This window comes from Pipistrellus hanaki (genome assembly GCF_964339955.1).
Source record: "Pipistrellus hanaki genome assembly, chromosome: 7".
In the NCBI taxonomy this organism is placed as follows: Eukaryota; Metazoa; Chordata; class Mammalia; order Chiroptera; family Vespertilionidae; genus Pipistrellus; species Pipistrellus hanaki.
In genome coordinates this window covers 6387321-6674686 of record NC_140509.1, presented here as the reverse complement: position 1 = coordinate 6674686, position 287366 = coordinate 6387321, and the positions used below count along the sequence as shown (strand labels likewise).

Sequence of the window (287366 nt, the reverse complement as noted above, 5' to 3'; positions counted from 1 at the left end):
CAGAGAGATGCAAATCAAAACAACAATGCGGTACCATCTCACATCTGTCAGAATAGCCAACATCAACAAATCAACAAATGACAAGTGTTGGTGAGGTTGTGGAGAAAAAGGAACCCTTGTGCACTGCTGGTGGGAATGCAGACTGGTGCAACCACTGTGGAGAATAGTATGGAGTTTCCTCAAAAAACTGAAAATGGAACTCCCATTTGACCCAGTAATCCCACTCCTAGGAATATATCCCAAGAAACTAGAAACACCAATCAGAGAGGATATATGCACCCCTATGTTCATAGCAGCACAATCTACAATAGCTAGAATCTGGAAACAGCCTAGGTGCCTGTCAGCAGATGATTGGATCAAAAACTATGGTACATCTGCACAAATGGAATACTATGCTGCCATAAAAAAGAAGGAATTCTCATCATTTGCAGCAACCTGGATAGAATTGGAGAACACCATGCTGAATGAAATAAGCCAATCAATGAAAGAGAAATACCACATGACCTCACTCATTTATGGATAATAAAGAACATTATAAACTGATGAACCAAAAGATAGATATAGAGACAGTAAAGCAACAAGCAGACTGTCAAATTACAGCAGGGAGGGTAGGGAGATCTGGGGGAGATAAGAGATCAACCGAAGGACTTGTATACATGCATATAAGTACAACCAATGGTCACAAAACTCTGGGGAGGGAGGGTATGTATGGGAGTCTGGGGCAATGTTAGAATATGTACACAAATAATAATTTAATAAAAAAATTAAAAATAGAAAACAGGTCTAAGTAAGCAAGTTTCTATCTATATATCTATATATATATAAAGCTCTTGTAGGCGCCAATTGCACACGTGTATTTCAATCTGTCATTGTCAATTGTGAATTTGGTTGACACTTCTATTATAGAGAAAGGGCGAATAGTAATACTAAAATATTTCTTCTGATTTCCTTTCAATGTGCATGAATCCGTGCAGGGCACTAGTGTGAAGAAGAATGGTGAAAGCAAGCAACCCTGCCTTGTTCCTGTTCTTAGGGGAAATGCTTGTAGTTTTTGCCCATTGAGTATGATATTGACCATAGGTTTGTCATATGTGGCCTTTATTGTGTTGGAAGTATGATCCCTCTGTTCCCACTTCGTAGAGAGTTTTTATCAAAAAATGTGTGTTGGGCCAAGCTGGTATGGCTCAGTAGATGAACTTCAAACTATGAAGCAAGAGTTCAGGGCACATGCCCAGATTGCAGGCTCAATTGCAGGCTCAGTGAGCGGCATGCAGGAGGCAGCTGATCAATGATTCTTTCATCATTGATGTGTTGTTTTTTTCTCTCTCCCTTTCCTGTCCTCTCTCTGAAATAAAATTTTTTTAAATTATTTTTTTTAATGTGTGTTTGATTCTGTGGAGTGTTTTTTTCTGTTCTATTGATATGATCATGTGATGTTTGTCTTTCAATTTGCTTATGTGATGCATCACAATTATTCATTTGTGAATATTGTATCAGTCTTGTATCCCTGGAGTAAATCCTACTTGGTCATGGTATATGCTTGTTTTCATATATTGCTGGATCCGATTCGCTAATATTTTGTTGAGGATTTTAGCATCTATGTTTGTTCATCAGGAATATCAGGAATATTGGGCTGTAATTCTCTCTCTTTATAGTGTTTTCTTTATCTGGTTTTGGAATTAGGATAATTCTTGCCTCATAAAAAGATTTAATGTGTTCCTTCCTCTTGGATTTTTTGGAATAGTTTGGTGAGGACAGGTGTTCTTTGAATATTTGGTAGAACTCTTCTATGAAGCCAACTAGGCCTGGACTATTGTTTGGTGGGAGTTTTTGTGGGGGGTTTTAATTATGGAGAGTTTTTTGTGGAGTTTTATTAATTTTTGTTTCTTTTTTATAGAGAGAGGAAAGGAGAAAAAGAGATAGAAACATTGATGGCGTGAGAATTACGGATTGGCTGCCTCCTGCATGCTGCCCACTGGGGACTGAGCCTGCAATGCAGGCACGTGCCCTGACCAGAAATCAAAGTGGCAGTCTCGTAGTGCATGGGCTGAGCCACACTGGATGGGTTGGGAGTTCTTTTTATTAAATTGCTTCAGTGTCATTGGTTGTTACCACCTATTCAGGTTTTCTGATTCTTCCTGACTGAGTTTTAGAAAATCATATTTTTATAAAAATTTGTCCATTTCATCCAGGTTGTCCAGCTTGTTTGCATATAGTTTTTACAGGTTTTTACTTATTTACGAACCTCTGTATTTCTGTTGTTACTTCACCTCTTGCATTTTATTTATTTGGATCCTCTCTCTTTGTTTTTTGATGAGTCTTGCTAAAGGTTCGTTAATCTTGTTTAACTTTTCAAAAAAACAGCTTTTTATAGAGATTCATTGATCTCTATAATTGTTTCTTTAGTCTCTCTGTCATTTATTTCCACTCTGAACTTTATTATTTTCTCCCTTCTACTTACTCTGTGGTTTTCTATTGTTCTTTTTCTAACTCTTTAAGTTGTAAGTTTAAATAGTTTTTTAGAAAATTTTTTTGTTTCTTGAGATAGGCTTCTAACTTCCCTCCCAATACCTCTTTGGTTGTGTCCTATAGACTTCGGGTTGTTTGGTGTTCATTTTCATTTGTTTCCAGGAAGTTTTTTTATTTCTTATTTGATCTCATTGGTAACCCAGTCATTATTTAATAACATGTTTTTTAGCCTCCATGTGTTTGAATGTTTTGGGGTATTTTTATTGTAGTTGATGTTTAGTATCATGCCATTGTGATACAAAAAGATGCTTGATATGATTTCAGTCTTTGTAAACTTTGATAGATTTAGTTTGTGTCCTAACATGTGGTTTATCTTTGAAAATGTCCTTTGTGCTCTTGAGAAGCATGTATATTCTGCAGCTTTATGGTGAAATGTTCAGTAAATGTCAATAAATCCATGTGATCTCCCAACAAACAAAAGCCCAGACCCAGATAGTTTCATAGCAGAGTTTTACCAGAGTTTGTCATTTAGGGCCACTGCTTCCTTGTTGATTTTTTTCTTTTTTGTCTAGAACAATAGTCAGCAAACTTCAGCTCACAAGCCGTGGTTTGCCACTCTGTTGACTAATGAATTTGCCCACCACTGTCATATACTACTCTTTACCTGTTTGCATATAATATGCCACAATTGCCTAATCCTCACAGCTTCCAATTACATGGTAACATTTAATCTAGTCAGTGGTTGGCAAAATCTCTACCTCCTGATAATTTTGTGACCAATATTAGATATATTCTTTCATCCATAATTGTTTTTAGAATATACCGGTATGTCCAAAAGACAAGGACTCTTAAAATACAACTTTAACACAATTATTATACCTAAAAATAATTGGGCATTGACCCATGAACCAGGTCACAGTTTGATTTCCAGTCAGGGCATGTGTATGGATTGTGGGCTCAATCCCCAGTAGAGGGGCATGCAGGAGGCAGCCAATCAATCATTCTCTCTTGATGTTTCTATCTCTCTCTCTCCCTTCATATCTGAAATCAATAAAAAATATTATTTAATAAATTGGGACCAATTTATTTGTAATCCGGTATCAGTGAATGTTTCAGTCTCTCTACATGTCTTATTTTTTCTTTTTCTTATTTGAATCAGAATTCACATAATACCTTGACAGTTTTTTATAATTTGTCACATCAAGATGTTTCAGATTTATTTTGTACATTTCTTGTCCAAATCTGGAACCACCCATTTTTCTAAGCCCAACTCCTTTTATAGTGGGAAATGGCAAATAGAATCTCAGCACTAGGAATGTATTTTGATAGTGGGTTGATCACTGCTGTTATTTTTATAGGTTTGTTTTGTTTTGTTTTGTTTTTTTAATCTGTTGTAAATAGCAAAACCTTCATTTGTTTTCCTTCCCTTTTTTGGGGGAGGGGGGGTGAGGGGGTCACTTCAAGTTACCCCTGCAGCTTACGCTGTGGGTGTTGCTTGGTTTGTATTTTTTTCTGTTTTTCACTTTGCGTAGTAGTTCCTTTTGCTATGCCTTCAAGTTTACTAATCTTATTCGGCAGTGCCTTATCTGCCATTTATTCCATCCAGCATGTTTTCATCTCAAAAGTTCTATTTGGGTCTCCCTTTTATATCTTCTACTAGAGGCCTGGCACATGAAATTCGTGGGGGGGGAGTAGGGGAGTCCCTCAGCCAAGCCTGCACCCTCTCTGATCTGGGACCCCCTCGAGGGATGTCCGACTGCCCTGGCCTAAATGGGCAGTTGACATTCCTCACAATCCAGGACTGCTGGCTCCCAACTGCTCACCTGCCTGCCTTCCTGATTGCACCTAACCACTTCTGCCTGTCAGCCTGATCACCCCCTAACCATTCCCATGCCAGCATGATTGATGTCTAACTGCTCTCCTGCCAGCCTGTTTGCTCCCAACTTTCCTCCTCTGCTGGCCTGGTCACCCGTAACTGTCCTCCCCTGCAGGGTTGATGACCCACAACTGCCCTCCCTTGCAGGCCTGGTCCCTCCCAGTTGCCCTCCCCTGCTGGCCATCTTGTGTCCACATAAGGACAAGATCTTTGACCACATGGGCATAGCCATATTGTGTATTGGAGTGAGGGTCAATCTGCATATTACTCTTATTAGATAGGATAGAGGCCTGGTGGGGGCCAGCTGGTTTGCCCTGAAGGCTGTTTCGGATCAGGGTGGGGTTCCCTTGGGGCGTGGGGTGGCCTGATCCAGGGGCATGTGGTGGTTTGCAGATGAGCCACACCCTTTGGCGACCCAAGCAGAGGCCCTGGTATCTGGAATTTATTTACCTTCTACAGTTGAATCTTTGTAGCCTGGAGTGGAGCCAAACCTCCTGCTTGCTCCCTGGCTGCCGCCATTTCTGTTTGGATTTGTTTACCTAATGTAATTGAAACTTTGTAGCCTTGAGTGGAGGCTGCACTGGCTAGGGCAGGCGGAAAGCTTGGCTTCTTCCATTGCCAGAGAAACCCAAGCCTCCCTCCTGCTCTCTGTGGCCGCAGCCATCATGGTTGATGTTAATTTGCATACTCACTCTAATTGGCTGGTAGGCATGTCTTGTGGGTGTAGTGGAGGTATGGTCAATTTGCATATTGCTCTTATTACATAGGATTTCTGCGCTTTTAAATATATAGAATATAGTTATCATTTTTTTAATGTTCTTGTCTATTAATCCTGATTGCTGTTACAGTTTTGGGTCAGTTTGCTGCCTGGTAATCTTTGAGACATTGTGATTTTTATTTATTTATTTTTTTTTTTACCTGAATTTTTTTTAATATATTTTATTGATTTTTTTTACAGAGAGGAAGGGAGAGGGATAGAGCTAGAAACATCGATCAGCTGCCTCCTGCACACCCCCCACTGGGTATGTGACCGGAGTTGAACCTTGGACCTTTGAATACACAGCCCAACACTCTATCTACTGAGCCAAACCAGTTAGAGTTCTTTATTTTATTTTTTTTTAATGTATTTTTATTTCAGAGAGGAAGGGAGAGGGAGAGATAAAAACATCAATGATGAGAGAGAACCATTGATCAGCTGCCTCCTGTTCACCCCTATTAGGGATTGAGCCCACAACGTGGGCATATTTCCTTGGCTGTAATCGAACCCATGACCCTTCAGTCTGCAAGCTGACACACTATCCATTGAGCCAAACTGGCTGGGTCTGTCAAATACTTTTTATTCCTATAAATCTTGAGCTTTGTTCTGGGAAGCAATTATTTTACTTGGAAATAGTTTGATCTTTTTCAGATTTTACTTTTATGACTTGTTAGATGGATCCAGAGCAGTGTTTAGTCTTGGACTATGATATTTAATACTATATTAGTTTTGGATATACAACATAATGATAATATGCAGAACAGTATCATCTTATAACTAGAAGTTCGTACCTTTTGACCACCTTCACTTATTTCCTCTACCCTCACCTCTGGCAACAATCAATCTGTTCTTCTTATCTATAAATTTGGGGAGTTTTTGTTTTTTAGATTCCACATATGATTGAAATCTAGTATTTGTCTCTCTGCCTGACACTTTCCACTTAGCATATTGCCCTCAAGGCCTGTTCATGTTGTCACAAATGGCAAGATTTCCTTCTTTTTTATGGCTGAATAATATTCCATTGTGTATATGTACCACCTCTTCTTTATCCACTCATCCAGTTCATCCCTCAGTGAACTTTTAGCTTACTGTGTCTTGGCTGTTGTAAATAATGCTGCAATGACATGGGCTTCCAGATACCTCTGGCATGGTGTTTTCCTTTCCTTCAGATAAATATCAGAAATGTAATTTCTACAATAGATCATATGGTAATTCTAGTTTTAATTTTTTGAAGAAATTCCATGTTATTTTCCATAGTGGCTGCATCAACAGTGCACAAGAGTTCTCTTTGCTTCACATGCTCATCAGCATTTATCTCTTTCATAATAACAGTGTGTGGTAATGTCTCATTGTGTTTTGGATTTGCATTTCCCTTATTATTGTACCTGTTGGCCATCATTTTTTCATCTGAAAATTTTTCTGTTCAGACCCTCTGCTCATTTTTTAATTGGATTGGTTTCTTTTCTATTGAGTTATATAAATTTTGTTGAGAGAGAGAGAGAAACATCCATTTGTTTTTCCACTTACTTATATATTCAAATTGGTTGATTCTTGTATGTGCTCTGACAGTGATTGAACCTGCAACCTTGGCATATAGGAACGATGCTTAAAGCAACTGAGCTACCCAGCCAGGACAACTTATATATTTTAGATATTGTCCTCTTAATCTGATACTGGTTTGCAAATATTTTCTCCCCTTCCATTGATCGCTTTTGCATTTAGTTGATGGTTTCCTTTGATGTGCAGATTTTTAGTTAGATATAGTCCCATGTGTTTATTTTTGCTTTTGATGTCAAATCCAAAAAAAATCTTTGCCAAGACCAATGTCAAAGAGGTATCCCCTATATTTTCTTCTAGGAGTTTTATGGTTTTAGGTCTTAAGTAAGGTTTCAATTATTTTAAGTTGATTTTGTGTTCATTGGTCTTTGCATGTGGCTGTCCAGTTTTCCCAACACCATGTATTGAAGAGACTTTCCTTTCTCCATTGTATAATCTTGGCTATTCTGTCATAAATTAATTGGCCACGTATGTGAGGTTTCATTTCTGGCCCAGGAGTATGACTGAATTATGCTAGTCTTTTTAATGAGAGCACACACTGTTGGTGCCCCAGGGAATGCTGGGCACTATTTCCTCTGATCCTTCCAGGTGTTTCCTGTCTGCCTCTAGTAGTTTCCTCATCTATCTATTCTGATTAATGCACTGCTAAATATTTGAGGGGATCCCTCTACAATCTCCAGGCTTCACTTTTTCTGCAACTCTCTCCTCTGGTATCTTGTTCTCTGGACTATAGCTGCCTTAGTCTCTCAAGACTCAGCTCCATATGTTTACCTTAAGGGGTCTTCCTGGAAAAATCTGGAGGCAGTAAGATGGAACAACCGTAGGCTTCAGCTCATTTACTTACCTTCTCTCAGAGATCACCGACTTCATTGCCTGATGTCCACGGTCTGAAAATCTGTTATTTTATGTATTTTGTCTGTTTTTGTGTTGTCATTTCAAGCAAGGGGGTAAATCCAGTTCCTGTTACTCCACCTTGGCTAAAACAGAAGTTTCTAGTTGTACATTTAACTCCAACCAGTTTTCCAAAGTTATAGTACTATTTTGCATTTCTACTAACTTAATATGAGAGTTTTAATTGCTCCATATTTTCACATTTGGTTATGTTAATCTTTTTTTTATAGTCATTCTAGTGAGTTTGAATGGTATCTTATTGCAATTTAGAATACTTCTCACGGCATTAACTTTTTAATTTATTTTTCCAAAGAACCCAGGCCAGTGTTTTGTCCCTTAATTTGAATTTGTCTAATTGTTTCCTCATAGTTAAATTGAGGTTAAATCATTTTTGTCAGGCGTACGAGTGGATGATGTTTTGTTCTTCTCAGAGGACAATGATGGGAACTTGTGCCTCATCATTGACGGTGATAAGTGTGCTCAGTAGGTTATGGCAGTGTTTTCCAGATTTCCCTGATTAAAAGTACCTTTTTCCTTTTATAATTAATAAACAATCTTTAAGGTGATATTGTGTCAGATTTCCCAACAGTTTTTCATTCAGTAATTTTAGTATTCATTCATTCTTACCTGAATCAGTTATTACAGTCATTGTAAAATGGTGGCTTTCTATTTCTGTCATACTTTGTATGTTTATTACTTGACTTTTTCTCTAAAAGAGATATTTCCTGTCTCCCAATATACACTTATTATAATATTCATTTGGACTCATTCTGTTTTTATAAATTAATTCATAACTTCACTCATTAAGATATTCTCAACTTTGGTTAATGATATCTTCTTCAAGCTGATTTGTTTATTCTTTTTTTTTCCAGTTTTTTAAAAATAAATCTTTATTGTTCAGATTATTGCAGTTCCTCTTTTACCCACCATAGCTCCCCTTTACCCGGTTCCCACCCCACCCTCTGCCCTTAAACCATCTTCCCCTCACTGTCCTCATCCATAGGTGTATGATTTTTGTCCAGTCTCTTTCCGCACCCCTACACCCTTCTCCCCCCAAGAATTTTAAGTCCACTCCCTTTCTATGCCTCTGATTCTGTTACATTCACCAGTTTATTCTGTTCATCAGATTTTTTTATTCACTTGATTTTTAGATTCACTAGTTGTAGATATGTATTTGTTGTCACTTTGTTGTTCATAATTTTTATATATACCTTTTTCTTATTCATTGTCTTCTTAAAGAATACCCTTCAGCATTTCATATAATCATGGTTTGGTGATGATGAACTCCTTTAGCTTTTTCTTATCTGTGAAGCTCTTTATCTAACCTTCAATTCTTTTTTTTTTTTTTTTTTAATAGATTTGTATTGATTTTTCACAGAGAGGAAGAGAGAGGAAATAGAGAGTTAGAAACATCAATGAGAGAGAATCATTCATTAGCTGCTGCTTGCACATCCCCTACTGGGGATGTGCCCGCAACCCAGGTATATGTCCTTGACCGGAATCGAACCCAGGAGGACCCTTCAGTCCGCAGGCCAACACTCTATCCACTGAGCCAAACGGTTTTGGCTGACCTTCAATTCTAAATGATAGCTTTGCTCTCATTGATTGTAGGTTCTTGCTGTTCATCACTTTGAATATTTCTTGCCACTCCCTTCTGGCCTATATAGCTTCTATTGAGAAATCAGCCAATAATCGTATGGGTACTCCCTTGTAGGTAACTAACTGTTTTTATCTTGTTGCTTTTAAGATTCTCTATTTTTTGCCCTTGGCATTTTATTTATTTATTTATTTATTTTTTAAATGAATCTTTATTGTTCATATTATTACAAAAGTTCCTCATTTTTTCCCCCCTCCACTAGGTTCCCACTCCACCCTCTGCCCTTTCCCCACCCCCCATTGTCCTCATCCATAGGTATGCCCTTAGCATTTTAATTATGATGTGTCTTGGTGTGGTCCTCTTTGGATTCCTTTTGTTTGGGTTTCTCTGTGCTTCCTGGACTTCTACCATGTTTCCCCGAAAAATAAGACCTAGCGCATGGAAAGATAAAACATCCCTGAAAATAAGACCTACCACAACTTTGGGAGAAAAAATTAATATAAGACACTGTCTTATTTTTGGGAAAACAGGGTATGTCTATTTCTTTCACCAGGTGGGGGAAGTTTTCTGTCATTTTTTCAAATAGGTTTTCAGTATCTTGCTCTCTTCTTCTGGCACCCCCATAATTTGGATATTGATATGCTTGAAGTTGTCCCAGAAGTTCCTTACACTATCTTCATATATTTGAATTCTTCTTGCTTTTTGCTTTTCTGGTTGGGTGTTTTTTGCTTCTTCGTATTTCAAATCTTTGACTTGATTCTTGGGATCCTCTAGTCTGCTATTAGATCTCTGTATATTATTCATTTCAGACATTGTATGCTTAATTTCTAATTAGTCCTTTTTCATAACCTTGAGGGTCTCGCTAAATTTATCAGCATTTCTATAAAATTCTTGAAAAACTTTATAACCTGGGTTTGAACTCTATATCCAATAGTTTGCTTTCCTCCATTTCTGTCATTTGTGACCTGTTTCTTTATTTCTGCATTTTGGCTGCTTCCCTGAGTTGAAAGAGTGGCTTTGTGTGCTAGGTGTCCTATCGGGCCCAGTAGCTCATCCTCCCCAGTTACGTGAGGTGGACTCTATTGGTGCACCCCTTTGTGGGCTGTGTGCACAATCTTGTTGTAGTTAGTCTTTGATTGCTGTTGGTATCATTGGGAGGAATTGACTGACCTCCAGGCCAATTGGCTGTGAGGATCAGTTGTGTTTAAAATGGGAGAACTTCTGTGCTGGAGACACCCTGTTGGGCAAGACTTGCTTCAGTGGGGCTTTGGTGCTCACTGAGTCTGCCCCCTGTGGATCTGAGGAGCTGTAATCTGGATGGTCCCACTCAGACCACTGGGTACACTGGCTCTTGGATTTCTAAGGAGGTGCTAATTTGGCGCCTGCCTTAGGCCACCCAGCAGGATCTATGGAGAGATCTGCAGATTCCTCTCTTTTGTTTGGGAATTGGAGGTGCACAGCTGCTGTGGGGCCTTGGGCCCTGTTTTGGATGTTCTGGGTCTCTCTGACCCAGCTGCAGTATATTAGGTAATTTTAGATTGCAAAGGGCCAGGCCATTCATATGCAAAAGCCTTTGCACACAGCTTGGGTGGGGTGGGGTCTCAGGTAATCCACAGGGCAGAGTAAACAGCATTGGCTGATCCTCAGCCCTGCCCTAAGAAGCCCCCATATCTTAGTGTCCCCCGGTAATTGCTGTAAGCACCTCTGAAAGAAAGCCACCCTCGAGTTCCACCCAATGCAGACAGTCCAGTTTCTCCCCATATGAGTCTGGGTCCCCAGAGTCTCACCTGGAATTGGAGTTCAGAGCAGTCGGGAGCTTGTGTCTTCCTTCCGATTGAGAAAGACAACCATGTCCTCATTTGCTGGCCCTTTCCGCTCTCGTGCCTCCGTACCTCTGCACTTTACTTCCACACCTCCTCTGAGTCTCAGTGTGCTTTTCTCTTTTCTTCTAGTTGTAGAATTTCCACTCAGCCAGCCTTCCTGTGGTTTTGGATGATATCCGCTTTGTCTTTTAATTGTAGTTTTGAAGTGGTCGTGTGAGGCAGCAATTTCAGATATTTATCTATGCCGCCGTCTTGGTTTCTCCTGATTTGTTTATTCTTGACATTTTTCCTGTTCGCATAGCAAGATAGTCCAGGTTCATCCTGGATTTGGCCATTTCTTCAAGGAACCAGTGTTTTCTTTAGTGGAAAATTAAAACAAAGTTTGGGCACTAGGTCATTATTACTTATGTGTGTTTTTGATTTTCCAAATTTTGTAGAAGCTTCTAGAGATAAAAGATAACATCTTGCTACTAAAATCACTGCAGTGCTCTGCATACAACCAGGCTGACAGTATTCCTTCTGTGTGTCAATGATGAGGATGCTCACACACACAGAAAACATGGTGGCACTGGAACTGAGACTAGATTTGTAAACTACAGAGCATAAAGCAAGTCAGTTTCCTATGATATTTAAAATATTGACTTTTGCATTTTAGGGGTTAAGTCTTGGTACTTTATCTTCTAGGTAAAGCAAAAAAAAAAACCAAACATATATATATACACACACACACACACACACACACACACACACACATATATATAGTTGATAAGTGGACCTGGAATTTTCCATTTCTTGGGTGTTTTCAGTAACTAAAGCATTGATTAACCTTTGGAGTTTCAGAATATTGATGGTTTTATATTTATTTATTTTTTGTCGAGCTCTTTTATCTTTTATACTGCAAGAATAATACAGTAACATTTCATTGGCTTGGAATGCATTTTTCCTCCTTAATAAACTTCTAGATATCTGCATGGTGTTTGAAGTTTTGGGGCATCATCTGCTGAAGTGGATCATCAAGTCCAATTATCAAGGGCTTCCACTGCCTTGTGTCAAAAAAATCATTCAGCAAGTATGTATCTTAGTGTTTTCTATGTGGTGATTTTTTTTTTTTTTTAATGTTCTTAAAGTGTCAGGAGTTTCCTATTTCCAATAGAGGTTTTATTTTTAAAAGTAGGCTTTTTAAATTGCTAACATTGTTTTATTCAATCCATAGGGTTCACTATATTTATTCTGTTATTAAACATTTTATCAAAACCATTTCTCCCCAGTTCATTTTCCATAGCCCTGGCCAGTTGGCTCAGTGGATAGAGCGTCAGTCCACAGACTAAAGGGTCCTGGGTTCTAGTCCAGTCAAGGGCATGCACCTTGGTTGCAGGCTCAATCCTCAGTCCTGGTTGGGGTGCCTGCAGGAGACAACCAATCAATGTTTTTCTCTATCTGTCTCTCCCATCCCCTTCCATTCTCTAAAATCAATGGGAAAATATCCTTGGGTGAGGATTAACAACAACAAAAAATTTCTATATTAATTATTAGAGTGGAATCTGTGTGCAGTTCCTGGTTTTTGGAAATTTGGAGCCCTTATTCAGAAATTCTGGTTACAAATACTAATTCTATGGTAATAAAGAATTGCTATGTCGCCCTAGCCAGTTTGGCTCAGTAGACAAAATGTCAGCCCACGGACTGAAGGGTCCCGTGTTTGATTCCATTCAAGGGCACATACCTCAGTTTGATCTCTGGCCCTGGTCTGGACATGTGCAAGAGGCACCTGATCGATGTGTCTCTCCACATTGATGTTACTCTCTCTCTTTCCCTTTCTCTCCCTCCTTCCTTCCCTCCCTCCTTTCCACTCTTTCTGAAAATCAATGGAAAAATATCCTTAGGTGAGTATTAACAAAAAAGGAGTTGCCTGGTCAAATCATTACAATCTCCTTATGTAACATAGTTCGTGGGCACTTTCTTAAATGTTTTTATTGATTTTTTTTGTGGTTTTTCTTAGAGAGAGAGAGAAACATCTACTGAGAAACATGTATCAGCTGCCTCCTGCACGCCCCCTACTGGGAATTGACCTGGCAACCTTGGGCATGTGTTCTGACAGGGAATCAAACTGGCAGCCTTTTGGTGCATGGGATGATGCTCAAGCAACTGAGCCACACTGTCCAGGTCTGTGGGCATCTCCTAGTATTATAAATACCTTTCAGTGTTCAGTAAAGTAGTTTACTGCCAAGAAAGTATTAATCCATCAAAGGGCAAATAATTTTTTACAGCGTGTATTTTGGTGGAAAGAGCTCCACACTGGGCAGCAAAAGTTCTTCATCAACAAGGAATTTGAATTATAAGATACCTAAATCTCTTTCACCACCTACTAGTACATTTCAATATTTAAAGGGCATATGTACTATTTTTTTTCTCAGTTTTTATAATGTACTTAAAAATATCTCCAAGTAGAATTCGCTTTGTAAAACTTGAAAGAACTTTATTATAAATAAGTTAAGCTCTTGCCTTCATTCATAATTCACAGTTAATCTTTGTGCTTTAAAAAAATACCTTATTCTCTGTGGAAAGCTACCACATCATTTTTATTTTTTTTTAAGTTATTATGATTTCTTCCTTCATTTGTTTGCAAGTCTCCTGCTCTGTTCCCACACAGGTGTTACAGGGTCTGGATTATTTACACAGCAAGTGCCGGATCATCCACACTGACATTAAGCCAGAAAACATCTTGTTGTCAGTGAACGAGCAGTACATCCGGAGGCTGGCTGCAGAAGCCACGGAATGGCAGCGGTCCGGAGCTCCTCCACCTTCCGGATCTGCAGGTAGATTTGTTTTGGGGACTTTGCTCTCATTAGCAGTTAATTCAATTTTCTATTTTTATTTTATTATTAGGCAGTTAAGTAAGTCACATTCATCTATAGTAATAAAAGTGTAATATACAAATTGACCTATTGGATAACAGCAGGAGACCATGCTGTGACAGGCACAGGCAAGCCAAGGCGGGTGCAATTATTTGGGGTGGGGGCAAGGGGTGCCATCACCCCACGATTGCCCCGCAAAGGGAGGCCCAGGCTAGCGGGGCAATTCATGGGGGGGCGTGGGAGAGCCCAGGCCACCCTCTGCAGGGCGATGGATTAGGGTAGGGGTGTCGAACTCAATCAGAGAAGGGGCCAAAATCTAAAATCCAGCCTAAATCGCGGGCCGAATGGTTTACTGAACAGTCATAAACTGACAATGTCATAAACTGACAGCGGAGTGCAGTGATGACAGCGCGGTGCGGGCCACATTGCAAGGCCTGGCGGGCTGGATTTGGCCCGCGGGCCTTGTGTTTGACACATGTGGATTAGGGGGCTCCATGATGGATCATTCTGCAGAGGGAGACCCAGGCCACCGGCCGGGGCCTGTGGTGGGTGGGTGGGGCCTCCCTCTGCAGAGCAATCAATTGCGGGGCTCTGGGACTGCAAGAGGGCTCAGGCTGGGCTGGAGGAGAGGGGTGTGTGTGTGTGTGCTCACGTGCGCGCGCGCGCGCACACACACACACACACACACACACACACACTGCGAATTTCATGGACCGGGTCTCTAGTTAACAATAAGGTACAATAAGTGCTTATGTGTACAAAATAGTCCCAGTTTTCCAAAGACTTTTTTCACTCGGTATTACTTATTGGAAAAAGAATACTAGAGTCTGTGTATTTTAAGTATATATATACAATATATATATTGTACAGTTGAGCCTTGAACAACGGGGAGTTAAGCAATGGACCCCCATGCATTAAAAAGTTTGCTTTGTTAAATCATAGCCAAAAGTTTTCCTAAAAGGAAAAGTTTATTGAGCCACATGCTAGCCAGAAATAGGCCTGGGTCCTGGAGCATGGCGAAGACAGCATGTCCACCCTTCTGGGATCAGTGGCTCTTTTAGACAAACAGTTTAGGGGGAAGAAAGATGTAACTTGTTTTGAAAGAATTTAGTTATAGGTAAAGGGCTAGTTCTGGGATAGGTGTCTAGGTACGAAGTAAGAAGTGTTTATTCTTTAAGATTGGTTGTGTGCAACAGTCTGGAAAGATCATGCATTGCATAAGCAGGATGCAGTGGCACTTGGTGGTCAGCTGTGAGGCTGTTTGCTCCGAATGTTAATTGAAAGTTTCAGCATACATTCAGGAATGTTATCAATCTTTGTTGGTTTTGTCCTGCATTCGTTAAAGAGATTAACCTCTCATCTTTTCCTTTCACCCTCCAGCCTGCTATTTAATTTAGGACACCTCAAAAAAAAAATTTCTTGCCCAACTGGTGTGGCTCAGTAGTTGAGCATCAACCTATGAACCAGGAGGTCACTGGTTCGATTCCTGGTCAGGCCTCATGCCCGGGTTGCAGGCTTGATCCCCAGTAGGAGGCATGCAGGAGGCAGCCGATCCATGATTCTCTCTTATCGTGGATGTTTCTACCTCTCTCTCCCTCTCTCTTCCTCTCTGAAATCAATAAAAATATATATATATATTTTAAAAATTTTCTTGACAGCTTACCACTTTTGACTTTCCCAAAACTTAACTACTAATAGTCTACTGTTGACCAGAAGCCTTACCAATAACATACAGTTGATTAACACATATCTTGTATGTTATATTTTATGTACTATATTCTTACAGAAAAGTAAGTTAGAGAAAAGAAAATGTTATTAAAATCATTAGGAAGAGAAAAAAAATCCTCAAGTAAGTGGAACCACACAGTTAAAACCTATGGCAACTGTATATGTAAAAACTTTTTCAGGTAAAATATTTTTTCACGATTTGATGGCTATTTTTGATGTGTTTACCTCTTACCATGCTCATTCATGGGTCAGTGATTTGTGCAGGATTATGATAATACCTATTAAGATTTTGAGTTTAAGCACTGGTGCAAACAGACTTTGAATCCTGGCTTTATCATCAGCTGTGTTACCTTGGGCGAGTCATTTGATTTTGTTATTTTTTCATGCATGAGTTATTGGGATTAAGTGTCATGTTAAAGCTGTTGGCATTATGCTAAATAAATATTGGCTACTGTGATTACAATAATTATTTTCATTTGAGGTTCAGATTTGAATTTTAATAGTTTATATTTTAGGATCTTTTTTAAAAAGATTTTTTTCATTGAGTTTTTAGAGAAGGAAGAAGGGATAGGGAGAGAAACATTAATCAAGAGTGAAACGTTGCCGAAACCGGTTTGGCTCAATGGATAAGAGCATCGGCTTGGGGACTGAAAGGTCCCGGGTTCGATTCCGGTCAAGGGCATGTACCTTGGTTGCGGACATATCCCCAGTAAGGGGTGTGCAAGAGGCAGCTGGTCGATGTTTCTCTCTCATCAACGTTTCTAGCTCTCTATCGCTCTCCCTTTCTCTCTGTTAAAAATCAATAAAATATACCAAAAAATAAATTATTAAAAAAAAAAAAAAAAAAATAAAGAGTGAGACGTTGATCAGCAGTCTTCTGTGCACACCCTACTGTGGATTGAGCCCTCAGCCTGGGGATGTGAACTGAACCAGCAACCTTTCCTTGCACAGGATGATGCCAGCCAACTGAGTTACACTAGCCAGGGTTGAGGAACTTCCTGATCTTCAAATTGAAAGTATCAGTTATTAGGCTTCCTTTGAAAGGAAGTATCATAGGCTTCCTTTAAAAAGGAAAACTCAAGAAGGGGGAAATGGATAGTGTTTGATGAGCATAGCAATTGTTTTGTGTGTGTTTTTCCAAAATGAAAAGGTTATAGAAATTTTACCCAACAATGTGAATACAGTTAATACTCCTGATTAAGAGGGAAATTTTCTGTATGTTTACCACAATTTTTAAAAATTTTAAAGGGAGACTGAAGATTTTTCCCCTCACCTAGGTTAAACTAATATCCACCGTATGCTATGTAGCAAATTAGTATGGCTCTTGATGACACTCTTCATTTAAAACTGACAAGTGTTAGGGGAAGAATTAGATGCCAATCCAGGCTAGGGAAGAAGGGATTGTTTTCTATCATATGGGATTTTAGTACATTAATTGTGGAAATCAGAAATGGGGACTTGGCTCTGCATTTATGCTATCTGAAGAATTTATTTAAACTTATTTTAAGTTAGTCAACTTTTATATGTATAGTTTCTTTAAAAAAGAAAAAAGTTTCTACCAAAGTCGCTTAAGTAATTGTCTCTACAGTACAAACTGTACAAGAGAGATTTTTCATTCTGGTATGGTATCTTATATGAGCATTAGTTTATTTTTGCTGAATGTCAGGATTCTTACTTGGTTTTCTTTTCTTTTCAGTCAGTACTGCGCCCCAGCCTAAACCAGTAAGTATAAGGTGTTTCTATATTCTGATCTATGGGGCAGGGATTCTTCTGTTATGCACAGTGACAGTTTGTTTAGAATTTGAAAAACAAAGGAAGAAATATTCCTGCACTTTTATAATTTTCTCCAGTAAATTCCATGCATCTTTGGCAAGTTGATACTAGTGAGGTATCTATAAATTGGAGTGTGTCTGAAAGTATACCAGCCCCATAGCCTGCTCAGAGGACCAAGATTTGTTGTTAATTTTGTTTTTATTTGATTTGATAAAAGTATATACTTTATTGAAGTTAATGAAAAATGTCAGGGAAAGAGTGACATTTGATTAGGAAGTAATTAAAGTTAACAGTTATCTCCAACTAGAGGTAATGGATTAGCCACCTGAAGGCTTTATCTGTTTGTAATCTCCGCCCAGGCTGACAAAATGTCAAAGAATAAGAAGAAGAAATTGAAGAAGAAGCAGAAGCGCCAGGCAGAATTACTAGAGAAGCGAATGCAGGAAATTGAGGAAATGGAGAAAGAGTCGGGCCCTGGGCAAAAAAGACCAAACAAGCAAGAAGAATCAGAAAGTCCTGTTGAAAGACCCTTGAAAGAGAACCCACCTAATAAAATGACCCAAGAAAAACTTGGTATAAATAGAGCGTCACAAAAATTACTTTATAGCAAAGTTTAACATTATCATTGTTATATGTAATGATTTCATGCATACAGCACATCTTTGGGGGTGTCCTTATACAGTAAGGACAGAATAAGAATACAGAGTTTGTCATAAATGTTAGGCAGGTGATATTCGAATGTAATTTCTAACTTTTCTCAGAAAATGCAACATAGACTTCATTTAGCAGTTGGGTAAGGATTAGAAGATCTTTGTCCTTCTATAAGTAGGTTTTAGTTGTTCGATTGTGTTTTTATGTGTAAATATTTTAATCTCATAGAGAATTTTTTCTGTTCTTTCACTCCTACGCATACATATACATCCTTTTTTGTCTGTTTGTTCCTTAGAAGAGTCAAGTACCGTTGACCAGGATCATACACTTGTGGAACATGGTGTAGAGGGTGGTACAGCAGAAATTAATTGCAATGGAGTAATTGAAATCGTTAATTATACTGAGGACAGTAATAACGAAACACTGAGGCTTAAAAACGACCTACATAACGCTAATGACGCTGATGTTCAAAATTTGAAGCAGGAAACTAGTTTCCTAAGCTCCCAAAATGGAGACAGCAGCACATCTCAAGAAACAGACTCTGGTACACCTGTAACCTCTGAGGTGTCAGATACTGTGTTGTCTCAGTCTTTATCAAATGTAGACCAGTCACTCAGTGAACAGGACATCAGCCAACTTCAAGAAAGTATTCGGGCAGAGATACCTTGTGAAGATGAACAAGACCAAGAACGTAATGGACCACTGGACAGCAAAGGTACCTATGCAGACATGTTTCCCCAACACTTCTTCCCCGCATACGTAGTCATGAATTTCTAAACTAAAACTACCCTGGTTTTTGTTAATGAAGCTTTACAGCAGGTGTCCCAAGTAATCTTAAAGGTGTAAGTGTATAGGTAACTGGATTTTATTGGCTGTGTAATGGCTGCACAGTCAAGAAGGTAAAGGTTTTAAGTCTGGAAACTCAAGGTGTTGCTATCCTCCTTCTGTCTTAGAAAGGTTATTGTAAGTTGCCAATTGGGGGCCTGGGTGTATTACCTCAGAGTTTTACTAACATTGAACAGTCTTATTGATGATGCCTATTGTCTATAGGAAAATCTACTGCTGGGAATTTTCTTGTTAATCCCCTCGAGCCAAAGAATGCAGAGAAGCTCCAAGTGAAGATTGCTGATCTTGGGAATGCCTGTTGGGTGGTAAGTTAAACTAGTCTCAGTGCTTTGTTTTAAAGCATCAAGTAATGAATGAGATTTGAATGTAGTTCTGCTAACAGAAGAAAACATCTTCAATTCTATACCCAGACTGCCAGTTAACATTTTAGTGACTATTTTTTCACTTCTTAATAGGAAAGTTCAAATATATTATTAAAGTAGAGAGAATGATATAATGAAACAATCCTGCCCAGTTAGGCATTTATTAACAGATCACCCTGTGAGGTTATTTTCGGTCACTGGACTTGTCAGATTTAGTATGGAATCCCTTTTTATCCACATTATGGGGTTTTCAAATAGCTTGATTTTTAAGGGAGGAGTCTCTCTACTCCATTTGGCAATTTTTTAATCTCCACACATCAGTACTTACCTTCATGTCACTAATAAGTAACTTGACTATATTGCTCCCAATTCTTTTTTTTTTTTTTTTCAATTCTTCCTCCTGAAAAGCAGGACTAAGTTACCACCACTGCACCCATCCCCAGTCTTCTTAATGTAATATGATTTTTGGCTAGGTATTTATTCTGTGTTTATATTATTAGGACTCTTGAGCTGAACTGAGCATGTACTGTGTTAGGATTCCTTTTCTGCCTAGCACTGTTTCATGCTTAGACGTCTTTGTACACTTACCGCTTAATTCAGCCCCACATTTTCGCCCATAAAAAGATACCTTGGTATTCTTTCACCTTTCCCCCTAAAATCTCTGTCCTGGAACCTGGAGTCTTCTGTCGGTGTTCATCCTTTGGATTGCCCTTTCGGCCTGCTGCATTTCTGCCATTTGGGATCCTTTACTGTCATCTTGGGAATTGTAGTTTACTCTCCCTTTTTCTGTCTCTGGTCTTTCTTGGTTTTGTTCCTGCTTCAGTTTTTTTAGTACATACAACTTCAGTAGCTTCCTAAGAAAGGGTGTGTGAGATTGAGCAGGCAGAGGGGAGCCTTGTGTGTCTGATAATGTTTTTATTCTGCTTTTACAGGCAGTTGGGCATCAAGTTCTAGGTTGAAAGTCATTTTCCCTCAGTGTGCTTATAATTGCTCCATTCTTGTCTTTTGGTTTTCTATCTTGTTGCTGCTAAAGATCAATGCCATTCCGATTCCTGACCCTGTGTATGAAGCCTGCCGCAGGGAAGTCTGTGGGCTGTCACTTCACAGCATGTGCCTCACTGGCTCTGTTTCCATCCATTGTGCTGTGGACTCAAGAGTGAAATTCCAATTCCTTGGTTTTATTTTCTTATTTATTTATTTATTTTTAAATTCTCCTTGGTCTCTGTTCTCTAGCTCTGAGGTTGCATTATTCAAATGTTAGACCTCCTATGCAGGTGCGCTCATTTTGGACATTTCTCTCCTATTTTCTATTGTTTTCTTTTCTGGAAGATTTTTTTTTCCCAGTGGGAGGGGCTAGCAGTTTATTGTCCAACACTCTCAGAGGGAGGGTGGCCAGGGGGCACTCCGTCTACATCTCCTCTCTGCATTTGGTTAAATCAACCACTTCTCTTCCCAAACCCCCAGGCTGTATAAGATAGACAAGCTCCACCCGCTCCCCCACCTCCAGGAGGGGCTCAGGCAGCTGGTGGGCTTGGGGTCAAGTTTAAGCATTCAGTTCTTCCTCCCAGCCTACAGTGTGCCCAGGCCATGGAGCGGATCCAGCCTCGGGGCTTCTCAGAAACCTTAAGGTGAGCCCCTGCCCCTTCCCTGACCATCACAAACCAGTCCTCAACCCTACAGCCTGCGAGGAGGCCTCTGACCCCGGGTATGGAGTGATGGGGCATTTTTCTTATGTACATAAAAACTGGGACATAGGAGAGGCCTGCTAACCCCGTCCCAGGTCCTGGCTGTGGCAGTGGTGGGGAGGAGGGTGGGGGTGTCCTAAGGGCATTATAAAAAGCTAAAACCATTCAAAACTTCTTGGGGAAAAGTGCTCCTAGCTTCTTGCTTCCCCAAGTTATTAACCTCCCCAAAGCCCGGCAGAGAGTTGAGAGTGGGGGTCCATTAGCACCATGCAATGTTGGGGTGCCCCTGCAGCCTGACCGACCCCGGGCAGGGGCCCTTCAAAGCTGGGGTGCCACTTCTAAAGCTTCTTTACCCGTGACGGGGACCCCTGCCGGGCACAGGGGAGGGAAGAAGGCTTGGCCGAAGTCCAGGCGGGGTCTCAGCTGGGACCCCAAAGGACCCTCCCGGGTCATGACTGGAAGAATCTTCGTATCACAAACTGGCCCAACAGAACCAGAGCCAGAACTACCAGCACGTTCTGGATGGGGCTGTCGCCCAGGTCCAGGGCTGCCACCTGCCAGGAGACGGGGTGAGGGAGAGTGGTCAGAGGGGCTGGCTGTGGGTACAGGCACCAGGGACTGGGGGGGGAGGGGTGTCGGGGGCAGCCCAGCAGCTCAGGAGGCTGCCAGCGCTGGGCACTCACCCAGCCGCCCCGCTGCGCGATCCAGCGGGCGATGCAGTGGTGCAGGATGAAGTCGGCCACGGAGCAGGTCACCTGGCCCAGGAGGCCGGTCAGGCCTCGTTGGTAGATGTAGAGGGCCAGGCGGTAGCCGAAGCCCAGGAGAACCATCACCTAGCCCCAGGTGATGCCGCTCTAAATAGGCTGGATGCAGTCTTGGTGTCAGCTGCAGGTGCTGCAACTTGGTGAAACTCCGAGTCGTAGCTCTGGTTGATGGGGTCCCCGATAATGGGGAGCTGCCGACCCACCTGCCCCACGGAGTTGGCAGGCTCTGGGGACAAGCCGCCCCCTCAGCTTCCTGCTCCTGCTGATGGCGGTAAAAAACCTCCTCTGTGTCCCGGCTACCTGCTCCTCCCATGCCTGGGAGGGCTGGGTCCTTGCCAGACGCCATTTTTCAAGTTCCAGGAGAGAGCAGTGTTAGCCCAGACCCCGGCCTAGGCCAGGGATGGCTTGTGGGGCCGAGACTAGAGATCCTGAGGGGCTGCTTCAGGGTTCGCTGCCTGGGCTTGGCCTCCAGGAGTGGCTGTCAGTGAATGCCTAGTGCCCAGGTGCGGTCTCCGGTCCCAGTGCGGCCCTCGGCACCCAAAAGGCTTCGGGGAGCGTGGAGGAGCCGGCAGCTCTTCTGGAAGATTTTTAACTTGTTCTCAAGGAGCCTTATTATCTAAGTTTTTTGGTTCTCTAACTTACAGAGGATATTGATCATTTTCCCAATTTTGACATTTTATTCCTATAAAAAGTTACCTTCTTTCTGTTGTGGACCATATGAATGGAGTAACTAGAAAGCCTTTGGGAGCTCTGCCAGGGTGGATCTTGCTGACTGTTATTCACTGTAGAATGATCTTTCTGGGCTAGTGGTCGGCAAACACATTACTCAGCAGAGCCAAATATCAACAGTACAACGTTTGAAATTTCTTTTGAGAGTCAAATTATTTTAAATTAAACTTCTAATTCCACTTCTTCAAACTAGACTCGCCCAGGCTGTGGTATTTTGTGGAAGAGCCACACTCAAGGGGCCAAAGAGCCACATGTGGCTCGTGAGCTGCAGTTTGCCAACCACTGGTCTGGGCTCTTTCCCCCCCCCCTTCCCTCCCCCAATTACAGTTGGCATACAAGATTATATTAGTTTCAGGTGTACAACAATAGTGATTGGGCATTTATATAACTTACGAAGTGATCACCCTGATAAGTCTAGTACCCACCTGGCACCATACATAGTTATTACAATATTATCGACTGTATTCCCTATGCTGAACTTTACATCCTGTGAGTGTTTTTATAACTGGCAGTTTGTACATTTGTCAGGCCATTTCTTTTCATCCTCAGATGTCAGGATCTCTGGATCTTTCCTCTTTAATTGGTCGTATTTCACTTGGTCTTCCTAAGATCTACCCAGAGAGTAAATGCCTGGCTGCTAGCATTCTAGGAGCTGAGTTAAGCAAACAACGGCCACCATACAATTACAGACATTTGATTTCCCTGCTTGAGAATGGTCCTCTCCCCTCAGCTGTGTGGAGCCTCTCCAAGCCCCTGTTTGCCCATTCCTGAGAAAACCTCCAGGTGGTCTGTGTGCTCTAAGGGCTGTTAGACTTTATCAAGCCCTGTGTTCTGGAGCGCTGTTTCTTTAAAAGGGGTTTTAAAGAAGTATTCTTGTATTGAATCCCATCTTCATCCATACTTCAAAGATCCTCTTAATGTATTATATGCAATTTGCTTGTATTTTGTTGAGGATCTACGTTCAGAGTTATTGGCCTGTAATTTCTTTGTGTTGTCCTGGTCATGTTTTGGTAACAAGGTAATATTGGCCTTGTAACATGAGGTAGGAAGCCTTCTCTCCCCTTCAGTTTTGTGGAAGAGTTTGAGAATGGTAGATATTAAACCTTTGAATGTTGGTGGAATTCACTATATGCCATGTTGTCCTTAATTTTGGGGGGAGATTTTTTTATTGCTGTTTAAATTCCTTATTAGTGGTTGGTCTTTCAGATTTTCTATTCATAATTCAGTCTAGGAAGGTTGTATGATCTAAGAATTTATCCATTTCTTCTAGATTGTTCATTTAGTGGAATATAGTTTTTCATGATCCTTTGTATTACTCTCATATTCATTGTAACGTTTCTTTTATTTTTTTATTTTATTTTTTTGAATATTTTTAATGAGTCTAGCTAAGAGAACCAGCTCTTAATTTCATTTATATTTTCTTTTTCTTTTTAATATATTTTATTGATTTTTTACAGAGAGGAAGAGAGAGGGATAGAGAGCTAGAAACATCGATGAGAGAGAAACATCAACCAGCTGCCTCTTGCACACCCCCTACCAGGGATGTGCCCGCAGCCAATGTACATGCCCTTGACCAGAATCGAACCTGGGACCTTTCAGTTCGCAGACCGACACTCTACCACTGAGCCAAACCAGTTTCGGCTTCATTTATATTTTCTATTGTCTTTTTAATTTCTATTTGATTTATTTCTTCAATAATTTTCATTATTTTCTTCTACTGACTTTATTCCTTTAGATATAAGGTTAGAATATTTATTTGAGATTTTTATTTCTTGAGCTAGACATGTATGTATAGGTATACTTCATTTTATTGAGCTTCACAAATGTTATGTTTTACAAATTGAAGACAAGACATGTCATCTTTAAAAAGGTTACAACTTGCTTTATTGTGGTCTGGAATCAAACCCACACCATATTCACAGTATGCCTGTATTTCTGTAAACTTCCTTTCCATCGCAGCATATTCCATAGATTTTAGTACATCATATTTTCATTTGTCTCCATGTTTTTTTGTGATTTCTCCTTTGATTCTTTTGTTGCCCCAAAGTTGTTGAATAGAATATTGTTTAATCTCCACATATTTGTGATTTTTTTTAGCTTCTTATTAATTTTAGTTTCATACCATTGTATTCAGAAACGATACTTACCGTATTTTTCGGACCATAAGACTCACTTTTTTTCCCCCAGAAGTGGGGGGGGAAAGTCCCTGCATCTTATGGTCCAAATAAAGCCTACACAAATACTTTAAAAAAAAAGTTTTGTTACTTGCCCGGCTCTGTGTGGTCTCTGTGTGCTTGCCCGGCTCTGTGTGCTTGCTGCAGCCACTGTCCATTCCTCCGTGCCCAGAGTGTCTGCCCCGCTCTGTAAACCCCGAGTGGTAGAGGAGTTCCCATGTATGGTAGTCAGCCTCCATGCCCTCGCTGCAGCCATATCTCCATGTCAGCCCAGGTGCGGTGTACGGTAACTGCGTAATCCAAACCGTAATCATCGCCTGTACCCCTTGCTGGCCCGTACTCCGTGCCCGGAAGAATGCCGCGTCTATTCCCCCAATCATTCCTCTCCGCCCTCTGTTGCCGTGCTTGACTACTGGGTAGGCGTACTGTAGATCTCAGCAGAACCTTTACCATAAATCTTCAACTTTATTCTAATTTATTACTGAAGTCTCTCGTTATTGTGTTTTACAGTACATTTTGTCTTTTGCTGACTGTATTTGTTAATAATGGTTCTAAATGGTTCTAAATGCTGCTGTTTACTTTACAGGATTGATTACATGTGTTTATGACTGTGATGTTGGGTTTTAATGCACATAAAATATTTTAGGACACTATTTGTTTCAGAATCTTTTTTTCTTCATTTCCCTTCTCTAAAAACTGGTGCGTCTTACGGTCCGAAAAATACGGTAATAAGATGTCAGTCTTGAATTTATTAAAACTTGTTTATGTTTCTGTTTGGGAATGTTCTGTGTGTGTGTTCTGTCCATTTGATTTGATGTACCATTTGCTAGTAAGGTCAGTGTTTTTCACTGACTTGCTGTCTGATGCTCTGCCATTGGTGGAAGGGGGTGTTGAAGTCTCTACCTCCATTGCAGCGGTCGCCAGCCTTTCGGACCTCACACACCACTGGTTGGCAACCACTGCTCTATTGTGTTTGTCACTTTCCCTTTTTTAGGTCTGTTAATAATTGCTTTATATATTTTAGTGTCCCTGAGTTTGGTGCATATAAGTAAATGTTGTCCTTTTATTGGATTGTCTCCTGTATCATTATGTAATGTGCATTTTTTTTAATCTCATTACTTTTTTGTGGCTTGAAATCTAATTTGATATAATTGTGGCTATACCCGCTTTCTTTTGGATGCCATTTGCTTGGAATGTCACTTTTCACCCCTTTGCTTTGAGCCTTTGTTTATCTTTGGAACTGAGATGAGTCTTCTGAAAAGACAGCCTATAGTTGGGTCTTGATTTTTAATCCATCAAGTTACTGTGTGCCTTTTGAATGGTGAGTTCAGTCTATTTACATTTAAGGTGATTAATGATATTTGAGAACTTACTGATAAATTATTTATTATGCTATGTGTTCATTACCAAATTTAAGTAGCTATTGTTATTTTTAATGCTTTCTTTCCCCTTTAACCTTTATGCTCTAAGTCAGTATTCCCAACGTGGGGCACACAGCGGGGCAATTAGAGGATAAGTTGGTGGTGGTTTTGTTTTTTTTAATATATATTTATTTATTTCAGAGAGGAAGGGAAGGGAGAGAAATAGAAACATCAATCATTGATTGGCTGCCTTCTGCACACCCCAACACCTATTGGGGATTGAGCCCGCAAACCAAGCATGTGTCCTTTACCGGAATCAACTCAGGACCCTTCAAACCAGCAAGGACGAGAATGAGTTATGAACAGTGAATGTTTTGCATTTTTTATGGTTCTGGGGTCCTCAGATACAGTAAATAAATATATATTGTGACATTTATGCATTTCAATTCTCTATTATGTTTTGAAACTTTATTTGCTGTTTTCTCATATCACTTCATGTTATTATTTTTTTGACAATTTCTTAGTGATTTCTTTCTCAGTACTTCACCTGTCCTTTCGTTCTTTTTTTCTCTGTCATGGATGCCATGCTCTTTGGAAGCTTGTTTAGAATGAGTTAATGGCATTTTAGGCTTCCTCCTCGTGAATAGTTCACTTTTTGAATAATAAGAATTCTGTCACAGAGGGGGCATCAGGTTTTAGAGATGCTTAGGAGGGCATGGCCAAAAAAGGGTTGGGAACCACTGCCCTAAGTGCTTTATACTGTATTTTGTAATGGAGTTGCAGTTTTTTTGCTTCTGTCACCTTACTTAATGTTTGTGTGCCTTTGCCATTTTGTTTCCAAAAGGGCTCCTTTCAGCATTTCTTGTCCGACAAGTCTTACGGTGATGAATTCCCTCAGCTTTCGTTTTGTCTTGGAAAGCATTTCTCCTTCATATCTGAAGGATAACTTTACTCCATAAATTATTCCTGCCTGGCAGTTTGTTGTTGTTTTCATCCTCACCATAAAATTTGTTTTGTTTTGTTTTGTTTTTAATTGATTTGAGAGAAAGAGACAGAAACATCACTGTGAGAGAAAAACATCAATCAGTTGTCCCAGGCAGGAATGGAACCTGCAAGCTTTTTGGTGTACTGGGACAGCACTACAATCAATTTGAGCCACCTGGCCAGGGCTTGGCTGACAGTTTTAATCTTTTAGTTTTTTCTACATGTCCTTCCACTCAGCCTGAGGGGTTCCTTGACAGTTTAAGATCATGTGTCTTAGAGAATGTCTCTTTGTATTGAGATAATTAGGTCGTCTTTGACCTTCCTTATGTCCAACTCATCCAGGTTTGGGAACTTCTCATCTATTACTTTAAGTAGGCTCTCTGTCCCCTTCTCCATCACTTCTCCTTTTTGGGATACCCATTATTCTTATGTTGCCCTTTCTGATGGAGTGGGGTAGTTCTCATAGAGTTGCGTGTCTTTTTTAAATCTTAGTTCTCTCTGTTCTTCCCCCTGCATCAAGAGTTTCGAGCGTCGGCCTGCGGACTGAAGGGTTCAATTCCAGTCAGAGGCATGTACCTTAGTTACAGGCACATCCCCAATAGGGGGCATGCAGGAGGCAGGTGATCCATGTTTCTAGCTCTCCATCCCTCTCCCTCTCTGTAAAAAAAAATCAATAAAATACATATTTTTTAAAGAGTTTCAATATCTTTTTACAGCACTCCTTTTGTTCAGTAATTTTATTCTTGAGCTCATTGGACTGCCTTTCTGAGTTTTCTTGTATCTTGTTGAATTTTGTTTTATGACAGCTGTTTTGAATTTTGTGTCATTTAGATTAGTCTTCCATGACTCTTAGTTTGGTTGCTGGGGGGAAAAAAAAAAACATTTTATTTTTGTTTTACTATGTTACTGTGATTATCCATGGTGCTTGATTCCTCTGCTGGCGCATTTGAAGTAGTGAACACTTCCTTGCTTAGGTACAACTTTGTTTAATTTGAACAATTCAACAAGTTGGTAAGAGGCCTCTTGTTTTCCAATAGGTGGCACTATAGCACAAGTTTTTGGTTTCTCTTACTCTGGGCACATTTGACAGCTAGCATTTTCTTTCTTTTTTTTTTTTTATTGTTGAAAGTATTACATATGCCTCCTCCCTACCCCACCCCACCATCGACCCCTTCTAGCCAGCCCAACAGTTAGTATTTCTACCCTCCACAGCTGCTGCCAGAGACTCACAGGTGCTCTCTTTGTAGTGCTTGCGCCTCCGGGGTCACTGGTGCCTTCCAGTGTTGCTGCAGCCCCCGTTTTCGCTGGAGTCACCAGATGATATGTGCCTCACTGTGTCCAGCGTTGTCTGGGTCTCGGATGCCGCCACCATGGCAGGGGAGCCAGGCTCACAGGCACTGCTCTAGCCAGGGGACGGAGCCAGAGTTGCTTGTGCCAGTGTTGCTGCCATTCTTTCTTTCCCCTGCTGGTCCTCCAATTCTACCTTTCCTTGCATTCCAATCCACCTGCCTCAGATTACAGATGTGTGGATCTCTCATACATCCTAGTGTGCTGATCAGCATTCCAGTCATTGTACATTGAAGGGGGAAGACCAGGGGTATGTCTCCCTCTGCCATGATGCTATGTCACTCTCAGGAATTCTTCATAGGTGCTATTTTAAGATTCTTGAAATTTGAAGCTTATATCTTAAAAATAAATTATTTTCTAACCTGTGTATATAAAGTTTAGATTCATATGTTTGCAAAATAATTCAGAGTAGACTGTGAAGCAAAGTGCTCTTTAGAGGTAATAGTGTCAAAATGATATTTAACACATACTAAACATAAAATAAAAACTTTGGTTTAGGAAAAAGTTATACAATTTATTTTAATCTCCTTTATTAAGCAATCATGACTTGTTACTTTTTAGAATAAATGAATTTTAAAATACTCTTTTCTTCTGCATTTTCAGCATAAACATTTCACTGAAGATATTCAAACAAGGCAATATCGTTCCTTGGAAGTTCTGATAGGATCGGGCTATAGCACCCCTGCCGACATTTGGAGCACAGCATGCATGGTAATGTTTTTCTCTGTCCTTCACTTGTTATTGGTAATTACATGCCTTGCCCTGTTTGCTCATTAAATTAAAGTGAAAAGGTATTCTTTTGTGGCTTATCACTATACCCTAAATCCTGTGTCTGGAGAGGTCTGAATTCAAAAGCTGAATGTAAACATCTAGCTTTCCATTTGGTTCCTGCCAAATTCCTGTTAGGTGAGGAACCAAATGTTTCTTACTGAGGTTGGGGTGGGTGCAGGTGGATTGTAAACAACCACTCTGAGGAAGTGTGGCTTTTGTTTAGGCTGTTACAGGTACCCTTCCCCTTTTGACTCTGATCGTATTTTCTGATTAAGGAAACCCCTGGAAACGTTCATTCTGTAAAGTTCGACAGTTACTCTGACATCTTTGCACTTCATAAAATGAAAGCTCAATCATTCATAAGTTACTGCTTTGTCCCAGGCAAGCAACTATTCAAATGGTTAGATTTAATTGCTTCTAAATGATTTCCCACAAGCAGCCTCATGTTGTGGGGCTGCTTGTGGGAAATCATTTAGTAGCAATTAAATTGTGTTCAAATGTGTTATATGCTTCCTGAAATGTAGTATACTCTTTACTTGTAATTGCGTGTTTTATTTGCTTGTTTCTCTTCCACTAGGTTATAAGAGCCATGCTGACAGGAGTCATGTGTGTTATGTATATATAGCAAGTGTCTGGTTAAGGCCCTGGCTCATTTTGAGTGTGTGTTTACAATGCATTTCTGATGCTAAATACCTAGAATTGTCAGAGATTTCACAAGTTAAGGGCATAGTTTCCCTCATGACTGCCTCTGAGGCCCATAAGCTACCTGTACTTTGGGCCAACTGGTTACACATTGGGGGATTCCACTATCATTTCAGATTCGATAGTTCACTGGAATGACTCACAGAACTCAGGCTCATCATGTCACCTCATTTGTATAAATTTAAGTGTGGCCCAGTATTCCATTATGAATAACAAAAACACCCTGATCACTTGGAAATTCCAACAGTTAGAGGCTATCTCTCAGGAAATAGGAAGAAAGACCAAGCAAATTATTTATTATGCAACAGTACTTAATAGATATTTGTGGACTATCAGATGTGTTGAACTAAGCAAGAAATACATTAAACTCGTTTTAATTAACATTTAGTATTCACAGTCAACTCTAGAAAACTTAAAAGAGAAAGTACAGAGCATAAATCTCCACCTGTTTTAGTCGTAGATTTCTTGACACCCACTCCCTGAAAAGCTGTCTTCCAAAGGTAACAGCGTTAAAACCATATTATTAATATGACATGACTTTATAAATAATTTGTTGGAACATATCATTGATTTTTGAAGTGGAGGACTCTGAAATAAAGTAAGGCTTGGTATTTTACACACAAAATCTGACTTCTTTTGCCGTACTTAGAGTAGGGGTGGGGAATGTCCAGCCTGCAGGCTCTAGAAAGCCCGTGGAATCATTTGGTCTGGCCCTGCCCAAGGCATTTGGGGTGAATTAATTAAATGTTTGACCAAGTACAGCAGGCTAACTTTTTTAAAACGTGTATTTATTTTTAGAGAGGAAAGAAAGGAGAAGGATAGAGAGAGGGAAACATCATTGAGCAGCTGCCTCCTGCACGCCTCCCTCTGGGGATCGAGCCCACAACCCATGCATGTGCCCTGACCAGGAATCACACTGGTGACCTCTTGGTTCATGGGTCAAGCTCACCAAGCAGCAGGCTAATTTTTAAGCTGATAATTTTGTATGGCCCACAAATGATGTCATAAATATCCAAATGGCCCTTGGCATAAAAAAGGTTCCCACCTCTGCCTTGAAGCTTTAAATTTATTGTTAGACAAAATAAATGAGCAATATCACCAACTACAAAATATAGCTAGATGGTATCTGTTTATTATGATAATAAATGGTTCTTAGTAGTGGGCTAATTATTTGAGGTCAGTGGATCCTGTTTGCTATGTAACATAGTATTTACTATGTTGGGCTTAAGAAGTGGGTTGGGGGGAGAGGGGAGAAATAAAAGAGGAATTAACCTTTCCTCCTGTTTAGACCAGCTCACATGCAGGAATTTTCTTGATCGGGGAGGGAAGCACTTACTTGACATGAGACAGTATCATGAGAACTTGTACCTCAAGCTTCTCTCATTTCGCTGATAGGTATAGAAATCTTGCCTAAAGTTTGGCCATAATCAGAGAATAATAAATTCTAGATTATCAGAAATTTCTGGAGAGATGGATCTTGTGTCCAGTGTAATTGATAGAAAGGTTGGGGCCCTTTCTGAGAGAGAGAGACAAGTTATGAAATCGCCTATACCATTAGTGATTGAGATGACAAAGTTTAGATGGGCAGTAACATAAATGTCCTATTAATGTTCCATGAAGAACATTAAAAATCAATAAAGAATAGATGTTTTTAATTCTCCAAACAGTCTGTGGATCTTAACAACCTTATAGTAACACCTGTCAATCATTATAGTATCAGAATAGTTTCACTGCCCTAAAAATCCTCTCTGCTCTGCCTGTTCATGCCTTTTCTCCTTCCTCCTTTTCTCCCCTCAACCCCTAGCCACTGATTTTTCTATTGTCTCTATAGTTCTGCCTTTTCCAGAGTGTCAACTTGAAATCCTACAGTACGTAGCCTTTTAGTTGTGTGTGTTTTTGTTTTGTTTTGTTTTTTTCACTTTGTAATATTCATTTTATAACTGATTTTGCCTGTGTCTGTGACTCTGAGTGATGCTGAACTGGCTCCGGTCAGTGTGGGACAGGCATGAGTGAGAATTGGGAGCCCTGGGCTGGGGGATGAGCTTTGGCTTTCTGTTGGGTCACAGTTTTCTCATCTACAAAGGAAATGTGTTCAACTAGATGTTTTATTATCTGGAGCTCCTGCTAGCTTTCAGTTCTGATGTAATCGTTTGGTTAGGTTTTTTGCTGTTTTGTAAAATTATAACTACTAACAACTACCTTATATTTAGAAAATAAAACTCTTAGAGAACTTTAACTAGATGTAAGTATCTAGATTTTTTTAAAAGAATATTTACGTTTTAGAATTTTTTTATATTTTTTTGTGTGAGAATTTTTTAGAATTTTTTTTATATTTTTTTAATTTCAATATCTTTACTGACCTCCCACTATGAGATTTGAAAAATTAAGGTACTGGTTTCAGAAGAGATTAACAAATTTTGGTGAATAAGAATCACAGTTGGTTTCTGTTCTGCTTTGGGACTATAAACCTCAGGGCGATGAGAGGGTAGCACCAGTAGCGGCTCTATCAGTGTTGTTGAGTTTCATAGTGAGCTGCTGGAAGGTAAACAAGCTATCCCTGGCCAGAAGCCACAGCATCCTGACATTTTAGAGGTAATCCTAAACCTTCTGGTTTTGTGGCCTTTCTCTGGGCGGTAGTACAGCCCAAGAATACTGTTTCAAGAAAGTCTGTCTCATCCTGAAACTGCAAAATCTGACACGAGCAAACCACTGAGAACTAAACCTGAGTCTCAACTGAGAATGTGCCCCAACTAAACCCACCCCACAGTCTTTGAGACTGACTGAACTACTTAGTGCCATTGATTCGATCAGAGTTGACCCATGACTAGCACTTAACTTTTTCGTTCACTTTTATTATTTTTAATACACATTTTTATTGATTTCGAGGAAGGGAGAGAGTGATAGAAACATCAGTGATAAGAGAGTATCATTCATTGGCTGCCTCCTGCACACTCCACACTGGGGATCAAGCCCACAACCCGGGAATGTGCCCTGACCAGAATCACATGACCTCCCTGCTTCATAGGTCAATGCTCAGCCACTGAGCCAGGCCAGCTGGGCTGACTTCACTTTTATATCAATAAGGTTCTATTATTTTTTTAATCCATTTTAATCAATGAAAATTTAATATAGCCCCTTACTCAGATGCTGTCTTCATACTGCTTGGCATTTATTCCATAGGAAATCCCTTTCTATCGATACTCTTAAACACCATCTGTAAGAGGTTGTCTTGTAGTAAGAGACTGCCTTTCTTTTCCTCTGGTGACACAGATTATGAGTTGCTCCTGATTCCATTTACACATAATCTTTTTCTGATTTTTTCATGGGACTAAGAATTGGGAACTCTTGTCTGGGATAGGTTAGGGAGTGCTTTCCAAAGCAAAGCTTTAAAATGTACTTTTTGCCAAACACTAAAGAGTCATAGGTAGAAAAATGTCTGAATTTTTTTGTTTCAGTTTTGGATACAGAATCTCAATTTCTAGCCATGTAAAATTATAATGCAAGACTTAACTCTGCTCACGAAAATTTAATAAAAAATCACCTTACTGTCCAGATGTGCTCCCTCTGAGCAAAAAGAGAAACTTGAGAGCTTAATTACTGATTTGGCGGGAGGTGGGTAAGATGTGAAATAATCTACATGTTGATATTAACTGAATTTTCACTATTTTCCTGCTCTATTTTATTAAGATATGGGTGTAGGAGGAAAGCTTTTGAGGAATAATCTCTTAAATGTTTTTTAAATGATTATCTGCAGGTTACTTAATATTGAACCAAATAGCCAAAACCGGTTTGGCTCAGTGGATAGAGCATTGGCCTGTGGACTGAAAGGTCCCGGGTTCGATTCCGGTCAAGGGCACGTACCTTGGTTGCTGGCACATCCCCAGTGGGGGTGTGCAGGAGGCAGCTGGTAGATGTATCTCTCTCATCGACATTTTTAACTCTCTATCCCTCTCAATTCCTCTCTGTGTAAAAATCAATAAAATATATATATTTTTTTAATATTGAGCCAAATAAAAATAAGCTTCCCAAAGGTCTTTTTTTTTTTTTTTTTTTTATCCTTAATGTTTTCATACGCTGTCCATTTTTTTTTTAGGCCTTTGAACTGGCCACTGGTGACTATTTGTTTGAACCTCATTCGGGGGAAGAATACACTCGAGATGAAGGTGAGTCCCGGTGACTGTGTTGTGTGTGTGGTAGTTACTTTCCACGGTGGCTAACATCATTTATTAGTACTGAAGAGCCTTTAGTGTGCTAAGAATATATAAATTTCAGAATATATGAAAATATGTTTTATATTAGGTACTAGAAATACTAGATACTTTATAATAAATATTAAATAACTCAGATGAGGATTAAAGGAGGCCACAATTGGTTAAACTAAAATTTGTGTGCTTCTAAAACATCTAGTTATCTTTCTTTATAAACCAGTGGTTATTTATTCTTTACTGAGTTTGAAGCTACCTGTTGGTCAACTTGTTGCTCAGTTATACCTTCAGCTTTATCTGGAAGTTAATAATTTTAACATATAAATATGCTATGATTGAATGCAGAAAGAAAAGGGAGAGTGAGAAAAAGAGAAACATCTATATGAGAGAGAAACGCTGATCGGTTGCCTCCCATATGCACCGCCCACAACCTAGGTGTGTGTCCCAATCGGGAATTGATCCTGCAACCTTCCGGTGCATGGGACAACATTCCAACCAACTGAGCTTTGAGAGAGCAGTAGCAATATGCCCTCTCAATGTGGAAAATAAGTTCTTTACATTCTATGCTGTCTTTGTGAAGTTGGGTTTCATGCTCTATAGAAACAAGAATGCTCTCTCTTTCTCAAACTGGTTCTCTGGAATATTAATGGGTAATGTTAGTAGGGCTTGCTGATATTCCTAACAAGTACTATTTGGAAAATGTTATAGCCAAATGCTTATATTAGTGGGTACAATTTGGATATGTCTTCTATACATAAGCTCTGTGAGAAAATGCTGTAATCACCACCTTTATATATACTTGATTTTTTCCTGTTCTCTACTTGCTTTTTTTCTGAGCTATACATATAAATCTATGTGCTATAGATTTACATTGTTTTTCAAATGCCCTACTATATCTATTTAGAAGGGAAATAATTTTTTTCTCTTCTGTGGACTCCCTATAAATAGCATGTGGTACAGTGCACATATAGTGGCTAGAATTATATAGTGTAGGACCTTATGCTACCAAACCTGAAAATTGAAATGTATAAGAAAAGTCTCAAGTAAGGGTCCAGGGAGAACAGTCTACCCTAGATAGTTAGATCCTGACTTTCCTTCCTGTACTAGTTAGTCCTAACAGTCCTTAGATGAAAACTCATACTACTACAGTTTGGCCCATAAGAGCAAGAAAAAGCAAACCATTACCCCTGACTATACATGTAATTTGTTACAAGTCACGGTGGGACTGGGGCCTAAGTGGCATGTCCTGTTATTGTTATCGTTCCACAGCCCTGGCTTTTTTTTTTTCTTTTTTTCTTTTTGCCCTGGCTCTTGGAATAATACTTGGTAATCATTTTGCCTACCAAATATATCAATTGAATGATTTGTTGGTAAGCCAATTAACTCAGTTATTAATTGATAGGTTGTTGGAATTAAATGTAAAGTAACTTTGAAAAGAAAAATAATTCCTTGGTATAGAAAAAATAGTAAAAGAACAAATATTTTACTTAGAAGTTTATTATAATAAGATAAACTATATATAATCTCACAAATTAGTCTCACAATTAATTTATAAAGACATTTATTGGCAGGTTCTGCCTAAAATTGGTAGAAATTTCTTGGCAGCCAAATACTTGTTACCAAGCAGTTAAAACTGCTCAAAGGTTAAAGTGAATTAATGAATGTAAAGCCCCTTCAAAAAGGCTCCAGTGAGTCCTTCACAGGTTCCCAGCTATGTGGCTATCTAGCATATTGTTCCCCTAGACCTAGAAGATACATTATTGGAAGTTTTTTTTACATTGATGATTCTGTAACTACAGAATTAAACTCATTTATAAAGCTATTGTGTCCAGAAACCTTCACTTTAAAGCCTCTTCATAGTTTCTGTCCCCTGCCTGTAAGTGTGGATGGGGCTGGTCCCAAGCTCACTTCCTGATGACAGACTGCACACGTCCCTGTCAGTGTCCATAGCCCACATTCATGCTATGACACTCACCGGGCACCAATAACTTGGACATTTGGTGGCCTACAAATAGGTAGCTGTGCTTTAAAATGTTTGTGCTCAGTTTTACTTAACACACACACACACACACACACACACACACACACACCTCTGTACTAGACTAAAATGTGGGTTTTCACTCACATTCTAGCTCTTATTAGCCCTACAGCTCCAAGTAGTCCATATATACTCTGAAGGTTTCATTTCTTGTCTTTAAAATTGTTTGTAAGTCTTTGGCCTGTTGTACAGGGTGATTGTGAAAACTCAAGTAGTCATGTTAGTGCTTTAATCATCACGAATATTCTTATAAATAAAAAACAGTTCTACGATGTCTAAAAGCATATTGGCACATTGCTTTACCTAAAAACCCTATCTGAACTTAAATACATAGACAAAATAGAAATAAAGGTGTAGGTAAACACTAAACTCCTGAAAGGGCATGCCAACTACTATCTAGGTGACCAACCACCTGAAATAATTCTTGGCTTTCCCAGTCTCCTCTTGAGTAGCCTTGGTTTTATTTGTAGTTACTTTTAAACAGCTAGTCCTTGAAAAGCTATTCTTGGAAAAACCTCTTTTACAGCCTGTCCTTGATCCTGTTCTTCTTACCCTTCTGTTTTAGACCACATTGCGCACATTATAGAGCTGATAGGCAGAGTCCCAAGACGCTTTGCCCTCAGTGGGAAATACTCCCAGGACTTCTTCAATCGCAGAGGTAGTATTGTTAACATGAGTTTTCACCGAGGCCCCAGGGAGCACCTTCAGGAAGCAGAGCATTCACACCAAGATTGTTTTAGCTTACCACTCAAGTTCCGCTGGAGTGGGCACCTGATTTTTTATGGTTTTCTGGATCCTCCATTAGATGGACGGAGTCCTCGTCTTCCCATTTAGGACAGAAAGCAAGCCTGAGATGCTTTACAAAGAGGTGTGCATGCTACTCTTTCTGCCAATGTCTAGAATGATATTTGTTACTCCTGTTATGTATGTCTTTTTTTTCCCCTTCTTGAAATGTTTGAAACATACAGATCACATTGCACTGATCATAGAACTTCTGGGGAAGGTGCCTCGCAAGCTCATTGTGGCAGGAAAATATTCCAAGGAATTTTTCACCAAAAAAGGTAAAATAAGTGTGTTTGTTCCCAGACATTCAGGGGGCAAAAGTGCTTTAAAATTAAGAGGTAAGTACAACTGGGTACATGTTCCCAGCACCTAGAGAAGGATGGTCCTACTTTGAATGCAGCTGTTACTTGGCAGAAATGAAATTAGTGCGCTCACGAGCAGAAACTGGAGCCCAGACCATGTGGGTTCAAATCCCAGCTGCTCCGCCAGTTATGTGGCCATTGACACGGCCTCAGTTTTCTGAGCTCTAAGTGTTTGCACTGGTTTAAGTTCGTTACTCTGCACAGGGTTAGTTACTCCTACACAGCACTTCTAGAAATGAGCAGATTTTTGCCAGCCTTTGGCCTGAGAACTGCCTCTACCAAAGGGCGAGCAAGTATTTTAGCTTAAGCCTGAGGGCAGGACTAGATCTCGCCCATATTGTAGCCCTTTGACACCTATCACAGTCACTTCAACACATCGATCATGTGAGTTAACTTTTATACTTAATAGTTTCATAAGTTAGTTATCACTTCCTAGTGAAGGAACAGATAAATATGGATTTCTTCAAAAAATATGGATTTCTTCTGCATTTCAGATAAAGTTTAAAGGCTAAAATGTAAAAATCTGACTTAGAAGGGACTAGAAAACTATCTTGCCTTTTTCTCCCTTTTTGCCATGGTTCCTTTTTCCTCATAACCTCTGCACCAGAGCTGAGGAAAGTCACTTTCCCAGCACGGACAGCAGGCGCACTCAGAAACGCTCCTTAATGTTCCTCTTCCTCCTCGTGTGCAGAGCCCGGTGACACGTGCTCCGCCAGCAAGTGATATCGGGCTCGCTGCCCACAGGAGGGGCTGCAGGGGGGAAAACACGTTAGAGCGGCATTTCCCTCAGCCGCTGGCAAACGGACTTTCCTTAGACTGAGGTTCCAGAACAGGACTGAGGGTGCACAGCGTCTCTGAAAGCAGTTGTGGGGTTCATTCAGCTCCTTATTTTTTGTTTTGTTATTGTTTTATCAACTCCTTATTTTTTAAAGACTGCCCATTTTTTAAGCAACACTGACTAGACTATCAAGCCAAGAAAAGAGAGTACATGCAAAGTGTTTTTGGTGCATAGTTGTAAACTGCCTTTGAACACCATATTGAGTACATCTGGAGTATACAGGCATTTAATCTTCATTTCCTTAAATAAAGATTTGACCAAGGCTAAAATTCTGGAACAGTGAACAAACAAGTTTCTTTACATTTTTAGGCCCTCTTGAAAAAACGGTGATCCTTCTTTCCAGGGACTGAAGTAGAGAAGGGGGTGCTTTGTAGATGGAGAATTAGATCTGGTAGTAAAATCTGATTCTTTGTAGATTACCTGGATTTGCTACTGGGCTTCCGTGATGAAATCTTGTCCTTTGTCAGCGTTGTCAGTTTCTTTGTTCTGCTCTTACCGCAGGTGACCTGAAACACATCACAAAGCTGAAGCCCTGGGGCCTCTTTGAGGTTCTGGTGGAGAAGTATGAGTGGTCTCGGGAAGAGGCAGCTGGCTTCACGGATTTCTTACTGCCCATGTTGGAGCTGATCCCCGAGAAGAGAGCCACTGCCGCTGACTGTCTCCGGCACCCGTGGCTCAGCTCCTAAGCCCAGCAGCCCGCAGCAGAGACCACACGCCGCCCGCCCTCCGCTTCCCTCCAGGCATTCCCTCCTCCCTCTGCAGGGAAGCTCTTCCTTCAAGGGTTTCTAGGCTTTGGGCGGCTTTTTTTTATTCCAACATGTTCGTTTGGGTCTGCTTATTCGACCCCGTGGAGAGATTCCCCCACAGCCATGGGCATCCTAGGCGAATTGGGCCTTGATTGGGATTTGCCAAAGACTAACGGACTAAAATGTGGAACAGCCTCGCCCTGTGCCCTTGTCTTTCCATTCGGACATCCTTTAAATAATAAGCAGCCTTTTTGAAAAGAGCTATGAATATGTAGGAGCTCATCCTTTTATCCACTGACTCTAAGAGTCAAATTTTCTAGAGCATATCCTCTCGCCAGCACAAGGATGAGAAGGGGGAGGGTCACTCTCTGTACGGCAGAGACATTAAACTTGCTGTATCCAGGCTGCACCATCTTCCTGGGTTGTTTCTGTTGTTCTCTATGTTCACATTTTTCCTGCGACTTGACTGTCTTTTTAAATGCGATGTATAAACACCAAATTTGGGTACCATTATATCACTGATCAAAATAATGTCATGTTCTCTTAATAATCCTAAGAGCCTTGCAACTTCGGTCTGATCTTTGATGGAAACAGAAACAGAACCATTGACTGTTATTTCTCCAGAACCACGGGGGTCCTACAAACTGTCCTTTCCTGTGTATCTTCTGTTGTCCTAAAAGCAGTTATTTTGATTGGCTGTTTGAAGAGTCTTGGGGGGTTTTTTAATCCCTGGCTGGCACTTGACTCACTTCCCTTGTATTTCCCCATGGCTAAAGAATTCAGGCTGACGCTAGAAAGAAGACCTGGGCTTCAGAGATTTCTCATCTAAGAAGAAAATGTCCTCGAGTTCTTAATCCTTTTTCAAATGATCCCCAAATGTTATTTACAGCATTTTCTTTATCTTGTCCAAAATTTGGCTTTGGAGCAGTTTCCCTCTGTGGCTTTGCCTTTCTCATTTTCTCAGAGGCTGCAGGTCTTAAATGAAATTCCAGGATAAAAGAACATGGGGGCGGGGGGGCACTTGTTTCATTATTTTGAGGGTTTGGGTCTTTTGTGTGTGAGTGTGTGGTTGGTTTAGGATTAACCATTCTCTGCTGCTATTTCCTTGTATAATGTAAGTTTTTAACTGCAATTTTGAGATGATTGGATGTATTTGAGGTGTTTTCTTTTTCAAATGAGAAAAGGCTTTATGAAGTTTATTTTAGAGTGGGTCTCTTTCAGACTTGCCCTAGACTGCATATTTCTCGGTTCATATTGAAAGCAAAAGGGGCATGATAGAGGCCACAGCCGCTTGTTGACCTGGACCAAGAGGGCCTTGGGACTGCAGCACTCCAGAGGCTACAGGACTGACTCACCCAAGCCCAGGAGGTGCAGCGTGAGGCTCTGCTAGCAAAGCTCCCAAGGAGACTTGGGTAGCCAGCTTTCTGTACGGGAATTGGAATATAGATTCTGTCATTTATTCACCAACAATGGCAAAGGAAAAAGTGGTGCAATTATGCAATCCAATTAACATTACCCTGAATAACTATGGCCAGCCATTCGTCAGATCCCTGATTGGGTAGTCCTGAAATTAGGCATGTTCCTACAGAAAGCATCTTTTTTTAATTTTTTAAAATATATTTTTATTGATTTCAGAGAGGAGGGGGGAGGGAGAGAGAAATATCAATGATAAGAGAGAATCACTATTTGGCCGCCTTTTGCATGCCTCCTACTGGGGACCGAGCCTGCACTCTGGGCATGTGCCCTGGCCAGGAATCACACCTCGATCTCCTAGTTCATAGGTCGACACTCAGCCACTGAGCCACACTGGCCAGGCCCTATAGAAAGAATTTTAAGTGAGGCTGCCTATGCATCTATCAAGAATAAAGAGAATAGATTGTATCAAACAACGGCAGGGAAAATCCTTCAGCAATTCTAATCCACTTTGGGTTTTCAGCAATATATATAAACATCTAAAGCAATAGCAGATTAGAACTGAATTCTACACTGTCGAATCACACCTGTGGGATTACAGGAATTCCGATTATGATATTAAGGTGAAGTAACCAAAACACAAATAGCCCCATTTTAACAGTTGACATGAAAAGAACTTTTAATAGGAGAACCTATAACTTCATTCTGGAACTCTTTCTCGTAAAATAAGGGCTCCCCCATCATTTAAGGAGCCAGATGAATTAGAAGCCGTAGAAAGAGGCAGCTGTAGAATTTGATCTTCCAAGTACCCTGTGTACCTTATTGAATTTGATCATAACACATCAAATTACCACGATCTCACAAAAGGATTTCTATTTGCTGTCAGTTAAATATAAAACCCTGAATCCATTTTTACTCTTTCTACTGGATGCATTCTGTTTTCTTTGTAAATGCAATACAATAAACAGTTTAATAACCCACATGTTTCCAGAAAACGTGTTCGTTTACTGTCCAGGTTGGTCTGACCCACGCTTCAGAGTGGAGGAAGGGATCGGCTGGCTCTGTGCTTTTTGAACTTAAATATACAACGAAGCTACAGCCCGAACACCTGCTGTTCTGTGAGGTTTGTAGCTCTGCTTCTGTCTTCAGTTGGGGTTGGGATGAACTAGCAGTACATTTTGGAAAGTTCTGCAAAAATTGTTAATCCTACATCTATCTGACCGCATTTGTCCCAGAATATCCGTGGTGTGTTTTTCCTCATTGCAAGCACCGTGTGTGTGAAATGCTAAAGATTTGTGGACTCTTAGCTAAAGCACTGGCATGGTGAACTCGTGTACACAAGTTTTGTGTACTTGTCTGATTCATTCCTTATGATAAATTCTTAGAAATGAAACGGCTGGGCCAGAGAGAAAGCACATTTTTAAGGTTTTAATAAATGTCGCCTAACTCTTGGAGAACACAGGCTGTTCTGCTCTGACCAGCTGTATTTGAATGAGCCTGTTATAATCTCATTTTGTTCCTAGTAGCCAATTTCTGAGGTCAGAAACTTCTTGCGCGGATCGCAGTGCCCATTTGTGATTTTAGGTTTTTGCCCATGTTACCCAGCATTCTTTGGGCATGCTTCCTTTCTGGTGACTTGTAAGGGCTTAGAAGTGCATTGTTTTACTTTTTCCATCACATTCTTTTCTAGGTTTAATTGGCTTTTCATTTTTATTGGTGATATTTTTAGTGTTATTCATAGGAAGTACTTTCCAATCCTTGAACTACATAAACTGCTCTAATTAAGTTGTTTTCTGCCATATTTAAGACATACATAGTGTATTCATATTATTATGTTGACCATAATGGAACTTGTTTTAAAAACAACCTAAAATATTAAATCAGGATTCATCAAACCATTATGTTCAGCAGGCCACTCTGGGCATTCCCTCTAGGCCTTGTATTAATAATAGACCTAGAACTCAGGAGTGTGGAAAGCGTTAGCACTGCCCTAGGAGAGCTTACGGCTACTCTCACAGGAGCCAGCTAATGGGTGGAGTACAACCCACTGTAACTTCCCATCGGCCCCGAGTGTCCACAGAGAAGTGGTTTATAGCTATTCCAGGAAGGGCCAGGTTATAAATCGACTTCCTGATTGCCTATTCTTTTATTTTTGAGGCCGGTGGAGTCTTCCAGTTTGACCTTCTAAGGAACGTGATTTGCTCTTAGTCTTCTGTATTACAGAAAATTGTGATTTATTGACAATAGAATCTGAACTTTGCCCCCCAATTTCATGCCAAGGCATTGGTAACAGCTTTCTGTCTTCAAAACTATATGAAGGTAAAAATATAAACTAAATGCTTATTTAAATCATAAAGTTAATATATGGACCTTGAGGAATTTGTGTGTGTTAATCCTCACCTGAGGATATTTTTTCCATTGATTTTGAGAGAAAGTGGAAAGGAAAAAGGTAGGGGGAGAGAGAAACATGGATTGGTTGCCTCCTGCATTGATTCCCGGACTGGAATCAAACTACAGCCCTTTAGTGTGTGGGCTGACACTCTTGACCACTGAGAAAACTGCCCAAGGCAGAATTTGTTTTGTCACTGAAGGCCTGTTTTTAAAAGGGGTTAAAAACTAAGTGTATGGTATGCATTTGTCTTTAAGTCTTTGCACAGATATTAACCTACACCAAGTCCTTGTGAAATCGTGTATCCCAGTTTAAAGGCCAGAAAATTGGAGATCATGTTAAGTTTTAACTAATTAAGCAAGTTTACATTAGCACCTAGTTCTGTTACCACTGCACCATTCCTTATAATGGGGGAAGGGTTTTTAATATGTAGATAATCAATTTGATTTTTCATTCTCCCAAGTTCACTTTTTATCATAATCTCTTTTGTCCTCAATGCAGACCTAGCTTTTGTCCATTTTAACACAATAACACTTCTTGTCTTCCAATTTGCAGAACTGGATTGTATTACAGAAGGTGCGTCAGCTGCCAACAGTTGGAGCTATGTTCTTATAAGTTGTGCCCCTAAAGTACTGCATTGGTAGCTATGGTTTTACCAAATACAGAGGAATGCTGGGGATTAGTGGACCCTATTCTGAGTCCTCTTGAGGTTAGATAACAAAATGGGGAGGGGGGCTCTCAGGATAGGGGCCCTTCTTTCATCTTGAGCAACTTCATTACAAAACAAACATGTATCCGTCAGCAGTGTATTAGGTTACTAGAATCCAATCTTTGTTCCAGTAAAGCATTCTGGTAAACGCCTAACCCAGCAGGAAATTAAAGTACTTAATTATGACACCAAAAAATAAATAGGGTAACAGAACCAATTTTAAAGGATCTCAATGACTCCCCCTTCATGTTATTCACACACATGTAATCCCCTTGCCTTGAATGTGGGTTGGACTTTGTGACCAACATATTAGGGCAAATGTGACAATGTCATTTCTGAGATTGGGTTACAAAAGGGCTGTGACTGATGTCTGCACCTTGCTGGTCTCGGAGCCCTTGCTCCGAGGTGCCGTGTGAGTGCTGCTGTGGAGAGCCCCTCCGTGCACAGCCTCAGGGACAGCCCTGCAGACAGCCGCTGAGCTCGGAATCCTGTCCAACACCCTCGTTACCGCACTGAGAAACCTTGGGCAGGGACACGTGGCTGAGACATGCCGATTCCAGCCCACAGGGACTGAAATGGGTGGGTGGGTGGGTTGGTGGGTTGGTTGGTTGGTTGGTTGGTTGGTTTGGTTTTTTAGAGAAACATCAATCAGCTGCCTCCTGCGCACACACACACCTGGGACCAAGCCTATAACCTGGGCAGGTGCCCTGACCAAGAATCGAACTAGCAACCTTTTGGTGCACAGGACGATACCCAACTAACTGAGCCACACAGCCAGGGTGAAACAAGTTTTAAAGCCACTGAGTTCTGGGTAACTTTTTTATGCAGCCAGAAAATGAAAACCTTTGGGGTATCTTTCCAGTCCACACTCTAGGTATAAATGACCAGTCCTTACTCTCTCGGCCATATCTGTTAGTCGTTGGTGAGGCTTGGGCATCACAACCATCCCTGGCCCCAGCCAAAGACAGGCAAGCCCGGGTGAGGAGCAAGAAATAAGACGGCTTGGTTAGAGGAGCCTTGTTTTGTCGGTTTTCTGTATACTTTCAAAGATGAGATTGGAGGTGCCTTTTAAGAATTTATTAAAATGGTAAAGCCACTTCATTTATTAAAATGGTAAAGCCACTTCAGTGCGGATAAGCAGTATCAACAAAAATTACTAATATTGGGGAGGCTGAATTCTGAGTTTCCCTGAAGATAAAGCTGAAGGGGAATGCAGGGTGGTGACTCGTTTGCAGTCCTTCCCAGCATTGAAGCTTGCTGTGCCCGGCAGTGCGAGGTGCCAGCTGTTGAAGGTGCACCTTAAGCCCCCAGAAGCTCCTGTCAATAACCACAGTTGCCATTTCAGTGGGAGATTTTGAAGGTGGAGAGGCTTCTGAAGGTAGAAATGCTTGTGTTTGCTTTTTGGGTTTGTTATATAAAATAAATGAACAGCCCTGGCCAGTGTGGCTCTGTTGGGACATACCCTGTGCACCCAAGGCCATGGGTTCAATCCCCGGTAGGGGCGCAGGAGGCAGTCAATGGATGTTTCCCTCTCTCTAAAATCAATAAAAATATTAAAACTTTTGAAGAAATACACAAATACAGCTAAAATACTAAGCTACAGAACTTAAGGAAATTCTGTCATTCATCGAGCTTGCATAAAGTAGGTGCCTGGCTCTGAAATAATTTTTTCAGCACAAGAAAATATGAATATGATCTTTCTTAAATCTCATTCTAAAAGTTCCCATCTGCCCAGTCGGCATGGGTCAGTAGTTGAGCGTGGACCTGTGAACAGAAGTCACAGGTTCATTCCCAGTCAGCGCACATGCCCAGGTTGCAGGCTTGATCCCCAGTGTGGGACTTGCAGGAGGTACTGGTCAGTGGTTCTCATCATTGATGTTTCTATCTCTCCCTCTTCCTCAAAAACGAATAAAAATTTTTAATAAAATTTTCCATCAGCAATAGGGATAGTACTGAGAGGCTCTCACCCCTCGCCCATCTGCACTGGAGAGGGTCACTGCGCTGACTGGGCAGGTGGTCAGAATGCATTGGTGCAAATGTCATGTGCTACAGCCTAGGAGAATGTCCTACCTGCTGCTGGACCAGCTGGGACAAGGTCCGCGGCAGCCTGCCCAGCATTTACCTCCCTGTGAGGGAACAGCGCCCAGCAGGGAACACCTCTTCCTTGTTATCACTCGGTGCGGATAATCAACAGGACCTGTTTCTCCACCACCCCGCAGGAGGGAACGGCCTGAAGGCCCTATCGTTGTTGACACTGCTCCAGTGCCCCTCTGGGGCCTGCAAAGTATTCACCATTTAGTGTGCCAAGCCCAACATGTTTTGCAAGATGTACCATTGATGATTATAACAAACTAGAGCCCCAGTGTACAAAATTTGTACACAGGTAGGGTCCCTAGGCCTGGCCACCAATCAGGGCTGATCAGAGTCCCCTGGCTACCAGCTGGTGCCTGCCTTCATTCTGTGAAGTCCCCTGATGATCAGGGCACATCATAGCAAGCAATTGAACTCCCAGTCAAATTCCCATTTGGTGGAGTCCCTCAGTGTAGCCTGCAGGGATCAGGCTGAAATCAGCAGTCCAGTGCTGCCTGCTGCTCCTGCCTGCCTCTTCTCATCCCAGCCTCACTATGCCTGCCGCTGCCACTGCCACCACTCCGCTATGGTCTCCGGGCTGCAATTGCCAGCCTTCAGCCCTGCATCTGGCACCCATTGGTCAACTGAGCGGCACTCCTGCTGTGGAAGTGCACTGACCACCAGGGGCAGCTCCTGTGTTGAGCATCTGCCCCCTGGTGGTCAATAAGTGTCATAGTGACCAGTCAACCGGTTGTTTGGTCAACTGGTCACTTAGGCTTTTATATATATAGATTTATATGGATTACTTGAACACAAGTAGATTAATGAATTGGGGGTCCATTTCTGATTGGGTCTGTGTGGGTTCTGTGAAAAGGTGTGATCTGGAGTTCCAAAGGGGAAAAATCAATTCAGTCTCAACATAGGACTTGGGTCCTATGTTCACCCAGTCTTTATTAGGCTTCCTAATGGACTCGGGTTCCGGAGGCCTCTCTTCCTCACCCACCCCTGAGCATCAGTAGGAGCAAAATGTGAGAAAGATGATGCAAAGGCCCCTCAAAACTTCAACCTGAAGTGATCCAGTTCGCTCAGCCGCCTCCTGTTGAGATGCCCTTGAGAGCCAGGGCAGTGCCCATGTGCCTTCACTGGAGGCACTCAGGTGTGGACTCCTTCGCCTCTCCTGTCACAGAGAGGTCTCCAGCGGGAAAATAATTTGCAGGTCTGAAGGGATCAGAAGAGAACTTGGGGTTCCCATCAGGAGAGAGGGACCGAGTCTGGATATCGTTGGTGTGGTCACTGCAGTTCTGCTTCTCTGGAAAGTTCTGTAGACAGTGGGTGGCCTGTCTCAGGAGCCCGCCAGGTTCTCGGGTTCTAATCCTGCAGCAAAGGGCTTCAGACAGGATGCGGGCAGGAACAAGTTCATCTGAAGAATTCAATTCCCTACGTTTCCAGTGTCATAGAAATAGATGACCTGTGATCTTTAAAACAACAATCATTTGAGATTGTGAAATGTGACGCTTTTAAAGCCAAGAAGAAAAAAAAAAAGGGCTGCTCCATGAATGCTCACATTTTGATTCACTTCTATCTAGGCGTGCATCCTCCCCATTAGTGTATGAGAGTATTCAATGCTCCTCAAAAAAATTCATGTCCGTTAAAATGTAAATAAAAGGGGGAGCAGACAGAGAGAGGCAGCTACCTTTGACTAGTCCCACTCCAGAATCTACCGGAAAGCTATGACAGCAACCCAAAATGCTGATAACCATGGTCCAGTTTAGCAATTGGTGACTTTTAAAGTCTTTAATGAGATAATTTAGAGAAATTATCTCTAAGAAAGTGACCCCAATGCCCACACCCATCACTGGAGAGCTGGTTAGAAGGCAGTGTCCGTTTGCCTGGTCTCCCAGAGTCAGAACTTGCACTTGAACAAGATCCCCGGGTCACTGGGTGCAGATTGAAGTCAGAAACATCTAAGGAGTGCATGGCTGACTTTAAATTATTTGAAAAAGCATATGTACGTGGTCGCAGATTGGAAGGTAATTTGGAAAAATTAATGAAGTTTGAAGGGAGATATTCCTTCCCACCCACACAAAGAGGTAAGGAAGATGACACTGTCCTGGGCTTTTCTTTAGAATGTGTTCCTTGACGTTCTTGCTCAATCACATTTTGGAAACTTAAAGGACAGCAAAGATATTGATATGCCGTGCTTTTTTTCAGGCATACATTAAAATTGTTCACTTGTTCCTTTCTGCCTCAGCTATCAGGGAGCATGGAAGTAAATATAAGATCAGTACAGTAATTCTATTCGCCTAGCTTCCTGGGATATTTGTTTTCCTCATGTTTTCTATTTTATTAGGTTTTCAAGTCTTAAAAAATCACAATTCTTTCTGAAAGACGAGTCCATATTACAGTCATGACTTATGAAAAGGCATTCTTGTCAGCCATGCTCCACAAAAAGATGAATTTATGAAACTGCCTACTTTGAATTATCTGCACTGTTTCCACTTCTCAAGACAAAATCAAAACTAAAAGGTTGCCGTTTACCCCTCAGTGAAGGACTCAGATACCAGCCAAGTCCCCACCTGGGTGGTCCCTAGACCACCTCACAGCCCCCACAGCCCAGGCGCATGAGTCATTCCGGCTGAGGATTCAGTGAGTCAAGCCACAGCCCACCCAAGGCACGCAGACACCTTCCTGTGACATACTCACCGCCTTCAGCTGCTTCAGACTTCCTCTGCAAGGAGAAAGAGAAAACAGTGCTAGCTTACAACCAAGGCTTGTTTGGGGGGTAATTCCCCATCAAATTCCTCATTCATTCTCAAGAAAGCTTGCACTTCTGTTCATAACATCGATCAGCTAGCTGGTCTCCATCATCAGGTCTTAGGTCCAAGTTAGACTTCTTCCCCTCACCACTGCACCAAGGTGTCTGTGCACAGGAGCCCTTACTGGCTGGGCAAATGGGTGATGTGAAATGTGGGGTTACCAGAAAGAAGGGGAGAGAACTAATATTGATTAATCAGCTATAATGTGCAGGCAAGTGTTAGTGTTCTATATGCACTATCTAATCCTCAGCACAATCTTTTAAACATAAATTTTTACTCATTTAAAGTGTACAGCTTGATGGTTTTAAGTATATTCACTAAGTTATGCAACCATCACTGCTATCTAATTCTAGAATGTCCTCATCCAAGAAACTCTGTGCCCATTAACCATTACTCCCAACTTCCCCCTCTTCCTAACCTTAGGCAACTACTAAAATCTACATTTTGTCTCTATGGGTTTGCCTATTCTGAACATTTTTTTATAAATGGGAAGTGAAGACCCTGAGCCAGAGAAGACCGAGCTCGGTGCCCCTCTTTGCTTCCTCCTCTCTGTGCACTTCCTGGAGGCCTTCAGTCCTCCCCTCGGAGGTCTTCCGGCACGGGAAGGGAGTTTGGCTGCGCTTCTGGTTCAGGCCAATGGGTGGCATGAGGATGGCTATGGGGAACGAGGCTAGAGAGGTCTCTGAAGGAGGACAGGCCCCGGACAGTGGCCACCTGCTGGGGGTGGGCGCTTCAGGACTCGCAGGGAGTGAGAGCCTGAGCCCCTCACGACAGAGGAGGGCTGACTGAGCGACGGGAGCGCAGGATGAAGAGGGGCCCCTGGAGGCAGTCCGGAGGCTTCCTGAGGTCCGCCCGGCCTCCAGGGTCACTTCACCTGCTTTCTGTGACTGAGGGGCAGGACGTGGAGGAGAGGAAACAGGACGGGCATATGGGGGACCCCCAGGCTACCTCTGGAGCCCGGGCTCCCCGACCTGCAGTTCAGGGCTGCTTTCTAGAGGAGGCAGGCCTGGCTCCCAACTGGATCAGGACTCCCTGGGAATGCAGGGGGACTCCCTTGTACATCGGACAGCCTCTGCCCCACAGCACTGCCCCGCCCCCCTCCCGCCATGACCTACCGATTGTAACCCTCCGCTAGCCTTTGCCTCTGAGCCCGGGGCTGTGTCCCCAGCTCCTGGGTGGCTGGCCGGGAGGAAGCCCCGCCGCCCTGGGGCGCGCGTTACCTTGTCCGTCGGCCGTGTAGTCGTCCGGGAGCAGCTTGTCCTGCCGGTAGCCCAGCACGAAGGCCAGGAAGGACAGGATGAGGGCGTCTCCGATGCTGAGGATGGCCAGCATGAAGGCCCAGCGTATGGTGCAGTGGCCCAGCGTGTACTTGCCCGTCTGCTCCCCGCACATGCGCCGCACCTCACTGGAGTCCCAGCCGTCCGGGTAGACCAGGCAGCCGATCATCAGGCCTGTGGCTGGAGGGGCGGAGGGCGTGTGTGGGCCGGGCGTGCTGTCCTCCTGCCCCTCCCTTCTGTGCTCACAGCCCTGAGAGGCACGTGGGCAGCTGCTGCCATCCTTGTCGGACACCAGGCTGCTCGCCAGGGAGGGGCAGGGAGAGGCTCCGAGCCCAGGGCAGGTTCTGCTCAGGACAAGGGTGCCAGCAGGCCCGCAGCTGGCTCCCCCAGCCTCAGAGCCCGCCAAATCCGGTCCCGGCGCCGAGAACTCATCACTCCTGAGGTGCACCTTTCTTCACGTTCAGCATCTGAGACACCGGGTGAAAACACTTCACCTATTAGAAGTGTCTTCTTTTTTTTTTTTTTATTCTAGGTTATATATATATTTTTAAATATATTTTATTGATTTTGTACAGAGAGGAAGGGAGAGGGATAGAGAGTTAGAAACATCGATGAGAGAGAGTCATCGATCAGCTGCCTCTTGCACACCCCCTGCTGGGGATATGCCCGCAACCAAGGTACATGCCCTTGACCGGAATCGAACCTGGGACCCTTCAGTCCCCAAGCCGACGCTCTATCCATTGAGCCAAACCGGTCTTGGCAGAAGTGTTTTCGTTTTACAGCCCGAAGGGAGTGGTGCGTCCTTCAGCCCAGGGATCCCGGAGTCACTGAATACGGAAGTCCGGCCCGGCTCTGCCTGCTTCCTTCACGAACCTTCTGTTCGAGCCATCAGACCGCCTCACCCTCCAGGGCAGGCCACCCTCCCTGAGTGTGAGAATCCCCGGAATGTGCGTCTGAGGCGCTGGCTGCAGGGCAGGGCGGCTCGGTCCGCTGCTCTGACAGCGCCCCTCCGGGTGGCGGCTGTCTCAGCAGGAACAGTCACCGCAAGCCCCGCTCCTGGCTAACCAGCTGTGTGACTCCAGCCAGCTGCTTACGCTTTTTTGCCTCAGTTTCCTCATTTGTAAAACTGGGATGATAATGCCCAACTGTTTGGATTGCAGTGCGATTCCAGTGAGGTGGGACTGGACAGGTGCTCAGAACAGGCGGGCACAAACTTGGCATTGAGGGTTTCTACTGTCCCATCTGTGACGTAGTCACAGCCCAAGAGCCCCCTCTCCCACCTGCCCCCACTTCTGCCGTGCCTCCCCGCCCCCGCCCCCCACACACACACACACAGACAGGCGACACAATCCTGGGAGGCGACCCCGGCACCACCGCCGTGCGGGCAGCGGCCCTTTCAGACTGGGGCGCCGCTCCACAGGCCGAGGCTCCCTGGGCTCAAGGCTGAGCCACCCCGGGGCCCTCACAGCTCCCGGCGTCACCTAAGGGGGCTCAGCCAGCTCCGCCAGGAAGCCAGCAGGAGCTCCAAACCAGTGCACAGGAACGGTCCGCCTGCCACCGATCCCTCCCCTTCCTGCGATGGGGGTGTGGGAGGAAGTCCTAGGTGTAGTTCTTTTCAGATCACAAGACACTTCATCTTGCATGTTTCTCTTGACCTGAAAATAGTCTGTGAAGAAGGCCATGTAGTAATGGCCCATTTTTAAGGTTAGAAAACTGAGGTCTCGGAAGCCCCGTGACTTGCCGGGTCATCCAGCTCCGGCAGAGCCAAGACCTGCACTCATGGCTGCTGACTTTCTCCGCTTCAACGTCCCCTTCCTCTGCTCCCGGCTGTGCCATCTCAGGGAGCGGACTGTGTTTGGTGGTGACATTTCAGACTTGGCGACGACCTGAGAAGTGTTTCCGGAAGATATTTAGGGTTGGAGGACCCTCCCGGAGCTCTTTGGTAAAACCTGTGGGCCCCCTGTCAGTGTGAGGTCGGCCTTTGGTGCCTGGTGTGGCTCACGCAGACGCTCACGCGCAGGCGAGTGTGGAAAGGCCCCGCCCTCCTGGGCTTTTCTCCCCATCACTCCTCCCCTTCACAGCATCTCCCGTGGGCTCCGGAAAAGAGCCGGGGCTCTGACTGGAAAGCAGGCTGGTCTTGTGGGCACCACAGCCCTCTGTATGCACCCACCCACCCACCTGGGGTGCCGGGCACTGCGGGGCCGGCCCCATTTGTGGCCAGCGTGGCACAAGGTAGTAGGCAAGCTTAGTTCCCCTTTCCGACTCCCATTCTCTCATCTGTAAAACAGGGATACTGATGCCCGACTCGTAGCAGAGTTTGAGGATTAAGTGTGATACGTGTAGGAACTTCACTGCAGTATCTAGTACATGCTCAGTGGCCAACCAACGTCAGCTGTTGCTCTTCTTATTGGCATTGAAGTCAGACGGACGCACCCTTGATGGATGTGGATGTCCTTAGAGCTGTTCACAAAACTCCAGGTGCTCAGGAGAATCATACACCTTTGACCACCTTCCTCCCCTGAGTAGTTCAGCAAGGCCATCTGATTGCTTTGGCCAATAAAATGAGCGCGTTTCCAGGCGAGAGCATTTAACAGCTCAGGGAGACCTTCCAGAGGCCCCTCTCCTTCTCCAGTGACAGCTGATACTCGATCAGCCTGAATTCCAGAGAGAACAGCGAGGGCATATCCATGTTTGCATGTATTAATTACATCATCCTACCTTGCAGGAGCCATGCTAGCGGGTACGGTAACCACATTGTACAGATGAGGTTACCGAGATTCAGAGAGACAAGCAGCCTTCCTTGCTAGGAGCTGATCACACAGCCCACGCCTGGCATCCAGAGCTCCATTCACCTTGTTAAGGTTTCCCTTCTGCTCCCTTTCTTGGTCCCAGGCTTCTTGGCAAGGTCAGGCTAACCAGCTAAGGCCTCGTCAAATAGATGCACCTCCCAGCTGCTGGCTGTGGGACACCCTCCACACACACACACATACACACTCACACACACACATACACTCACACACACACACACATACACTCACACACACACATACGCTCACACACTCACACACATACACACTCACACACACTCACACACACACTCACACACACACACACATACACTCACACACACACATACACTCACACACTCACACACATACACACTCACACACACACGTACACTCACACACACACACACACTCACACACACTCTCACACACACACTCACACACATACACTCACACACACACTCACACACACTCACACACACACATACAGTCACACACACATACACACACATACACTCACACACACACTCACACACACTCACACACACACATACAGTCACACACACATACACACACTCACACACACACACACATACACACACTCACACACACATACACACACATACACTCACACACACACTCACACACACTCACACACACACATACAGTCACACACACATACACACACTCACACACACACACACACATACACCCACACACACACATACACACACATACACTCACACACACACTCACACACACTCACACACACATATACAGTCACACACACATACACACACTCACACACACTCACATACACACACTCACACACACATACACACACATACACTCACACACACACTCACACACTCACACACACACATACAGTCACACACACATACACACACTCTCACACACACACTCACACACATACACTCACACACACATACACACACTCACACACACATACACACACTCACACACACATACACACACATACACTCACACACACACTCACACACACACACACATACAGTCACACACACATACACACACTCACACACACACACACACATACACCCACACACACACACAGTCACACACACACTCTCACACACACACGTACACTCACACACACACTCACACACACACACACGCACCGCCTCCTTCCCTTGGCTCCCCTCCCCCCCAGCATGAGGCCGGGAACGTGGCCCGCCTTTGCTCTCCAGCATAAATGTTTCATGGGCGGCACAAGCACTCTGCCAGCAGTGTCTCCAGTTCCTGCCCGCCGGCTCAGATGGCCGGATGGCCCCTCCCGCCCCCAGGCCCGCCCAGCACAGCCTTTCAGCAAGTGACACCTGTTGTAGAGGCTGGGGGAGGGGTGCTTCCAGCATCCCATAGCTCTGACGTGCAAGGCCAGTTGGCAAGCATGTCCAGGTCCATTCTGCTCCGCTTTGTCACAAAACTGCTAAGCCTTCCCTCTCCCTTCTCCCTCCCCACTGCCCACCGAGGCTTGTTCACGGCTGCCCCAGCCTTCACAGGGAGAGCACAGAGGAAAGGGAGACGGTGGGGGGGGGGGGGAGCGGAGATGGCTCTGAAGCCTGGTGGAAGGCCGAGGTACAAGACCTGAACCAAAGGCTCTGTCCCTCACCACTGTGTGCGCAGACAGGTCACCCGCAGGGGCCTTGCCTGCAAAATGGAAGGAACACCCTCCCCACTGCGTCGCAATGAGGGTCCCCCATGGGACACACGAGAGGGCACTCTGCATGCCATCGCGCTGCGGAAATGGGCAGCTCTGCCTTCGTTCTCCTAAGCGCTTGGCTGCCAGCTGGCCTGCTGCAGTTTGGCCAACTCTTATCATCTCAGCCCCAACTTCTCGTCTATTATTGAGGGCAGAGGGCTGCAGCTCTCTGGGGTCCGCTCCAACCCTGACAGACTTGAGTCTGTGTGTTTGGTTGTCTGGGATTCTGACCCCGGTTTCATTCCCTCTGCTAAGGATAACCCTGCTTCTCATTCTAGCCAACCATGTCAAAGCCATTTCATTCCTGTCTACAGTCCCCAGCTGACCGGGACATCTCCCCAGTACGGACAGGCTGAGTGAAGTCCTTGGGGTGGGGAGGGACCAAGGGCTGCGGACAATGTGTTAGGCCCGTGGTCGGCAAACTGCAGCTCACAAGCCACATGTGGCTCTTTGGCCCCTTGAGTGTGGCTCTTCCACAAAATGCCACAGCCTGGGCATTTTGATCATTGTACTGTTGATATTTGGCTCTGTTGACTACTGAGTTTGCCAACCACTGTCTTACGCCATCTTTTCTTGAGCTCTGGATGGGAGTAGGGCCAGCTGGCCCTCTGAGTCCTGCCAGAGCTAGGAGCAGGGGAACGGGGCTTGGAAGTCTTGCCTCTGAGCACCAGCAGTAACCACCTGCCCTGCATCGTCTTAGAGACTCTGGACAGCACCCCGCCACGTCACACAGCGTCACTCCACTGACCTCCTCAAGCACGGAACCCTGTGTTAGGGAACAGAGACTCCCAGTCCACAACGAGAGAGAAGTTAAATGCGAGCTTCTATGGGAAGGGCCACGTGCACATAACCTTTTAGATCCAGGGCTGGCCGGAGAGTCTCCCTGAGAGCAGTCTGGGCGGGAGGGAAGGCGGGAGGGCAGGGATCTGGGGATCCTCGGAGAAGGAACAAGTGCACAGAAGTGGGTGACGTGGGTGTTTAGAACGGGCCTGGCTGCCATCGCTACTCTGCCTCGCAGCTGGGCTGCATTGCCACACAGCTGACAGCGGAAGCGTTCTTTGTCCCTCCCTCCCAGAGCAGTGTCTGGGGTAATGGCCTGGGAGTCAGGACACCGGACTTCTTCTACCCACTAGCCCTGTGCTCCTGGGCGAGGCACTCGCCTTCCCTGGCCTCAGTTCCTCATCTCTAAGAGAAGGCCATTGAACCGTTTGGTCTCCAGGTCCTTTCCATTTCAGCCAAGCCTCTACTCTCAGAAGCTTCTACAGAGCTGCGAGCAGGGAGGGGTGGAGGAGGCTAGCGGAGTGGGGGCCTCCGGAAGAGGGGACGGTGCAGCTGCACCTGTGGCCTGGGGTGGGCCCCGCCCGCCCGCCCTCCCGGAGCCCGTCACCCACCAGCAGCCAGCTGCATCCACGCGCAGATCTTGTAGACGGTGGCCGTGTTGCAGACGAAGAACAGGCTGAAGCAGATGATGGAGCCGATGATGAGGAACATGGCCAGGGCCACGAAGAACATGGCGGTCTTGAAGGCCCGCGAGGGGATGGAGGAGAAGTCCAGGGGGCCGCCCTTGCAGATCAGCTCGGAGGACAGCACGTTGCCCACGCAGTAGGAGAAGAGGCCGAAGTAGCCGGCCTGCGGCGTGTTGACGCTGTCCCCGATCCAGTAGGGCTGGATGAAGAGCGCCATGACCAGCACGGAGAAGCAGATGGTCAGCGTGCCCCACATCACGCCGATGGCCCTGGCGTTGCGCACGTAGTTGGTGTGGTAGATCTTGGCCGCCTCCTGGGCGGGCAGCAGCTTCACCATGGCGGGGGCCTGGGCGGGGGCCTGGGCGAGGGCCTGGGCGAGGGCCTGGGCGGGGGCCTGGGCGGGGGCCTGGGCTGTGAGCCGGGGTCCGCAGAAGGAGGCCCCTCCTCAGCCGGGCTCGGGGAGCAGGCTGAGGTCTTGGGGAGCAGGCTGAGGTCTTGGGGGGCAGGCTGAGGTCTTGGGGGGCAGGCTGAGGTCTTGGGGGGCAGGCTGAGGTCGGGGCTGGAGGTGAGGGCTCCTCCGAGGCGGAGGAGAGGGCTGCTGGGACAGGGAGGGCGACCTTGGTCCCTGCAGGAGCTGGTCCAGGCGCCTGTGTCCGCTCGGCCTCGGGCCTCCGGCCTCCTGTCCCGCCGCGGGGGTCTGGGCCCGGCGCCGCCCTGCCTCCGGTTCTCCGCTCCGGCTCCGGAGACTCCGCCTCCCGGACAGCCCCGCTCAGCACCGCGGACAGCGCCCGGCCGGGGGCGGGGCCGGGGAGCGGGTGGGGCCGCGCCGCCCGGGTGAGCCCGGGAGCCCGACCCACCGCCCTGGTCGAACCAGAACCGAGGCCCAGAGCGAGGTCCGGAGCTGGGAGGGTGGGGCCGTCACTCCTCCCGCTCAGTTCCTGCCGCAAACCCGCTTCCTGAGCGCGGCCCCCACCCCCTTTCTGGTCCCCCGTCGCCCTCCGGACCCTCCACCCCCCAGGCCAGCAGAGCCTGCTCTGATGTCATCTTCCCCGTCACTGGCTCCTGGTTCCCATCCTTCACCCGGCGGTCACGAAGCCCCGTGTTGGAGGGTATCTTCCCTGAGCAAGAGCCGCAGAAATGCAAAGGGCAGGGCCCCTGCCCTCAGAAACAGTGAGATCTATGCATGGTATTTAAATGTATTAGTTATAAATAATAAGTCTTATAATTATTTATAAATACATTATATGCAATGTATACAAAACATCGATGAGAGAGAAACATCATCTATCCGCTGCCTCCTGCAGGAGTCCACAGCGGGGATCAAACCAGGGACCTCAACCACTGAGCACACCGGCTGGGCTCTCACTGATGTTTCTCTCTCTCCCTCTTCCTTCCCCTCGCTGAAATCAACAAAAACATATTTTAAAAATAATAAATAAAAAATAGCCGAAACCAGTTTGGCTCAGTGGATAGAGCGTCGGCCTGCGGACTGAAGGGTCCCAGGTTCGATTCCGGTCAAGGGCATGTACCTGGGTTGCAGGCACATCCCCAGTAGGGGGTGTGCAAGAGGCAGCTCATCGATGTTTCTCTCTCATCGATGTTTCTAACTCTCTATCCCCCTCTCTCTTCCTCTCTGTAAAAAAAAAAAAAATCAATAAAATATATTTTAAAAATAAATAAATAAATAAAATAAAAAATTATAAACATTAAAAAAAAAAAAAAAAGATGGATGGCTCTAGCCAGTTTGGCTCAGTGGATAGAGCATTGGCCTGAGGACTGAAGGGTACTGAGTTCGATTCCGGTCAAGGTCACATGCCCAGGTTGAGGGCTCAGTCCCCAGTAGGGGTGTGCAGTAGGCAGCTGATCAATGATTCTCTCATCACTGATGTTTCTATCTCTCTCTCCCTTCTTCTCTGAAATCAATAAAAATATATTTACACACACAAAAAAAAGATGAGCTTTGGCCCTTGCTGGTCTGGATCAGTGATTGGAGCTTTGTCCTGTACCCCAAAGAGTGATAGGTTCAATTCCCCATAGGCCACATACATACCTGGATTGTGAGTTCCTTCTCTCTCCCTCAAATCAATAAAAAATAATATTTTAAAAAATCAATGAAAACATATTCTCACATGAGGATTTTTTTTTTAATTGGACTTTGGCTTTTAGGCAGTCTGGATTTGAATCAGCACTTAGCTAAGGGACCATCCGTGAGCCTCAGTTTTGTCATATATAAAATGGGGGCAGTAATAGTTTCTTTCTTATAAATGTCAGGTAAACTGCTTAGCCCAGGGCCTAACATGCAAAGTGCTCAAAAATGTTTTAATTATTATTTGTATATTATTATCATTACCTCTCTCAACATTTTGGTGTATTTCCTTCCTTCTGCACATACTGCATTACACAGTCAGATGATAATGTATGTACAAATTACTATCCAATTTTTTCACTCTGCATTACATCATTAATATTTCCTCATATTACTATTATTTAAAGACATTATTTTAATGCTTGTGTGATAATGGTTTAATCATTTCCCCTGTTGGGGGTGTTTGGCAGTTTCTGGTAAAGCTCACCCCCACACACACTGGCTCAGACGCATAACAAGGCGTCCATCGGGGGCAGATGGAGACAGTGAACACATCTGCCCCCTGTCGCTATGGCTCCCAACAATCTCAACAGACTTTGAGCCCCTGATGCGACATCTATAACTCTCAAAACTCAGCAATGAGAAAATAAACAAGCCAATTAAAGACTGGCTGGCAAGAGTCTCACCAACACCTCCCAGGGAAGAGACACGATGGCAGGCGGCACATGAGGAAATGCTGGCCATCACTGGTTGGCAGGACTGCACATTGAACCACGGTGACGTGGCACTGCCCACCCAGTGGAAAGGCAGAATTAAACAGACCCCCTGACGATGCTGCGTCCTGCTGACGGGACCGCGCTGGCTCAGCCACTTGGGAGGCGGTTTGACATCTCCTACAAATTGAAGCAAACGTTTGCCTGAGACTGGCCCACCTCATTGTGGGTATTCGTCCCAGAGAAGTGGAGACGTGTGTTCACACCAGGACCTGCGCATGGATGTGTAGCATCTTGGTTCATAACTGTCCAAACTTTCCAGAAACAGCCCAACGGTCCTTCAGCAGGGGTGGGTAGGCGTGCTGCGGTTCCACTGTGACGCGGGTTCGGAAACATTAACTAAGCATCTACGGACCCTGAGACGGTGTGTGCATGTCTCAGACACCTGTGCTAAGTGGACGGAGCCAGGCCCCGCCCTGGCTGGTGTGGCTCAGTGGATAGAGCATTGGCCTGAGGACTGAAGGGTCCCAGGTTCGATTCCAGTCAAGGGCACATGCCCAATTGCTGGCTTGATCTCCATTAGGGGGTGTGCGAGAGGCAGCCGATCAATGATTCTCTCTCATCATTGATGTTTCTATCTCTCCCTCTCTGCCCCTTCCTTTCTGAAATCAATAAAAACATTAAAAAAAAAAAAGAAGAACTCAACAGTATTGTGAGTTCATCACATGGCATTATGGGAAGGGCGGCCCGGAGGGAAATGCAGCAGGCTGGTGGGCGCCAGGGCCCGGTGGTGGGCTGGCTGCAGAGGGGCAGTGCCAGGGAATGTTTGGCTCTGGATGTGCTCTGTCTGTTGGATGTGGCAGTTACATGGCATCTGCATTTGTTAAAACTCATCGAACTGTAACCACAAAGGGTGACTTTTACAGCGTCGATTATCTTTATTTTTTAAAGGAGGGAGGAGGAGCAGCGGACATTGGAGGGTGCCCCGAGGGGAAGGGAGAGAGTGTGTGTGGAACTCTCCATGCCTGGCTGCCCCTGTTGCTGCCAAGCCCGGGGTAAAAACTAATGGCAGAAACATCAGCGAAGACTCAGTCCCCAGCACAGGCAGGCCGTCCAGAGCCCAGCTGCCTGGGGAGCAGAAGGTCTGGGTCAGAGGGACCCCTGGTCGGCAGAGACGCAGGCCGAGAGCGGGCACCGGGGGTGGGGGCGGATGGAGGTCTAAGAGCCCCCGCAGGCAGTAGCATCTGCAGAAAGGACTCGAGCAGCCACCCGTTTTCTTCTTGCTGGCTCATGTGCCTATAGGGTGTCCTGTTTACACTGTCTACACTCTATGAATGAGTATAAAGTCAGTGTTTACTAACGTACAGGTCACGTTCAAAACGTAAAAGAATCTACAGAAATGAATAATTTTCCTTGTCAACTGTTTTCAAACGGATGACCGGCCCATTCCTGGTGCTGCTGATAACACGAAGCAATGGAATCGCAAACATAGGAATCACTTCGTTGGGTATTTGTGAGCCTCTGGTGTTGCCAGTTTGTAGCGTGAGCTTTGTCTCTTCTGTGGCCCCCTAACAGAGCCAGCGGATAAATGTTCTTTGTCCAAAGCTTAGTCTGGCTTCACCCGTTATTTCAATCCAGTTCAGCCTGGAAAGGAGGGAAAATGGAGTGAGCTATCAGCTGTTACCGTGTGTGCACATTCTTTGGGACACCCGGTATTTATGTGTGTGCACATTCTTTGGGACACCCGGTACTTATGTGTCTTACAACTCTTCTTTCTTGGTGGGGGCTAACTTTACAATTTAGCCTCTAAGCTACAGAATACTGGGATGTGGTCGTGACCAGACAAAAGGGGGTGACCCCACAAAGACCTCCTGGACAGCCCTGGCAGGGACCGGAGCCTGGGCCGCTGCTGGTCTCACAGAGGGCAGGCAGCGGGTGTGGGGGACACTGACAGGGCCTGGGCCTCTGAACGTGGAAAGCGGGTCCCTGAGGCGGTCACAGCTGACGGAGGGACCACGCTGAGAGAACGGAGCCACAGTTCCAGGGACCGGAAGGGGAGGTAGAACGAGGGACATGGTCACAGCAGCCAGCGAAGACCATCCAGGCCTCCCCCCCTCCCCGCGGTCCGGGCGTGGTCCGGGGAGGGTGGTGAGAAGGCCCTGCAGGCTGAGCCTCACTGCCGCCCTCGCGGCAAGGCGGCCATAACCAGAGGAAATGAGGAGTGACAGCTCCGGTGCGGCCCGCTGTAACTGAGCTGCTTTGTGGGAAGAAGGGTTGTCTGCGGGCGGGCGGGCAGCCCAGCGGGATGGAGGAGGCCTTGCTGTCTGCCCAGAATCCCTCCCACCTCAGCTCTGCCCTGGCCCACCACGGGGCGGGGTTTGGGCCAGCCTGAGCCTCCTGGTGGGGAGCCTGTATCTTGAGGGGACCCCCTGTCTCTCCCCACTCTGACTCCTCCGTGTCACACATCCGACCTTGACCCAGAATCGTGAGCACTTTCCCAGAACTGAGAGTCTGTGCTGTGGCCTCAGCAAACACAGGGTTTCCACCCCGCGGGGGCAGAATGCAGTCCCCGGGGAAAGGGAAAGTGTGTGTGTGTGTGTGTGTGTGCGCGTGCACCTGTGTGCACGTGTGTAGCCAGGACCCAGAACTCCGTCAGGAAGTCAGGGCATGGCTGCTGCTGCCTCTTTCTGAGCAGCCGAGCCAAGCATGTCAGACTCAAAGGCTCACACGGGCCAAATAAGCAAGGTTTAAGTTTCTGTGGATCGCAAAAAAACAAAAGCCTCAATTTTCATAGAAAGGTGGGTTTATTTTAATAGAGACATGCTAAATACAAAGGGATGAAATAAGTGAGTCATCGTTAACAAAATAATACAACGTTTTAATAAAAATTAATATTTTTCTTGAACATTAACTTACCAGACACTGAATGACTGCATAAATTAATAAGTGTAAGGCAATTAAACCTATTTTCCTGTTCTCTGAAAGCTAAATATTTCCTGTTGCACACATCAAACAAGTCAGTCCAAGACTAATGGCACGGCCATCGGCTGTTAAAATATTCGCTGCTGGTATTAGTGGAGAGAAGTGGTGCGCCTGAGAGTAAGGCTCGTAAGGGAAATGAATACATGGCTATAGTGATCAGTCATTATGACTGTTGTAGTTCATTATTAATAATTATGTATAACAGGATATTGTAATACATAATTATTCCTCATTTTTATGGAACTCAGCGGCTAACACCACTTTCCCCTGAGCTCCTGGCTCTCCCCTTCCCCCTCCCCCCCACTCCTGGGGCTGAGCCGCGGGAAGCCAGTTAAGGTTCCCTTCCCCACGGAGGCAGGGGAGGAGTGAGGAGCTGTTTCTCTCTGTGAAGGAAGCTGTGAAACCATCCGCCCTGTCTCCAGCTGCTCATGGCCAGCTTCCCGGAGAAGAAAGAATGGAGTTTTCCCATCACAAGTGGAGAGCACAGCGAAGTGTTGCTTCAGTCAGTGTTATTTCCGTGTCTCCGGACCTGGGTGGCTTCTCTCGTTTTGAGGGGCTCCTGGCTGGCTCCTACAGTTGCTCCCTTATATTTCCCCCTCATGTGGTGTAAGGGGAGGGGGAGGGAAGGGAGCACTCAGGTTGAGCACCTACTATGCGCCAGGCACTTCCACGGGGTTCTACGTACGTGATCTGTTTTTCATTGATTTTTGACAGAGGGGAAGGGAGAGGGATAGAGAGTCAGAAACATTGATGAGAAACATTGATCAGCCGCCTCCTGCACCCCCCTCCCCCCTGCCGCATTGGGGATGTGCTCCCAACCAAGGTACACTCCCCTGACCGGAATCAAACCTGAGACCCTTCAGTCCGCAGGCCGATTCTCTATCCACTGAGCCAAACCGGCTAGGGCTGTCATATATATATATATATATATATATACTGCTGCCCTAGCTGGTTTGGGTCAGTGGATAGAGTGTCGGTCTGCAGACTAAAGGGTCCTAGGTTTGATTCCTGTCAAGGACACATGCCCAGGTTGCAGACTCAATTCCCCCCAAGTAGGGGTGTGCAGGAGGCAGCCAATCAATGATTCTCTATCATCATTGATGTTTCTATCTCTCTATTTCTCTCCCTTCCTTTTTGAAATCAATAAAAATATATATTTTTAAAAATATATATGTACTGCTGAAATGAGCACCATAATTTTTTACAAAATGTTAATTTTAATTTTTTTCAATTACAATTGACATTCAATATTATATTAGTTTAAGCCCTAGCTGGTTTGACACAGTGAATAGAGCATCAGCCTGCGGACTGAAGGGTCCCGAGTTTGATGTCCAGGTTGCAGGCTCCATCCCCAGTCATTGATGTTTCTAGCTCTCTCTCCCTCTCCCTTCCTCTCTGAAATCAATAAAAAATATATTATACTAAAGGCCCCATGCACGAAATTCGGCTCGGCTCTCGCAGCCCCAGCTTGGTCCAGAAGGTCGTCCAGAAGGATGTCCAGAAGGTCGTTTGGCTGTCCTGTCTAATTAGCATAGCACACTTTTATTATTATAGATTAACTTCAGGTGTACAACAAAGTGGTTAGACATTTGCATAACTTATGAAGTGACCCCCCCTGATAAGTCTAGTGCCCAGCTGACACCATACATAGTTATTAAATATTATTGACTATATTCCCTACCCTGAACTTTACATCCCGTGACTATTTTGTAACTGCCAATTTGTACTTCTTAATCCCTTCACCTTTTTCACCAACCCCTTCCCCCTGGCAATCATCAGTTCTCTGTATCTGTGAGTTAGTTTTTAGTGTTTTTTTTTGTTCATTTATTTTGTTCATTAGATTCCACATGGAAGTGAAATCATGTAGTACTTGTGTTTCTCTGTCTGACTTAGAATGCCCTCACGGTCCATTCCTGGTGTCACACCACAGATGTGGTCTCATTCCATCCCGGCCGAGGGGAGGCGCCCGGCCCTCAGACAGAGGAGACGGCTCAGGGAGCTTCCTGTGTAGCCCTGTCCCCGGTCACAGAGCAGTCAGTGCTGAGCTCTGAAGCCACGCCTGTGGGTCAGCTGTGCTGCGTCAGCCCCACGGCCTCCCAGGGGAGCCGACGTCCAGCCCGGGCGGGGGAGGGCCCGCTCGCTGGCCAGGCCTCTGGGAAAGCTGCACCGCCTGCACCTGAGCACACGCGGGCAGCTGCCCCCTTCCCAGGGGGGGCGGGGAGATAGCTCAGCCGCCTCCCGCCCCCGGGGCCTGGGCCGGGGGCCAGGGTCAGGGAAGCCTGAACGGAAGGGAGAGTCTTAAATGCTGGCCTTGCAGGTATTAAGTGAGAAAAGGGAACCGGCGAGAATCGTCTGAGGACCTCCTAAGGGCTCTGAACTGCTCTTGGAGACAGCCTGTGTGAGGGCGGGAGGGGTGCGCCCAGAGCCAGAACACACACACACACACACACACACACGCACACACACACACACACACACACACACACGCACACACACACACAGACACCGCCCCCACGAGGCTGCGGACCTGGTCAGCCACAGGGACCGGGGAGGCCTCCTCCTGAGCCTGACACCAGGTCCTGGCTTTGGGGGGTCAGAGCAGCGCCAGACCAGCATAAGGAGGAGAGGGCTTCAGAGGGAGCCCCAGGAGGGCTTACACGGGGCCTCTCTTCCCTCACCTCCGTCCCAGCCCCGTGAGGAGCTCAGGGCACCGGAGGCGAAAGACGGCAACAGTAGCAGCAGCCAACACCCTGCTCACATGTGCCAGCCCTGTCCTGAGCTCTAACTCTTTATTAATCTATAAACAGCATATCGATTCCATTAGCCCTTACACATGTTTTTTAAAGATTTTTAATAGATTTTTAGAGAGGAAGGGAGAGAGAAACGTATGCATCGGCTGCCTCCTGCACACCCCAAGGGGGACGGAGCCCACAGCCCAGGCTGAACTGAACTGGCAGCCCCTCAGGGTGCAGGACGAGGCCCAACCAACTGAGCCACACCGGCCCGGGCACCCTTACAACTCGAAATGATCCTCAGTGGGAGACAGGGAAACTGCCACGCAGAACAGATAGCTTGCTCAGTGAGGGGCTTGTGCAGGTGAACGTGCCCCAGAGCCCACGCTCTGCACATGACGCAATCCCACCACCCGCCTCCCATCAGCCAGGTGCCCGGGTGCCACCCACTTACCTTATCAGCCTCCCCCCCCCCCCAGCAGCGTGCACAGCTGGCTCCGCTCACGCAGCCCTGCGAGCCGGGAAGGGGGTCACCCGCGGACAGGCCTTTTATAGCCCCAGCACCCAGCCGGCCCTGTCTTCTGCCCCTGACCTGCCGGCTGCTCCCGACCCCCGCTGTGCCCACTCGCCATGCAGAAGATCCTCGTCCTGCTGCTGGTCACCCTGGCCGTGGCCTACGCCGTCCCCGACCCCCGCGGGATCATCATGAACCTGGTAGGAGGGCCGGGGGGCGTTAGGCTGGCTCCTGGCCCGGGGGTCCCCCTGGGGCTGCGGGGCTGGGAGGGGAGGCACCTGTGCCCCGTCCTGCCCTGCTCCCCAGGGGCCGGAGGAGCTGGCCGCGGGCACCTGCTCAGAGCAGAGGTCAGCCTGGCTAAGGGGGTCTGCAAACTAGAGCCTCGCACCCCTCCTGACAGCCTGGCTCAGGGCCATGCTTAGGCTCCCCCGTGGCTCTGGCTCCGACCCCAGCGCCCCTTCCAGGGACCAGGCGTCCCGAGAGCCTCACGGACACTGAGGACCCTTCCTCTCCACCTGGACAGCCACGCCCCCCCCCTCCCCGGCACACCGCCTCTCCCAGGGCAGGACCAGGCTCTCTGGGGGCCACCCACCCACCCCATCTAGAGGTCCCTCAGGGGGGCCACGCCCGGGCTGAGGTGCTCAGGTCTGGGAGGGGGGGGGGGTTCCGGGGAGAAGGCCCCTCATTGTCACAGCTCCTTCCTCACAGGCCTGTGGGCCCAGGGGCTCGGAGGCCGTTTGGGGGCCACGTGAGCACCCTCCATGGGAGCACTGAGGCAGGGGGCACGACCCCAGGGCCACCCAGGGAGGAGCTGGAATGGGGTGCCCTTCCCCCGCCAGGCTGCCTCCCTGCACCGCACCGCCCTTCCTCCGGGGGTGGGGTGGGGTGGGGTGGGGTGGGAGTGGGGACGGCAGCGGGGGAGGGCCAGGGGAGCCCGCTGACCGCCGCCCCCGCAGGAGGAGGGCGAGCTCTGCATGAACAGCGCCCAGTGCAAGAGCAAGTGCTGCCACCGCGCCAGCGGCCTGAGCCTGGCCCGCTGCGCGCCCAAGGCCAGCGAGAACAGCGAGTGCTCCGCCAAGGTGGGTCCCGGGGGCGGGGCCCCGAGGGGCGGCCTCAGGCCTGGGGGTGCGGGAGGAGGGCAGCCGGAACCCAGTGCCGGGGAGAAGGGGGTCAGCGGGCCGGGTGTCAGTGGCCGGGAGCGGGAGGCGGGCCGGGACGGGTGCCCGTTCCTGAGGGGGGATAGAGGCTCCCAGGGCAGAGGAGCCAGGGAGGGGGGGCAGTCAGGGAGGAGCACCGCCTGGGTCCGATCCAGGGAAGGGACCCCCAGATCCAGGGACCCCCCCCCCCCCCAGCCTGTGACTCCCGGCTCCTGTCTCCGCAGACGCTCTACGGGGTTTACTACAAGTGCCCCTGCGAGCGGGGCCTGACCTGCGAGGCGGACAAGTCCATCGTGGGCTCCATCACCAACACCAACTTCGGCTTCTGCCGCGACCAGAGCCGCTCCAGCGAGTGAAACCCCCCCCCCCCATGAGGATGCCCCTGCACCCCCTCTCCCCGCTGGCCGCCCCCGGACAGCACCTCCGTTCTGACTGGGTTCTTGGCCATTAAAGCCCGTCCTGCAAACCTCCGCCTGCTGTTCCTGCGGAGCCCCAGCCCGCGGCCAGGGGAGGAGGGCGGGAGGCTGTAAGGCAGAGGACCCCGTTTCTGGGGGGCAGCCCCTCCTCCCTGGGAGGCCCTCCTTCCCCTCGGGTGCTCAGACAGGAAGACAGGCAAGCATGTGTACACACACACACACACACACGTATACACGTGTGCGCGCGCACATGCACACACATGTACCCACATGCACACACACACACACACACACACACACGCACACCCCATTGGCGGGGGCTGTATTGACCCTTTGCCCTGCACCAAAGCTTCCCTGTCCCCCGTGCTGGGCTCACACCTCTGACTGGGCCCCCCTCTCAGATGTGACAACCAGAGGACACACACATGTGTGACGGGCCAGACTGTTAGGGTCGCCGAAGGAGGAACGCATGAGGCCAAAAGGGGTAAAGGGTTATGAGTTCATTAGGTCATCCGGGTACCAGATGGGCTGAGCCCCAAAAGACGGGGAGCCAGCGGTTTCCAAAGGACTCTGTGCGGGTCTGGATCCTGGGGAACTCCGGAGGAGAGAACAGTGGGATGTCCGTTGGGAAGTGGCCTACAGGTCCGTCCCCGGGGGAGGGGCTATCGCTCCGTTATGTGCTCAGGCCTGACACAGACACAGCCTCCCCGTGGGCGCCCTGTGCTCGCCAGTCAGAGCCTCACAGGGACCCTGGGAGCGTGGTTGCCTCTGCTCAGAGATAAAAGGCTGAGGGGTGAGAGGTTCAGCACCTTGCCCGATGTCACAGAACTAGCAAAAGTTGACACTAAACCCCATCCCCACCTCTTTCCTACAATTCCCTGTTTTTTCCCAATTATCCATGCCAAGACAGTTGGGTGGAATTGCAGGAAATTTAGTTCTGGTTTAATATAAAAATTTCATACTGAAACCTGGGTCCCCGTCTGAGACGTGCAAGTGGGGAGGGTCGCTGAGTGGGGATGCTGGAGAGGAGTCACGTGGGAGATGAACTCGGTGAAACGGCGGTGTCTCCCAGCCCCAGGATTCTGCAGTTCCGGCATCAAAGGATCCTTTGAGTATCATTAGGGTTATGAGTTAGGGACTCGTTCGGTTGTAACCAAAAAACAACAACAACCAGTAATATGGCTGAGACATAGGGGCATATGTTTCTCACGAATGAAGAGTCTAGAGATGGGGGTGCTGGCGTTTGTTTGGGGGCTGGCGGATCCGCTGTTCTCTGGACTGTCTCACAGTTGGCAAACGCCTGCATAGCAGCCGAATGTCATCTCCCCTCACTGTATGCGAAGCGAGGAAGTGCAGAGCAGAGGGTGGGAGAGGGAGTGAGGGCGGGTCGGTCTCCTAGCACACCCTCTTGTCCTGTGTTAAAGCCTCCTGAAGACTTCTCCACATCTCCATGTCAACAATAGGTCACCTGACCGCCTCTAGCTGCAAGGAGGCTGGGAAAGCAGGCATTGGCCAAAGGCGATGTGGTTAAATTAGTCACGGTCCCTCCCCAGGGGTTGGACACGTTATAACTCAAACAGTGAGGTTCAGTGAGCAAGGAAGGGGCAATGGCTGGTTCCAGTCCTGCCACACCGGAGTCAGCGCTCAGCCAGAGGGGCTCTCAACACCGTAACCCACAGGGGTCTCGGGCCCCGAGGCAAGGTGGGGCACACTTCTCGGTGCCCAGATTCAGCCCTGCGGGGCCTGCACTCCTTCACTCTTCACACAACCCCTGAGTGGCCACGTGCCAGCACTGAGTTACAGCCTGGGGACAGGAGGAAAACACCCTTGTTTCCAGGAGTGGGCAGGGAGCTGGGCTCTGCAGAAGCAAGTGGCCCAGAGCCTGTTCCCTCATATTAAGTGTATTTCACCTGGAACAGTTTCTTCATACTGCGCCTGGCTCCACAGGCTGCTGGGCAGAGGGAGCCTGGGCTCTTGTTGCTCTTGTTCTAAAAAGTCTTTCTCTCTCTAAGCCTGAGCCCCTCGTCCTCCCATTTTCTAACTCACATACAGCTGTCCTAGGGCCTGTAACCTTGGCATTGACCCTCTCCATCTTAACAGCCTGCTCCCAGGAGTCCCCATATGGCTGGGACTTTTCCTAGTCCTGCTAGATATTCAGCTCTGGAAGCCGGGGTGTTTGCAGCCTAGAGTCCATAAAACATTGTCTAACATGATAGCGCTCCGCCAGCCACATGTTCATCCCTTGGCTTGTGGCTCATCTGAATGGAGAGAAGGGCAAATTACAAATTGGATTTTGAAGACCAAGTTCCAAAACAAGCTAAAATATCTCCAAAAAAATTTACATGTTGAAATGAAAAAAAGCTTTAATTCAAAGTTGGTTCCACCTGCGGATCATACTTTCAGTATGGCTATTCGAACATTTGAAATCACATATGTGGCTCCATTTTACTTCCATTGGAGGGCTGCCTAGAGAACTGACTCTCCACAGAGGAAGCGCCATCTGACACCTCAAAGCACTTTCTCCCCAAGGGCTCTAGCTTCTGGCAGCAGAGGCATCACCAGGACCTCTCTTTCCTCAGGGGCAGCTGAGGAACCCATGGGCTGTGACGGGGTCCAGAATGCACCGCTGTAGCATTGCAATGTTTTGAACAGAAGGCATTCGAGTGTAGGCTTTTTTCCTGAACCCCCTCATCTACCAGAGCCTCCCAAAAGAACTCAGTTATCGTCATAAATCCCCTCCTGGGAGGTTTCTTATAATGAGCTAAGATGGACTCCTGCTGTGTTGACTTCATTATCAGAGAGGAGATGTTTGCACCACACCTAAGTGGCCATTGTCACACAGTTGTCATATCTCTCCCATTTACTCTTCTACGAGCCCATTTATCTTTCCTAAAACTCATTTGTCTTCCCATAAATGCCCTCCCCCATTTTTCCCCCTATTAAAAAGTCATTTTCCAAAGTGTCCTTCTCTGCCCTGGCTGGTTTGGTTCAATGGATAGAGTGTCAGCCTGTGGACTGAAGGGTTGCAGGTTTGATTCTGGTCAAGGGAACATGTCTGGGTTACGGGCTCCATCGCCAGTAGGCAGGAAGCAGCCAATCAATGATTCTTTCTCATCACTGATGTTTCTATCTCTCTCTCTCTCCCTTCCTCTCAAAATCAATAAAAATACCTTTTCTTTTTTTTTTAAAGTTTCATTCTCCCCCTCCCTTCCCCATTTGGATGGTATATGAGCCCCAAATTCTAACTGCCTCACTGAGTCACTGTGAACTCCCCCATTTCTCTATACTAATAAAAGGGTAATATGCTAATTAGACCAAAGCCACAAGGGCTGCAAGGACTGAGGGCCTTCGGCCATCTCAGCAGCTGTGCAAGGACAGCTCTCGCGACAGCCAGGGGAGAAGAGACACACACACACCCCTCCCCCAGTGTATGAATTTTCATGCACCTGGCCTCTAGTATATATATAAAAGCCCAAGATTGCATAACCAGACGATTGGCCGGTAGCTGTGACTACACTGACCACCAGCGGCAGACGCTCAACTCAGGAGCTGCTTCCGGTGATGGGTGCGCTCCCACAGCTGGAGCACACTCAGCTGACAGACGGGCACCAGACACCAGGCTCACCAGCCTCTCCTACGGACACCTCCCCTGTGTGCCCGCGCCAGGCTCACCAGCCTCTCCTACGGACACCTCCCCTGCGTGCCCGCGCAGCGGCAGCGGCCGGGCCGGGATGAGTGGGAGAAGTGCTCCTTCCCGGCCACCTACTGCTTCCCGCACTGCTTCCCACACTGCTTCCCGCACTGCTCCCCGCACTGCTCCCCGCACTGCTTCCCGCACTGCTCCCCGCACTGCTCCCCGCACTGCTTCCCGCACTGCTCCCCGCACTGCTTCCCGCACTGCTTACCGCACTGCTTCCCGCACTGCTTCCTGCACTGCATCCCACACTGCTTCCCGCACTCTTCCCACACTGCTTCCCGCACTGCTTCCCGCACTGCTTCCCGCACTGCTCCCCGCACTGCTCCCCGCACTGCTTCCCGCACTCTTCCCGCCCTGCTTCCCGCACTCTTCCCACACTGCTTCCCGCACTGCTCCCCGCACTGCTTCCCGCACTGCTTCCCGCTGTGCCAGACCAGCACGGGCAGGGGCTGGAGCCAGTGAGCTGGCTGTGAGGCTGGGCTGCAGTGGTGCAGAGGTCCGCTGATCCCCACAGGCCAGGCCAAGGGACCCAACTGGTGCACAAATCTGTGCACCAGGCCTCTAGTCTATGTATATAAAAGCCTAATATGCAAATTGTCCCCTCGGGAGTTCAAGCAGGAGACCAGGAGTTCGATCACTCACTATGACGTGTGCTGACCACCAGGGGATGGCACAGGATGAAGGAAGGCCCCAGCCAGCAGCTGGAAGGCCCCGATTGGCCCTGATTGCTGGCCAGGCCTAAGGTTGTGCACCAGGCCTCTAGATTACAAATAAAGAAAAATCTCTCTTTTCCCTTGTTAATCTCTTCTGTCACTTTAATTTGCAGACCTCTAAACACTGAACTAAGGGGATAGAAAAAAAAAATTTCTACCCAACACTTAGAACCAGTTTAATCATATCAGCAACATATCTTTTTTTTCTCTCCCTTCAACTTCTAAGACAGTGATTACCCCTGGAGGCTGGGCTTCCAGCTTGCAACCTCTACTTCCAAGGTTGTTTCATTGATTCTCCAAATGGGGGAACTCATGTAACCTATGAACTATAACAGTGTGTATCTGCTTGATGTATATGTAACACTATGGATATGTCTGATGTGTTTACATATTCTACCAAATTATGACTTGCACTTTTGCTGACTTATAGGGGAGTGTTCTTGCACCATAAACCTGGCACCCTGGACAGCAACTTCTTGCTCAGGTCTGGAGGCTTCGCTTCAATCAGAGGCGTGCGGAGCCTGGAGCCTGAGGTACCAAGTGTAACCTGAATATAACGGCCGCCTTGAGCCCGCCTCTGCGGAGGACGCACCGCACTGCACACAAGCCAGCGAGCTAGCTCTGGCTCTGAGAGCCTCGCACCGCGCAGCGCAGCTTCCGGTAGCTCCTCTTGACTCCTCCTCTTCCCGTCCGCACGCTGGGTGCTCCGTCTTCCTCCCCCTCTCTTCCCCGGGCTCTCCTTCCTTCCTCATCCCTTCCTTCTAACCCGACGCCCCTGAAGAGTCATGGTCATCGCAAGTTGCTGTGGACAAAGAAAGAGGTTCTGTGGGAGGTAACCTCACAGAATGATCTGATCATGAATGGCTAACTGGGCAGTTCATGGTGGGTAATCACGTCCCAGGCCTATCAAAGGTTGATCTTGGCCTTGAGTATTGTTTTTTGTTTGTTTGTTTGTTTGTTTTTTAATATATTTTATTGATTTTTTTACAGAAAGAAAGAGAGAGGGATAGAGAGAAACATCGATGAGAGAGAAGCATCAGTCAGCTGCCTCCTGCACAGCCCCCATCGGGGATGTGCCCACAACCACAGTACATGCCCTTGACCGGAATCGAACCCGCGACCTTTCAATCTGCAGGCCGACGCTCTATCCACTGAGCCAAACCGGTTTTGGCATTGAGCATTGTTTTTGTGCAGCTAAGTCAGCAGACCTTTGAAACGCCAGAAGCAGTCCTCTTTTCCAGACCCCCTTGGAGGCATAGCCACCCTTAAAGGAGCACATACTCTTGTTAACTATCCTGTAATCCAGCAATTTTCACCTCTTTACATTTCATGGCACTCATAAACTAATCACTAAAATTCTGTGGAACTCGAGAAAAGATACTATATTTTTTGCCAATCTGACAAAAAAAAAATTTTTTTTTTACTGTCTTACAAAAGAATGATAATAATAGTCATTTAATTACCTACCCTTTTTGCTCCAAAATGACTCTTTACAAAATCAGATGCCTATTCTTGCATATAAGGATATCTGGTACCAAGGGTTAGCCAATCAGATGCAACCTTCCTGTGCCACACAACCAATAAGCTGCAACTCTATTATGTACCCTATATATTTACGGTTAAAGACAGGGAATTCACACCAGACAGCTATTGCTCTGCTGGCCACTGTCATTTTTGTGCTTTGAGAATCTGAAGGAAGAGGTCAATGCCCTGACGAGGGAATTGCATATTTTAAAAATTCTTGCCCAGCCGGGTGCTCCGTTAGTTGGAAATTGTCCCTTACGAGTTTGATTCCTGGTCAGAGCACATACCCGGGTTGTGGGTTCAAACTCCGGTTCGGGCATACGAAGGCAACTTATTGAGTTTCTCTCTCTCATTCCCTTCCTCTCTCTAAAAATCAATTAGCATACCTGTGGGTGAAAATATCCTTGCAACACATAGTTGAAAATTGCTGCTATAATCCAATTCTCACTTTGCTTTCTCCCAACTTCATGTAATCTTTCTTAGTTTCCTCATTTCTGTAAACTATCATTTTAGAGCACATTTAAGATCGTGCTTTCTGACAATTATCCTCAGTTTGGTTCAAATAAATTCTTTTTTTAAAAAAACTATATTTTATTGATATTTTACAGAGAGGAAGGGAGAGGGATAGAGATCTAGAAACATTGATGAGAGAGAAACATCAATCAGCTGCCTCCTGCACACCCCCCATTGAGGATGTGCCCACAACCAAGGTACATGCCCTTGACCAGAATCGAACCTGGGACCCTTCAGTCTGCAGGCTGGTGCTCTATCCACTGAGCCAAACTGTTTTCAGCTCAAATAAATTCTTATAAAAATTCTCTACAGGTTTGGGTGCTTCTTATGCTGGCTTTGCCCATCCCCCCTGTTTCCTCACCTATGGAATAGGGTGATAGCGTACCTACTCCTTATGGGTTTTTGTAGGATTACGTGAGATCATGCGTGTAAGGTCCCTGGCATCTAGTGTGTACTCAATAAACATTCAATTCTTTTTTTTAAAAATATATTTTATTGATTTTCTACAGAGAGGAAGGGAGAGGCATAGAGAGATAGAAACGTCGATGAGAGAGAAACATCGACCAGCTGCCTCCTGCCACACCCCCCACCGGGGATGTGCCCACAACCAACATACATGCCCCTGACCGGAATCGAACCTGGGACTTTTCAATCCGCAGACCGATGCTCTACCACTGAGCCAAACCGGTTTCGGCTCAATTCTTTTTAAAAATATATTTTATTGACTTCAGAGAGGAAGGGAGAAGGATTGAGAGATAGAAACACCCATGAGCGATAGCCATCGATCCACCTCCTGCATGCCTCACACTGAGGATCCAGCCCGCAACCCAGGCACAGGCACCAACCAGGAATCGAACCTGGTTCCTGGGTCGATGCTCAACCACTGAGCCACACCAGCCAGGCAACACTCAATTCTTTATACACATGTTCATTCTGTACACTTTCTTTCCCGTTTCTGAAATGTAAGGCCGGGGAACCAAGAGCTCAGGGGTAAACTGAGCTCACTATGGAGTGGGCTAAAGCCGGAAAGGGAGCGGGGCTGGGAAGGGGAACTCAAGCCCCCTCTGAAGGACTTGTGTTCAACAGGGGAAGGCTCTGCTGACCCCGAGAAGGAACATACCTGTCAAGAAGGACTCCTTGTGGTTAATTAGGCAAAAATTCATAATCAGAGCCTAGCCGCCAGTGCTGACAGGGGCCTCTACCGATACTGCACCTCAGGAGAAGCCACAGACTGAACTGCCAGCTTTCTGCACCGTGTTCCTGCCTGCAGAGCCAGCCCCTATAAAGGAGTTCCTGGAATTGTCTTTCAACCAATGGGTGAGACCTGTCACATCCAACATCCTCATTTGCATTTTTGCTGACCAATCAGAGCATCTTCACAATGACCAATCAGAATGCATGAGTCTGACCAATGAAGACAGTGCATTTGGATGAATAAGACTGCACCATTTGGGTTTCCTCCTTTGCATAGAAACAGACCAATCAGGGGCGGGGGTGGGAGCTTTATAAGAGCAGGCCTCCCCCTTGTTTCAGCCGAGGGCACTTTGGGTTTCCTTTGAAGGCTGCCACTCCTGGTTTTGCCAACTACTCACGTATCTGACTGAAGTTGCTCCTTCTCCCACACCAGATGGAGGATTCCTGCTGGCACTGGCTTGGTCCCTGCAAACTTTTGTCAACAACCCCAAGCCCAAGAGAACCCCTTCCTGTGTCCTCCCCCATTTCCTCCCAGGAACCTGTTCCCCAGCCCCCACCTCCAAGGCAACAATTTTTTTTTAATTTTTTTTTTATTGATTTCAGAGAGAAAGGGAGAGGGAGAGAGAGAGAAACATCAATGATGAGAGAGAATCATTGATCAGCTGCCTCCTCACACCCCCTAGTGGGATCGAGCCCGCAACCCAGGTATATGCCCTTGACTGGAATCGAACCTGGAACCCTTTAGTCCACAGGCCGGGGCTCCATCCACTGAGCCAAACTGGCTATGGTCAAGACAGCAGATACTGAAAACTCTTTATTTCAGCGATGGAGCACTACCCCCCTCCCCGGTGGAGGAGGCTGGGGCGGGGCAGGAACACACAGTCCAGGGTGGACCTGGAGTGGGCAGAGGAGGAGGGGCAGGAGACACGGAGGAGGGCACATTAGAAAATACTTCTCTTACTTGGCTTCTTTTTTGCCACTTTCTTACAACGGCCGAAGGTAACTTTAAAGGATTTCTCATTCTTAGAAAATACACAAGTCAGGTCCGGCTGGCAGGGACATTCTGTATACAGGCCGAGGAACATCTGGGAAAGGCAAGATTTGACTTTGACCTTGGCTGCTGTTCTGCCCTCAGTTCTGAGAGGCAGCCCCCACTTCCACCCCAGCCCAGCTCTGGGTCGCATTTGCTTGCACACAGCAGAGGGGCCTAGGCGTAAAGTACCTGCTCACCCAGCTGCACAGGGTCTGCCTCCTCCATGCTGGCCCCTAGGATTGAAATCGTTGGCCAGAGGAGCAATGAGTGACAGAGGGCGATGGAGGACAGAGGGGCGATGGGGGACAGGCGATGGGTAACAGAGGGGCGATGGGGGACAGAGGGCGATGGGGGACAGAGGGCGATGGGGGACAGAGGGCGATGGGGGACAGAGGGCGATGGCGGACAGGCGATGGCGGACAGAGGGCGATGGGGGACAGAGGGCGATGGGGGACAGAGGGCGATGGGGGACAGAGGGCGATGGGGGACAGAGGGCGATGGGGGACAGGCGATGGGGGACAGGCGATGGGGGACAGAGGGCGATGGGGGACAGAGGGCGATGGGGGACAGAGGGCGATGGGGGACAGAGGGCGATGGGGGACAGAGGGCGATGGAGGACAGAGGGCGATGGGGGACAGAGGGCGATGGCGGACAGGCGATGGCGGACAGAGGGCGATGGGGGGACAGAGGGCGATGGAGGACAGAGGGCGATGGGGGACAGAGGGCGATGGAGGACAGAGGGCGATGGGGGACAGAGGGCGATGGCGGACAGGCGATGGGGGACAGAGGGCGATGGGGGACAGAGGGCGATGGGGGGACAGAGGGCGATGGAGGACAGAGGGCGATGGGGGACAGAGGGCGATGGCGGACAGGCGATGGGGGACAGAGGGCGATGGGGGACAGAGGGCGATGGGGGACAGAGGGCGATGGCGGACAGAGGGCGATGGGGGACAGAGGGCGATGGCGGACAGGGGGGCGATGGGGGACAGGGGGGCGATGGGGGACAGAGGGCGATGGGGGACAGAGGGCGATGGGGGACAGAGGGCGATGGCGGACAGGCGATGGGGGACAGAGGGCGATGGGGGACAGAGGGCGATGGGGGACAGAGGGCGATGGCGGACAGAGGGCGATGGGGGACAGAGGGCGATGGCGGACAGGGGGGCGATGGGGGACAGGGGGGCGATGGGGGACAGAGGGCGATGGGGGACAGGCGATGGGGGACAGAGGGCGATGGGGGACAGAGGGCGATGGCGGACAGGCGATGGGGGACAGAGGGCGATGGGGGACAGAGGGCGATGGGGGACAGAGGGCGATGGCGGACAGAGGGCGATGGGGGACAGAGGGCGATGGCGGACAGGGGGGCGATGGGGGACAGAGGGCGATGGGGGACAGAGGGCGATGGGGGACAGAGGGCGATGGGGGACAGAGGGGCGATGGGGGGCAGAGGGGCGATGGGGGACAGAGGGCGATGGGGGACAGGCGATGGGGGACAGAGGGCGATGGGGGACAGAGGGCGATGGGGGACAGGCGATGGGGGACAGAGGGCGATGGGGGACAGAGGGCGATGGGGGACAGAGGGCGATGGGGGACAGAGGGGCGATGGGGGACAGAGGGCGATGGCGGACAGGCGATGGGGGACAGAGGGCGATGGGGGACAGAGGGGCGATGGGGGGCAGAGGGGCGATGGGGGACAGAGGGCGATGGGGGACAGAGGGCGATGGGGGACAGAGGGCGATGGGGGACAGAGGGCGATGGCGGACAGAGGGTGATGGAGGACAGAGGGCGATGGGGGACAGAGGGCGATGGCGGACAGGCGATGGGGGACAGAGGGCGATGGGGGACAGAGGGCGATGGCGGACAGGCGATGGGGGACAGAGGGCGATGGGGGACAGAGGGCGATGGCGGACAGGCGATGGCGGACAGAGGGCGATGGGGGACAGAGGGCGATGGCGGACAGGCGATGGGGGACAGGCGATGGGGGACAGAGGGCGATGGAGGACAGAGGGCGATGGGGGACAGAGGGCGATGGGGGGACAGAGGGCGATGGGGGACAGAGGGCGATGGGGGACAGGCGATGGGTAACACAATGCTGTATGCCCAGCACTGGGGCCATTGATCTGTGTGTCTGTGGGGAGGAGGCAGGTGACACCCCTGCTCAGGTGAAAAGGTAGGTGAGAGTTTGCAGAAGGCCCTGCAGGAGCTCGGACAGCCAGGTGCGCTGCAGGAGGAGAAGCCACTTTGGGGACAAAGCAAACCTGCAAACCTGCTACAGCCCCTCTAGGCACAGGCCAGTCCTGCCAGCGGCTCTTCCCTCCCAGCCCTCTGCCCGGCCCAGCCTGGTTTGCTCAGCGCCCTCCTGTTCTTGGGCAAAATCCAGCCAGGAGTCCCTGGTCCGCAGCACAGCTGCTGGGGCTGTGCCGGGCGGGGCGGGTCTGAGGCAGAGCAGCACCACGTTAGGTCAGACCTCGCTGTGCCCAGTGACAGCTACTCTCAGGGTTTGCTGAGCGGCGCCGTGGAGAGCAGGAGCCGTGTGAGAGGGAGGCATCGCCAGCCTCTGGGGTGGGGACCCCCTGGGTCTGCCCTGGCTCCCTGGGGGGAGCGGCAGGCACTCGCAGCGTTCCCAGCTCCGGTCTTTGCCGCCCCCCCTCCCTTCCTCCTTCCCTGGGCTCTGGGTCCGCCGGGCTCTCGGTTTCGGTGCCCCCCCCCCCCAGAGCCTCCCTGTGGCCCAGGCTGCCCTCAGCCCCTCTGGGAGCAGTGCGGCTCGCTAGTAGAGGTCCCGCCGGCAGCACTCGCTCTTGCACTTGGTGCTCTGGAAGCAAACTCTCTGATGCTCTGCGAAGAGGACTCCTCTGGCTCTTCCTTCTCCCAGCTGCCCCGCCCCCTCACACACACACACACACACACACACACACGCACATGCACACACACGCATGCACACACATACACACACTCATACACACGCACACACACGCATGCACACACATACACACACGCACACACTCACACACGCGCACACACACACAAACACACACACATGCACACACACACACATTATGGCCTCAGCACCACCCTCGCCACAGGCTGGGCCGGGAAGAGGCCTGGGAGGGAAGAGCCGCTGGCAGGACTGGCCTGTGCCTAGAGGGGCTGTAGCAGGTTTGCAGGTTTGCTTTGTCCCCAAAGTAGCTTCTCCTGCAGCGCACCTTGCTGTCCGACCTTCCAGGGCCTTCTGCAAACTCTCACCTACCTTTTCACCTGAGCGGGGGGGTGTCACCCGCCTCTCTCCCCCACAGACAGACACACAGATCAATGGCCCCCAGTGCTAGGCGTACAGCATTGTGTCACCTATCTCTGTCGCCATCGCCTCTCTGTTCGACGATTTCAATAGTCATTCAACCAGCAAATGCTGAGCACCTACTGTGTGCGGCCCTGCTCCCGGCACTGGGGAAGCCGCTGGGAACAAAACAAATGCCTCCTCCTGAGCAGCAGCAAGAGTCTGACAGAACTCCCCACAGCGAGGAGACTGCTTTCGGCTCTGTCCAGCCTGGCAGTCACAGCCGCAGGTGGCTGTCCAACACTGAGGAGGGGCTAGTGTGACTGAGGAACTGAGTTTTATTATATATATATGTGTGTATAGTTGCTTTCAAAGAGGAAGGGAGAGAGAGAAAAACATCAATGATGAGAGAGAATCATTGATTGTCTGCTCCTGCACGCCCCCTACTGGGGACTGATCCCACAACCCAGGCATGTGCCCTTGACCGGAATCTAAGCCAGGACTCTTCCGTCTACAGGCCAACGCTCTATCCACTGAGCCAAACCAGCCAGGGCAGAAACCGGATTTTAAATTTTGTTTATTTTTCACTTAAGAAACTGGGAGTGTAGTTACACTGTTGGACGGACCCAGCTCTGGACAAGAACTATCACAGCTACATAAGTGAAACAGGTGGGTGTCACAGGCAAAACGCTGAGCAAAAATAGCTACATTTAAACAAACAAACAACAAAAAGCACACTGTGTGATTCCACTACGTGAAGCTTAAAAATAGGCAGCACTAACCACCGCGGTGGAGGTCGGGACTGCTGGCCACGGGCCCGGCTGTGTGTAATATGCATGTCAGGCGTCACAAATAACAACTCGGACATATCATCCCCGTATAACCCTATCCATTGTGTACGAGTGAGTGCTGTAAGGAAAAGCCGGCGCCTGGCCAGTGTGCTCAGCTGGTGGGCGGCGTCCGGTGCACTGAGGGGCTGCCCTTTGACTCCAGTCAGGGCACATGCCCGGGTTTGGGGCTCGGTCCCCCACAAAGGGCATGCAAGAGGCAGCCGATCTTCACAGAGATGTTTCTTTCTCTCCTTCTCCCTTCCTCTGCCTCTAAAAATCAATGAAAGATGTTGAGAGACGGGGAGAGAGAGAGAGAGGAAAGCAGGAAAGGAGGACTGGATTGGCAATCGCTTCTTCCTGGTCTTCCTGATTCCACTCACCCCAGTCCCCAGCTCCACCCGACACTCCCATCTCTCCTCTCCCGACCCCCCAACCCTCTCTGGCCATCAGTCCTTCTCAGAACAGCTAGCAGAATCTTTTTTCAAAGATAATCCCATCACACTGCTTCCAAACTTCGAAACCTCCAAAGACTTACTTCCCAGAGCATTACACATGGAAATGCCGTGGGACCTGTGGGCTTCCTCATTGCAGGCTGGCTGCCAGCTCTGGATCGCCCCCGCCCCCTCCTCACCCACCCTGTACCCACCACAGGGCCTCCAGTGCACCCACCCCGGCCCCAGGCCATTTGCACTGCTGGCTCCTCCGCCCAGAACACGCTGCCCTGTAGCTCTGCCTGGCTGCCTCCCGCCCCAGCCTCAGGCTGGCCCGCCCCTGCACCCTGGCTAGAGCAGTTCCGCCACCTGGTTCACATTTGTGAGTCTGAAATTACCTTCTTTATTTCTTTTCTTTTTAAAATGCTGTCTCCCCCTGCTAGAGCCTCAGGGACCTCTGGCCACCTTATTCAGGGTGGCATTTCTTAGCCCCTGTAGACGCAGATGGCAAAGCAGGTGTCACCTGAGATGTACCAACAGTTCACTTGTTTGCCTCCTACGCCAGAATGTCAGCTCTGCAGGGCGATGATTTCTGTGCTCGCTACAGCCTGACCCTAGTTAGAAGAGTAATTGACAGAGAGCAGGTGCTCAGTGAAGGAGTGAACGGCTGGATGTTGACTGTCCCTTACCGGATGTGAGCCTGGGGGTGGGGAGAGGGCAGTGCGCCTGGGTCTGCCTTTCCTTCCGGCATCCTGCACCCACACTCCCCACTGCCCCCACTTCCGGCTTCACTCTCACCTGCCTCGGTGCCCACCCCTCGTCCCCAAATAGTGCAGATCTCAGGACGGCCCAGAGGAGGGGACTGTCTCCTCTGGGTTCCTTACCAAATCGCTAGCTTGCTGTGTCTCTAAAAGCGAGCTGCTGCTGGAGGAGGAAGGACCGGAGAGGAGGAGAAGGCCCGAGAGCAGCAGCCTCCGAGTCACGGCCCAGAGGTGCTGGTGGCATTCCTAAGGTCTGGCTAAACGCCAGGCTCTGCCATGTGACTGCCTGTGACGCCGGCCTGGAGGGCCGGTGGCTGGTGTGGCTGCCAGGCCGGCCCTGACAGGAGAGGCTGTGTGGGCTGCAGGCCGCAGAGACGGAGGAGCGAGCAAGGGGCCGATGGACATTCTTTGGCCACAGAGGCACCGGAACCACGGCTGTGTTCCCGGGGCTGCCCTCAGAGTAGTCCAGGCTCTGGCAAGATCTGGGTTCAGCCCCAGCTCTCCTGCTTACCGGCTGTACGATCTCGGGCAGACTTCATAACTTCTCTGAGCCTCAGTTTCCCCACCTGCAGGACATCACAGGGGTGGTGCAAGGCTTAAACAGCAGGTATTGCACTTCGTATTGAACAGGCGCCGAATAAGCAGGAGCTGTTACTGTCTTTAGAATCAGAAGATCTTGGAGTGAGAGGGGTTTCAAAAGATGCTCTCATCCAATCCAGTTGTATATTGTTACTAATAAACATTTTTGTTGCTGTCGTATTCGACTCTCCCCTCCTCAGCTCCGGAGAAGAATTCCGATGAGTGACAGACAGCAGTGCTGAGGCAAAGCGAGGGAATTCATTAGGGAAGCTGACTGGCTAGGGAAGCGCAGCAAGCAGGTTTATGATGAGCGCACTCGGCACAGAGCACAAGCGGGCAGTTCAGCTGGTTTAGCCTGGCTCGAGGGTTTCATAACTTTTCCCCTGTCGGCTTCAAGGTTCCCCTTTTACATCATTGCAGCTTTTCCCGGAATTCACAAGAACACTTGGCGATTTTATCTTGGCAAATCCCAAGACTGCGGACTTCTTGTTCAGTGGGTGAGGTCAACGCCCCCTCTTCCCTCCCCCCCCCCCCCGCCCTGCTTCCCCAGGCAGTTATCCTTCCTGCCTAACATCCCCCCTCAAGTGACACCATGCCAATGCTTTGGGGGTTTCAGAGACTTCATCTGAGGGCACAGGTAGCATTAGGTGGGTCTTGTTCTCTGTGTCCCCAGGCCGGTGACCTAAGCTAAGTATTCTCTGGGTAAGCCAGAGTGCACAGCCAACGGTACCATCACCTCTCCGTGCGGCAGCCCAGCTCCTCTTGCTTAATAAGTTAGAAAAGGATTTTGTGGCGGCAGGTTGCTCTCACTGTAGAGTCTCCCTTTGTCCTTTAATAACAGAACCCCAAGCTTTAGCGGGACACATGAAAACCCAAATGAAAACTACATTTCCCTGTCTCCCTTGCAGCTAGCTACAGTCATGTGTACAAGTTTTTTTTCAAGCGAACATAGTTCATGCTGCCTGTAGGTCATACCCTTTGCAGACTAAGTCAGTCCAATCAGGATCCATCTTGGGGTGTTTGCTAGGAATCCTGGGACAGATATTCCCTCTCTCTGGAAGGCACAACATGCATGGGTGAGGTGGGTTTGTGGGTAAGAGCCTGCTCCAGAGCAACAGGCCTGGGTCCAAATCCCGGTCCCACCCTTACTGTGAAGCCTTGAGAAGGATTATTGAGCCTCACCTCCCTGTTTGTGAAATGGGGATGATTGTATATTACCTTGCTGTAACCGTGAGTTAATACAGATTAGAAAGCACTTTGTATAATGTCTGGGACGTAAGTTGTCAGTTAACCCTAGCTGTTTTCTGTTTTTCTTTTTAAATATATTTTATTGATTTTTTACTGAGAGGAAGGGAGAGGGATAGAGAGCTAGAAACATCAATCAGCTGCCTCCTGCACACCCCTATCGGGGATGTGCCCGCAACCAAGGTAAATGCCCTTGACCGAAATCAAACCCGGGACTTTTCAGTCCGCAGGCCGACGCTCTATCCACTGAGCCAAACCGGTTTCGGCAATCGTGCTATATTTTAATGTCAAGTGCTTTCTCTCAGCATCAGTGATGCGCTGGTTTTGACACAGTTCTTTATGGCCCCCCTGGGATGCTCACTGACCTCCCCATTCCTTTGGGGTGACTCTGCCAACAGGGGACAGATTCCTTTCTATTCCACTGCGTGTCACTGTACATGTCTCTGCCAGTGAATACAGCGTGACCATATTTGTCTTGGAAATCCAGTGTCCGCTCTGGTGGGCCTGTTCGCACTGAGAGACGGCTTAGCAAGTGTTGGGTCATGGAAACTTCTTGAAGCTGAAGACGGAACAGCAACGGCAGCTGCCAGTTTGTTGGAACTCCGCGCCAAGCACCCTTCTTTTATTTACAGACTAGAGGCCCGGTGCACAAAGTTCGTGCACGGGGTGGGGGTGTCCCTCAGCCCAGCCTGCACCCTCTCCAATCTGGGACCCCTCGAGGGATATTCAACTGCCTGTCGGACATCCCTCTCACAATGCAGGACTTCTGGCTACCAACTGCTCACCTGCCTGCCTTCCTGATTGCCCCTAACTGCTTCTACCTGCCAGCTTGATCACCCCCTAACCACTCCCATGCCAGCCTGATTGATGTCTAACTGCTCCCCTGCCAGCCTGTTTGCCCCCAACTTCCCTCCTCTGCCAGCCTGGTCACCCCTAACTGCCCTCCCCTGCAGGGTTGATCGCCTCCAACTGTCCTCCCCTGCAGACCTGGTCCCTCCCAACTGCCCTCCCCTGCTGGCCATCTTGTGGTAGCCATCTTGTGTCCACATGGGGGCAGGATCTTTGACCAAATGGGGGCAGCCATATTGTGTGTTGGAGTGATGGTCAATTTGCATATTACCCTTTTATTAGATAGGACAGAGGCCTGGTGCATGGGTGGGGGCCAGCTGGTTTGCCCTGAAAGTTGTCCTGGATCAGGGTGGGGGTTTCCTTGGGCTGTGGGGTGGCCTGGGCAAGGGGCTTGTGGTGATTTGCAGGCCAGACACGCCCCCTGGAGACCCAAGTGGAGGCCCTGGTATCTGGAATTTATTTACCTTCTACAATTGAAACTGTAGCCTGGAACGGAGCCAAGCCTCCTGCTTGCTCCGTGGTGGCAGCCATTTCTGTTTGGATTTGTTTACCTTTTATAATTGAAACTTTGTATCCTTGAGTGGAGGCCTAGGCTGGCCAGGGCAGGTGGAAAGCTTGGCTTCCTCCATTGCCAGAGGAAACCCTAGCTGTTCTCTCCAGCTCCATGGTTGCTGCCATTTTTCTTGAGATTTATCTTCTATAATTGAAACTATGTATCCTTGAGTGGAGGCATAGGCGGGCCAGGGTGTGTGGAAAGCTTGGCTTCTTCTATTGCCAGGGAAGCCCAAGCCTCCCAACTGCTCTCTGTGGCTGCAGCCATCTTGGTTGGGGTTAATTTGCATACTCGCTCTAATTGGCTGGTGGGTGTAGCAGAGTGATGGTTAATTTGCATATTGCTGTTTTATTATGTAAGATTAGGTAGGATATACTTGCAGTAGAAAGAGAACTGGCTGATTCTCCAAGTCAGGGAGCTCTCTGAGCCTGTTTCTTTATCCATAAAGGGGAACTGGTCACCTCTCTGAGCAGCGGTATCAGCGCACTCGGCACCTCTCCAACCACACACGAGCATCTGTGCATCCACACTTCACGCACATCCTCACAAGTCCTCCCCCAAGGGCCTCCCCCTCCCCCCTGCACAGTGCTCACATAGTCCCTCTCAGTCCCTCCTACCACACAGCCACCTCCAGGTACATTCTTCAGCTCTGCCGCTTCCACACAGCCCTCCACCCCACCCCACCCCTCACATCCCACCCCACACATCCCACCCCATCCCTTCCCAAGCGCTCCTCCCTGGCCAAACCCCAGGGGAAGCTCTCTCAGGCTCCAGCCTCCCCTCACAGGCCCAGATGGGGTGAGCGCCCCCAGGTTCCCTCTGCCAGGAAATGCACAGAGGCCAGGGCCGGAGAGTGACTTTAATGGGTCTGAGCTGGACTGGGAACAAGATGGGGTCTCCGAGGCCGCTGGCCGAGGGAGGGGCGGACGGCCGTGTCCCCGCATCGTCCTAAATCATAGAGCACCGGCGGGGACAGCTCGGGTCCTTGGGAATGCAACGCAAGCCCACTCGGCAGGGGCATATGATGTTGATGTCCCCCTTGGTCTGTGGGAAGTGAGTGTGAGAGTTGGGGTCACCAAGCTTCCGGAAAGAAGGGGGTTTAAACTTCTCGGGGAGCACAAGTCATGGTGAGTGGGACCTGAGGCCTGTCAGCTCTGCAGCTTATACCTTCAGGACCTTAGGCAACTTTGTCTCCGTTTCCTCATCGGTCAGAGGAGCTAATCATTGTAACCCACCTCCTACGGCTACTAAGGATTAAATGAAATAAGTTTGATCAGTGCTCACAATGAAAAGACCCTCCCGCCACCTCTGCGAGAGTCAGGCCAGGGCGGGGCCTGGCTGCTCCCACGGGCACTGGCTGGCAGCTCCCAGACAGGACCTCGCGGGCCGGCCCAGGGCCAGAGGAGAGGAGGCGGGCAGGAACAAGATGTTCTGTGAACGCTGACCCCCCTCCCCAACCCCCACTCCCCGTTTCCACCAGCTAACTTTTCACTGCCAGGAACACATCCTCTTCCCAACAACCTGGTGGGGGAGGTCTGTAACCCCATTTTACAGATGAGAAAACCAAGGCCAGAGAACAGAAGTGCCCTGTCTGAGGGCTCTGCACTCAGGGCCGCTCCAAAGCTGGGCCCCTGCCACTGAGAGCCTGCTGCTCTCCGGAGTGAGGTCAGGGTGGCAGGGTGGGGGTCGCTGGGGAGAATGTCTTTCCCACCCTGCCTCAGATGTTCATTCAACACACATTTGTTACGCGGGCACTAAGCTGAGGGGTGGGGGCTCAGAGATGAGTGTGCTGCCGTCTGCCCTTGAATGACTCAAACGCATGGCCATCAGAGAGGCCGGGCCCTGCGGAGGGTCTGAGCCGGGTGCGGGATTCCAAGGAGAGAAGGCCTGACAGGGAGTGGGCCGGCAGTGCAGGAGGAGGAGTTTGCCAGGTGGAGGAAGAGGAGAGCAAACCGGTGAAGAAGCCCGGGCCGCCATGTGGGCTCTTATCCTTCCACCCCAGCGCCTCACCTGGGGCAAGCACACCATGCTTTTCCTGCCCCTGGGGGCACAGAAGTCGCCTTCAGTGTCCAAGTTCATGAGGCAGCAGTCGCTGGAGCACTCCAAGTGGTGGGAGCACCGATCTCCATCCCTCTGTGGGGAAGCCCTGCATCACCAGCTCTCCCCGGAGGGCGGAGAGGGCGGGGAGGGTGGGAGAGGGCGGGGGAAGGTGGGGAGAGGAGGGAGGGCGGGGGAAGGTGGGGGGAGGCGGGGGAGGGCGGGGGGAGGTGGGGGAGGGCGGGGGAAGGTGGGGGGAGGCGGGGGAGGGCTGAGGGAGGGCGGGGGAGGGCGGGGGAAGCTCTTGCCACAGCCCAGGGTGGGAGAAGAGAAGCCCTGAGATGTCACTCCCAGGGGCCACCCCTCAGCGTGCCCCTGCCCCAGCCCTCACCTCCCTCTCCTTCCCGGGGCCTCATTGCCTAGGGCCCCAAAGGGTGTCCTGAGCTGGGGAGCAGGGACCCCAGATCACACTCCCGGGGGGTGTGGGCAGACGGTGGGGAGAGAGAGAGCTGGGAAAGGGAGGAGAGCTCACTGCGCCCAGAAGCGGGGGACAGGGGGGACAGAGCAGGTGGGTGAGGCGTGGCTGGGACCCGGCGCTGGGAGGGGGCGCTGGGAAGGGGGCGCTGGGAGGGGGGCGCTGGGAGGGGGTGCCGGGTGCGGGTCCGGCTGGCCACAGGCGCTGCCTTTGTCCAGGCGCCCCGGGAGGTGGAGGGCCCGGGGCGCGGGGAGCACGTCCAGCCGCCGGCCTGGCCGCAGCGCCGTCTGCGGGTCCCCCACCCCCTGCCCCGCGGCTCCCTCCCCGGCACCCACCACCCCGGCGGCGGGCGCACCTTCAGGAGGCTCTGCCTCCGGAGCAGCGGCAGGGAGCCCCCGCAGGGGAGCAGCAGCCCCGCCAGGATGGCGAGCGCCGTGGCCATGGCCGTGGCCGCGGGATGGAGCGCCTCCGGGACACGGGACCCGGAGGGGGTGCGGAGCCCGGTCCGGGGTGAGGGCGGGGACGGCGGCCGGAGGGGGTGCGGAGCCCGGTCCGGGGTGAGGGCGGGGACGGCGGCCGGAGGGGGTGCGGAGCCCGGTCCGGGGTGAGGGCGGGGACGGCGGGCCGGAGGGGGTGCGGGGGTCCCCGGGGTGAGGGCGGGGACGGCGGGCCGGAGGGGGTGCGGGGGTCCCCGGGGTGAGGGCGGGGACCGCGGCCGGAGGGGGTGCGGGGGTCCCCGGGGTGAGGGCGGGGACCGCGGCCGGAGGGGGTGCGGGGGTCACCGGGGTGAGGGCGGGGACCGCGGCCGGAGGGGGTGCGGAGCCGGGTCCGAGGTGAGGGCGGGACCGGCACCGGCCGCCCAGCGCGGAGGCGAGCCCCGCGGCCTGCCCAGCCCCGGAGCGGAGGGCGGGGAGCACGGAGCCCGCTCAGCCTGGGACGGGCCTGATTGTATAGATTGGGGGCCCAGGGCCTCCTAGATATCGCTTCCGGAGGAAAACTTAAAGCTGTAACGGGAAACTTGTTCCTGAAAAATTTTGCAAAACGTATAAACCGAAATGGAAACCGCTTCCTTCTTGGTATTCTGACCCTCCGTCCGCGGGCGCACCCTCCCCTTTGGGGTGACTCTCCCCAGACCCTCCCCGCCCGCCTCGCCAGCTGTGAGACTCCCCCTCCTGAGTCATCGCCTGTCCAGGGATCTGCCTGTGAGGTGTGGGGGCGGGAGGGGAGGAGAGAGGAACCGCAGGGGGAGGAGGAGGGCCAAGGGCGATCCGGACCTGGGCAGCAGCCTTTCGGGGACCAAGCTCCCACCTCGCCCAGCTGCCTGCTCCTGCCCTGGCCGGTTTGGCCCAGCGGATATACAGCCTCCGCCGGTGGACTGAGGGGTCCCCCCTTGATTCCGGTCAAGGGCACCACCCTGGTACCTGGGCTCTGGTCAGGAGTGCGTTCGGAGGAACCAATAGATGTGTCTCTCTCACATGGATGTTTCTCCCCTCCACTCTCTCTGAAAATCAATGCGAGAATGTCCTCTGGTGAGGATTAACAAAATAAAAACGTGCTCGTGAGAAAAGATGGGAGGAGCTCTGTCTTTTTCCCCCTGTAACTAGTTTTTTCAAGATGTGCCCCCCCCCCCAAAAAAAAAACACCAGCGCAGTGGGTCCCTCCCGGGAGGCCGCAGCTCCTGTGGCAGAGGCTGCACACGGTAAGAGCTGGGCACGGCCAGCATGGCCCACTGGTTGAGCATTGACCTATGAACCAGGTGTGTTGATTCCAGATCAAGGCACTGGTTGGGTCCCCAGTGGGGGGCCTGCAGAAGGCAACTGATCCATGGTTCTCATCCTTGATGTTTCTATCTCTCCCTTCCTCTCTGAAATCAATAAAAATATGTATATTTTAAAGAGTTGGGGTGTTGGAGGGCAAAAGCTAGGCCCACTTTTCTGGACTTCAGGATGGTGCCAGCCCCCACCCTGCCCACCAGCAAAATGCCCACTAGCCCTGGGTACTGTGAGGACAGAGGCCCCTAACGTGCCTCAGTGCCTGGCACCTCCTGGGTGCTCCCTAAGTCAACTGTTGAAGGCGTAAAATGGGGGTGAAACATGCCCTTGGCAGCCCCTCGGAGCCTGGAATTCAGCCCCTGGGGGCGGGGCCCATAGCCCTGGGCCCGCTGAGTCCTTGTCAAGTCAGCCAAGTGGAAGTTATTTCCCAGGCCCCAAGCTGGTACCAGCAGGGACAGGCCCCTGGGTTATAGGAAACGAGCCAGGGGTCACCACATACACCACCATCACTCACTGGGAGGAAGCCCTGGGCTTCCTGCAGCCTCTATGAGCATCTCCGGGAATTCCAATGGTTAGATTAACCACTCGGGAAATGTGGATGGTCCCAGCAGTCACTAGCCCAGTGGTCGGCAAACTCAGTAATCAACAGAGCCAAGTATGAACAGGACACAGAGAAGGGAGCTGTCTGCCAGTCGGAGAGAGCTCTTACCCAAACCCCCTGATCTCACTTCCAGCTTCCAGACGTGGGAGGAGAAGTGTCTCTCATTAAGCCACCCCGTCTGTGGTGTTTTGCTGTGGCAGCTGAGCTGTCTATTACAGGGGCTTTGGCCTTTTCTTTAGGAATAGCAGCCTGCCCGGCTGGTGTGGCTCAGTGGTTGAGTGTCGATGAACCAGGAGGTCACGGTTCAATTCCCCACATGCCCAGGTTGCAAGCTTAGTCTTCAGTAAGGGTGTGCAAGAGGCAGCTGATCAATGATTTTCTCTCATCGTTGATATTTCTATCTCTCTCCCTCTTCTCTGAAATCAATAAAAATATTTTTTTAAAAAAAGAAGAAGAACAGCCTCACAGTTCTGAGAGGGTTTTGTGTCCATTACCTCAATCCGTCCTCCCTGCATTAGGGCAGTCAACGCTAGTGGTCACAACTGAGAACTCCTGAAGGCACAGAGATGCCTTCTTTGCCACACACGTGGAGTGTGAGATGGGGCGGGAAACCGTTCTCCCACCTGCAGCCATGCCAACCATGGTCATCGTGGAAGATGGAAGAGAGAGAGGGAGGGACACAGGGACCCTTGAAGGCTCAGCCAGTGTGACACAGGCCTCTTCCACAGACCACCGGCCAGAACTGGTCACATGACCCCACCTTCTGCAAGGGAGGCTGGGCAGTTACGGGAATCTGGAACATTTGGTGTATTCTATCATTTCTGCTTCATAACTCGTATGCCCGCCTACAGATGAGGGTCAAGGTTGAGCAACAGGCCCTAACAGCACAAAACATCACAGTCAGCTGTAACCCCCAGGGCGCTAGCTGCTGAGCCTTAGCTCTTCCCACGCGCCCCCCCCCCCCCACCGCCTTGGGCGGCCAGAAGGCCGTGTCCCCGGCGCTGTCATCGCTGTGTCCCTCTAGTAGTCACAGTGTGAGACTCTTCAGACCAGGGCCTGCCGCTGAGGTCAGCTGTTCACCTGTCCGTGAAGTTCGCTGTGTCTTCCACCTCCGCTGCGAACTGGCCAGAGCCCCGGGGCTAATAAGCCTCTGCACAGATCACTCTGCACAGATCACTCCGCACAGAGTCATCCCGCCCTGCGCATTTGGTCCTGCCGCCGTGCGCCGAACTGGAAAGTAGTGCTGACTGCTCAGTAAAGGGAGGATTTGGAGGCCAAGGCCAGCAGCTGTGTCCTAATGGGCAGACGGGGGTCCTTGATCTGGGGCCCAGGGGCCCCTGGGAAGTTTATTGAAGGCCCAGAGGGGGGTGTCTTTGCAATTCTCGGCAAAACATCTTATGCATGGCTTTAACAAATTATTTTTTAATGTATTTCTTTATTGATTTCAGAGAGGAAGGGGGAAGGAGAGACAGAAACATCAACGATGAGAGAGAATCATTGATCGGCTGCCTCCTGCATACCCCCTACTGGGGATCGAGCTCAACCCAGGCATGTGCCTTTGGCCAGAACTAAACCTGAGACCCTTCTGTCCGCAGGCCAGCCCTCTATCCATTGAGCAAAGCTGGCCAGGGCAACAAATTATTTTTGGCAGAGGACTGCGGTTCTCCCTGAGACCAGTTCAGAACGTTGATTGAAGGTGAGGAGACCGAGGCCCAGAGAAGGAAGGCCTTCCCCCAGTGACTCGGCACAGCCAGGCCCACCCCCGTCGGCTCCCGGCTCCGAGTCCTGCGCTCTTTCTCCCGGGCCAGCAGCCTGTCCAAACCGGCTGGTGCTGGCTGCGAGCATGAGCCCGGACACGTCTGCGCAGTGAGGAGGGCGGGAGCAGGTCACAGGGTCTCTGGGCCAGTGGGGTGGTCCCTGAGCCATTTGACCTGTGGATGTGGCCCCAGCTTTGCCGGTTGGTCAGGGCCCACGCCTGGCCACCCCAGCCTGTATGAGAGAATGGGGGCGGCTCAGGTCAGGGGAGCCCCTCCCGGGAGACTGTTCCCCCGTCCATTCCCTGTCCTTTCCCCTCCCCTCTGACATTCTCCGGGGTCTCTTTTTCTTTCCTGCTTCTTTCTGGTGGTTTCCATGACAATGTTCTTACTGGTCTACAGCAAAATGGAAAAAAATAATAATAAGGGTAATTTTTTGGTTAAAAATAAATGTATTGAACTTAAATAATGATCCTTCATTCTGAAATTACATCCTCCCTGCTTCTCAGGGGTCACTATGTTTCTATGAAACAATGGCAATAGCACAACGGTCCTTTTGTTCGGTTTTCCATGTCATTGCTTGGTTGTTATAGATGTTGTTAAATATATATATAGTGAGAGAGATTCCCCGTAATTTTGGAAAGTTTTGTTGGTCTGCGAAACCCACAATAAAATCCTGAGAACGGAGACCGCTGTGACCCAGCGCGTTCCTGACGGCGACCTGGGAGAGTGCGGCGGGGGGCCCGGGGGTGCGAGGGGTGCAGACCGCTGAGGCTCCTGCAGAAGAGGACCTCAGGGGGATGTTCCAGGCCACCAGCGGAGGCACCAGGCAGAATGCCCGCAGCCCTGATGCCGCGGGCAGGCTCTCTTGCCAGAAGGGGCTGGGGGGGCAGCTGAGAGAGCAGCCTCCTGAGCAGCTCCGGAGCGGCAGGGCTGGAGGCGAGAGGGCGAGTGCAGGAGGACACAGCGAGGACGGTGTCCGCTCAGGGCACAGAGCCCAGGGGGCCGGCTGTGCTCCAGGGAGGCGGGGGCATGAGAGGAACCCATTGAGGTGGCTCTTCGGTGGACAGGGGGCTGGGGCTGGCAGGGCCGGAGTCAGCGCAGGGGACCCAGCCCCAGCCTGGGTGTGAGGGGAAGGAGGCTGCCCAGCTCTGTGTGGAGGATGAGGATGGGAGGAGGCTCCTGAGGGAGGCAGAGGCCCAGCATGACCAACGGCCTCTCTCTCTCTCTCTCTCTCACGCGCGCGCACACACACACACACACACACACACACGCACACACACTGCAAGGGTCCGGGCTCAGAGCACATCTTACTGCTTTCCAGGACAGGCTGAGAAGGGAAAGGGCTGTCGGCTCAGCGGAGGAGGAAGACCTGGAGGGAGCGGACAGAGCTAACTGACCAGCAGCCCCTTGCAGACCTAGCCAGGCCCTCGGGCTCTGGGGCTTCTGCCTGGAGGAAAGAGGTGGGCAGCCATACCTGGCGGGCACTGCCCCCACCCATGGAAACAGACTGAGCTCCTCAGAGGGAATCCCCACCACCTCCATGTTCAGTCCACAGTGGGCTCCACGCAGCTTGGGGCACAGCAGAGGGGTGCCCCAACCTGGTGCCTGCCCACACTGCCTGAGTGCAGGGCGCATGCATAGACTCACTGACACAGATGGCCTGCCTCTCCTCCCGCTCAGTGAGTTTCTGGTCCATGTTAGTCCTCAGCCCCTCACCCACCTCAGGGAGCCAGGAGGAAATCATGATTCCTTTAGCTGCAAGTGAAAGAAGCTAACTTTTTTATTTTTTTAAATATGTTTTTTATTGATTTCAGAGAGGGAGAGTTAGAAACATCAATGATGAGAGAGAATCATTGATTGGCTGCCTCCTGCACATACCCTACTAGGGATCAAGCCCACAACCTAGGCATGTGCTCTTGACCAGAATTGAACCTAGGAATCCTCAGTCCACAGGCCAATGCTCTATCCACTAAGCCATACCAGCCAGGGCACAAACGAACTTATCTATATATATACAAAGTGTCCCCTCAGGAGCTGGACCAGGAGTTCAATCACTCACTGTGACTTGTGCTGACCACCAGAGGCTCAGAATGAAGGAAAGCCCCAGCTGGCAGCTGGAAGGTCCTGATCGGCCCTGATCACAGGTCAGGCCTAGGGACCCTACCCGTGCATGAATTTTGTGCATGGGGCCTCTAGTTTAAAAAATAAAAACCAAAAGAAACAATACTGGGTCAGCAGCTATGTGAGGCTGGCTTCAGGGTCCCAGAGACACATATTGCTGACACCAGATGTCTTTCTCCTTGGCTTCAGCCTTCACACTCGCCCTCATTCTCTGCCTCTCTGGACAGGGGGAGGGGAGGGCAAAGCTGTACAAAGCCCCTAGCATCTCCCTTCAACACCCATACATAAAACCCTAGATAACTTTGGCCCAAGTTAGGCCAATCATGTGGCTGGGGCTGGGGGGCTGGGGGGCTGGGGACAGGGGGTGGCGGGTACTAGGGGGAGAGGGACTGGTATTAGCAGAACCTCCTGGAACCTGGGCAGAGCAGGTTCCCAAAGGCAGGGAGATGTGGCTCCTCATGGGAATGGAGGCGGCAGGCAGAAACACAGGTGTCTGCAATATCCCGAGCTGCAGCACACTGAGGCTGCTCTGGGTGAGTTACAGACATGCTCCTTTCGCCAGGGGCAAAGGAGGGCCCTCAGAAACCTGAGCCCACTGCCTCCCGCCCCAAAAGAGCCTTATGCTATGCTCCATGGACCAGTAGAATTCAACCACTTTTTATTTTAAATTACAAAAGATATATTTTATGCTGGCATTCAGACAACCATTAGATAGGGGTGTCGAACTCAATCAGAGAAGGGGCCAAAATCTAAAATCCAGCCTAAATCTCGGGCTGAATGGTTTACTGAACAGTCATAAACTGACAATGTCATAAACTGACAGCGGAGTGCAGTGATGACAGCGCGGTGCAGGCCACATTGCAAGGCCTGGCGGGCTGGATTTGGCCCACGGGCCTTGTGTTTGACATATGTGCATTAGATACTGTTGGCTCGATCCCCACTGGGGGGCGTGCAGGATTCAGCACACTGATGCTTCTCTCTCATCGATGTTTCTCTCTCTCTCTCTCTCTCTCTCTCTCTCTCTCTCTCTCTCTCGCTTTCCCTTCGTCTCTCTGAAATCAATAAAGACATATTTTTTAAAAAAAATAAAATCACTATTTTTACTCCTTCCCTCCATGTTTATGTTTTTGTCATTATTTTTCACTTACTTTGTGTGTGTCAGTGTGTACCCCTTAATTTGCTGTTGTAATTACACATCGTCTTCCTACTTTTGCCCATTAACCTTTGTACTAGTGTCAGGGTTGGCTGATCCACTGCTTTTATTATGTTTGCCTTTGTCAATGAGAATATTTTTTGCAACATTTTGTTATGCAGATTTTTTATTTTTATTTTTGTTCTCCTTAAGAAGAAGTCCCTTTAGCATTTCCTATAATGCTGGTTTGGTGGTGGTGAACTCCTTCGCTTTTTCTTGTCCGGGCTTGATATGCTGTTTTGTCATAATTTGTTGCACAGCAACAAAGAACCACCCACACCCTCCCCACCTCATTGCCCACTGCCAGCTCTCCTGTCATTACCACCAGCCAACTGTTACCAGGTGCCTGCCCAGAGCAGGCCCACTGCTAAAAGAACAAATTTGGCCCTGACCGGTTTGGCTCAGTGGATAGAGCATCGGCCTGTGGACTGAAGGGTCCCGGGTTCGATTCCAGTCAAGGGCATGTACCTTGGTTGCGGGCACATCCCCAGTGGGGGGAGGGGTGTGCAGGAGGCAGCTGATTGATGTTTCAGACTCTCTGGCCCTCTCCCTTCCTCTCAGTAAAAAATCAATGAAATATATATATATATATATATATATATATATATATATATATATATATTTTAAATTTTAAAAAAAAAGAACAAATTGTTAAGATTCAAGCTTTAATTTGCCCAATGCCCAGTGAGAGGTTCACATGAGAGGGGCCGCAGGAGACGTCGGCAGCCAGTGCAAAGGGGAGAGAGGGGCGTGGCAGGCAGGGAGAAGCTGGCCACTGGCTCTGGCCAGACTGGCTCCTGCGGTGGGGCTGGAGATGAGACCCGGCCTGGGAGGCTAGGGGCCGGCACGGTGGCCAGATGGTGAAGGGCCTGACATGCAAAGCTAATTCCTATGCGATTCCATGATAAATGGGGCCCAGTGGCCATATCTCCTAGAACCATGGTCGGCAAACTGCGGCTCTGAGCCACATGTGGCTCTTTGGCCCCTTGAGGGTGGCTCTTCCACAAAATACCACGCCTGAGTGAGCCTATTTTAAAGAAGTGGCGTCAGAAGAGGTTTAAGTTTAAAAAATGTGGCTCTCAAAAGAAATTTCAATCGTTGTCCTGTTGATATTTGGCTCTGTGGACTAGTGAGTTTGCCAACCGCCGCCCTAGAACAAAACTCCACCTGCTTTGGCTGTAAGTGCATTTATACTTGTGGGGTCACGTGGCTTAGCTTTGGGATGAGGAAAGGTTCGCTGTGGCAGTGGGGAGCCCCAGAGGTTTTTGAGGATGATGCGATGTGGGTCTAAGAGTATCCTGGAGTGATGGAGACCAGAAGTCAGAACCTCAAAGTCCTGATGTCAGGGTCCGGGGAGCAGCCGTGGACACTGGAGACCTGGGCAGCGGTGAGATGTTCAGAATGGCTGCTTGGCTGGGTGGGAGGAGCAGTGGAAGGCGAGGTCCAGTCCCCAGCTGGTGACATGGGACCACAGGGAGCTGGCTGAGAGCTCCTGGTCAGGGCTCCTGCAGGAGGCAAACCAATCGATGTGTTTCTCTCACATTGATGTTCTGTTGGTCTTTCCCTCTCTCCCTAAAAATCAATGGAAAAATACCCTCAGGTGAGGATTAACCAAAAACAAAACAAACAAACAAACAAACAAAAAACAGCCCTAATTGGTTTGGCTCAGTGGATAGAGCGTCGGCCTGCGGACTGAAGGGTCCCACGTTCGATTCCAATCAAGGGCATGTACCTTGGTTGCTGGCACATCCCCAGTGGGAGGTGTGCAGGAGGCAGCTGATCAATGTTTCTCTCTCATCAATGTTTCTACCTCTCTATCCCTCTCCCTTCCTCTCTGTAAAAAAGCAATAAAATATAGTTTAAAAAATAAAATAAAATAAAAAACAAGACTAAATGGCTCTAATCCTCTTTGTGCCCCAGACCAGTCATGTGACCTTGAGCAAGTCACTTTCCCTATGTGGGCTTGTTTTCCCTTCAGCAAAACGCCAGGCTTGGCCTGGAACTAAATGGTGGCTTTCAATCCTGCCTCTGAACGACAGTGGGGTCCAGAGCTGGTCAACAGGATCCGCCTTCTAAAGCAAGGAGCAGCAGACTGCGACCGGCTCCCATTGCAGGCCCTTCTCCCATAACGCTGTCTGACGCCAGCAGCGGCCGGCACTGCACTGTGGGCTTGCCGGGAAGGGATCACAGACAGCACAGGGATGAAGAGTGGGAAATGCAGCGCGGGGCCAAACCTGAGTGGTGCCAGAGCGGCTGGCAGTCTCCCTGTGACAGAGACTTCACGGTGCGGGTTTATTTGCACGTGCACTCTGCTTCCTGCGGCATTTCAGGGCGCTTCGCAGAGGACTCTGGGACTCCGGGGTGCCTGTTACCCAAAAGGACTGGAGAGACATCGGACTCAGCGCTCCCCAAGGGCCTTTCCACGGCTAATCTTCCGTTTTCTCAGAGAGCGTTTCCTAGCTCCTCGGAGACTAATACTCATTAACTCAGGTAATCCCCATAGGATCTTCCCAACAGCTTCACAAAATAAGTACTATTACTATATATTTTTTATTTTTTATTGATTTTGACCAGAATTGAACCTGGTCAATTGTAAAAAATTATTTATTTTTTTTAGTGTTTGTTTGTTTGTTTGGTTTTTTTCCAGAGGGGAAAAGAGTGGGAGAGAGAGAGAGAAACATCAATGATGAGAGAGAATTATTGATCGGATGCCTCCTGCACGCCCCGCACTGGGAATCGAACTCACAACCTGCGCATGTGCCCTGACCAGGAATTGAACCGTGACCTCCTGGTTCTTAGGATGATGCTCAACCACTGAGCCACAGCAGTGGGGTGTGGTTGAACGTTTAAGAGCCAGTGATCACCGCCGCAGTTCCTTTGCCAACTCTAGGAGTTGCAGAAGCACAATGAAGAGCCCCCTCTGCCTGCCTGAGAGAAGATGGTTTAAAACACTCGCCTGCCCTTCCATGCATCCACTACCCCCAACCCATGGACACAGAGTGTGAATGAGAAGTAACCTTGATTATTTTTTAAGCTGCTAACATTTGGAGGTAGTTTGTTACTGCAGCGTAGCCTCGCCCATCCTGAGTAACCCAACATTACACTGTCTGTTGTTGATTACCTTTGGCATCAGCCCCCAAACCTGCCTTCTCCCAGAAGCTCCCTGGGAGCATGGGCTCCACGCTGCGACCTGACAAGCAGCAAGAGGAAGGGAGCCTGTCCCCGAGCAGGGGCGTGGGGTGTGTTCTGGGAGGTGTGCCAGCCTTCGTCACGCTCTGGGGCATGGGCTAGGCTGGGTGGATCGCCACCAGCCCTGGAGGCCCCGGACAGACACTGCTCCTCAGGCTTCTCTCCCATATTCATTTATTGGCTCTCCTTACTTTTATTCCGCATTCTTAAGGTAGGAATGACGGGAAAAGCAGGAGGAGCACTGCCCTCGTATGTCCTGGGGGCACTGCAGGCTGACTATGACCTTGCAGGCCTGGATCTGCACCTCCTCCTCCGGGTGGATGACCAGGGCGAGCAGCCGGTCTGCCAGTCGGGACTTTTCCCCAAAGAGAGCTTCGTGCAGAGACTTTTCGTTGTAATGCCATTTCACGGCGCGGTAGTGTGGCGTATTCCGGCCTTCGCTCAGCCGTTCGGCAAACACCAGTACCTCGAACAACAGACTCCCGGATTGTTTGGACTGGAACAGATTCAGAAAGTTGGCATGCACCTGTGATGGGGACGAAGAGAGGGTGGCAATGAAACCCAAGACAAATCCTAAAGTTCTTCCATCTTCCTATTACCTCACCTCCTAATCTCAGAGTCAACTGTACAGGAGCATTTTAATTTTCATTATCATCTATATATATAAAAGCCTAAGTGACCGTAACGACCAAACGACCAGAATAACCAGTCACTATGACATGCACTGACCACCAGGAGGCAGACACTCAACACAGGAGCTGCCCGTGGTGGTCAGTGCACTCCCACAGTGGGAGCACCACTCAGCCAAAAATCGGGAGGTGGTGGGGCCAGAATGATCCTGCCACTTCGGTGCTGCCACATCCCCCAGGAGTCCCAGATTGTGAGAGGGCGCAGGCCAGGCTGAGGGACCCACCTGTGCACAAATCCATGTACCAGGGCCTCTAGTTCTCTAACATAATTATCTTGTGGTCATAAAACATGAGTTATTTGGTAATAACATTAATTCTGGGAAATATGTCGTGACAAACTTCAAGGTTTATTGTGTGGTTAATTTGTATAAATGTTTTGTGTGTTTGAGAGGAATGTGCATTTACTAATTACATAGCATTCTGAGGATGTCTCAAGCTGGTTTGTGTTATTCTCAGCAAGTATACCCTTAACTAGTTTCAGGATTTTATCTATTAATTGCTGAAAGAGTAAAATCTTCCAAGTCTCCCACTGTGGTAGTAGATTTGTCAGTTTTTCTTTATAATTATTCAGCTGTGAGAAAGAAGGAAATCCTGCTAATTTGTGACATCATGGATGGACCCTGAGGACCTTATACTAAGTGGGATAAGCCAGATAGAGAAAGACAAACAATATGTGGTATCACTTTTATTTTTACGTGGAATCTTTAAAACAAAGATAAGTCAGAAAGAAGAACCAAGATGGCAGCGTAGGTAACCACCTCTACGCACTGCCTCCTACAATCACATCAAAATTCCAACTAAAATACAAAACCACCATTGTTCAGAACTGCCTGAAAGCTGGTCGAATGAAGCCCTACAACTAGAGGAGAAGAATGCATATCAAGACTGGTAGGAGGGGCAGAGGCACTGCATGGATTAGTCCCACACCCGCAGTGCTATTTTTTCAGTTGGGAGGAAGATTGTCTCTGCAGAGACTGCCCATGAGAAGCAGGGGGTCCCAGCCCCACGCCAGACCCTCAGCCCAGAGTTGCAGAGCTGAGAAGAGAAGTCTCTGTAACTTTGGGCTGTAAAAATCAGGGGGAATTGTGGCTGAGTGACACGTAAGATGCTGGAGTTCCAGGTAGTCCTCTTAAAGGGCCTGCACACAAACTTAAACTGCCCCACCTCTTCTGAGCTCCAGCACCAGGGGATCCAGACACATATGGGGAGCAACTGGAAGGTATGGCATTGGAGCAGGAACTCGAGGGTGGATTTCTCTCAGACAGGGTTGCTCAAAAGGATCATTGTTCCTTGCTGGGATCTTCCTTGTCATAGGGCTGAGTGGCAGCCATATCTGAGTTTCCATCAGCCTGTTTCACCCTGTTTGCTCTACTCTGGGGATTCCCTGAGACTCCACCCCACCCAATTTGTAGCCTCACCCAAACTTTTCCATAGGAATGGCCTATCCTGGCTCAGGCTTCAGACTTTGCTAAAATCTTTCGAACAAGCTGCAGCTGGTGACAGCATGCCCCAAACCTATCAGTAAAAGGCTCAAGACTGGACACTAGCACCAACCTGCCTTCTTCACACCTGGGCCCCATCTCCTGCACAGAAGTCCTCCCACTGTAGTCACCACTGGTCCTCACAGCCAACTGGCCTGGAGGTCAACTCCTCCCAGAGACACCACCAGCAATCAAGGCTCAACTACAAGACTGTGCACACAGCCCACACAGAGGTGCCCCTAGAGTCTGTCAGGTGTCTGGGGAGACGGAAACACTGGGCCCTACTGCACACCACACAATTCCAGGAGACATACTATCTCTCTCTACCTAATACATAGAAACAAACACAGGGAAGCACCCAAAATGGGGAGACAAAGAAACATGTCACAAATTAAAGAAATGGAAGCAAGCAAACTACTGGATACAGAGTTCAAACCATGGTTATAGATTACTCAAGGATCTTCATGAGACTTTCAGGGATCTTAGTGAGAATGTCAAAGACGTGGAAAAGAACCAGTCAGAAATTAAGTATACACTAAAAGATAAAAAATAATTAACAGGATTCAACAGTAGAGTAGAGGATTCCGAGAACCAAATCAATGGTTTGGAATATGAGGAAGCAACAAACACCCAGCCAGAACAGCAAAAAGAAAAAAAGAATCTAAAAATATGAAGTAAATGTAAGTAGCCTCTGGGACAACTTCAAGCGTACCAACATGTGCATCATGGGGGCGCTGGAAGGAAATGAGAGAAAGCAAGGTACTGGAAACCTATTTGAAGAAATAATAACAGGAAATTTCCCATCCCTGTGAAAGAAACAGACTTACAAGTCCAGCAAGTACAGCAAGTGCAGAGAGTTCCAAACAAGAGGAACTCAAAGAGACCCACACCAAGACACATCATAATTAAAATGCCAAGGGTTAAAGACAAAGAGAGAATCTTAAAAGCAGCCAGAGAAAAGCAGCAAGGGAGCTCCTGTACGCCTGTCAGCTGATTTCTCAACAGAAACTTTGCAGGTCAGAAGGGAGTGGCAAGAAATATCCAAAGTGATGAATAGCAAGGACAATAACCAAGATTATTCTACCCAGCAAAGCTATCATTTAGAATTGAGGGTCAGATAAAGAGCTTCACAGACAAAAAAAAAGCTAAAGGAGTTCATCAACACCAAACCAGTATTACATGGAATGTTGAAGGGTGGTTATTGAAGAAGAAGGAGGAAGAGGCGAAGGAGGAGGGGGAAGGGGAGGAAATAAAAAATATGAACAATAAAATGGCAACAAATCAAATCTAAAAATAAAACAAGAAATCTAATGAACAAAAGAAACTGGTGAATAAACACAATCAGAGGCATGGAAGCATGGAACAGACTGACGAACCTCAGAGGGCAGGGGGTGAGGGAGGAAGAGGTTAACTGAAGTCCTTGCCTAAGAACATAGTAGGGTAGTGAAGGCATGAGGTGGGGCAGGAACCAGGTGGAGTGGGGTGATGGGGAAAAGAGGGGGGCATCTCTAATACTCTCAACAATAAAGATTTTTAAAAAAAGAAAAGTCAAAGTCGTAGAAACAGAGATAAATGGTTGTCAGGGGTTGGAAGAGGGGGAAGTAGGGAGCAGTTGGTAAAAGAGTACACACTTAAAACTATTAAACAAATAAGGTCTGAGGCTTTGTGTAAAACGATAGTGGATAGCCCTGTGTTAGAGCATTGAAATCTGCTAAGAGATTCGAACTTAAATGTTCTCACCACTCCCTGCCTCCAAAAGTAGATATGCATACATGTTAATCACCACACTGTATACTTGAACTATCCTACATGTTTATTTGTCAATTTACCTCAACAAAACCAAAGGGGGGAGAGAAAATTTGTTTCCTTGTAATTATATCCAGTTTTGCCATCTATAGTTTGAGATCATGTTATTAGGTTTATCTAAATTTAGAGTTGCTTTATCCCCCTGAACCGTTAATTATTATGGTGGTGATCATCTCTATTCCTAATAATAGCTTTTGTGATAAGTAACTTTTCCCTAATGTTAAAGTAACTACAGCCGAAACTGGTTTGGCTCAGTGGAAAGAGCGTCGGCCTGTGGACTGATAGGTCCCGGGTTCGATTTCGGTCAAGGGCACATACCTTGGTTGCGAGCACATCCCCAGTGGGGAATGTGCAAGAGGCAGCTGGTCGATGTTTCTCTCTCATCGACGTTTCTAACTCTCTATCCCTCTCAATTCCTCTCTGTGTAAAATCAATATATATATATATATATATATATATATATATATATATATATATATATATATATTAGTGTTTGTTTTTTTTTTAAAAAGTAACTATATCAACTTCTGTTTTGTTCCTCATTCTCAAAGTTTAGAAAGCCCCTCAAAGGAGAGCCTCCTCCCAACAAAACTGATTCTGACTCTTTGGGGAGGACAGTGCGGGAGTGCCTCTCAGGGGAGGACAGTGCGGGATGCCTCTCAGGGTGTCCAGTGCACAGGCAGGGAGAGGAGCACCACCGTCTTGTCAGGGCTACGTCTGTTTTCTTCCCTCTCCCGTATCCAAGGTGGCATCCACCAGCCCCTCAGCGCCCCCTTCCTCACGTGGCAGTTGAGAATATCATAGAGCAGGTCATTCTTCTGTGCCAGGTGGCTCAGCAGTCGTACGGCTTGCACCTAAATAAGGGAAATAGTAAAACACGAGAAGGCAGGTGAGTGTGGCCTGAGCAGAGAAGACACAGGTCTCTCCTCCGCACCCCACCCCCCACCCCCAGATGCTGTGCCAGGGCTGGTCATGGGGCAGGGCCTGGGCCATGGCCTTGAGTCACCTGTGCCAGGTTATAGTCCGACTGGAGAATCTCCATCAGGGCGGGCATCACCCGTCGCAGCTGTGGGTGCAGGAAGTCGGGCAGCGGGAGGTTGTTGAGGAGCCTGAGGCCAGCGATGTGCAGCTCCGAGTCCCAGATGGTGGATATCAGCTCCAGGACCTTGATGAAGTGCTCCTGGAGCGGGGGAGGGAGGGGGGAAGAAGGGTCTGCTTTTGTATGACCTCACACTCCCCCGGCCTCTGCCTCCACTCTCCCTGCCCCGCCCAGGACGCCTGAGCCGAACCCAGTAGAAAATTCCATCTGACAAACTGGCAGCATCCTTTGACCTAGTTGGCCATGCCCATATTCTGGAGTCCTTCTTCACTTGGCTTCCCTTTCAGTCTGCTTTCCTGGTTCTTGTGCCCAACCCCCTCTTGTCCGTCTTCATCACTCCTTAGCGATGCCATCCAGACTGAGTGTGAAGCGCTATCCATATGCCGTTTCAGGCCTCTCCTCACCTCGCCTACATGCAGGTGCCAATCCCACCTCTTTCCCAGGATGTCTGATAGAGCCCAGCCACCACCCCCAACCTGCTCCTCCTGCCACCTTCCCCGTCTCAGCTGTTCCTTACGCCTTCCTTCCATCTCTCGGGCCAAAAAGCTGGCCCTCCTTGAGCACTCTCTCTCTCACACCCTTTTTCCAAACCTTCAGAAAACCCTGTTGGCTCTACTACCTTCAAAATCCATTGACAATCAGGCCACTTCTACCACCCTGCTCCCGGCCACTGTTCTCCCATCTGATTTCTGCAATGGCCCCGGGTCGCCCTGCTCCCACCACCCCCTCCCCCAGTGCTGTATCTGTTTTCAGAACAACAGACATGTCACTTGTGTCACTCGCCTGCTCAAGAGTCCCTAGTTCATTGAGGGTAAAAGCTAGAGTCCTTACAGTGGCTTACAATCTGCCTTTCCCCCGTTTCTCCCACCCCAGCCCCGTTATTTCTTCGGCCTCATCTCCTATTCTCTCCTTTGCTTCCATGTTCCCATTACAATGGCCTCTTAGCTATTCCTGGAACATGCCAGGTACACACCTATTTTGGGTTTTTTGTATAGGCTGTTCCTTCTACTCTCATTCCTGATATTCATGGCTCACTCCTACCTCCTTCAGGACTTGAATGTCACCTCAGTGAGACTTCCCCGACCACCACCCTGGCCCATTTTTCTCAGTGGTTAGAACATCAGCCTCGGACTGAAGGGTCTTGGGTTTGATTCTGATCAAAAGCACATACCTCGGTCGCAGATCCCCACCCCCAGTAGGGGCGTGTACAGGAGCATCCAATCAATGTGTCTCTCTCACATCGATGTTTTTTTCTCTTTCCCCCTCCCTTCTTTTATAGATAGATAGATAGATAGATAGATATAGATAATTTTTTTATTGATTTCAGAGAGGGGGAGAGAGAGAGAAACATCAATGATGAGAGAGAATCATTAATTGGCTGCCTCCTGCTCTGGGGATTGAGCCCGCAACCTGAGCATGTGCACTGACTGGGAATCCAACCGGTGACCTCTTGGTTCCTGGGTCAATGCTCAACCGCTGAGCTACACTAGGCTGGGTTCCCCCTCCCTTCTGCTCTTTCTAAAAATCAATGGAAATTATCCTCAGGTGAGGATTCACCAAAAACAAAACAAACAAACAAAATACAACTGCCACACCATCCCATACCAGCCTTCCTCCCCCATCTTTTCATTTCCTCCATCACACTGTCACAGGTGTAACACACTTTTTATTTTTAAACTTTTAATTTTCAAAAAATTATAAATTCATGAGAAGCTGAAAAAATTGTACAGAGAGGTCCTTGTGCTTTCACCCCAGTTTCCCTCAATGGTCACCTCTTCCATCGACAGCATCAAAACTAGGAAGTTAGTATTGGTATGGCATGTGTTTAGTGCTACAGCACTTTTATCAGGTTTCCACCACTACAATCAGCAGAGTATTCCACCAAAACTGTCCCCTCACCACAAAGATCTCCCTTGTAGAACCCCCTGTAGTCACACCTCTTTCCTCCAAAACCAGGCCTAACCACTGGCAACCACTCATCTGCTTTTTATCTTATAACTAGAGGCCCGGTGCACAAAATTCATGCATGGGGGGGGGGTATCTCAACCCAGCCTGCACCCTCTCCAATCTGGGACCCCTCGATGGATGTAGGACTGCCCGTTTAGGCCCAATCCTGGTAGGCTTAAACGGGCAGTCAGACATCCCTCTCACAATTCAGTCCTGCTGGCTCCCAACTGCTCGTCTGCCTGGCAGCCTGATCACCCTCTAACCCAGGGGTCCTCAAACTTTTTATAAGTGGGGGCCAGATCACGGTCCCTCAGAGAGCTGGAGGGCGGGACTATATGAACTACTAATTCCTACTGTAACACCTTGGCTGCGCTTACTGCCCAAAAATCCTGGCGGGCAGGATCAGACTCCCCTGGGGGCTGCATGTGGCCCGCGGGCCATAGTTTGAAGACCCCTGCTCTAACCACTCCCCTGCCAGCCTGTTTGCCCCTAACTGTCCTCCCCTGCAGGCCTGGTCATCCCTAACAGCCCTCCCCTTGCAGGCCTGCCCCCGCCCCCCGCAACTGCCCTTCCTTGCAGGCCCGGTCACCCCCAACTTCCCTCCTCTGCTGGCCTGGTCACCCCTAACTGCCCTCCCCTGCAGGTTTGATCACCCCCAACTGCCCTCCTTTGCAGGCCTGGCCCATTCCAACTACCTTGCCCTGCTGGTCATCTTGTGGCAGCCATCTTGTGTCCACATGGGGCAGTCATCTTTGACCACATAGGGGCAACCATCTTGTGTGTTAGAGTGATGGTCAATTTGCATATTATTCTTTTATTAGATAGGATTCTGACAGTTGGGGAATGTTGTAGAGATAGCATACTTTGTGACCATCTAAGATTTTCTCAGTACAATGCTCTTGAAATCCATCCAGGTTGTTGTGTGCATCAGCAGTCCATTCCTTTTTATTCCGGAGTCGTGTTCCATGGTATGGCGACCAGTTTGTCTAACCGTGATCTGCTGAGACTCGCTGTGGTTGCTTCATTTTTTACAAAGTTTCTAAGGATGATTGTACACAGGTTTTTGTACAAATGCAAGTTTTCATTTGTCTAGGATAAGCGCCAAGGAGTTTTTCTAGTAAATTTATAGTTAGATATTTTAAGAAACTGCCAAGCAATTTTCTTGAGTAGCTGTCATACCATTTTACATTCCCATCAGCAATGTATGAAAGATCCAGTTCCTAGATATCTTCGCCAGCATGCAGGGCTGTCACTAATCTGGAGTTTAGATCACGTAACAGGTGTATTGTTGTATCTTATTGCATTTCCCCAAGGGCTGGTGATGTTAAACATCTCTTCCCGTGCTTATCTGCAGTCTGTGTACCTTCTTCAGTGACATTTCTCAATGTCTTCTGCCCAATTCTAATTGGATTGTTTTTATATATATATTGAGTTTTCAAAGCTCTTTATGCAATCTAGATATATGTCCTTTGTCAGATATGTGGTTTGCAAACATTTTCTCCCAGTCTGTAGCTTATTTTTTTATCCTCTCAACGGGATCTTTCATAAAGCAAATGTTTTTTAATTTTCATAAAGTCCAATTTCTCAATTCTTTATGTTACAGATCATGCTTTTGGTGTCATTTCTACAAACTCTTCAGCAAGCCCTACGTCCTCCAGATCTTCTCCTTTGAAACTGCGGCAGCACAGGCATCCCAGCCTTCCTCACCAACCTTCTCACTTTGCTTTGTCTCCGCAGCACCTCACGACACATTTGATTATTTGCGTATTGCCTGCCTTGCCCTGCTGGACTCCAAGTCCCACTGGTACAGGGGGTCTTTCCCGTTCTGTTCACTGCTACCTCTCCAGTGCCCAGCACAGTGTCCTGGTACCAAGCGCTCAGTGTACATTTGTTGAATGATTAAAGGCGTCTTAGCTTCTGAGATGCAAGGTGCTTGGGCCAAGAGGCATTACTCAAGACAGGTAACCTCACAAGCTGTGCCGTGGTGAGCCACGGGAGAGGGAGACAAGAATACTGGCATGAGGACCACAGCGGTCCCACGAGAGCCCTGCTCCTCCCTGCCCCCACCCTCACTGTCGGCTAAGATTCAGGCAGAGAGAACAGTGGGTGCGAAGGCTAGGGCGTGGGAGGGCATGAGACACGCAGTGTAAACGGCTGGGTTGGGACAGGGGAGGAGCGCCTGAAGGAGGGGGATGGGATGAGATCCTCTGGAGGGGGGGTCTGACTTGGAGAATGGGGGTGAGCTCCATTTTCCATGTGTTGGGTCAGGGGGCCACTAGGCCGTCTAAGCTGAGCAGCTGGCCACAGGTCTAGAGGCCAGGGGAGCCCCATGCTGCGGACAGAGGAGGAGAGCACATCTGGATGGAAACTGAGGCCAGGGAGCGGCTGCTGCCCCGCAGACAGAACAAGGGTCGGGTCCTCAGGACACAAGCGCTGGGGAAGAAGGAACAGCGATGTCCAGGGGCTTGTGAAAAACACAGCTCCCTGCTGAACTGGACTCTGGGTACGGGGTCCCCAAAATCTTCGTTTTTAGCCAGTCTTCTGGGCAATTCTATAAGCTTAAGAACCACCGCCTTTGGGAAACTGAGAAGGCTAAGGGATGAAGGAGAAGCAACATGAAAGACCTCTGTTCCCCAAAAAAGAGTTTGAGGTAAAAAAAATAATAATAATATAAAAAAATTAAAGTGTGAAATACCAAGCTTGGGGGCAGGAGGAGAGATACTGCCACGAAACCAGCAGGCAGGGCAGGTAGAGGGAGCACACTGATACAACCGGCCTTGAAAAGGGGGGCATACTTTCCCCCCCAGCCACTCCCCTCTTGCACACACACCCCGGAGAGCCTCCGTGACACAGGGAGATGTGTACAAGAATGTTCACAGCACCAAGTGCAGACGATACCAGTAATAACCCGGGCATTAAATACCAGGGAAGGAGTGAAGGGGCGGCTGGAGGCGCAGGCATGCCATTTATACGCTTTGCCAGAAAGCTGCCGCCGTTAGACACGTGCCCAGTAAGGCCCGGGCGACTGGGAAGAGGCTTACTTGTCAGTCCCACCTGGGAACAGGTAATTGGCCAGATGGGCGTGGCCCCTGCAAGGATGTGAAATCTGAGGTATTTAAGGTCCCAAAAAAGCGATTTCGCTCTCTTGGTGTTCCCTTGGCTGCTCACTTGTTTTTTTTTCCTTTCTTTCTTTCTTTCTTTTTTTTTTTTTTTTTTTTAAATATATTTCATTGATTTTTAGCAGAGAGGAAGAGAGAGGAGAGGGATAGAGAGTTAGAAACATCAATGAGAGAGAATCATCGATCAGCTGCCTCCTGCACACCCCCTACCAGGGATGTGCCCGCAACCAAGGTACATGCCCTTGACCGGAATCCAACCTGGGACTTTTCAGTCCGCAGGCCGACACTCTATCCACTGAGCCAAACCGGTTTCGGCTTTTCTTATTTTTTAAACATATTTTTATTGATTTCAGAGAGGAAGGGAGAGGGAGAGAGAGATAGAAACATCAATGAAGAGAGAGAATCATTGACGGGCTGCCTCTTACATGTGGATTGAGCCCACAACTAGGGCATGTGCCCTTGATCAGAATGGAACCTGGGACCCTTCAGTCCACTAGCCGATGCTCTATCCACTGAGCCACACCAGCTAGGGCTCTTGTTGCTCACTTCTGACTCCTTGCTTGTGGGGCTCCCACCATCTGCATTCACCCAGATGGCTCATGGCCATGTGGGACCCCACAGTGGGCGGGAGGGCTGGATCTAGCCTGATGCTGTGCGGACCCCACTCCACCATGGCGGAGCCTCTGCACACTGGCTTTGCTTCTGGTTCTGCGGAAGCCCCAGCTGCATGTTTCCCATGCAAATGAAGCCATTCCTTCTCCCTTGCGACTCCCAGACAATCCCTTTTCTCCCATTAGTGCTGGAGGAATCGCACCGCCCAACCCTCCAGCAGCACACACAATTCAGAGGTCTGCCTGAGGGCAAATGGATAACTGGGCACAGTAGGGAGAAGGGAGCAGAGCCAGCACGTCATTGTCGAGGGGAAAGGCAAAGCACAGTGTACGTACAAACGGCAAACTTCCAGGTACGTGACGCTGGAAAACATGGCGGATGCGTTTGCCTATTCATGTACTGCCCGCCTGCCCTGCTGCCACAGAGGATCACCCGTGTGGACATGGTCAAACTACAGAGAAATCAAGGGCTTGAGTAACAAAATGCTGGGAACCGACTGCCTCTGGTCGGGGAGGAGGCTGGCATTGGGGAGGGCCACAGCAGTCTAGTGCTTAGCCTGGTTCTGGTTAATGCACGTTTTGTTTTATTGTTATTATTTCTACTGTACGCATGTAAGATGTGTGTAAGTTTTAAATACTTTACTTACTTTCAATTTGGGAGAGACAAGACCATCTGTTAGAGAAAAGTTTGGAGGTGAAAAGAGGCGTTTGAAGATGAGAGGGACTAGAGCATGCTGAACGCAACGGCAAGGAGCTGGAGGGACCGCGTGCGACAGAGCCGGCCAGGAGAGAGGCCCTCAAGGATGGGATGCGACCAAGACAGACGAACACTGGCGAGGTTGCGGAGAAAAAGGAACCCTCGTGCACTGCTGGTGGGAATGCAGACTGGTGCAACCACTGTGGAGAACAGTGTGGAGTTTCCTCAAAAAACTGAAAGTGGAACTCCCATTTGACCCAGTAATCCCACTCATAGGAATATATCCCAAGAAACTAGAAACACCAATCAGAAAGGATATATGCACCCCTATGTTCATAGCAGCACAATCTACAATAGCCAGAATTTGGAAACAGCCTAGGTGCCCGTCAGCAGATGATTGGATCCAAAAACTATGGTACATCTACACAATGGAATGCTATGCTGCCATAAAAAAGAAGGAATTCTCATCATTTGCAGCAACCTGGATGGAATTGGAGAACATCATGCTGAGTGAAATAAGCCAGTCAATGAAAGAGAAACACCAGCCAAAGCCGGTTTGGCTCAGTGGTAGAGCGTCTGTCTGCGGACTGAAAGGTCCTGGGTTCGATTCCGGTCAAGGGCATGTACATTGGTTGCGGGCACATCCCTGGTAGGGGGTGTGCAGGAGGCAGCTGGTCGATGTTTCTCTCTCATCGACGTTTCTAGCTCTCTATCTCTCTCCCTTCCTCTCTGCAAAAAATCAATAAAATATATTTTAAAAAATTGAAGAAAAAAAAAAAGAAAGAGAAACACCACATGACCTCACTCATTTATGGATAATAAAGAACATTATAAACTGATGAACCAAAAAATAGATATAGAGACAGTAAAGCAACAAGCAGACTGTCAAATTACAGCAGGGAAGGTAGGGAGATCTGGGGGAGATAAGAGATCAACCGAAGGACTTGTATACATGCATATAAGTACAACCAATGGACACAAAACTCTGGGGAGGGGGGTATGTATGGGAGGGGGGAGCAATGTTAAATTATGTACACAGATAATAAATGAATAAAATAAAATAAAATAAAATAAAATAAAAAGACAGACGAACACTGACCGCAGATGGGAAGCAAGCAGAGTTTCCATGGCACCAGCAGGATAGGAGTGGAAGCAGACAAGGCTGGGCCTGGTAGCAGGAAACTGGGGGAGCTGACATGGGATGGGCCCAGCGCCCTTCCCCCCTCCCCCTTCGGACCAGCACAGTGTGGGTGGGGGGTGCAAGGGGTATGACACTACACCTGGTTCCACGCACAGAGCTCCTAAAATCCTGGCAGTTCCCTGGCTGGAAGCTCTTTGTTATTCACAATGACCCCCTTTTCACCACCCTAACATTTATGCTAATGAGGTGACTCATGGCATGCCTCTGGACAGCTTCTGGAAGGTGCTGGTGGCCAGAAAGACCACACTTTGGTGAGAGGATTGAGACGTTTAGCCCCATCCCTGACCTCTGGGGACCAGGGAGGGGTTCCAGAGTGAGTTCAGCCTCCAATAGCCAATGACTACTCAATCCTGCCTACATAATGGGACCTCCACAAATACCCGCAAATGCAGGGTGCGGAGAACTTCTGGGGTGAACACAGCGAGGCGCTAGGAGGGGGGCCAGCTGAGAGAAGGCATGGAACCCGAGTCTTCCCCCAAACCTCGCACCTCTCCCATTGGGCTGCTCCTCAGCCACATCTTTTACAACAAACCAGTAGGAATAAGCAGTATTCTCTTGTGTTCTGAGAGTCGTTCTAACGAATTATCAAACCTGAAAAAAGGGGGTTCACAGGAACCTCCAAATCGATAGCCGGTCAGGCACAAGTGCTGGGACTCGTGACCCCATCCGAGGTGGGGCAGCCTGCTGGGCCTGAGCCCTCACCCCGTGGAGTCTGTGCCAACTCCGGGGGGTGTCACCACTGGGTTGAAGTGTGGAACCCCCAGCTGGTGGCAGAAAGAACCTCAGGGGGCTTTCTGCTCTTTGGGGTTCTGGGATACTCCTAGCCCTGGAGCCCAGTCCAGCTTCATCCTGGGAGTCAAAGGCTTTGCATGACCCTGCTGGGAATCTGACCACCATTTCCCACTTACGGTATTTCCAGGGGGAAACCGTTTCTGGTTAATAAACTCAGACCCAAACAAAGTTCTGGAACCTGACCACTTAGCCTGTTAAAGGGCCCGTGGGCTGCGGGCACCCTGTGTGCTCGGCCCCACCGCGTGCCCCTGGGCTCACCTGGATTTTGAGCCTGAACTTCCTGATGCCAGAGAAGGCCTTAAGGGTGTTCAGAGCTTGGATTTTGACACTGTTGTCCTTGTCATCCAGCATGGAGCCCACGAGCATGATGTCATCAGGAGTACAAGCAGCAGCCTAGGTGTACCGGGAGAGACGGAGGAGGCAGGAGCAGTGCCTGTCCTAGGCCCAGGGCCCCCCATGTCACAGAGACCTCTCCCCACCACCCCTCCCGCCCTCATCAACCAGAGGGACAGGTCCCAGGACCCCGTCTGGCCAGTCAAGGGGGCAGGGGTGAGCGGGAGCCGCCGGGGGCCAGGCTGGCTAGGAGGGACCTCCTGCTTCCCGCCCCTCACCTCAGCCGACAGCAAGTACACACAGCGCGTGATGTTGTGCAGGATCATGCCCTTGGCGTACTCGTCGTGTTTGTTCTCCAGAGAGTTGAGAAGCCTCCGGAGCTCACCGGAGTCCCCCCCGTGCCGCTCTCGCTCGATGGCCAGGCCTAGACAGCCAACGCGGCCAGTTCAGGCTGAGGACTCAGAGTGAAGACAGAATGGGGCTGGAAAGGGGGGGTGGGGGGAGGACCTGGGACAAAGCTGCCTCGCCTCTCCTGAAGAGCTTTCTGGCTACAGGCAGGACCGCCGTGCACAGCGGACCCGGTGGAGGGCCCAGCACACCTTCTCTAAGGGTGTCAGCCCCAGCAGGAACATCACCCTTCCAAATGTTTTCTCTGCCGTTTCCTGGCATCAGCAGTGACATGCAGTCTCCCACCGTAGTCAGCATATGGGACGATACTCCAGCAGATGGCAACAAAGCGTCTTGCAGGAGGGATGCCCTTTTCTACTTTGCCCAAAGTTGTCATAAACACTAGTACGGGCTCTGGGCATGTAGGACCCCAACTCTCTCTGCGTGTCACTGCTGACGCCTGACCCTCACGCAGTGCGACCCAGGAGCCAGAGTGAATGGAGAGTGTGAAGACCTGCCACATGAGTCCTGAGGACCCCCGAGTCCCAGGCCCCGTGCTGGGTGAGGTTAAGGAAGATGGAGAAGAGAGGAGAGAGGAGGAAGTGGAGTCACCTCTGGCCCCTCCCACACTGGAGGCTTGGGGGAGCAGGCCCTCCTGGGGCCGAGTCCTGCCCCCAGGGCCCAGACACTCACGGGCGATGCAGGTGGGCGAGGAGGTGGAGATGGGCGTTTGGTCTCGCATGCCGGCCCGGATGGCCTTGTAGAGCAGGTAGACGGCCCCGGCGCCTATGGTCAAGCCCACTACGCTTTTGCGGACGCTCAGATGCCCCAGTGGGGAGACTTTCTTGCCCATGTCCTCAGAGCCACCCTGGGCCCAGGTGGGAGCTAGGCCCGAGGCGCCTGGTAAGGGCCTTCCGGAACCAGAACCCTGGCAGAGCCAGGAACCAGGGTACCAGAATCGGAACCCAGGCAACAAAAGAGACGGGAGAAATGGTGCTCGGGAAGAGGGAGGCCGGAGCTGCTTGGAAGGGCAAAAAGTTTAGCTCGGAGGCTGTGGGAAATGACGCTCAAGAATCTACTGGGATACAAAGTCTGGGCAGGCAGGTCTTCTCCCGCTTCCTCAGGGCAGCCGGGCTGGTGGGGTGCCAGCAGGGGGCTCCGGAGGCTGCCGCTCCTCCATTAGAGGGCAGCAGAGGCCCAATTTCTGGGCTGGGCCATCGAAAGTTTCTGGGAGGGGTGTTTGGGTGTGCCCACTGGCAGTCCCAGCTCCCTCACTTCCCTGGCCCTCCTATCTTCCATCCTTCACCACAGACCCTCTGCTGGGCCCAGGAACTGCTGCAGGCAGCCCTGCCCCTCCAATGCAGGGGTGCAGTTTAAGACGTTCTGCAGAGTCTTGGGGCAAATCCACCATCTCCCGGGACCTGCATGTGCTCCTGCAGTGTGCAGCCTGAGGGACCGCGCTCTGGAGGGTAACTGTCCACATCACCAACATGCAGCACCGTCTTGCACTCAGTAGGTGCTCAAGCCATGACTTCTGTCGCTCTTTGAGGACTTGAGGGCAGAACAGGCACAGAATCTAAACACAGGCTCCAGGCCCCTTTAACCAGTGCGGCCTAGAGCCGCGGTCGGCAAACCAGCTCATGAGCCACATGCGGCTCTTTGGCCCCTTGAGTGTGGCTCTTCCACAAAATACCACGGCCTGGGTGAGTCTATTTTGAAGAAGTGGCATTAGAAGAAGGTTAAGTTTAAAAAATGTGGCTCTCAAAAGAAATGTCAATCGTTGTCCTGTTGATATTTGGCTCTGCGGACTAATGAGTTTGTCGACCACTGGCCTAGAGGAAGGGACTGCCCTTGCGTTGGTCTCAGTTTGTGGATTTCTACCCTGAGACCCAGGTTTATCATTCTAAAGCTCCAGCTTTAAGGTTTGGGTAGGTCTGTGCCTTTAAACTGCGGGGGCTCACATCTGTGAGTACCACCCCCCCCCCGCCCCGCCCACCCCAACCCCCCCCCCAGGCAGAACAAGGCCGCTGCTGGGAGAGCCCAGCTGTGGAGCCTTGATCTTCACTGAGGCTGGGGCAGGCGGCCAGACCCTCCCATCCTCTCTTCGCCCCATGGCCCACCCCTGCGACCTCACCCCTGGTGTAGAACCAGGCGACGGACCCAGAGCCAGCGCCCAGCCCGGCTGTACCACAGGGCCCCCTGCCTGGCTGGAGCGCCTGCTGGAAGGCTCTGGGTCCGGGCTGCGCCCGGGCTGGAAGGTGGGGAACAGGAAAACAGCGCCCCAAGGATGCTGCTGCCGCCCAGGCCTGTCCACGCAGAGCCTTCGCCCGCCACCGGCTGCAGGCAGCGCTCTCAGATGGCCCCTCTCTCCTTCCCTCTGCCCAGCCCCCCACACCCAGCGAGGCCGCCTACGGGCGGCCACACAGACCCCCCCAGGAGGCCTCCTCCCTGCCCTGGCCAACAGTCACCACCATGGACTCCAGGGAGGAAACGCCTGCCTGCGGAGGGCTGCTTTCGGCTCCACGGTGACCCTGCTGGGCCTGGGGATGGAGCCTCCAGAGCAAGGTCCCTGCCCTTCTCTGGGGTGTGACTCAGAGCTACTGGCCTCTCCTGCCGTGGATTTGATTCTGCGGCCTTCACATGCTAAGCAGACACGGTGCTCACATGTTCCCTCCAAAGAGCTCTAAGCTGGCTCCTTCCTGCTACCCCGAAAGCCCCTTGCTTCGGTGCTGCCCTCAGATGACTCAGGGGTCAGCGCAGAGGCACCCAGGGTGACACTGCCGTGGTCCCCAGCACGGGGAGATAAGAAAGGGGAAGGCCTGTTTGCGGGGGCAAGCCAGCGACTGCTCTTTCTTGGGAATGGCTTTTTGATTCAGAGGATGTTTCGTAGTGAGAGAACTCAATTATACCTGCTTGTATGGGATATGGCAATAGATGGCAGTTGTGATGTGAGTGTGCTCAGGGAGCACAAATGAAAGCGGCCATTCTTTGTGGGAACTTGGCTTTTGTTTCCTTGTTTTGGCTTTTCTGTCAAATCCAGAAATCCGGAACCACCGGCGAGAGAGGAGTCTGAGATTCCACATACACGCAGCCCCCAGTTTCCTACAAAGCAAAGGGCGCAGGCCGCCCCTGCCCTGTGCCTCGGCCTTCGCACCAGCCTTCTGCCCCGGGCTGATGTTCCCCAGGTTAGGTGCAGTTTAGCTTAGCGAGAGTGTGGGCTCTAGCCAGACTTCCCGGTTCAAAACCAGCTCAGTCACTGACAGCTTTGTGTTTTGATTCTTGGAGAGAGGGAAACGTGGATTGGTTGCCTCCTGCACACAACCCCACCCGCGGGAATGGAACCAGGACCCCTTGGTGTCTAGCCTACTGAGCCACACCGGCCAGGGCAGCTTGCGATTTCCTCTTGCTGCATCTTCCCCACCTGCAAAGTGGAAATAACACCTGCCTGGGGAGGGTGTTTGTGGGATTAAGCAAAGTGTGTAACTGCTGTGATCAGCAGGTTTCAGCCGTCAAGAACACTGGGCGGGAAGGCAGGGAGCACGCGATGGTGGGCCTCTGAGGCCTGAGAGGATCATGATTCAGCCCCTTCCGCCACCCCACCCCCCGCCCTCACCCCCGTCCTGTCCTGACTGATCACGCCCCACTCCGGTAATCCACTTAACCGCCTGGAACCATTCCGGATTAGAGAAACTGGAGGAACCCCATACGGTGTGGGGCGTGGGGGGCGCCACTCTGCAAGACCAAGTTCTAGGTCACTAAGGAGGGTGCCCAGGCCGGGGCCCACAGCTCGTGCGCGCAGAAGCTGAGGGCGATGGGATGGCTTTACTGAAAAGCCTTTGGAGCCCGACCGGCTGGAGTTTGGGCAAATTCCTCCGTCTGAGGCTCCATTTCCTCCTCCGGAGCGCGGTCTATTAATACCGCCGCTACCGGGAAGCGGGCAGGGATGGCTGCGGCGACCCGGGCACGGCGCTCTGCACCGCGCTTCCCGAGCACCGGGCCGGGCCGGGAGGGGAGGATGGGGCCGCGCCCGGCCCGCCCCGCGCTCACCCGGGCCAGGGGTCAGGTTCGGGGGCCTCTGGGGGACTCGCTACCCCCGCTGAGCGGAGGGACCGGGAGAGACGCGGCGGAGGCCCGGAGCGCAGGGGGCCGCGCCCCCGGAGGAGGAGGAGGAGGAGGAGGAGGAGGAGGAGGAGGAGGAGGAGGAGGAGGAGGGGCGGGGTGCAGGCCGCGCCTCTCCCGCCCAGGCCTCCCTCTGGCCCTCCCCCCGGGGCCACCTCCCCCGCCCCCTCCCGCGTGCATCCGGCGGCGGGCACAGGATGTTCTTTCGCGCTGGTTCCCCACATACACACACACCCCCGCCCCCCGCTCTCACTTTCCCTCTCCCCCCCCCCCCCCGCACCTTATTTAACTCCTTCCCCCCCGGACGCCGCCCCGTCCCCCCTCCCGCCCCCCAGGAGCCCGAGGGCTGCCCGGGGGACGGGGCCCTGGGTGAGCGCCGGGCTCGGGGTCCCGGGGTCCACTGGCTGGCTGGCCGGGAGTGAAGGGGTGGAATGGGCTCCCCGGGCCGCAGCCGGCACCCTCCGGGCCCCCCCAGTTCACCGCTGCGGAGGAGGGGGCTGGGGTGGGGTCCGCGCTCCGGGGGGGGAGGACCCCGCGCCCGAGCAGGCGGCCCGGAGGGCGCAGGGAGCCCCAGGCCCGGGGCAGCCGGGAGGTCGGGGACCCCAGCCTCATGGTCTCCCCGCTTGGGATGGGAAGGGGCCCCAGCGCCGGCGGAGGATGGAGAGGTGACGCCCCTCGCGGATACGTCACTGTCGCCAAGGCAACCGGGGCGGGGGGAGCGGCGGGAGGACTGGAGACCAGACCTTCGGGAGAGGAGGCCGCCGGAGGCCTGGGGACGCGGGGGCGGGGGGGGGGGGGGGGGCGGGGGCGGGGGCGGGCTTTTCAATCTTTTCTGATTCACTCGCCAGTGGAAGGACTGGTTCTGTTCGCCGGTTCATTCAACAAACTTTCCTTGTTAAGCTCGCGCTGGGCTGGGCGCCCGGCCTAGGCGCTGGGCGCCCACGGCCTCCGACTTCCGCTCGAGCTGAGTGAGGGTCTGGTGGCCACACGTCCCAGGATTACCGGTGTCATCATGAATAATGTCCTTCTTCGAGCTCAAAAAGGGGGGTGAGAGGGCGGGTAGTTAAGGAACCTCGACTTTGAATTCGTGGAAGGCTCCAATTGTGCAGGAAAGGAAGGCCAGCTGGTATCTTCTCGCTCTGCACGAGCGCCTGCTGTAAGCAGATGTGTGGGGAACGTGCCTGTGTGTGGTGGAAGGTGGTCCGTGGCCCAGGCCTGGCATTCTCTGCCGTCTTTGCCCCTCATTCTGCGAGTATCGCTAGTGCCGTTTACAGAGGAAGAAACTGGGTCAGAGAGGTTAAGACACCTGCCCAAGGCCAAACAGCTAAGTGCTTGGAACCAGACTCCAGTTTATGTGGCCTCTAAAGTCTGATTGCCTTATCTCACCTCTGCTTCCTTCTCAAAATAAATAAGTGATGTTAAATAAATAAAGACAGTGTCTCTGCCATAAAGGAGTTTATGATCTATGGGGTTGAAAGTACTCCAGGTAATAACCAAACAATAAAATATAGACAAGATTGGAGACAGTTCCTAAAGCTCCGAGGGAAGTTGGAAGCAAAATGATCAAAGCGAGGTGGAGGGTGTCAGCCCTTCCGAAGGAGGTGGACGGGAGTGGGGTTCGGAGGTGGGGATGGCTTTGTGTCTGTGTGTGGGGGAGCGTGTCTGTGTGTGTGATGTGCTGTCGAGAAAGAACAATCTCCGGGCGTCGGACCAGGGGCCCAGAACTAGGCAGGCTGGAATCTCCATGGCGAGCTCCTCTGTAAGCCCAAAGCCGCTGGTCCCCACACTCCCTTTCTCCTTCCACCCTCCTCGGCGCTTCTGTTTCTCCGCAGTGGGGCCCCGGCGGGCAGCTGCACGCAGTCCACCCTGCACCCCGGGGTCTTTGCAGTTGGTAGTTGGCTCCAATCTGGATGTTGGCTTCTCCCTTCCCAACCCCTCTCTGAAGGTTTTGGGAAATGAAAAATAGTGGCTCCTCGAAACCAAAGGACCTGGGTGAGCATCAGGAAGCCAGCAGGCTTGATGGGCGGGGAGACCAGCGGGAGGGCGAACTGTAGGACGAGAAAGGAGCCACCAAACAGATGGGTCGCACCAGCCTGTGCCGGACCAGGTGATCTGGGCACACCGTGAACTAATCCGGCCCGTCAAATGGAACACGCAGGTGAGAAGCCGGTGTACCCTGTGTGCTTAATGAGGATTCCGGAGTGATAACACACACAATAAACAGTGTTTGAGGAAGATTGTGCCAGCAGGGTGTGTAGGAAGGAGGAGAGACCTGGGCCAGAAGGGACAGTGTGGCAGCTGCTGTGGGGCGCTGGGCCAAAGGTAATCTACGGGGCTGGAGGAGAAGAGGTGACGGGAAGATAACAGTGCGTCTGGTAATAAAAGCAACAGTGGGAACAGTCTGGTAATAGACCAGATAGAGGATGGTAAAGGAGAGGAAATAGTTAAAAATTAATCCACCGTCATGGTGACCTGGGGGGTGGGAGGGCCAAGGTGGACAAGGCGGAGGAGCCCGTGTGCGGAACGTGGTAAGTTCAGTCACTCCTAGGCTGTGGGCCTGGGACAGGGAAGCCCAGAGGGGAGGGGGCTGCGCGGTGAGCGTGTCCCTGTCATTATAGGTGTGCCCACAGCTTCCGAACACGCACTGGCCCGGGATGGCACGGGCAGGTCCCACAACTCAGTAGCAGTGTAGGTCAGTGACGCTGAGGGTGCCTCCCGCCTGGGAGGTTCTGTGAGGGGCCGGGTGAGCGGATGTGTGGGAAGTATGCTGTGTGTGTGGGAAGGTGGTCCGTGGCCCAGGCCTGCACTGGCATGCATCTCCTTACCCTTGGCTTCGGGGCTTCGAAGGGTTCCAGAGATGCCAACAGACGGCCCCAAGAGGATGGGTGTGCGTGGGGGGGGGGGGAGGGGGTGATGAGGCCCAGGTGAGGCACTTCGCAGCCTCGGGTCCCGCCCCCTGCCCCACCCTCTGAGGCCCTGGAGCCCAGGCCGTGCTGACTGCCAGGGCCTTTCCTGGAATTCGGCGGAGGACGGAGCCGCTCCCTGCCTGCCCTGGCACACTCCAGGCACAGCGTGTCCTCTGGGGAACCTTGCAGTCACCCCAGTTGGCCGGGGCCTGGAATAGGTCCTTGCTCCCCCCCAGGAGGAGTCTTGCTTGGGCTGCCAGCTGAGCTCCTGGCCCCGGGCTGCCTTCACATAAGGCACCACCAGGCCTCAGGGCCAGCGGACCGAGGAGGAAGGAGCAGCTTTGTGGCCGGTGGCAGGACTCCTGGTCTCTGTTGTGGCTTTGGGAGGAGGGTGGGTAAGGCCGAAGAGCAGGGTCTCAGGCTTCAAAGCACCTCTCCCCTGCCCCTCCCTTCCTCCCTCTGAGGAAATCTTGGGGGCCTCGCGGTTTTGAGGCCTGGGGACAGGAAGCGACTCTGAACTCGGGGTCAGCTGAGAACAGAGATGAGGGAGATCGTTTTGCCCCACGGCCCATTTCTACCAGCATCCTCTTCCTCAGCTCCCCGCCATCCTAGGGGAAAAAAATCCTGCTCCGTCTGCAAGCATTACATCGGCCAGTGGCCTCCCGGAACGGTGGGGTCGGGAAGAAGCTGGACGGGTGTCCAGCGGCCTGGGCCCGGCCACACCTGCCGGGGGAGGAGAGGGCCTCCCGGGAGCAGCGCCGGCGGGGCTCGGGCCGGGGCCGCTCGGGCCGGGCCGGGGCGCCTCTGTACGGAGGGGCGGGAGCCGAGGCCGCGCCACCGGCCACGTGGAGTCCCGGGCGGGGGGGCGGGCGGCGGAACCGGAGCCGCGCGGGCTCGCCCCTCCCCCGGGACCGCCGCCGCCGACCGCAGGCTGCGCGAGCGGTTGATCTGGGAGCGAGCACACCCACCGCCGCTGCTGAGTCAGGCTGTTCTCCCGCCCGCCCGCCGCCGGGACATTGTGTTCCAGCCCCGCTGGCACCGGGCCCAGCGCTCGCACCGGCTCCTCGCCCTGTTTGTGCTTGCGGCTTGCGCTCGGCGCAGCCTTCCCGCCGCCGCCGGCGGGCGCCCGGGGCCGGGCCGGGCCAGATGCGGGCCCGGGGACGCGGGGGAGATGAGGGCCCGGGGACGGGGAAATGAGGGCCCGGGGACGGGGGGAGATGCGGGCCCGGGGTCGGGGGAGATGAGGGCCCGGGGTCGGGGGAGATGAGGGCCCGGGGTCGGGGGAGATGCGGGCCCGGGGTCGGGGGAGATGAGGGCCCGGGGACGGGGGAGATGCGGGCCCGGGGGCGGCGGGGGAGATGCGGGCCCGGGGACGCGGGGGAGATGAGGCCCCAGGGGCGGCGGGGCCGGGCCAGATGCGGGCCCAGGGGCGGCGGGGGCCCCGCGCCCTGCACGCCCCCCAGCCTTAGAGCGCCCAGACGGGCCCGTTCCGCCCTGAGCCTGGTGTGGGAGCCCGGGCGTGTGCGGCCGGAGGAGCGCAGGGGGGCCGGGGGGCACGAACAGGTGGTGCCGCCCACGAGGGAGAAGGAGCCACCCTGCACCACCAGCGCTGGGGCCGGCCTCTGCTGGCGCACAGCTGGGGGCGCGGCAGCCCCAGACCTGAGGCCTGGGTGTGGTCACGTGACAACGGAAGCCGGGCAGAGGGGCCAATTCAAGCGATCCCCGAGGAGCCCGGCTCCCGGGCTTCTTTCCCGATCCATTCCTCACAGCAGCCTGGAGACTCCAGGGACCCCCGGGGGCTGGCAAAGCACGCCCAGCCCTTCTGGGCAGCTGGGGACCCCTCTGGCAGGACACCCAAACCCACCGCGTGGGAGCCCCCGTAGGGTGGCAGAAGGGGACCCCTCAGTTCAGCCCCCAAAGCCAGATGTGTTGCGAGCCCCGTGTTCTCATTCCCCTCTCCTACAGAGATCGCTGGGGCTGGGCCTGCAGGTTCTTCCCCTCCAAACCACGGACTGGCTGACCCAGCACCTGCCGTCCGCAAGCGCTGCTGGGTCTTCCAATTAAAGGTTAAAGGCTAAGGCACGATTCCTAAAGTCCCCTCTTCCCCTCCTCCCCTCCGCACAGCTGGCGTGCCTTTGCCGTGCCCGGAGAGCCATCCTCCTCTCTCTCGGCTCCCCTCGGAAGCCCAGCACCGGGTTTGTACCTTCCGCATCAGCTCGGGCACAGCGTGCGCCGTCTCACAGTCCAGCGATCTGTGTCCCAGCCCCGTTCTCCTGACCAGATCAGAGAGTCCCTGAGGCAGAAACAGAGTCTGCCTCTTGGCGGCCTCCCCCCATCGCTCAGCTCATGGCCCACCGGCCAGGGTTGGCCCTGGATGTTCCATCCATGTCGGGCGCATTGAAATGATTTCCTGCCCCGGGGCGGCTCGCGGGCCAGCTGAAGAGACACACACACCGCATGTGAGGTTAAATAATAACCCAGCCAGCAGGTGCTGAGCACCGAGTGTTCACAGAGCTATAGGGCCTCTCTGGAAGGAAGTGGCGGTAGGGGAGAAAGATCCCGGGAGGTTCTAGGCCTGCCCTGCTGTCTGCGGAGGAGGGGGGCGGAGGAGTGGACGGTGCCCAGGCCGGACCTGCCCGGAGCGTTGAGGTGAAGCTCCCCACCCTCAGTCCCCAGGCACGGCCTGTTCCCTGGCCTGCCACTCCCCACTGCACCAGGAGGGCTGCCCAGCGCTGCCCAGCTCTGGATGCACGCTGGTCCCACCCTGCTGAACAGCTAACTGTGACCTTGGGCAGGCGCTTCCTCCCCTGACCTCACTGCCGCCGTGCCTCCGCGGCAGCGCTCGCAGGAGGCTGTGACTGAGTCCCCGCCACACCTGCTGCCTCCCCGACGTTCCCTGTGCCACCCCCGGTCCCACCTCCCCCGCTCCGGTCTGGGACTGCTGAGAACACTGCGTACAGAGTGCGAACAGCGAGAGGAGGTTTCCTGTGGTTGCAAAAGTACCATCGGGACTTTCCCCACCGTGCACGCTGTGGGAGGAGTGGGGGAGGAGGAAGCGGGCCAACCTGGAAGGAACCTCTGCTCTCTCCCTCCCTGCAGCGCTCCCAGCTCTCCCGAAGGCTGGTACAGTTTGTTACGCCGGGGCAGGAATGTGCCCGGTGTTTCAGATGGCCTCTGTCCAGTCCCACACTGGCCGCTTTATATTTATACTTCCTTCTTCAGCCCTGGCAGCCTGCTGTCAATCACGCCTGCCCTCACTGCCCACCTCCCACCCGGCCGCCACCCCCACCCCACCACGGGTCCTGCTTGGGTGTACATTGTTGTAAGAGGCGGGGTGGGGCACACCTGGAGCAGAGAAGTCGGACTCTGGAAGAGTGAAGCCCCCAGCGGCCTCCCTCTCTCCCAGCACCCAGCCCTGAGACTGCCTCCAGGACCACGCACGCCCCACGCCGGCTATGAAGGTTCTGGTGGGCCCGCGGGGCTGGCTCGCCACTCGGAGAAGTGACACGCAGAGGCTCGGAGAAGGCACAGAACTAAGTCACATTTCGGTGTGTCTGACGTCAAAGCCAGCACTCCACACGGTCTTTCCCCTCATTCATAGACCTGCCACGCCTCCAGCCTCAGAGCCTCCCTCCCTTCGCCCTTCAGATGATTCCAGAACACTGTCTCCTTGAGCCCGGGCACCCCCTGACATGTGACTAGCCAGCAAAGTGTTTTCAGCCCTTCCCATGTGGAGGACACCAGTGGACCTGAGAGGACACCAGTGGGGCTGGATGGCCAGTCCTGCTCTGCGGCTGTGGGCTCTTCAGTTGTCTCTTAGCCACTCCCCCTTCGTCTGGGAACAAGCTCGGCCTGAGTGTGCTGACCGGCACTGGGGTCTGACCACCAGGGCCTGAGCCTGCTTCCAGGGCTCTGCAGGCAGACCTGTTGGCGCCACCCTGTGACCCCTTCCCAGCAGGGCCTTGGGGAATCACCACCATATGTCAATTCCTGACACTTGTGCCCATTTCACTGACATGTCCCAGCTCAGTCTGATTTTAATGTTTCTCTAAGTAAGGAGAATACTACCCACTTTCCTGATGGGAAAGTTGAGGCAAGAGCAACTGAGTTGCTCAACCAAAAGCAAGAAACAAGGCTTGTGACTGTGATATCTAGTTTCCCAAGATGTTCCTAAGCCCGCCCACATGTGGCCTTTCCCCAGCCCTCTTCCCCTGGGGAGGGCCCCCAGCGCCCGCCCCCCGCGCTGCCTTTACCCACCCCCGGGGCTGACGCAGGCACCAGGGGGAGATAGGTAGGTAGTTGCCTGGCCTGTACCCTGGCTTCCTGTCCTCTGTGGCTCTCAAGGGCACATCTTGTCCCCTCTGAACCCAGTCATCCTTCCTTCCTCTTTTATCCGTCCCACTCTCGTTCTCCCTTCTTGCTCAACAAGAGCCCTGTGTATATGCCTCCATCCACCTGAGTTTGCTTTTTATTTTTGCTTTTTCTGTGCGTCCATTCTCCTGGGACATTTCCCCGGGTCCCTCTGCCGTCTCCCCTCTGAGGCTGTCTTGTTTCGCTAGAAGCATCTCCCATTCTTACTCCTCCCCAGGGCTCCCCTCCCTCCTGACTTCTGCCAGTGGCAGATTGCTCAGGTTCAGTGGGCTCTTATTGAGCACCTACTGTGTGCTCCCGGAATGGTGTTAATGCCTGGGAACCCAAAGTCCAAAAGCCGTGCTGGAGCATCTAGTAAGCACCTACTGGTGCCTTAGGCATTGTGCTTCAACCTGGTGGCACAAAAGCGGGTGCTGCCCTCAGGAGATCTCGGGGCCACTCGGGAGTATGATCATTATAATGTCCTGGGAAGCTGGGGGCTGGGCCTGGCCAGAGGATTCCAGCCTTCAGGTCTGACTGAGGAGCCAGCCAGGCAGAGCCAGGGAGCAGGTGTTCCAGGCAGAACGGAGGACAGTGTGTCTAAAGGCACACAGGCGTGAAGCGGCCCCGTGTTCCCTGGCAGGCCCTGCGAGCTGTTTGATGTGACCTGGACAGGGAGTGCAGGCTGGGGAGCCTGGAGTTGTGTGATGTGACCTGGACAGGGAGTGCAGGCTGGGCAGCCCGGAGCTGTGTGATGTGACCTGGACAGGGCGTGCAGGCTGGGCAGCCCGGAGCTGTGTGATGTGACCTGGACAGGGAGTGCAGGCTGGGGAGCCCGGGGAGACGCGGGAGAGGCAGGCAGGCCGGGACGGGGCGGAACCTCGTGTTCCAGCAGAAGGGCTGTCCTGTATCCGGGAGCACCCAGAAGCCCAGGAGCCCCTGGAGCCGGGCCCACGGCTTCCTCTGGAGCTCCCATTAAGCCATATTGACTGATCTTTGGCGCAGTGAGGCCTGTGGGAGAGTCAGACACTTAAATGTAATGCTGCTTCCAAGGCACATTTATTTATTCATTCATAAAAGTTTAGCAGGCTCTGATTTTGCCAAGTGCGGCTCTGAGCTCGGGGAACGGGCCATTGCACCCACAGAGGTCCCAGCTCTCAAGAAATTTACAGCCTTGGTGGTTGGGAAGGGAGGACAGGCCATAAACAAAGAAACAAAACTAATAAATTAGCATGGTATTTTCAGATCGTGCTAAGTGCAAAGGAAACAAAGCGGTGATGCCGTTGAGAGCCCTGGGTGGGCTGGGTAGTAGGTAAGGCTTCCCTCAGAGAGTTAGGTTTGAGCTGAATCCCAGACAATGGCAAGAACAAGCCAGTGTGGGAAGAGCAGGTGCTTTCGGTTCCAGCGCATGCAAAGGCCCTGAGGCAGGAAGCAGCTTGAGGTTTTCTAGGTTTAGAGGGAAAAAAAATGCTGGGTTCAAATTCATGTCTCCCCAGCAATTCTAGGCAATGGTTATTGTACCCATTTTATAGAGATGGAAACTGAGGCTCAGAAAGATGGAAACTTGGCAAAATCACAACTGATAGTATAAATTTTGGCTCTAACGCCACTGCTGTGTGATTTCCTACCAAAGTATCAAAGTATAGCAATCACATGTTCTACATTATTTAGTAAGTTCCAATTTCCAAAACTTGGTCTCATTGTTCTCTGGACAGACATTCTTTGTCCCAAACCGTGACTCCAAACCCTGTCTCTGTCAGGTAACCCCAGTGGGGTCCTGGGATGAGCGCCTCATTGCCATGCGCCTCCGTCTTGCCGTCTGTGGGTGGGGAGAGGGGTACTTCCAATGCCACAGGCTGGCCGAGAGCATGAAACGAGATTGTCCCACAGGCTCGGAGGATTCCCGGCACACGGCACACGCTCAGTTCCCGGTGGCTCTTTCTTGTCCTTTGGAGAGCGGAGGCAGCTGCTGTGAGCTCTCCCCTGTGAGGCCTCTGGTGCCTGCGACCGACAGGCGGGAGCTGGGGAGGAGAGAGCAGGGGAGGGCCGCTGGGAGGGCCCTTCCCTTCCCCCAGCCACCCACTCCCCGCTGGACCCCACACTGACACATCTTGTACTCTGCATTTCCAGCAAAATTCCTCGTCACACCCGCTCCCCAATCCTGGGTGCCGCAGAGACAGACAGAGCAGGGTGTCTGTGAAGTGACAATCCTGGGCCCTGTGTGCCGGGAGCCCCCAGGGGCCGGCGGCCACACCGCAGGAGGGCAGATCACAGAGCCAGGCGTGGGCTCTGGGACAGAGCGCTTCTCAGAGGCGGTGGGGCCGTGGGGTACGTGACTCTGGCTCCCACAGCCTCTGCGCTCCGTTAGCAGGACAGAGACCCCTCCCCACCATCCCAACCTCCCGACTCCCTGCAGCCGCCCCCACCGCACACTCCCTCACCCTCCCAGCACCGGAGGCCGCTGCAGCAGGCTGGGGAGGGAGAGGACCCCGCTTCTCAGACCCCTGGCCTCCCTCTCCCGCCCCTTCCTCGCCCCCAACTGCTGAGCAGCCTCTGGGTTTAAAGCAAACACACTCTGCCCTCCTGCGGCGCCCTGCGGCGCCCCGGCAGCTCGGCCTGGGCTATTTTTAGCAGGGATGCAGGGAAGGCACTTTTCTCCCGATCTCACTGGGGACAGCCCCCTCCCCCAGCCAAGACCGGCCAAGACCGGCCTAGAGAGACCTGCAGGAAACCCCCTCCCAGAAGCGGAAACGTGTGCCTTTTCTGTTCCTTCACCTCCCAGAACAGGGCTCCAGTCAGCACTGCCCGGACAGTGGGGGCCCCGCCCATGCCCGGCCGTCCCATAAACCTGGGAGCGGGAGGAACACGGTGTCCAGAGCGGAGGTGCCCGGCCTGTGGGTGGTGGGGTCCGAGGGGAATGGCGTGGTTACAGCCCACACCCAGGACCACATGGGCGCCTGGCATTGTGGGCTGTTTACACAGGCTGGGCAGGTCTGTCCTATGTTCCTCTGTATGTGTGTCCTCAGGTGCTAGCGGTACTTCACTGAGAGACCCACACATATACTGTAAAGTGTACAACTCTTCACCCGTGTGTGTGACCGCATAACCGTCATCTAGGTCAGGCTTCCGAACACTTTTCAGCACCCCTCAATCTCCCGTGCCCCTCCCAGGCAGGCCTCGCCCCCGAGGTGGCCACGGTCTGCTTTCTGTCACCATAGATGAGGGGAGTGTGTGTGTGTGTGTGTGTGTGTGTGTGTGGTGTGTGGTGTGAGTTACAAGGTTAAAAGAAACAGCTGCCGGGGTGGAAGAGGGAAGTAAGCAATAACATTTTCCCATGCGAAGGGGCCCCCAGAGAAGGAGGGTTACTCACAAACACCACGGAGTCACTGGCCTGGGAAACAGGGGGGCAGAGCCCACCTGACCCCGGGACTGAGCCGCGGGCGGGGGACACTCCTTGGAGCAGGGAGGCAGTGAGTGGGGGAGCAGGAGAAAGGAAGAGGCCTGCTGGGCTCCCCCTGGACCCGCCGCGCCCACGTTCTGCTAGAGGTCCCAGATCCGCGCCCCTCCCCCGGCCCCTCGCCCCGCCCCTCGCCCGGCCCCTCGCCGGGCCCATCCCCCGGCCCCTCACCCAGCCCCTTCCGGGGCCCCTTCTCAGCAAGGCCACGGCTGTAGGGAAGGGCGCTCTTAGGGCCTCCAGACAGGGAGAAGCCAGGGCCTCCGCACGGCTCCGTTATCTATGTCCGACCTTCCCTCTAAAGGTCTCCACGGTTGCGGGAGTCCTGCACCCCGAGTCCGGTCTGGGGAGGGGAGAGGCTGGGGCTCTCAAAGTAGGGAGTGGAAGGAAGAGAGTTGGTCCGGAGCTCACCATCCCCCTGTCCTTCATTTAACAGCACATCAGAGCTGTGGCTTCTGCGGACAGCTGTGGGGCTGTGACAGGAGGACGGGTAAAAAGTCTAGCTCACTAGGGAGGCAACGATAGCATCCTCAGGTGAGACAAGACCTCTTACCCCCTCACTGGGGATGCGGGGCTCAGAGAGGTCAGGTGACTTGTTCAGTGTCACATGCCGCCGAGGGAGGCAAAGAATGGAGACCCCTGACCCAGGCCTCCCCAGATAAGAAAGCGAAGGAAGCAAAACCAACAGCCCGACTTGGCTCCTTGCAGCAGGCTTTCGGAAGCCGGAGAGCACTGACCTGGGAGTCAGGGCCTCGCTCTGTTGCTGGGCCTTCAAAGCACTTCCTCCCTCTGGGCCTTGGTGTCCTCCTCTGTACGGAGGGAAGACACCCCCAGCCCCCCGCCAGCGTCCCTTTCCCTCCGGCCTCTCCGCTGTCCCACATTTCCCTGCCTCAGTGCCTCTGCTCCGGTTATTTCTGCGCCTGAATGCCCTGCCCTTTCCCTCCCACTTCCTTCCTCCGACATTTCCCCAGTCACTCCGAACTTCATTCAGATGCTGCCCACGGAGGCCCCAGTGTTGGGGATCCGCTGAGTGGTCACCTCAGCCTCCTCCCCCAGAACGAACAGGGCCTCCTGGTTCGGTGACCGGGCGGGGCCTGCCCAGGGGGAGATTCCTGTTTTACAGCCACCGGAGGGGAGTTGAAGGAAGGCCTGCTCCCACCCTGCACTCGCCCCTTCCAACTTCCAGAGCCTGAGCTCATTCTTCCTTCGGGCCCTGAAGAGAGGGCGCCGCCCTGCTGGGCAGCCCAAGCACCCCGGTATCAAACCCGGGCACTTCGCGCAAAGGTGGCCACGGCGAACTGGCCCCAGGAAGAATGAGATGAAAAAGCAGGGCCCAGTCGGAAGGATGGCTGCTCCTCCCCTGTCTCATCCTCATTCCCTCTCTCGCACAAACAGGGCTCTGGCTCCCACGACCACAGCCACACCCACTCCTACCTACGTGCCCAGGAACGAACAGACTAGCAAGTTTACAGAAATGGACCCCACTGCCACCTCAGCTCCCCTCCTCCTCCTGCAGGCATTGCACACACGTACACATGCAACGCACATGCACGCACGGGCACACAGTTGTGCCCACATGTGCTTGGGTGTACACACTCACATGCATACACACGTGGGCACACGTATGTGCATACACTCCTCCTCAGTTCTCAGGTGAGCCGAGGCGCTCCAGCTCGGGGGGAGGAGGGGGGGGGGCGGCATGAGGACAGTGCTCCGCTGTGGGGTCTGCTGCCTCTGGTTTACTTCAAACCGGGATCTTTTTAAGATAGACTTTAGAGAGAGAGGAAGGAGGCAGGAAGAGAGAGAGAGAAACATCGATGTGTCGTTGCACTTACTTATGCATTCATCTGTTAATTGTTGTATGTGCCCCCCTTCAATCCCACAACCTTGGGGGGTCGACTAAGACCATTGGAAAACACATTACAGTTATGAAGTAGCAACGAAAATAATGTTATGGTTGGGGGTCACCACCACATGAGGAGCTGTGTTAGAGGGTCGTGGCATTAGGAGGGTTGAGAACCGCTGCTCTAACTGGCATTGAGCCTGGCCAGGGCCGGCTGGAGTCTTTGGCGTTAACGTTCCTTACTGTGGCCCCGGGGAAGCAGACAGAGCCCCCCGGGCTGTGCGTTCGCTCCGGCAGCCCCTCGCTGGGCCTGACAGGATGGGGGGTAAGGGTTCCGATACTTCCCTGACAAACGTCTCCAAGGGCCTGCGTTTTGTGGGACCAGGAAGTGTGAGGCTGCTCTGCGTCCACTGCCACACTCGCTCCGCCGCCGCCTCCATCTCCGGGCTGCAGAGGCCTCAGCCTGCCTCTCCCCCCTGGGCCTCGTCCCGGGTTGTGGGGTCAGACAGGATGGCTCAGGTGGAGGGGCTTCTCCTGGACCCTGCGGGTAGCAGGACAGAAGCCGGAGGTGGGCTGGAGGAGTGGCTGTGTTGGTGACACGTTACCTGGTCTGCAGGGCTGGGCAGAGAGCAAGCCGGGGTTCCCCGCCACCCAGTGCAGCTGCGCCGAGCACAGAGCTGTGCCCGGCGTGGTGCCAGGGCTGGGAGGGTGAGGGGTGTGTGCAGAAAGGAGAAGCCACAGTGACTGTCTTCTAAGAGCGAGCGTGTGTGTGTGTGTGTGTGTGTGTGTGTGTGGTGGGTGTACACACTCATGTGTGCGTGTGCGTGTGTGTGTGTCAGGTGGGTGTACACACTCATATGAGCTCAAACCCAACATGCTCCACACGAAGCCGACAGGTCTGCCAAGCCCTCCCCAGAGGATCACAAACACCGCCGCCGCTCTGGTCTCCCCAGTCCTCCCCCCCCCCCGCCCGCCCCCCCCCCCCCCCCCCCCCGCCTTTCCTATGCTGGTTACTAAGGTCGCATGGTGGCCAGGGCAAACACGGGGGTGCCACTCCAGATCTGCCCTCTCCTACTCCATCCAAATAGCCCTCCATCCCATCCCATGGGTTATTCATAATATATATATGATTTTTCACAGGGAGGAAGAGAGAGTGATAGAGAGTTAGAAACATCAATGAGAGAGAAACAGCCAAAACCGGTTTGGCTCAGTGGATAAAGCGTCGGCCTGCAGACTGAAAGGTCCCGGGTTCGATTCCGGTCAAAGGCATGTACCTGGGTTGCAGGCATATCCCCAGTGGAGGGTGTGCAGGAGACAGCTGATCAATGATTCTCTCCCATCGATGTTTCTAACTCTCTATCCCTCTCTCTTCCTCTCTGTAAAAAAATCAATAAAAAAAAAATATTTTTTTTAATGAGAGAGAAACATCGATCAGCTGCCTCCTGCATACCCCTATTGGGGATGTGCCTACAACCAAGGTACATACCCTTGACTGGAATCGAACCTGGGACCCTTCAGTCTGCAGGCCGACGCTCTATCCACTGGGCCAAATTGGTTAGGGCCCATGAATTATTCTTGTCTCATCCCTCCATCCACTCTCTTCTTTGGGGTCCCGCTGCCACTCCCCTGACATCTCTCCCCACCTCCCCCCCAGGGCTCCTCCGTGGGAGGTCCCCCTCCAGGCTTATCCACCCTCCACACCACTGCCAGGACAGTCTGCCTCAAACACACAGCTGGTCTGTAACTCAGAACCCGCTGGACCCCACCGCCATCTGGATGAAGGGCCAAATGCCTAACGTAGCACAGCCATCCCTCCTGTGTGGCACAGCCATCCTCCATGCGCGGAACAGCCATCCCTCGGTGCGCGGCACACAGAGCTCCTGCCTCGCAGCCGGCCCCTAACTCCACGGCGTCCCAGCCTCCCGGCCCCCCAGGCGGCCATGTTGGTGTGCACCTCTGAGCTTTGTAGGTGCTGTTCCTACCGCCTCCTTGACCTAGGAGGAACCTCCTCATCTTTCCATATTCTATTAGGAGACATTGTATAACAGTGCTGACAGCCCAGCCAGTGTAGCTCAGTGGTTGAGCATCCACCAAGAGGTCACCGGTTTGATTCCTGGTCAGGGCACATGTCCGGGTTGTGGGCTTCTGTAGGAGGCAGCTGATTGATATTTCTCTCTCATCGATGTTTCTATTGCGAGCTCTCTCTCCCTCTCTAAAAAAAAAAAAAAAAAAAAATCAATAAAAACAAACAATAACAAAAAAAAAATAGTGCTGACAACAATGATTTAAAGTCAACATTTTGACTTGCACAAACCAGGCACCATTCTGGCTGTTTATGCTATTTATGCTTGTTCAATCCTCATGTCAACCTCGCTACTATTTATCGTCTCCATTCTAGAGACGGGGAAATGGATACACAGAGAGTTTAAGTGGCTTATTTTCCCAAGGTGACAGCCTAATGGGTGATGGAGGGGGATTTGCACACAGCCGGTGCAGCTCACGCGCCTGTGCAGTTAACCCCTGCGTTACACGCCCTCACTCGCTGTGCGAGGTATTTGCCAATTTACATAGCGTAGCTTTTGAGCAGTTCAGAGTCAGTTGCTGTCTGATGAATGAATGAGCTCATTACGACTTAATGGAGTGAGGAGGCAGGGCTCGTCTTCATTTCGGAAAGATGTCTCCCATGCTAACTTTTATAGAACAGAACACTTCGCTTCTATAGAACAGAACATTTTAAAGAAAACAGATTGGAGAGTGAAGTCCCATAGACCATGTTTTCATAGCATCTTCTCACTTTGCACATGGATTTTAGGTGGCTCTCCAAGCCCACGTTTTTCACGTCCGCGAAGAGAGGTGTCCGCAGGCTCCAGTGACCCGCTCACCAGGACCGCGCCCCTGACCTGGGCAGGGGTCCGCCGCACCCGGAGCCCGCCCTGAGGCCGTGCCGCCAGGCGGACAGACCCACTGAGAAGGGACCTAAGATGAGGTGAATGCTGCTGATGCTGAAAGAACACCCTTCTCAGCACAAGGGCCAGGGACAGAGTGGTTCCAAACAGGGGCTTTCTGGAAGATAAGTCTTGAAAGATTTTGATAATTGGGGAGATGTGAGAGGGGCAGGGAAGTCCAGAGAATGTGTGTGCCTCCCCTCCACCCCCAGGTTTTGTGGTGGAAAGGACAGGAAGGCAGGAGAGGAAGAGAGGATATGACGATGGTGAGACCCAGCAGCCGCATGGGAGAGCTGGCGATGGCACGTTTTTGGACAGGTGGCTGATCTGTTCATTTTCTGCTCTCCCGTATGCAAATGGGCCATTCCAGTCTGGGGAAAAGCTCCAACCAGGATCCCAGGTAGGAGCCATTTGCTTATCCTCCGATCTAACGCCCTTGGCCGCCAGCCAGCCAGCCAGCCGCCGCTTCAGTCTTCCTGTGCTCGCTCCTGAGACAGGTGCGGCCGGGGGACCAGCCCGGCTCCGCACTCGCTGGGCTGGCAGCTCCTTGGCACAGTTCACTGGGGTTGGTGGAGATTAAATCGGTTAAGGCACTTAAAGCATCTGGGACCTGGGCCAGCTGCCAACAGGTGCCCTGAAGAAGTTAGCTGGTGTCGTCAAAGGTCTTTGAAACGATACGGAATCTCACTGGGCTCTCTCTCTTCCAGGCACCGGATTGGGCCCCCGCCGCCACCTCTCCCAAGCCCCAGGGTTCCCCTCGCACATGTGGCTCCTGTTGACCTGAGCAGTATCCTCCCCAGCTGCCCAGTGTCCTGTCAGTCTCCCCCACTGTTCGCCTCTGCCCCTTATGGAATGTACCCTGTTTCCCCGAAAATAAGACAGTGTCTTATATTAATTTTTGCTCTCAAAGATGCGCTAGATCTTATTTTCAGGGGATGTCTTATTTTTCCATGCGCTAGGTCTTATTTTCGGAAGATGTCTTATTTTCGGGGAAACACGGTAGGCTGATGCGCCGGTTTCTTGGGATGAGGCTGACTCTGCTTTGTGCCCGTAGGGCCTGCACGGGAAGCAGAGCTGCGGTGAAACCTGAGGAGACACTTTCTGGGAGAGCACGGGGCGCACAGCCAACGGCCAGGTTCCTGACAGCAGAGCGAGTCCCCGAGAGGAGGTGCTGGCGGCTGGGCTCCTCGGGGGCAGAGGCTCACAGCCCTGCACACAGCGGGCTGGGGGAACACTGTACCTGCTGGCTGTTTGCACAACAGGTGACAGCACCACCCGCTATGGGAAGAGAGCCCAGACTCTGAGAACCAGGCTGGGGCGGCAGACACGCCTGCCTCCTCGCAGGGAAGAGGCAGGTAGAGAGGGATTAGCTTACAAAACAGAGGCTGGGCCCTGGCCCAGCGGCAGGCCCGGCGGGCTGCTCCTGAGCAAACCGCAGGGCCTGGAGGATGTTCTCTGAGCTATCAGGTTCAGCCTCCCTCCTCCCCTAACTCCTTACCCACCTCGGAGCTTTCTCCTGACACCCTAAAAGCATTCTCTTAGGTCCCCAGACCGAGTGTCTCTTGGTCACTATTTGTAAACACGTTGATTGTGATGTGCCATGGTGAGATTTCCCTCGTGTGTAGCCTGTGTGGGGTCCATTCGGCAAAGGTGGAACCATGTCAGCCATTATTGATCCTAAATGGCTCCCGTATCCCTTCTGTTGCAACCACTGCTGTTAAAGGGGACGCTGGGAGCTTGTTAACAATATCCACCCAAACAGGAGTCTGTGCTTCCAACCAGTTCCAGGCTGGGTCTTGGGCCCCCTCGGCTGCCACTGTGAATGCCCCCCTGGAGGGGCCTGGGTGCCCCTGTGAATGCCCCCCTGGCGGGGCCTGGGTGCCCCTGTGAATGCCCCCCTGGCGGGGCCTGGGTGCCCCTGTGAATGCCCCCGTGGCGGGGCCTGGGTGTCCCTGTGAATGCCCCCCTGGCGGGGCCTGGGTGCCCCTGTGAATGCCCCCGTGGCGGGGCCTGGGTGCCACTGTGAATGCCCCCGTGGCGGGGCCTGGGTGTCCCTGTGAGTGCCCCCCTGGCAGGGCCTGGGTGCCACTGTGAATGCCCCCCTGGCGGGGCCTGGGTGTCCCTGTGGATGCCCCCGTGGCGGGGCCTGGGTGTCCCTGTGGATGCCCCCGTGGCGGGGCCTGGGTGTCCCCTGTGAATGCCCCCGTGGCGGGGCCTGGGTGTCCCTGTGGATGCCCCCGTGGCGGGGCCTGGGTGTCCCTGTGAATGCCCCTGTGGCGGGGCCTGGGTGTCCCTGTGGATGCCCCCGTGGCGGGGCCTGGGTGTCCCTGTGGATGCCCCCGTGGCAGGGCCTGGGTGTCCCTGTGAATGCCCCCCTGGCGGGGCCTGGGTGTCCCTCAGCTCGGTGCCCGCAGGCCCCCCAGGGCCTGTTTGTGGGATGGAGCCCTCAGCTGTGAGGAGTTCTTGTTCATTCATGGAGCCGGCAAACTTGGTGCCATCTCCTTTCCCAGCTCTGCGTCGGTCCGCAGAGGGGCTTTGAGGAGCTCCCCCAGATCCGCTCAGGAGGCCTCCAGGGAAAGCGCTGCTGCTGCTGAAACCATGTTGGACCTCTGTCCTCCGTAAATGGAGATAAATGGTTCTCTGGCGAGGGCTGGTGGCGGGTTCAGAAGCTGGGAATTCTGGGTGACAGGTGTAACTGGCTTTGGGTTAGGGGGAGAGGGCAGAAAAGCAAGTGAGCAGTTGCGAAGCGATTTACAAGCTCCTTCCTAGAACATACAGAGCAGCTGGCAATGCACCCACCAGTGACAGCGCACGCACTGTGTGCACGCCAGGCCAGCTTCACGGAGGTGTAATCTACCCATGAGGCGTGCACGCATTTAAGCGCACAGTCTGATGAGTTTCGACAAAGGTATTTGCCTGGGTGACCTCTCTCACAGTACAGATCATTTCCTTCCCTCTAAACGTTGTCTTGCTCCGTTTTTGCAGTCGATCCCCATCTGGCCTGAGCTGCCCCCAATCTGCTTTCTGTCACTTTGGGTTCTATCTGGTATTTTCTGGAACTTCAGGTACATGGAATCACACGGGTGTATTCTCTTGCATCTGGCTTCTTTTGCTCATCGTAATGTTTTTGAGACTTGTCTATGATTTTATATTAGTTTGTTCCTTTCTATTGCTGTATTGTATACCATTGTAAGGCTATGCCACACTTTGTTTACCTACTCCTATGGATGGAGATTATTGCGGTTTGCAGTTGGAGGCTATAATGAAAAAGTTGCCATGAACGTTTTTGCACACCTCTCTTTGTGAACACATGCTTTTTATTTCTCGTGGAAGCAGAACTGCTGAGTTATATGGTAAGTATATGCTTAACTTCTAAAGACGCTGCCAAACGACTCCAAGTGGCTGGGTGTTCCCGCCAGCACAGTCTGAGCTTTCCGTCAGTCGCAGCTTGCCAGTTTTGTATTGTCGGTCAGTTTGGTTTTAGCAATCTGGTTAGGCATGAGTGGTCTCTCACCGAAGCACGGAGGTGCCCACCCCTCCCACCTCTTCTGGGACCACTCCTCCCGCCCCACACTCCCCCCACCTCTCTCCTCCTCCCTTCCTCTCTGTAAAAAATCAATAAAATACATTTTAAAAAAAAGTTAATTTATCTTAGAAGTCATTCCACATCATTGTGTATCAATTAAGATTAGGTTCAGCTGTGAGTGATGGACAACTCAAAATATCAGTGCCATGCAACATTAGACATTGATTTCTCTCTCATGAGTGAAGTCCGGAGGTAAGTAGCCAGGCGAAACGAGAACTCTACCCTATTGGGAGCCCGGATTCCTTCTCTCTTTTCCTGTGCCGTCCTCAACATGGGGCTTCCGCCTCACGGTGTAATATGGCTGCCTGGGCTCCAGCCGTTACATCTGCATCTAGCCAGCGGAAGAGGAAAGGAACGTGTCCTTTCTATTAAGGGCACTTCCTGTGACATTTCTGCTCAGCTCCCATTGGCCAGGACACACCCAGCTGCAAGGCAGGCTAGAAAACAGTTGTTGTTTTTTAATTTCAGGTAACTATGCACTCAGTTCAAAAATCAGAGTAGAAGAGGAGAATGGATATTAGGTGATGCATAGCAATCCTGTTATAGTATACACAGATTTGCTTCATTTTAACAGGGTTTTAAAATATATATCTTTATTAATTTCAGAGGGGAAGGGAGAGGGAGAGAGAGATAGAAACATCAATGATGAGAGAGCAATTATTGATTGGCTGCCTCCTACATGCCCTCTACTGGGGTTCAAGGCCACAACCCAGGAATGTGCCCTAGACCAGAATTGAACCCATGACCCTTCAGTCTGCAGGCTAACGCTTTATCCACCAAGCTAAACCGAATAGGACAGATTTGCCTATGGAATTGTTTACAACCACTTGTCCAATTAAAAGTGGGAGCCTCTCAATGGCCTCATGTCCTACACTCCCAAACTGAAGTCTCTCTTGGTTGTGTGATTGGTAGAGCTAGGTCACATGTCTATGTCCTAGCTGCAAGGGAGACTGGCATTTTTTGACTTCTGTCTTCTAGATTGAGGGATAAAACTCATAATAAGGGAATTTCCCCAAATATAGAAAGGCCATTTAGAATTTGGACCAATCCTCCTGTCAAAGACAACTATACATATGCTAGACAAATGTTTTTAAATCTTAGAAGCATCAAAAACTATAGCAAAATAGTGAGTGAGGAATTACCAAACTATGATACATGAAAAGATTGGAGTCCAGAGAGATTAAAGTCACCAGATAAAACACAGGATTCCCAATGAAATTTGAATTTCAGATAAATAACATTACTTTTTAGCATAAGTATATCCATGCAATACTTGGAACATACTGATGCTAAAAGTAATTTGTTATTTATTTGAAACCCAAACTTAACTGGGTGTCCTGTATTCTTGTTATTTGTTCAACCTGGCAACCCAACCAGAGAAGTGAGTCCAGCACTCATGGCTGCTTTTCTCGGGGGCATTTGCCAATTTGAGTCACTGGAGAGGCTGAGCTATGTTTTTGAAAGCTTCTTAGGATTAGGGATACAAAAGTGGAGTTCAGGGCCTACCAAAGTTAAGAGACTCTGACAAACCACCCCTGTGGGAGACTATGCTTTGACCCCAATGAACCATCTGCCCTATGTCCCCTGGGCTCTGGGACCACTTTACCTAATAGAATGTGATGGAAGCGATGTGTATCAGGTCTAGTTCAAGACTTAAGGAGGCAACTCCCTTCCGTATTTTGTCTCTGGGGGTTGCCAGTTGTCATGTAAGAAGGTCAACTATCCTAAGAACTGGGGCCTAACCAAGGAGTTGGTGACACGTGTCCAGCGGGGCTTCAGAATTTCTATGGACCTGTGGCTACTATGTGCCTGCCATTTCACCCTTTTTGAATAGGAGTATATATTGAGATTTTCCTTTCTCTGCCTCATCATTTCCTGTGGGGAGCAGAGAAGTTGTCTTAGTTCCAAGCCATCAGATCCAGAGGAGCATCCCTTGAGAAACTTCATCCATACGTGGATCTGATTTAGATGATGCCGTTATAGACTTCAAGCTCAATCCTATTACAGTAATGGGGTGAGGCTTTGGGGTCTTAAGGGTGGCAACTATATTTTGTATGTGGAGGGGACAGAGATAAGGGGTTACTTTAGTGGCCCACGGTGAACCATGTATTTAAGTATTCACACCGTTATTAGTTTCCTCCCCTTGAACCAGCTCTAACCGATGGACTGTGGTGGAAATGACAGTGTAAATTTCAGGCTTAGATCTTAAGAAGGCCTGGCAGCTTCCACATTTGCTCTTTGAAGGAAGCCAGCTACCATGTTTAGAAGTCCAACTACTTTGAGACCACCACACTGAGAAGCGCAGCTGAGCCGCATGGAGAGACAGTGTGAGGAAGAACACGAGTCCTGGCCAACATCGCACTGAGCTCCCATTGGCCTTCTCTAAGAGGGAAGATGAACCCCAATGAACCACGGCCATCTTGGAAGTAAATCATTCAGGCTTGCTCAAGCTGCCCCAACGGACGCCACATAGAGACCATTGTCTATGCTGAATTCTGTTTAAATTGGTGAATCATGAGCAAATATATACAGTAGCTGTTGTTTTAATCCAGGAGTAAGCAAACTAGGGCCAGTGGATGGCTGCCTGTTTTTTTAAAAATATATATTTATTTTTATTGATTTCAGAGAGGAAGGGAGAGAAAGATAGAAACATCAAAAATAAGAGAGAATCATTGATTGGCTGCTCCTGCACGCCCCCACTGGGGATCAAGCACGCAAACCAGGCATGTGCCCTGACCGGGAATTGAACTCTGACCTCCTGGTTCATAGGTTGATGCTCAACCCCTGAGCTACATCAGCTGGACCTGCCTGTTTGTTTGTTTTTAACAGATTTATTGAGACATAACTCATTCAAAATGAATAAAAAGAATATTTAAAAAAAAAAAAAAGAAGAAGAAGAAAGGAACATAACTCATTCACATTCCATACAATTAACTCATTTAAAGTATCCAATGCAGGCCCTGACCAGTGTTGCTCAGTGGTTAGAATGTCGGCCCATGCACCAAAGGGCCAGGGGTTTGATTCCTAGTCAAGGGCACATACCTGGGTTGCAGGTTCAAACCGCAGCCTGGTTGGGGCACGTGCAGGAGGCAAGGGTTGCTCTTTCTTTCTCACATTGATGTTTCTCTCTTCCTCCTCCTCCCTCCTGTCCTTCCACACTCTCTAAAAATGAATGGAAGGGGGCTGGGTGTGGGCATGTGTGGAGTGAGGGAGTGGGGGGGAGAGGAGGAGGCCGGGGGAAGGTCAATAGGGAAAAAAGGAGACATATGTACTGCTATTTGTAATACTTTAAACAATAAAATAAAATTATAAAAAAAGAAAGAAAAAAAAACAATCCTCAGGTGAGGATTAACAAACATAAATAAGTATCCAACTCATTGGTTTTTTTAGTATATTCACAGATATTTGTAATCATCTCCACAGTTAACTTTAAAATTTTCTTTGTTTAAAAAAAAAAAAGTATATTTCATTTATTTTACATAGGGATCGAGCCTGCAACCTGGGCATGTGCACTAACAGGGAACTGAACCGTGACCTTCTGGTTCATAGGTCGATGCTCAACCACTGAGCCGCACTGGTGAGGCTAGAACCCGTTTCTCACCTTTACCTGCATCTTCCTGTATCCTCCCCCCATACTGCACGTTCCAAGCAATCGCTACTCTGCTCCCTGTCTTCTGTCTTTTCTCAAGAAAGATTTTATATGGATGGAACCATATACTGTATGGTCTTTTGTGACTGGCTTGTTTTACTGAGCATAATGTTTCCAAGGTTCTTCACTGTTATAGCATCTAGCTGTACTTCATCCTTTTTTTTTTTTAATGGCAAATAATGTTCCACTGTATGGATATACTGTATTTGTTCACCCACCAGTTGATAGACATTTATATTATTTTCACCTTTTAGCTATTATGAATAATTATATACACGTTGGTGTGGAAATGTCTGCTTGAATCCCTGTTTTCAGTTCTTTTGGATATATGCCTAGGATTGCAATTGCTGGGTCATGTGGTAATTCTGTGTTTAACATTTTAGGAAGTGCCATTTTTTTTCACAGAGGCTGTACTATTTTACATTCCCACAATGTAATGTAGTGCACAAGGGTTCTAATTCTCTACATACTCACCAATACTTAGCAGCCTTATCAAAAATCAGTTAACCACAGGGCCTGGCTGGATACCTGAGTTGGTTAGAGCATTGTCCCGATACATCAAGGTTGCAGGTTTGATCCCTAGTCAGGACACATACAAGAATCAACCAATGAATGTATAAATAAAGGGAACAACAAATTGATGTTTCTCTCTCAAAAAATAAATAAGTAAAATGAAATTTTAAAAATAAAAAATAAAAATCAGGTGACCACAAATGTGTGGGTTTTCTCCTGGACTCTCAATTCAACTTCACTGAGAATCATTGTCAATCTGTGTGCAGTACCAAGGGTTGATTTCTTTGTAGTAAGTTCTGAAATCAGGAAATGTGATTTCTTCAACTTTTAAAAAAATATTGTTTTGGCTATTCTGGGTTCCTTTCAATTCCACATGAATTTTAGAATCAGTTTGTCAATCTCTATAGAGAATCAGCTGGGATCCTGATGAAATTGGATTGAATTCATAAATCAATTTGGGGAGTATTGCCATCATAGGAATATTAAGTTCTTTAATGTATGGACAGAGGATGTTTTTCCAATTATTTGGGTCTTTTAAGTTTTATTTCAATAATGTTTTGAAGTTTTCATAGAATAAGTTTGTTATTTCCTTTGTAAATTTATTCCTACGTGTTTTATTCTTTTAAACAATTTTATAAATGAAATTTTTTCTTAATTTCATTTTTGGATTTTCCATTGAAAGTGTAAAGAGAAATACAATTGATTTTTGTTATTCATCTTGTATCCTGAAACCTTGCTAAATTCCTTTATTAGTTTAATGGGTTTTTAGTGGATTTTTTAGGATTTTCTATACACAAGATTATGATATCTGTGAGTAGAGATAGTTTTAATTTCTCCTTTCTAATCTGGATGCCTTTTTTTTTTTTAAAGTGCAATGATTTTTTAAATATATATTTTTATTGATTTCAGAGAGCAAGGGGGAGAGAGAAACATCAATGATGAAAGAGAATCATTGATCAGCTGCCTTCTGCACACCCCCCCCCCCTACTGGGAATCGAGCCCACAATTTGGGTATGTGCTCTTGACCGGAATTGAACCTGGGACCCTTCAGTTCTGTCATTCTATCCACTGAGCAAAACTGGCTAGGGCAGGATGGCACCACATTTTTATTTCTTGTCTAAATTGCCCTGGTTAGAACCTTCAGTACAATATTAAATAGAAGTGGCAAGAGTGAGCCTCCATGCCTTGTTCCTTATCTGGTTTCCCGGGGAACGTATTCAGTCTTTCAACATTAAGTATGATATTAGTTGTGGGTTTTCGTATTTACTCTTTGTCAGCTTGAGGATGGCTGTCTGTCTTTGCAAATAAAGTTTTTTTTTTAAATATATATTTTATTGATTTTTTACAGAGAGGAAGAGAAAGGGATAAAGAGTTAGAAACATCGATGAGAGAGAAACATCGATCAGCTGCCTCCTGCACACCCCCCACTGGGGATGTGCCCGCAACCAAGGTACATGCCCTTGACTGGATTCGAACCTGGGAACTTTCAGTCCACAGGATGACACTCTATCCACTGAGCCAAACCGGTTAGGGTCCAAATAAAGTTTTATTGGAACCCAGCCATGTCATTCATTTTATGTATTGTCTATAGTTACTTTGTATCATAACAACAGAGTTGAATAGCTGTGTGTGGCCTATAAGTCTAAAATATATACCATCTGGCCCTTTAAGGCAAAGTCCATTGACATCTGTTTTTAAATCACTAAATTTTGGGATAGTTTGCTAGGGAGCTATATGTAACTAAAGTAACTCCCCATCTTTGGGACCTCAAAGAACTGCAGCATTGAGTAAGGGGGAACCATAAGTAAGCAAACTCTCCCAAGACTACGGTCCAGGTTTAAGTCACCTGGGAGACTCAGAAATCACAAGTTCTGAAATGGGGTTACGGTGAGCCTAGCTTGCTAGTGTCCCCGGATGTCTGTAGAACACATGAAAATTCTTCACAGAGGCATAGTATCATTTTTGCCCCAAATGATTATTTTATTTATTCTTTAAAAAAAAATTCTTTATTGTTTAAAATATTACATATGTCTTCTTTCCCCCCATTAATCTTCCCTGGGCCATTCCCACCCCCCATATTTATTCTTTTAATGTTTTTAAAATATATTTTATTTTATTATAAAGTTTTTTAAACTATATTTTATTGATTTTTTTACAGAGAGGAAGGGAGAGGGAGAGAGAAACATCAATCAGCTGCCTCCTGCACACCCCCTACTGGGTATGTGCCCACAACCAATGTACATGCCCTTGACCGGAATCGAACCCGGGACCTTTCAGTCCGCAGGCCTACACTCTATCCACTGAGCCAAACCAATTTCGGCAGTGTTTGTTTGTTTTTGTTGTTAATCTTCATCCGAGGATTTCTAACATTGATATCCAGAGAGAATGAAAGGAAGGCAGGAAGGGAGTGAGAAGAAGGAGAGATAGAGGGAGGGAGAGAGAAAAACATAGATGTGAGAGAGATACATCAATTGGTTGCCTCCTCCCACACACATTTGGACTGGGACCAGGGGTCAAACTCGCAACCATTCTGTCTGCAGGCTGACATGCTAACCATTTAACCACACAGGCCAGGGTGAAATGGTTAAGAAAAAAATGCAATGCCCAAAATATAACCTGGTATATGAGAAGGCAAAACAGCAGGAGGAAGAATCAGTAGTAAAAAATGGCAATGGAAGATGATCCATCACTCCAGGCCGGAATTAACAGACACACACCTTAAAGCAGCTCTACTTACTATGCTAAGGAGAGAAAAGCCAAGCTTGAAAATTACAGCAGAGCACTAAGAACTAAATATAAGAAGTGACATGGCAGTTCTGAAAAAGAACAGCACAGAAATTCTAGAACAAAAGAAAAAAATATAGAATAACCTAATTTAAGAGTTTAATAGTGGATTTAAGAGATTTAAAAAATATATTTTTTATTCATTTCAAGAGAGGAAGGGAGAGGGAGGGAGAGATCGAAACATCAATGATTAGAGAGAATTATTGATCACTGCCTCTTGCACACCTCCGACTGGGGATTGAGCCCGCAGTCTGGGCATGTGCCCTTGACCAGAATCGAACTGGGGACCCTTCAGTCCACAGGCCAACGCTCTATCCACTGAGCCAAACCCGCTAGGGCTGAGAAATTTTTTTTTTTTTAAGCTGAAGAGAGAATTAGTGAACTGAAAAATAGTGAGAAGAAAATTTTATAATAAAGCATGGGAGGACCAAAGATAGAAAACACAGAAGAAAGGGATGTATTGAGAAGGTCTAACGTGTTTCTGTTGGGGCCTCAGAAGCAAAGAGGGAAAAGTCCAGAAACAGTGTTTGAATGGCTGAGAATATTTCAACATTTTAAAAAAATTATTCAAAAGTTGATAGGTAGCCATGAAATGACAGATATCCACTCCACCATATGTTCCGACTTTTAAGAAAGTACATCCTCCAGGCACAAATCTGCCTTTGAAAGAATTCTGAAACCAACACAGAGGTAGCTCCGTGGTGGATGGACGAGGGTTTGGGCAGGCTGAGTTCAAGTACAAGCTCTGCAGCTTCCTGGCTGTGCCGCTTGGAGAAGGCTGTTAAAGTTCCGTGTTCTCTGCTGAGAAATGGGACTAGTGGCGCTGGCCTACTCCACATCGCTATTGTGAGAATCAGGTGACAGAGTACATGTGAACAAACCCAGTGCATGCCAAATGCTTTAAAGGTGAGATGTGGGAGATAGGACCTAGTGGAGAATCCAAGATGGCTGCACAAGTAAACATCTAGCCGCAGCCGCACACAACAATTTCAATAAAATACAACTAAAATATAAAATGGACATTACCCAGAACTACAGGAAAGTCGACTGACTGGAAATTCTACAACGAGAAGCAAGGAGAAAACCAGAAGGAAGAGCCGAGGAGCTGTAAAAGCCTAAGGTACGGAGACACGTGGCACGCGCGGAGAGGACAGAGCTGGAGAGGAGGGTGGCTGATTGCCTGGCTGGCGTTCCCTAGCAGGAAGGAGATAAAAGCTCCGACTGTGCTGGGCCCCAGTTCGACTGCTCTGAACCCCAGTTCGAGACCAGACCCTGGGGACCCAGGCTCAAACAGAGGGAGCTGGGCTGTAAGGCGGAACCCTGGGGGAGCGGCGAAAGGAGGTCCCGGAGGCGCGCACATTGCACACAGAGAAGGGACGGTTGGCTGTGCCGCGGGATTGCCCTGGCGGGAAGGAGACAGGGGCTCCAGACTGCTCTGAACGCCACCTCCAACTCCACTTCCAACTGAACTGAACCCCAATACCAGGCTCATTGGGAGAGAGCCTAGACAGTTTGGCAGCAGGCGAAAATCGAGGGCACCTTTCTCTCAGAGGTGCTTGCAATAAGTACTGAAGGACCCTGAGACTCAGGAGCCGCATAGGGCGGGGCTGATGGAAGCCAAGCCTGTAGGCTCCACCCTGAAACCCTGCCCCATCAAGGAAGCTGCGAAAATGCCCTGACGAAATAGATCACAAATGAAAGAAATGGAGGACAAAAAGTGACTGGATATAGAGTTCAAATCTATGCTTATAAGGTTTTTCAAAAATTTCCTAGAAAAGATCGATAAGACCTATGAGGATATGAAAAGGGATCAACTAGAATTAATAAGGAATCAACAAGAAATAAAGAATACATTGTCTGAAATAAAAAATATTATACAGAGTCCTAAAAACAGAATGGAAGATCGCAAGAATCAACTCAAAGATTTGGAACATAAAGAGCTAGAAGACACTCCTCCGCAGAAGCTAGAAGGCAAGAGAATCCAGAAAATTGAAGATACTGTAAGAAACCTCTGGGACAACTTCAAGCGAACCAACATCAGGATTATGGGGGTCCCAGAAGATGAGAGAGAGCAAGATATCGAAAACATACTGAAAGAAATAGTGACAGAAAACTTCCCCCACCTGGTGAAAGAATTAGACTTACAAGTCCAGGAAGCGCACAGAACTCCAAACAAAAGGAATCCAAAGAGGACCACACCAAGACAAATCATAATTAAAATTCCAAGAGCAAAAGATAAAGAGAGAATATTAAAAGCAGCAAGAGCAAAGCAGGTAGTTACCTATAAAGGAGCACCTATACGATTGTCAGCTGATTTCTCAACAGAAACCATGCAGGCCAGACGGGAATGGCAAGAAATATTCAAGGTGATGAATAGTAAGCCAAAGATAATCTACCCAGCAAAGCTATCACTCAGAATCGAAGGCCAGATAAAGAGCTTCACAAATAAAAAAAAGCTAAAAGAGTTCATCACTGCCAAACCAGAATTATATGAATTGCTGAAGGGGGTTCTTTCAGAAGAGAATTTAAATAAAGATAAAAATTATGAATAACAAATACATAACTATCAACAAGTGAATCTAAAAACCAAGGAAATTAAAAAAAAAATCTGATGAACAATATTAACTGGTGAATATAATAGAATCAGAGGTATGGAAGGGGAGTGAACTGATGATTCTTGGGGAAAAGGGGAGAAGGGGGTGTGGGAAGAGACTGAACATAAACTGTGCACCTATGGATGAGGACAATGGGGGGTGGGGAAAGGGCAGAGGGTGGGGTGGGAACCTGGTGGAGGAGGGCAATGGAGGCGGGGGGGGGGAGGAACATTTGTAATAATATGAACAATAAAAATTTATTTTAAAAAAATAGGATCTAGTGCCATTTCAAATTCAAAATAAATAAATAAATAAATAAATAAATAAATAAATAAATAAAATAAAAATAAAGGTGAGATGTGGTTTGAGCAGTAACACAAACATTCCCAGGGCACTAACAGTGACAGGTAGGAACGGCTGCCTCATATGCAGGTCCTGGCACAAAATGAAAATGCAGGGCACCTTGTTGAAAACAGCTTAAGAATTTCAAGATGGTGACAGTAGAGCATTACGCCAAGCACAGATCCCTCCCATGCCCACTACATGAGCCTTGGTGACAAGCCTGGCACAGAACTGCTCTGTGCACGAGGCCCACACCCAGGTGTCTGTAGCCCTAGCCCACATTATCTTTGAATTACGAAGGGCAGCGATATTAGGGAAATCGAAAGCTTATATGTCTCCAAATGCTGAGTAGGGCAAGTGTGACGATGGGCGTGACCTTCTGAGAGTGGGTGGGGCCAGAGAGGCTGCCATTGGGGCTGTGGAACTGACTGTTCCGCACAGATTCTGGCCTAGGCAGAGAGCCGGCAGCAGTATGCACAGGGCCTGTTGTTGTTTGCTGCGGTGTGTTACAACACAGCCTGGCTGCCAGTCCTGGAAGGGCCTGGCCCAGAGCATGTGACCTGGCCACACAGCCTGCAGATTTGCCCACGCTGCTCCTTGCTGTTCCCTCAGTGACTAGGCTTTTCCAGGTCTGTATTTTGAAAATATGTATATTTTTATTGATTTCAGAGAGGAAGGGAGAGAGAGACAGAAACATCAATGATGAGAGAGAATCGTTGATTAGCTGCCTCCTGCACTCCCCATCCCACACTGGGGATCAAGCCCACAAACCCCACCAGGAATCGAACCATGAACTCTTGGTTCAGAGGTCAACACCCAACCACTGAGCCACACCAGCCCAGCTCCAGGTATTCGTTTTGCTCATGTATCCTCCCCCTGTCTGGGAGTCCCTTTCCTTCCTCTTCCAAATTCCTCCACCTGGCAAACACAACCTTTTAAGACTCTAGGATCACCTCTTCAATGAGGCCTTCCCTGTCTCTCTCAGGAACAGCAGACTCCTCACCCCCTGGGACCTTCCGCTGAGCTCTCTGCAGACATCTGCCACAGAACCTGTAACAGGAGTACTGCCTTGTAATGTGCACATCACCATCTCCCGGGCTGAAGCTGTCAAGGGCTGCAAAAAAAAAGTCTTCTTATATACCTGCACAAAGCTCACACAGTGCTTGCTATTAGTAAGCATAGCAAATGCTTAATCAATTGGTGTTGGTATGCAGACTAGTTTTAATCCGCATTGTTTTTGTGGAATTAATGCATGCATAAATTGTTTCAGGACTCTTCCTGGCGAAGCTTCTAGGCACAGAGACAGGGCCTTGCCCTGGAGGAGGTTTCAGCGTTGGCTGTCTCTTCTGCAGGCCCCACCTCTTGAAGGCAGGAATGATTGTCAGATTGGCTCCTCATAAAAACCCAAGAGACCAGGTGATAGAATGGAGAGAGCAGATTTGGAGTTAGGAAATTCGGCTTCTATTGATAGCTGTGAGACATGAGGTTTCCATAGGTAACTATGAAGTCCCATATGGGACTTAAGGTTTCTGTTTTTTCAAAAAATGAGGGATTGGTCTAGTTACTCCCCAAGGCGCAGGAATCCCCATGGGAGCAACTCAGAGGTGGCCATCTACTTGGAGGAGCCGGGACCCTCTTGCAGCTGAGTTTGCTTGGCAGACCTACCCTTTGGGGGAGGAGTGCTGGGAGAGAACGCAAACATTTTTCTAAGGTACTTTGCTGCCTCAATCACATGGAATCTAGTGTTTGAAAGGTTCATAAAGTCAACTATTGTAGCTTGTTCAGACACTACTTTCTCTGGACTTAAAGTTAGGGGTGTGTGTGTGTAGTTGTGAATATGTGTGTGGTGTGTGTGTAGTTGCGTGTGGTGTGTAGTTGTGTGTGTGGCGTCGTGTGTGTAGTTGTGTGTGGTGTGTGTAGTTTGTGTGTGTATATGTGTGGTGTGTGTGTAGTTGTGTGTGGTGTGGTGTGTGTTTGTAGTTTGTGTTTATTGTGTGGTTGTGTGTGTAGTTGTGTGTTGTGTGTGTGTGTGTAGTTTGTATGTGTGTGTGGTGTGTATATGCACGCGTGTAGGGTGGTGGTGGGCGGCCAGTCAGCTTCCTCCATCCCCTCCCTCCAGCCTCACAAAGGGCTGGGGTCAGACACGTGGGCTGGCGTGAAGAGGCGGAGGTTACACTAAGGCGGAGGTGCAAACGGACGGGGGCGGGGTCTCATTTGCATGAACGGCTCGCAGCTACCAATCCAGACCAGCAGAGCGAGAGCCCGCGCGCCTTTTGGGGGCGGACTGACAGCTCCGGGGCCCAATGGGAGGCGGGTCCTGCGAACGGCAGGGGCGGGACGGCGCCGGGCGCTGCCCGGGGGATTCGGGCCGGTTCGCGGGCGCTGCCAGTCTTGGGCGGCGGCGTCCGGCGCGCGGGCAGCCTGCTGGGCGGGCTGAGGGCGGACGGCGCGCGGGTGCGGCGGAAAGAGACGGGGCCGACGGACTACCGCAGCGACAGGTATTGGCTCCGCGGCCGCAGGGATCGGGCGGGCGGCCGCGGCGCCCCGGGAGCCGAATCCCCTCCTTCGCGGTCCAGCCGCCGCGCCACCTCCCCGCCCCCTCACGCCTCACGCGGCTCCGCGAGCGGGGGGCGGTGCGTCCGGGCGAGCGGGGCCGGGGAGCCTCGAGGCCGGCGCGGCGGAGGCCCCAGCCCCACGGCGGGGCCCCTCTGCGCCCGCCCGCCGGGTCGCGGCGCCGGCGCTCCCTCCCGGAGGCGCGGAGCCGGCGGCCGCGGAGCCGCTCCCCGTCCCGCCGCGCTCCCTCCCGCGGAGGCGAGGCCGGTGGCGCCCGCTCGTCCTCACGGCTTTGTTTCCCGCCCGGGTTGACAGGTCCCGGCTCCGGCTCCCGTCGGCGGTCCCCACTCGCCCGAGGCCCGGCGCTCGTGGCCGCGGCCGCCGGAGCAGCGGCGGGACCCGCGCGGAGAGGCGGGCGGCGCGTGAGCAGCGGCGGCCGCGGGGAGCGAGAAACTTCGCCTCGCGGGCCCGGGCGGCGGGACAAGTCACCGGGGAGAGCCGCGCCGGGCGCCGAGGCGGACGGAGCCTGGCTGGTCCGGGGGGCCGCGGAGGGCGAGGAGGGCGGAGCGGCCGCCCCGCGCTCCCCGCCTCACCTGCCGCCCCGGGCGAGGGACGGGGCCGCTCCCGCCCCGGGCGCCCCCCGAGGTGCCCGTCCCAGCAGGTGACGACCCGGGCCGCCCGGGAGCCCGTTCGGAGTTGTTGGGGCTCCCTGCTTCCTCCGCTCCCGGGACGGTATCCCGCCTCCCCTCACTGATGTGTAAAAAGGCGGTGCTGGCGACAGTGGAGGGGTCAACCCCGTGTGGATCGTCATTCAAAATAAAAGTAGAGGCGTCGGCGTGAAGATTGACCTCCTTCGGTCGCGGAGCCGGGAGGAACACTAGTCTCATTAAAAAGAAAGAGTTGGTGCACAGGTGGCGGGAGCCTGCGAGGTGGAGGCGCGGAGCCCGGGCTGCAGCGCTCGGCGCGGCGGGGACGGCGTGTACTACGCTTGGCCGCCATTCAGCCAGCTCTGCGCGAAGCTGCCTGAGCTAGTGGTTTTGGGTTTACTTTTCAGGAGTGTGTTTTCCAGTGGGATAGGGCTGGGTATTGAATGGGAGCTTTCTTTGCCTCTCTGAGGGTGGACAGGAGTGTTTGTTTTTATTGTCTTCTCATTTTGTTACGTTGTGTACGAGGCAAAAAGTTAAGGCAAGATTTTGGTTCAGTGTTTCTAATATTCTGTGGTGTTCTGCTACCCCCCCCCCCAAGGGTTTTTACTTTAGAGAATTATGGTAGTTTTTTTTTTCTTTTGCAGTTTAAATACAAATTCTAGATAGACTTAACCATGATTCTTGTGGGGAATTTTTATTTCGCATACCTACACTTAGCATTTTCTGTTTGTCTCTTTCCAATTGACCTCCATTTACAATTATGGCCCTACCCAGTTTAGGACATCTACAGAAAAAATTTTTTTTTAAAAAATAATGAATAATTATTATTTTTAAGATACATATTTTAAATGAGAATTAACATTCACTTGTGAGAAATATGATTTAGTTTACTCATTTGTTTCTAATGTGCCTTGTTTTATATCTTTCTTGGATATGAAACTTAAGAACAAAATTATAATTTTTATTTAGTTATGTTATCTTATTAGTGTCTCATTGAATGGTAAGTTTACTTAGCTAATTAGTAACACTCTTTAAAGCTGAACTGTAACCATCAGGCTAGTTGTGACTATTTGGGATTTTTAAAAAATAATAAAAAATGGTCTTTGTGAAATGTTTTATTTTTCTAGAACAGGCTTACATGTTATGAAGTCTTTTGTCTTTCCAACATTTTGCAAAACAAGCATGTTTCTGAATAATTTTTTTCTTGGGGGAAATTTGGGGTGAATGTCTTATGTAAAACATAATTTTAACCAGTTCAACACGAAGAACTTAAAAAATATTGAAAGATGACTATTTAAATCCTAAAATTTCTGCTTATTCTTGGATTGGAAAAGAATACATATCTTGGGTTATTTTTAGTTTCCTAAAGGTTTCTGAGCTGAAGAGGAATCAGACTACAAAAGAAAGAGCATCCTTTCCTATAGCTGTAGAAGTTGTTATTAAAAGCTGGGTTGGCTTTTTGATTGAACAGTGGGTTGTCTTCGGGTAGTGTTTTATTTTCAATATAAAGTAATAAGGAATCACCTAAGATTAGGGAATAATTTAACTACACTGGGTAATTAGAAATTTTACAATCTTTATTCTATGATGGTGTTTATGCCACATATAAATTAAAATTATCGTTTTATTTACACAAAACCATACTTTAGGAACTTTATTAAAGTGTCTTTTATAACTAAAAGCTCATTTTCAGTTTTTAGATATTTTAATTACTGATTTTTGTCCATTTTAACTTGTGGTAGACCGTATCATAAAATTATCAACCACATTTCAGTTTCAAAATTAAGCATAAGTTGAATTCTCATATCTACACAGTAAATATTGAGAGTGTTTGTAAGTCATTTACCTTCAGGTGTGGCTTCTTTTGAGTTTGGGGGTGGGCAAATCATATTAAATGAATAAAATGACAAAAAATAAGGACATGTTAAAACAGCTAAATTCAAGGCTAACTCAAATGACACTGTTAGACATTAATACTGTTTTATTTAACAGTAACATGCATAATATACCTGGCATTAGGAATAGCCATGATAGGCCTTTAATATAAGGCGGGGCAAAAGTAGGTTTACACATGTAAGTACCCAAAACGATTCTTATAATATTATTTATTAGTTATATTATTTCCATATGAACAACTGTAAAGCTACTTTTGCCCCACCCTGTATAATCATCACAATTCTTAAAGAAGAATCTGTATTATACATATTTTGGCATACTAAATTCTATAATTATTTAATGCTATGATTTTTAAACTATTTGAACTTCCTGACCTAGCTGATTAATAATTAAATTTTGTTTTTTCATTATTTTACATTTCTGAATTTTCTATAATGCATTTTTAATTTCTGACATTAATCTCCCAAAGTGTAAAGAAAATTAAATCTACACTCATCAGAAACTGGGTGGACATTGGTATATAAATCACATAACTATTGATTTAAAAACAATAGCCACTTAAGTGATTTAATTTGCAAAGAAGATGTTCACTTATTGTATAAAAGAGACTTCTGCCAATGATACAGGTTAGGATACTTTATAGAAGGACCTTATATAGCCTTGTCTCCTTCATCTCTGTAACTCACAGGTTACTAAGGATACTTTAGCAGTATTTGAAACACTGAAATTCCAGTACTGACAATAATTTGTACTTTAAAGTTATGAGAATTGACCTACACTCTGCTGAAACTTAAACATGTAAGGCCATAGTCCTCAAAAGGGGCAAGTTCATTTTATGCTTCATTTAGTATTTAGTTTTAGTCTTCTGGAAACATCTGGTTAATGAGAGAGAATCATCATCAGGAGGAATATAGGGTATACACTTTTGTTATACCTGTGTTCTACCCTTGGACTGGAAGAAAAACACTTTAAAAAGAAGAACAAAATTTTATTTTAGTTCTCAAACAATCAGACAAAAGATATTGAAAGTAAGTTGGGAATTGTAGCAGTTTGGAGCTGCTTTCATTTATGTAATAGTTAATTAAGGTTGTTTTCTTTTAGAAAGAGGTACAATTATTAGGAAAACGAAAATGATGTATTTTCAGAGTAAAATAATTGGTTTTTAAGTAAACAGTTACACATCTGTGAAAGTTAGGGAACATCCAAATACCTAAAATATATGTAATACATTTAAATTGTTCTTGAAATTGCTCATGTTTTGGAAGGAGGAATAAAGATGAAGAAAGATCCAAGACTAGAAGAGGGTTCTTTTTCCTTTAGTAGAGGAAAGCAGGCAGTGGTTAATTCTAGAATCATTTATAATATTTTGCCTCCATCTTGGCATTTATAGATTAAATGAGGAGCCACTCCTTGTGCCTTGAAAATGGCCATTTGATTGTCAGTAGCAGGGTTGGAAATTTCAGTTTGATCTCTTCAGAAATAAGATCTGTGCATATGTTTCTTGCCTCTGGAAATTAAAGAACCTCCTTTTCTGTCATCTGAAAATTACACAGTGGAATTTGAAAATCAAAATGTCTCTATCACAGACTTAAGGCTACAGTGAATTACTTTTAGGAATGGAAAAAATATATTTTGAATGAGGATAAAAGTCTTTACTCATGTTAAATATTAACCGATGGAATTATTTCCATGTTTAACTTTTTTAAAAGGCAAGACAAAATAAAGTCTTGTAATGTTAATACATTTTAGGTTTTACCTCTACCTTACAAATTATTACATGATGGATGATAACATTTAATGTTTTTAAATTCTAGTTTGGGAATGAGATTTGTTATGAGAAGATTATTATTTCATTGAAGCAAAACAGGTTAATTTACACGGAGAGAAATTTGTTTCTTTTGAATTACTCTTAAGTCAATACATAATACTTACTAAGAAAAATTGAGATGGTCATCTTTCCCATCTTAGATTTCCACTTTATAAATTATTTTAATGAATCTTTGTTGGTCCTGGATGGACTTCTTAGAATCTACTCATTTACTTACATACGTTATGGGTGTGTGTGCAGTTGACCCTTGATCAAGACATGATAGGGGTGTTGCCCCCCAGCTCCCCAAGCTGAAAATCCAGGTCTATCTTCTGACTCCTCCAAAACTAAACTATAGTTGACCCTTCCTATCCATGGATTTAACCAATTGTGACCCAAAAAGATATTTTCTTAAAAACACACAAACTTTTTTTGATTTCAGAGAGGAAAGGAGAGGGGGAGAGAAAAATAAAAGCATTGCTTATGAGAGAATAATTCATCAGCTGCCTCCTGCATGTCCCCCACTGGGGATCGAGTCTGCAACCAGGGCATGTGCCCCACAAACTGTGACCACTTGGTTCATAGGTCGATGCTCAACCATTGAGCCACACCAGCTGGGCCAAAAAGGTATTTTCAATCTGCGGTGAGTAATCTGCTTTATGGAGAGCCAGCTGTACTCATAGCTTGCCTTTGCCTTACTGATAGCATAAACAGTTTATTAAACATTTTTTATGGTTTGTATTATATACTGTGTTCTATAATAGAGTAAGCTAGAGAAAATCAGAAGGAAGAGTAAATATATTTACTCTACTTATTGAAAAAAAATCCATGTGTCAGTGGACCAGCATAGTTCACACCTGTGTTGTTCAAGGGTCATATGTAGATACACACATACAGGTAGATAGATACACAGGTATGTAAGTAAATATTCTATTTTTTTTTTTTTTTGCATTTTATATATGTAACTATTTACTATTTAAATCAATCCATTTATCTATACTATATGACTTCCCAGGATAATTTATATGTGAAACCTCCCTCCCTTTTTAAGTCCTCACACCAGGATATTTTTTCCATTGAATTTTAAACAGAGTGGAAGGGAGGGAGGAGAGTTGGGGGAGAGACAGAGAGAGACACATCGATGTTAGAGAGTTACATTGATTGGTTGCCTCCTGCTGATGCCCCAACTGGGCTGTGATCAAACTACCACCAAGGTATGTGCCCTTTACTGGGAATTGAACCTGCATCCCTTCTGTCCATCTGTGGGCTACTACTCTTAACCCTGAGCCAAAAAGGCCAGGGCAGCCTCCCCATTTAAAAAAAAACACATTTTTATTGTTTTCAGGGAGGGAAGAAAGGAGGGAGGGGGGAGAAAGAGAGACATCAGTGTAAAGAATACTGATTGGCTGCCTCCTACATGACCCACATGGGGATCAAGCCTGCAACACGGGCTTGTGCCCTGACTGGGAATCAAACAGTGATCTCCTGGTTCATAGGTCAACGCTCAAACACTGAACCACAATAGCCAGCTCCCCCTTCTTAAATGAAATTCTGTACCAAGAAGAATAAAGTACATGTCCACAAAAAACTGATCCAAAATGTTCGTAGCAGATTTTTTCATAACAGTAATGAACACAACAATATGTATGAATCTCAGTAATAGTATTTATTCAGAGCAAGGGAAGCCAGACATACGAATGTACCAAATGATGCCGTTTATAAAAAATACAAGAGTCAAGACTTACATACGGTGATAGAAATCAGGTCAGTGGTTTGGTTCACTTATTTTTAAAAAAATATATTTTATTGACTTTTTACAGAGAGGAAAAGAGAGGGATAGAGAGTTAGAAACATTGATGAGAGAGAATCATAAATCAGTTGCCTCTTGCACACCCTTCTACTGGGGATGTGCCCACAACCAAGGTACATGCCCTTGACCGGAATCAAACCCGGGACCTTTCTGCAGGCCGACGCTCTATCCACTGAACCAAACCAGTTTCTGCTGGTTCACTTATTTAAATTCTTCCCTTTTTGCATCTACATAAGAAAGTTATTTATTTTGTTACTAAATTGGAAGATGTTTGGTAATGGTTTTTAATTAACATTTTAAAAAATCCTCACCTGAGGACATTTTCATTGATTTTAGAGAGAGGGGAATGAAGAGAGAGAGAGAGAGAGAGAGAGAGAGAGAGAGAGAGAGAGAAACATTGAGGTGAGAGAGAACATCAATTGGTTGCCCCCTGCCTACTCCCAACCAGGGTTGCAACCCGAAACCTTTTGGTGTATTGGACAGCACTTAAGGAGTTGAGCCACACAAATTAGGGTTCAACAAGTTAATCATTGATGCTGGGGATAAACATCTATTTTGCCTAACCAAAATTATACACTTATGTAGCTTATATATATTTTTATCATCAAAAATATGTTAATTGAAGAGAAAAATGTCAAATGTCCAACATCAGCCAACGTGGATAAAAGGACTAACTTTTTTTTCAGTTAAATGAATATATTCATATATTCATGTTCCTCTGAAATGACAGACATGGCCTTTTTGCCCTTTCTTACCCACTAATGACTTTCTGTCAATGCATAGCCTGGGAAAGAAAGATTGCTTTTTTAGCTTTCATTTAGAATAAGTCCAAATATTCTATATCTATAGAATGAAGTACTAGTCATTTGGAAAGTTAGATTGTCTTCAAAGTGTAGTTTCTGAGGAATGCTGTTATCTAAATGTTTGTTTTTGTGTGTGTGTGTGTTTTTGTGTGTGTGTGTTTTCTTTCTTTAAAACTCAGTCATTGCCATGCTTTGTTAGGTCTTAAATCTATACCTTCAGTCTAAACTTTAGGCCTTCCAAATTTGAGGTCCACATTTTCACCTATGTCTTGAAACTAAATATGCTTAAATACCACCTCTAGCAGCTGCACACCCAACACCCCTCCCCCCAGCAAAACCCCCCCTTCTCTTCCTGACTTTTCCTCTTTAGCTGTTAATGACTCCATTGTTCTTACTGGTCATTTGTTACTCTTCCTTTACTTCTTAAGCTCAGTGAGTCACTAATTCACTCCTCCCCCACCCAACTTTAAAATGTCTCTTTTAGTTTTTTATTTTATTTAATTATTTTAAAAATTGATTTCAGAGAGAGGGATTGACAGAAACATCAATGATGAGAGAAAATCAACCTCCCCCTCCCCCCTTACACACACAACCACAACTGCCATACCTAGACAGCTACCAACATGTGGATAGCATACACAGTGTGGAGAAGCTTGAGGAAAGGATGATTCATGTCCTGGGTGGGATGGTGTGCAGTTTAAAACCTATGAATTGTTTGTTTCTGGAACTTTCCATTTACTGGGGTAACTGAAACCACAGAAAGTGTGACCGCGGATAAAGGGGTACTATTGTAGCTGATTTCCAAGTCACTCGGCTCAAATAATCTGGTGAATGGTGACTGGCAGTTTATCAAGGAATATAAACAGCAGACTTTTCATAGAACACAGAAATGACCCAGAATGAGTTCCTTCTGGCCCAGAATATTTGCAGGTACTTTGTAGTAAGGGGAAAGAAATACTGAGAATATATAACACATATGTAGGACTTCCTAGTGTTTCATGACTAAAAGAACAGGTGTGTAGGTTTACCTTAAAACTCTTCTCCTATCCCTTGTCCCATTATTTCCTGGCCAAGATAGTTCCCATCAAAAAGCCATCTTTGCTGTAAGTGACATGATACTCTATTTTATTACTTCCCCCCCTCTTAAATATGTTTTTAAAAAAGTGTGTTTTGTTTTTACTGATTTCAGAAAGAAGAAGGAATAGGGGGAGAGAGAAACATCGATGAGAAACATCAATCATCTGCCCCCTGCATCCCCTCTATTGGTGATCGTGTCAGAACCCCGGCATGTGCTCTCACTGGGAATTGAACTGGTGACCTCCTGGTACATGGGCCCATGCTCAACCAATTGCACCACACAGGCCTGGCCCTTTTGTTTTGTTAATTCTCATCTAAGTGTTTCTTTTCCATTGCTTTCCAGAGAGAGAGAGAGTGGGAGGAAGGGAGAGAAAGAAAGAAACATAGATGTGAGAGAGACATACAGATTGCTTGCCTCCCATACAAACCCCAACCTGGAGCAGGGAGGGAAACCGCAGCCAAGATATATGCCCTTGACTGAGAAACAAACCCGTGATCCTTCTAAGCTACACTGGTCAGGGCTTTCCCCTTTATAGACTCCTGGAATCAACATCCTATATAATAAAAGCCTAATATGCATATTGTCCCCTTGACCCAGAGTTCGACTGCCTGCTATGACATGCGCTGACCACCAGGGGGCAGTGTGGAACATGGCGGGGTCAGCAATGCAGCACTGGCAGGCAGCAGGCGGCAGATGGGCCCCAACGAGAGCGGGACCATGGCGGGATGGTGGAGCAGGTGAGCGGGCGGTGCCAGGCTAACGCAGGTGTGGGTGGGGCCCAATCGCCCAGCTGATAACTTACAGATGGTGATCAGCAGTGAGGGGTGGGGGTTGGGGCCGCTGCTCGTTTCCCAGATGCTGAGGGAGCTGGGTGGGGCCTGATGACACAGGCAGAAGGGGGCACCCCGGGGCCCAGGTGCTGCCCAGGGCCCAGAAGTCAGCTGGGACCTGCCCTTCTGTGCCAGATGCTTGTGCTTTGATCGCTGGCCAGGCCTAAGGACCATACCTGTGCACGAATTTCATGCACTGAGCCTCTGTGTGTCAGAAAGATAGGAGACAGCTTATTTGGGAGGATATAAAATAGAAAAGGGAAAATAAGTAATACCCATTGTACTTCCATTAGCAGTCATCCAGCCTCCTGAGCTCTGGGGCCTGATTCCGTTCCAAAGGGATTATAGTTTACTAGTATATACTTGGCTTACTTTTGGTCAGTTTTTTTATGGAGATCTTTCATCTTTCTGCTCTTCTGGGAAATGATTGCATTTCTTAACTGTAGGAATTAAGACCCAACTTAAGATTACTGACTTTGGGAATAATATAATTATCTTACTGTTTTAGTTAAACCAGAATATCTTATTATTTTCTCCAATAGGAACTAGGAATAATAATGGGGATTCTGAGATGCTTATGCAGAAATTATTTTAGTGGTTAAGAGTGGAAAAGGGAAGAGAAAGATACACTATTTCTCGGAAGCCTAATGGGGTAGGAATGGACACTGGGAAGAGATTCAGGAGTGTTGCTACTAAGTTCCTATCTGATCTTGGGCAAGTTAAAGTTATTTTACCATTCTGAGACTTGTTTTAATTGTAAAATGGGTGGGTTGGATCAGATAGTATTTTAAGGTTTGTAGCTCTGAAATTCTAAAGAGTGTTTTCTCGGGAAAATAAACCTCCTCTAGTGTTCATAATTAATGGTTTTCCAGTGACTATTTTATGTACATATTTTTTTGGTTGTTTCCACTACAGTTTAGGAAAAGAAATAAAGGAATCAGCATTCAAAAATTGATTAGATTTTAGAGTTTTCATATATGTATCTGCACTGAATTTATTCTGAACTCTTACTTTCACCATTTTCCTGCCTTTCTCACATTTTTATTTTATTGTCTTTGCTTTACAGAAGAACTTTCTTATCCCTCTTTTTATTGCTTCTCCTTACCATTTTTTTTTCTAGCTGGCTTTTATTGCCCCTATTTCATATGGGCATGGAATTCATCCTTTAAACCAGTGGTTCTCAACCTTTTTAATGCTGTGACATGCTAGCAGGGTTACCTAAGACTATCAGAAAACACAGATATTTACATCACGATTCATTAGCAGTAGCAAAATTACAGTTATGAAGTAGCAAAAATAATTTTATGGTTGGGGGTCACCACAACATGAGGAACTGTATTAAAGGGTCACAGCATTAAAAAGGTTGAGAACACTGCTTTAGACCCTTGAGTCTGGTCATCACTAAATTCTAGACATTTCAATGGTTGTTAGGATTAATGGAACCCTTCTACTCTAATACAGAAACTGGAGAGATGAATCCTAGGATAAATGAAATGGGAGAGCTGAAGAGAGAAGAAATAGTGTGCAAAAGAGTTTCCAAGAATTTTTGGATTTCTTTTTCACTTAAAAGTTAAAATATATAAGTTTTGATAATGGTGACTCTGCCAGTGATATCAAAGTTCGGTCTAAAAGTCTTGTGAGTTTCTTGAGGGTAACAGCTGTAACTCTAATTCTGAATTCTTAATGTTCAGTATAGTGCTGCAGAATAAGAACAAGTTGGGACTGATTCTTCAAGGTGTTTTGTGGGTGGCTGGAGATTAAGAGTATGACATAGACTCTTATTAAGACTGTCTCTACCACTCTCTGGTATTTGGGCAAGCTACTTGGTTTTTCTAAGCCTCAGTTTCCTCCTCTATAATACTAGAGAGGGGGCAGTGTTAATTCCTACCACAGGGTTGTTGTGAGGATTAAATGAGATAATACATATAAAGTACTTAACCTGGAGCCTGGTATGTATCTTCGAGCTATAAGTATTAAGTGCTATCATAGTTTTATTAATAAGCACTTCAGTGTCCACATGGTAAGTTCCTTTATGCTCTAAATAATGTTACATAATAAATAAGACAAGATCCTGTTTTTAGAAAAGACAGAACATATGCACAAAAGATAAATAACAGGCTAGATCCCATGGTAAATGGCAAATTAGTGGTTTACTTAGAGATTCAAGAGGCAGGAATAATTGCTGAGCAGATGAGAACTTCAAGAAGGTGTCAGAACTTGATTACCCCGAATTTAGAAGGACTAGTTGGCAAATTAACCTGTTAACCGGGGAGTTCCCTTTTTAATTACGCAACGTATAACGGGCGCATACTCTTTCACTAGGACTTGTCAGTACGTCACGCCCGGTGGACGTAATTTCATATTATTATTTTTTATTTATGCTTAATTAAAATAAATGAAATATATATTTTTTCATTTATATATAAAGCACAAAGGAAAATACAAAATTACAAACAAATAGAAAAGAATACCAACAAAAAACTGGAAACATCGAATTAAAAAATTATAAATTTTACAAACAATTATAAAGATTACAAAAAATATATACTGTCCATTTCAGGGCGCAACATATATTTCAAGAACGTATTCATATGTCCTCCTTGTTCCAGATACTGTTTACATTTGACATATTTGTAAGTCCCACTCGCTTGGTTAACAGGTTAGGCTCCTTGGAGGAATCCTACTCTGCTACTATGTAATCATAAACAATATATTTACTCTCCCTCCTAGGATTGTTGAGGTAATTAAATAAGTGATTACCTGTCAGGCACTTAGAATGTGCCTCAAACATGGTTAGAGTATGATAAACTATTATTGTAAGGTGAGAGAAGGGAAAATGCATTTCAGATAGAACATTGAGTGATAATGAAGGGGAGATAACCCTTGATTTGTTGAAATGATGAAGCAGAATTGGCTGGAGGGAATAGCCTGTTGGAAAATAGTAGGTAATGGTGTCAGGGCAGAATTATGAATGGTTAAGTCAGGGAGTGTGACATCTTTCCCTATGTACTGAGGGATCCTGGGAGGGTTTCTTGGATAACTTGTGAAGTATTCTTGTGTTATAGGTAACATTTCTAAGTCTGCAACTCTAGCATTTCTCACTACCTCACCTAACTTCAATATAACTGAAATTTCTATTCAAACTAATTTTGACAATGAAGCTCATGATCTTTCCTGAACTGTTATGCCTCTTTAACTTGCCCATTTCTTTTTTTAAAGTGTTTTTGTTTGTTTGCTTGCTTTTAAAATCCTCACCCGAGGGTATTTTCCAGTTGATTTTTAGAGAGAGTTCAAGAGAGAGGGAGAGACGGAGAGAAATATTGATGTGACAGAAACACATCAATTGATTGCCTCCTTCATGGCCCAACCAGGGCCTGTTCAGGGGAGGAGCCTGCAACTGAAGTACTGCCCTTCTGTGGAATCAAAAACTCTGGAGTCCTCAGGCCGAGGCTCTATCCACGAGACAAACCGAGTAGGGTTACCGTATTTTTCGGACCATAAGACGCACCGGACCATAAGACGCACCAGTTTTTAGAGAAGGGAAATGAAGAAAAAAAGATTCTGAAACAAATAGTGTCCTAAAATATTTTATGTGCATTAAAACCCAACATCACAGTCATAAACACATGTAATCAACCCTGTAAACAGCAGCATTTAGAACCATTTAGAACCATTATTAACAAATACAGTCAGCAAAAGACAAAATGTACTGTAAAACACAATAACGAGAGACTTCAGTAATAAATTAGAATAAAGTTGAAGATTTATGGTAAAGGTTCTGCTGAGATCTACAGTATGCCTACCCAGTAGTCAAGCACGGCAACAGAGGGCGGAGAGGAATGATTGGGGGAATAGACGCGGCATTCTTCCGGGCACGGAGTACGGGCCAGCAAGGGGTACAGGCGATGATTACGCAGTTACCGTACACCGCACCTGGGCTGACATGGAGATATGGCTGCAGCGAGGGCATGGAGGCTGACTACCATACATGGGAACTCCTCTACCACTCGGGGTTTACAGAGCGGGGCAGACACTCTGGGCACGGAGGAATGGACAGTGGCTGCAGCAAGCACACAGAGCCGGGCAAGCACACAGAGACCACACAGAGCCGGGCAAGTAACAAAACTTTTTTTTTAAAGTATATGTGTAGGCTATATTTGGACCATAAGACGCAGGGACTTTTTCCCCCCACTTCTGGGGGGGAAAAAGTGCGTCTTATGGTCCGAAAAATACGATAATTTGTCCATTTCTTTTTGTAAATGTGTCCATTTTTTCCCTCCAGTTTAGTGGGTTGTTTCTACTACTGTTTTCCTCTCTGTCCTTGAAACCCCAGCGTGGATCTTAAATCACCAAAGCCAGTGGTCAGCAAACTCATTAAGCAAATATCAACCGTACAACGATTGAAATTTCTTTTGAGAGCCAAATTTTTTAAACTTCTTCTAACGCTACTTCCTCAAAATAGACTCGCCCAGGTTGTGGTACTTTGTGGAAGAGCCACACTCAAGGGGCCAAAGAGCCTCAGTTTGCCGACCATGGACCAAAGCCATAAATTGGGAAGCGCCAGGTAGAGGAAGGTTGTGCAGCCCTCTTTTTTTTTTTTTAAATATATATTTTTATTGATTTTTCACAGAGAGGAAGAGAAAGGGATAGAGAGTTAGAAATATCGATGAGAGAGAATCATCGACCAGCTGCCTCCTGTACACTCCATACTGGGGATGTGCCCGCAACCAAGGTACATGCCCTTGACCGGAATCGAACCTGGGACCTTTCAGTCCGTAGGCAGACACTCTATCCACTGAGCCAAACCGGTCCCGGCAGCAGCCCTCTTGTTTATAGATGAGGATCTTGAGGTCCAGAGGAAGGAAAGTCAGGTGGACAAGATCCACAGCTAATTAGTAAGCAGGCCTGTATCTTCCTGAGCTAAATAAAGGCTGTTTTTTAATGTCATCCTAGTGTGATTCCCAACCATCTGAATTATTAGTACTACCAATTAGTAGTACTACCAATAAATTTTCTACTAATGTTATTAAACACCAAGATAAAAAGTAATTTTACCACCATTAATAATATGATAACAACTCACTCTTAATGAGAAACCCATGATTACATTTTTTTGACAAGCTTACTGTTGTTAAAATAACATTTAAAACCAAGACTTCAAAATCTGCTTTAAAAAGAAAGGGTTTATTTCTTTCATTTTTTGAGTTGTAAGTTATAAATGTATGATCATAGTGTCATACATAAACAGCATTCTCAAAGTGGGCTCTTTTGCAGAGTGATTTACAGGACAGTAAGATTAGCATTAAAAATTTGGCAATGAGCTTTGGCTGGTGTGGTTGAGTTGGTTGGATCATCTTCCCATGGACCAGAAGATGGTGGGTTTGAGTCACGGGGCACAAAGCCAGTTTTTGGGTTCAATCCCTGGTTGGAATACGTGCAAGAGGCACATCGATGTCTCTCCCTCTCTCTCTCTCTCCCTCTCTCCCTCTCTCCCTCCTCCCCCCTCTTCCTTCCTCTCTCTAAAGTAAAACAAAAAAATTTTTTTTTAATTGGGAATAATTGTACTTCCACCTCACAATCAATCCCTAACCCTGTATTCCTATTACAGTAATTTCTAAGTTTTCATCTTTATTCAGTCTCTTACACTTAAATATATGCTGCACATAGTGGTGAGAAACTTATTTAAGCCTTATTGCTTTCTAATTGTTTTCTTACCTAGATGCAATGTATCTTAGAAGCTCTAAGCTTAGGGTCTGTTACTCTGGTTGCTCAGTAAATATTCCCTTTTTTTACAGAGCAGGTAATTTTTTCTCATATATAGATCATGTCAGTTCCTAATCACCAAATCATTATAACAACATTTTTATTCCTTTGAAATGTATTGTTTTAATCCTGGCAAGATGCCCTCCCTACATTTTGAAAATTTGTGTGTTGTACAAGTGTTTTTAGTCAAATTAAGAATAATTTTACTGTGAAATGATTTTGCAACTGATAATCATATTCTTTCCTATGATTAAAGAAGGAAAAGAGGCATGGATTACATAAAGATGCTCCTGACCTCTGCTCATCCTGCCATACTCCTTAAAGAGAAACAGGCCCCAAGACTAGGTTTATTTTTACTGAAATACTAATTTTAAAGTGATTTTTAAACACTGTGAAGTTGAATTGTATAGTCCACAAATATCTATACAAAAAATAAAAGTTCCATGTTGTTAGTGCTTTGTAGCAGATGACTTATTTATATTTCCCATGGCTTGTTCCTTTTTCTGAAGGGAGAAGGGGATTTTTCTCTCTCATGATCTGTTACTTTCATATTTGAATGATTATTCTTTATAACAGACTTTTAAAAAATATTTTCATTGATTTTGGAGAGAGAGGAAGGGAGAGTAAGAGAGAGAGCAAGAAACATCGATCGTTTGCAACCCAACCAGGAACTGAACCCAAAACCTGGGCACGTTGCCCTGACCTGGAAATCGAACCTTCAACCTTTTGGTTCACAGGGTGATGCTCAACCAAACGGAACCACTCTGGCTGGGTTTTAAATGTTTCTTTATGCAGAATTCTTTTATTGTTGTTTGAAAGAAATCTGTTACTTATGAATGGTTGTTAGCTTTTCCTTCTAAATTTATAAAATAACTAGAGACTGGGTGCATGAAATTCGTGCACGGGGGTGAGGAGGGGTGTCCCTCAGCCCAACCTGCACCCTTTCCAATCTGGAACCCCTTGAGGGATGTCTGGCTGCTGGTTTAGGTCCCATCCCTGTGGACTGCTGGCTCCCAGCTGCCTGCCTGCCTGCCTGCCTGCCTGATTGCCCCTAACCACTTCTGCCTGCCAGCCTGATAACCTCCTAACCACTCCCCTGCCAGCCTGATTGGTGCCTAACTGCTCGCCTGCCATCCCTATTGCCCTCAACTGCCCTCCCCTGCAGGCCTGGTTACCCCTAACTTCCCTTCCCTGCTAGCCTGATTGCCCATAACTGCTCTCCCCTGCAACCTGGTTCCCCCCCATCTCCACTCCCCACCCCCATCTGCCCTTCCCTGCCGACCATCTTGTAGCTATCTTGTGACCACATGAGGGTGGCCATCTTATGTGAGTGCATGATGGTCAACTTACATATTACCTCTTTATTATATAGGAGTCTAAATTTTGCTGTTAACTTTATTGTTAGAATATTAAGTTTTTTGTAATTTAACTTTTTTAGGTATAAGCCCTGTAATTCTCATATGTTGAGAAAGAAAGGGACAATTGCTTTTTGTCACTTTCATTATATAAATTTGGCCACCTTGCTGCTTCTATTTATTACCATTTTCTGGTTTTTATTTTTGTCTCCTGGCATTAGAGGTTTTTTTTTTTTAAATAAAGCATTAGCATTTTATTTTATTTTTAAAATATTGATTTTCTTACAGAGAGGAAGGGAGAGAGATAGAGAGCTAGAAACATCGATGAGAGAGAAACATTGACCAGCTGCCTCTTGCACACCCCCTACCGGGGATGTGCCCGCAACCAATGTACATGCCCTTGGCCGGAATCGAACCTGGGACATTTCAGTCTGCAGACCGACGCTCTACCGCTGAGCCAAACCGGTTTCGGCATTAGAGTGTTTTTTCATGTATTCTTACAGACTGTAGTTCTTTTTTTAAAAAAATGTGTTTATTTCTCATTTCTATCTATCTGTCTGTCTATCTATCTATCTATCTATCTATCTATCTATCTATTGATTTCAGAGAGGAAGGAAGAAGGAGAGAGAGATAGAAACATCAATGATTAGAGAGAATCATTGATTGGCATTTTTCCAGCATGTCCCCCACTGGGGACCAAGCCCAAAACCCAGACATGTACCCTTGACTGGAATCGAACCTAGGACCCTTTAGTCTGTAGGCCAATGCTCTATCCACTGAGCAAAACTGGCTAGGGCCTCATTTCTATCTTTAATATGATTACATTCTAGATTTCCTTTAATTCATGGTATATTTTTGCTTAGTTTTTAATCTAGATTTGTCCATTTGGGTTATCTCCTCTCCCCCCCCCCCTCCATCTTCATATTATTTTTGTGCATTTTATTATCTCCTTTTATTTGCATTTAACAAACTTTTAGTATTACCATATATAAATGTTTTCATGTATATGTGTGTGTCTATAATTCTAAAGAAGTATGACTAACTATCTTTTTTAAAGGTTTCTAAACTATTTTTTTATACCTATGGTCTGCTTTGCATCTAAGAATGTTATAATAGCAATAAGATTTGTAATTCATTTTATGTGAGTTGTTTTATGACAGTTAATTAGCTTTTTGCCAGACCAATTTTGTTAGTAAATTAAAAGCATTTAAAAATTATAAATCTCCTAATCGAGTGTCCCAAATTTAATACTGGTTTTTATCCTGTGTCATTTTTTCATTTGCTTTAGAAACTTGCCAAAGTTTCTAAAAGTACATCATGAACCATGTTAAATAATAAACTTTAAAAGAAAAGAATTAAGATACATATTAGAATCTACATATTACATAAATATAAGTTAACAGATTTTGTTTAACAGATTGACATAACAGATTATGCAGTGATAGAAGATAAAAATTGTTAAATTGTTAAATTTCTTAATAATTTATATTTTATTCATTGCAAGGGGTTTGACAGTCTATAATTAAAAAGGCTAGGACGTTTAAAAACAAAGTCAGAAAACAAGCATAAGTCATTTGAGAAATAATGAGCAGTTTTAAGGAGGAGTGCAAAGAAATCTTTATATCAGTAATCTGAGGCAAGATAGTTTCTGTACTTGGACATTAAATTTAGCTCTGAGCTTCCTGGCAAGCAAGAAAAAAAAAGGAAACAGGATGAGTATCATAGTTATTGTCTGATACAGAGAGCCTGTCAGTTTTTTAGGAGAAAGGAACTTCTTCTGAACGCTATGTTATAAAAGAGGTATGTTATGTGACTACTTATATAAGGAATATAATTTATGTTTTGTATTTTTATAAAATTTTAAGTTTCTACTCTTGTATTAGTTGTCGGGTACCAATTATAAGGATTGTAGTTATATTTGGTCATATTAAGTTTATGTCTACTCTTGTCAGAAGTGGAAATAGCATGTCTGGGGAGTGTTTATGTATTCCCTCTAGAGTTGTAGCCATTGACGAACAGGAAACTGAAAGTTCAGGAAATGTATTTAGACTTTGTGGAAAAAATATATATGGTATTTAACTACTGAAATCCATGGCCATTTGAAGATTTAAATTTGTATATGTGTTTAGTTAGGAATGAATATTATAGATTCTTATAACAATGCTTTCAGATGCTTAAATATGATAACAGATACAGTATATGCATTGTAGCAAGGAAAATTGTGCAATGCTAGAAAAAAATTGCAACAATTATATGTGTGCAGCTATACTTTTCAAGAAATAAAACAGCTGGCACATCAGTTGAATTCTTCAAGGATGTCTTATTTCCAGAGAATTACAGTTTTGATTTTGGTTTAGTTCCAGGGAAGGGGAGGTCATCTTTTTACAAGATGACCCATTTTACTTTTACAAGTCTCATGGTTAAATTTTATTTTCCCATATTGAGTTGAACTTTGTTTCCCTATAATTTATTAGTGTACCTATAGTTTTCTTAGCATTGAAAATAAAGTAATTTATTTCTTTTATTATTTTTATTAAATTGTTACTGATATTGTGGCATTTTAGGTGCCTCAGAAAATACTACTCATAGGCATCTTTATAAGTTACTAAAACTTTTTCTGTCAGAGGAGTTGTGATGAATATATATGCCTGGTAACCTGTATTTTTCTTACTGTTCTTATACTTCGATTTTTTTAAAAAGCAGGATGTGGTTTAATTGGATTAAACATTCTTATTTTTTAAGACAAGCATGAAGTTTTGATAGCTTCTTTATTTTTGTTTATTTTTAATAATACTTCATTGTTGAAGGTATTACATGTGCTCCCTTTTTTCCCCATTGACCCCCTCCAGCCTGCCTCCACCACTACCATCCCACCCTCAGGACTTCAGCACCTTATTGGCTGTGTCCATGAGTTATATTAATAGCTTCTTTAAAATGCTTGGACCTTTTCAGCGTTGTATTAAATGAACATTCTATTTATTACAAGGTGTGCTTTTTGTTTGTTTGTTTGTTTTGGATATTGGGCAGTATTTTTACACCAGTAATTATTATTGTTTTATTTTATTTTTATTTTTATTTTTAAACAATAAATCTTTATTGTTCAGATTATTACAGTTGTTCCTCTTTTTCCCCCCCATAACTCCCCTCCACCTGGTTCCCATCCCACCCTCTTCTCTTACACCCCCTCCCCACTGTCCTCATCCATAGGTGTACAATTTTTGTCCAGTCTCTTCCCGCACCCCCCACATCCTTTTCTCCCTGAGAGTTGTCAGTCCATTCCCTTTCTAGGCCCCTGATTCTATTATATTCACCAGTTTATTCTGTACATTAAATTTTTAATTCATTTGATTTTTAGATTCACTTGTTGATATGTATTTGTTCATAGTTTCTATCTTTACCTTTTTTTTTCTTCTTTCTCTTATTAGAGAATATCTTTCAGCATTTCATGTACGTAATACTGCTTTGGTGGTGATGAACTCCTTTAGCTTTTTCTTATCTGTGAAGCTCTTTAGCTGCCCTTTAATTCTGAATGTCAGCTTTGCTGGGTAGAGTACTCTTGGTTGTAGGTTCTTGCTATTCATCACTTTGAATATTTCTTGCCATTCCCATCTGGCCTGCATAGTTTCTGTTGAGAAATCAGCTGACAGTCATGGGTGCTCCCTTGTAAGTAATTGACTATTTTTCTCTTGCTGCTTTTAATATTCTCTCTTTGTCTTTTGCTCTTGGTATTTTAATTATGATGTGTCTTGATGTGGTCCTCTTTGGATTCCTTTTTTGGGGGGTTCTGTGTGCTTCCTGGACTTGTAACTCTATTTCTTTCACCAGGTGGGAGAAGTTTTCAGTCATTACTTCTTCAAATGGGTTTTCAGTATCTTGCTTTCTCTCTTCTGGCATCCCCATAATTCTGATGTTGGTAAGCTTGAAGTTGTCCCAGAGGTTTTTTACACTATCTTCAAATTTTTGGATTCTTTTCTTTTTTTGCTTTCCTGGTTGAGTGTTTTTTGCTTCTTTGTATTTCAAATCTTTGACTTGATTCTTGCATTTCTCTAGTTTGCTGTTGGGTGTCTGTATAATATTTTTTACTTCAGTCAGTGTATGTTTAATTTCTAGTTGTTCCTTTTCCATATCCTCTAGGGTCTCTCTCATATCCTCGAGGGTCTCACTAAATTTGTCAGCCTTTTTTAGGAAATTCTTGAAAAACCTTATAACTGTGGTTTTGAACTCTTATTTCCAGTCGTTCGTTTTTCTCCATTTCTTTTGATTGTGATTTGTTTCTTTGTCTCCACATTTTCACTGCTAGGTGTCCTATATGGGCCAGTGGTTTGGCCTTCCCAGTTACCTGAGGTGGACCCTCTTGGTGCACGCCTTTATGGACTGTATGTACAGCCTTATTGTAATTAAGTCTTGGTTGTTGTTGGTATCAGTGGGAGGAGTTGACCTCTAGGCCAATTGGCCATGAGGATCAGCGGTGTCTACACTGAGAGACAGCCTTATTCTACTAGACTTGGAAAATTTCAAAAGCCTCTGTGCTCAGCTTGGATGGGTTGGAGTTTCAGGGTGGAGCCTACAGCCTTGGCTTCCTGTCAGCCCCATCTGTGAGGTTCCTGGGTCTCAGTGTCTCTCAGTATTAGCTATAAGCACCACTAAGAGAAAGGCACCCTCGAGTTTTGCCCCTGCCAGACAGTCTAGTCTATCCCCCAATGAATCTGGATTCCCAGATTCTCATCAAGAACTGGGGTTCAGTGTAGTCGGAGCTGGGGTTCAGCACAGTCCGGAGCTTTTGTCTCCTTCCCACTAGGGCAATCCAGCGGCACAGTCCATCCTCTGCACGCATTCACATGTGCGCCTCCGGAGCTCTGCCTTTCGCCCATCCCCTGAGTTTCCACCTTACAGCCCATATTTCCCCCCTTCTCCCCCCCCTCATATGAGCCTGGGTCGGGGTTCAGTGCAGTCAGAAATGGGGTTCAGCACAGTCCGGAGCTTTTATCTCCTTCCCTCTGGAGAACGCCAGCCAGGCACTCAGCTGCTCCATCCTCTGGCTCCATCCTCTCCCTACACGCGCGCCCATGTCTTCGTACCTCAGGTTTTACAGCTCCTCTGATTTTCCTCGTGGTTTTCTCTTTCCTTCTAGTTGTAGAATTTCCAGTCAGTCAGTTTTCCTGTGGTTCTGGATGATGTCTGTTTTGTCTTTTAGTTGTATTTTTGAAATTGTTGTGCGAGGCTGCAATTTACGTGTTTACCTATGCTGCCATCTTAGTTTCTCCTTATAATTGTTTTAGAGCCTCATTAAAGTTACTCTCTTTTCAGATTGATTTGGATCTGTTAGGGTCATTTGTTCACCTCTAAACTATTGTGGTGGCCAAAGGGGTGGAAAGTGCTGACTGGCAGAGATTGGGGTTTGGGGTCCACCCTAAGAGGTGAGGATCGTGGTTCCCCAACAGAAAGTCCCAGAATGTTTCCAGCAGGAGGGGGAATGGGCTTTGAGCTGATACAACAAGGAGTCTCAAGGCCAGACCATAATTGGTCTCATATAGTGGGGTAAGGAGCCTAACTTTACCCAGCAGCTGGTCTATTGTTGCAATAGCTAGTTCTTTGAAGGACAATTTTTACTTTGTTCTTACTAAGTAGTACATGTTTATTTTATAAAAACTTAGTAAACATATATAATCAATAAAGAAAATAAAACTTTCCTGTAACCTCTTTTTCTGTTTGCTTTTGATTGTTCTTAGTTAATTCCCTTACACTGCATTTAATATATAGCTTACTTAGTTATTTGAAGAGGTGCTTGTTGAACTATTCTTTCTACAATTTTTTCTCCTAATAATTTTTTAAAATTAATTATGGAGGAAATACAAGTAATGTTAAAGCCTTTGTTTGATGTAATTATCCTGTTAATTATATCTATTTTCTAGAAGACCATAGTTATAATAAGTATAATGAGAGCACAGCCCTGGGGAGTCAGAGTGGGTTTTACAGGGGAAACAGGAAAACTGAAGACCAAAGTCCTGTTTGGCAGGTGGGACAAGATCCTGCTTGTTTACCATTATGTCATTATCATTAGGCACAATGCCTGAAATACAGTTTAAAGTGTTCCATAAATAGTTATTGAGTGAATGAAGGAGGTTCTTGTTAAGCATTTTGATAGCTCATATTTCCTGTACAGTGGACAATCAAGATAAATTATACTCATCTAAAGTTAAGAGCCTTAAGAAGAACAAAGTTAGAGGAATCACAATACCAGATTTCAACTTACACTACAAAGCCACTGTAATCAAAACAGCCTGGTACTGGCATAAGAACAGGCATATAGATCAATGGAACAGAACAGAGATCCCAGAAATTGACCCAAGCCATTATGCTCAATTAATGTTTGACAAAGGAGACAAGAACATACAATGGAGTCAAGAGAATCTCTTCAATAAATGGTGTTGGGAAAATTGGACAGATACATGCAAAAAAATGAAACTAGACCACCAACTTACACCATACATAAGAATAAACTCAAAATAGATAAAAGACTTAAATATAAGTCATGAAGCCATAAAAATCCTAGAAGAAACAATAGGCAGCAAAATCACAGACATTTCTTGCAACAGTATGTTTACGGGTACATCTCCTAGGGCAGTGGTTCTCAACCTTTCTAATTCCTTGACCCTTTAATACAGTTCCTCATGTTGTGTTGACCCCCCAACCATAAAATTATTTTCATTGCTACTTCATAACTGTAATTTTGCTACTGTTAATGAATTGTAATGTAAATATCTGTGTTTTCCGATGGTCTTAGGCAACCCTGCTGGCAGTTCTCAACCTGTGAGTCAGTTTCCTCAAAAAATTAAATATGGAACTGTCATTTGACACAGTGATCCCACTTGTAGGAATACTAGTGACCTGGTGCACATTGAAGGGAAATTAATTAGAAGAAGGCTGGCGGTGTGAGGTGGGACTGGGCAAAATGGGCCAGACATGCCCTGGAGCCAAGTGCTCCCTCCCCAGGTGGCTGCACCTGGGGTGGTGCTGTGGCTCAAAGGGCATCTGCAGTGAGCAGGGTCCCTCCGGTAGGTGGGGTCCTTTGGCCTGGCCCACAGGAATTGGGCTGAAACTGACTCTCCGACATCCCCCCAGAGGTCCAGAGTGGGAGAGGGCACTCTGCAAAGTTGCTGTTGTACAGGGTGTGGAACACAAACACAAGTGTGCTGTAAACCAGATTTGGGGCCAACAGTGCCCCAGGAACAACATAACCCATGGATGAAGGTGGAAACGTTCAGCTCCATGAGGAATTGGGCTCTCTCCTTTCTGGTTTCGGGGTGCGTCACCCGAAAACTGCCCCTGCCAAGTCACTGCAGCTCAGCAGCTCCTGTATTGAGCATCTGCCCCCTGGTGATCAGTGCACATCATAGCGATTGATCAGATGGTGGGAAGGACACTTAGCATATTAGCCTTTTTATATATGTAAATATCTTAAGCCCTGAATACTAATCAGAAAGAATGTATGCACCCCTATGTTCATAGCAGCACAATTTACAGTAGCTAAGATCTGGAAACACCCCAAGTGTCTATCAGTAGATGAGTGGATAAAAGAGCTGTGGTATATTTATTCCATGAAATACTATGCAGCAGTAATAAAGAATCTCTTACCCTTTGTGACAGCATGGAGGGACCTGGAGAATATCATGCTAAGTGAAATAAATAAAATGGTGAGAAAGACAAGTATCACATGATCTCATTCATATGTAAAATCTACGTAACAAAATAAACAAATGAACAGAGTGGATCCAGAGACATGGGAGCATGGAGCAGTGTGGAATCTCAAGGAGGGCAGGGAGGGTGATGGGTGGGAGGTAATTAACCAAAGACCTTGTATGTATATGTGCGTGGCCCATGGACTCAGACAATGGGATGGTGAGGGCCAGTGGTGAGCTGGAGGGGGTCAATGGGTGGGGAATAAAAGGGACATGTAATACTTTCAACAATAAAGAATTATTTTAAAAATTAAGAGCTTTTGCTGTGCTTAGCCTTTTCTTTTTCATAAATGAAAATTTAATAAACTGATTATCTTTTTAAAAAAAGATATGTACATAAACATATACGTAAAATGACAATCCCTTGTTTCTTCCCCTGAATCCCATTCTCTAGCATTCTCTAGTTTAGCTATGATTTAATGGTTTGGGTCTTTGTTTTTGTTTTTCTAGACATTTTCTTGAATTTACAAATGTAAATGCATTTTCCTTTTTTTTTTTTTTTTTTAAGACCATGCTTTTTAAAATATATATATATTTATTGATTTCAGAGAGAAAGGAAGAGGGAGAGATAGAAAGATCAATAATGAGAGAGAGCCGAAACCGGTTTGGCTCAGTGGATAGAGCGTTGGTCTGTGGACTGAAAGGTCCCAGGTTTGATTCCGGTCAAGGGCATGTACATTGGTTGCAGGCACATCCCCAGTAGGGGTTGTGCAAGAGGTAGCTGGTCAGTGTTTCTCTCTCATCGATGTTTCTAGCTCTCTATCCTTCTCCCTCTCTGTAAAAAATCAATAAAATATATTATAAATAAATAAAATAAAATGAGCCTAAAAGCCTTTAAAAAAAATGAGAGAATCATGGATCAAGCTGCCTCCTGCACACCCCTTACTGGGGATGGAGCCTGCAACTTAGGCATGTGCCCTTGACCTGAATCAAACCTGGGACACCTTCAATCCTTGGGCCAATGCTGTATCCACAGCCAAACCAGCTAGGGATAAATGAAATTTCTTGACACAGAATAATGTACATTCTATTCTATAAGATGCTCTCCCCTTTATACCATTCTTAAACATCTTTTCATCTCAATTCATATACAGCCGCTTCTTTATTTTTAATTTTTGTATAATATTCCCTATGGGAGTATATTATAATAACCCTGTAAAGAAATTTCAATTGTGTCCCATTTTTAAAAACTCTTACAACAGTGTTGTGTTGAATATTCTTCTGAATACAATTTTGCTTGCTTCTGTTAGATATAAGGCAAGCCCCCCAAATCAGGGGTCTTAGCAAAACACAAAGCATACTCGGGAGCCAGAAGCAAGGTAAATATCTTTTTTTAAAAAAATTCTATATTGTTTAAAGCATTACGTAAATCTCCTTTTTGCCCCATTGACCTCTCCCAGGCCACTCCCACCCCCCAGCACATGCCTTTACCCCCTACTGGTTATGCTCATATGCTTGCATACAAGTCCTTTGGTTGATCTCTTACCCTCCTCCATTGTCTTCCCTCATAGGTTAGATGGTCTGTTTGATGCTTCTATGACTCTGGCTCTATTTTTGTTCATCAATTTATGTTGTTCATTATATTCCACCAATGAGTGAGATCATGTGATATTTACCTTTCTCCAACTGGCTTATTTGTTCAGCATAATGTTCTCCAGGTGCATCCATGCTGTTGTAAATGGTAAGAGTTCCTTCCTTTTACAGCATCATAGTATTCCCTCGTGTAGATGTACCACAGTTTTTTAATCCACTCATCTGCTGATGGGTATTTAGGCTGTTTCCAAATCTTAGCTACTGTAAAATGTGCTGCTGTGAACATAGGGGTACATATATCCTTTTTGATTGTTGTTTCTGGTTTCTTGGGATATATTTCTAGAAGTGGGATTATTAGGTCAAATTGGAGTTCCCTTTTTAATTTTTTGAGGAAGCTCCATACTATCTTCCACAGTGACTGCATCAGACTGCATTCCCATCAGCGGTACATGAGGATTCTGTTTTCTCCACATCCTCCCCAGCACTTGTCATTTGTTGATTTGTTGATAGCCATTCTGACAGGTGTGAAATGGTACCTCATTGTCATTTTGATTTGCATCTCTTGGATGATTAGTGATTTTGAGAATGTTTTCATATGTCTCTTGGCCATCTGTATATCTCCTTTTAAAGTGTCTATTTAGGTCCTTTGCCTAAGGCAAATATCTTTACTTCTGCAGAAGGTCTGGGAGCACATGCACATGGTCTGGGAGCACAGGCCACTGAGCGACAGTCTGTTAGGTTTTTATTCTTGACACACATGATCTGTCCCTTACTCTTGATTGGAAGAGCTTAGGCTCACACAATCCTGCACAATTGACTAATTTAAAGGGAGGAGTTGACCTTTGCCAATTCAAAATGTTGGTCCAAGGGGAGCTGCAAGTCATGGAGCCAAAATGGCAGCTGCCTAAACTCCCTTATTTGACAGAAAAGGTCAATTGTTTATTCTCACACTTCTATGAGAATATCTACAGGTAATTTCCTGGAAGTAGTATTGCCAGCTAAAGGAAGCTTGTACTTAACCTTTTGATAAATATTGGCAAATTCACATTAAAAATATTTTACCACTTTGTACCCTCTAATGTTTACTAAGGATATGGGGTGTTATTTCTGGTAACTGTACACACTTTCATTTTGGAAGGGTTCAACTTTTGAAAATGGATCTTTCTCATGGTAATTGAGATGTTCCGAAGACAGCAGGTTTAGTCATATATATTCCCATTGTCTGATATAATTAGTTGAAATCTAGTGAAGATGGTGGACTATATTCCCTGTAGATTCAGATATGGAAGATACAGGTTTTCTAGGGGTTTGTTTCCTAGAATGTTAAACATAACTAGTGACAGTCTGAAGTGTTAGAAGACCCCAGTGCTGCTTTGAGAAGCCCGGATTTGTTGTGCTGGGAACCATTAAAGTCCTTCAGGTGGGGAGTGTACTGCATGAGAGGTCTGCTGGCAGTATGGATGGAATGGATGGAAGTGAGTGAATAGGCTGGGAGTAGGCATGTCAGTGGAGAACTGTGAGAGTTCAGGAAGGAGATGAAGAAAACTCAGAATGTGGTTAGAACTGTGGAATTGGAAAGCAAGATAATAGAAACACAATGAACAGTTGGCAGGTCCTGTTGATTAAATGGAGAAAATTAGATTAAAGTTGTAAACTTAGGAGAATAGTCAGATAATACAGATAATGAAGTAGATATAGAAGGAGCCAATTTTGAAAAAAACTGATTTTCTTTAAAAAACCTAGTGATGTTGCCTGACTGGTGTTGCTCAGTGGTTTGAGTGTCAACCTGAGCACTGAAGGGTCATGGGTTCACTCTTTGCACCAGTCAATGTGTTTCACATCGATGTTTCTCCCTCCCTCTCTCTCTCATCCCTCCTCACACTCTAACTAAAAAAGCAGTGGAAAAATATCCTCCAGTGAGGATTAGTAAAAAAAAAAAATTGGAGAAGGGAAAAGGGAGAAAGTGTAAATAACTTGGGGAGTTATCCTAACAGAGATACGTAGTAGTTGAAATTAAGAGTGAATGAGTTCTGGCAAGAAGTGGTTGACAGGGAATTGTTCATTGAGAACTGCATCTTGTAAAGGGGGTCCTCAGTAATGAGATAAGAAACGAAAGAATAATCAGTGAAAGAAGAAATTAATAATCTCAGTAGGAAAAGAATCGAGTGAGACTTACTGAGACCTCACTTTCATTCTTTTACTGCATTTATTGGGCTACGTGGTTTCTACTGGAAAACATCATGTTCTTCCTTTGGTAGTGACACCTCAGAAAATTTTGATGGGTTCTTTTTAAAATGGACTTAATTTTATTCCTGCAGTTGAATATTTACTTGAAAAAGCATTTTGGAAGAATGGTTTTGGTGTCACATGCTATGTTCCTTCTGATTACATAAAATCTTTTCAGCTTGTTTTAGTTCTCCGGGTCTTAAAGAAAAGTTGGCCCTGGCCAGGTAGCTCAGTTTGTTAGCCCCGTGGTCGGCAAATGGCAGCTTGCGAGCCACATGCGGCTCTTTGGCCCCTTTAGTGTGACTCTTCCACAAAATACCACGGCATGGGCAAGTCTATTTTGAAGAAGTGGCATTAGAAGAAGTTTTAAGTTTAAAAAATTTGGCTCTCAAAAGAAATTTCAATCGTTGTACTGTTGATATTTGTTGACTAATGAGTTTGCTGATCACTGAAACCGTTAGAGCATTGTCCCAATATGTCAAGGTTGCAGGTTTGATCTCTGGTCAGGGCACATACAAGAATCAGCCAATGAATGCATAAATAAGTAGAACAACAAATTGATGTTTCTCTCTCTTTCTCCCTTCCTCCCTCGCTCTCTCTCAAATCAGTAAATAAAAATTAAAAATGAAAAGTTACAACTCACTGTTTGATAGATAAAAGTTCAGATACCTTGTGTATTTTAATTGATCATTTAAAAAATGTGTCCTGGCTTTTGAAACTTGGCTAATAACAAATGAATCCATATCTTTTTACAAGGACATAGTGTGAATTTAGAGTTTTTACTATCTTGGTAGTAAAATGGCGAGTATTCACAGGATCAATCTAGAACCAAAGTTAAGAACTTGCAACACTACTGAGAGTCAGCATGTGAAGTGGTAAAAGTGCAGGCCTAGGAGACAGTCTACTTGTTTCACTGCTCACTGGAATGCTATGCTCTTGTAATTTTGCCATCTGGAAATAATAGTTTCTACATCATGATTATTGAATCTATCATGAAACTTACATTATGGTAAGGAGGTGCAGGCAGTAGACAAATATGTGCAGTTGATAAGTGAAGGGAACAAATGGTAGGGCTGATTGCTGTAATTCTTGCTCTTTTTATCATGTAATAGGGGAGGACTCTCCGAGGAGGATGTATTTGAACAGAGACCTGAAAGGGGTCGAGGGAGCGAACTGTGGGGCTATCTGAGGGGAGAGTTCCAGGCAGAAGAAACAGCAAATGCACAAGCCCTGTGGAGGGGCATACTGCATGGTGTAACAAGGTCAGGGCAGCAAAAGCAGGGTGAGTGAGAGGAGCAATAGGAAATGACTTTAGAGATGGCCACTGGCCAGCATAGGGTTTTAAACATAAGAAGGACTTTGGATTTTATTCTGTGGAAGATGCGAAGTTGTTGGAGTGTTGCCAGAGCAAAAATTTTTAAGACAGTCTGGTTCTCACTTCTTTTCTTAAAAATGCTTCAGTTAGTTCTCTATTTCCTTTAGAATAAAGTTCAAATGGTTTATTTTGGCACACAACGTCTTCATAGTCAGGCCTCAGCCTATTTATTTATATAGCATCATCGGCCTCCTTCCCGCATGGACCCTTCACTTTAGCCAAATTGGATTACGTGCAGTTCCCTGGATAGGTCATGATGATTCATGTTTTGGTGTCTGTCTTTCTGCATACTGTTTACCCTGTGAGGAAACCCTCCCCCTCAGCTCACAGGGTCATTGGCTCTGTTTTAGAGGGTCCTCTTTGTGCTCTGAGAGTGCCCTGTGCCTTGTTCTCTCACCATTCCCTTCCCTGGCCACTTTGTACTCAAGCCATGGAGTCTTGGAACATGTTGCATTCTTTTAACCAGCTTTGATTTTACTCTTGCCACACCCTTGCCAGTTGAAATTATGCCCATCCTTCAAGAACTAGCTCAAACACTGCCATCTTTTTTCTACCCTTATACTCTGTAGCTCTCTTATACTTAATCATAGTGATCTTAAATTAAAATTTTTCTTTGCCTACTTCATGCCAAATCCTTAGTCTTACTCATTTCACTTTTCATTGTAGCTCCCAGAAGCTTGAAAAACAATGGTTTTCTAATTATTCTATGAACCCTGCACACAACGAACATCTACTGAATGTGAAATCTGGACCAAAAGCAGCCAAAGTGGACAAAGTGGGACATCTGTTAATTTAATGAATTTACTAGGGCATAATGTTGATGATGGCATGGTTACTCTGGTTCTCATGTTTACTATTGGTACCACATTTCAAAATGTAGTTTGGCAAAATGTATTCAGATACATAAATATTCATGTTTTTGACACAGTGACACTTCTGAAAATCATAAGAAAATAATACAAACTATAATGACAATTATAATGTTGCTAATGTTGTAAGTTTACTATGTGAGAGCACCATGCAAAGCTCTTTACATCCATTACTTAATTTAAGCCTCAGACTCCCAAGAGGTGTAAATACTGTTAACCTCATGTTATAGATGGGGAAATTAAGTGACTTACCCAAAATTACACACCTACTATGTTGTCAAATCAGGATTCCCATTGAAGCAGATTGTTTGAAGAATCCATACTTCTTAATTATATGATATGATAAAAGCTTGGGTACAAAATGTTCACAGTAGTGTTATGTAGAATAAATAAATTGAAAGTGATATGTATCATGAATTTTATGCTCCATCTATTCAGTAGAATAATTTTTATAACAATATTCACTTCTGTAAAGTTTATAAGTCTGTGGTTTCCAGTAGAGTCACAGAGTTTTACAACTGTTACCAATATCCTATTTCAGAACATTTTATCAACACAAAAAAGTACTCATACCCATTAGCAGTCACTACCTGTTCCCCCATAACCCTAGGCAACCACCACTCTACTTTCTGTCTTGATGGATTTGCTTATTTTGGATATTTCATAGAGTGGAATTATGCAGTACATGTCATTTTGTGTCTGGCTTTCATTCAGAATAATATTTACTTCATTGCTTTTCATTGCTGAATAACATTCCATTGTTTGGATTTATTACATTTTATTTATTCATTCATTAATAGACATTTAAGTTATTTCTACTCCTTGACTATCTATCTATATAAAAACCAAGCAACTGGAACCACCAGTCACTCTGACGTGCATGTGCCTGCCAACCGGCCCAATGGGGATGGGGCTGGCCAGCCAACATCCTGCGGTGCCCTCACCTCCTCTCCCCCCACCACACACACACACACCAGCCCGGCCCTGATTGATCAGTCCTGATCAGGGTAGGCCAGCCAGAAAAACCCCACCTGTGCATGAATTCATGCACCGGGCCTCTAGTTATAAATAATGCTGTTATGAATACTCATGCACAAATTTTTGTATGAACATTTTTTTCTTGAATTGTTGGTTAAATAGTAACTGTTTAAGAAGAACTGCCAGACTTAAGTTTTCCAAAGCAGCTGCACCATTTTATATTCCTCCTAGCAATGCGTGAAGGTTCCATTTTCTCCAATCTTTGTTAGTACTTGTTGTTATGTGTTTTTGGGTATGGAGTGTTACCTCACTGTGGCTTTGATTTCCATTTCCCTAATGACTGATGATGTTGAGCTTCTTTTCATGTGTGGTCATTTGTGTATCTTCTTTGGAGAAATGTCCGCTTGAAGCCTTTGCTCATTTTTAAATTGGGGTGTCTTTTTATTGAGTTGTAGTTCTTAATATGTTCTAGATACAATCTTATCAGATGATTTGCAAAAAAAAAATTTCCATCTTGTGTGTGTTTTAACTTTCTTGATGGTGTTCTTTGAATCACAAAAGTGTTAAATTTTCATGTCTAATTTACCTTTTTTTTTTTCTCACTGTTGGTTGTGTTTTTCAGTTTCATACAAGAAACTATTGCCTGATTAAAGGTTAATTAAATTTACCCTGTGTTTTCTTGTAGGAATTTGATGTTTTTGAGGTTTTTGATCCATTTTGAAATACTTTTTATATATGGTGTGAGGAAGGTTGTCTAATTTTGTAAGCTTTGGCATGTAGAAATCCATTTGTTCCAGCATCATTCATTGAAAAGACTCCCTCCCACCCCAATTGAATTGTCTTGGCCATAAGTCTTAAGAATTTATTTCTCAGTTTTCAAATCTTTTACATTGGTTCTCTGTGTTTACCCTTATCCTAGTACCACACTGACTTGATTACTGTAGCTCTTTAGTAAGTTTTGGAACCCTGAAGTGTGAGTCCTCCCAGCTTTGTTCTTTTCAAGGCTCTTTTGGTATTTTATTCATTTTGGCTGTGAACCCAAAGTTGTAAAAAAATAAAGCCTAGTTTTTAAAATGTACCCCTAAATTATAATATTTGGATTATGATGAATGTTTTTCCTTACCTCCCCAAATTCCTCTAATATATTGTATTTATAATTTTTAAAATTTAACTAAGTTTTGGCTAATAGAATAATTTTTTAATTCAAGAGGCAGACCTTAGATCTATAGCTAAAAACCAGTTACCTAACTTTCCAGGAAGAGTGTATGAAGGTGAGGAGCTGGGGTATAATGTCATGGTTAGAATGAGCCAGTCTCAGATTTAACACTCAGCTCTTTGAATTATTTCCCTCTCCAATGAGTTTCCTTTAGTTTCTTCCCTCCCTTCTCAAACACATTACATTAAAAGCCCTCCCTCACACCCTAGCTTGGGACTTTTCTCAGAAATTTCCATAGATGAAAATTTGGCATGAATGGTTGAGTAGCTTGAAAGCAAGGAGCCAGACACTGCAGTCTGAGCCACATAAGCCGCTTTGGTGGAAAGTGATTTTCAAAGGGGAAAGGAAGTCATGCAAGCAGAGCTCTTCACTGCCTTCTCTGACCTCATTGTGTTCTGTCCATTTCTCTGCATCTGTATAGCTCTTTTCTTAAGAAGCATGTGCTATTTAAGGCCAGAGACCTGCAGGCGGTGTTAGGGCTAGTTAAAAGTTTAAATGGGCCCTAGCCGCCTTGGCTCAGTGGATAGAGCGTCAGCCTGCGGACTGAAGCGTTCCAGGTTCGATTTCAGGCAAGGGCACATGCCTGGGTTTCGGGCTTGATCCCCAGTAGGAGAGTGCAGAAGGCAGCCTATCAACGATTCTCTCATCATTGATGTTTCTATCTCTGTCTCCTCCCTTCTCTCTGAAATCAATAGAGAAATATATATATATATTTTAAGTTTAAATAGGCACAGAGAGAAGCCAGCCATGTGGCTTGGTGACAGACTGCTATTCGTATGTTTTTTGATGTTGTTAATCTTTGTAGGAATCTCTCACGACCCGCGAGGAAAGAGTTCCAATTCAGGGTTCAGGTTTTGGAGAAGGGACGCACACAAATGAAAAGACTTGAGACTTGAAGAAATTCAATTTTTAGAGAGTGGAGAGAGAGAGGGAGAGGGAGAGGGAGAGGGAGGAAGGTTAGAAGCATTGATTGTTTGTTTCCTGCGTGCACCATAATAGGGGGCCAGGTAGTGAACCTGCAAATGAGGTATGTGCCCTTGACTGGGAATTGAACCCGAGATCCTTTGGTACGTGGGCTTATGCTCTAACCAGTGAACCATAGCAGCCAGAGTTCATATGTTCTTTGTAAGTGCTACTATAGAGTGTGTCTATGTTCTAAATAGTTTGGGGTGCTTCTTTTTCTAGTTTAAGCAATGTTACAATCCAGTATATTTAAATACGTCATAGGATTTGCATATTATAGGTGTCCATTTGAGATTTGTTCCAAAACAAAAGCAAATGTTATAGACCTGCTAAAGACCATTAATACAAAAAAACCCCACAACAACAACAACAAAAAACAACAACCATTAATATCAGTTGTCAACCACAGCCAACTTTATAACATGCCTGCCACAAGCCAACTTAGTAGTTCAAGAACTACTAAGATGGCACTGGCCAGTTTGGCTCAGTGGATAGAACGTAAGCCTGTGGACTGAAGGGTCCCCCGTTTGATTCTGGTCAAGGGCTTATGCCTGGGTTGGGGGCATGGTGTGCAGGAGGCAGCCGATAATGATACTCTCATTGATGTTTCTCTCTCTTTCCCTCTACCTTTCTCTCTGAAATCAATTAAAAATATATTTTTAAAAACACAGTTTTTAAAAAATGAAGAACTACTAAGATGATTTTCACCATATATTGTTCAGTTGAATTAAAAAAAAGGGAAAAGGAGCTTTTAATTTACAATTTTTAAAAATTCATGGTATATTTATTAATGGCCTTTAGAAACGTAAAATACCAATTTTAACTTTTTATAAGGTTTGAAAAAATCATCTTTTCATGTATCTTTATTTCAGAGAGGAATGGAGAGGAAGAGAGGGGTAGAAACATCAGTGATGAGAGAGAATCATTAGTTGGCTGCCTCCTGCATGCCCCACACTAGGGACTGAGCCCACAACCTAGGCATATGCCCTGATCAGGAATCGAAACGTGGTTCATCGCTCAACGTGGTTCATCTCCTGGTTCATCGCTCAACCTCTGAGCCACGTCAGCCGGGCTAACATAATACTTTTATTAATATATAGGTTAAAGGAAAGAGGAGATACTGCCATTATTCATAAACCCAGAATTATGAATAAAAACATAATTTGATTGCTCTTTTTAAAATAACGTACTTGCCATTTTAGGGGAGAGATTTATTGTCATCAGTTATAGGCTTTGACTTTTGTAATGCTGTGGGAAAACTCTACCCTTCATATTTTAGACTGTTAAAATTTTTCTAAACAGTGCTTATTTTGTCAGACGCTTTTTCCCACTTGGAACTCCATTCATAATAGTTGTTTCTTTTTACAGTGTTTCCCCTTTTCTGGCTTAAAAATGTACTCATGGGCTTGTGCTCCCAGTCAAGATGGAATAACAGATTGGATTTACTCTCTTGGCTGTAATCATATAACAAACAAAAGCCCCAGGGGGGAAAAAGTGAAGTTGTAAACACTGAACAATAGGCAACATAGGCAGTGATCCCCAAGAAAGCAGAAGACACTGGTGAACCCTGTAATTATCTGCACTCAGTGCCTGGAGAGTTTCCTGGCTGCGTGTAAAGAGGTGGAATCCAGGCAGAGTCCATCAGTCTCTTGAGTTGAGAAGACAGAGCTGGAGTCCAGGGAGACCAAGGTGGCTACAGTTTGGAGAAGAGAGCTGCAGGAGTCAACTCCACAGGTCTGCAGCAAGTCTTCAGATAAGGACTTAAGTGCATGGGCTGCGTGGAAGCTACCCAAAGCCGAGAAAGAACCACCCAAAAGAACTAGAGGGAACAAACCCTGATTTTTTTATTATGTTTGAGAATAGTTTATGTTCCCACCAGCCAAAGAGGAAAAACCTCATAAGTCAGGATATTGGGGAGAGTCCTCAGAAGGGCATTGCCTCAGCAAGGGGGCAAATGAAGCTCTAAATAAAAAACTACTCTGATTCCTTCTAACAAAGCTTAAAAACAGGCCTCAAACTGGATCATGTTGTTTCCAAGTAACTGCATCCTAAAACAAAACAATATTTAGATTTATGTGAAAATATTTAGCACTCACTAAGGTAAAATTTACATTTGGCCCCTGGTCAAAAGATAAGACTTGGAATGACACAGGAAAAATACAACCCATAAGTAGGAAAATTAAAAAAAGGAAAAAAAAGAAAAGAAAGAAAGAAACCCAGACATGATACAGATGATAGAATTAGTGAACAAAAACATTAAAATAATTTTGACTATTTTTAAAAATACATTTTTATTGATTTTAGAGAGGAAGGAAGAAGGAGGGGAGAGAGAGAGAGAGAGAGAGGAATATCAATGATGAGAGAGAATCATTGATCGGCTGCCTCCTGCATGCCCCACATTGGGAATTGAACCCACATCCTAGGCAGGTGCCCTAACCAGTAATTGAACCATGACCTGGTTCATAGGTCAATAGGAAATAAACAGCAACCATTGAGCCATCCTGGCAAGGCTAGACTATTTTCCATATGTTCAAGAAAGTAGAGGAAAGATTGAGAGTGTTAAATAGTTATGAAATATAGTTAAAACACCCAGAGTGAACATCTAGAGATGAAAATTGCAATGTGTGAAATGAAAAATATACTACATGGGCTTTACAGCAAATTAGACAGTGCAAGAAAAAACATCAGTAAACTTGAAGCCATAGCAATACAATCTGTGCAAGATAAATTCAGACAGGAAATAAAGACTAGGAGAAAATGAATAAGCGTGGCTGGTGTGACTCAGTGGTTGAGTATCAACCCATGAAACAAGAGGTCACGGTTCAATTTCCAGTCAGAGCACATGCCTGGGTTTTGGGCTCAATCCTCAGTGATTCTCATCATTGATGTTTCTATCTCTCCCTCTTCCTTCCTCTCTCTGAAATCAATAAAAACATATTTTTTAAATGAATAGAGCATTAATGAGCTGTTAGACAATTTCAGGTGACTTTATATGTATAAAAGGCTAATATGCAAAGTGTCCCATTGGGAGTTTGATGGGAGACCCCAAGTTCAATTGCTCGCTGTGATGTGCACTGACCACCAGGGGGTAGCATGGAATGAAGGAAGGCCCCGGCCAGTAGCTGGAAGGCCCCAATTGGCCCTGATTTCTAGCCAGGCCTAGGGACCCTCCCTGTGCACAAGTTTTGTGCTCCAGGCCTCTAGTATACATATAATTGTAGTTTTGTAAAGGGGGGAGTTTTTGAAGATGCAATAGCCCCAAATTTCCAATTTTATAAAAACTATAAGGTCAGAGATTTTTTTTTTAAGTGAAAAAGTAAACAAAGAACAGATGTGACAAATAGAAAACAAATGGCCAAGATTTTAGATTTATGCTCTATCAATAATTGTATTAACTATAAAAAGTCTAAGCAACTCAGTTAAAAGGCAGAGCTTAGTAGATGGGTAAAAAAGCAAGATTCAACTGTATACTGTCTACAAGAAACCTTTTAGCATGTTAAGATACAAATAGGCTACCCTGGCCAATGTGGTTCAGTGGGTTGAGCATCATCCTGTACACTGAAAGGTCACCAGTTCAATTTCCAGTCTGAGCAAATACCCAGGTTACGGAATGGATTCCTGGTCAGGGTGATTGTGGGAGGTGGCCCATCAATGTTTTTCTCCCCCCCCCCCCCCCCCCCCGTTATTTTCTCTCTCTGAAATAAAAACATATTTGTAAATACATAGATAAATTTATTTTAAGATGTTACAAATAGGCAAAAATAAAAGGTTGGAAAAGAACATTCCATGCCTAGTACTGATTAAGAAAGTTGGAATAAGTATATTAATTTCAGGCAAAAGAGGTTTTAGAGTGAAGGTTATTACCAGGAATAAAGAGTCATTTCATAATGATAAAGTGGCAATTCAAGTGGAATTGAATGCTCTAAGTATTTTTGTACCTAATAACAGAGCTTCAAAATACATGAATCAGAAACTGATAGAACTGAAAGGAGATATAGATCCACAATTATAATTGGAGATTTCAGTACCTTTCCTCTCAATTTAAAGAACAAGTAGACAAAAAACAAAACAAAAAAAAAACCCAACAGTAATTTAGATTTAAGTAACACTATCAACTAATTGACATTTACATGACATCCTACCCAAAACAGCAGAATGTACATTCTATTCATTTGCACCCAGAACATTTACTAATATGGACCACATTATGGTCTAGAAAATAATGTCAATAAATTTAAAATTACTTAAATCGTAAAAAGAATGTCATCTGACCCAAAGAAAATTAAATTAAAAATTGCAGAAACATATCTGAAAACCCCTAAATATTTAGACACAAATACACTTTTAAGAAACTCATGGGTCAAAGAAGAAAACATCAAAGATTAATTTAGAATATACATTGTACTTGATTTCATTTCATTTCGTTGAAAATGAAAACGATATGCAATTTGTGGGATATAGCAATATATAAGTGCTCAGAGAAAATTTTATAGTACTAAATTAGAGAAATAAGGTTGCAAATTAGTGTCCTCAGCTTCCACCTTAAGAAATGAGAAAAAAAATAATTTAGCCCAAAGTAATCAGAAAAAAATTAGTTAAAAAGCCAAAACCATTGAAATAGAAAACAGGAAATAATAAAGTCAATGAAATCAAAAGCTGGCTTTTTGAGAAGACCAATAAAACTGATAATCCTAAATAGCCTGTTGGATTAGGAAAAGGGGAAGACACAAATTATCAATATTGGGATTTAATGCAATTGGTTAAACTGCAGGTTTAAGTTATTAAAAGGCTAAATTAGAGGATTATATGAATTAATTTATGCCAATGCATTAGATACTTAGATGAAATGGACAAATTCCTTAAGAGACACAAAATAACAAAGATCACAAGAAAAAAATAACCTAGGTGTACTGGTTAATGTGGATTTTGTAATCAAAGAAAACACGATAATTTCAAGAGAAACATCAAAAGTGCTTTATTTAAAATAATGTTCATTGCTAGCTACACATTTCCACATCTTTCAGGTAATTTGTGGATACCATCCTAATAGAACTTTTCATGTTTTGAGGGAAAACCATTCAGAGACCCAATTTTCCACTTCTTCATATGTTTTGAAGTGCTGCTCAGAAAGTGTGTGTGCCATCGATCAGAACAAGCGGTGATCTGAAGGAGCAAGTCTGGTGAATACATTGGGTGGGTTAATACTTCCCAGGCAGGATCTTTTAACGTGTCTTTAACTGGCTTTGAAATGTGTGATGGTGTGTCATCATGAAGCAAAATTACTTTGCCATGTCTTCTGGCACATTCTGGTCATTTTATAATGAAAGCATGGTTCAAATTGACTGTTTTTTGTTGGTAGCAATTAGTATTAACGATTTTGCCTGGTGTTAGAAGCTTATAATACACCACACCTTTCTGATCCCACCAAATGCAGAGCATTGTCTTTTTTTTTTTTTTTTTAATATATTTTATTGATTTTTTGCAGAGAGGAAGAGAGAGGGATAGAAAGTTAGAAACATGGATGAGAGAGAATGAGAGAGAATCATTGATCAGCTGCCTCTTGCACACCCCCTACTGGGGATGTGCCCGCAACCAAGGTACATGCCCTTGACCAGAATCGAACCCGGGACCTTTCAGTCCACAGGCTGACGCTCTATCCACTGAGCCATACCGGTTTCGGTGAGCATTGTCTTTTTTCTGAAGCGATTTGGCCTGGCAGTTGCTGTTGATGGTTGACCTGGATTAACCCATGATTTTGTGCATTTGGGATTCTCAAAATCCACTTTTTATCACCAGTCACAATTTGTGCTGTTGAAGCAACATTTTACTGATGACTTTTCTGTTTTCCATTTGTCTTTTGTTCAATTGATGAGGCACTATTTTCCTTCCTTTAAAATCTTTCCCATTGCTTGTAAACGATTGAAAATTGTTTGCTGAGCAATGTTTAATCTTTCTGCAAGTTGTTTTTTAGTTTGACATCTTCATCCAATAATGCTTGTAATTGTTGTTCCTCAAACTTTTTTGGTTGACCTGGACGTTCTTTGTCTTTCACATAGAAATCATCACTTTTAAAGCGTTTAAAGCAGCGTTCATCTTGAGATGAAGCATGTTCACCATAAACTTCCTGAAGTATTCAGCAGCACTTTTCTCCGAAATAAAGTAATGAATTATAACTTTCCACAAATGTTTTTTTGGCATGAAATTTGACATTTTTAAGTGTATAAATATCTATGATATTAATACCTTCTGCAAATTTGACATATGAAGTTATAAAGCTTTCTGTCAATACAACAAAATAGCATTCATATCAAAGCACATATATATCAACATATGTGTAACTCTATCTATTGAAAAAAATATCCACATTATTATCCGGTACACCTAATAATCTACTTAGTAAGTGCAGAAAAAGCATTTAACAAAATTCAACATTCTTTGCTGATGAAAAGTTTCAACAAATTAGAAGTAGAAGGGAACTTCCTCATCCCAATAAAGAATATTATGAAAATCCAATATCTGAAATCATATTTAATGTTGAAAAACAATCCTTTTGTCTCAGATCAGGAACAAGGGAAGATGTCCACCTGTCACCACTTCTAATCAGTATTGTACTGGAGTTTCTAGCCAGTGCAGTAAAATAAGAAAAATAAGTAAAAGGCATCCAGATTGGAGGGGAAGAAGTAAAACTCTATTCACAGATGATGTGGTTATCTATAATTACTTTTTAAAAGTGACTAGAACAATTAAGTGCACTCAGCAAAGTTGCAGCATACAATATCAATGTATTAGGTCTAGTAATAATTGATGTCGTTTTCTAATACTTTTTAAAATCGAATTTATTTAAACAATACAACAAAATTTAATCAACAATATAGTTGCCGTTGTTTTCTACTACTTGTGCCCAACGCTCAGGAAGCATTTTAATCCCTCTGTTGTAAAATTCTTGTGATTTTGATGCAAAAAATTCGGTCAATGCATTTTTGAGGCATTCTTCATTATTAAATTTTTTTCCAAGAAGAAAGTTTTGCAAAGAACGAAACAAATGGTAATCGGAAGGGGCAATATCAGGAGAATATGCAGGTTGAGGGAGAACTTCCCATTCCAACTGGCGCAGTTTTTCAGCAGTGATTCTTGCAGTATGTGGTCGTGCGTTATCGTGAAGAATTACGCCCTTCCGATTAATCAGCGCGGGTTCTTTTTCTCTTAAAGCTTGGGCTAACCTTTCCAATTGGGCACTATACACTGCACTTGTAATGGTTTGGTTAGATGGTAAAAGTTCATAATGAAGAATTCCTTTAAAATTCCACCAAACACACAACATCACTTTTATCACATGCAAGTCAGGTTTTGGCGTGGGCTGCGGAGCCTCATTTTTGTCCAACCATTGAGGCCGCCTTTTCAAATTAACATACAGCACCCATTCTTCATCTCTGGTAACAATTTGCTCTAAAAACGGCAAACGGTTTTGACGAGAGAGGAGCGAACTGCAAATTGTGACTCTTTGATTACGGTTGTTGTCAGTCAACTCATGAGGAACCCATTTTCCAAACTTTTGGACTTTGCCAAGTGTACGCAATTGATTGGAAATTGTTTTTTTGTGAACAATTTAAAGTTGTCGCAAGCTCTTGTTGGGTAATTTGAGGATTTTGCACCAAAAGAGCTTGAAGAGCTTCTTGATCAAAATTGGACACACAACCTCCACCACTCTTGTCATCTAACGAAAAATTTCCCTCGCGAAATTTCTCAAACCAACGCTGGCATTTTCTGGCGCTAACTGCATCTTGACCAAGAGCACTACAGATGTTTTTTGCAGCCTCACTTGCTTTTCTTCCTAATTGGAACTCGTAAAGCATGCAGTGCCGAATATGCTCTTCATCCGCCATCTTCTTAGCCCTAGTTTTGCAACAAAAACCAAACCAAACACAAACTTTTTCAAGCAAAACTTGTTAATTGCACTTCACACGTTCTGTAGATACCACGTGTTTGAAGGTTATGTCAATCCAAGTCAACGCCAAGCAAGATTTTAAACGAATGTTGGAAAACGACATTAATTATTACTAGACCCAATAGAAGAGTCAATTATATTTCCTTTTTCTTTTGTGGACAGATTTTATTATCAGGGGATGGGGCTCAGTCCTTCTTGCTTGCTGTCTTCCTCATGATTACAAGGACATTGCTCAGCTCTTTTCTCTTTCCCTTGACATAGATGTGTGTCCCCACCGTTTGCTTGATGAATTTTAGGGCCCTCTTGTCCTTACTCTTAAGGACATGCTGCTCATAGGAGGCAAAGCCGCACACCTCTCAGATAATGTCCTGCATGAACTTGGTGTGCTTGGTGAGGCACCCATGGCAGTGACTACCTCAGCTTGCTCACGTTATTGGTCACCTAGTGACCCTTGTTGAGGCCCATAGCCATGGGGTAGTGCAGAGCCATGGCTGCTGCTCAATGGCTGCCACAGTGGAAATTATTACATTTCTATATACTATCAAATGAACAAAATAAAAATATTCAATACTTAAGGATACATTTCATAAAATCATGTAAGAATTATACACAGGAAGCTATAAAATATTACTTAGAGAAATTAAGGAAAACCTAAATGAAGGGATAGGTGTTCAAGGATTGGAAGACACATTATTGTCAATTTTCTCTAAAGTAGCAATTGCCAACCAGTGGTCCGTGAGGTCCGAAAGGTTGGTGACTGCTGCTCTAAAGATACAGACTCAGTACAATCCTAGTCAGAATCCCAGCTGGCTATTTGTAGAAAGTGGCATGCTGGTTTTAAAATCTCTGTGGAAATGCAAAGAACCTGGAATAGCCAAAACAGTTTTGATTAAGAACAGAGAGGACTTAATAGTATCTGGTTTTTAAAACTTATTATATCTACGATAATTAAAACATTGGTATTGGTATAAAGATAAACATATATCCATGGAACAGAAGAGTCCAGAAATAAATATGGTCAATTAATTTTGAGTATGATGACATTACAATTAAGTGGGAGAAAGTTTTTTCAACAAATAGTGGTAGAACAATTTGATATTCATACAAAAAAACACCCTATAAATTGATACCTTAATCTATATCTTGGCATTATATGTAAAAGTTAATTCAAAATTGATCATAGATCTAAATATAAAACTCAAGTCTATAAAATTTCTATAAGAAAATATTTGTGACTTTGGGTTAGGTAACAATTTTTAAAGTATAACACCAAAAACATGATTTGTAAAAGAAAAAAGATAAATTGGGCTATATCAATATTAGCAATATGTCTTTGAAAGCCACCATTAAGAGACTAACAGGTTAAGCCATAGAATGGGAGAAAATATTCTCAAATGTTTCTATTCAGGATATATTGTATAAGAAGATCTGAAAAAACAGTAATTTAAAAAAACCACCTAGTGTCCAGCTGGCATGGCTGAGTGGTTGAGTGTTCACCTATGAACCCGGAAGTCACTGTTTGACTCCTGATTTGGAAATATGCCCAAGTTGTGGGCTTGATCTCTCGTGTGGGATATGCAGGAGACAGCCAATCAATGATTCTCTTTCATCATTGATGTTTGTATCTCTATCTTCCTCTTCCTTCCTGTCCAAAATCAATAAAGATATATTTAAGAAAAAAGAAAATAGCCCAATAAAAAATAGCAAAAGATTTGAATAGACCCTTCATCAAAGAAGCTATATGGTTGGCAAATAAGTACGTGAAAAGATGGTCAACATCATTTGTCATTAGGGAAATGCAGTTTAAAACCACAATGATACATCTACATATGTGTTAGAATGTCTTCTGTTCAAAAGGCTTACAGTATCAAATGCTGGTGGGGATGAGGAGCAACGGAAACTCCTCTACTTCTAGTGAGAATGCACAATGGTACAACCACTTTGGAAAACAATTTGGTACTTTTTTCTTTTTTCTTTTTTTATAATATATTTTATTGATTTTTTACAGAGAGAGGGACAGAGAGCTAGAAACATTGATGAGAGGGAAACATCAACCAGCTGCCTCCTGCACACACACACCCCCACCCCCCAACTGGGGATGTGCCCCCAACCAAGTATATGCCCTTGACCTGAATTGAACCTGGGATCTTTCAATCAGCGGCCGACTCCATCCACTGAGCCAAACCGGTTTTGGCAATTTGGTACTTTCTTAAAGACTTAAAATGTACACGTATCCTGTAACTTAGCCATTTCACTCTAGGCATTTATTCCACATAAAGATGTATAGGACCACATAAAGATTTGTACCTAAATATTCACAGCAGTTTTATTTGTAATAGACAGAAATTAAAAATGTATCGGTTGGTAAATATTCAAAATGTGCATCGATAGGCAAACTTGGCATTATCTTCATGCAATGGAATAGTACTCAACAATAAAAAGGAATGAATACTCAACAATGTATTTGATTTTCAATATAATTTACCATAGAAGAGGAGCCACAGGGAAAAAGACATGATTCCTTTATATGAAATTCTGTAAAATACAACTATTCAGAAAGCAGATCAGTGGTTGCTTGGAAAGATGAGCTGGTGAGGGATGAATTATAAAGGAACACAGGAAACTTTTGTGGGTGACAGATATATTCTTTATCTTAATAGTGATAGCTTTATGGATATACATACATCTGTCAAAACTTACCAAATCATATACTTTATGTATAGTTTATTATGTTATGTACTAGAGGCCTGGTGCACGAAATTCGTACACACGGGGGAGGGAGGTCCCCCTCAGACCAGCCTGCACCCTCTACAATTGAGAACATCCCTCTCACAATCTGGGACCGCTGGCTCCTACCTGCTCACCTGCCTGCCTGCCTGTTCGCCCCTAACTGCCTCCCCTGCCGGCCTGGTTGCCCACAACTGCCCTCCCTTGCTGGCCTGATTGCTCTAAACCACATGTGTCAAACACAAGGCCCGCGGGCCAAATCCAGCCCGCCAGGCCTTGCAATGTGGCCCGCACCGCGCTGTCATCACTGCACTTCGCTGTCAGTTTATGACATTGTCAGTTTATGACTGTTCAGTAAACCATTCGGCCCGCGATTTAGGCTGGATTTTAGATTTTGGCCCCTTCTCTGATTGAGTTCGACACCCCTACTCTAAACCGTCCTCCCCTGCTGGCCTGATTTCTCCTCTAACTATCCTCCTCTGCTGGCCAATTTGGTTCTGATTGGTTGGTTTCTATGCCAGTCAGCATCAAAAGCTCCGCCTCCTAGGCAGCCATTAGCTCCCCACAGCACCCAGATTTGGTTCTGATTGGTCAGTTTCAATGCCAGTCAGCATCAAAAGCGCGGTCTGCGAGAAACTAAGTTGGCAGCATAGATAAACACCTACACTGCTGCCTCACACAACAATTTCAAAACTACAACTAAAAGACAAAACGTCTCCCAACCAGTACCACGGGAAAGTTGGCTGAGTGGAAGTTCTACAACTAGAAGGAAAGAGAAAAGAGCATTGAGATGTACACAGGCACTGAAAAGCTGAGGTACAGTGGCACGTGAATCAGGCTGGCGGAGGGTGACTGGCTGCTTTTTTCAAACCAGAGGGAGACGAGCTCCCAATTACTCTGAAATCCAGTTTCTGGGGAGATGCTGAGGACCCAAACTCCTATGGAGAGAAGATGGACTATCTGCCATTAGGTTGGAAAGTGAGGGTGACTTTCTTTTTTCTTTTTTTTTTTTTAAATATATTTTATTGATTTTGTACAGAGAGGAAGGGAGAGCTAGAGAGCTAGAAACATCGATGAGAGAGAGTCATTGATCAGCTGCCTCTTGCACACCCCCTACTGGGGATATGCCCGCAGCCAAGGTACATGCCCTTGACCGGAATCGAACCTGGGTCCCTTCAGTCCCCAAGCCGACGCTCTATCCATTGAGCCAAACCAGTCTTGGCGAGGGTGACTTTCTTATAGAGGTGCGCCTAGCAATCATTGTTTACTGTGCTGGGGGCATGGGACGCGGGAACTTGAAATTCAGAAATGCAGAGACGGCTGACTGGTAGCCATCGCTATTTGCCACGCCCTACCCTACTGACTCCCTGAGACCCCGCCCCACACAATCTACAAACCCACCCAAGCTCCACGCAGTGACTTTTGCATATAGGCCTGTCCTATCGAAGCTTAATCTAACAACTGCAGCTCTGGTCAGACAGCTCCAAAACCTCCAAACCCCAAGCAAAGTGGAGAAAACTGTAGTTCTCAGTCATTCCTGTTGGGTGGCCTCAGACAGTAGCTGACCTGAACCCCATTGGAGATCAGAAGCTAGAGTATCTAGTAGTCAGTGTGAGACACCAAATTTCAACTCCTCACATCCATAGTGACACATTCAAGAGACAGACTCAGTGAGCACCAAAGCCCCACTGAAACGAGTCCTGCACCATAAACGTGTCTCCAGCACAGCAGTTCTTCCATTATAGACATACTGGATCCTCACAGCCAATTGGCCTGGAGATCAATTCCTCCAAGTGATACCAACAACAATTAAGACTTAACTACAACAGTGTTGTACACACAGTCCATAAAGGGGTACACCAAGAGGGTCTACCTTAGGTAACTGGGAGACCGACCCACTGGGTCATATAGGACACCTAGCATAGAAAGCCACCCTACCAACTCAGGGAAGCAGCGAAAATGAGGAGACAAACAGATCACAAATGAAAGAAATGAAGGAAAACAAATGACTGGATATAGAGTTCAAAACCACGGTTGTAAGATTTTTCAAGAATTTCATAGAAAAAGCCGATAAATTTATCGAGACTCTCGATATGAAAAAGTACCAACTAGAAATTAAACATACACTGACTGAAATTAAAAAATATTATACAGACACCCAGCAGCAGACTAGAGGAATGCAAGAATCCAGTCAAAGATTTGAAATAAAGCAAAAAACACTCAACCAGGAAAGCAAAAAAAGAAAAGAATCCAAAAATTTGAAGATAGTGTAAGAAGCCTATTGGACAACTTCAAGTGTGCCAACATCTGAATTATGGGCATGCCAGAAGAAGAAGAGAGAGAGAGAGCAAGATACTGTAAACCTATTTGAAGAAGTAATGACCAAAAACTTCCCCTCCTGATGAAAGAAATAGACATACAAGCCCAGGAAGCGCAAAGAACCCCAAACAAAAGGAATCCAAAGAGGACCACACCAAGACACATCATAATTAAAATGCCAAGGGCAAAAGACAATATTAAAAGCAGCAAGAGAAAAACAGTTAATTACCGTATTTCCCGGCGTATAAGATGACTTTTGAAACGAAAAAAAAGTCAACCGAAAATCGGGGGCAAAGGACCAAAATTGCACAAAAATTACCTGCAGATCTTGACAGCAAAGTAAGTCTTTTCTTTGAAGTGGGGGGTAGTCTTATACAGCGAATATAGGCCTAAACCTATGCTTTAACTGTAAAATTAGTGGGTTGTCTTATATGCCGGAAAATAGGGTACCTACAAGGGAGGTACAACAGAAACTATGCAGGCCAGACTGGAGTGGCAAGAAACAGTCAAAGTGATGAATAGCAAGAACCTACAACCAAGAGTACTCTACCCAGCAAAGCTATCATTCAGAATTGAAGGTCAGCTAAAGAGCTTCACAGATAAGAAAAAGCTAAAGAAGTTCACCACCACCAAACCAATATTGAATGAAATGCTGAAAGGTATTCTTTAAGAAGAGGAAGAAGAAGACCAAAGTAAAACAATGAACAACAAATACATATCTATCAACAAGTGAATCTAAAAATCAAGTGAATTAAGAATCTACAATAGCTAGGATTTGGAAACAGCCTACCCTGTTTCCCTGAAAATAAGACAGTGTCTTATATTAATTTTTGCTCTCAAAGATGCTCTAGGTCTTATTTTCAGGGGATGTCTTATTTTTCCATGCGCTAAGTCTTATTTTCGGAGAAACATGGTAGGTGCCCGTCAGCAGATGATTGGATCAAAAAACTATGGTACATCTACACAATGGAATACTATGCTGCCATAACAAAGAAGGAATTCTCATCATTTGCAGCAACCTGGATGGAACTGGAGAACATCATGCTGAGTGAAATAAGCCAGTCAATGAAAGAGAAACACCACATGACCTCACTCATTTATGGATAATAAAGAACATTATAAACTGATGAACCAATAGATATAGAGACAGTAAAGCAACATTTAGACTGTCAAATTACAGTGGGGAGGATAGGGAGATCTGGGGGAGATAAGAGATCAACCGAAGGACTTGTATAGATGCATATAAGTACAACCAATGGACACAAAACTTTGGGGAGGGAGGGTATGTATGGAAGGGGGAGGCAATGGTAAGATATGTACACAGATAATTTAAAAATTAAGGGAAAAAATCTGAGAGAATAAACTGGTGAATACAATAGAATCAGAGGCATAGAATGGGAGTGGATTGATAATTCTCAGGGGGGAAAGAGTGTAGGGGGTACATGAAGATACTGGACAAAAATCTTACACCTATGGATGATGACAGTGTGGGGGAGGTAAGGGCACAGGGTGGGGTGGGAACCGGGTGTAGTGGAGCTATGGAGGGGGAAAGAAGAAACAATTGTAATAATCTAAACAATAAAGACTTATTAAATTTTTTAAAATAAATTTTTATTGTTCATATTATTACAAATGTTCCTTTTTTTTTAACACCTTCCATTGCTCTCCTCCACCAGGTTCCCACCCCACCCTCTGCCCTTTCCCCACTCCCCATTGTCCTCATCCATAGGTGCACAGTTTATGTTCAGTCTCTTCCCACATCCCCCTCTCCCCTTTTCCCCAAGAATCGTCAGTTCACTCCCCTTCCATACCTCTGATTCTATTATATTCACCAGTTAATATTGTTCATCAGATTTTTTTTTTAATTTCCTTGGTTTTTAGATTCACTTGTTGATAGTTATATATTTGTTGTTCATAATTTTTATCTTTATTTACTTTCTCTTCTGAAAGAACCCCCTTCAGCAATTCATATAATTCTGGTTTGGTGGTAATGAACTCCTTTAGCTTTTTTTTATTAGTGAAGCTCTTTATCTGACCTTCGATTCTGAGTGATAGCTTTGCTGGATAGATTATCTTTGGCTGTATGTTCTTACTATTCATCACCTTGAATATTTCTTGCCATTCCCGTCTGGCCTGCATGGTTTCTGTTGAGAAATCAGCTGACAGTCGTATAGGTGCTCTTTTATAGGTAACTACCTTCTTTGCTCTTGCTGCTTTTAATATTCTCTCTTTGTCTTTTGCTCTTGGGATTTTAATTATGATTTGTCTTGGTGTGGTCCTCTTTGGATTCCTTTTGTTTGGAGTTCTGTGCGCTTCCTGGACTTGTAAGTCTAATTCTTTCACCAGGTGGGGGAAGTTTTCTGTCACTATTTCTTTCAGTATGTTTTCGGTATCTTGCTCTCTCTCTTCTTCTGGGACCCCCATAATTCTGATGTTGGTTTGCTTATAGTTGTCCCAGAGTTTTCTTACATTATCTTCAATTTTCTGGATTCTCTTGCCTTCTAGCTTCTGCGGAGGGGTGTCTTCTGGCTCTTTATGTTCCAACTCTTTGACTTGATTCTTACGATCTTCCATTCTGTTTTTAAGAGTCTGTATAATATATATATATATTTTTAAATGTAAGCTTACTGAGAGCAGGAAATGTGTCTATCTCATTCTTCTTTTTTTTTTTTTTAATATATTTTATTGATTTTGTACAGAGAGGAAGGGAGAGAGATAGAAAGCTAGAAACATCGATGAGAGAGAGTCATCAATCAGCTGCCTCTTGCACACCCCCTACTGGGGATATGCCCGCAACCAAGGTACATGCCCTTGACCAGAATCGAACCCGAGTCCCTTCAGTCCCCAAGCTGACGCTCTATCCATTGAGCCAAACCGGTCTCAGCAATATTTTTTTATTTCAGACAGTGTATTTTTTATTTCTTGTTGATCCCTTATTTCTTGTTGATTCCTTAATTCTAGTTGATCCCTTTTCATATCCTCATAGGTCCTATTGACCTTTTCTAGGAAATTCTTAAAAACCTTATAAGCGTAGATTTGAACTCTATATCCAGTCACTTTTTGTCCTCCATTTCTTTCATTTGTGATCTATTTCGATGTCTCGGCATTTTCACAGCTTCCCTGATGGGGCGGGGTTTCAGGGTGGAGCCTATGGCCTTGGCTTCCGTCAGCCCCGCCCTATGAGGCTCCTGAGTCTGTGTTCCCCAGGGTCCTTTAGTACTCGTTGCAAGCACCTCTGAGAGAAAGGTGCCCTCGATTTTCGCCTGCTGCCAAACAGTCTAGGCTCTCCCCCAATGAGCCCGGTATTGGGGTTCAGTTCAGTTGGAAGTGGAGTTGGAGGTGGCGTTCAGAGCAGTCTGGAGCCCCAGTCTCCTTCCCACCAGGGCAATCCCGCGGCACAGCCGACCGTCCCTTCTCTGCATGCAATGTGCGTGCCTCCGGGACCTCCTTTCGCCGCTTCCCCGAGGTTCCACCTTACAGCCCAGCTCCCTCTGGATGAGCCTGGGTCCCCGGGGTCTGGCCTAGAACTGGGGTTCAGAGCATTCGGAACTGGGGCCCAGCACAGTCGGAGCTTTTATCTCCTTCCCTCTAGGGAACTCCAGCCAGCCACTCAGCCGCCCTTCCTCTCTGGCTCCATCCTCTCCGCGTGCCCCGTGTGTCTCCGTACCTTAGGCTTTTACAGCTCCTCGGCTCTTCCTTCTGGTTTTCTCCTTCTCATTGTAGAATTTCCAGTCAGTCGACTTTCCTGTAGTTCTGGGTAATGTCCATTTTATATTTTAGTTGTATTTTATTGAAATTGTTGTGTGCGGCTGCGGGTAGGTGTTTACCTGTGCCTATTAAATTTTTTTTAAAAAAAGGTCTGCTTCCTAGGCAGCTATTGGCTTCCCACAGCACCCAGATATGGTTCTGTTTGGTCAGTTTCTAAGTCAGCGTCAAAAGCTCCGCCTCCTATGCAGCCATTGGTTCTTCACAGCACCCATATTTGGTTCTGATTGGTCAGTTCCTATGCCAGTCAGCATCTTTGGGCCTATCGATGGGGCCTGATCAGAAAGGTGGAGCTGATCAGCAGACCCAGTGGAGGCCTGGAGAGAAATGGAGGTGCAGCTGCTGGCCAGACTGGGAGAGAAAGAGAGAAGCAAGTGCTAATCAAAAGCTGCCACAGAGGCAACAGATCATTTCCTGGTTCTCTCCTCAGGCCTCTAGCTCTGATTCACAGCCCCCTTAGCAGTCAGTGCTGAGGCTCGCATTTGCAGCTGAAGCAGTCTCAGCACTGGGTTGCCATGGCAATCCAGTGCTGACTGCAGGACTAACTTCTGGTTGGTCGAGCCTTGATCATTACTGGTTGTTACGACCCAGGGTTTTTATATACTAGGATAAGCCACTAAATCTATAAAAATATTCATGTGTATTCAGCATTTATAACATGCTGTTCAAGTTTTGGAATTATGTTGTAAGGGACTCAGAATAATTTTTTAAATACTTTTCCAGTGATTAAATTTGATGAGATGGGAAAACATGTATCGTGTATACCAAGTTTATCTAAAATTTGAGCTTGTTACAAAACTAGAAGCCTGATGCATGAAATTTGTGCAAGAGTAGGCCTTCCTTCCCCCAGCTGCCGGCACTGGCTTCCTTCTGGCACCCGGGACCCGGGCTTCGTGCTGCCGGCAGGCATCCAGGACCTGGGTTTCCCTCGCAGCCCTGGCTTCTTCCAGAAGGACATCTGGTCTAATGAGCATATTATGCTTTTGTTATTATAGACTAGTGGCCCAGTGCATGAAATTTGTGCACATTAAACGGAGATTAATTAGAGGAAATATTTTAATACTGCTATTTGCCCTTTCTTTATAATAGAAGTGTCAGAGATGAAAGAAAATTAGTAAAATGTATATAAAAATCTTTCTCCTGTCAGGGTCTGGGGTGCACTTTGGAACTCAGAGTCGAGCCACTGCCCACCCGCAGTGCCTCAAAATTGTGCGATACCCACCCCCAGCTGACCCCACTCCCATTGGGCAAGATCCAGACCCAGCTGACTCTACCCCTGTCTAGCCCTGCTTGGGGGAGGGCTCAGCCTGAGGTCCCCCAGTGCACCCTCAAGTCCTCCGGCCGAGCACTGGGTCCTCTGTCAAGCCCCACCAGGTGGGGGGTTGCGGCCGCAGGTACCCCGGCCTGGCATTGAGGTAGGGGACGTGACCTGAGGTCCCCTGTCAAGCCCTGCCAGGCTGGGGTGGTGGCCTGAGGTGCCCTGGCCTGACACCAGGTTGGGGGCACGGCCTGAAGTCTCCTGTCAAGCCCCACCGGGTGGGGGACGCAGACTCAGGTCCCCTGCCCCGGCCCAGTGCTACGCAGCCTCATGTGGGTGCAGCCATCTTGTGTTATGGAAACCCTACCTCCACTGTGGGCACCAACATTTTTGTGATGGTCAATTTGCATATTCCCTCTTTATTAGATAAGGTTGACAAACTTAATGAGTGTTCCAGTTTGGGCTTTCTGAAAATCTGAAGGAATTTTCAGAATGATAAATACCAAATGTAAGGTATAATTTTATTGTATGTTAGAATGCTGTTACTCAACTGGATGATCTATAATAATAGCAAAATATACTAATTAGGCCAGACATGCTTCGGACGATCTTCCAGTTGAAGCCGGGGCTGAAAGTGGAGCCCAGGTCCTGGGTGCCTGTGGGCGGCCGGAGGGAAGCCATTGCTGGCGGCTGGGGAAGTAAGGCCTGTTCTTGCATGGATTTTGTGCATCGGGCCTCTGGTTCTATACAATAAAGGAGAAACATGTAAAGTGACTATACCTTCGCTGTGCTTACCAGCTAACCAGGAGTGAGTATGCAAATTAACATCACAAAGATGGTGGCTAATTTGCTTATGCAGGCACTGAGCGGCCTGGGTCCTGGGAACATCCTCGAAACCCAGGCCACTCCTAGTATGTAGGCCCACACGTAAGCCCTGAGTGGCCGGGGTACCAGAACACCCCAGACACTCTGGACCTATGGGCACAGACACCAAGCCCCCCTCTGGGGGGGCGTGTGGAGACCCAGCGACCGCTGCATGCACGGCCCGGGGTCTTCACCGCCCCCAAGCCCAGCGCCCACAACGCGGGGCTGGCTGCCGGTCTCAGGGGTCTGCCCCCTCCGGATGGTGGGGACATGCCCCTAGCCCAGTGGGCACAACACAGGGGGTCCTCTGTGCATGAGCTGCAGATGAAACACATTTTTTATTTTTTTAAATTATTTTTTAATATATTTTATTGGTTTTTTACAGAGAGAAAGGGAGAAGGAGAGAGAGCCAGAAACATTGATGAGAGAGAAACATCAGTCAGCTGCCTCCTGCACACTCCCAGGGATGTGCCTGCACCAAGGTACATGTCCCTGACCTGAATCAAACCCAGGACCCTGAGTCTGCAGTCCAATGCTCTATCCACTGAGCCAGACTGGTTAGGGCTTCTTAAAAAAATAATAATAATAAATTGAAAAAAAATTTATATATATATATATATATATATATATATATATATATATATATATTTACAGAGAGGCGGAGAGAGGGATAGACAGTCAGAAACATCAATGAGAGGAAAACATCATTCAGCTGCCTCCTGCACACTCCCCACTGGGGATGTTTCCCCAACCAAGGTACATGCCCTTAACAGGAATCAAACCTGGGACCCTTCAGTCTGCAGGCCAACGCTCTACCCACTGAGCCAAACCAGTTCGAACATAAACACCTTTTCTGACCATTCACTGGCTAAATCCCCTGTCCGCTGCCACTTGCAGTATTCTTGGTAACTTGCATTATAAGAATCCAAGAAGGTGATCTAGGGTTTTTCAACCACACTCTTGGAGGAAAAAAATGAAGGTCCACTACTGGAGGGGCTAAGAAATGTCATATCCTGCCCTATCCAGTTTGGCTCAGTGGATAGAGCCTTGGCCTGCTGACTGCAGGGTCTGGGTTTGATTCTGATCAAGGGCATATACCTAGGTTACAGGGCTCCCCCCTGGCTGGGGGCCATGTCAGGGCTCATGCAGGAGTCAACCAGTTAAGGTGTCCCTCTCACATTGATGTTTCTCTCTGTCTCTCCCTCTCTCTTCCACACTCGCTAAAAAATCAATGGAAACATATCCTTAGGTGAGGATAAAAAAGAGTGAAAGAAATGTCATATCCTATGAAAGACACATCTTGAAAATGCCTAAAGAAAGTTGCCATTTTTTCTTGTTGAAGGGACTGGAGTCCATGTTGATGAAAACACCTTGGCAGCTTGGCTGGCAGTGACTGCAGCAGCAGGGTGATGGGGCTGGCGCCTTTCCCTGGTCAGCCTGGTCGCCTCGAGCAGAAGACTCCCAGTCTGTGAGAGGGGGCGGCAGGCTGGGCTGAGGGGACCCCCCCACCACCAATGCACAAATTTCGTGCACCAGGCTCCTAGTAAATAAATAAAGGGAGAGAAAGCAAAGAACGTTGTAGAGCCCTAATTGTAAAACGGAGTAAGTCAACAGAATTCTAGGCTTGGGAACAATTCTTAAGACCTTGATTGGATGACTAGGTATCTACAGTAGGTAGAATAATGGCTCCTCAAAGATGTCTGAAATTCACTGGAATTTTTAATAGTTTAGTTATATTACAGAGAAGAGGGGGCTTTGCAGTTGTGGTTAAGGTTAAATATTTTGAGATGAGGTTATTCTGAATTATCCAAATGGGCCTGGTATAATCACAAAGAGACTCTTTTTCCCCCAGTGCAAGTCATCTTTTACTAGGTGTTAATTGGGATATGAAAGGATTAAGAGGTCATTGGCAAAGTTCATGGTCCTTGTGGAGTCCACACTGTGCCCTCTTCAGTGGTATTTTCGTCCCCGTGGTGTTTTGAGTTCCTTGTAAGAACGACAATAGCTGAAAAACATGGAAGTTGCTTCGTTTCTTCACATTGACATACTTTTATGATATTGGTAGTAACCTCTTTGAAAAGCTCCTGAAACTTTCCAGCAATGTTAGGGGTAAAATCCCACATTAGTATCAGCCTGGTAGCTCCCCTAATTTGACATCTGTGAGTTTCTTCTTCACTGGTACGACTGATGCCATGTTGGCGTCTGGGCAGATGTGACTATAGAAGAGTGTTCAGTGAGGTGCAATATTGCTGGCTTTGAAAATAGAGAAATAGGGCCCTGAGGAATTTGGGTGGCCTCTGGAATCCGGGAAAGGAAAGGAAATAGATTCCCTCTCAAGGCCTCACCTTGCTCTTAGCCCAGTAAGGTCCATTCCTGACTTCTGACCTCCAGAAGTGTAAGACATTAACTCTGTATTATTTAGGCCATTAAGTGTGTGGTAATTTGTTATGGCAGCTATAGAAGACCAGTATAATATCTAAGGGGGTAAAGCTCAGAATTAGCAATGTTTGCCAAAGGGTTGCAATGGAAAGTAAACTCTAATACCAAAATAACTTTTTCCATTCCTTGAGAGTTGTTTTCCCTTCTACTTTTCAAACTTCATTTCCCCATAAAGTAAAATATCTATTTACTAATTTAAAAGTAATTCTAAATAGAAAATATTAGCATTGGAGTAAGCCTTAAATATCATTCTAGCCTACCCCCTGAAATATACAGTTGGAGAAACTGAACGAGGGTCAAAGATTCCATAGCTAATTACTAATAGATCTGAGTTTATATTCAGGCATGTTTTAGTGTTCTACCACATACACCCTTTAATTAGAAATTTGTTCTGGAACTGTGGAATATATGAGTCACTTCAAGAGGGTGTTTACTTAGTGAGATAGACGAATCTTTTTCTAGCTGATAGAATTAATTTACAAGATTAACTTGTCACCTTTGCAGGCCCTAAGAGCCTAACCTGAAATAGGTGGAGTCAGTCATGTTAACAAACTTAACTGGTCAGTAACTAGGTTTTCATACAGAGGAAGGTACCAACTGAAATTGGAGGAGTTTGGGAGATGGTAGGAAACATAAATAAATCTTGTTTATTTCTTCCTGCCTAGAATCTGTTATAGCTGAATAGATTTCACTTGTCCCCAGACCTCTCCCCAAATTCTAAGTCTCTTCTGTAATGGAACACCCACTGTTCTCAGACAGAGGGTCTGGTCACCAAGCGTGAGAGCAGCACTCTCTTCCTTTTCCTCAGTCCCAGTCCTCCTCCCGTCCTTCATACTTAACTTCTGCGATAGGGATTGAAGTGGCTAAGGGTTTGTTTCCAGACCCAAAATGATATTCTTGCACAGTTTTTCTCTTAGACATATAATGGAGCTTGGGAAACATAGTGAAGACATGCTTTAAATTTGCTTAATTTATATTACAGTGCTTTAATGAGACAGTATTATAAGAGGATGCAATGTTATATGGAATCTTTATGCTAAGTTAGTTACTTCTGCATTCCAGCTCTCTGAACCATCTCTTCCTCCAGTTGCTAGTTAATGTACAATATAATGCCTGAAACTACAAATAATACCAAACCCTGCATACTTGTAGACTTATGTTTTTCCTATTCATATATACCTATGATAACATTTAATTTGTAAATTAGGCACAATAAGAGATTAACAACAGTAATAATAAAATAGAATAATTATAACAATATACTGTGATAAAAGTTAGGTGAATATGATCTTTTGTAGTTCATAAGCATGATGATTGGGTGTTCACACTTTTGTGTGAGATGTACAACTTATGCACATTATCCATCTGACAAAAAAAAAGGAAGCTATGTGAATGTGGTCTCTCTCTCAAGTCTTTTCACTTAAAGGAAGCACTTTAAGACTTCTCTTTGGCATATCCGAATTGCCAGCATTGCTGTATTGTGCTTTGGGGCCATTATTAAGTAAAAGAAGTATATTTGAACACAGGGACTGCGATACCATGGCAGTCAATCTGATAACAGAGATGGCTACTAAGTAACGAATGGGAAGCATATACAATGTGGACCTGCTGTACAAAGGGAAGATTCAGTTCCCAGGCTGGATGAAAAGGGATTATGGGAGATTTCATCACATTACTCAAAACGGTGTGAAATTTAAAACCTATGAATTATTTGTTTCTGAAATTTTCCATTTACTATTTTCAGATCACAGTTGACTGTGGGTAACAAACCGTAGAAAGCAAAACTATTTTTAAGGGGGGACTGCCGTGTTCAGGGATTGATAGCTAGGTGTGGTCCTCTGTTCTTGACTGCCCATGTTAATGTCAAACAAATAATAAGATAAATCTGCTACATGTATGTATGCATAGACATGTACTTTTAGTGCACTTCTGAGATACATTAACTGTGCGAGAGTTTCTTAGTTACCACTCCTGATTAGAACAGAATATTATTTTTATAGTTGAACATTCAGGTACTGTGTAATTCTCCAGATTAGATTTTTCAAAGTAGATTTAGAGAAGGAATATAGTCCACTGGTAATATGATATTTTAGCACTGATTGCTCATAGTGCCTGGCATTTTGCCATTTTTATATTGACTGCTTTTGAAAATCACAATTCATTCCATTGTTTCTTAAGTGTCTGTTGTATATCATTCATTTATACTAGGTTGTTGGGGTACAAAAATGAATAGGATACATTCTCTACCTATACCAGGTGTACCAGTTAATAATGCAGATTTTGTAATCAGAGAAAACATGATAATTTCAAGAGAAACATCAAGTGCTTTATTTAAAGTAATGTTTATCGCTAGCTACACATTTCTACATCTTTCAGGTAATTTGTGGATACCATCCTAATAGAACTTTCCATGTTTTGAGGGAAAACCATTCAGAGACCCAATTTTCCACTTCTTCATATGTTTTGAAGTGCTGCTCAGAAAGTGTGTGTGCCATCGATCAGAACAAGTGGTGATCTGAAGGAGCAAGGTCTGGTGAATACGGCGGGTGGGTTAATACTTCCCAGGCAGGATCTTTTAACGTGTCTTTAACTGGGTTTGAAATGTGTGATGGTGTGTCATCATGAAGCAAAATTACTTTGCCATGTTTTCTGGCACATTCTGGTCGTTTCATAATGAAAGCATGGTTCAAATTGATTATTTGTTGTTGGTAGCAATCAGTATTAACGATTTTGCCTGGTTTTAGAAACTCATAATACACCACACGTTCCTGATCCACTAAACGATCGATTTCCAAAGCGATTTGGCCTGGCAGTTGCTGTTGATGGTTGACCTGGATCAACCCATGATTTTGTGCATTTGGGATTCTCAAAATCCACTTTTCATCACCAGTCACAATTTGTGCTGTTGAAGCAACATTTTACTGATGACTTTTCTGTTTTCCATTTGTCTTTTGTTCAGTTGATGAGGCACCATTTTCCTTCCTTTAAAATCTTTCCCATTGCTTGTAAACTATTGAAAATTGTTTGCTGAGCAATGTTTAATCTTTCTGCAAGTTGTTTTTTAGTTTGACATCTTCATCCAATAATGCTTGTAATTGTTGTTCCTCAAACTTTTTTGGTTGACCTGGACGTTCTTTGTCTTGCACATCGAAATCATCACTTTTAAAGCGTTTAAAGCAGTGTTCATCTTGAGATGAAGCGTGTTCACCATAAGCTTCCCGAAGTATTCAGCAGCACTTTTCTTCAAAATAAAGTAATGAATTATAACTTTCCACAAATGTTTTTTTGGCATGAAATTTGACATTTTTAAGTGTATAAATATCTATGATATTAATACCTTCTGCAAATTTGACATATGAAGTTATAAAGCTTTCTATCAAAACACCAAAATTGCATATATATCAACATATGTGTAACTCCATCTATTGAACAGAAAATCCACATTAGTAACCGGTACACCTAGTATATACAGTCTACAGATCTTTGTCATATGTTACCTTGCTGGCTTGTTCTTAGAAATCATCATCAGAGCCAAAACCGGTTTGGCTCAGTGGTAGAGCGTTGGTCTGCGGACTGAAGGGTCCCGGGTTCGATTCCGGTCAGGGGCATGTACGTTGGTTGCGGGCACATCCCCGGTGGGAGGTGTGCAGGAGGCAGCTGGTCGATGTTCCTCTCTCATCGACGTTTCTAGCTCTCTCTCTCTCTCCCTTCCTCTCTGTAAAAAAATCAATAAAATATATTAAAAAAAAAAAAAAAAAAGCATCATCAGACTTGGAATCAAACTGTTTGGCCCTAGGGAATCAACCCAAGTTAATTCCTCTGTGACACAGGTAGAAATTAATTGTTTTAATTAAAAAAAACATGAACAAGCAGTAGAGACTCACTCCTACTGTCTTCACTCTTATAAAAATTTAAGTAAGTTCCACGGAAATAGAAATCGTTTTGTTGTTTACAATGCATCTCCATTGCCTAGAATACTACCTGACACACAGTTGATGCTCGGTAGATATTTGCTGAATGAATAAGTGAATGCCCCCTTATCTTTCAACTTTCAACTCAAATGTCTCCTTCCTATAGAGTTCTTTCCCCCTGAGTTGGTTACTCGATTCTTTTTTATTACTATTTTTTTTTAATCTTCACCTGAGGATATGTTATTGACTTCTTAGAGAGAAGAAGGCGGGCGGGAGACAGACAGACATCCATTGGTTGCATCTCATATCTAACTGCCCCAGCCAGGGACTAAACCCACAACCTTTTTGGTGTACAGGACAATGCTCCAACCAACTGAGCCACCGAGCCAGGGCTGCTTTCACTTCTTTTGGGCATAAACCTAGGAGCACAATGGATGGATTATATGGTAATTCTGTTTGACATTTTGAGGTACTACCACATTTTTCCATAGAGGCTGTGCCATTGACATTTCCACCAGCATGAGGGTTCCAATTTCTCTACATCCTCACCAGCACTTGTCATTTTCCCTTCTTTGGTAATAGCCATGCTAATGGGTATGGTATCTCATGGTGATTTTGATGTGCATTTTTCTTATAACTAATGATTTTGAGTGTCTTTTCACGTGCTCATTAGCTATTTGTATATCTTCTCAAAGGTTTCTTTTTAAAGGAGAAAAAAGATGAGCATGTATAGGAGGATTGTTCATCTCCTCATTCCCACCTCAGTGTGGAGGAAAGTAGATAAATATAAATAGTGTGCAGTTTTATATATTGTAGTTGGATTGTCTGTCTTTATATTTGGTCTGGTTTCCTCTGCGTGCATACTTATCTCTTTTGTGTACATATGTCTTGTCTACAAATAGATAACTCTTGACTGTCACTACTGTGTTACTAGACTTAAATGGTTGAGAGATGTCTGGTATTAAAAGTAAATGAGGGCCTTCCAGTTCATCCTTACATGGATATTCTCAAAATTAGGATGCACTTGTATTGCATTCACTCCCAAGCACTAGGTATAACTTCTTCTTGTGTTCTTTTGTGTGTGTGTTTTAGTTGTAAGAATCTGAAAGGCTATATGGCCCAGACATCTGTGGTACTTAGAATGGTGCTGTGATTTTCTATGCTTCTAACACAGTAGCCAGTTCCTGTATTCTTTTTTGTGAAAACTCTCTTGTGAGGACAGTATAGTACAAGATGCCGACTGATATTTTAACAAAGAGAGCAATATAGTAAATAATATACACGGGAAATTAATGGATAAAGCTTTAAAGTGACTTTTCATTTGGGGGGAACATGACGATTTAATTATGTTAACTAATGCTTTCAGTGTACTGTTGATGAAATTTTAAGCGTATTCTCATTTTTCTGTTATATCTCAGGTGTTGGCTGACTGGCACATTGGAGAGTACGTGCTTATCTGGCATGTCCATAACAGAAGGAACTGTGCGTTCCTCTCTGCTGAACTGAGTTGCAATTTCTCCCCTTTGGCAGTTCAGAACAGCGATCATATTAATCACAGATTAATATCCGTGGCTACATAGTGATTTTAAATCCAGAATAAACCTAGATTAGAAAAGGCTCTCTTAGGAGAAAAAAAAAGGGGGGGGGAGTACTTCTAAAGAAGTATATGTGTCTTACAGGTTTTTAGGAATCATTTGTTTTTATTGCCTTTTTTCTTTCTTTTCTCAAGTTAGTCTTAAAGGAAGGAGAGAGATAAACGTCAATGTGAGAGAGAAACATTGACTGGCTGCCTCCCACACATGCCCTGACTGGGAATTGAACCTGCAACCTAAGTATGTGCCCTGACCAGGAATCAAACCACAACCTTTTCGTGTACAGTATAGCGCTCCAATTAACTAAGCCACTCAGGTCCTGTTATATGAAAAAAATATATAACACTATATCAAAGAAAAAGGTTTTTTAAAAATATAATTTGTTTTGTTTGCTTATAAAAATTTATATCCCAAATGGCATAACTGGAATTAAAGAGAAATACTGGGAAGTTCAGTTTATTTCTTTATTCTTCCAGATTTATATGTTTTCAAAAGTTGTTTTATCTTTGCATTTTAATTACTCATTCTACCCCTCTTCATATGGATTCCGTTTTACTCAGAACTGTTCTCTGAGATTATGAAGAATACTTGTATCCCTTGAAGTGTTAAAGCCGAGAGTGAAGAGCAAATCAGCTTATATAATTTTTATATTTATTTGAACTTTAGAAAGCCATTATTTCCAAAGGTCAGGGTTATGACCCAAAATAAAATGTTGTGTTCTTTTTGATTGACAGTATTTTCATTTAAAAATTGAGCTGATCCAAATGATGAACATTCAAAAGAAAAAAATTGCCTTTGGATGTACTGTAGACATGCTTTCTCGATGCTTGGTTTTGTTTTTTGCAATATTTGCACATGCTTTTTCTTAAACGATTGGAAAGTACTATTAAATGGCAGACTTCCTGTGACAGCTCACCCTAAATACTTCAGCATATGTCTCCGAAGAATGAGGATGTCGTTTTGCATAAGACCACAGTACTGTATCACATTCTAGAAAGCTAACATTATACAATAATAATAACATAATATACGGTCTGTTTTTACAAATTTTTCTAATTCTTCCCCAAATGTACTTTAATAACTTTTGTCCCCTAATCCAGGATCCAGCCAAGGACCACACATTGAGTTTGTTTTGTCTTTTTAGTCTCCTTTAAACTAGAGCAGTTCCTCCCCCCTTTTGTTTGTTTGTTTATTAGTTTTTTGGTCTTGTATGACATTAACATTATTAGGAGTCTATGCCAGTTGTCTTGTAGAATGTTTGACAACCTAATTTTATTTTTTTTTCTTGGTTAGTTTCAGGTTAAGCATTTTTGGTAGGACTACTACATGTATGCTTTTCATTACTTCATGTCAGGAGGCTTTTCATTACTTCATGTCAAAAGCATACTACTACATGTATGCTTTTCATTACTTCATGTCAGAGGCACAGTGACATCAGTTTGTGGTTTTATTGGTGATGCAGAGCTTGGTCATGATGTAGATCACTTGGATTAAGGGTACATCTGTTAGATCACTATATTGCAAAGTGCTTTTTCCTTTTTTTTAATAAGTCAGCTGTAGGTACATGCTTTGAGACATGGGACTGTCCTGTTCCCTAATAACATTTCACCTGGTGGTTTTAATTTGCTTATTGATTTGATTCAGGGTTTCTCTTGGGGTTCTGTTGTTGGATCTGTGAAGCAGCAGCTCCTCCCCTTCTCCCAGCCTACCCCCCTTGTGTATGTATTTTTCCAGGGATGTAATCCATGACCTTCAAAATAGTTAAAAGATTTTACTTTTTGTTTTTGATGTGCTTTCTACAAGTTTCTGTGCATCACAGAAGTCTGCTCTAAGGGGAAGGTTTCTATTCGCTGGGATTCAGCCTTGTTCATCTACTTTTCCTAATTATCTAGCCAAGCTTCCCATGCAACCAGATACTTAACCCTTTGCACCCCGCTGTTCCCTCTCAGGGGACATTGGAATTCTAGCATATCACTCAGATGTCCCCTCTCAGGGGACATTGCAGTTTATTAGTGATTACGGGGAATTGAGTTAATTCAACGCACGTTTCGCAAAGTAGCGTCAAGTAGCTGATAGTCAATGCCCAGAATGGTTCGGAGTGCAAAGGGTTAATTTTTGTTGTCGTCTGTATGAGAGTGCTTTGTTCTGGCCTTTCCCTTATTCTGAGCCACGCATTTTGGATCTTTTGTATTTGGCATAAACTGTTCTAGAGATAAAGCAAAAAGGGGTTAGCCCCAGGTTTTTGGTGTTCTCTCTGCGATTTTGGGGACAGCAAAATTTGATTTGTGTCTTTGTTGACACTGAAATAAATTTAGGTCAATTGGAAATGAGTTAAAATACTACAATATAGTTTTAGTTGTCTTGAGACATTTTCACAAGTGTAAAATAGCTCTTTTTGACTGTGTAGGCAAGAAGATCCAGCAGGTGACTTTAGAAAGCCGTGCATCATTAAGCCTATTATGGAATAGCTATAGGAGTGACTAGTTCTTGGCTTTCCCTGCTCAACCAGGAGAGCAGTATGGAATTAATCATGGCAGTACCTAGTGAGGTGTGCTTTGTTTCATCTATTTTTAAATATATATATTTTATTGATTTCTTACAGAGAGGAAGGGAGAGGATAGAGAATTAGAAACAGCGATGACAGAGAAACCAACCAGCTGCCTCCTGCACACCCCCTACTGGGGATGTGCCCGCAATCAAGGTACATGCCTTTGACCAGAATTGAACCTGGGACCCTTCAGTCCACAGGCCAATGCTCTATTCACTGAGCCAAACCGGTTAGGGCTGTTTCATCTATTAATTAGCCTTTGGTAACATTGATTTGCCCTGCAAATCAGTGCTAATCTCTTAACATACATCATCTTATTAATGTCTCACAGTAACTGTATGAGCAATGTACTTTGTCCATTTTACAGATGTGAAACTGAAGCTCAGTGTGACATTAAGTATGTTTGCAAGTACCAAACAGATATTGCTGGAGCTAGGACTCGCACTGGGATCTGTCAGCTTCCAAAGCCTGATTATTTACAATAATGATTAAATTGAAATTTCTCTTATCAGATCACTTGATAATTCTTAATTCTGTCAAGAATATGGCTGTAGGAAAAGGATGTTTTCAAAGTTCTGAAAGCACTGGTTCTCAAAATGTAATTATGTTAAGGAATATAATCACTACCAAACATACTTTATATTGCTGTCTAATTTGGGACCAGAGCGATGGGAAACTGAAGACTTGGATGATGTTTTATTTACATGCCTTATGACATCAACACGTGCTCATAGTAACGTTTTTTGTGTTTTTGTTTGTTTTTATTTTCAGTGTTTAACCTTATTGCCCCTAAGTAAATCTTAGGTCAGGTCATAAATGCTCAGTTCCTGGGAGCATTTTATGATGCACAAGGAAATGATATTTTTCCTAAAATATGTTTCTCCTCAGCAGGTTTTCAACTTATAAAAGACAATGACTACTGATGAAGGTGCCAAAAACAATGGAGAAAACCCAGCAGCAGCTGTTGCCGAACAGGGAGAGGATATTACCTCCAAAAAAGACAGAGGAGTACTGAAGGTGAGGCCACAAGGAGGAAGGATATGAAGGGAAATTTACTGTTTGTGAAAATCGTGTGTGTGTGTGTGTGTGTGTGTTGGGCGGGGGGTAGTCTGGAGAATGTTTACTGAGGCTTACTAAGTGACAAACATTACAGTTAAATTCTCATTTCACTCATAATTTGAGGTTTATTTTTAATCCCAGATTATTGATGGTGAAACTGAGGCCCAGCCAAACATTACCACTAAATTATTATTTCATAGCATGAAGTTTATTTTATTTTATATATGTGTGTGTGTATGTGTGTATATACACATATTTATTTTATATATATGTGTGTGTGTGTGTATATACACATATCACTTGAGGATATTTTGCCATTGATTTTCAGAGAGAGTGGAAGGGAGGGAGAAGGAAAGAGAAAAAAAGAGAGAAGAAACATTAATATCAGAGAGACATATCAATGAGTGGTCTCCCACACTCACCCTGACTGGGGCAGGGATCGAACCTAGAATCCAGGCACATGCCCTTGACTGGAAATGGAACCCATGACCCTTTGGTGTGAAGGTTAAAGCACTAACCATTGAGCACACAGGACAGCGTTTGAGGTTTATTTTTTTTTTAAATATATTTTATTGATTTTTTACAGAGAGGAAGAGAGAGAGATAGAGAGTTAGAAACATCGATGAGAGAGAATCATCGATCAGCTGCCTCTTGCACACCCCCTATTGGGGATGTGCCCGCAACCAAGGTACATGCCCTTGACCAGAATCGAACCCGGGAACCTTCAGTCCGCAGGCCGACGCTCTATCCACTGAGCCAAACCGGTTTCGGCTGAGGTTTATTTTTAATCCCAGATTATAGATGGTGAACTGAGAGACCCAGCTACGTAATTACTTGCCCAGTATAATATGTATAAATAAAAGCAGATTTGGAGTTCAGGTCCTAGTTATGTCTGACTCCAAAAGGTGAAGTGTATACAAATGTATTATTTTAATATAATGTTTCAGTATATTAAATCTAGCCAATAACAACTTAAAAGACTTTTTTAAAGGAAAAAAAGAAGAGTTTGCTAAGTTCAAAAGGATTTGTTGTTTTGTTGTTGTCACCAGAGGATATGTTTATTAATTTTTTTTATGAGAGAGAGAGAGAGAGAGAGAGAGAGAGAGAGAGAGAGAGAGAAATATTAATCCATTGCCTCCACACTCATCCTGACTGAGGATTGAACCCTCAACCTTTTGGTGTTTAGGCGACAGACACTTCAATCAGCTGAGCCACCTGGCCAGGCAAGAGTCTGTTTTTATGTACAAACTAGGAGCCCAGCTGAAGAAACTGCGCGGCGCTGCCTGCCTCACACCTAAACCTCTTCACACAGAGCTCCAGCGCGCCTGGCTGTGCCCCCAACCCCTCTGCCTTCTCTGGTGGCTTCAAGCCCCACTCTTGGTCCCTCCAGTCGCTCCGATTTGTCCCTCCTACGCCAGGCACCTCCCCACTTCCACCCTTTCTCCAGAGTGATGTCCTGGTGCCAGAGGAGAGCGTGGAAGCCTTCCGCCTGCTGCTGTGCTCCTTCCCCTGGCAGTGGACAGTAGGACGCTCTGAATGCGGGCACTGGGTAGCAAGGACTGGTGATGGGGGGTCTATTGGCTCTCACCGGCGCCCTCTCCAGCATGGGATGGTCCTGCCTCTAGGCACCTCCCCACTTCCGCCCTGTCTCCAGAGCAATGCCCCCCTTGCACACTCAGGCAGCCTCCTGCAATCAGTTGTTACATGTTACAGTGCCCCAACCATTATCATATTAGCTCTTTATTATTATGACTAGAGACCTGGTGCATAAAATTCATGTACAGGGGCGGGGGGGGGGGGGGGAGGTTGTTCCTCAGCCCAGCCTGCACCCTCTCCAATCTGAGACCCCTTGAGGGATGTCTGACTGCCTGATGGAATTAGGCAGTCAGACATCCCTCTCACAATCCAGGACTGCTGGTTCCCAACTGCTCGCCTGCCTACCTTTCTGATTGCCCCTAACTGCTTAGGCCTGCCAGTCTGATCACACCCTAACCACTCCCGTGCCAGCCTGATTGATGTCTAACTGCTCCCCTGCCAGCACATTTGCCCCCAACTTCCCTCTCCTGCCAGCCTGGTCACCCCTAACTGCCCTTCCCTGCAGGGTTGATTGCCTTCAACTGCACTCCCTTGCAGGCCTGGTCCCTCTCAACTGCCCTCCCTTGCAAGCCTGGTCCTCCCAACTGCCCTACCCTGCTGGCCATCTTGTTTCCACATAGGGGCAGGATCTTTGACCACATGGGTGCAGCCATCTTGTGTGTTGGAGTGATGGCCAATCTGCCATCACTTCAACACACAAGATGGAACAGAGGCCTGGTGCACGGGTGGGGGCTAGCTGGTTTGCCCTGAAGGGTGTTCCGGATCAGGGTGGGGTTTCCTTGGGCTGTGGGGTGGCCTGAACGAGGGGCCTGTGGTAGTTTGCAGGCCGGCCACGCTCCCCAGCAACCCAAGCAGAGGCCCTGGTATCTTCTATAATTGAAACTTTGTCCTAGAGTGAGCCAAGCCTCCTGCTCGCTCTATATATATAAAAGTCTAAGCGACCGGCTGACTGTTCTACTGGTAGCTACAATGCGCACTGACCACCATAGGGCAAACCCTAAACACAGGAGCGGAAACCACAGGCATAGAAACATGGAACAGACTGATGAATCTCAGAGGAAAGGGAGGAGGAGGGAGGGCAGGAAGATATTAACCAAAGATCTTATATACATATTAGAGGCTCCGTGCACAATCAGTGGGGTCCCTCAGCCTGGCCTGCGCCCTTTCACAATCTGGGACTCCTCAAGTGATGTCTGAGAGTTAGTTTCAGCCTGATCTCTGCAGGCTAGGCCTAGGAACCCCACCAGTGCTTGAATCCATGAACTGGGCCTCTAGTAAACTAATAATATTTTTAGTTTTGTAAGGCTAGTAAGAAACATTTTGAGATTGTAAATTTTTAAAAATCATATCATTTATTACTGTCTGGAGCCTCAGGCTTTTGTTAAGATTGAATAGGTCTACTAACTGTGTGACCTAGGGCAGTTTAGTTAACCTATTTGTGGGGAATAATAATACTACTTAGCTAATAGAGTTATCAGGATTACATAAAGTAGGGGTGTCGAACTCAATCAGAGAAGGGGCCAAAATCTAAAATCCAGCCTAAATCGCGGGCCAAATGGTTTACTGAACAGTCATAAACTGACAGTCATAAACTGACAGCGGAGTGCAGTGATGACAGCGCGGTGCGGGCCACATTGCAAGGCCTGGCGGGCTGGATTTGGCCTGCGGGCCTTGTGTTTGACACATGTGACATAAAGCATTTAGTAAGGTGCCATGCCCATGGTAATCTCATATATATATTCATTTTTTATTTTATTTTATTTGTTTATTTAGATATTTTTAAGACCAAGGCAACTCTGAAGTCAGTAACTGGCCAAAGAACATAAAATGATATTGTGTCCAAAACCGGTTTGGCTCAGTGGGTAGAGTGTCAGCCTGCGGACTGAAAGGTCCTGGGTTCGATTCCTGTCAAGGACACATACCTGGGTTGTGGGCACATCCCCGGTGGAGGGTGTGCAGGAGACAGCTGATCAATGTTTCTCTCTCATCGATGTTTCTAACTCTCTATCCCTCTCAATTCCTCTCTGTAAAAATCAATAAAATAGCCAGAACTGGTTTGGCTCAGTGGATAGAGCGTCGGCCTGCGGACTGAAGGGTCCCGGGTTCGATTCCGGTCAAGGGCATGTGCCTTGGTTGCGGGCACATCCCTGGTGGGGGGTGTGCAGGAGGCAGCTGATTGATGTTTGTCTCTCATTGATGTTTCTAGCTCTCTGTTCCTCTCTCCCTCTCTGTAAAAAATCAATAAAATATATATATTTTTAAATCAATAAAATATATTTTAAAAAAATAATAAAATGATATTGTGGACCTTACTTTTTAAAAAAAATGAATTGAGACTAGATTGTAGCTGTAGAACAACTCCAGATTTTGATACAAGATTGTCTTGCTGTGGAAACTTGAAGTGATACCACAGTACCTGACTTCTTGATAGCTACCATATTCATCCTATCTGCCCAATTACTGGTTCACAGTCCTGGAAATGCAGATTCCCTCTGGCTGGGGCTCAGGCTCCCACATACTGCGTGTCGTTCATGAACATGAGCACGTCTAGAGTAGCAAGTGATTTCTTTTAGGTTAATTTTTTTAAAACATTTTCCCCTGCACCAGTTTTGAATCTACATTTCCAGGACGTGAACAACTAATTGGGCAGATGGGGTGAATGGCTACCAGGAAGTCAGATAGCTGTGCACACCAGCAAGCAATATGTGAAATCACTTCAGATTTCCACAGCAAAATGAAGACCTTGAAGGGCAGAAATGATTTTTTTAAGTAGCTCTTATTTTTAAAATTATAATCATTTTATAATGATTCCCCCAATTTTTTAAAATTCCCCCAATTTTATTGATATACTTAACCTATAACAGTATGTAAATTTATGGTGTAGAATGTGATGATTTGATACATTTGTATGTTTCAAAATGATTATCACAATAGGCTTAGTTAAACCTCCATCACCTCATATAATTACCTTTTTTTTTCTTTTTTATGGTGAGAACATTTAAATTTTAATACTTTAACAACTTTCAGGTATATATTATAATACAGTGTTGTTAATTATGGTCCGCATACTATACATTAGATCCTCAGAATTTACCTATCTTATATCTGAAAATTTATATGCTTTGACTTATATTTCACCATATGCCCCAACCTTTAGCCCTTGGCAACCACCATTTTACTTGCTGTTTTTGTGAGTTCAACTTTCTTAAAATTTAACACATAAGGGCTATGACTGTTTTTCTTTGTCTGGCTTACTTCAGTTAGCATAATGTCTTCAAAATACATCCATATTGTCACAAATGGTATGATTTCCTTCTCTCTCGTGGCTGAATAATATTCCTCTGTGCACACTATATTTGTGTATGTGTGTGTGAGGGGGCGTGTATGTGTGTATGTGTATCATACCTTCTTTATTCAGCCATAGCTGTTGTGAATAATGCTACAATGAACATGGGAGTGCAGATAACTTTGAGATAGTGATTTTGTTTACTTTGGGTTTATATACAAAAGTGAGGTTGCTTGTAGTTTTATTTTTAATTTTTTAATGAACCTCCATGCTCTCCCCCCCCCCCCCCATTGATTTTTAGAGAGAGTAGAAGGAAAGATGGGGAGAGAGAGAAACATCAAAATGAGAGAGACACATCAACTGGTTGTCTCCTACATGCACCCTGATCAGTGCGGGGAACCTGCAACGAAGCTATGTGCCCTCGATCAGAATCAAATTCAGAACCCTTTAGTCCTCGGGCTGATGCTCTATCCACTGAGCCAAACTGGGTAGGGTAATAATTGAGTTCAGACCCTTCTCCAAGAAAAGATGTTCTTGAGACATTAGCTATCATCCTCTAATAAAATGATTGTGTTAGCATAGGTGATTGACATGATAAATTACACCACAACATGCCTGGATTTGATTTTCTTTTCCCAGGACTGACCAATTGCATTAGTGGCTTGCTCTGCCAAGAACAAAATAAGTAAACTGGATTTTATAATAGCTAAATATTTTGCAGCTTGGAGGGTTTTTTTTTTTGGCATTTCCTTTTCTAGAAAATAAGTTATTCAGTATTATATCAAACTGTGCAGTTACTCTGTGTTTTTATAGATTGGATATTCAAATAATAGGAAGGGTAACCTACTACACCAGGAAACTGGGCTTTTTGAAATTAAATCGAACTAGTAGAATCTAGTCAGAAGCTAATCTTTTTATCAAAGTAGGGAATAAATAAAACCTCACCTTTGGAATGTTGCTTTAGACTTCTTTTTGAATGTTTTTGAAAGTCTACTAATCTTTTTATCTAATTCAGTTTGTATATGGACTGGCTCTGTGTTTTGAGAGATTTTAGTGTCAAAACATGGGGAGCATTAAACCAATGAAGCAGGATCTGTTGGTAAGTTATTTTGAGGGAGCAATGTTATTAACAGGATTAAATGTAGTATTAAAAATTAAGAGTAGCCGAAACCGGTTTGGCTCAGTGGTAGAGCGTCGGTCTGCGGACTGAAAGGTCCCAGGTTCAATTCCGGTTAAGGGCATGTACCTGAGTTGCGGGCACATCCCCAGTAGGGGGTGTGCAAGAGGCAGCTGGTCGATGTTTCTCTCTCATCGACATTTCTATCTCTCTATATCTCTCCCTTCCTCTCTGTGAAAAATCAATAAAATATATATTTTTTAAAAATAAGACTTCTTTAAAAAAAAAATTAAGAGTAGAATAGGACAATTTTCTAATAGCGCAGGTTTTTAAGAGAAGTAGGAGGGGACCATTTAGAAAAGACAGGTAATTATTTGCATATCTGCCTGGTGTGACATGAAATGGTCTGTAATCTTTTCATTCTCTGGTTAAATGTTAAAAAAGTTTCACCTCCTTTTTCTTGATGTTTGTCTTTTAGATTGTCAAAAGAGTGGGGAATAGTGAGGAAACACCAATGATCGGAGATAAAGTTTATGTCCATTACAATGGAAAATTGTCAAATGGAAAGAAGTTTGATTCCAGTCATGATAGAAATGAACCATTTGTCTTTAATCTTGGCAAAGGTAAGAGGGTATTTTTGAGTTTTGTTTTGCTTAGAGTTTTTACTATTTATATTATATAGGAGCTAGTGGATCCTTTCTTCGCCAGAAGTTAAAATATTTTTTTAATCCTTACCCAAGAATGTTTTGTGTGTTTTTTTAATGTGTTCTTATTGATTTCAGAGAGAGGGAGGGAGAGGGAGAGAAAGAAATGTCAATGATGAGAGAATCATTGATAGGCTGCCTCCTTCACAATCCCCTAGTGGGTATTGAGCCTGCAACCTAGGCATGTGCCCTGCCCAGGAATCAAACCATGACCTCCTGATTCATGGGTCGATGTTCAACCACTGAGCCACACCAGCTGGGCTCAGAGATTTTTTTTTTTAATTTATTTTAGAGATAAAGGGAGGGAGAAAGAAAGAAACATCAATGTGAGAGAGAAACATTGATCATTTGTCTCCTGTACCCTCCCTGTGTGGGGGGTTGAACCCAAACCCTTTGCTATATAGGATGATGCTCAACAACTAAGCCACCTGTCCAGTACACAAAAGTAAAGATATTTTAAAGTAGTTCTCAGATTACTGCTCTTGGATCCTGGGGTGTTCTTGAGATCCTTTTAGGAGGTCCATAATATCAAAATTATTTTCATAATGTTATTTATCTTTTTACTGTGGAGCCAAAAAACACCAGCAGTCATGTGTCCTTTACTGCCCTCATTTATTGTTTAAGTTAGAAAAAAGGGGAAGCCAGTTTCTCTTAAGAATGTCCTTGATATAGTGTATAAAATACTAATTTTATTCAGTTCTAATCCCTTAATGTCATATTGTCTTGCTGTTTTGTGATAAAGGGAAGCACATATAAAGCACACTCTACACCCAGTTCGTGGCTATCAAGGAAACACACCTGTGCCCTAGCTGCTTTTTTTCCCCCTTTCCATGAAACATCATTTTTATTAGAAAGGGCAAAAAGTATGATTATTCAGACTTGATTATTCAATAGTAGGCAGATATTTTCTTGAAAATGAGTGAAGTAACCTGTCAATTCAAGGAGAACAGCTGACAGTATTTGTTACCATTGAATTTTCAAGTGAAGGTTACAGTTTGGACATTAGTATCTGCCACTTTGAGTTTGACAGCTTCTCAAAGCCTAAAAGATTTCTGATGAGGTCAGTGGATGTTAATGTGTGTGCTTTCAAAACTATTATCTGATGAAATCTGTTCACATTTGGAAAATCTGTGTAACTCAGTGAACAAGCATTTTCCCAATGACCAAGGCAAGCTATTATAAAGTTATACATGAGTAAAAGATTCATTTAGTGTGCACACTAGACCAATGATTTATTGTAGTATAAGGTAAAAAGTTCATTTATATGTTTTCAGGTTCTACATTGCAACTAAAGTTTATGAAGCTACCATTTGTCTAGTTTTGATGTAGTAATGTATGATTACATTTCATAATAGCCTGGAAAAGCTATTAAATACTCTTACTTTTTCAACTATCTATCTTTGTGAGTTTGGATATTTTTGCTATATACATCAATCAAAATTGCCATAGACAAATACAAATATAGGTTTGAGAATCTGGTTGTCTTTCTATATTTTTATATATTTTATATATTTTATTGATTTCAGAGAGGAAGGGAGAGGGGTAGAGGGATAGAAACGTCGAAGGGAGAGAATCATTTATCAGCTGCCTTCTGCACACCCCACACTGGAAATCAAGCCTGCAACATAGGCATGTGCCCTGACCAGGAATTGAACTGTGACTTCCTAGTTCATTCATAGGTCAATACTCAATCACTGAGCCACACCATCTGTGCCCGGTTGAAGTCAGACATATTTTACATTTGTAAAATCACAAAACAATGTCACACTCCTCACTAACTTTTTTAAAAAATATATTTTCACAAAAATAAGTATATTAATACAATGAGATTATTTTTATTTTTAAATGAATTGTATGTAATTATTTTTATCTTTAATATTGTAACTATCTATAGGTATATAAGTAAATTTTGGGGGTCCTCAATTTTTAAGATGTCAAGGGATCCTGAGAATAAAAAAGGTTAATAAGCACTGTTTCCCCCAACTCAGTATCTACTACAATTGCTTTCTTTTTCTGCCTCTACAACTTAGTTGAATTGCTAACTAAGCAGTAATCTGGGAAAGGAAGCAGCAAGTGAGGAACTAAGGAGTTAAACTCTTCCTGCCTTTCTGCCACTCTGTCTTCCCGGTACTTGTAGATGTTAGTTTGTCATGGTGCCTTCTGCTTTCTGTCCAGCTGTTCTCTTTCCAGGCCCTAGTGCTGGCTGTGCCACTTCCCACTTCTCCTTTGAGTCCTTCATGACTTAATGGCTCATGTGAGATTAATCTTGTGTTTCAATAAGATAGCAATCAGCCCTGGCTGGGATAGCTAAGTGGTTGAGCATTGTCCCATGCATTGAAAGGGCGATGGTTAGATTCCCATTTTGGGCATATGCCCAGGTCACCAGTTTGGGCATATGCCCAGGTCACCCTGGGAGGCAGCCAATCCAAGTTTTTTCTCACGTCAATTTTTCTCTCCTTTTTCCTTCCTCTCTCTCTAAAATCAATAACATGTTTCTTTAAAAAAAAAAAAAAAATAGCTATTAAGATTATTTTTCTTAATGTAGCAGATAATAATGGCAGTTAAAGTAGACTTTTTTCCATTTTTGTTGATTTAGGGATGTGAAGCTCAAGGGCCGTCAGTATGGCTGTGACATTATTTAATTTAGATGAACTCGGAGTAAATGGCCATGGCAGACCTCTTTGTTCCCACTGCCTAAATTTTATCCTACCCTTTGAATTTCTGTCTGGAAGAAGTTGATAGATTTAAGATAAGTCTTCTCTTGGCGGTTATCTTTGCAAGTAGACTTAAGACTTGCTGAGAATTTATACTGCCACCTTCTCTATCCAGATATTCTCAGTAGAACACTATGATGAAGAAGTCTTTTACATTGCCTATAATTTTGAGCAGAGAAAAGAGAGATAACTTTCAGTGACATGGTTCCTGCAACATAACTATTTAGACAGCATCTCTCATGGGGAGAGCATCTAGCTGGTGTTGGGCAGCCAGGGTTCCTCTCTTCGCTCTTCATTCTGGTATGTTAACATGAATAAGCCACCTAACCTTCTTTCCTGATCTTATAAAACGTAGAAGAGCTTAAGATTAATCCTGAGCCTACAATTCCATTTTTGTACTTTCTGCAAAGAATACAGGAATAAAAACTGTTAATGACTAAAACCAACCCAATGACAGAGCCTTTAGAGGCTCTCTTAAAATAATAATTAGAAATATGATAATAGAGCAGTATACTTTTGGTAAAATTTCTGTAACGTGTTCAGTTACCTGAATAAAACAAGAAACATTGGTTAGACTGTGCTATATTTATACTAGAGGCCCAGTGCATGAAATTCATGCACGGGGCAGGTGGTGTCCCTCAGCCCAGCCTGCACCCTCTCCAGTGTGGGATTCCTCTCACAATCCAGGTCTGCTGGCTCCCAACTGCTCGCCTGCCTACCTTCCCGATTGCCCCTAACCGCTTCTGCCTGCCAGCCTGATTACCTCCTAACCACTCCTCTGCCAGCCTGATTAATGCCTAATTTCTCCCCTGCCAGCCTGTTTGCCCCTAACCGCCCTCCCCTGCAGGTCTGGTCACCCCTAACTGCCCTCCCCTGCAGGTCTGGTCACCCCTAACTGCTCTCCCCTGCAGGCCTGGGTCCTCCCACTGCCCTTCCCTGCAGACCCAGTCGTCCCCACTTCCCTCCTCTGCCGGCCTGGTCACCCCTAACTGCCCTCCCCTGCACTGTGATCGCCCCCAATGCCCTCCCTTGAAGGCCTGGTCCCTCTGAACTCCTCTCCCCTGCTGGCCTGATTGTCCACAATTGCTCTCTCTTGCAGGCCTGGTCCCTCCCAACTGCCCTCCCCTGCTGGCCATCTTTTGGTGGCCATCTTATGTCCACATGGGGACAGCCATCTTATGTTGGAGTGATGGTCAGTCTGCATATTACTCTTTTATTAGATAGGATAGAGGCCTGGTGCACTGGTGGGGGCCAGCTGGTTTGCCCTGAAGGGTGTCCCAGATCAGGGTAGAGGTTCTCTTGGAGCATAGAGCGGCCTGGGCAAGGAGCCTGTGATGGTTTGCAGATCAGCCACGCCCCCGGCAACCCAAGCAGAGGCCCTGGTATATGGGATTTATTTATCTTCTATAAATGAAACTTTGTTGCCTTGAGCTGAGCCAAGCCTCCTGCTTGCTTTGTGGCTACAGCCATTTTTATTGGGATTTTTTTATCTTCTATAATTGAAACTTAGTAGCCTTGAGCAGGCCAGGGTGTGAGGAAAGCTTGGCTTCTTCCATAGTCAGGGGCAACTCAAGCCTCCTGCTCTCTCCAGCTCCGTGGCTGCTGCCATTTTTGTTGGGATTTATTTATCGTCTATAATTGAAACTTTGTAGCCTTAATCGGAGGCCTGGGCTGGCCAGGGTGTGTGGAAAGCTTGGCTTCCTCCATTGCCAAGCCTCTTGCTCTTGGTGGCCGCAGCCATCTTGGTTGGGTTAATTTGCATACTTGCTCCTGATTGGCTGGTGGGTGTGGTTTGTGGTATAGCAGAGGCATGGTCAATTTGCATATTACTCTTTTATTACATAGGATGCTATAGCAATAGCTACTTTATCAAAATAAAGACAAATGATATAAATGGACTATAGCATGCATGCTGTATATTGAACTCTCTTGATCCCTTATATTGTACTCACTCTCCCAAGGAACTAAATAGAAGTAAATAGTTGGATGGAAAGTCATGCTAAGTTAACAATTTTATTGTGAATTCAGTATTTAAAAGCTTATTTATAAAAACATGCAAAATACAGGGTGGGGCAAAAGTAGGTTTATAGTTATTTATATGGAAAACAATACAATAATTAATAAATAATAATACAAAAATAAACTTTGTATTTGTGTGCTCACAACTGTAAAACTATTTTAGTCTTACACTGTATACTTGCAAAATATTGCAGATCAGAAGTTGGTAATACCTCCTTGAAATCCTTCAAAGAAACTACAGCAAGCATGAATCAGGTGTATTTTTAATTATCTAAAACTCATTAATCACATTTAAATATTTATTAGCTTTTATATTTTAAAGGAAAACTTTTTATAATTAAAATATTTTCTTCTCAAACTTTTTTACTCTCATATGAGAGTATTTTTTTTTTGTATAATACTGTACAGATTACATCCTGTAGTGTTTGAGGTATGCTTATTTTCAAATGCAAACATAGATTTAAAAGTTATATAATCAGCCGAAACCGGTTTGGCTCAGTGGATAGAGCGTCGGTCTGCGGACTGAAAGGTCCCGGGTTCGATTCCGGTCAAGGGCATGTACATCGGTTGCAGGCACATCCCCAGTAGGGGGTGTGCAGGAGGCAGCTGATCGATGTATCTCTCTCATCGATGTTTCTACCTCTCTATCCCTCTTCCTTCCTCTCTGTACAAAATCAATAAAATACATATGTTAAAAGTTATATAATCAATAATTTTAATCAAGGATACAAAGATCATGGAATGGGAAAGGACAGTTTTTTCAACAAATGTTTTCCCAAACTAGATATTCACATGCAAAAAATGAAGTGGGACCCTAAATTTATATCATATACAAAAATTAACTCAAAATTGATCAAAGATCTAAATATTATAAGACCTAAAACTGTATTTTCTTAAAAGAAATCATAGAGGAAAAGTTTTATGATACTGGATTTGGCAGTGATTTCTAGCTGACACCAGAAGCAGCACAGGCAACAAAAGTAAAAAATACATACTTATACTACATCAAAATTTAAAACTTCTGTGCATCAAAGGATACAGTAACAGAGTGGAAAGACAAGGTATAGGATGGGATAAAATAGGGATTAATATTCACAGTACATAAAGACCTATAATTCAACAACCAAAACACCCCAAATAATCTGATTTTAAAGGGAATGGACTTCGACATTTCTCCAACAAAGATACATAAATGACCTTCAAGAATATGAAAATATGCTCAACATCACTAATCATTGGGGAAATGAAAATCAAAACCACAATGAGATACCACCTCACATCAATCGGGATGGCTACTATAAAAAACAAAACAGCCTTTTGGCTCTCTGAGCAGCACCATGGCGGTGGGCAAGAATAAGCGCCTTACGAAAGGCGGCAAGAAGGGAGCCAAGAAGAAAGTGGTTGATCCATTTTCTAAGAAAGATTGGTATGATGTGAAAGCACCAGCCATGTTCAATATAAGAAATATTGGGAAAACACTGGTTATGAGAACTCAAGGAACCAAAATTGCATCTGATGGTCTGAAGGGTCGTGTTTTTGAAGTGAGCCTGGCTGATCTGCAGAATGATGAAGTTGCATTTAGAAAATTCAAGCTAATCACTGAGGATGTTCAGGGCAAAAACTGCCTGACTAATTTCCATGGCATGGATCTTACCCGGGACAAAATGTGCTCTATGGTCAAGAAGTGGCAGACCATGATTGAAGCTCATGTCGATGTCAAGACTACCGATGGTTATTTGCTTCGTCTCTTCTGTGTTGGTTTTACTAAAAAACGCAACAATCAGATTCGGAAGACCTCCTATGCTCAGCATCAGCAGGTTCGACAAATCCGGAAGAAAATGATGGAAATCATGACCCGAGAGGTGCAGACAAATGACTTGAAAGAAGTGGTCAATAAATTGATTCCAGACAGCATTGGAAAAGACATAGAAAAGGCTTGCCAATCGATCTATCCCCTCCATGATGTCTTTGTTAGAAAAGTCAAAATGCTGAAGAAGCCCAAGTTTGAATTGGGAAAACTAATGGAGCTTCATGGTGAAGGTAGCAGTTCTGGAAAAGCTACTGGGGATGAAACAGGTGCTAAAGTTGAACGAGCTGATGGATATGAGCCTCCAGTCCAAGAATCTGTTTAAAATTCAGACATTTAATGGTGACAAATAAAAAAACCTATTTGTGCCGGGACCGGTTTGGCTCAGTGGATAGAGCGTCGGCCTGCGGACTGAAAGGTCCCAGGTTCGATTCCGGTCAAGGGCATGTACCGTGGTTGCGGGCACATCCCCAGTAGGGGGTGTGCAGGAGGCAGCTGATCTATAACTCTCTCTCATCGATGTTTCTAACTCTCTATCCCTCTCTCTTTCTCTCTGTAAAAAATCAATAAAAATATAAATAAATAAAAAAAATAAATAAAAAAAAAACAAACCTATTTGTGATAAAAAACAAAACAAACAAAAAAAAAACACAGCCCAGTCAGTTTGACTCAGTAGATAAAGCATCGTCCTGTGGTCTGAGGTTCGATTCAGGTCAAGGGCACATGCCCAGGTTGTGGGCTTGATCACCAGTGGGGAGTGTGCAGGAAGCAGGTGATCAATGATTCTCTCTCATCATTGAAGTTTGTCTTTCCACTCTCCCTTCTTCTTTGAAATAAATAAAATATGTTTTAAAAACCGTGGAGAAATTGAAATCCTTGTGCACTGTAAACTGAAGCAGTCACTAAGGAAAATGTTCCTCAAAAATTTAAAAATAGAACTACCATATACCCCAGCAGTTTTGCTTCTGGATATATACCCAAAATAACTGAAAGTGTCCCAAGAGGTATTTATGTACTCAATGTTCATAGCAGAATTATTCATTATTAACCAAAAGGTGGGAGCAACACAAGTATTTACCTACAGGTAGTGGATAAACAAAATGTCTTATACATGCAATAGAATATATTATTCATCCTTTAAAAAGGGAAATTCTGACACATGTGACAATACTGATGAACTTTGAGAACATTAGGTGAAAAAAAAAGACATGGTCCTTCCTCCTTTTTTAAATCTATCTCCTTTTTTATGTTTCCTATCTCTTTGTTAAAGTTTTCACTGAGTTCATTGAGCATTCTTATAACCAATGTTTTGAATTCTGCATCTAATAGATTGCTTGTCTCCACTTTTTTGGAGTTTTGTTCTGCTCTTTCATTTGGAATGTCTTTTTTCTCATTTTGGCTGACTCTGTTTGTTTCTGTGTATTAGCTAGAGCTGCTATGTCTTTTGGTCTTGGTAGACTAGCCTTATGTAGCAGGTGTTGTAGAGCCTCACTGGTCACCTGAGCTGGGTGTTCCAGGTGTGCCTCCCCTCGTGTGGACTGTGTGCACCCTCCTGTTATAATTGCTATTGGCATATCAATAAGAGGTATTTACCCCCAGGCTATTCCTTCAAGGACTGGCCATCATGATCACCATGAAAGGGCCACCCCATGGTGCAGGAGTAACTCCATGGAGCAGCATTCACTTCATTGGGACTCTGGTGCCTGAGCCTAATTGTACTTCAGCCACAATCTCCACTGGTTTTCACAGTCAGAAGTCATGGGGACTTCTCTTCCCAGCACTGTAATCTTGGGCTGGAGAGCCTGGTGTGGGGTTGGGACTCCTTGCTCCTCTGTGGGGACCCCTGTGGACAAGATTTCCCTTCTGATTTTTATCTGCCACATGTGGGTGTGGGATCAGCTCAGTCAGTGTCTCCACTCCTCCTAACAGCCTTGATGTGACTTCTTCTGTATATCTCTAGTTGTAGGACTTCTCTACTGTTAGATTGCAGGTGGTTCTGAATGATGGTAGTTCTGTAGTTCAGTTAAAATTTTGATGTGGTGGTAAGTGGATGCAAGTACTGAATACATTTCCCTATTCCATCATCTTGACTGGAAGCCCCAAGATCAAGAATCTTATTAAAATGTTCTGCTTTGACCCAGTAATTCTACTTCCAGGAAATGAACTTAAGGAAATGTGGTAGAAGCTTGCTTAACCAGCTCCAGATTAACTGATGCTCTTCATTTGTTGGTAAATATTCAAAGGGATAGTGTTGATTTTCTGTCCTGTGGTCCCACATTCTGCTTTAGCCAGTTGACCGGCCTGGTCAGTGCCTCCAGCAGCAACCACTGGAACACAGCTGTAGTTGAACAAGCTGGGCTTATTATTCATTATAGGAAGGGAGTGTGCACACTGTGGGGTGTCTCAGTAAGGATATTCATAAAGACTTACATGATTTGGGTTTGTATTAGGTAATTTGGGGATGGGTTTGAGGAAGAGGGGCTTTGTTTTGGATTGGATATTATTAGACTGTGGGGCAATTCTTTGCATATCTTAATAAATCTTATTTGGGAGGGCTGACTAGCATGAGATGAAAGCTGCACCTGCCAGGGAGTAGCAGTCACATGTTAGCCATGAGAGGGGGATGTTTGGTATTTTGTAGATTGCACAGTGACCTTGTTTTTGTCCATATTCAGACAGAATTTTGAAGTGTTTTTTGTTTTGTCTCACTTTCTCATGGTCTCAGAGTGACCTTGTCTGATGTTGATATTTTGTGAGATTGTTTATGTCCAGCAGGAGAATAACATGGCCTTGTTGTGTGCCCCAAGCCAGCTTCAGACATCGCTGCTCCTAGCTGTGTCAAGCAGTTTCCAGATATTCAGGGCTGGTTTTTCTTTCTCAGCTTGTTGATAAGAATCAATTGAAGCCTGTTTATATCTGTTGAACTTTATGTAATTATATAATTTTATTAGATAGCATGTAAAACATTGAAGTTAGTAGTATAAAAATGATGAATTCTATGAAAACTAAATTGAACATTTTTGGAAAGACTTAGTAAGGTGAATTGCTAACAGCATTTTTTTAAAAATGGCTATTGAATTAGGGGTGGGTAAAAAGCGAAATAGAGGCCATTGAGAATATGTTTTTTATCAGAAGGATTCTGCATACTGATTGCTGATGTGTCTTCTGGTTCTTATTCCACTTCAAAGAAACCCACATTGTAAATTACAAATGGAATACCATGTGTAATTTATCTAGTAAAGAGGATGTGGAACTCTTATCATTGGAGCCACACTCAGAGACAAGGCCTTGGCCTTCTAACACAAGGTTAGTGCATTAATGTACTTTAATATATTTTAAGTTAAACATGTTTGAGGTATGTGTATGTACTTTTTTATGATTCTTCATTTAAAGCAACGTCTTAAATTAACCTACCCTTTTGACTTGTGGTCAAGCTATAAATCTTTAGATAGAACCTGACATCATCCATGAGAGTATAAAAGCTCACTGTCACTTTAAAAGCATAAAGTGGAACAATAAAAGCAGACCAGGAGTGCCCAAAGAATGTCAAGACACAAGCTTTAATACTGACTCAGTGAGTTTGCATTTTCTTTCCTAGAAGTCATGGAGTAACAGTGCTGTGTCTCCTATGGAGGGAATACTTTGCAGAAGAAATAGGACCCAGGACTACCAGCAGATTTTGAGCATCACACCTTACCTCTCACTAAAATGAGATTGAGAGTTGAGTGGGTCCAACTTTCTCTGCTAGCTAATGTTTCTTTTTTCTGCAACTAAGTGGAAACAGAAGTGTTTGTGGCATGATACACTAATAATTTATTTAATTAATAATAATACAGCCCTAGTCAGTTTGGCTTAGTGGATAGAGCTTCGACCTGCGGACCAAAGGGTCCTGGGTTTGATTCCGGTTAAGGGTACATGCCTGGTTGTGGGCTTGATCCCCAATAGGGGTTGTGCAGGAGGTGGCCGATCAATGATTTTCTCTCATCATTGATGTTTCTATCTCTCTCTCTCTCTCTCTCTCTCTCTGTCTCTCTCCATTCCTCTCTGAAATCAATAAACATATATTTTAAAATAATAATACAAATGTGAAGATGACATCATAGGCAAACGCTATGCTTGCCTTCTCCTTCAACCACATCAAAATTACAGCCAAACTACAGAGCCACCATCATTGAGAACCGCTTAAAATCCAGCTGAATTGAAATCCTACAACTAAGAATATAAAGAAGGAAGTAATATTGAGATTAGGAGCGGTGGAAACACTGAACAAGCTTGTTCCACCCCCACAGGTGGTGGTTAAAATCAGGAGGGGAATTTCAGTTGGGGAGGTCATCCCCTCTGAGGAGCAAGGAATCTCAGCCCTGGGTTTCAGTGCTGGGAAGAGAAGTCCACGTAACTTCTGGCTTTGGAAACGAGAGGATTGTGACTAAGGGAGACAAAAAGCTGCTGGAGACCCAGTGCACAGGCTTACTTGAGCTCACTTGCTCTGAGCTCCAGAGTTGAGGCAGCAATGCGAAAGGCGCCAGGGACATACAGGGAGGGACTGAATTGTCTGGCCTTGAGGCGAGGTTAGAGCTGGGGGGCAGCTTTCTCCCAGACAGAAGTACTGGCAGAAGTCACTATTCTTTTGCCAAATCCCCCTGCAGGCACAGTGGGGCACTATATCTTGTTTTGAGTCTCAAAATACCTAATACTGTTTGCCCTGCCCTGGTGATTGATTCTCTGAGACGCCACCCCACTCAATATTCAAGCCCACCCATGCTAGTTCCAGTGGCTTTTCCATACTGGCAGGCTTTCCCAAAAATCTGTCAAAGGTTCACAATCCCCATACAAGCAGCATCTTGACCTCTTTGTGTCCCATATTTTTTGCTAAGCAGACTCAAGCCTGGCACTAGTACAGCTGGCCTTAGTTCACAGCTTAGCTTCTCCCAGGCACCTCCAAGCCCAACACAAGTAGCAGCCATCTGCAGATAACTTTGTAGCTCATACAAGTGCCTCAGGGCATAAGCAGTGGCTGACCTTGACCTGTATTTCCCAGGTGGTCCCAGAATCAGCACACCCAGTGGCCAGTTCTATACCACACCAAAGTACAACCCAACCACCTCCACAAATGACACACCAAAAGGCTGACTCAGCAAGCATCAAAGCCCTGCTAAAGTGAATGATGTTCCGTGGTGTTAGGCCCTGCACAACAGCTCTTCTGCTATAGTCAAGGCCAGTCCTCACAGCCAATCAGCCTGAGGATCACTCCTTCCTTGATGTGTCAACAGTGATGAAGGCTCAACTACAACAGGAGGGTACACAAGGGTACACCTGGAGCACCCAGTTCAGATGACTAAGGAGACGGTACCTGGCACCTACTACTAATACCAGGAGATATAGCAGCTCATCAAAAGAGAAACAAATACAGGGAGGCTGTCAAAATGAGGAGACAAATATGTTTCAAGTGAAAGAACAGGACAAAACTCCAGAAAAAGAACTGAACGAGAGAGACAAGCAATTTATCAAATGTGCAGCTCAAAATATTGATTATAAGGATGCTCATTGAACTCAGTGAGAACTTTAACAAAGAGATAGAAAACATAAAAGAGGAGATAGCAACCTGGCGTGTGTGGCTCAGTTGGTGGATGTCATCCGCTACACTGAAAAGTCGGTTCGATTCCTGGTCAGGGCATATGCCCAGTTGTGGGCTCGATCCCCAGTAGGGGACATGCAGGAGGCAGCCGATCAATGATGTTTCTCTCTATCCCTCTCTTTTCCTTTCTCTCTAAAAAGCAATAAAAACTTTTTTTTTTTTTTTTAAAGAAAAGGTTCATCAACTTGTTGCCTATAAGAGACGTCAGCAATACTTCTACCAGACAAAATAGACTTTAAAACAAACAAAGGCTGTATATCAAGAGACAAAGAAGGACCCAGCAATTCCACTTCTGGGTATTTCCCAAAACACTAATTTGAAAAGACATATGTATCCCTATGTTCATTGCAACATCACTTAAATATCCAAGATATGGAAGCAAACTAAATATCCATCGATAGATGAATGGATAAAGAGAGATGGTACATATATATAACAGAATATGACTCAACCATAAAAAGAATGAAATCTTCCCAATTGTAACATGAATGGACCTAGAAAGTATTATGTTAAAAGTCAGATAAATACAAATGCCATATTATTTCACTTATATAAGTGGAACTTTAAAAACAAAATAAGTTAACAAACAAAAGAGAAACAAACTCATAGATACAGAGAACATTTTGATGGTTTCCAGATGGAAGACAGGTTTAGGGAGATGAGTGAAAAGGGGACAAGGTTAGAGTTAGGATTAGCGTTGCCAGCTATAAAAACAGTCTCAGGGATGTAAAGTACAGCATATGGAATATAGTTAATAATATAATAACTATGTATGGTGTCTGATAGGTACTAGACTTACCGGGAATCACTTTTTAAGTTATATAAATGTTTAATCAGCCTGGCTGGCATAGCTCAGTGGTTGAGCATCATCCTTTAGGTCACGGTTCAATTCTCTGTCAGAGCCCATCTTGGGCGCAGTGGGGGACATGCAGGATTGAGCAACAAAGGAGAAAATAATTAGTGATGGAAAAAAACTAAAATTAAAAAAAAAACAAAACAGAAAAGTTGTGTTTTTTGAAGCTATCCTTTTTTATTTTTATTTATTTATTTTAAATATATTTTATTGATTTTTTTACAGAGAGGAAGAGAGAGGGATAGAGAGTTAGAAATATTGATGAGAGAGAATCATCGATCAGCTGCCTCTTGCACACCCCCTACCGGGGATATACCCACAACCAAGGTACATGCCCTTGACGGGAATCGAGCCTGGGACCTTTCAGTCCGCAGGCCGACGCTCTATCCACTGAGCCAAACTGGTTTCTGCTATTTTTATTTTTTGTTAATCCTCAACTGAGGATATTTTTCCATTGATTTTTTTTTTTTTTTTAGAGAAAGTTGAAGGGATGGGAAGAGAGAGAGAGAAAGAAATTGATGTGAGAGAGACACATCAATTGGTTGCCTCATACACACACTCTGACTGGGGCCGGGAATCTAACCTGCAACCAAGGTATATGCCTTTGACTGGGAATTGAACCTGAGTCCCTTTATGCATATTACATCTTTATTTTATAGGATAACATGAGTTGGTATTGTTAAGTGGTTACAACATTGGCCAGTGTAACCACTTAACAATACCAACTCATGTTATCCTATAAAATAAAGATGTAATATGCAAATTGACCCTCATGCCCTCACACAAGATGGCTGCCATAGGGGAGAGCAATTGGGGGTGGCTGGGCTGGCAGGGGAGGGCAGTTGGGGTTACCAGGCCAGCAGGGGAGGGCAGTTAGTGGCAATCAGGCCAGCAGAGCAGGAGTTAGGCATTGATTAGGCTGGCAGGGAAGTGGTTAGGGGTGATCAGGCTGTCAGGCAGGTGTGCGGATGGGAGCCAGCAGTCCCAGATTGAGAGGGATGTCTGGCAGTCAGACATCCCCCAAGGGGTCCCAAATTAGAGAGGGTGCAGGCTGGGCTGAGGGACACTTACCCCACACAGACACCCCTGCCCGCCCAGTGCATGAATTTCGTGCACCAGGGCTCTAGTATGAAATATAAGGAGCAAATTACAAAACGAAATAAACTATGATCAGGATTTTAAGAATATAAAAATGTATTGTCTGGCCAGTGTGGTTCTGTGAGGTTGAGCATTCATTCACCCATGGACCAGGCGGTCATGGTTCAATTCCCAGTCAGGGCACATGCCTGGGTTGTGAGCTTGATCCCCAGTGTGGGGCATGCAGGAGGCAGTCAATGATTCTCTCTCATCGGTGATATTTCTATCTCCCTCTCCCTTCCTCTCTCACAAATCAATAAAGATATTTAAAAAATATTTACTATGCAAAGTCTACATTCAAGGTGGGGCAAAAGTAGGTTTATAGTTGTTTGTATGGAAAATAATGCAACAATAATAATATAAGAATAGGCTTTGTTTTGCATGCTCAAAACTGCAAACCCACTCTTACCCGACCCTGTACAATTTGAAGGAAATAAACCAATAAATGGACAGTTTACCCTAGATGCCGAGGTTTCAGAGGGTTTTTTTTTTTAATTGTATTTATTTATACTTTCCACAAGTTGTATGAGTATGTGTTATTTTTTTTATATCAGGGAAATGCTTTTTATGAAAGAGTCCCAGTGTTGGTCAACTTAAAAACACCTATGTGCATATCATTCTGGCTCTTTCCTCCGTGTGTTTTATTCAGGACAAGAAGTTTTAATGTTCTCAGATGAGAACGAAAGCAAAGGCACAGGCATGACTTATTTAGCTTGGGGCCCCTGTGGATTAAATTGACAGGTTGTTTCCAGCCTGAAGGCCTAGCATTCATACCATCTATGAGTTAAGCTTTTCCTCAGTATACCAACCCTCACCCCAAGGCAAATGCCCCTTGTTTATAGGCTGTTTCAGTGTTTACCGCACTTTGTTTTTGAAAGGAGAAGAAAAAAAACAGTACAAATGTCTTTCTCCTCCACTGGCCACACGACATTGCATGTTCCTTAGAAGGAAGGAAGGAAGGAATGAGCACCTAAGTATTAGTGCCTAGAAAGACCTTTGCTTCTCAGTAATTGGCTAAATGTCTTGAACAAATGTACAGTAGAACCCCCACAATATAAAGATTTTCTGAAGGGCCTTGTAAGGTATTTGTCTTAAAATACCAATTCATAGTTTTAAAAAAGTGTTCTCAGTGGCCCACGATAATACAGAGAAGTCTTTGAAAAGCATCAGTGACCCGAAAGCAGCCTGTTACAGCAGCCTTTACATTGCTTCTGATGATTTAGGCTATTTTCACAATAGAACCATGTGTGCATGTATAAATTGACGTGGCCATTTTAGAAGGGCAGTTGAGCAATATCTGTCAAATTGAAAATACACATAACCTTTGTACTTCCAGGCATTTACTCTCCAAATAAACTTGCACAAAGTAGGCAAACACATATGGACAAATGTCCTTATCAGAGTACTGCTGGTTCTGTGTTTCCCAATAGGAGAGTGACTAGAGCACTGCAGTCATTGAGAACAAGGTTGGTCTGTTTGTATTTACGACAGTGGTAATGATGTTACCCTATATTAAGTGCACATTTTACGCACTTTGCCATGCATTTGACATATTTGATAATTCTTGTAATAGCTTTATAGCAGGTATTACTATTATTATGGCAGGTATAAGCATCTATTATTATTTTGCAGGTGTGGAAAATGAGACCCAGAAATTAAGTAACTTGCACAAGTAAAGTAAGGGGCAGATTGGTATTAAGAGCCAGGCAGGGGTCAGGTGCAGCCAGGCCCATAGCAGCAGCAGCCAGGCTGGGAGTGGCCGGGCCCGGAGCAGCAGGGCCCAGAGCAGCTGGGTCGGGTGCGGCCAGGCCTGGAGCAGCAGCAGCCATGCCCGGAGAAGCCAGGTCGGGAGCGGCAGTGGCCAGACCCGGAGCAGCTGGTTGTGGAACGGACCAGAGCAACAGAGTCCAGGCCCGGAGCAGCTCGCTCCTTGCCTGCCTCAGCCCCAAGGCTGCCTCTCAGACATGGCTGGAAACTTTTGGGGGAACTTGAGGGTCTGCTGAATCAAATGAGGAAGGCTTAGATCTGGATGTGTTGAGTTAGTATAGCGCGGGGGGGGGGGGGAGGGGGGGGGTGTTTTGATCTGTGAGTGCCTTGTGTGGGGCCTGGATGAGGTTGGCTGATCTATTTGGAAATGTCTTTTGTGTGAAGTGTATCCCTGGGCATGTGGAGGTATTATTGATTTGAGAAAATGCTAAGTAACTGATTTACTATCTGAAAAATTTAAAGTTCTGAAAGTTTAAGGTCTCTTGCCAAAAAGAGGTTTTAAAGCTAACACCTTAATTTTAATGGAGAAAGGGAATGACAAGCCCTTCCCACCCAGAACAGGTAATCCAATTCCAATCAGCAGCTATCTTTAAACCAGTGTTTCCCAACCTTCTCTCATGATGAGAATCACCTGGTGGAGTTGTTAAAACACAGATTCCTGAATCCCAACTAAGAAGTGCTAAACTAGAATTTTTGGGAACATATAGGTAAAATTGTATACTTAACTAGTGCTCTAACACAGATGTTATATACAGAGCACTAAGTTAGGTATGCAATTTTACCTATATGTTCCCAAAAATTCTAGTTTAGCACTTCTTAGTTGGGATTCAGGAATCTGTGTTTTAACAACTCCACCAGGTGATTCTCATCATGAAAGAAGGTTGGGAAACACTGCTTTAAACAGTGTGTCCATTTACACTTGAATGGCTACACCTTTTGATAGCCTAAGGGCAAGTTTACATGTAAACAAGTTTGCTCTCAATTCCCAGGGCAGAAGAAAAAACAAGGATTAAAAATTATTAGATTTTAAAATTTATTCTTAGAAGTGTAAAAGTTTATTAATTAAAAAAAAAAAAGGAGATTGAAAAACCTGATGAACAATAATGGCGGTTCATTGTAGTAGAGTTGGCGATATGGGAGGGGAGTGGACTGACTGTTCTCTGGGAAAGGGAGGGAGGAAGAGACTGAACATAAACTGTGCACCTATGGATGAGGACAATGGGGGAGGGGAAGGAGGCGGAGGGTGGGGTGGGAACCTGGTGGAGGGGGGAAGAAATGAGGAACCTTTGTAATATGAACAATAAAGATTGATTTAAAAAAAAGAGCCAGGCAGTCTGAGGCTCAAGCAGGTTGCACTTGGACCTCTGAAATCCATGTCCTCCTTTCTGTTGACAGAGAAGGATCAAGATACGATGATCCTTGACTTACCCATCCGCAATCAGCGGAAATGGGCTGGTCTAGGCTGTGATATTTTGTAGTTTAGGTGCATTACATGCATTTTGACATATTTTCAGCTTACAGTGGGTTTATCCATACATAACCCCATCGTAAGTCGATGAGCATCTATTATATATTAAATAAAAAAGCAGTTCAAAACTGAAAGTATAGTATACTGTCATTTGTGTTTTCAGTTTTCAAAAAAGCCACAGCACAGTGGAAGGATACAAAACAAACATAGCAATGCTGCTTACAAGGAGGAAGTGGATTACCTTTTATCTCTTACATGTGTTTTAGTAATAGGCATATGTTATATAAATTTTTAACTAAAATAAGTGTATCTGATATTTTGAAAAGTTAAATGCTTACTGAAGTCATGAGCCTCGAATGCTATATCCCTTCCCTTTTACATACCTTAGTATAGGGTTTCCCTTATTCTTATCCTATCACTGCTCTCATTTCTTATCTGCTCTCTTCAGAATTCCTCTGGGGTTCATTGTTGACCTGACCCCACTTCAAATATTTAAATTTTTATTGACATAGCACCTTAATTTTGTATTTTATTCCTTTAAATTACCTACATTTTTCTATTGTTTCCTAAAGAATTTGAGATTGCTTAAGATATGATTCTATAACCTACTAGTATAGTTCTTGAGCAGTAAGATTATCTTTTAGTTTCCTCAAATTAGGCAAAAAAAAATCAGAATTTTATAATTCTTGTGATTTGACAAAAGGACACATACCATTTTGTTTTCTTCTTTTTTTAATATATATTACTTTATTGATTTTTTACAGAGAGGGATAGAGAGTTAGAAACATCGATGAGAGAGAATCATTGATCAGCTGCCTCTTGCACACCTCCTACTGAGGATGTGCCCGCAACCAAGGTACATGCCCTTGACCGGAATCAAACCCAGGACCCCTCAGTCCACAGGCCGACACTCTATCCACTGAGCCAAACCGGTTTCGGCCATTTTGTTTTCTTAAAGAAAAAAAAAAAGAACAGTTTTTCCCCCTCCTAATAAATTTGAAAAAAAGGTCTATATCATAGGCTCTTATGTAATTTATTCTTTTCCAGTTATTTTTGTGTGTTGTTTTTCTCTACCCAACTAAATTATAAGCTTCCTTAGGACAAATTCATTTTCTTTCTTTTTAAAATTTTCATTGGTTGACTTTGAGAGAAACATTATTTTGTTCCACTTATTTATGCATTCATTGTCTGTATCTTATATGTGCCCTGACGGAATCAAACCTGCAATTTTGGTGTATCAGGACAATATTCTTAACCAACTGAGATAGCCAGCCAAGGCAAATTCTATTTTCTGTACTATTTTTGTTTCTACCTAGAAAATATTCTCTTGTTATTATGGTTGAAATGATAAATTAAACAACAACTGCAACCTTGACACATTTCAAAGTATATGTTACTACTACTTTTCAAAGACTTAATCTTTGAGCAGTTGGGAAATTGATACTTTTGTCCTCCTCATTGGGGTATCTTTTGGTAACCTGAAAAAAAAAATCACACCTGGCCAACTTGGCTCAGTGGTTGAGTGTCAATACATGAACTAGGAGATCACAGTTCAATTCCTGGTCAGGGTACATGCCCTGGGTTTTGAGCTCCATTCCCAGTGTGGGATGTACTGGAGGCAGTCAATCAATGATTCCCTCATCATAGATATTCTCTCTCTCTCTCTCTCTCTCTTTTTCTCTCTGTCTGCCTCTTTCCCTTTCCTCCCTCCCTCCCTTCTTTCTTCCCTCCTTTCTCCCTCCTCTCTGAAGTCAATAAAACTAAATTTTTTTAAATGAACGTATTTCTCAGTGTGTAGCTTTTACTGAGTTCTTTTATAACCCTTCCTACCTGAGTATAAAGTGTAAAAAATTGGAAATTTGTTTCAACTTTTGTGTTAGGACAGTTACTTTTTTAAAATATGGCCTACGGCTTTTGTTAAAAAGACAACTGGTCCAAAATGGAGTCACTTGTGCTAAGCCTCACATCAGCAAACCAACTTAATACCTAACATAATTGCGGTTTCAGCCTCTCCCTTTTTACTTTCTCTTAGGCCAAGTTATCAAGGCATGGGACATTGGAGTGGCTACCATGAAGAAAGGAGAGATATGTCATTTACTGTGCAAGCCAGAATATGCATATGGCTCAGCTGGCAGTGTCCCCAAAATTCCCTCGAATGCAACTCTCTTTTTTGAGGCAAGTATGTGTGTGATGCTGCCTTGTTAGCATCTGCTCTGCTACGTGCTGGTTCCACAGGCGGTAGAACGAGGAGCTAAGCTTGCTATTGAGAATGAGATCCAATTTATTTCTTTTGGAGCAGGACTTTTTGAATTGTTTCCCACAAATCCAAGGGGTGTGTGCCAGTGCTTTCTTAGAAATGTGTCTCTGGCACAAAAAGATCATATCCAAATAAACAAGCGACCAGGCTTAGCAATAAAGATTCTGGTCAGTAGTGTGCATATGACATACTAAAATTGACCAGAAGACAGGATGGAAATGTGGGAAATAAATGTTGACATATACCTAAATCAAGTTTTTTGTTTTTGTATTTATTTAGTTTAAACCTTACCCAAGGATAAGGATTTTACTCTCTAAAAATCATTTTTTTACATTGATTTTTAGAGAAAGTAAAAAGGAGGGATGGAAGTGAGGGGAAAGAGAGAGACACACACACATCGATTGTTTGCCACCCATATGCACCCTTGTCCAGAAATTAAACTCGTGACTCTTCAAGGCACAGGCTGATGCTCTAACCACTTAGCTCACCAGCCAGGGACTAAATCAAATTCTAAGGTATTTTCATATTATAAAGGTTTATAAATGTAATAGATCTCATTAAACACAGTAGGGGTGATAACATGTTATTGTGTGTTGAATTACACGCATTTGACCAAACTTGATTTTAAAATCGGGGAAGGGGGGAGATAAATGTCTGAAACAGTGTAACTAGGTAAAATACACTCTTAAGTGGTTACAGGCCTAATTTCATAGGATTTATTCTTACAATTTAAAAGATTCGATGAATCTGTGATGGAAAAGTGGTGGTGTCTCAAGTCAGACAAAATGGTTTTTGGCCAGCACTTTGTAGTTCTGGCTTTTTGCCCATCAGGCAGTTTTCCTAGTATTTCCTGTCTGTCTTTACTCTACTCCCCACAGGATGTGGTCCCAGACATTATCATCACATGAAGGTTCTTTCCAGGTATTGAAAAGTGCAATGTTCTTGTTTTCCCGCTCTTCCAATAACTAAGATGCATAGATAAATATAGAACAGTTTTATTTTGTAAAATGAAAGGAGAATTGGTTGCCCTTGCCTTTAAGTATATTAAATTGGCTTTGTTTGATCTTTTCTCAGCCAAATCTCCTTTTCCTTTCTAGATCGAGCTCCTTGATTTCAAAGGAGAGGATTTATTTGAAGATGGAGGCATTATCCGAAGAATCAAACAGAAAGGAGAAGGCTATTCAAACCCAAACGAGGGAGCCACAGTAGAAAGTAAGCAGATATGATAGCAAAATACTCCTGAACAGTTGGGTTTCTTCTATGTGGGTAAAATGGAGATTTCTTTTTAAAACTGTTTATAGAAATAAATATAGTGAATCTATATCAACAATAATTTAAATTTGACATTTATTTAGTAATAATGATCTCATCTAGTAAATATTTACGTGCCAGGTACTATTCCGGGCTCTACAAACTCACAAAGTGAACAAAACAATATCCCATCCATCAGGGAATTCTTACTCTGTGGACTCCTTGGTGTACTAACAACTGTATCAGTTGCCATATATGTTTATTCACATGTTCCTCACAATAACCTTATACAGTAAGACTTATTATCCTAAGAAGAGAAAAGTGAGATGTTTTCTAAATTGCCAGTACAGAGTTACTAAACAGAGCAATCCTATATAATAAAAGGCAAATAGTCCAAATGGTAGAACAGCTGAACAACCAGTTGCGATGGTGTGCACTGACTACTAGGGGGCACGTGTGGATCATGGTGGGCATCAGCTGTAATGGGATGGTGGAGTTGAGCAGGGGTGCCAGACCAAGGCAGGCATTGGTCACTGTCACCGGGGTGAGCTTCTGGTGGTTACTGAAAATTCTTTGCACCCGCTGCCAGTGCCAGAGCCACCACTCACACCCGCTGACAGCGCCCGGCGCTTGTTCTGATCATTTGATGCCATCTGCGGGTATGAGCGGTGGCTGCCGGCCCCAATCACCCTGAGGGTTTCTCCATCTCCCCCTGCTCCTGAGGGGCAATCAGGGCAGCAGCTACCGCTCACAACCGCTGCTGACACCAGCTCCAATCACTCCGCGCCATCTGCAAGCAGGTGGCAGGGAGGGCTATCAGCACATGAGAGTGGTAGGAGTGGGCTACTGGCAGACAGGGGACCTGGGCCACTTTTGGAGAGGCCGGGTGGGGATATGCAGGATGGGCTGAAACTCGCCCATGTGCCCACCATGGTCCACAGTTCCTTTCAAGGTGCACGAATTCATGCACTGGGCCCTTAGTAGATTATAATTTCCTTCAGGCCTCTTCAACTCATCTCCCTTGCTGTCATCAAGATAAACAGTTCATCATTTTAGTTTGATCGGAATTAAATGAGAGTGTTCATTTTGTTCTACGTCAGGAGACCTCGGTTCAAGGTCTGCTTTGCCATTTATTGAGTGATCTGAGGCTACTTCATTTTTTCATTTGCCAAGTTGGGAGTGAGGATACTACTGAGGTCTTGGATGACTAGTCATTCTTCCTCTGAGAGCACATTGTGTACACCACTGTGTATACTGCTTATCAGTTAACATTGCAATCAGCATTTGCCCATTTCCTCAGTACACAGTGAGTGCTTGACTAGAAGCTTCTTCATCCTTTTGTTTCTAGCATCACCAACAGAGCCTTACTCAGAAAATGCATTTTGCATGGATAAATATTGGAAAGATGCCATTTTTTGAACTGAAGTACATTAAAAAGAGGTGTGAAAAAACAGGACCACTTCCATTAAGGAAAAAATCAAATAACTAAACAAGGATGGCAACATGAACTATTATAAAAGGCCCATTTGAAAATAAAGAATTCATTTAAAACTGTAAACTAGAATAGTTGATTTTTATATATTACTGTGGACCCATATTTCATTTTTATGAGTCTGGCAAATTAATTCAAATTAGTTCTAAAATTGGAGATAGTTACAAATAATATTACTGTACTACTGTAATTGAAGTATTTAGATAGTTATCTTCACAATAAGTTTTAGAATAAATGAAGAAGAGCTCAGATGTGTGTTGGAGAAATACCTAGACCAGGGGTCAGGAGAAGGATTCTGGCTTCAGCTGGCTCTCTCAGACCTTGCCTCTTGAGCTTCAGCTTCCTTCCTATACAGTGATGCTGGCAGGTAGGCTTCTTGGTTCCTATGGTCCCAATAGCCCTAAACATTCTTTGATAGAATTCTAAATGTTTATAAAACTTATAGGAATGGTAGAAAATCATTTTCAGTATATAAACAATCACTGTTCCGGCGTGTGTTTTCTTACCTCAATTAAGATGACCATCTTGTAATTTTTATGCAGTATTGTCCTTTTTCCATTTTATTAAAACAGTCACTGTGTGCTAAAGTATTCTAATTGACATTGTTATGATGACCGTTAGTTATGGCACTTTAGTTTAATTGCCAGTAGTGGCTATGTTGTGACTTTTAAGCTTTGCTTTCATAGAAAATCCAGTCTGACTGACCTAAGGCTCTAAATAGCCACTAGCTCCTCTTCTCCCAACTCCTGTTTTCTCACATCTTCTGCTTTGTTAAATTCAGTGCTTGTAGTACATCGAAGTGCTGGCTGGGTCTGGCTCTCTTGCCTGTTGCTTCACAGTGCTTTCAACCACATTCGCGTGCAAAGAAAGCAGACAATGGGCAGTAATTTCAAATGTGAAAATTTCAGGAATATTGTAGTTTCCAGAATTCAGATTGTTGGAGTACCCTTTCCGCTCACCTCTTTTCTCCCTCCAAATCCCACTGAAGTGAGAGATGAAGAATTTTTGCAAAAAAAGAGAGAAAGAAATCCACATTTGTGCTGGAATCCAGGAAGAATACAAGAAGTGGATCAGAAATGATGAAAAATTCTGGAATATGTAAACTAGATGAAATTGGACTGATGGAAACTAGAGTTGGGAAACTCAACCCAAAACAGGTGTAGAGAAGACCTCTGTAGAGGTACATACCGTTCTTCTCAACAAGCTTGGGCAGAACTCCAAGCCCACAGGCAGCTGGTGTGAGGGAGCCGAAGCAGGCTATGGGGCAATACTCAGGGTTGTTATAAAACAATATGGAACAGCTGGGCCAGTAAACCTCTAGCGGAGTAGTTCTTTGGCTGAATTTAGAATTACCTGGGGAGCTTTTAAGATTATGATGCCCAAGCTCCAGTACAGACCAGTTAAACAAAAGATTCAAACCCCAAAGGATGGAACTCCTCAGGCACAAACAAGTGTGTGTGTGTGTGTGTGTGTGTGTGTGTGTGTGTGTGTGGTGGTGGTGGTGGTGGTGGTGGTGGTGTTGTTGTTTTTAACTCCCCTAGTGATTCCAGTTTGCAGTCAATGATTGAGAATTCCTACTCTAGGATCTGGCTATAGCTTTTGCTCTCAGGCTGAAACCAGTAAGGCCAGGTTAAAATAAAAAAGAGATCTGCCGCCGAAACCGGTTTGGCTCAGTGGTAGAGCGTCGGTCTGCGGACTGAAAGGTCCCGGGTTTGATTCCAGTCAAGGGCATATACCTTGGTTGTGGGCACATCCCCAGTAGGGAGTGTGCAAGAGGCAGCTGGTCAATGTTTCTCTCTCATCGATGTTTCTAGCTCTCTATCTCTCTCCCTTCCTCTCTGTAAAAAATCAATAAAATATATTTTACAAAAAAAAAACAAAACAAAAAAAAAAGAGAGAGATCTGCCTCAGAAGACCCCACATGTTAGGCCTTGGACTATAGATGAGGACGTCAAGTATTTTTGAACTTTTAAAACATGTAAAGGGGGAGTGAAATAGTAGGTCTACACAACAGTAAACATGCTAGAGTGTTTGGCTCCTCAAGTAAAACTTTTTCATACATCATCATGGAAAAGTGTCCCCAACCTTCCTGTGCACATCATGCTCAGCACAGAGTAAATGCCTAGGAAGTATCTGGGATCCTCACTACTGTGGAAATGTACTCCTTAAAAATACTGTGCGAGGCACCTAATTATAATAATTTCATCTTGCTTAATTCTGCCTCTGTATTATGATCAGACAATAAAAAATCATCAGCAAGTACTAAGAAAAAGAAGAACCAAGATAAGCTAAGAAGAAATGGAACTTTTAAAATACTAATTACTATCTTCAGAGATATATAATGGTTATTAAATGCATAAGTCAAACAACCAGCTTCTTTGAGAAAGGAAAGGAAGGATCAAGTTTCTGGAAATAAAGAATATGATTATTGCCCTGGCTGGGTAGCTCACTTGGTTAAAGCATCATTCCCATGGCTAAGATGTGGATTCAGTCTCCAGTCTGGGCACATATAAGAAGAAACCAATGAGTACATAAATAAGTGGAACAACAAGTCAATCTCTCTCTTTCTTTCTCTCTCTCTCTCTCATCATTAAATAAAAAGATTTAAAAATATATGATTATCAAAATTAGGACTCAGTAAGGGTTGAAAAGCAAAATGGAAAGTCTCAGTTAATAGAGGCATACAGGATACGTTCCTGGTGAAATATCTTAATTCCATAGCTTAAAAGAGAGGAATAAGCTGTTTTCAAGGAATGAGAATCAGAAGGACGTCAGAATTGTTGTGTGAGACAGTAAATACTAAAAGACCATGCTTTGAACATTTGTCTAACTATGAGTATTTCAAACTGAGAATTCTATACTCAGCCAAATGATCATTTAAGTATGAGAATAAAATTAATTTTCTGGAATATGCAGACTCATACATTCTTTGAAGATTAAAATCCTATATAATAAAAGCTAATATGCAAATTGTCATCACGCCATCACACCTTATCCGTTCAAACACTCAACACTGGGGAGAGAGAATTGGGGACCATCCAGGCTTTGGCCCAGCAGAGGGACAAGCCGCACACCCCACAGTCCCCGCAGTCCCAGGCACCAGCTGCTGGGCCTGCAGCCCAGGAAAGGGACAAGCCGCCCACCCATGTCCCCTACAGCTTCGGCTGGCCCGAGCGAAGCCCGTCCAGGTCCTGGGTGTTTGCAGCCTGCCAGAGGGAGGGAAGCCCAGGTCCCGGGTGCCTGCAACCAGCTGGGGGAGGGGATCCTGGGTCCTGAGTGTGGGGCAAGGCAGAGCGGTTAGGGGTGATCAGGCAGGCAGGCAAGTGGTTAGGAGCCAGTGGTCCCAGATTAGAGAGGGTGCAGGCTGGGTTGAGAGGACCCCCCTTCCACGCACCAATTTCATGCACCAGGCCTCTAGTACTATAGAATATACTAAAATGTCACAAAAACAATAAAGTCAGGAAGTGAAGACTCAGGCATAAGAAACATTAGTGAGCAAAAAAGGTGAAGTTGGATACATTTATCTTGAAAAATTCCAGAAGTGGTAGAACTTTAATGTTAAAAATAATAATAGTTTAATAGTCTGGAGCTAGGTTCTAGGTCATTTTAACAAAATGTGGCACTGGTGGGAAATAGAGAAGGGAGGCAAAATTGCCTCACAATTTTCTTATTCCAGGAAATATTATTCTGATTGTTAACATTGATAAAAATTATATATACGTTGAAATGATTTGTTTAAATTTAATGGTGGATACTAGTAAGAATAGCATGTAGAACTTACAAATACACTCAGTAGGGAGTAGGGAAGTAGAGAATCAAGAAAAATTGTATAAATCTAGCAAAAGTAATGAAAGAAAAATAACAAAAAATTTATATAGAAAGCCTAAAATAATATGGTAGGAATAAAACAAATCATCAATGATTATAAAAAATAGGGATAGGATTCTCATAAGGTTAAAATGACAATAAGACCTAGCTGTGTACTCTTTGTAAATAAAACACCAAAAACAAAATGGCACCAAAAAATTGAAAATAGAGGAATGGTTTTATGTACCCACGTTGAGACCTGATAAGAGGCTGAGTTTTTTAGTTTGGTTTTTCACATACTTTTCAAGTACCAGTGTCCTGCCAAATTTTGCCCAGTAGAAGAGAGAAAATTCTTGGAACCATTTTTTTCTTTTTAACGTTTTCACAAAATAATGTACTGTGACACTCTGTCTAAAATGGACAGTTTTCTTTCAAATATTTTTTACTTATATAGCTCCTTCTAAAAAAGACATCTTTTAAGTTTTAAGGTAGAGTAAAATGTTAGTAGAAAATAGTCTTTTTTTTTGTTACTAAAACATCCAGCCGTTTACTTTTGATAATATTGAAAGACAAAAGCTCCACATAAGTAAAGAATTTCAATAGCTCTTGGAATTTATTAAAAATAGGAGTACTGACTAATATATCAAAAAGGAGAATTCCTATAAATGAGTAAAAATTACTACCATTTTCCATACTGTTGTTTTCAGATTAATCATTAAATAAATATGTTCTTTCTGGCTCTGAACTGTGTATTGGGCACTGTGATGTACAAAAGAAACATAAGACTTGCCTTTGCCTACTAAGTTTTATTCACAATTTGATAGCTCTCTCTGTGGAGCCATTAAGTAGTTTCCTTTACCAACTTCTTTTTTTTTTCCTCTTTTTTTTTTTATTAAGGTATTATATGTGTACATACCTTACCAATCCCCACCTCTTTACCAACTTCTAAAGTATGTTTTATATGGTGAAATTTACCACTAATTACAGCTAATATTAATTGAGCTTGTCTTTGTGTATCCATATGTAACTGCTCTCACACAGTAAATACCCCAACATATGAATGAATTCCAGGTATTGGGCTAGAAGCTTTATTCAGTACTTAATTGAATCCTCACAACAATTATGAGTTAGCTAATATAATTTCTCCCATGCTATGCATGAAGAAACTGAGTCAGACAATTTAAGTGAACTTGCCCAAAGCCACAGTTGTTAAATGGCAAACTGAGACTGGAACCAGGTCTGATTAAAGTGCTAACTCGGGTAGAATAGTGAGGATTTGTGTTGGTGTAGAATTTATTGCTGAGTATGCTTCCTGTTTAGACTAAGATATATGTCATCTGTATAAATGTTATTTATTCTATTCAAGTAGCCGGCTCCCAAGCCTGCTGTCAGTTAGGATCTGTCCCTCAGTTTCGTAAGCAATCTGACAGTGGTATTTGTTCATCTCAAATAGTTTGCCCTCAAATTGACCACCATGCCTGGTGGGAAGGGAAGTTCCTCTTCTAATCAGTGATTAAATATACTCTCCTGATTTTATAAATCCCTTCTCTGCTTCCTCGTTTACCTTTTCACTGGTTAAGATCCCCCTGTCTCTTGGGTGCTCTTGCTCTATTAGGCAGGAGACACGGGCAGAGAGAAACTCATTTGGCATGAACTAGGCCGCAGAGAAGAAAACCTTGGCAAGTGGCAGTAACCTGCCACAACCTGGTTTTCTCTGGCCAAAGGACCGGTCTTGTCTAGTAGTAATACTATTACAACATTCCCAGTTAGATCCCCAGGACCCAGTAATTGTTCTGGGAATGCGTGCAAAGCTATCAGACACCAACAACTATAATTAGAAAAGGGAAAACAGACACTCACCAGAGCTACGTCTTTAGGCTGGAGCGTTTACAGCACTTTATTTTTAGGTTGTGGAGCCTTTCTCACTTTTGCTTCCTAAAATACAAATTATACAGTTTTTGCATTCCAGTTTTTGTTACTACAGTGTACACACACACACACACACACACACACACACACACACACACACAGTTTAATCCGAGTACAAATTGCTGTCAGCACATTGAGTTCATGTGCCAGCCACATTCAGAACAGGGTGTTCTGTGCTCTTCAAAACAAAATTGCTCCAGGGCAGTCAGAGAACAATAAGTCAGAGCTCCAGCTTAAGTGATGTTTTGCAGCAGACGGGGCTCACTTGATGTGGTTTGCATAGCCAACAACTCGGATTGCATAGCCAACTCGAGTAATTTGATTTGGTTTGACTTTGGGGGTTTGGAGGACCTCCCCCCCACCCACTCCCCTTTAAGTTGCATAGACTTTAAGACAAAAGAAAATGTCCCTTTTTTACTAATGTATTTCTTTCCCTACCAAAGAAGCCCTAAGTAGAAGCATCCTGTATGTATTTTTCTTCTCTTTGGGCATGTCGTAGATCGTTTACTTCCCATAAATTATACTGGTTGGAATTAGCCACAGACCTCCTGAGCCCCAGGGGTTGAGCTCCCAGTGAGTCATGGTGGTTATTATTAAATATTTATTAAGTGAGTATTTGCATTAAGAAATGCAAGGTCAGAAGCAACCTCAGGTCCTCCACAGCCAGAGCTGCCAGAGTAGTCCTTAGTAGCAATTGTTGAGACAACTTAAAAAATAGTAACTGGCTCTGTAGGAGAGGCATGTCTGCCTCTGTCTCCGCGAAGGGAGCCCCCACCGTAGCCATAGGCACACATTGGTGTGGCTGCTGTGGCTCTGAGGTGGTGTGTGAGTGCGGGTCAGCAGTCCTGTAGAACTCGTCACACCCGTGTTCCAAGTTTAGAAGCCAGTTAAGAAACCATAGCCTTTGCTACTTATAGATGTAAAGAATCAATGGGCTATATACTCTCTGAGGCTATAATACCTCCTCTTGTCTAGCATTCCAATAGCATCGTATTAAAGTTGATGGTTTTATATAGAGATACAAACTGGGAGGGGGTGTTCACACACAGATCTCTTTCAGATTTTATGGTACTGTCTGTAGTGCTTGCTCAGGTCCAACCTGGAAGAGTGCGATTTTCCAGAAACAAACATTGGTTCTATCATTTACTAGTAGGCCTTCGCGCTGTATCTCGCACAGTAGGCTGCCTGCTGCTTCTATGGGAACCGGGAGCCGCACTGCTTCCATGGGAGGTGGGCCCACCGTCTCCTCCCTGGGCCTACACTTGGCCATGGAGGCTGCGGGCCAGCTCCCCTGTCCCCCAGCGGCCTTCCGCAACCAGGCGTCGTCAAGTGACGAAACAAGCGTCCTGTCCCAGCTGCCCTGCACCCACTCCTCAGAGTCCCTCCGTCACACAGTGACAAAGCTGGCATTCTGCCAGGCCGCTCAGCTGCCCATTCTCAGTGGCGGCCCCCCAGGACAGGGGGCTCCAGCAAGGCGGAGGGGACTGGGCACCACCATCTTTATGAAAAAGAGTGATGGTTAATTTGCATATTACCCTTTTATTAGATAGGCTTGTCTTAGGCCAGCTGTAATGAATGTGGGATTGTTCATGGGTTTTGTTTTTTTTTTGTTTTCATTTTGCTTTCTTAATTATGGCTTCATTATCATTTGACTTGAACTTTTTTTTTTTTTTTTTTTTTTTTGCTTGTTTGCTTTACTTACCTTTCCCAACATACTTATTAATAGCCAATCTTTTTTCCCTAATATCATGGGATATCACATGTAAGGAGAACTTCTGGAGTTACTTATGTAATTTTAATATCTAATACATGCATCGAGCCCCAAACCAGGCCTGGGACGTGACACACAGGAGTCCTTGCAGTCTCTGCATTTCCTGTTTTGAAAACACATTTAAACTTGATCAACCAAAAACCACAATGAATGTACTGATAGTTTCCTCCCCCACAAATGTACTCTCCTTTAGGGAGGAAGATACTTCTAACAATAAACCTCAGACAGAAAGATTTGTCAGCTCAGTTGTGAGCTACTAAGGTAATCTCAATGCTTGAGGAATCCCACAGTACGTGGGCTGAACCTCACTTTGCTCACTCAGCAGATCTGTCAGGAAAAGTGTCGTCGCATTATTCTAAATTCAACTTCTTGGGCAGATTTAAAAATAACACAAACTGCCGGGACCGGTTTGGCTCAGTGGATAGAGCGTCGGCCTGTGGACTGAAAGGTCCTGGGTTCGATTCCGGGCAAGGGCATGTACCTTGGTTGTGGACACATCCCCAGTAGGGGGTGTGCAAGAGGCAGCTGATCGATGACTCTCTCTCATTGATGTTTCTAACTCTCTATCCCTCTCTCTTCCTCTCTGTGAAAAATCAATAAAAATATATTTAAAAAAAAAAATAACACAAACTTTTCAGAACCCTCAACTTTAGAAACAGCATTTACTCTAGTAAAAATATCTAAACTTATAGTATATGTATATATTTGAAAATAATAAAGTTGAATTTATCTTGCAGATATTTTCCAACTCAAAAAAACTTTCAATGTGTTGCAAGTTGATTACGTTTTATCTAGAGCATTCCAAAAATGAGTGGAATAGAATTATCAGCAATTATGAGTATGGGACAAAGAGCAAAATTCCTATATGCCAGCTGTACCCTGAGTGTCAGGTCTTTTCTAGTTTGGTCAAGCTTTGACTCCATCCTAAGTCTGCAATGGGAACAAATCAGGATGGTATTAATCCTAGTGAATTAGAAAGGCATAATTGTGAGACATTGTGGCTCCTCGTGTCTATGGAACTGTTGTCTTCAGGGTTTCTCTCATTTCTCAGGCCCAGGCTAAAAGTAACTGATAATTACTTTGAAACTGATTTGTGGCCTATATTGACAGTTATATTACTGGGTCACAGAATCATAGAATTTTAGAGCTTCATAGGACCTTGGAAGTCATGTAGTTCAAAAGTAGAGTAAGTTGGAATTAAATTTGTATTTGGAAAATAATTGTCTCATGAAATGACTATAACAGAATGAGTGATTTTTTTTTAAGTCTCTAAAGCAAGTTATTGATAGACAACAGAGCAACCAGTAAAAAAAAAAAAAAAAGTGAGCATTTTAGGAAATCGTTACATTTTAATCTAGGCCATTAGATTACAGAAGTAGGAATAAACAATTTTCTTATGAAAGACAAAATATATTGTTGTGCAATGATACAAACAGTCGATTTTTTCTTACTGAGTCTAAGATCTAAATGGTAAGGAATGAATAACCCGGTTTAAAAAATATAAGCTAAAAGTTTGATAGAATTACTTATCCTAATGGAGGAAAAATCTAATCAAGAAAAAAATATGCATTTTTCTTATTTTGTCCTGAAAAATCATAAAAGCAAAAGCCCCTTGACCAATATGAAATTACCCTCAAAACGAGCTGAGTGAGTGGAGTGGAGAATTGGGCACCAAGAAATTGACCTCTTCACCTTAACATTTTAAAGGCAATGGTTAAGTAATTTGGTTTGTGATGGTATAGTAGAGTACTTATTGATTGTCACACTTTACATTTATTTCTACACCAAGAAATATGGCTATGTTAGTTGTTAATGATGTTGCCATTGGATTTTCCATTTTTATTCAAATACTAGTGGCCCAGTGCACGGATTCATGTTCCAATGGGGGTCCCACAGCCTGGCCTGCAGACATCCCCCAAGGGATCCCAGATTGCAAGAGGGCACGGGCAAGCTGAGGGATCCCACTGGTGCACGATCAGGGCCAGGAAAGTACCGTGGGAGGTTGGCCCGCCAGGGAGGGTCTGCTGGAGGACTCCAGGGCATGTCCAGCCTATCTCACCCAGTCCCCATTGGCTGGACCCCAGTAGCAAGCTAACATACTGATCAGAGCATCTGCCCCCTGGTGGTCAGTGTGCATCATAGCTACTGATTGGTCTCTTAGGCTTTTATATATATAGATAGATCTGTAATAATAAAAGTGTAATATGCAAATTGACCGAACAGCAGAACAACTGCCCAGATGACCTTCCAGACAGCCACACTAAGGCAGGTACAATGTGATTAGTCAGGTTGCCCTGCCATCACTCTGTAGAAGGAGGCTCAGGCCACCCACTGCAGAGCGATTAAAAGGGGGGCGTGGGGTTCCTCCACGGTTTATTGTCCCAAAGAGGGAGGCCCAGACTACTGGCCAGCGGGTCAATCAATGGGGGTATAGGGGCTTCACCATCACCCCAAAGAGGGAGGCCCAGGCCACCCTCTGCACTGCAATCTATCACAGAGCCCTGGCCAGGTGGGCGGGGCCTCCTGCTGGGCGATTGATAACGGAGCCCTGCAATTGATTGCCCCAAAGAGGGAGGCCTAGGCTTCCAGACCAGTGGTGCTGTGGCGGGTGGGTGGGGCAATCGATCTGGGGCCCTGAGATTGATTGTCCCACAGAGGGAGGTCCAGGCCACCAGCCAGTGACACTGTGGTAGATGTGTGGGGCTGGTCAGCGATCACCCCACAGAGGGAGGCCCAGGTCAGCCAAGCGATCACACCCCACAGATGGCAAGCAATGGCAGTGGCAGAGGTGGGGCCAGCTGCTGGCAGCCGGGGGAAGGAAAGTTCCAATAGGCCCTGATCTCCAGCCAGGCCTAGGGACCCTACCTACCTGAAGGGTCCTGGATTTTAAGAGGTTGCAGGTCAGAGTGAGGGACACCTGTTCCCCCCGACCCCCGTGCACGAATTTCATGCACCTTCACAATATAGATATTTGTGAATGAGATTAAAACCCTTAAAGGAAAAGAGGAGCTTCTATATTCAGTAACCTTTGTATGTCAATGAAAATGGTCATTCAGTTGTTTTTCATCCTAGCATCCAAAGCCAAAGTACAGTTCTAAATGTTTAAGCCATTACATATTTGATACTAAATTGGTGGCATTTTGATAATTATCTATTCATTAACATAATATTTCTTGATCCTCTAAGGCAGTGGTTCTCAACCTTCCTAATGCCGTGACTTTTTTTTTTTTTTTTTTAATATTTTATTGATTTTTCTTACAGAGAGGAAGGGAGGGAGATAGAGAGCTGGAAACATTGATGAGAAACATCAACTAGCTGCCTCTTGCACACCCCCTACTGGGGATGTGCCCGCAACCAATGTATATGCCCTTGACCGGAATTGAACCTGGGACCTTTCAGTCCGCAGACCGACGCTAAACCGCTGAGCCAAACCGGTTTCAGCTGCCGCGACTCTTTAATACTGTTTCTCATATGCGGAGAAAAAGGAACACTCGTGCACTGCTGGTGGGAATGTAGACTGGTGCAGCCACTGTGGAGAACAGTATGGAGTTTCCTCAAAAAACTGAAAATGGAATTCCCATTTGACCCAGTAATCCCACACTGGAAACACCAATCAGAAAGGATATATGCACCCCTATGTTCATAGCAGCACAATTTACAATAGCTAAGATTTGGAAACAGCCTGGGTGCCCATCAGCAGATGACTGATCAGAAAACTATAGTACATCTACACAATGGAATACTATGCTGCCATAAAAAAGAAGGAATTCTTACCATTTGCAGCAACCTAGATGGAATTGGAGAACATCATGCTAAGTGAAATAAACCAGTCAATGAAAGAAAAATACCACATGATCTCATTTATGGATAGTAAAGAAAATTATAAACTGTTGAACGAAAAGATAGATACAGAGACAGTAAAACATCAAACAGAATGTCAAATTACGGCGGGAAGGTTAGGGAGAGGTGGGGGAGATAAGAGATCAACCGAAGGACTTGTATGCATGCATATAAGCATAACCAATGGACGCACAACTCGGGGAGGGGGGGGGGTGAAGGCATGTATGGGAGTGGGGTGGAGGGCGGGCAATGGTAAGATATGTACTCATATAATACCTTAATAAAAAATGGAGAAAAAATAATACAGTTCCTCATTTTGTGGAGACCCCCAACCATAAAATTATTTTCGTTGCTACTTTATAACTGTAATGAATGAATCGTAATCTAAATATCTGTGTTTCCAATGATCTTAGGCTTGAGAACCACTGCTGTTCTCAATTTTATGGTTGGGAATCACCACAACGTGAGGAACTGTATTAAAGAGTCATGGCATTAGGAAGGTTGAGAACCACTGCTCTAAGGAAACCTCTGCCATTTAGTAGGTTTCAATTAAACCTATTTTCCACACTTTTATTATTCACTAAGCTATCATATTGATTAGTTATCAGTAATTCAAAGTTTAATCTTAAAACAGGAAGAAACATGATTGCTCTTAAATTTCAGACTGGGTAGACTAAGCTTCCACACACATACCATTATGTCTCTAGATGAAGTGAGAAGGGGAAGCATTTATCACTTCCCTAAGTTTGCCAGTCCTGAGGAGCAGCTTGGTTGACTGCCTGTTTTCTTTCCCTCAGTCCACCTGGAAGGCCGCTGTGGTGAAAGAATTTTTGATTGCAGAGATGTGGTTTTCATTGTTGGCGAAGGAGAAGACCACGACATTCCAATCGGAATTGACAAAGCCCTGGAGAAAATGCAGCGGGAAGAACAATGTATTTTATGTCTTGGACCACGGTAAGCAGCATACCAGTTCAGTACACAGTGACATTGTCTAAAGAACAGGGGTATGCTTGCCTTTCGGTCAACATTTGATATTTTCAGTGAAGTTAATGCTAACAGAAACAGTTAAATCAAGTTATAGTTAGCAATGGAGTGAATTACTGGGCCTTACATAACAAAGGTTTATGGACCTCTTTACTTGATTGATGTGTGTTCATAGGACTGACAGACAAGTTTTGCTTTTTGTCTATTTGTTTTGCCTGCCATATTGCCAAGACAGGAAGCTATTGGGACTTCTCATGTGATCTTCTTGCCCCATGTTCCCTTTTCTCCAAATGAGTCAGTAAAACATGGTGGGTTGGAAGTAGAAGAAGCATTTGGATGACTTATTACCACTTGAATTTGTGCCCCCTGTTCTTACACAGAGTCCCTGAGAAAAGCAAGTGCTCTTCCTGGACCTAAAGGCAGCAGAGATGACTCATTTTTGCCTAAATTTTTCCCATAATAAGGATACCCATTAGCACTTCCAAGCTTAGAATTATCAGACACTAACAGTCTCTCTTGTGAAAACATGTTTGGTGTTATTTTTAGATCTAAAATTATACCATGGACCCAACCCTTCTATCTTGAGAAATGGGCCCTTGAGAGAAACCAGGGTATTTTGATTCTGTTTGCCTGTAAGTGCATCTGCTTATCTCATGTCTACTCCCTCTCTGGCTCTTTGGGTTTCAATCAGTAGGATTTTGAGAAATTAAGAATCTTGATGAAATGGACTTACCAATAGGTAATATTGCGCCTGTTGTATAATCACTTGCCTTTGTGCAGCCTCAGTAGTCATCAGTGGCATATTTACCTTTGCCCTAATACTTGGGCCATGATCCTGTTTCTCCAGTGATGCTTTAACCATGCCATACTCACCTGAAAACCCTTCCAAAATGCTCACCACCTTGGACCTTGAACCTTGTTACAGCCTTCACTGGAGGCACCTTTTATTTAATACCTTCTTTTCCTCTGTCATATTCCTTTCTCCACTAATGGATTCCCACTTCAGTGTCTCTTATTAATATTTACTTCATATTTGTAGTTCACCCTCAGGTGAACCTATTTCTCCTTCTATAATGATTTTTTTTTAAATCAAGCAATGCATAGAAAAGGCTTTCTCCTCCATATCTAAATAATATCTAATGGTTTTTAATCTGGCATTCTAAAATTACAGTAATTCAAGATTTCTATAAAGAGAGTGGTATTTATGTCCCGTGTATCTTTTCAGGTTTCAGTTCCTTGAGGATAAGTTCTTTATACACTGTGAGCATATGATATTCTTTGAATCCTTTTGTTAGTAGAGGCAGATGTCTCAAGTTTAATGGCAGAGAGAAACAAATTATCCTTATGTTTATTAATGAAAATAGTTTCTTGCAAGTTTAAATTTTTGTTGTATCATTAGTAAGCTCTGTGTACTTCTGAAAGTCACTTAATTCTCCTCAGCCTTAGTTTCCCCTTCTGTAAAGTGGGAGAGATGGAATCTCATAAAATTGTGGAGAACTAAATTAGATAATGCATGTAAAGAACTTAGCAAAGTGCCTGACACATATAAACCCCTCAAAAGGAATATGTTCTATCTCTCTTCAAGATGTCAGTTAGTATGCTGAGTTACGTAAAGGCCTGCTGTGCAAAAGGAGATGTTCACACGTGCACTGTGGGGCATTATCCCCGTGTGTAGAAAGGCCTGGGCAGCACTGCACCTGAGCGTTGTAAATGTGGCTTTTGCAAACGCACGCTCTGTGTTACTTCCTGTCACCTATAGTCCCTTCTCTAAAGATTTCCAGGGCATACCTCCTCCTCCACTCTGGTGGACTATTTGACGGGATGTTTTCATAAGAAGTTTATAAAACACTTCCAAAGAACCTATTTTTTCTCTTCTCATTAGGACAGTATCTTGTTTTAAATACTGTGAGTGATCGCCTTTTCATTTTAGTTTAAGGGTGGCTAGTTTTAATGTTTTCCTTATATTTCTGTCCTGCACCAACCCCAAACAGAAACAAGGCAGTCTGGGTCAAAAACGAAACCATTTTCTGGGAACATACAGAGTCTGAATTTAAAAACTGGCTCTACACTCCTCTTTATGTAACTCTCAGAAAGCACTTCTATCTGAGCCTCAGTTTTCTTGCCTATAAAAAGGCTGCAATTGGTAAGAACTTATGGCATAAGTGCTTGTATATACATAAAGACTAATGGTCATTAATAGTCATTATTTGTATCTCTATAGGCAACTATTCTAGAACATTGTCATCAACATTGTGTTACTTTATTGCTAACTTAATTATATTTTAAAACTATAGTTAAAGACTGCAAATTAATACCTGTTTATTTGTATACTAGAGGCCCAGTGCACTAAATTCATGCATGGTGTGGGGAGGGGGTCTCTTCAGCCCAGCCTGCACCCTCTCCAATTCAGGACCCCTTGGGGGATGTCTGATCCCCAGGATCAGGCCTTAACTGGCAATCAGACACCCTCCTACAATCTGGGACCACTGGCTCCTGACTGCCTGGTTGCCCCCAACTGCCCCCTCCCTCGCCGCCAGCCTGGTCGCCCCTCATTGCTCCCATTCCTGCTGGCCTGGTCAGCCCCAACTGTCCCCTTTGCTGGCTTGGTCATCCCATGCAGCCTGCTGCTCAGTCATTTGGTCATCCCTCACTAACCCTCCTGCCAACCCGGCCACCCAGTGCAGCCTGTACGTTTGACTGCTCAGTTGTTCGGTTGCAACCGTCACTTAGGCTTTTTATATATAGATTTATGTACTTGTAAGTGCATGTGGGAGCAAATACATATAAAGGTGTATCAAGAAGTACTACAAGTTACTACATGAATAATATAGAAAAGGAATAAAATTAGAATTTGGATATTTAAAAATATATATTATGAATGCCCCCCTGGGTAGCATTTTGTGTGTATCTCAGAGATTCTGACATATACTGTTTCCTTTGTCATTCTTTTTTCTTTCTCTCTTTTTTTTTTTTTTTTATCATTTTGTAGTTGTTCTATTTTATTCTTTTTATTCTAAGAATGTAATTTTACTTAGAGAATGACAGCTGGTCAAATTTATACTTAAGACATTTATCCATACTTAACCAGAGAGGCTGTAGAAGCGACTGCACCGATCAGCTATTCTAAATCCTTTCACATTAAATATGAACACTTTCTCATTATTACTCAAGTCACATCTCATTTATCTTTCTCCTTAGAACTGCATAGGCTTATTTTAAATAGTTTTAAAAACTGCTATAAACTACAAAGTTCGTTAAGAGCAGAGGTACTCTGGTTAATTCTCAAAATGGTGTGGCCAAAGGTAAAGCAAGTATTATTAAGTATGAATGCAACCCTTAGCAACACAAATTGAACCCTTTTTTTCCCAATAAAAAAGCTAGTTCAATATACGGTCTCATTCTATAAAGATATATCACTTCCAAGTCACAGTGAAAGAAACTTGAATAATTTACCAAATTTTTCTACTATGTGCCTTGGAGATACCTCACTAAAAACTGGTATTGGACACAACAAAATGACTGCAGAATGTAATATTGTAGTGACAGTACTGAGATTGATTGCTACAAACTCTTTGAGTATTAAATGATTAGTACATCTTAATTATATAGAACATTGGTCCAATAACAAAATAGAGAACAGCAGCTAGGAATTTATCTCATTCAATGTTGAAACAAACTTATATATTCTTTGCATCGTTTTCTGCAGATAAGTCCCATTTTTATATTGAAATTTGATGACAATTAAATTCAGGTATTTTTCCAAGCTATTGCATGAATAGGATGCTGAAGGCCATCACTATACAGCATACTGCAACATAAGGACTCTTCCATTCACCAATTCTGGCACACTTCCAAAATATGCCCAACAGTCCAGTTTTGTTTGTTTTTTTTTTTGTTTGTTTGTTTGTTTGTTTATATTGATTTTTTTACAGAGAGGAAGGGAGAGAGATAGAGAGCTAGAAACGTCGATGAGAGAGAAACATCGATCAGCTGCCTCTTGCACACCCCCCACCAGGGATGTGCCCGCAACCAAGGCACATGCCCTTGACCGGAATCGAACCCGGGACCTTTCAGTCCGCAGACCGATGCTCTACCACTGAGCCAAACCGGTTTCGGCCCAACAGTCCAGTTTTATTTCTATCCAGGAGGCTGGATGCCAAGGATCGGATATAAGCACAGGTACATATAAGCAGCAAGATTACAGTCAACAGACTCTGAAAATTGAAAATGGCAGACATAGCCGAAACTGGTTTGGCTCAGTGGTAGAGCGTCGGTCTGTGGACTGAAAGGTCCCAGGTTCAATTCTGGTCAGGGGCATGTACATTGGTTGTGGGCACATCCCCGGTAGGGGGTGTATAAGAGGCAGCTGGTCGATGTTTCTCTCTCGTTGACATTTCTAGCTCTCTTATCTCTCTCCCTTCCTCTCTGTAAAAAATCAATAAAAAATATTTTTGTTAAAAAATTAAAAAAGAAAATGGCAGACATAGTGAGGCCAGTGGAGCCCCAGCCACATCACCCTTCCTTTGTCATTCTTTTCTACAAATTTTATATTTATTTGAAGTACCCCTGCATCAACAGTTTTTTTGTTTTTGTTTTTTTCTTAGCATATATTTTATTGACTTTTTACAGAGAGGAAGAGTGAGGGATAGGGAGTTAGAAACATCAATCAGCTGCCTCTTGCACACCCCCTACTGGGATGTTCCCGCAACCAAGGTACATGCCCTGACCGGAATCGAACCTGGGACCTTTTAGTCCACAGGCCAGCGCTCTATCTACTGAGCCAAACCAGTTTTGGCAACAGTTTTTTTAAGATTAAGATTTTAACATCTTTAGCCAGGAAGACTTTTTCCTTCTGACTTTTAAAAAATGTGTTTTTACTGAATTGTGATCCAAGAATATTATATTTATTATTTATTTTTATTTATTTGGGATTTATTAAAGTTTGCTTTGTGGTCTTTCCAATTCACCAAATAGAAGTATATTTTTTCCAGTTTTATTGAAAAATAATTGGCATACAGCAAATTTAAGGCATACGGCATGATGGTTTGAATTACATATATTGTGAAATACGTTCTGCTAAATTCCATCTTCTCATATAGATACAATAAAAGAAAAAGAAAGAAAAAAGAACAAACCCATTAATAACATTCCTTCTGTTACTGTAGCACAGCTTGTCTCTTGGTTAAGTCCCAGGATCCCACTTGTGGTGTCTGTCTTCAGTGAGATGTGTTTCTGTGCCTGGGGTCCTAGCCTGTCAGGACCGTGTAGCGTCAGACAGACAGCCTTCTGTGTAACATGGCAGCCCAGCTAGATGCTCCTCCCAGGACACTGCTCCACACACATCGCCACAGAATCTCTTCATCTGAACCCAGGAGAGGTTATAGGAATAATGCCCTTCCCCAGTCTTCCTTAATCCCACTGATAAAAAAAAAACAAAAACAGGACCATTTGGTGTCTCCCTTGACCCTATCTCCACCCCGCCCACCCCCGGCCAGGAGACCTCTATTTGTGAGTTCCACTGAGGCAGCTTTTCTCATCCTCAGCACTACTGGCATCTCGGGCTGGAAGTTTCTTGGTTGTGGGGCTGACATGTGCGTCGTAGTAGGATGTTCAGCAGTTTCCCTGGCCTATACCCACTAGATGCCAACAGCCCCTTCCTCTGTGTGATAAACCCATCTTCAGATATTGCCAAATATCCCTGGGATGGGAGGAGTAAACCCATCCCCATTGAGAACCAGTGGTTTGAGGCACATGCAGGTCATCTGTTGTATTTGTACCTGTTAGCACAGGGCTCCAGATATAACATGCTGTCGGTAAACACGCTCAGCAAGGACTCTCCCCCAGCCCGGTTCCCGCAGTTACGGAATGTTCTTTTTTTACCAGATGGCAGGAACAGAATAGCAGATACATAGGTCTAGGAGCTCGGGTAGAGCATAGGTCTAGGAGCTCACCACCTCCTATAATTGGCCACTAGCAATTACGTCCTCTTATTTCTTTGCTGAAGATGCCCTTTGCCCTGCTATTATGATCACCACACCCCATTCCTACCAGCTCTCATGGCCTTGCTCTGGCTCCAGCTTCCATGTACTGTGTTGTAACAGTGGAGGTGAGTGAGTAATCATTTTCTTCCGGGAAAATTCAGGCAAGGGGTAAAGAGAGTAATGCAAGCAGCAGGATCTGTATATTCTCACTCTGATTCTTTTGCCCCAGAGAAAATTCATTGGCATCGACCTGGCTTGGCATCTTTCAGCCCATAGCCTGAAAGTTTGGGTTCACTAAGGTTTTCACAATGTCCTTCCATATATTAAAGAGTAGTCTGGCTTGAAATACTGGTAGATGAGAACAGAATATATTCCAGTGCGTGCTTTCTTAATACGCTGGGTGTTGTTCAAAACGCTGGGAAACCATTGAACCAAACAGACGAAGCTCCGTCAGCACTTCATTCTGGTAGACGTGTCCTCCCTGAACACCTTGTATTTATTAAGATTCTACGTTGATCTGAAAATCAAATTTCTATGTCTGTAGTGATTTTGTCCAGTAAGATTTTGGCTAAAAGTTGTAGCATTTAGTGTACGAGCCACAGAGCTGTAAGAATATTGCTTTCTCTTTTTTTCTTTTTTTCCCAAATATATTTTCATTGATTTTTAGAGAGGGAGAAAGAGAAACATCAATTGTTTGCCTCCTGTATGCACCCGCACTGGGAATCAAACCTGCAACATAGGACGTGCCCTTATTGGGAATCCAACCTGCAACCCCTCAGTGTACGGGAAAACGTTCAACCAACTGAGCCACACCAGCCAGGGGGAAAGTATGTCTTTATGAGGGTTAGAACTTGCTAAGGTTGTTCTTTTTGGTTATATATTTGTTATGTCACTTGTATTTGTTAGTATGCTCTTTAAAACTATTGAATACTGTGAAAATGCATTTTTCCCCCTGCTGTGTGAGCCTTTCCTCCCATTCATCTGACTGGAAGTGGTGCTATTGGACGGAGACAGCACTTCAGCTGAAAGCTTCTTAAGCCTCTAATGCACAGCGCTGTGGCCCAGCACTGTGACAACAGTGCCGTCTTCCCACCCTCCTGCTGATGAGGCCTCGGGGAGGGTCCTAGTAGCTAAATGAAGGCTGTTTCATCAAAAGAACTCGATAAAAAATCAAGCAGAGAAAAGGGCAGTGACATTAAGGCCACATTAAGCAAGCTGTCCCAGGGAGAACAGGTGTCGCAATTGCACAGGGATGTGAAGAAGGAAGGAGGCGCAGGCTGGCCTGGTTTCTGCAGCCTCAGGGGCACCTGGCAGGGTCTTCTGATCAGCATCAGGCTTGTCCTCGGGGCTCTGGTCTGTATAGTTTGTAGACGGGAGCTCTGCACTCCGGTGATGCCACGAAGTGTTAAAGGAAGTGCCTGGAAATACACCAATTCTTGTAAAGTTTTATTCTTCTGCTCTCCATTTCAGATATGGTTTTGGAGAGGCAGGGAAGCCCAAATTTGGCATTGAACCTAATGCTGAGCTTATATATGAAGTTACACTTAAGAGCTTCGAAAAGGTGAGAAAATACCAACTTCTCTGAAATCATGGTATATTTCTTCTCTGCCCACTTCCTGTGAACTATGGAATGTATTTCTGGGTGGAGTGGGTCAGTGGTCTTATTTGCATGTTGTCTCTGGGACCCCTGAGCCAGCATGGCTGACCCACAGCTACAGAGCGCAATGTTCAGAGTTTGTTCCTATGTGTCAGCCCTTTTAAAAAAAAAAAAAAACTTTTGGGTAGAATCCAACACTTGTTCCCTATTTGTTCCTAGACTTGTTCTTTTTGTACTTTTTTCCTGGGTTGAAGACAAAAAGGTTCACGTTCTGCCAAGCCGCTCCTTGGGGGAGGGGCGCCGTTTTCCAGGGCTGAACGGATTGTACCCTTCTCAGGAGTGGTGAAGAGGCCCTCCGCGGGCTCCAGGTTACTGTCCAACAGTGCGAGGCCTCGTGGCCACAGGCTCTGTGAGAGCCTGCTAACCCCAGGCCTTTTCTTTTCATACCTGTCCAAGCAGGAAAAGAGTCTGTCAGTGGCCTTGAGGACAAAAACGGCGTGTCTCTGAGTATATTTCCACCTCAGGCCGCCCTGGGAGCTCCCGGCAGCAGCTAGGCATCCTGTGGAGCCAGCTGAGCCCTGTGCACCAGTCACAGGGCCCACCTTTCCCAGAGCCCTGCGTTTGGGGTGCCTTTCTTACACCCCCGGGCTCTCTCCAGCTTCTGTGCAGTAAGCTTTGGACTGGACACAGACTTGATCTTTCACTAGATTCCAAAAGCAGACCATTGTCAGTCCAGTAGCCCTGGGGCTTTGGGCTAAGAAAGGCAAGGAGGCCTGCTTTGGGATTCTCCCCTAGCAGTGATGCTGCTGATCAAACCTCACACTCATGTTCCTCAAGGCTGACGTGCTTTCGTCATTGACCGTTGCTGCTTGTCACAGAACCTCTTTGGACAGCCTGCTAGCTCAGCACTGATCTGCAGCTCTGCCTCCACATCGTTAGAGATCATCCCCTGCATGTGGTTATGTGGACCTTTGACTTTCCTGTTCCTGCTTCAGTAAAGTAGCTCCTGCCCCTTCCCGCCAGGGCCTGGTGGACATTGCTTCCTGGCATTCCTCTGCCCACAGGGAGCTGTATCTGTCATCGCCCACGTGTATCCATGAGCCCCGCTTGCTTTATTGAAAGCATGTGAAGAAGGGTGTGCTGTTCAGGCAACACATAAAAATGCAAAGGACCCTAGTTACTAGGTTTTTAAAGGATAGAGCAAGTTGCTAGGAAGCAACATGGGGTTGCCAGAAAGACTAGTAACTCCCATTATTCACTTTGGGGGGGGCGGGAGTGGCATACCAGGAATACACCACCAAGTGTCTTGAAGAGAGAATTTCAGAGGTACCCACTTAAGCTTATAATTCCTACATAGCAGGTGGCTCTGACATAGCCTTGTTTTCCCTAAAGGACCCCAGATTGTTCTGTGGAATCTGATCCTCCTAAACCCAGTTGTTCATAATGGAAGTGCAGTTGCTTCTGGATTCATACCTTTAATTTGGGACGATAATGACACACAATATAAATGAGAAGATGATCATTAAAACATTTATCTGTGGCTTTGAAATTACATTTTTGCATCAGCTTTACCCTCCAATTATGTTTTGCTTGACATTCCCCGAGGATACATCTGCAGGTGGATGCAGTGTGGAAGCTTTATATATCTGGTCGCGTTAGAGTGGAAGAGACACCTCCATGACCTGGATTTTAAAAATTCTCGTCAACATACAACTGTGACTTGCCTGCAGTAGTGTTCCCATTTTAGAGTTAAAAACCAAGGCCCGAGAGAAACAACTCGAAGTCATAATGGCAACTGAGTGGTGCCGTTTAAGGGAGGGAAATAGGGACTGAGCTTCCGCTGTGTGGCCTCACCGCACCCCTCTCCAGATGTGCTCTGCCGCAGCCCCCCGTGCCTTCTGCTCCTTCCTCCTGAGCAGCTGTCGTTAGGAAGCCAGGTCTAGCCTGGCAGTGACTAGAACTCACTTGGGCAGTGGCAGGGTTTTAAAAGCCAGTGTGTTTGGGGTGTGGGTGGCCTCTACAAGGAGCTACTGTTTGTTCTATGGGCATCAGCTGGTGCTTTTCCCTTCTCTGTTCACCTAACCATTGTCACACATTTACATACCAGGCCAAAGAATCCTGGGAGATGGACACCAAAGAAAAGCTGGAGCAGGCTGCCATCGTCAAGGAGAAGGGAACTGTGTACTTCAAGGTATGTGAGTGTCCGGCTCAGAGAACTCGCTCAGGTTTAATGAATTGTGCTGGTATTCCCTACTCTGAATTTTATCAACCCCCTTCTAGATAAGAGTAACCCTGAATTTTTATAGGTCTGTCATTTACAGTATAAGAAATAGTGAGGAAAAATGAATTAGCGTGACAAAAGAAAACAAATGCCTCTTTTTTTTTTTTTCCTTAAATCCTCACTAAGGATATGCCTATTAACTCTTAGAGAGAGTATGGGGGGGGAGGGCAATGTTAAAATATGTACACAGATAATAATTTAATAAAAAAATGTAAAAGAAAAAAAATTCTTAGAGAGAGAAAACAGCAATGTGAGAGAAACATCAATCATTTGCCTCTTGTTTGCACCCCAACCAGGGACTGAACCCATAACCTCTTGGTGTAGAGCAGTGTTTCCCAAACTTCTCTCATGATGAGAATCACCTGGTGGAGTTGTTAAAACACAGATTCCTGAATCCCAACTAAGAAGTGCTAAACTAGAATTTTTGAGAACATATAGGTAAAATTGCATACCTAACTTAGTGCTCTGTATATAACATCTGTCTTAGAGCACTAGTTAAGTATACAATTTTACCTATATGTTCCAAAAAATTCTAGTTTAGCACTTCTTAGTTGGGATTCAGGAATCTGTGTTTTAACAACTCCACCAGGTGATTCTCATCATGAGAGAAGGTTGGGAAACACTGGTGTAGAGGATGATGCTCCTACCAACTGAGCCCTGCGGCCAGAGCACAGACACCCCTTTTGCATTGTCTACTCTGTGTTGTAACCCTCCCTGAAGGGAGACCAGGTGTCCTGCCCGGCCACCACTGAATCTCTCACTGCAGGCCTGAAGCTTCTTGCTTTGGTTCATAGTTGGCATTCAGTGAGTAAGTGTGGGATGAAACAAAGAAAGAATAAAATAATTGTTAACTGTAATGGAATTCATAAGGGCAACTTTCACATCATTTTCCCTTCCACTGTCTTAGTGAAGTCACTAAGGCCTGTGACAAAAGGCCCGGATTTCAAAAGAAACTGATAGAGCCCTAGCCAGTTTGGCTGGGTGGATGGAGTGCCAGCCTGCAGATTGAAAGGTTCTATTTCAGTCAAGGGGACATGCCCCAATAATGGCTTACAGGAAGCAGCCAAGCAATGATTCTCATTGCTGTTTTTATCTCTCCCTTTCCCTTCCTCACTGAAATCAATAAAAATATTTTTTTAAAGAAAGAAAAGGGAGGGAGGGAGAGAGAGGAGAGAGAGAGAGAGAGAGAGAGAGAGAGAGAGAGAGAGAGAGAGAGAGAGAGAGAAGAAAAGAGAAAAACTGATAGAAGAGGATTCATTTCTTCTGATGGCCACAAAGATCCCTGCCACACCTACTTTTGTGAATGATCTTTGTCATTGATTGTTTCTCGAAAACCCTTTTTGTAACACCTAGGAAGATGTGATTTCCTCAGTTAGATCTTAACCCCCCAGATTGAAGACAAAAACGAAACAGCACTCTGTTCAGTTCTAATCAGAGGGCACCTCAGTGCTTCCCCCCCAGGACCTACCTGCTCCGTACCCGCGAGGCTTAGAGAACGGGAGTTGGGGAAGGAGGGCAGTGTTGTTAGGCTTCCTTCTTTCTGTCTTTTCGCCACTGCAATCCAGGAACAAAAACCAGATGCTGCTTCAGCAGCCTGCAGCAGCGATGCACAGCTGTGCTTCGGCGAGTCCTTGTGGAGCACTGGTTCTGAGACACACTCTTGGTTGCCAGTCTGTCTGGAGGGAGTGGAGGCGATGTGCGCTGACATGAAGCGCCTGGAGAATTATATAGGACTGCGTAAGCAGAGTGAGCGCAGCCAGGAGCAGCGTGCATGGCTCTTTTTCAAACTTTGAGAGGAAATCCATTACTAGATCATGAAATTGGTATAGGGGAAATGTATATTATATTATGTACTAAGGACAAATGTTTCATAAGTCTTTTGTTCACTTGTGTATGAATGGATAGTGGATCATGATTTAAGATTTTTTTAAGACATGTTTTACTATGGGTTTTGGTTAAAAAAAGTTGAAACATGTTGGCTTACATAATATATAATCCTATCTAATAAAATAGTGATATGCAAATTAACCATCACTCTCCTACACCCACAAACCGCATCCACAAGTCACGCCCACAAGCCAATCAGGAGGGAATATGCAAATAATCCCAACCATGATTGCTATGGCCACAGAGAGCAGTGGGGAGGGAGGCTTGGATTTTCCCAGCAATGGAGTTAAGCCAAGCTTTCTGCCTACCCTTGCCGGCCTGGGACTCCACTCAAGTCTACAAAGTTCCAATGATAAAAATTACATAAATCCAAACAGAAATGGCGGCAGCCATGGAGTTAGAAAGAGCAGGAGACTAGAGTTTCCCCCTGGCGATGGAGGAAGCCAAGCTTTCCTCACACCCTGGCTGGCCCAGGCCTCCGCTTAAGGCTACCAAGTTTCAATTATAGAAGATACATAAATCCCAACAGAAACGGCTGCCTCCACGGAGCAAGCAGAAGGCTTGGATTGCCGGGGGGTTGTGGCCGGCCTGCAAACCACCACAGGCCCCTCGCCCAAGCCACACCACGCCCCAAGGGAGTCCCCACTCTGATCCAGGACACCCTTCAGGGTAAACCAGCTGGCCCCCACCCATGCACCAGGCCTTTATCCTATCTAATAAAAGAGTAATATGCAGATTGACCATCACTCCAACCCACAAATGGCTGCCCCCATGTGGATACAAGATGGCCAGCAGGGGAGGGCAGTTATGGACGATCAGGCCAGCAGGGGAGGGCAATTGGGAGGGACCAGACCTGCAAGGAAGGGCAGTTGGGGTGATCAAGCCTGCAGGGGAGAGCAGTTAGGGGTGACCAGTTGGGAGCCAGCAGTCCTGGATTATGAAAGGGATGTCCCAGATTGGAGAGGGTGCAGGCTGGGCTGAGGGACACACACACACCCTGTGCTCAAATTTCGTGCACCGGGCCTCTAGTTATTCATATTTACTTTTAACTACTTATTATACATACTATATGGATCACCAGAAAACAGTGGTGAAATGAGCTCTGAATAAGACTCTCAGCTTTATGATTCCAAATGATTTAAAGTCTAAAGTGGTTACTTTTTCAGTTGAGGGAGTTAGATTAGATCAGTGGTCGACAAACTCATTAGTCAACAGGGCAAAATATCAACAGTACAATGATTGAAATTTCTTTTGAGAGTTGAAAACCGACTTCTGCGCATGGGCCAGGAAGTTTCAATAGCACTGTATGTGCGCTCCTGCACGTGGTATTTTGTGGAAGAGCCACATTCAAGGGGCCAAAGAGCCACATTTGGCTCCCGAGCCAGTTTGCCAACCACTGATTAGATGATCCCCAAGTTTCTTCCAGCCCTAAAATCCTATAAGTTTTTAAACTCAAGAGCAAGTTTGGTTTTTTTTTAATTCAATTATGATACTTCTAAACTATTCGAGTAAGATTCCAAATGTGCTTTTTATAAACCCAAATACACAGTACACTAGAATAAAAAGAAAATGTTCTGTAAAAATTCCTTTAGTCCTGAATGGTGTTACCTATATACCTGGAGTCCATTAAAATCTTTAAATGTATTTTTTTATATTTCCCAAATTTCTAAATAGAACATTAACAGTTTGAGCAGGGGGTTGAGGCTCTTGGCATTTAACTAGAATCATATCAACTCAGTGTAGAAAAACAGCTCAACAATTCACTAGAAACTATTGGTTGCTGGTGGCTCGTAACTCTGGGGAACATTACTGATAATGAAATAATGCTTCAAAGCCACATGTCATATGGCTATGTCTTGAATGTATATACAGAGATGCCAGAATTTGTGATCAGTAGCCAAAAGCATTGCTTAGGTGTCTATTCAGTTACTGAACTTGGTTGCTTCTTAGCACCAAACTGCAGTAGTGATTTGTGTATTTCATAATGTTATGAACCCTCTTAAAATTACTGATTTTTGAATAAAATCTGGATCAGCAGTCACACATATGGAACATATTATTTTTAAAATGCAATTTGACAGTCGAAATCTTTCAAAACACTAGGCCATTGGAGGAAAATTAATGGAAGGTTCAAAACCACTGACCTAAGCCTTTTCTCCCAGAATGTCTCTGAACATTTTGTACTTCTGAACACTTCCCCAGAGGCACCTTCCTAATTATAGGTAAAAGGTCCCAGCAGTGAGCCTCGTTTTAGCTCTGAGGCTCAAGCTGGTCGGTGGGTCGTTTCCTGTCCACATTCCCTTTTCAGAGGGCAGGGCAGGTTTCCGCCTCCTCCCTGCCCTCCTGGCTCATCTTTCTGGGGCTGACTTGGAGCAGTCATCAGACTGTGGTGCACACGCAGCAGTCATCAGACTGTGGGTGAAGCAGAGATGGTGACATAAAAATGTGCACTTCATGCCGTCAGGACAAGGGAGCTCCGTTTCCATTGATCTGCGATTTGGTTTACACTTCAGTGCGTAAATCTCTCTCCTGAAGAGGTTGAATTTTGGTCAGCTAAATAGGAGCGATTTTGCTGTGTAGACTGTGCATTCCTCCTATCAGCCTCTGAGCACTGAAGGGAAGAAAGGTAGGAGAGGGCTCTTTTGACGTGGCACCTAACATAACTCAGCCTAGGTAACAACATGGCATCATGCCAGGCCTTGTACCGGTCAGGGAAACATGGTTCTCATTTCCTTCCCCTAGCAATCTGCAGGACAAGGCCTTCACTATCACACCTGACCGCTTGGTGGCGAGAAGGCTGAGGGCCCAGCAGTGACATGGGGCTCTGGCGCCCCCTTGTGTTCTATGGGGAAAAGGCATTTCCAAAGCAAGCTAGTAGTTGAGGTTCATCTTTCAACCACGGAACCCTTTTCAGACAAACAGGCTTTACTATGTTTTGACCACTCTTGCTGAACCAAGAAACCAGTGCTATAATTTAGAAACAAGCCATTTATGAGTCAACCCTGCCTTTTTTCTCCTACATTTTTTTAATTGATTTTAGTGGGGGAGAGACTGACAAACATCGATGTGAGAGAAACATTGATCGATTGCCTTCCAGAAGCGCCCCAACCAGAAATCAAACTCGCACCTGGGTTTGTGCCCTGCCTGGAAATTGAACTTGCCACCTTTTGGTGCAAGGAACGGTGCTCCAACCAACCCAGCCACACCGGCCGCCTCCTGCATTCTGTTGACGTTTGGGGCCGGATGATTCTGTGCTAGTGGAGACTGTCGTGGGCATTGTGGGGTATTTAGCAGCATTCCTTGCTTCTACCCACCAGATGCCACTAGTACATGATGATTAAAGGACATCTCCCAACATTGCCAAATGCCCCGGAGGCACGGTCCCCCGTGGCAGAAGTCCTGTTAGCACGTCAGAAGCAGAAGTACCACAAAGCAGATACCTATACTGTGCTCATTGGAAGTGACCTAAATAAAGCTATGTGTGATTATGATATACATGAAAGAGCTTTCAAGAAATTAAAATGCTCTTTCAACGTTAAGGAACTACTAAGAAGTCTATTACTTATTTTTCTTTTTAGAAACTGTAGTCTTCTACCATTGTTATTGAAAGCCTACCAGAGTTGTGAGATCCAGCCTTTGTCCTCCCCTTTTCTTTCCCTATAGCAATATGTGAGGAGGTGACTGGAAAAGTAATAGGTACGTTAAGTGAAGGAGGAAAGAGGAAGAAGAAACTAGGCATAAGGGAAAATGCCCTTACCTGATCTAAACGAAATGACACCCTTCACTTCTACCCACCTCCACATTGCATGGACAGATGGGCCAACAGACAGACAGACAGACAGACAGACAGACAGACATGTCAGCACCACAGAAGGCTACCCCAATGCCTTGCTGCCTTCTTGCTGAGAGCACTGTCCCCTTGGAACAGGGTGAGGGTAAAGAAGGGGCAGTCTCTGTCCTGACCAGCTCACTGGTCACTGGGACTTCAGAGAGAATGGAAAAGTGCCCAGCTAGCCATCCCTGAGGAAAACCACAAATGATGAGGGGTTTCCATTTTGAGGGGTTGGTATTTCCAGGGAGGCCTGGGCTTACACTTCTCGTGTGCCCCTCTGGAGAGTAATGCCAGCTCTTCTCTCCCAGGGAGGCAAGTACCTGCAGGCGGTCATTCAGTACGGGAAGATAGTGTCCTGGCTCGAGATGGAATACGGCCTGTCCGAAAAGGAATCCAAAGCTTCCGAGTCGTTCCTGCTCGCTGCCTTCCTGAACCTGGCCATGTGCTACCTGAAGCTCCGAGAATACACCAAAGCCGTGGAGTGCTGCGACAAGGTAGCGTGGCGAGGCTGGGCTGCAGAGGCCACGCCTCTCTCCAGTCTCACCCCTGGTCCGCCCTCACTGCTGCTCGCCAAGGGTTAAGGGTTTTTCATTTGGCTTTATGTATTTTTTGTTTGTTTGGAATTGTTTCTCAGTATGAACTGGGAAAATCAGAAAGGTTTTGATTAAAGACTTTTCTGAGGCCTAAACTATCTCTCTCTCTAAGTGGCCGGTCTACCAGTCACTGTGACACACACAGCCAACCTCCCATGGTCCTTACCCCCCACCCCCATGGCCCTGATTGGTGCAGTCCCTCTTCCCAGCCAGCCAGCCCCAGTCGACCCGATCAGGCAGCTGGCCAACCTCCTGTGTTCCCTCTGCCCAGCCAGCCAGGCTCCCTCGACTCCTCTTCCCCCCCCACTAGCCAACCTCCCGCGGCCCCAGTGGCCCCATCACCAGCTAGGCCGAGGTACCCCACCTGTGTGCAAATTCATGCACAGAGCCTCTAGTTTATAATAATGCACTACACATAAAAGTTTCAATAAAATTAAACATAAAATGACCCTCCTTAGTATCACTTGGTATCAGATTAGACATATAACTCCTCAGGTTCAATTTAATAAGAACAGATGTAACTTAAGCCTTTTAGTACTTTAATAAAACAGGCCGCAACTGCACATACTGAGGATATATAAGGAAGTCACTGTTTGTTATCCTATTTTTTCCTGATTAGGAATACACATGAATTGTTTGAAAGACCCACCAAGCATCAGAGTCCTCTCCCTTTTCCATTTGTGTTGTTAATACTGTTCCTACGCTGTGAGCCCAGGTGTTCGTGAAGGTGTCTGAAGCGTGCTTCTGGCGTTCTTATGCACACGTACCTGATGCTGACTCTTAGGTCAGGTATCTCGTCTCGGCCAACAGTGTGTGTTATGCTATGGGTAACAGTTAACAATCAGTTGTATCTTAAAGATAAACAGAAAGGAATAAGAAAAACAAGCAACGATTTCACATATCTTTGTAAGATTATTTTTGAATTTTAAGATTTTGAGTTTTGTGGATTAATATGTTCCTATCATGTTTTACTCAAATTTTGCCTAAGAAAAAATGTTACTGTTAATTACATTTTAAGCTTTTTCTTCATTTTTTATTATAATAGTATAAAGTTATTCAAGTTCAAAATTATGAAACATACAAGAAAGTAAAAGTTCATTTATAAGATTCCAGTTGACCATCTCTCCCAAAATCACTCATTGATCTCACACATATTCCTTCCGATTTTTCCACACATAAAGTAACATATATGTATATGTTCTTTTAAAAATTAGAGTATATAGATTTAGACATAATTTTATCAAACGACATTTTTCTGCATCTGTCATATAACACTTCTTCATTCTTTTAAGTATCTATTGAGTATCCATTGCACGCCATCTATGGTTTATCTCACAATCCCTTTTGGTAGATGTCCAGGTTGTAATGTTACAGATTATGTGATGTCTCTCTTTGCACACTTGTGGGATTGTTTCTATAGGATAAATTCCTAGAAGTCGAAATACTGTGTCAAAAGACAATTTTAATACAGAAACATTTTAAATTTAAATATATATTATCATTGAATATTATCAGTGGTATTTTTCCTCAATGGACAAATTTTTTTTCCTCTTTTTATTGTACATATTTTCATTGTTTGCTATTTGTACTTCTGTGGTTGCCTGTTCACATCTTCAACTGCATTCTTGGTCTGGTTTTGGTTGATTGAGATAATCTGTATATTATGACTCTGAACACAACTCTAGGACCTCATTCATATTTGTCTTTTAACTTGGAATGGCATCTTTTTCCATAAAGAAAGTTTTAATGTTGATAGAGTCAAATCTGCCTTTTCCTTTCTGGTTAGAAGTCTTCCCCACCCTAAGAGTATAAAAATAACCCCATTCAGTACTAGCAAAACCTGCTCCAACTAGGTTTACTTTAAAAAAAAAATAACTGGAAAAATCTATTATTTTTATTGGGCAGGCAGTATATGTAAAAATGCTTGATTTAGAACTCATGTTTGTGTTTATGATGTGAGGTAAGAATTAAGTCTTATTTTCTTCATGGATAGCTACTGTCTTGACCCCATTTTTTGTCAAGTTAACCCTTTCCCTACTGATTTACAGTCTGTCTTGCTTTGTTCTGCTCCACTGACCTGTTTGTTCATGGACTAGTAACCAAACTGTTTTAATGTCAATTGTTGGTAGTATATTTTTTTCTCAGGTAATTCTCCTCTTACTATTTTTGTTTATCCAAAATTTTCTCAGCTATTCTTTGTCACTTACTCCTTTCAATTGAACTTTAAAATGAACTTCTCAAGATCCCCTTCCAAATCCTTTGGGGTCTTAAGAGAAATTGTGTTAATCACAGAAATTAGTTTGGGTAATTAGTTGTGTTTTGATCAGTAGTATGTAATAACCTTGAAACCATCTTTTCAATACAGTTTTTCTAATTTCCTGGCCAGAGAGCTTTAGTAAATTGTTTAAATACTGAGTTTCTTTTCTTTTCTTTTTTAAAAAATATATTTTATTGATTTTTCACAGAGAGGAAGAGAGAGGGATAGAGAGTTACAAACATTGATGAGAGAGAATCATCAATCAGCTGCCTCTTGTACACCCCCTACTGGGGATGTGCCCTCAACCAAGGTACATGCCCTTGACCGGAATTGAACCCGGGACCTTTCAGTCCGCAGACTGACGCTCTATCCGCTGAGCCAAACCAGTTTCAGCAATACTGAGTTTCTTTCAAAAGTCCCATCAGTTACATTCACTCTCTCTGAAGCATACACCTTGTGTTCCAGGCCCTGGGACTAGACAGTGCCAACGAGAAAGGCTTGTACCGGAGGGGGGAAGCCCAGCTGCTCATGAACGAGTTCGAGTCAGCCAGGGGCGACTTCGAGAAGGTGCTGGCAGTCAACCCCCAGAACAAGGCCGCGCGGCTGCAGATCTCCATGTGCCAGAAGAAGGCCAAGGAGCACAACGAGCGAGACCGCAGGATCTACGCCAACATGTTCGCCAAGTTTGCGGAGCAGGACGCCAAGGTGCGTGGGGGGCGCCCTGGCCATCGGGTGGTAGATCGGAACGGGACCTCGCCCTTTAGTTTATAGTCTCAGAGGGGACACTGCACCCCCAGAGCACAGCCCAGGGAATCAGGTTCCGAACCGAGATCCAGTCTGGTCCAGAGGGAGCATGGGGCTACTCTGCTCACCAGGCCTGCAGTAGAGGCTTGGCCTGTCCGTGCAGGAGCTGAGGCCAAGCGATTGCCTAGACATGTCCTAAAGCTTTTATTATTTTTTAAAAATCACGCACGTTAGGTTTTCTCCAGGTAATACCTCTGTTTTCCCAGGAAATGGGCTGTGGTGGGGATGCCCACTGCCAGGCCTCTGCTTGGAGGCTTGGGAGCCATCCTGGCACCCGCGAGAGGCCTGCTCCCTGGCTGCAGACTGTGTTCTGCTCCTGAGCTCACCCTCCCCTGCAGCTTGCCACGTGGACCGGGTTATCAAACAGTGGCAGGCTGGTCATTTTAACTGAAGGAAAGCAACCGCTCCCTCTCCATGGGCAGCGCAGCCCTGGCTTACCCCGCCCAGAAGCCTGGGTAGTCCTGGTGCTGCCCTCTCCTGTCAGAGTACAGACCGTCCGCGGGCCAGGAGCTAACTGAGCGTTCCACTCTGTCTTCCCAGGAGGCCAGTAAAGCCATGGGCCAGAAGACTTTAGGAGGGGTCGCCAATGAAAAAGAAACAGCAAGCCAAGCAGTGGAAGAAGAGAGAGCCAGAGGCCACGTATGACACCAGTCAAAGGAGGGAAGAGCCTCTCCACTCGGCCCTCCTCCACGGGCTTTCCCCAACTCAGGACTCAGCAGTGTTCAATGTCAAGTTCATCATAGTCTGTGATTCTGGAAGCAAATGGCAAACCCAGTAGCTTCCCCCAAACCACACCCTGCTGCTGCCAGCGCTCTCATTGAGGGGTGGCGTGGGACCACTCCGGGGGACAACAGATGGCTGTTGGCGTGCAGACAGCCAACCGCGCAAGTCCAGCTCATTTCACTGCCCGATTCAGGGTCCCTTGAGATAATCCTAACAATTTGGGGCTGTCTATTAGGTTTTACATTTAATTGAATTTTAATAGCAATTCAGAAACCTAAAAATAAATGCTTAATGAATTTCTCCTTTCTTACAGTTGGATGAGGGAAAGGAGGATGAAGTTGTTTTTAAATAACTGAAGTGCTGCAAATGCAACTGTTGTATTTTTAACCAACAGAACCCACAGTAGAGGGATCGGTGCCCCACAGGCCCACAGCCGCGACACAGACTGGAAAGCCAGGACCTCAGGGCCACTTGCTTGCTGACCTAGCCCAGCCCCTGTGCGCGGCCACCGTCAGCAGCGGGTTTCCCCCTTGCCCCGCCCACCCTCAGCAGGGACCCTGCCCCTCCCGAAACTCTACAGGGACCGAGGAGGGCTTCTTCACGGTCTTTGTTTGGGGTGGAGTTCTGAGAGGCTGAAATGTGAAAAGAGCAATCAGAACTGCTTGTTTTCCTTCCTCTGTCCCTTTTGGGGAATAACTGAGCGCAGAGCTGCCCGCCGCATCGCCGCTGGGGCGGCACCTGGCTCCATGCTCCCGCTCTGAGGACTCAGACTGTCTCACAATACCTCTGACTGGGTGGATGTGTCACATATCCTTGTAGGATCCATGCAGCTTTTTGTTGTTGTCTTTTTAAATTACTGGCTCATAAACATTTTTATACTGGTTTATGAACTTATTTACACTCCTTTCTCATGTAAAACAAACAAAAACCTTGACTTTTTACTATTAGGTAGCTGATTTTTTATTTTTTTTATCCTCACTTGAGGGTATGTATGTCTTTATTGATTTTTTTTTTTTTTTTTTTTTTGAGAGAGAGAGAGAGAGAGAGAGAAACATTGATCAGTTGCCTCCCAAACATGCATGGACCAGGAATTGATCAAACCCACGACCTTTCGGTGTAGGGGACAACACTCAACCAACAGAGCCACACTGGCCAGGGCAGTAACTGAACTTTTAAAAACAAACTCTGCAGTTGAAAAAAATAAGTAGTTGCTCTTCTACATTAGGGTTTTCCTTGCAGGTTTACACACAGTGGCTTTTTTCCCCTTTCCTGAGAGCTGCTTTTTTCTGGTGTGAATTGTGAGAAAAACTTCCCATGCAGGTACATCTAGCTTACAGTTTCCAATACTTGGGCATTGAGGTAGGGCACGTCTTAAATCTGGACATGTAGCTGCAGGTTCGCCTTATGGATAAACAATATTGACACTGGCCTTCTATCCCCACAGCCTAGAAACACTCTTGGGAATGCATTTGGCAACCCAAGGGAACAATCACTTCAGCCTACAACATCTCACTCTCAAATCCTAAAGAACACTGCAATTATATTTTAGACTAGTTTTAATTTTTATGGTGGTTTTAACAAAAGTTTTATTAGTAGCTTAGGACCCAGTTAAATCTAAATATAAAGTCACTTCCTTTTATACCTGTTTTCTTCTCCCCATGGAACAAATGGAATTAAATTGTGTTTCTCTGTTGATGCTAACAAAAATCCTTTTAAATTCTCATTTATACTTTTTTCTTTTTCCATAAGGTATTTCTTTTTAAAGCCCCAAATCTTATCTAAGAAATATGAAAAGCAAAAGTTGATTTTGCTTATTTGCCTCTTAACTATTTAGCATTTATAGCTCTGTTGACTAGAGCATGGCTCCAGTGAGCCCATGATTGAGATTTGACCTAAAGATGCCAGTTACTTTTGCAGTTAGCAAGCATAAAAGTGTCCAAAGTGAGATGAGCCCAGGGACTGTCCCAAGTGTGAAGGCACCCTCAGGGGAACATGCAAGAGTGGATCTGAGCAAACAAGCAGAAGGTGGCCATCACCGCTGGAGAAAAAGAAACTTCGCAGATTCTTCTGTCAAATCCAGTAATCTCAAACAGTTGGTCTAGAAATCGACAGATGTCTTTGCATATGGAGTGGGGACGAATTAAAAACAATTTTTAAAAACCATTCACATGCACATTTTGTGTGTTCCTTAAATGCAGAAAGGGATTTCACGTTGTTGGTGTTGCTTGAACAGCCTTCAGGAGGGGTTGCGTGGGCTGGAAAACAGCCGTGGGGCCGCGTTGGAACGAGACGGAACCTGCCGGGCAGCGCGGACCTTGCTGTGATGCACAGCTAGTGAGCAGCATTGGCTGACGGCGGGGGATGAATCTTTGTTCAAATAGCCAGGAAAATAAGAGGGTCTTGTTTCCTCATTACCCAGGGGGGATTCCACCATTTTAGGTGAGTGTAAATTAAGTTTAATTTGAGCAATGAAGAGATTTAATTTGCCCTTTAAGAAATATGAGAAATGGAGTGAGTCTGTGCCAGGTGATGCTGTTAAGCACACATTTCTTCTGAAGGAGCAGATTCCATCGGGACTCGTGGTTACATACTCTGAAGGCGCCAGGAGATGATGCTCATATGGTGCGTCATTCACACGCTGCAAAGGGCAGGTGGCGTGGGGCTGGGCACACCTCTCCCCAGGGTCCCATCAAGGTGTGCAGACAGACGGGTGCAGGCTCCAGACCCTGTTTTTCCTCTCAGTTCCTATGACATCTTAGGGTTTGAGTATGCTCCCTCCCCATTGGCTGCTAAGTGATTTAGTAATGAGATAATCCTCTTTGCACCTTTTTCCTAAGTAAATGATTTCGTTAGGGATCCTGAGATGAGCCAGAGACAGTCCTGGCAGAAATCTGTGATCCTGGCTAATTCGAGGCAGTGTGCACTTGACCTAAAGCCTGAGGAGTATCAGTGAGGAGCTGTGTTCACACCTATTGGTCGTTCTAGCAACACTGAACCCCTCTTAAGCATGGCGCATCAGAACGTAAGGGAGACTGTCACCAACACTGGTGACAAATACATTGAGTTTTAGTTTAGTCACCACCCCCAAACTCAGAATTCCCCCACCTGCCGGTATGTTATTTCCATCGATTGGCTGCTTATGTGTTTGAATAGCAATGACCGAAAGGACATTCTCTCTAATGGCTTGAAGACGTTTTGGGGAACTCTCAGTACGTCCTTTCAGATGTTTCATCATGGCTGACATTTCTTCTGGAGGTAGAGAGAGTATAGAGAAGGCACAATAATTTTGGTGCTGCTATGTCGGCATAATTTGTCTCGACCTATAAGTGCACATAGTTTATGTGTGACCTTAATAATACATGACAAAAGGGACATCACTGAATGTAACTCTTAAGGAACATCCTGCTGGCGCTAACTGTACCCATAGATAGACAGCCGGAGCAGGGCCCCTGATGCAGGCTTCCCCGAGGACTGGCGGTCAGGAAGGGGACACCCTGCGGTAAAGTAGCCGTCCTATGGTTATCCAGGTCACCTGATGCCCTAAGCAATCCCAAAGCAGGTTTTCTAGTCTGAAGCTTGAGTTTCTTGGCATATGGAATGTGATGTTGGTAGTCCCTTAAAATCCCTAAGCACTTGGTGGAACTGAAATGGCACAGAGCCGCCAAAACCGGTTTGGCTCAATGGATAGAGCGTCGGCTTGGGGACTGAAAGGTCCCAGGTTCGATTCCAGTCAAGGGCATGTACCTTGGTTGAGGGCACATCCCCAGTAGGGGGTGTGCAAGAGGCAGCTGATCGATGATCTCTCATCGATGTTTCTAACTCTCTGTCTCTCTCCCTTCGTCGCTGTACAAAATCAATAAAAAAATATATTTAAAAAAAATAAAAATAAATGCATATATACATAAACAATTATAAATAAAATTGACTAACATTTAAAAAAATGGCACAGAGCCATAGGCCTCACATTCTACTGTGGAGTAAAAAAGAAGGCTCTTATCCTTTGAGACGGTGTGGACGGATCTGGAGAGTATTATGCTAAGCGAAATAAGCCAGTCAGAGGAAGACAAATATCACATGATCTCATGTGGAATCATATAAATAAACTGATGAACAAAATGGATCCAGAGACATAGAAGCATGGAATAGAGTGCAGAATCACAGAGGGAGAGATTAACCAAAGGGGAAAATATATATATATTGCAAATTAGCCAGGACACTATAATGTCACAACTGCTCAGGCAGAGGTGTGCGAGGCGAGGCAAGCCATGGATGGCACAGGCCCAGAGGAGAGAACAGCCTGCCAGCCACTGCGCAGTGAGCAGGCCTGCAGAGAACAGGGCCTGCCAACCACATGCGCCAGCAGCCCCTCAGAGCGTGAGCGACAGAGGAAACACCTTTTCTGACCACTCATTGGTTAAGCTCCTCGTACGCCACTCAGTGTTCTTGGTTACTTGGGTAATAAGAATCCAAGAAGGTGATCTAGGATTTTTCCATTCACCTGACCACACACACCCTGCATTCACCTGACCACACCCTGCAGTCACCTGACCACACTGCAATCACCTGACCATACACTGCAGTCACCTGACCACACTGCAATCACCTGGCCACACTGCATCACATGACCACGTTCTGCAGTCACCTGGCCATGCTCTGCAGTCACCTGGCCACACTCTGCATCACCTGACCACACTCTGCAGTCACCTGACCACACACTGCAGTCACCTGGCCACACTGCATCACCTGACCACACACTGCAGTCACCTGGCCACACACTGCAGTCACCTGGGAGCTATGAAACCACCGAGGCTGTGCCCCACTTCTAGAAAGCCTCGTTTTTGGCCTCAGGTGTGGCCTAATGCTGGATTTTAAAAGTTCCCCAAGTGATTCTAATGGGCAGCCAGGATAGACAACCAGGAGCTTCTTTCCAAAGAAGAAAGAAATTTGAGTTTTGAGTAATTGCATGAAGCAGCTGACAGTGACCAGATGACACAATTTTAAAGGTGGAGAAGGCCATGAACAAAATTAACCATTGTACTTGGCCTAGAAGAACACTAATGCCTGTCAGTAGCAGACTGGACACCACAGGGAGGTGGATGAGTGTGGCCAGGAGGGGCAGCCTGGGCTTGCGGGAATGGGAGACATGGGAGGCCAGAAAGGTAAGACGCGGTGGCCAAGAGGAACACAACACTGTTACCACCCTCCACTCCCTGCTCCGAGGCAGAGGCACTGATTTCCCCTTGTCTGGCTCTTAGGCCGGTTAGCCAGCCAGATGGACAGGAGACAGATTAACAGAAGAAAGTGTAATGTGTGTGCACGAGATCTCAGTGCAGGAGAGGTCCAGGGACAGAAAGGTAAATGACGCATACGTGACAGCCTCGCTAAGGATGAGGTCAGGCTCCTGGGCGTCAGGAGGGACGAGGGCCATTTGCGGGTCCGTGAGAAGAGCAGACGTTCAGTAGTTAGATGTTTGCCCTGCCGTATGCACGTTATCTCTGCTAACAGCCCATTTTATGAGCAGGGCCCCTCATTTAAATCCCTCTGGGTAGTTAAGAGGGAAACACAAGTTTCTCTTGAGCCCACAAGACTTCCATCACCTTTAGCTCAAAGTAACCCACATACCATACATGGTATCATGGGGGACTCGCTCTGAACCCCTAAACCCCTTTGCATTGACCTAGAGCTGTCTCCACTCTAAACACCTCAGATCCTTCAGGTGGCAGGTGGGTTCTGAGATAAACCAGAGGGCTGGAAATGAGGGGCCCGCATGGAACCAACCAGACAGGACACTGGCGAAGCCCCTGGGGGTGACACCTTCGGAGGGTCCGTCCGTGCGCTGTGTGGCTCTGTTGTTTATCCTCTTCCTTGCTTCTTGTCTTAAAAGCCTTGACTGTGGCTTTTTGATCCAACCCATTATTTATGTGTTAGTTTCCTGTGGTGCTGTAACAAATCACCAGAAACTTGATGGCCTAGAAGAGACATGTACTCGCTCACTTGCTGAGACTCTAGGGGAGAAGCTGTGCCATACCTCCTCCAGCCACCAGGGGCCGCCAGCAATCTTTGGCTTCCAGAGGCTATTCCCTAAGCAAGGCTCCTCAGAGCGGTGGGTTAACCTGACCCCTAACCAGGGCTCCTCAGAGCAGTGGGTTAACCTGTCCCCTAACCAGGGCTCCTCAGAGCAGTGGGTTAACCTGTCCCCTAACCAAGGACACTTCAGAGCAGTGGGTTAAACCTATCCTTCTAACCTAAGATACTGGTTAAAACTTACCCCCAGCCCTAACCAATTTTGCTCAGTGGTTGGAGCATCAGCCTGTGGACTGAAAGGTTCTGGGTTTGATTCTGGTCAAGGGCTCAGTTGCAAATTCAATCCCTGGCCCTGGTCAGGGCGCTGCGGGAGGCAACCAGTGGATGTGTCTCTCCCACATTGATGTTCCTCTCCGTGTGCCTCTCACCCTCCCTTCCCCTCTGTCTGAAAGTCAAGGGGGAGATACCCGCGGGGGAGATCCTTGGAGCCGAGACTCCCAGGAGCTGGAGGGGAGCCGCCCGCCCTGCCTGGGCTGACGCCTGTGCCCCTGGGAGCAGCCTCAGGCTGCCTGGTGAGAGCTTCCGGGGCCAAGGTCAGCTCCCTCTTCCTGCTGCAGCCCGAGAGGCACCTCAGAAGTGGAGATGCTTTTCTTCAAACGACAGTGTCTTAGTGTCTTTTATACAGGATGACCTCTTCTGGGTTTTCAGAGCCCCGCCCCTGCCTGTTATTTCTTAAGATTAACCGGCCTAGAAGAATCCTACAAAGAGACATCTTTGGGGTGATACATTCTGTTCCCCAACAGCCCCCAGGCTACAGCCTCACAGCATGTCACTGTGCTCAGCCCTGCAGGTAACTGGCACACTGTCGGTGTCTGCGTGACGCCGTGCCTCGTGGCTTCTCTGGAAACAGCACCAGGTGAGAGGACGTTCCCGGCTCCGGCACCTCTAACCGGACCCCCACTGTGCGTGCAGCCCCATCGACCATCGTGACCCAGTGCGGGGCTGTATTCTCAACCGGGGGTGGGCGAGTCTGCAGACACAGGGCTTGTGGACACAAAGGGCCAGCTGTACATATTTCTTTACGGTACGTATGCATGCGGGTGTGCGCTATGGATACCTATGCTCCCACAAGCCCTACCCCCAGGGCTGTAGAATGGGACCTCGTTTAGAAATAGGGTCTTTGCAAAGGAAACCAAATTAAGATGAGGTCATTAGGATGTGCCCTCATCGGACTGGTGTTCTTATAAGAAAAAAGTGTCCGTGAAGCACAGACAGAGAGGCCGCGTCCGGGGAGCGGGCCTGGAGGCTGTGTGGGCCCCGCAGCACGACGACTGCGGGGACACCAGAGCGGAAGGAACAAAGCCCGTCCTTCCCCGAGCCTCCCGAGGAGGGGTACTGCCCACCCCATTCCAGGCTCCTCCCCCCAGCCTGAGCCACCCGTTCTGTGCCTTCGTTACTAGGAAACGAGGTGTGTGTGTGTGCGTGTGTGTGTGTGTGTGTGTGTGTGTGTGTGTGTGTGAGCATGCACACATACAGGCAAGAGAGAAAATACACAAACAAACAAGAAGGTACTGGCTAGGTGTGACTCACTACAGGACCTCTTCCTTCCTTCCCCATCCCGTGTTCCCTTTTTCTTCTAATCTTGACTTGTCACTAACCTACCAACCTTCAGACATTCTAGAATGCCCTTTCCTCGGGACTCAGTTACCCCGGTAACGGGTGCATTCTGCGCTCCCTGCCCAGGCGGGCCTGTGCCAGGCTGGCCCCAGCGGAGCAGGCAGAGGCGATTCTGTGGGCGGCCTGAGCCGTCCCCAGAGGCTCACAGCCTCCCTGCCCCTCCCTGGCGGCCCTCAGGCTGTCAGGGAACCGAGCCCGCTGGCCTCCCGGAGGGGGAAGGCCGGGTGCAGAGTCCCAACCGCACCCCCAGGCCAGCTACTGGGGTCACCCATCCGGCCCCGCCGCCCGCCAGACCGCGGCCACCGGGGCGCCCACACAGCTGAGCCGCAGACTCGGGGCTCGCTGTTTCATGCCCCTGAGCTCTGCAGTAGGAAACGGGGCGCGGGTTCCCCCCAGGGTCTCCGGGAAGTGACGGGTCTCGGTGAGTCCAGGAGAGAGCTGAGCCCCAGGGGTGCGGGGGGTGCCAGCGCAGGGAAGATGCAGAAGGGTGCGCAGTGGGGTGGGCGCGAAGGGAGAGAGCCAGCGAAGAGGGTCCGAGGTGAGAGCCTGCCATTGGTAACAGCCAAGCCTGGGTGTGGCCATGAGGAGAGGGTCAAGGTCAGGTGAAGGCGGTCACGGGTGGAGAGAAGCAGGGACTGTGGACACGGACACAGACCACGTTAACCCACGGCCGGAGTGTGTGGGGGAGGCTGGCGCCCGTGCTAAAGGCTCCAGGAGTGAGGGGCGGTGCTCCGCATGGCTGCAGGGAGGGGCGGTGCTCCGCATGGCTGCAGGGAGGGGCGGTGCTCCGCATGGCTGCAGGGAGGGGCGGTGCTCCGCATGGCTGCAGGGAGGGGCGGTGCTCCGCATGGCTGCAGGGAGGGGCGGTGCTCCGCATGGCTGCAGGGAGGGGCGGTGCTCAGCCATGGCTGCAGGGAGGGGCGGTGCTCGGCATGGCTGCAGGGAGGGGCAGTGCTCAGCCATGGCTGCAGGGAGGGGCGGTGCTCGGCATGGCTGCAGGGAGGGGCGGTGCTCAGCCATGGCTGCAGGGAGGGGCGGTGCTCAGCCATGGCTGCAGGGAGGGGCGGTGCTCAGCCATGGCTGCAGGGAGGGGCGGTGCTCCGCATGGCTGCAGGGAGGGGCGGTGCTCAGCCATGGCTGCAGGGAGGGGCGGTGCTCAGCCATGGCTGCAGGGAGGAGCGGTGCTCAGCTATGGCTGCAGGGAGGGGCGGTGCTCAGCCATGGCTGCAGGGAGGGGCGGTGCTCGGCATGGCTGCAGGGAGGGGCGGTGCTCAGCCATGGCTGCAGGGAGGGGCGGTGCTCAGCCATGGCTGCAGGGAGGGGCGGTGCTCAGCCATGGCTGCAGGGAGGGGCGGTGCTCGGCATGGCTGCAGGGAGGGGCGGTGCTCCGCATGGCTGCAGGGAGGGGCGGTGCTCCGCATGGCTGCAGGGAGGGGCGGTGCTCGGCATGGCTGCAGGGAGGGGCGGTGCTCAGCCATGGCTGCAGGGAGGGGCGGTGCTCCGCATGGCTGCAGGGAGGGGCGGTGCTCGGCATGGCTGCAGGGAGGGGCGGTGCTCGGCATGGCTGCAGGGAGGGGCGGTGCTCGGTATGGCTGCAGGGAGGGGCGGTGCTCAGCCATGGCTGCAGGGAGGGGCGGTGCTCAGCCATGGCTGCAGGGAGGGGCGGTGCTCGGCATGGCTGCAGGGAGGGGCAGTGCTCAGCCATGGCTGCAGGGAGGGGCGGTGCTCGGCATGGCTGCAGGGAGGGGCGGTGCTCAGCCATGGCTGCAGTGAGGGGCGGTGCTCAGCCATGGCTGCAGGGAGGAGCAGTGCTCAGCTATGGCTGCAGGGAGGGGCGGTGCTCGGCATGGCTGCAGGGAGGGGCGGTGCTCAGCCATGGCTGCAGGGAGGGGCGGTGCTCGGCATGGCTGCAGGGAGGGGCGGTGCTCAGCCATGGCTGCAGGGAGGGGCGGTGCTCGGCATGGCTGCAGGGAGGGGCGGTGCTCAGCCATGGCTGCAGGGAGGGGCGGTGCTCGGCATGGCTGCAGGGAGGGGCGGTGCTCAGCCATGGCTGCAGGGAGGGGCGGTGCTCGGCATGGCTGCAGGGAGGGGCGGTGCTCAGCCATGGCTGCAGGGAGGGGCGGTGCTCAGCCATGGCTGCAGGGAGGGGCGGTGCTCAGCCATGGCTGCAGGGAGGGGCGGTGCTCCGCCATGGCTGCAGGGAGGGGCGGTGCTCAGCCATGGCTGCAGGGAGGGGCGGTGCTCAGCCATGGCTGCAGGGAGGAGCGGTGCTCAGCTATGGCTGCAGGGAGGGGCGGTGCTCAGCCATGGCTGCAGGGAGGGGCGGTGCTCGGCATGGCTGCAGGGAGGGGCGGTGCTCAGCCATGGCTGCAGGGAGTGGCGGTGCTCAGCCATGGCTGCAGGGAGGGGCGGTGCTCAGCCATGGCTGCAGGGAGGGGCGGTGCTCGGCATGGCTGCAGGGAGGGGCGGTGCTCAGCCATGGCTGCAGGGAGGAGCGGTGCTCAGCTATGGCTGCAGGGAGGGGCGGTGCTCAGCCATGGCTGCAGGGAGGGGCGGTGCTCGGCATGGCTGCAGGGAGGGGCGGTGCTCAGCCATGGCTGCAGGGAGGGGCGGTGCTCAGCCATGGCTGCAGGGAGGGGCGGTGCTCAGCCATGGCTGCAGGGAGGGGCGGTGCTCCGCATGGCTGCAGGGAGGGGCGGTGCTCCCCATGGCTGCAGGGAGGGGCGGTGCTCCGCATGGCTGCAGGGAGGGGCGGTGCTCCGCATGGCTGCAGGGAGGGGCGGTGCTCAGCCATGGCTGCAGGGAGGGGGCGGTGCTCCGCATGGCTGCAGGGAGGGGCGGTGCTCAGCCATGGCTGCAGGGAGGGGCGGTGCTCCGCATGGCTGCAGGGAGGGGCGGTGCTCAGCCATGGCTGCAGGGAGGGGCGGTGCTCCACAGGGCTGCAGGGAGGGGCGGTGCTCAGCCATGGCTGCAGGGAGGGGCGGTGCTCCGCAGGGCTGCAGGGAGGGGGCAGCGTTGCTGGTAGCACACGGTTAAAGCTGGGAGTGAGTTTGGGGAGAAGCGGGAAGGGTCAAGAGGGGTGAGGGAGAGACCGCGGGGGGTGGGGGGTGCTCAGGGAGAGGAGAGGAGAGCGGAGGTGAACTCCACGACAGGTCCTAGGGCCCGGTGCAGAGCTTCAGGAGCTGACGGGTGGGTGCGGGCTGGGCTGGCGGAGGGAGGGAGGGAGGGCCAGGTGGGGATGGGAATTAGGTGCAGGGAGAGGGCTCCCTGAGGAGGGAGGCGGGATAAGGGCTAATGCGCTTAGTCCTGACGTCTGCCCAGAGCAGTGTGGGGCTGTGGCCGCAAGGCCGGCGGAGAAGAGCGGGATGAGAAGAGTGTAGACTTAAAGCCAGAGCAGAAACAGTCCTCTGTGGGGGCGGGGAGGGGGTGATGGGGGAGGGACTTGTCAGAGCAATGATCATGGTCCGGGCTGCTCACCCTTCACGTCTGGCCACGGACATGGGACAATGCGCTTTTCCAGAATTCTGATTTCCAGACGCCCTCCTCCCAGACACCCTCCTCCCGGGCCCCCTCCTCCCGGGCCCCCTCCTCCCAGACACCCTCCCTCCTCCCAGACACCCTCCTCCGGGCCCCCTCCTCCCAGACACCCTCCTCCCGGGCCCCCTCCTCCCAGACATCCTCCTCCCGGGCCCCCTCCTCCCAGACACCCTCCTCCTCCCAGACACCCTCCTCCTCCCAGACACCCTCCTCCCAGACACCCTCCTCCTCCCAGACACCCTCCTCCTCCCAGACACCCTCCTCCTCCCAGACGGCCCCCTCCTCCCAGACACCCTCCTCCTCCCAGACACCCTCCTCCTCCCAGACACCCTCCTCCTCCCAGACACCCTCCTCCCGGGCCCCCTACTCCCAGACACCCTCCTCCTCCCAGACACCCTCCTCCCGGGCCCCCTCCTCCCAGACGCCCTCCTCCTCCCAGACACCCTCCTCCTCCCAGACACCCTCCTCCCGGGCCCCCTCCTCCCAGACGCCCCCCTCCTCCCAGACGCCCCCCTCCTCCCAGACGCCCTCCTCCTCCCAGACACCCTCCTCCTCCCAGACACCCTCCTCCCGGGCCCCCTCCTCCCAGACGCCCTCCTCCTCCCAGACACCCTCCTCCTCCCAGACACCCTCCTCCTCCCAGACACCCTCCTCCTCCCAGACACCCTCCTCCCGGGCCCCCTCCTCTTAGACACCCTCCTCCTCCCAGACGCCCTCCTCCCGGGCCCCCTCCTCCCAGACGCCCTCCTCCTCCCAGACACCCTCCTCCCAGACACCCTCCTCCTCCCAGACGCCCTCCTCCTCCCAGACACCCTCCTCCTCCCAGACACCCTCCTCCTCCCAGACACCCTCCTCCCGGGCCCCCTCCTCCCAGACGCCCTCCTCCTCCCAGACACCCTCCTCCCAGACACCCTCCTCCTGGGCCCCCTCCTCCCAGACACCCTCCTCCCGGGCCCCCTCCTCCCAGACACCCTCCTCCTCCCAGACACCCTCCTCCCGGGCCCCCTCCTCTTAGACACCCTCCTCCTCCCAGACACCCTCCTCCCAGACGCCCTCCTCCTCCCAGACACCCTCCTCCTGGGCCCCCTCCTCCCAGACACCCTCCTCCTCCCAGACACCCTCCTCCCGGGCCCCCTCCTCCTCCCAGACACCCTCCTCCTCCCAGACACCCTCCTCCTCCCAGACACCCTCCTCCTCCCAGACACCCTCCTCCCAGACGCCCTCCTCCTCCCAGACGCCCTCCTCCTCCCAGACGCCCTCCTCCCAGACACCCTCCTCCTCCCAGACACCCTCCTCCTCCCAGACACCCTCCTCCCAGACACCCTCCTCCTCCCAGACACCCTCCTCCCAGACACCCTCCTCCCAGACACCCTCCTCCCAGACACCCTCCTCCTCCCAGACACCCTCCTCCTCCCAGACACCCTCCTCCCGGGCCCCCTCCTCCCGGGCCCCTCCTCCCAGACACCCTCCTCCCAGACACCCTCCTCCCAGACACCCTCCTCCTCCCAGACACCCTCCTCCTCCCAGACACCCTCCTCCTTCCAGACGCCCTCCTCCTCCCAGACACCCTCCTCCTCCCAGACACCCTCCTCCCTGACACCCTCCTCCTCCCAGACGCCCTCCACCTCCCAGACACCCTCCTCCTCCCAGACACCCTCCTCCCGGGCCCCCTCCTCCCAGACGCCCTCCTCCTCCCAGACACCCTCCTCCTCCCAGACACCCTCCTCCTCCCAGACACCCTCCTCCTCCCAGACACCCTCCTCCTCCCAGACACCCTCCTCCCCAGACACCCTCCTCCTCCCAGACACCCTCCTCCTCCCAGACGGCCCCCTCCTCCCAGACACCCTCCTCCCAGACACCCTCCTCCCGGGCCCCCTCCTCCCAGACGCCCCCCTCCTCCCAGACACCCTCCTCCTCCCAGACACCCTCCTCCTCCCAGACACCCTCCTCCTCCCAGACACCCTCCTCCTCCCAGACACCCTCCTCCCAGACGCCCTCCTCCTCCCAGACACCCTCCTCCCGGGCCCCCTACTCCCAGACACCCTCCTCCCAGACACCCTCCTCCTCCCAGACACCCTCCTCCCAGACGCCCTCCTCCTCCCAGACACCCTCCTCCTGGGCCCCCTCCTCCCAGACACCCTCCTCCTCCCAGACACCCTCCTCCCGGGCCCCCTCCTCTTAGACACCCTCCTCCTCCCAGACACCCTCCTCCCGGGCCCCCTCCTCCTCCCAGACACCCTCCTCCTCCCAGACACCCTCCTCCTCCCAGACACCCTCCTCCCAGACACCCTCCTCCTCCCAGACACCCTCCTCCTCCCAGACACCCTCCTCCCAGACCGCCCTCCTCCTCCCAGACGCCCTCCTCCTCCCAGACGCCCTCCTCCCAGACACCCTCCTCCTCCCAGACACCCTCCTCCTCCCAGACACCCTCCTCCCAGACGCCCTCCTCCTCCCAGACACCCTCCTCCTGGGCCCCCTCCTCCCAGACACCCTCCTCCTCCCAGACACCCTCCTCCCGGGCCCCCTCCTCTTAGACACCCTCCTCCTCCCAGACACCCTCCTCCCGGGCCCCCTCCTCCTCCCAGACACCCTCCTCCTCCCAGACACCCTCCTCCTCCCAGACACCCTCCTCCCAGACGCCCTCCTCCTCCCAGACACCCTCCTCCCAGACACCCTCCTCCCAGACACCCTCCTCCTCCCAGACACCCTCCTCCTCCCAGACACCCTCCTCCCGGGCCCCCTCCTCCCGGGCCCCCTCCTCCCAGACACCCTCCTCCCAGACACCCTCCTCCCAGACACCCTCCTCCTCCCAGACACCCTCCTCCCAGACACCCTCCTCCTCCCAGACACCCTCCTCCTTCCAGACGCCCTCCTCCTCCCAGACACCCTCCTCCTCCCAGACACCCTCCTCCCAGACACCCTCCTCCTCCCAGACACCCTCCTCCTCCCAGACACCCTCCTCCCAGACACCCTCCTCCTCCCAGACGCCCTCCTCCTCCCAGACACCCTCCTCCTCCCAGACACCCTCCTCCCAGACACCCTCCTCCTCCCAGACACCCTCCTCCTCCCAGACGGCCCCCTCCTCCCAGACACCCTCCTCCCAGACACCCTCCTCCTCCCAGACACCCTCCCTCCTCCCAGACGGCCCCCTCCTCCCAGACACCCTCCTCCTCCCAGACACCCTCCTCCTCCCAGACACCCTCCTCCTCCCAGACACCCTCCTCCCAGACGCCCTCCTCCTCCCAGACACCCTCCTCCTCCCAGACACCCTCCTCCTCCCAGACACCCTCCTCCCGGGCCCCCTACTCCCAGACACCCTCCTCCTCCCAGACACCCTCCTCCCGGGCCCCCTACTCCCAGACACCCTCCTCCTCCCAGACACCCTCCTCCTCCCTGACACCCTCCTCCTCCCAGACGCCCTCCTCCTCCCAGACACCCTCCTCCTCCCAGACACCCTCCTCCCGGGCCCCTCCTCCCAGACGCCCTCCTCCTCCCAGACACCCTCCTCCTCCCAGACACCCTCCTCCTCCCAGACACCCTCCTCCCAGACGCCCTCCTCCTCCCAGACACCCTCCTCCCGGGCCCCCTACTCCCAGACACCCTCCTCCTCCCAGACACCCTCCTCCTCCCAGACACCCTCCTCCTCCCAGACACCCTCCTCCCAGACGCCCTCCTCCTCCCAGACACCCTCCTCCCGGGCCCCCTCCTCCTCCCAGACACCCTCCTCCTCCCAGACACCCTCCTCCCAGACGCCCTCCTCCTCCCAGACGCCCTCCTCCTCCCAGACACCCTCCTCCCAGACACCCTCCTCCTCCCAGACACCCTCCTCCTCCAGACGGCCCCCTCCTCCCAGACACCCTCCTCCCAGACACCCTCCTCCTCCCAGACACCCTCCTCCCGGGCCCCCTACTCCCAGACACCCTCCTCCTCCCAGACACCCTCCTCCTCCCTGACACCCTCCTCCTCCCAGACGCCCTCCTCCTCCCAGACGCCCTCCTCCTCCCAGACACCCTCCTCCTCCCAGACACCCTCCTCCTCCCAGACACCCTCCTCCCGGGCCCCTCCTCCCAGACGCCCTCCTCCTCCCAGACACCCTCCTCCTCCCAGACACCCTCCTCCTCCCAGACACCCTCCTCCCAGACGCCCTCCTCCTCCCAGACACCCTCCTCCCGGGCCCCCTACTCCCAGACACCCTCCTCCTCCCAGACACCCTCCTCCTCCCAGACACCCTCCTCCTCCCAGACACCCTCCTCCCAGACGCCCTCCTCCTCCCAGACACCCTCCTCCCGGGCCCCCTCCTCCTCCCAGACACCCTCCTCCTCCCAGATACCCTCCTCCTCCAGACACCCTCCTCCCAGACGCCCTCCTCCTCCCAGACACCCTCCTCCCAGACACCCTCCTCCCAGACACCCTCCTCCCAGACACCCTCCTCCTCCCAGACACCCTCCTCCTCCCAGACACCCTCCTCCCGGGCCCCCTCCTCCCGGGCCCCCTCCTCCCAGACACCCTCCTCCCAGACACCCTCCTCCCAGACACCCTCCTCCTCCCAGACACCCTCCTCCCAGACACCCTCCTCCTCCCAGACACCCTCCTCCTTCCAGACGCCCTCCTCCTCCCAGACACCCTCCTCCTCCCAGACACCCTCCTCCCAGACACCCTCCTCCTCCCAGACACCCTCCTCCTCCCAGACACCCTCCTCCCAGACACCCTCCTCCTCCCAGACGCCCTCCTCCTCCCAGACACCCTCCTCCTCCCAGACACCCTCCTCCCAGACACCCTCCTCCTCCCAGACACCCTCCTCCTCCCAGACGGCCCCCTCCTCCCAGACACCCTCCTCCCAGACACCCTCCTCCTCCCAGACACCCTCCTCCCAGACACCCTCCTCCTCCCAGACACCCTCCTCCTCCCAGACGGCCCCCTCCTCCCAGACACCCTCCTCCCAGACACCCTCCTCCTCCCAGACACCCTCCTCCTCCCAGACGGCCCCCTCCTCCCAGACACCCTCCTCCTCCCTGACACCCTCCTCCTCCCAGACGCCCTCCTCCTCCCAGACACCCTCCTCCTCCCAGACACCCTCCTCCCGGGCCCCCTCCTCCCAGACGCCCTCCTCCTCCCAGACACCCTCCTCCTCCCAGACACCCTCCTCCCAGACACCCTCCTCCCGGGCCCCCTACTCCCAGACACCCTCCTCCTCCCAGACACCCTCCTCCTCCCAGACGCCCTCCTCCTCCCAGACACCCTCCTCCTCCCAGACACCCTCCTCCCGGGCCCCCTCCTCCCAGACGCCCCCCTCCTCCCGGGCCCCCTCCTCCCAGACACCCTCCTCCCGGGCCCCCTCCTCCCAGACAC

General features: G+C 46.5%; 7 protein-coding genes and 1 pseudogene across 22 annotated transcripts in view; 4 read left to right on the top strand and 4 right to left on the bottom strand.

Annotated features, from left to right (window-relative positions):
• The window catches only part of SRPK1 (SRSF protein kinase 1), a 77192-nt gene extending 36128 nt beyond the window's left edge, over positions 1-41064 (top strand). The window contains exons 7-16 of one of the 2 annotated variants that reach the window (XM_084890592.1): positions 11933-12039; positions 13618-13783; positions 17247-17272; positions 17683-17896; positions 18270-18689; positions 19025-19125; positions 28830-28937; positions 33793-33862; positions 36911-37003; positions 38427-41064. In XM_084890592.1, the coding sequence (XP_084746718.1) occupies positions 11933-12039; positions 13618-13783; positions 17247-17272; positions 17683-17896; positions 18270-18689; positions 19025-19125; positions 28830-28937; positions 33793-33862; positions 36911-37003; positions 38427-38611 (1490 nt within the window). In that variant the 3' untranslated portion in view covers positions 38612-41064. Of the gene's footprint in view, positions 1-11932; positions 12040-13617; positions 13784-17246; positions 17273-17682; positions 17897-18269; positions 18690-19024; positions 19126-28829; positions 28938-33792; positions 33863-36507; positions 36890-36910; positions 37004-38426 lie in introns of those variants that run through there. The other variant, XM_084890593.1, reaches the window with a different exon arrangement.
• Positions 20907-21977, bottom strand: LOC311625676 (bcl-2 homologous antagonist/killer-like; annotated as a pseudogene). Its single transcript, XR_014797062.1, has 2 exons — positions 21551-21977; positions 20907-21421 (listed from the first exon to the last, which is right to left on the bottom strand). The product of XR_014797062.1 is annotated as a bcl-2 homologous antagonist/killer-like (transcript).
• Positions 41065-49199: 8135 nt separating the features above from the next.
• On the bottom strand, positions 49200-56056 carry LHFPL5 (LHFPL tetraspan subfamily member 5; the record flags this gene model as incomplete). Its single annotated transcript, XM_084890237.1, has 2 exons — positions 55264-56056; positions 49200-49525 (listed from the first exon to the last, which is right to left on the bottom strand). Exons 1-2 carry the CDS (start codon positions 55673-55675, stop codon positions 49200-49202), a joined length of 738 nt encoding a protein of 245 aa, XP_084746363.1. The 5' UTR covers positions 55676-56056.
• An 8350-nt stretch (positions 56057-64406) lies between these two features.
• CLPS (colipase) lies at positions 64407-65988 on the top strand. The gene is made up of 3 exons (XM_084890234.1): positions 64407-64565; positions 65322-65444; positions 65747-65988. Exons 1-3 carry the CDS (start codon positions 64482-64484, stop codon positions 65876-65878), a joined length of 339 nt encoding a protein of 112 aa, XP_084746360.1. The 5' UTR covers positions 64407-64481; the 3' UTR covers positions 65879-65988.
• Positions 65989-80291: 14303 nt separating this feature from the next.
• Positions 80292-86133, bottom strand: CLPSL2 (colipase like 2). Of its 2 annotated transcripts, none has more exons than XM_084890816.1 (3): positions 85999-86133; positions 85142-85264; positions 80292-80722 (listed from the first exon to the last, which is right to left on the bottom strand). In XM_084890816.1, the coding sequence occupies exons 1-3, from the start codon at positions 86083-86085 to the stop codon at positions 80681-80683; spliced, it is 252 nt and encodes an 83-aa protein (XP_084746942.1). In that variant the 5' UTR covers positions 86086-86133; the 3' UTR covers positions 80292-80680. The 2 variants fall into 2 exon arrangements, with proteins under 2 accessions (XP_084746942.1, XP_084746941.1); XM_084890815.1 differs by lacking the exon at positions 80292-80722 and adding an exon at positions 83977-84175.
• A 9527-nt stretch (positions 86134-95660) lies between these two features.
• Positions 95661-126123, bottom strand: ARMC12 (armadillo repeat containing 12). 3 transcript variants are annotated; one of them, XM_084890051.1, is made up of 7 exons: positions 126004-126123; positions 111131-111223; positions 110329-110474; positions 109976-110110; positions 101258-101431; positions 101034-101105; positions 95661-96801 (listed from the first exon to the last, which is right to left on the bottom strand). In XM_084890051.1, exons 2-7 carry the CDS (start codon positions 111177-111179, stop codon positions 96469-96471), a joined length of 909 nt encoding a protein of 302 aa, XP_084746177.1. In that variant the 5' UTR covers positions 111180-111223; positions 126004-126123; the 3' UTR covers positions 95661-96468. The 3 variants fall into 3 exon arrangements, with proteins under 3 accessions (XP_084746177.1, XP_084746176.1, XP_084746175.1); XM_084890050.1 differs by lacking the exon at positions 126004-126123 and adding an exon at positions 113347-113895; XM_084890049.1 differs by lacking the exon at positions 126004-126123 and having other exon boundaries at positions 111131-112337.
• A 19743-nt stretch (positions 126124-145866) lies between these two features.
• Positions 145867-272942, top strand: FKBP5 (FKBP prolyl isomerase 5). Of its 11 annotated transcripts, XM_084890041.1 has the most exons (13): positions 145880-146020; positions 154714-154853; positions 209223-209348; positions 215868-216012; positions 225822-225939; positions 235526-235668; positions 236848-236962; positions 250638-250794; positions 258276-258366; positions 260510-260593; positions 266711-266896; positions 269718-269957; positions 270597-272942. In XM_084890041.1, the coding sequence occupies exons 5-13, from the start codon at positions 225879-225881 to the stop codon at positions 270699-270701; spliced, it is 1182 nt and encodes a 393-aa protein (XP_084746167.1). In that variant the 5' UTR covers positions 145880-146020; positions 154714-154853; positions 209223-209348; positions 215868-216012; positions 225822-225878; the 3' UTR covers positions 270702-272942. The 11 variants fall into 11 exon arrangements, with proteins under 11 accessions (XP_084746162.1, XP_084746166.1, XP_084746159.1 ...); XM_084890040.1 differs by lacking the exon at positions 154714-154853 and having other exon boundaries at positions 145869-146020; XM_084890042.1 differs by lacking the exon at positions 154714-154853 and having other exon boundaries at positions 145882-146020; positions 225766-225939.
• LOC311625580 (small ribosomal subunit protein eS1-like) lies at positions 222124-223001 on the top strand. The gene has a single exon (XM_084890055.1). The coding sequence runs from the start codon at positions 222164-222166 to the stop codon at positions 222956-222958; it is 795 nt and encodes a 264-aa protein (XP_084746181.1). The 5' UTR covers positions 222124-222163; the 3' UTR covers positions 222959-223001.
• Positions 272943-287366: the final 14424 nt, after the last annotated feature.

Coding starts and splice junctions, on each gene's coding strand:
- CLPS (XM_084890234.1), top strand. CDS start 64,482: ATGCAGAAGATCCTCGTCCTGCTGCTGGTCACCCTGGCCGTGGCCTAC. Junction 64,566..65,321: donor GCGGGATCATCATGAACCTG/GTAGGAGGGCCG, acceptor CCGCCCCCGCAG/GAGGAGGGCGAGCTCTGCAT. Junction 65,445..65,746: donor ACAGCGAGTGCTCCGCCAAG/GTGGGTCCCGGG, acceptor CTGTCTCCGCAG/ACGCTCTACGGGGTTTACTA.
- LOC311625580 (XM_084890055.1), top strand. CDS start 222,164: ATGGCGGTGGGCAAGAATAAGCGCCTTACGAAAGGCGGCAAGAAGGGA.
- CLPSL2 (XM_084890815.1), bottom strand. CDS start 86,085: ATGGCCACGGCGCTCGCCATCCTGGCGGGGCTGCTGCTCCCCTGCGGG. Junction 85,265..85,998: donor GGAGGCAGAGCCTCCTGAAG/GTGCGCCCGCCG, acceptor GCTTCCCCACAG/AGGGATGGAGATCGGTGCTC. Junction 84,176..85,141: donor GCATGGTGTGCTTGCCCCAG/GTGAGGCGCTGG, acceptor CACTTCCCACAG/ACCAAGGGGGACATCAACAT.
- ARMC12 (XM_084890049.1), bottom strand. CDS start 111,290: ATGGGCAAGAAAGTCTCCCCACTGGGGCATCTGAGCGTCCGCAAAAGC. Junction 110,111..110,328: donor TGTACTTGCTGTCGGCTGAG/GTGAGGGGCGGG, acceptor CGGTACACCTAG/GCTGCTGCTTGTACTCCTGA. Junction 96,802..101,033: donor ATGATATTCTCAACTGCCAC/GTGAGGAAGGGG, acceptor TCCCCATCACAG/GTGCATGCCAACTTTCTGAA.
- FKBP5 (XM_084890036.1), top strand. CDS start 209,244: ATGACTACTGATGAAGGTGCCAAAAACAATGGAGAAAACCCAGCAGCA. Junction 216,013..235,525: donor TGTCTTTAATCTTGGCAAAG/GTAAGAGGGTAT, acceptor ACTTTCTCTTAG/GCCAAGTTATCAAGGCATGG. Junction 235,669..236,847: donor ATGCAACTCTCTTTTTTGAG/GCAAGTATGTGT, acceptor TTTCCTTTCTAG/ATCGAGCTCCTTGATTTCAA.